The sequence below is a fragment of the Silurus meridionalis genome, chromosome 4 (assembly GCF_014805685.1).
Source record: "Silurus meridionalis isolate SWU-2019-XX chromosome 4, ASM1480568v1, whole genome shotgun sequence".
NCBI lineage: Eukaryota > Metazoa > Chordata > Actinopteri > Siluriformes > Siluridae > Silurus > Silurus meridionalis.
In genome coordinates, this window is record NC_060887.1 from 39,322,911 (window position 1) to 39,590,167 (window position 267,257).

The window sequence follows — 267,257 nt, forward strand, 5'->3', positions numbered from 1 at the left end:
AAGGGAACTTGTGGTAGTGGGTTTGAGGAGGCCTGGGGTGCAGTTGGCATGAAAAATGTATCAATAGGATTGAGGTTATTATAACTGGAAAATGGTGACTAAATGTGAAACCGGATATTTTACATTTACGGCATTTGGCAGACGTCCTTATCTACAGTAACAACTTTCTTTCGGCTTCTCCCGTTAGGGGTCGCCACAGCGGATTAGGTTCGATTTGGCACATGTTTTTACACTGGATGCCCTTCCTAACGCAACCCTCCCCATTTATCCGGGCTTGGGACCGGCTCTAGGAGCGCACTGGCTTGTGCAACCCTAATGGCTGGGTTTGGTTCCCTGACCGGTGGATCAAACCCAGGCCACGGCTGTGAGAGCGCCGAATCCTAAACACTAGACCACCAGGGAACCTATGTCCTTATCTACAGTGACGTGCAGTTATAACTGAGGGTTAAGGGACTTGCTCAGGGGCCCAGCAGTGGCAGATTGGTGCTGCTGGGATTTAAACCCATCACAAAGGTAACATCTTATCCACTACGCTATACTATACTTGTCACATTGATAATGCATAATGAAATTTCTACATATGCCAGCGATGTTAGGAAACTGGGATCAGACATGATACAGCGCCTCTGGAGCATAGAGGGTTCATTTAGGGATTTGCTTGAAATCCCAAAAGTGGAAGCTTGGCAAAGCTGAAGCTTGAACCCCCCGACCTCATGATCAGTAATTCAGAATGTTAACCACTAAACTACCACTTCCACTTTTTATCAAATAAAGTTTTAAATGGAACAAACTTACAGTATTCTCAGACAAGACTGACCACGGTAGAAAAATGCAAGAAATATGAAATAAAATAACCAAACACTCTCGTTGCAGTTAGAAGCGAGAAGAAAGGAAAGGTCAGATCTAATTATTCTATTTTGATGAGAATAATACAGCAGAATAACCGTGTCTGTCTGAAATCACAGGACAGCACTTTGTTCCTGCCCTCGATTTGTTCGTTTGAAACAGGAAGTCGTGTCTAGACTCTGACACTAAGCAGATGGCAGCCCGAGATTTCATGCGTCGAGAGAAATAAACACAGCGCCTCAGCAGGTTCGGGATAAACAGCTCCTTCCCTGCTGATGCTCTGATCACTGTCAGCCAGAGTGTGTGTTCAGGGTTCAGTGTGAGAGCAAGTGTGTGTTCAGGGTTTAGTCTGAGAGCAAGTGTGTGTGTTCAGGGTTTAGTCTGAGAGCAAGTGTGTGTCCAGAGTTTAGAGTGAGAGTAAATGTGTGTTCAGGCTTTAGTCTGAGATAGAGTGTGTGTTCAGGGTTTAGTCTGAGATAGTGTGTGTGTTCAAGGTTTATCTAAGATAGAGTGTGTGTTCAGGGTTTAGTCTGAGATAGAGTGTGTGTTCAGGGTTTAGTCTGAGATAGAGTGTGTGTTCAGGGTTTAGTGTGAGAGTAAATGTGTGTTCAGGCTTTAGTCTGAGATAGAGTGTGTGTTCAGGGTTTAGTCTGAGATAGAGTGTGTTCAGGGTTTAGTCTGAGATAGAGTGTGTGTTCAGGGTTTAGTGTGAGAGTAAATGTGTGTTCAGGGTTTAGTCTGAGCTAGACTGTGTGTTCAGGGTTTAGTCTGAGATAGAGTGTGTGTTCAGGGTTTAGTCTGAGACCATGTGTGTGTTCAGGGTTTAGTGTGAGAGTAAATGTGTGTTCAGGGTTTAGTCTGAGATATTGTGTGTGTTCAGGGTTTAGTCTGAGATAGAGTGTGTGTTCACGGTTTGGTTTGAGAGCAAGTGTGTGTTCAGGCCTTGGACTCAGTAAAAGTTCTTCTAAGTCCAGTAACTTCTGTGAGAAATTTTGCTCTTCGAACAGCTGGACCAATTGGACCTTGTGCTTGAGGTGCTTGTTAGACATCCCCTGCCCTCCCCCTTCTCTCCTGCCATTTATGCCCGTGGCAGTCCTGTAATGAAGTCTTCTCTTGCTGATGTAAATGACTGTGTAGGTTAAAGGTCATGGAGTTTGTCTGCATTTGTCTCTATAATGAGCGAATCCTGTACAGTGGTTCCAATTTAAACACACCAGTCCACAGTGATGTCCCTCAGCCAACAGAGCAATGTGAAGTTACAGACTTTAATTACAGATACAATGGCAGCTTGCCATCAGCAGCATCAGACTTATTAGATCTCGAACCAGTGCCAAGTTCTGCAACTGCTAATGGAGAAAATCTGACTTTTACTAAGACAAAATGTTAAACAGTTAACTGTGCAGAACATTCTGATGGGTGTATGGGTGTAGTGTTTCTGAATTATTGGGATTCGGGGACCAGGATTTGTCCAATGTGTGTTTACAGTTGGGGTTTAGAGATTGATTTTTCTACAGTATGTGCTTATAGTTGATGTTTTGGGACTGGTGTATAACCAGTATATTATAATTGCTGTTTAGGGACTGGTATTCGACTGTCTGTGGTTATAGTAGGGGTTTAGGGACTGGTGTGTGACTAGTATGTTTACTTTACTACTGGGCTTTAGGGACTATACATTGACTAGCGTGAGGTTACAGTCGGGGTTTAGGGACGGGCGTTTTACAAATGTGTGGTTATGGTTGGTGTTTAGGGACTGGCGTTTGACCAGTATGTTGTTATTTTGGGGGTTTAGAGACTGTATTTTGACCAGTGTGTGGTAACAGTTGGGTTTTGAAACTGTGTGTGGTTATTGTTGGGGTCCAGTGATTGGTGTTTGGCCAGTGTGTTGTTATAGCAGGTGTTTAGGGATTGGTGTTTAATTAATGTATGATTAAGGTTGGACTGCAGAGATTGGAGTATGACCAGTATATGATTATGGTAAGCGTTATGGGACTGGTGTTTGACCAATATATCATTATGTTTAAGGTTTGCGGACTGGTGTTTGATTAGTGGTTGAGGTTCAGAGATTTGGAAGTAGTAGCTCAGTGGATAAGATGCTGCACTTCTGATCAGATGGGCATGGGTTCAGCTAAGCAATTAGGGGGTTATGAGCCTTGCTTAAGGGCCCAGAAGTGGCAGCGTGGTGTGGCTGGGATTTGAACACATGACCTCAGGATCCAAACCCAATGCCTTGAACAATAAGATACCACCTCCCCAGATGTGAATTAGATGCAAAAGTGAAATGTGGTACGATAACTAGCACTGTCTGATAACAGGTATTAGGATGTCTGTACATTAAAATTAGTATTTTTATAACTCTGATTAGGAGATGTTGGTGTTTGGACGTCTGTTTCTTGGAGAATTGATTACCAAACTGCATATGGCTTTAGTGTGAATTGTAGTTGAGTAATTAGCACTGTTTGTTATATTAAAGATATAGAACTGTGTTTCGGTAATTATGGGTATTAGCAGAACTACAGATTGTTGACCATGTTGTGTTGGTTGACTGTGTTTTTATTTTTCTCAGTTTTGCTTTGTCTGTTTCTCACCACTCTGTGACAGACCAGTGTGTTTGGCTAAAGTGTGTTTGAATAACAGGCATTTGAGCGTGTGGGTTTTTTTTACGAACAGACCAGTACGTGTTATTAGACTGAATTGCAGTCAGTGGAGGACTTGCACACAAACGCAGTGATACAAGCCAATATTTGAGTCACTGTGAACAGACTGATGCACCGCTCTGTCAACACGCAAATCTGGAGCATTCCAAAGAAAACATAAGCTTCATGTTTTATATCCGCCCTCATTCATCAGTTAGCAGGAAAGCAATAGAACTAATTTATGAATCTTTGATACTTCCCAAAATATACATGATGAACTCCATCATATCCGAATGTGTTTAGTTATCTTGGAAATATGGCAAAAAACAGAGCAATGATAAATACTGCATCCATGTGAGTCCTGTTAGTGTGGAGCGATGAGCTTGAAGAACCTAACCCAGAGGTAAACTTTCAGCTCAGGGTTTAATCATTAGTTTGGATCTTATAACGCCACTGCAACTCATCACAGCGTAATTTCTAAAACTAAAACTAAAGTCACACAACGATCATACGAGGTGCTATCATGAAGTTTCGAGATTAGTTTTGTAACACGCCAACAGATGGCAATATAAGGCTGCACACACAGTCACAGGGAGCACCGACTTTCATAACTCAGTGTGCTAAAAGAGGCAAAACAGGAGCAAAACATGAAATTCTGCACAAAACTGGGCAAATCTGCCACAGAGACGTTTTCGAAATGATTCGACAATTTACTGCAATGCTGGGATGAGTCGTTGAGGTGTTTTGAGCGGCATGCGTAATTCAAGGGGGAAGAACATCGCTGGGAAACGACGAGAGTTTAGGAAGACCTTTAACGAGCTCCACCCCCGAAAATGTCCAAACCGTTCGACCAATTTGTTGAGAACAATCCACAACATTGCTGCCATTGCCGGTGTATCATACGGAGCAGTCCGGCCGATCCTCACGTGAGATATAAACGTTGATACCAGTTTCGTCCCCAGAAACTCGTCTCGCTAGTGTCGAAACGTTTTGATACCATCTCATATGTCAAAATGGTGTATAGAAAATGCTACTCCATTTCTTTTCCATTAATAAAATTCTAGCTGCACAGCCTGGTTATCATTACCTAGCGTAGTTCTACCTCTAGTTCTCTGCAATTGTTTCACTTATGGTTATTTCACAAAATTGCTCAATTTACCAGACGAAATGCTGACAAAAATAACCAACGCACCATTTCTTTGCTGCTTTAGCTTGCAGCATCGCAAGTGTTATTACTATAGAATAGTACATTTATGGAACTGAAGGGAAAAGAGACTTCGTGATCCTGTAGTGAGGGCCAAGAGTTTGATGTCGCATGAATCAGGCCAAATGGTGGACTGGATTTTGGTCCAGAAACCAGACAGATTTTGTAGCAGGTGGACATTAAAACTTGACAGTTCTATTGTCATTACTGACACTTTTGTGTTATGAATTGAAAAAAAACAATTTCATGTTACCCAAACAGGTCCTATAGTATTACGTTTCTCCAAATTTGCGCTAGCAGTCTGAGGAAGAACCTCGTGTTGGTGGAAAAGACAGAAGGTAATGTAATGATGGCGGTCATATGAGGAGGCATTAATGATATCAGTTTACTGTATGAGTTTGTTTAAGCTTGATGGAGCTTTTCTAAAGTATGCCCAGGTGTTTACCTCGAGTGTTTAATAACACAGCAGATCTGACACACATTTAGCTAATGTTTCCTGTTTAATCTTGCAGTTTGATCACAGCGCACTCAGGAAATCAATTATACAGCATGAGACAGGAAGTGAAAATGCATTCCGCTTTATCCCCCCAAACTGAGAAAATGGAGTGCTGTGGAGAGAAAACAGAAACGGATAGTGAAAATCCTGCTTGTTAAACACAGAGTGACGTCCTGGGGAGTGGAGGAAACCTGGATGTTTTGAGATGCAGCAAGGGGCCCGAGCAGGTGGAGCAAGTGGTCGGAAATCCCGGCTCCGTACCGGTCCGCTGTGTTAAGCCAGGCTTACATGGTAATCTCGAACATCTCATCGGTGCGATGCCTCTCGTTTTCCTTGCTGCGTGAACGTCAAATGAAACGGAAAAAAATGAACATGATGGCACTGTTGGAGATGCTTCCGTTACCTGTGTGTGTGTGTGGCAAAGAGAGAGAGAGAGAAAAAGAGAGAGAGAGAGAGAGCAATTGTTTTTCATTTGATTCTGAATCTGGTTACTAAGCAACGATTTCACGCTGTGCTCCACGGGTGATGGTTAGCGGACAAATCGGCATAAAAGAGCAGCAGTAAAGTGTAACATCAGCCCAAAACCAGCACAGTGCACCTCATCCGCAAGTCCACACATCACTGGGGGTGTCCTGGTGCCCCCTGAAGATTGTCCTTCAAATTGACATTGATGTTGATAGAGGGTGCTAAGAAGGTGGACAGTGATTAAGACTTGTGTCTGGATTGGAAGGTCACAAGTTCAAATACCAGTACCATTAGGTTGCCCCTGCTGGACCCTTGAGCAAAGCACTTAACCCTCACCTGCTCAGTTGGAAGTCGCTCTGGAACAAGGGGGCGTCTGCTCAATGGCGTAAATGTAAACGTTTCAAATCTTCAGGTTCACATGTGGGGAGAACGAGGGCTTGAGAACCAATCCACACCATTTCTGGGTTTCTGCCGATTTCACCGAGTCAAATGTGAGACTTTAACACCTTTTTAAGACCATTAAGAATGAAATGTAAGACCTGTATCACGACATCGAAAACACACACACAAATACGCCGTTAGCAAGCGGCCTTAGCTGATCCCTAAATGATTTTTTTTTCAAACCGAGTATCGCTAAACTTGCACTTTCCCATAACTGAAAGATAAAATCTGTTTGACGTCTGTAACAGAAAGCTGATTGGCTGTTGCATGTTGCTCTCATTTGTAGTCGAATACATGTTCGGGCCAGCGAAAAAAACAACCATTAAAGCAAATAAAACATTCTAAAGTGCTGCGGCAGCAATTCAGTGAGCGTCAGAGGCAGCGTTACATGGACATTGGAAAATGAAGACCTCTAAAATTATTTAAGACTTTCTAAGGTGTAAAATGACGAATTTTAAATTTTAGACCCCACAGAAACCCTGATTGGTGACATGGTAGCTTAGTGTAGAATTAGACATTGAACTTTAGATCTGAAGGTCCCACCTAAACCAAGTTAAAACCACTCCTGGGCCCCTGAGCAAGGCCCTTAACCAGATAGCTGCTCATTTGTATGAATAAGAAATGCAAGTCGCTCTGCACAATTGCGTCTGCCAAAACGCTGTTAATGTAATTTTCATTCTCACAAAGCCCATGTGATTTGTTTGATGGGGGTGGAGTCATGCTGGCAATGACCACACCCCCAAGAAAGGAGCGTTCTATTGATCACTCAGAAGAATTTGCAGTTACGGTATTTGTTAGACGCCCTTTCCCAGATCTGAGCGTTTATTGAGGGTTAAGGGCCTTCCTCAAGGGCCCACCGGTGGCATCTTGCTGGTGCTGGGATTTGAACCTCTGAGCTACCATGCAGGATGGATTCCAGGCGATTCCTCGTTAAGGGACCGATTTCTTTGTGTTTTTCATGCAGGTGCAGCATTCGCTCTTTTCCTTCTGACCTTCCGAAAGGTCCTAAAGCCTATCAAATTGCATCAAACTAAACTGTATGCATGTGTGTGTGTGTGTGTGTGTGTGTAGAAGTACACTGATGGCACTTTGTGGAGATCATGTACTCTGATCTGCCTGAGGCCCTTTCACGCCTCCACTCCAAGCCAGCAGGAGAGAGAGAAAGGCAGAGTTCAGACAGAGAAAAAGATCGACAGAGAGAAAAAAAAAAAAAAGTAAAAGAGAGACAGATAACTGTAATCCAATGTTCTCCTGGACGAGAGCCATGAGCCTCAGGCTGGTTAGAGAGGAGCAGGAAGGTGACGAGTTCCAGAACCCCGCCTGCTCTTTCTCGCCTAATGAAGTCTAAAAGCACCCAGCTGTCCGGCTTCACACACACACACACACACACACACACACACACACACACACAGACACAGACCTGCTACTGCACTGTATTAAACCCCATGCTGAAGTAAACTTGGTTACCACACACAAGGAGCAGACTCTAATCCCTATAACCCTGTTTTACTCTTTCTCACACACACACACACACACACACACACACACACGCCCGGTCCGAGTCGAGAGTATAACGCTGTTAAAGCTCCCATCGAAACACACTTATCACATCCAGAATATGAAAACAAATCAAATGCCGTGGAGAGCAGAATGAAAGCAGCAGTAAAAATCATATTATATCAATGTGTGATGTGGAGCACAGCAGCTTTGAGCTGTGTGTGTGTGTGTGTCTGTGTGTGTCTGTGTGTGTGACTCCCAGCCATCGCTTTCTTTGCTTTCAGTGTTTCTAACCCTGTACTTAATTTCCCTGAAAACAGGAGAATTTTATTAAAAATGAAAGAGAAATTTGGAGAAAAAATTGCAAAAAATTCCCCATGTCCTCTCAAACAGTAACTGCCACTCAACTACCCTCATCTCTACTGTAACTACCCCTTACCCGTCTCTCTTCTCTACTGTAACTACCCCTTACCCGTCTCTCTTCTCTACTGTAACTACGCCTTACCCATCTCTCTTCTCTACTGTAACTACCCCTTACCCATCTCTCTTCTCTACTGTAACTACGCCTTACCCGTCTCTCATCTCTACTCTAACTACCCCTTACCCGTCTCTCTTCTCTACTGTAACTACGCCTTACCCGTCTCTCTTCTCTACTGTAACTACCCCTCACCCGCCTCTCTTCTCTACTGTAACTACGCCTTACCCGTCTCTCTTCTCTACTGTAACTACCCCTTACCCGCTCTCTTCTCTACTGTAACTACCCCTTACCCGCTCTCTTCTATACTCTAACTACCCCTCACCCGCTCTCTTCTCTACTGTAACCACGCCTTACCCGCTCTCTTTCTACTGTAACTACCCCTCACCCGCTCTCTTCTCTACTGTAACTACGCCTTACCTGTCTCTCTTCTATACTCTAACTACCCCTTACCCGCCTCTTCTCTACTGTAACTACCCCTTACCCGCCTCTCTTCTCTACTGTAACCACGCCTTACCCGTCTCTCATCTCTACTCTAACTACCCCTCACCCGTCTCTTCTCTACTGTAACTACGCCTCACCCGCCTCTTCTCTACTGTAACTACCCCTTACCCGCTCTCTCTCTACTGTAACTACCCCTCACCCGTCTCTCTTCTATACCTAACCACCCCTTACCCGCTCTCTTCTCTACTGTAACCACGCCTTACCCGTCTCTCTTCTCACTGTAACTACCCCTCACCCGCTCTCTTCTCTACTGTAACCACGCCACCCGTCTCTCTTCTCTACTGTAACTACCCCTTACCCGTCTCTCTTCTCTACTGTAACTACCCCTTACCCGTCTCTCTTCTATACTCTAACTACCCCTTACCCGTCTCTCTTCTCTACTGTAACTATGCCTTACCCGTCTCTCTTTTCTACTGTAACTACCCCTTACCCGTCTCTCTTCTCTACTGTAACTACGCCTTACCTGTCTCTCTTCTATACTCTAACTACCCCTTACCCGTCTCTCTTCTCTACTGTAACTACCCCTTACCCATCTCTTCTCTACTGTAACTACCCCTTCACCCGTCTCTCATCTCTACTCTAACTACCCCTTACCCGTCTCTCTTCTCTACTGTAACTACGCCTTACCCGTCTCTCTTCTCTACTGTAACTACCCCTTACCCGTCTCTCTTCTCTACTGTAACTACCCCTTACCGTCTCTCTTCTATACTCTAACTACCCCTTACCGTCTCTCTTCTCTACTGTAACTACGCCTTACCTGTCTCTCTTCTATACTCTAACCACCCCTTACCCGCCTCTCTTCTCTACTGTAACTACCCCTCACCCGCCTCTTCTCTACTGTAACCACGCCTCACCCGCCTCTCATCTCTACTCTAACTACCCCTCACCCGCCTCTCTTCTCTACTGTAACTACGCCTCACCCGCCTCTTCTCTACTGTAACTACCCCTTACCCGCTCTCTCTCTACTGTAACTACCCCTCACCCGTCTCTCTTCTATACCTAACCACCCCTTACCCGCTCTCTTCTCTACTGTAACCACGCCTTACCTGTCTCTCTTTCTACTGTAACTACCCCTCACCCGCTCTCTTCTCTACTGTAACCACGCCACCCGCCTCTCTTCTATACTCTAACCACCCCTCACCCGCCTCTTCTCTACTGTAACTACCCCTTACCCGCCTCTCTTCTCTACTGTAACTACCCCTTACCCGTCTCTCTTTCTACTGTAACTTCCCTTACCCGTCTCTCTTCTCTACTGTAACTACCCCTTACCCGCCTTTCTTCTCTATTGTAATTCCACTTTTCCCATCCCTTTTCTCCTCCATAACTACCTCTTAACAATCCCTACTCTCAAACATTACTACCTCTTTTTATTTCTACTTTCATCCATAACTTCCCCATCTCTATCCCTATATTTCACTGCCCCTCCTCATCCCTACCCTCTTCAATAACTACCCCATCTCCATCCATGCTCTTATTCGTATCTGCCCCTTCATCATCTATACACTTTATTGTAAATATTCCTCACATATTCTGATTTTCAACCATTATTATTACCCCTAACGTATCCTTACTCTCAATTATGATTATTACCCCCAACCCACTCTTCCTCACATCCACTCTTACCCCCTACCCACCCCTCTCTCCAAACATGCCCTGACTTTTACCATAATGTTCACTTTTTAAATGTTCAAATGCATTTATAGAGAGAAACAACACTAAAGCCTTAAACCTTAAGAAATAAACTCCATGTGTGTCTTCTTTCCAACAAAAGCAGAAATCTTGTGTTTCTTTCTATTCAGGGGCTGTAGTGCAGTGTGTCCCCTGGCACTGTTTCCTTGTGGGCAATTTATTTTCCGTGATGAGCGGACGGTTCAGAACAACAGCGGCAAAGAGACCTTTTTTCACTGCGTAACGCTGTAGCAGGTTGGCTGCGTCCGAGAGATAAATAGCTGTGCAGAATAGCAAGCGCAGCGACTCGGTCAGTCTCGATCGCGCCGCTTGGCTTTCTCTTTTCAAGTGAATGAAATCCAACATCTTACATTTACAGTTATTCACCCCGGGGGGTGGATTTATTGCAAGCGACCTTCAGGTGGGGTAAAATCCGAATCCGGGTTTAGAGCTTTGACGAAGCGAAACAATTCAATTATTAGTGAAACAAACGAACGCATTTGCTCTGACGAGAGAAAAATCTTCTAGTAACATCTGGACAACTTTCAGTGCTTGTCTTGTATGTATAATGGAGAAACCAAAGTATTGGGACACCAGGATTTTTCACTCATATGTGGTTCTTCTCCAAACTGCTCCCAACGATTGGGTCGGACGTCTTTGGATTTGGCATGACATTTTCCCTTCAGTTTGAACTAGGAGACACAAACATGTTCCAGCGTGACACAAAGTGCAGAAGGCCAGCTCCATGAAGATCTGCTTTAGCTGTGTGTGGAACATCTCCTGCCATATGGCTCCAACTGCACCCCAGGCCTCCTCAAAATCAAAAGGAACATCTTCCCAGAAAAGTAGAGTTTACGTTCAATCTCAAATGTGGACAAGATGAATGGGTCGTTTATGGTCAGGTGTTTACAAACTACTAGCTGATAACACATCATAGCCAGGATGAAGCATGGTGGTGGAGGCATAGGTCAGGGAAGCAGAGATCTTGGAGATATCCATGGATAGATGGATAGATATGGTTTGCATGGTTTGAAGTAGAAGATCCCCTGCTCTAGATCGTCAACCCTATTGAACATCTTTTTCCTACCGATTAACACCCTTTACCTGAAATCTCTACTAGAGGAACATCTTCCTAAAAGAGTGGCGCTAATGATGAAAGCAAATGGGGACCAGATGAACAGGTTGTTTAAGGTCAGGTACTTACAAACTGCTAGCTGATAACGCATCATAGCCAGGACGAAGCATGGTGGTGGCGGCATAAGTCAGGGAATCAGAGCTCTTGAAGATATCCATGGATAGATATGGTTTTCATGGACGGAGCAGAAGATCTCCAGCTCACCTATATCAGTACCTTGTGTCTGAATGAAATTTACACAAAATCTGTTAGAACATTTTCCCAGAAGGTTGGTGGAGGTTATTATGAGAGCAGATGGAGACATGATGTGGAACACGATGTCCAGAAGGAAGGGTGTATGTCATTTACCTTCCGAGTAGCGTTTAAGTCTATTAATTGTATCTGAGGTGCGAATATTGATTGCATCCATGAGCTCAGCTCTGGATTCTGCTCCAGGTGTGGTGTGATATTAATACCCCTGAAATGATTCCTCTGCTCATTTAGCTCTGGTTGAACAAACAGATGGAAGGATTTGAGATGTTGGTGCTGCAGTGGGCTTGTTTGCAGAGCTTGTGTCGTGTGGCGATCAGGAGCTGGACGCTGGCTGCTGGAGGGATGAGACTCATGAAGGATGTATTATTGAAGATGGTGTGTGGAAAACTCAGCCCATCGCTATTCCAGGGATGGTCAGGAATCTGTCTGAGGGTCTTTTCAACACAGGACCCACTGCCAGCTGATGAAATGAACTGAAACGATTATTTTGATCTGCTGATTCATGATTTATGATTGATGAAGAATTCATGGTGAAGGAAAAAACTAGTGCATATGAGCAGAAACAGGCAATGCATCAATCAGTACAGGCTGTAGATGTGCTTTTATGGTCCTCACGTGTGTGTGTGTGTGTGTGTGTGTGTGTGTGTGTGTGTGTGTGTGTGTGTGTGTGTGTGAATGATGGCTGAGTGACTTGGAGCAATCTGGCCATGCTGTAGTCCAGGCAAGGTGCTGAACACACTCCCTGTTTCTCTCTCTCTCTCACACACACACACACACACACACACACACACACACACACCCTCTGGCTGACATTGACGTCCCTCTTTCCAACATGAGCTTCCACCTCGATTCATCAGAATCCGGAACAGAAGAAAAAACCCAGACGTCCGTAAAAAAAAAAGTTGCAAAACAAATCGTTGGGAAATGACCATGTTCACCACGTCTGGCCACACCCCCAAAATTCCTTAAAAGGTAAAGAATCGCTAAAAACATAGACATGGAGCCACAACAGTGAAAGATCTCCTCCACACTGGATGTATAATATATAATCAGTTCTTTATTCATCACTCAGCACATATGGCATTTGGCAGGCGTCTTTATAAAGAGCGAATTACTGCACAATTGAGCAGAGGAGGGTTAAGAGCGGTGTTCAAGGTCAAATCCAAGCAATTTGAAGGTCGGTGTATGGCGAGGAAGATTGTTGAGAATGGAAAAAAAACATAAGACCTGGAAATCTGCAAAAAAAAAAAAAAACAGAATGAGAGAAAAAAAACGCAAATTGAAAGCGTTCCATATGGTTTATAGTAAAATTATGTGCTGTAATTTATTCATAATAAACCCCATACTAATCATTCGTTAAGACTCCAAGGCCATGTCATCGGGGGTCATCATGGGGTCATCCCAAAGCATCTTCATCGCGAGTCTGGGACCTGCAAACGTCAAATGATCAAGAATCCACTAGCAAAGAATAGACCTCTGTCCTTTCAGAGTAACTCTAAAGATCCATGCTAATGACTTTTTACTTTCTTTTCCTCCTGTTTGATCTTCTGGTCTTGATTTCCAGCTTGGATTTGTGTAGATTGTTTTCTTGCACCTCGACTGATCTTTTTGGATTTTTCCTCGATTCTGTGTGCCCTGTGTTCGTTTTTTTCTAGAAAACGTCTCCCTGCCTTCGCGTTAATAAGCGATGCTAACTCTGAAAAAAACCTAGCGGTAATTGCACAATCCGAAGCTGATCAATCGAGCTTCGCAACCGGAGCTCCTACCTGCATGTAGATTCAAACTCAGGAGCGAGCGCTTTCTTCCGAGCGAACCGGATTCTCATGAATATCCCATTTCATGTCTGAATGTTCCTGGAAATGATTTACAAATAAATGCATTCATAGCCAGTTTGATCCAAAAGTGTGTGTGTGTGTGTGTGTGTGTATTGGGTGCTCATACCTCTTAGTTAATCGAAGCTGCTCAGTAATATATGAACACACACTGGCACTGCAAATGAGACACAGTGGGTACCTGGATCTGCTGAAAAAAACCCACCTGCTGAAGGAAATCATGCTCCCGGGCTCCACTGATTGTGTCTTTACATCTGCAGCAAACAGATGAATGTATTAATACTTCAGTGTGTGTGGTGTCTGAGCAGGAGGACACACACAACGGGTGGTACACGTGAAGCAGGAGGCATGAGGATGAGGAGAATCGCCATCCGAATCGTATCGTTTGCGAGAGAATGGACACGTATGTTATTCGATTGAAATGATTCGAGTGAAATGATTCAAATGACTCATGATTCAAATTATAGATATATAGAGATGATGGCCTGCAAACCGACTTGTTGCAGTGTGCGGCTTCTGCTTCTAAAGCAATGCTGCAGCACTCATGCATCTGTTTTTTGAAGCAGCTTCTGCACCTGACTCACAGCACGAGGACTTGAATTCTCTGATGGACCATTGTGAGGTCTAAATAGAACCCGTCTTGGAAAACCTCTTATGACCCTGATCACTGTACTGTAACTCAGTTTCAGGGCGATACTGATCTTCTTACAGCCTCGACATCTTTGTGTAGAGCAACGATTCTAATTCCCAGATCCTCAGAGACTCTTTACCATGAGGTTCCATGTTGAACATCCAGCGGTCAGAATGAGAGAATTGGACTCAAATCACCCGAGCAAAAGTTTACTTTATTTTTTGGACGTCCCGTTCCACATTAAGTCTCCACTTGCTGTTATAATAACCTCCACTCCTCTGGGAGGAGATTCCTCTAGATTGTAAAGATTTATCGTCCTCATTCGTCCTAAAGGGTGTTAGTGAGGAGGGCTGGTGTGCAATCAGCGTGAAAAATGAATCATGTTCTACAGGGCTGAAGCTCTCTAGCAGAAGATCGTCCACTCCAACTCCTCCGTATCCTGAGGTTGCGCCAGCTCCAGTTGTGTCCCACCTCATGAAGATTATAGATCTTCGAAGAGTAGATCACAATCATCCCAAACCATCTAGAGATAAAAAAGCCCCATTTGGATCCAATTACAGCCTCAAGTCTTTTTGAGTTTGATGCTACAAGCTTGGAACCTATTTTTGGGCAGTTTCTCCTATTCTATTTTGCAGAACCTCTCAAGATCCATCAGGTTGGATGGGGAGCATCGGTGCACAGACAAGTCAGGATTCTGACTGGGCCAATCGAGGACATTCGCAAAGTTGTCCTGTAGCCAATCCTTTGTTATCTTTGCTGTGTGTTGAGGGTCGTTGTCCTGTTGGAAGATGAACCGTCACCCCACTCAGAGGTCCAGAGTGCTCTGGAGCAGATTTTCATCAAGGACGTCTCTGTACATTGCTGTATTCATCTTTCACTGGATCCTGACCAGTCTCCCAGTTCCTGCTGCTGAAAAACATCCCCACAGCATAATGCTGCCACCACCATGCTTCACTGTAGGGATGTATTGGCCAAGAGATGAGCGGTGCTTGGTTTCCTCCAGACATGACCCCTGGCATTCAGGCTAAAGAGTTCAATCTTTGTTTCTCATTGTCTGAGAGTCCTTAAATTTAATCTATTTTGGAAAAAGGCTGTAACGTTACAAAAAGTGAAACGCTGTGAATACTTTCCGGAAGCACTGTATGGCTGGGAAAGACGGGTGTCCCAATACTTTTGCAGAGCTTAAAACATAATAAAGAAATGGTTTTGAAACTGCATTTGAGCTCCTTTAGTGCATAACGTATGTAACATTCTTGGATTGGAGCTGATGTTTTCCGATATGGTTTTCTTGATTTTCCGACTCTGAAAAGGAAAAAAGTGTAAACTTTATTCTCGCGATCGGTTTGTATCTAAAAATTAGCGAAAATGTTCTCATCTGTTAAAAGCGCTAATTGATATGAATCGAATTGATTGGAACGGATATATGACCTTCTGAGCGTGTACGCAAAGCTGATGGGTTTAAGAATATATGAGATGTAGCGTGTAATTAGACGACTCTTCTCCGAGCCTGAGTCGGCGACGATAAATCGTAGGGAATTACCGTTCCCTGCAGCTGAAGCGCCTGATGCTGTGTTTGAAGAAGATAATAAAGCACGAGGGATTACTGTGAAATTGATCTTTAAGGCGAAACTCGCATGGAGCGCTCTTTGTTCTGACAAATCTCCCTTAAACTGTAAATAGTCCTAATAATGAAATACAGTATGCATGGGGTGAGATGTGTTTGATTTAAAATGGAGTTCCTCTCTGCTGAAGTAAACCCTTTAAAATTTCAGCGTCTAAACTGGAACAGACTGGAGCAAATCCCTCAGGCGAAGTCATTTAAGAAGCTCCACTTATTTAATAGAACCAGATTCCCTAGGTCCTTCATGTTTTTTAGTATTTTCTCTTGTACCAGGGCCCTCATGTGTAATTATACTTGATCCCTTACATGTTATCATACCAGACACATCAGATGTAGTCGTGTTCTTCTGTCGGCTTCTCCCATTAGTCAAGCCAAGACGCTTTTATTGTCATTTCTACTAGACACAGTGGTACACAGTAAAAACAAGACAACGTTCCTCCAGAACCCTGGTGCTACACTAAACAACAACATAGAGCTACAACACAACACAACGCTACAGAAAGTGCATCGAGTGCAACCGAGTACAAACAGTACAGACAGACAGTACAGGCAGACAGTACAAACAGTAAAAACAGACAATACAGACAGTACAGACAGACAGTACAGACAGACAGTACAGAGAGACAAGCAGTACAGACAGACAGTATAGACAGTACAAACAGTACAGACAGACAGTACAGAGAGACAAACAATACAGACATACAAAAAAACAGACAGTACAGACAGACAGACAGACAGTACAAACAGTACAGACAGACAGTACAGAGAGACAGTACAGACAGTAAAAACAGACAATACAGACAGTACAGACAGACAGTACAGACAGACAGTACAGAGAGACAAGCAGTACAGACAGACAGTATAGACAGTACAAACAGTACAGACAGACAGTACAGAGAGACAAACAATACAGACATACAAAAAAACAGACAGTACAGACAGACAGACAGACAGACAGTACAAACAGTACAGACAGACAGTACAGAGAGACAGTACAGACAGACAGTACAGACAGACAGTACAGAGAGACAAGCATTACAGACAGACAGTACAGACAGACAGTATAGACAGTACAAACAGTACAGACAGACAGTACAGAGAGACAAACAATACAGACATACAAAAAAAACAGACAGACAGACAGACAGACAGACAGTACAGACAGACAGCACAGACAGCAGTACAGACAGACAGGCAACACAAGACAACACAAGCTTTCCTGATAGCAGGAGGGTGTGTGACAGGTGTGTGTGAGGAGTGTGTGTGAGGTGTGTGAGACACAGCTGCTCAGGATGCTCTTAATGGTCCAACTTTAGAACGTGGTCACCACATTAGGGGTCTCCACAGCAGGTCATCATCCATTTCCATACTACTCTGATCTTTCAAACCAACTACCTGCATGTCTTTCTTCACCACATCCATAAACCTCTTCCTTGGTCTACTGATATACCTCATGTTCCTCCTCTGCACATGTCCAAACCATCTCAATCTCACCTCCCTCACCTTGTCTCCAAAACTTCCTGCATGCGCTGTCCCTCTAATAAACTAATTTCTAATCCTGTCCATCCTCGTCACTCCCAACGAAAACCTCAACATCTTCAGCTCTGCTACCTCCAGCTCCACCTCCTGTTTTTTACTCTAGTACCAGATTCCTCGTATTAATTAGTGTAACATCTCTAATATTTAGCAGTACTCTTTCCATTATGTGTATTAGAGCCGTTACGTATCAGGTTACGATAGTGAGAGATCCTGTATCATTTGGAAGAACAGATCTTTTTCGTGTACACAATTTTAGATTAAGTCTTCTATTAGATTCTCTCTGTTGCTTACAGCTAAATTGTTTCCTAAGAGAGCCTTCAATCTGAGTAACACTAGATCCCTAACTATAGATTTTTCAAGGGTTCATCATGGGCCCGCTCAGACTACTTAATGTGCTTAGCATTGTATTTTTAGAGCTTGGAGAGCTTTTGATCCTTAAAGTTCACTGGATTTCTCACAAAAGCCCCTGTAGGAGATACATATAAGAGTAGTTACCATTATATCCCAATAGGCTCTGGATCTGTCCACCATCCCTCGGTTGAGGTGTCTGAGTCTGGTCCTTGGACTTGCTATACAGCATTGCTTGAATAATGTGTTTAGAGACGTGTTAGCATAACCAGCTGAATTTTTATGCTAATCGAGATGGTAATTGTTTTTTTTTTTTTTGCACCAAATCTGACCTTACGCTCCCCCTGCCACTCTCTCAAACCGGTTTATGGGTATCGGTGGCAGCTTTAGAGCTTCTTCTTCACAAAAACAGAGCAGTGAGATCTCAGAGCACATCACACCAGGCTGCTCCTGACCTCACAGGGGGAGGGGTGGGAGAAGAAAGAGTACACAAGCTCTCAGCTCTCCACTCCCCAGCCTGTAGAGTAGACAAATTATTCCTGTCACACTCTTGTAAATCTGCAAATGCTGTTCAAAAATGTCTGGCAGGTCGCAATTGGCTCACAATACCCAGCAGTGGTGGAGAGTCGGAAGGCCCCAGAGAGTGTTTTTTTCCTGGAAAAAAATCGGAAATTCACCAATTTCCTGCTCAAACAACACGTAATTTTACACAATTGACCCCCAAACTAAGTGGTAGGCTATTATCTGGCATTAACAGGATAAATCTTTCTGTGAATCTGTTTTCAAGCCCTCATTCGAAAGTCACCTTGAGTGAGGTATTTGATTTTTCAGCTGGTCCACCCTCCCTCTCTTTCTCCAACCTCTTCAAGGCGCTTGCCGTAAGTGCTCTCTTTCGCACCTTCGCGCATCAGCTGAAATATGTCTTTCAGTCCTGATGACTGACAATCTAGTTAAGAGCATGTAAGTGCATTCTCGGAAAAGCTAAAGCTAAAGAGGGAGTAGAGTTTTTTTAGGGGACAAGTCAGTCCTCTGACAGACATCCTGTGGTAACTGTGAGATTTGAGGAAACAAGCTTCGTGATAATGGCAGCATTTGTCTGAGGAGCTTGTGTAGATCGTCTGGAGTAATGTTGGAGATTGACATCCTGTCGCGCTTGCCTCGCACCAGGCCTTTTTCGCACGCTTCGATTGGTGCGAACGTGACGAGCCATGAGCGCGAGTCGTTATCCCCCCGGCATCGCCGGCTTGCCCAAGAGTATTGAGCTGCAACCAGCTGAACAACGATCACACAAAGCGCTGTTGCTAATCGATGCCAGCCGCAGACCGAGTTAATCAAGCTCCTGCTTGCGGATTCCTGCCGAACGAGTGCACCGTGACAGACGGTATATCCTCTGTATCTCCTGAAACGTTCTTGGTGCTGCTTGTGTGAGCAATGCGAGTTGTCGAACATCCTGTGTGTGGGGGGATCAGTGTTTTGGCATGAGCCTGTCGGTTAACCTCAAGAGAATCAGGGGATAAAAAGGTGATCGAATCGACTGACCCGGAAGCCGGGAAATAGATCGCTTCACTTTCAGGTTCTCAGACGTTAATCTTTTACTTCAGTGGTTAAGGTTCTGGGTTACTGATCAGAAGGTCAGGGTTCAAACCTTGGTATTGCCAAGCTGGACCCTTGAGCAAGGCCCTTAGACCTTTTGTGTTCATGGTTGACCATTCGCTCTGACCCCAGCTTGCAAAGAAAGAATTGCACCGTGCTGTAAAGTCCAAGTATAAAACCTCTTTGTATCCCCTTCATGACCACACGACGGTGGTGAGTTCAGCTCCCAGGACTAAACGCTTGCAGCTTTGCTCCCTTCATGCTCTGAGCCTTGCTTAGAAAACTGTTGTTTGGAGACCTTGAAGATTTTTGAAAAGAGCAGCTGATGCACAAAATGACTATATATCCAGAGCCTGGCGAATTTATTTATCATTTCTGCAGAATCGTGTTCATATTTAGTACAACACCAAAGCCGATACTTGAAAGTGACCCAAATCTGGAAAGTGTCTACACGCTGGATCATGATTTGCTGGAAGACGATTTGCAATTACATGCAAAATCATTACGAGGTGGTAAAACGCAGCTCACAAATTGATCATTTTCCAATAACAGTTTCCAAGTGTTTTATTACCTTTTTTTTTTTTTAACCATCTCAGCATGTGAATTGCTCATTTCTGCATTCACTTCTGCATTCCATTGTAAGAAATGCACATGGAGAGCCATAAGGGTCAGCAAGGCTTTTTTCTACTGGTCTAAACTGTATCTGAATCACTGACTTACGTTTTAATATATTAATTGTCGCTGAGTATGATTTAATTTATTCCCAATAGTCTTCATTTCATAGCTTTTCTCTAATGTAATGCTTAAAAGCGCCACCAAGTGTTATGTTGGAGTTTCTATCCAGTCGGATTTCAGCTGTCACATCATGTATTGCTGTAAGGCATTTATCATTATTATTTTATTTTTTTACCATAAACGCTATGTTGCTTAAAGCTGTAGCTTTAACCGATCAGATCGTGATTCGCTGGCACCGTCCAAAAACGTCAGCATTTTCCCGTCCTTCGATTGGGGGGGGTCAAAAAAATGCACTAGTCAGAGCTCGCAAACCGCATCGGTAGCAAACTGCACAAGCTCAAATATATTCATGTGGAATTAATAGCTAAAGAGATCGATTTGGACGCAGATACACTTACAAGGACGTTTACAAGATTCAAGAAAAGCTGGACATCGTAAGAAATGTCGCCAAACTCAGTATACACTGAGATTTCACTGAGACTACACTGAGACTACACTGAGATTACACTAAGATTACACTCAGGCCACACTGAGACTACACGGAGATCACACTAAAACTACACTAAGATTACACTGAGACTACACTAAGATCACACTTTGGTCAGATTACACACGTGGTTCAGAGCGCGGTCACGCAGGGGCGTTCCCATAGCGTTTCGACGCAGCTCAAGTTCCTGAAGGGGAACACACTGAGACTACACGGAGATTACACTGAGACTACACTAAGACAAACAGTCCAAACCGGTCGTTAAGCTTTTTTTATGGAACATTTCAATTTTTGTGTTTTCTTTCCTGTGTATGTGGGAGGTGCAGTTGTGGCTACAGTGAAAGGAGAATTTAATTGTGATCATTGTTTTTTTTTTAGCTTTAGTAACAACCTTCAGTCTCTCTGTATTCTTTATCTGGACTTTGGTTAATGTCCAGATAGACTTTGGTTAATGTGTGATTGTGTCTGTTCATTCACTGGTGTTTCGACTTCTGTAGTTGCTCGATGTATATTATAGTTTATACCCCTTTGTTTTCGTCCGTATTACGGTGTTAGCTATACTTAGCGAGCTGTACGTAACAAGCTAACACCTTAATACTTAGCGGCAGCCGGACGCGTTTTGATTCTGTTCATAGCTTCTCGTTCGGTTCTCACACTGCTGTCTGCCAATCATCATCTTTCCTAAACTTGATCCCATCAAAGTTGAGGGAACACAACTGTACGTCAATGTCTTCAGATGCATTAGCATGACATTTTCCTTTAATTTATTTTTTAGCTAGCGAACCTGTTCCAGCAGGACAATGTGCACTAGATATGAAGATCTGCTTTCTATGGGTTGCAGTAGAAGATCTTCCGCTATAAAGCTTCACACTATTTCATAAATGTGAACGCTGACTGCACCCCAGGCCTCCTCAATTCCTCACCTACACACCCTGGTGTCTGAATGAGGAATCTCACAGAATCTGGTGGAACATCTTCCCAGAAGGTGAAGGTTATCGTAAGAACAAAGGTGAACGTTCAGAAAAAGAAGAAATCCGATGCTCAAGGTGTCGACTGTGAAATGTCCTCATTAAGAGCGTCCACAGGAACGAGATGTTGTATTAGAACGACTACGAATTGGAAAATGAATGGACCAATCGCGATCCAGAATTTGTGAAACAACCAGGATGTACTGAGAATAACGGCACGTGGCGATACATTTATGTATTTTGAAGTTCACTGTCAAGGTCGTTCTCCTCCAGAGGTTTTCTCTCTACGGTTCTCTCTCCTTTTTTAACAGCTTTTATTTTAGCGGTCACAGAGGTTCGGCGTGTGGACACCGAGCGTTTGAGATCCTCCAGCTAAGTGCTCCGAGAGGCGTTTAAGATGAAAGGAGGAGATAAGAGGCAGACGGAGGAGTGTATGAGCAGGAGAAAGAGCACATGTGCGCGACTGAAATGAGAGCGAGCAGAGCCAACAGCATGCTGTGTTTCTGTCACACTGTATTACTGAGCAGCTTACGGCTCACACACGCGCACACACACCCACGCACACGCACGCACACACATACATACACGCACACACATACACACACAAACGCATGCATGCACACACACACGCGCGCACACACACCCACGCACGCGCGCACACACATACACACACGCACACACATACACACACACATACTCACACAAACGCATGCATGCACACACACACACACACACACACACACACACACACAGTGGGGTGCCTGGTGAATCTGATTAAGATGTCACTCCAGTTATATTGAAGTCTGTGCATTAGGCAGTAATACTGGATTGTGCATCTGCGTACCACTGCAATCAAACCCAGGGTCTGAGAATCGCTTACGTCTATAAAGCATTGAGACTACACTGAGATCATGCTGAGATTACAATCAGACTACACTGAGATTACAATTAGACTACACTGACACTACAAAGATACTACACTAACACTACAATTAGACAAAACCACAATTACACTGAGGTTACAGTCAAATTACACTATGATTACCCTGAGATTACGCTGAGACTACAGTCAGACTACACTGAGATGACACTGGGATTGCACTGAGACTACACTAAAATCACACTGAGACTACACTGATATCACACTGAGACTACACTGATATCACACTGAGATCGGACTGAGACTACAATGAGATCACACTGAGACTACACTGAGATTACAATCAGACTACACTGATACTTCACAGATACTACACTAAGACTACAATCAGACAACAGCAAAATTACAGTGCGATTACTGTCAGACTACACTATGATTACACTAATACTATGATGAGATTACACTGAGACTTCAGTCAGACTACATTGAGAGTACACTGAGATTGCACTACAGACACTTCACAGACTACTATCAGGGTACACTGAGACTACAAATCAAATCAAATTTTGATTTTAAATTTTGACTACACTAAGATTACACTGAGATTACAGTCAGAATACATTATGATTACACTGAGACTACAGTCAGACTACACTGATACTACACAGATACTACACTAAGACTACAATCGGACTACACTGAGACTACACCAAGATAACAGTCAGACTACACTGATTACACTGACAGTACACTGAGACTACACAGGGACTAGTCAGTCTACACTGAGATTATACAGTCAGACTACACTGATATTACACTGAGACTACAGTCAGACTACACTGAGATTACATTTAGACTACAGTCAGACTACACTGAGATTACACTGAGGCAACACTGAGACTACACTTAGACTACACTGAGATCACCCTTAGATTACACTAAGACTACAATCAAACTACACCAAGAATACACCAAGATTGCACTGAGAGTACAGCCAGACTATACTATTATTACACTAATACTACACTGAAATTACACAGAGCCTACACTGAGACTACAGTCAGACTACACTAAAATTACACGGAGACTACATTTAGATTGCAGTCAGACTACACTGAGATTTACACTCATGAGACCTAAATGAGTTTACACTTAGAATTACACTGAAGTCAGAATGATGATGATTATAATGATGTTTTTATGTTGGAGGTGGGGTTTGCTGGTGAAGATGATAATGGAGGTGGTGGTAGAGATGATGGTGGTGGTGGTATTTATGGTGATGATAGTGATAAATTGATGAACATTTAAATGATAATTTCTGCTATATTTCACACACACACACACACACACAGACACACACACACACACACACACACACACACACACACACACACACACACAGTAAGAGTAATGAGCCTTTGTGCTGGTGTGTCAGTAAACAGGAAGTGGATGAGGAAGAGGTTATCTCGGGGTAATGATGTCTGCGGTGTTAGAAACAGAAAGATGGTCACTAACCGCAACAGCATTTAAACCTTCAGTGCAGCTTCTTGGTGTCACCATCAGCTCGTTAAAGCTTAATGAGAGCTTCGGCTCCCGGCCGGGACACGGCTCCTGCTTCCTCCAGCCAGAACATTCCATCGCCTTAGTGAGCTCCAGCACTAATGAGTCAAACTGACTGCTTTAATCAGGAGGAGAAATTATAAAGTTCCTCATGACTGGAAAAACAGGTTCCGAACTCTTCTCACATGTCCAGACATGTGCACATCTACATCTACTACATCTACTACATCTACATCTACTACATCTACATCTTTTACATCTACATCTACAACATCTACATCTTGTACATCTACATCTACTACATCTACATCTACAACATCTACTACATCTACATCTACATCTACATCTACATCTACTACATCTACATCTACAACATCTACATCTACATCTACTACATCTACAGTACATCTACAACATCTACTACATCTACATCTACATCTACTACATCTACAGTACATCTACTACATCTACATCTACATCTACTACATCTACAGTACATCTACTACATCTACATCTACTACATCTACAGTACATCTACTACATCTACATCTACATCTACTACATCTACAGTACATCTACTACATCTACTACATCGACATCTACTACATCTACTACATCAACATCTACTACATCAACATCTACTACATCTACATCTACTACATTTATTACATCAACATCTACTACATCGACATCCACTACATTAACATCTACTACATCTACATCTACTACATCTACATCTACTTCCTTTACTACATCAACATCTCCTACATCAACATCTGCTACATCTTCATCTACATCTACTACATCTACATCTACATCTACATCTACTACATCTACATCTACATCTACATCTCCTACATCTACATCTACTACATCTTCATCTACATTTACTACATCTACTACATTTACTACATCAACATCTACTGCATCCACCACATTAACATCTACTACATCCACTACATTAACATCTACTACATTAACATCTACTACATCTACATCTACATCTACATCTACATCAACATCTACTACATCGACATCTACTACATCTACATCTACTACATCTACATCTACTACATCTACATCTACTACCTTTACATCTACTACATTAACATCTACTACCTTTACATCTACTACATTAACATCTACTACATCTACATCTACTACCTTTACATCTACTACATTAACATCTACTACATCTACATCTACTACATCAACATCTACTACATCAACATCTACTACATCTACATCTACATCTACATCCACATCTACTACATCTACATCTACTACATCTACATCTACTACATCGACATCTACTACATCTACATCTACTACATCTACATCTACTACATCTACATCTACTACCTTTACATCTACTACATTAACATCTACTACCTTTACATCTACTACATTAACATCTACTACATCTACATCTACTACCTTTACATCTACTACATTAACATCTACTACATCTACATCTACTACATCAACATCTACTACATCAACATCTACTACATCAACATCTACTACATCGACATCTACTACATCTACATCTACTACATCTACATCTACTACATTAACATCTACTACATCTACATCTACTACATCTACATCTACTACATCTACATCTACTTCCTTTACTACATCAACATCTCCTACATCAACATCTCCTACATCTACATCTACTACATCTACATCTACATCTACTACATCTACATCTACTACATCTTCATCTACATCTACTACATCTACATCTACATCTCCTACATCTACATCTACTACATCTTCATCTACATTTACTACATCTACTACATCTTCATCTACATTTACTACATCTACTACATTTACTACATCAACATCTACTGCATCCACCACATTAACATCTACTACATCAACATCTACATCTACTACATCCACCACATTTACTACATCTACTACATCTACATCTACTACATCTACATCTACTACATCTACTAAAAGAAAGACAGAAAGGAAGGAAGGAAGGAAGGAAGGAAGGAAGGAAGGAAGGAAGGAAGGATGAATGATAGGAGGAAGTGAAGACGGGATTGATGAAGGAATGTTCTACAGTATATTCTGTATATTTTGGAGAAATAATGTTGTATATATTTAGACTGGACTGCTCTGTGTGCTCTTCCTCATCCTCCTCTTCCTCCCACTTAATCTTTCTGAAACCCCAGACAGAATTGATGGAGGGAAAGTGAGCTGTTGATGCAGCAGAAAGATGAGTGTTTGCTGTCAGAGTGAAAGTTCACACACTGGCGGTAATAAACACGACGTCCTGATGGTGATGGTCTGCTGCTGAACGAGTCTGTGGATGTGCATGTGCACTTATCCGTGGTTTCACTTCTAAAATGGGTGTTTTTTCTCCTCTTCGCTGACAGACGGAACGACGGGTTGTTTGACTTTATCATTCCACTGAATAACGAAGAGAGGAGAAGTGAAGCATCCCTCGTTCCTCGCTCCAGCTCACGTCTTCACGTTTCCTGTGAATTTAACGTGAATTAAACATGACGCTGTTTTTCATAAATATTCAACTATGAGTGGAATTTCTACATCCTCCAAGCATTTCTCTTCTTGACACACACACACACACACACACACACACACACACACACACACACACACACACACACACACACACACACACACACACACACACACACACACACAGACTGCAAAACAATAAGAATTGTTATAAAATCATCTCACTCAGTGGGGGGTGTAGGAGAGACGAGAGACATTTCTCCCATCATTCCCTTCATTTCATTCTGTCTCAGTACAAAGATGATAGAATGAATTGAAAGATGGAGGGAAGGAAGGAAGGGGAAAAAAGCGTGAAAAAACAAATAAAAGAGAAAGAAACAAGAAAGAAAGAAAGAAAGAACGATAAACAAAAGAAAGTCAAGTCAAGTCAAGTTTATTTGTATAGCGCTTTTCACAACAGACATTGTCTCAAAGCAGCTTTACACAAATCAACAGTGAAGGTGAATGGTGTGTATTTATCCCTGATGAGCAAGCCGTGGCGACTGTGGCAAGGAAAAACTCCCTTAGATGTTATGAGGAAGAAACCTTGAGAGGAACCAGACTCAAAAGGGAAACCCATCCTCATCTGGGTGACATCAAGAGTTTGATCATAAATCTTTCAACAATACAGAACACTGGAGAGTGAGAACTAACATGCATACTAATAGTACTAGAGTATAAGATTATAAGTAATGTTCTTTCTACAGTCTTTGGTATAAAAGTAGGTGCTACTGAGCTCAACATTTGTGATCATCACAGATCCAGCATCAGCTTCTCCATGCCAGAGCCTTTAAACACTTCAGGAATGTCAAACTCCACACATGTAGTGGGATCCAATTGGCACTGGTACGTCTCTAGATGGTTCGGGATGTTTGCGAGTTTGGCATCTACTTCTTCAAAGGTCCGTAATCATCACGAGGTGGGAGGTGACTGGAGCTGGCCAAACCTCAGGATGCCTCGGGATGGGGAGAGAAAGAGAAGCAGTGGAGAGGAATTAGCGTAGCTGCTGTTCATGATATTAACAGCACAAGTTGATAATGTGCATGTGATCAGATGTTCTGGAGCACAAGGTTATGATGTGATGTGTGTTATGTGTAGGCTTTGCTAAAAGATATGTTTTAATCTACACTTAAATTGGGTGAGTGTGTCTGAGCCCCGAACACTGTCAGGAAGACTATTCCAGAGTTTAGGAGCTAAATGTGAAAATGCTCTACCACCTTTAGTGGACTTTGCTATTCTAGGAACTACTAGAAGCCCAGAGTTTTGAGATCTCAGTGAGCGTGATGGATTGTAGCGTGTTAAAAGACTGGATAGATACATGGAGATAAACCATTTAGTGCTTTATAAGTGAGAAGTAATAGTTTGTAGTCTATTCGAAACTTAACAGGAAGCCAATGTAGGGACGATAAGATTGGGGTTATGTGATCATATTTTTTTGACCTTGTAAGAACTCTGGCTGCTGCATTCTGGACTAACTGAAGCTTGTTTATTAATGATGCAGGACATCCACCTAGTAACGCATTACAGTAGTCTATTCTGGAGGTCATGAACGCATGGACGAGCTTCTCTGCATCAGATATAGACAACATATTTCTTAAGTTAGAAATATTTCTAAGGTAAAAGAAGGCTGTTTTTGTAACCTGATTGATGTGATTTTTGAAAGATAAGTCGCTGTCTAAAATAACTCCCAGGTCTTTTACTGTGAAACTAGTGGTTACAGAACATCCGTCTAAATGCAGGTTGAGATGCTGGAGCGTCTGTATACTAGTTTTTGGGCCGATGAGCAAAATCTCAGTCTTATCAGAATTTAAAAGTAGAAAGTTATGGGTCATCCAATCTCTTAGTTCCTTAACACACTCAGTCATCCGGGTTAATTGAGCGTATCGCCTGGTTTAGATGAAATATATAGCTGAGTATCATCAGCATAACAATGGAAGCTAATTCCATGCCTTCTAATAATATTTCAAAGAAAGAAAGAAAGAAAGAAAGAAAAAGAAAGAAAGAACGAAAGAAAAGAAAGAAAGAAAGAACGATAAACAAAAGAAAGAAAGAAAAAGAAAGCAAGAAAGAAAGAAATTAATGAATAAAGAAAAAATAATAAACAAAAGAAAGAAAGAAAGAAAGAAAGAAAGAATGAAAAAAAAGAAGGAGGGGGTTAAGAAAAACAAGCCATTATTTAAGGAAAAAGGGAAGAATAATATAAAGTGCAAAGAAATGAAGTGATAAATGAATAAAGAAGTGTAAAGAATGGAAGGAATAAAGAAACGGGTTTCTGCAGATCTGTGCTGTTTTTCTGTCACCGTCCCAAAGAAGTGATTAAAGGACTCTCTCTCTCTCTCTCTCTCTCTCTCTCTCTCTCTTCTCTCTCTCTCTCTCTCTCTCTCTCTCTCTCTGTAGGAGCTGGTGGGCAGTAACCCACCTCAGAGGAACTGGAAGGGAATACTGATTGCGCTGCTGGTCATCCTGGTCATCTGCTCTCTGATCGTCACTTCAGTCATACTCCTGACCCCAGGTACACACACACACACACACACACACACACACACACACACACACACACACACACATACAGTGTTTCACACACACACACACACACACACACACACACACACACACACACACACAGACACATACAGTGTTTCACACACAGACACAGACACACACACACACACACACACACACACACACACACACACACACACACACACACACACACACACACACACACACACACACACACACACACAGTGGTTCACACTATATTACATGATGAACTCATCAGGACCTTCTAACTAATCAGGATCCAGAACTGAGTGGTGACTTCCATCCCCTGCTCTGCCCTGATGTTCTTCTACACCCTGCTGGTCCAAAACCTCTCACTTGAACACCTCTATCCTGGTTCTCTTCCCTTCCCGAGCAGTGAAGATCATTTTCAGCATGTGCTTCCACTGATCCACTCAGACGTGTTTCCATAGGAACATTCCCAGGAGATGTTCATGAAAGATGTATGAAAGGGTCGGATGTAAAGGTGTAGGAAGATGTCAGGCTTTTGCTAATTCATCACTGTAATAAAGGGTGCGGTAGAACAAGATGTCGACCCCCTGGAGAAGCAGATGGAGCGCAGCCTTGTCTTCTCAGCAGCTTTATGTTCTTCAGATGGAGAGCTCTAGCCGTCTCCGACAGGCTCTGAGCTGATCAATGACACGACGCTGTGTTTCCTCACCTCGCTCTCTTGCTTCTTCTCTCTCCCATAAAGAGCTTGAAAATTCAGGAGCATTCAGAGCTTTTATTTTTGGACTCACGGGATTTCATATAGAAGCACATTATATTTTTCAAACCAGGAATCATGAAGAGGCCACTGTAAACATCTCCACCTCACACATCTCCACTTCATATATCTCTACCTCACATATCTCCACCTCATATATCTCCACCTCACATATCTCCACCTCACATATCTCCACCTCATATATATCCACCTCACATATCTCCACTTCAAACACCTCCTCCTCAAACATATTTATCTCACATATCTCTACCTCACATATCTCCACCTCATATATCTCCACCTCACATATCTCCACCTCACATATCTCCACCTCATATATCTCTACTTCACATATCTCCACCTCATATATCTCCACCTCACATATCTCCACCTCATATATCTCTATTTCACATATCTCCACCTCATATATCCACCTCACATATCTCCACTTCAAACACCTCCTCCTCAAACATCTTTATCTCACATATCTCCACCTCACATATCTCCATCTCACATATCTCCACCTCATATATCTCCACCTCACATTTCTCCATCTCACATATCTCCACCTCATATATCTCCACCTCACATATCTCCATCTCACATATCTCCACCTCATATATCTCCATCTTACATATCTCCACCTCACATATCTCCTTTTCTTATATATCTCCATCTAACATGATGTAAAACACACATACAGCTTTAACTCTGACTGTTACAAAGCACTAAGTCTGGAGATTTCATGCAATGATGATGATGATGATGATAATTTTGCTGATGGTGATGATGATGAGGATGATGATGATGATGATGATGGTGGTGATGGTGGTGATGATTGTGATGATGTGATGATTTGGCAAAAAATTGTAACTGAAATTACTGAAAGAGTAACTGAAAGAGAGTAGGATAGAGAGAGAGGAGAGAGAGAGAAAGACAGAGGGGGAATAGAGATAGAAGAACACAGAGAGAGGGGGCAACAGAGAGAGAAGTATAAAGAGAGAGGGAGACAGAGAGAGAGGAAGATAGAGAGAGGGAGGACAGAGAAAGAAGCATAGCGAGAGAGGGGAAAGAGAGAGAGGGGAAGAGAGAAGGATGGGGAGAGAGGGGACAGAGAGAAGAAGAGGGACAGAGGGGACAGAGAGGAGGATAGAGAGAGAGGGGACAGAGAGAAGAAGAGGGACAGAGAGGGACAGAGAGAGAGGAGGATAGAGAGAGGGGACAGAGAAGAAGAGGGACAGAGGGGACAGAGAGGAGGATAGAGAGAGGGGACAGAGAGAAGAAGAGGGACAGAGAGGGGACAGAGAGAGGAGGATAGAGAGAGGGGACAGAGAGAAGAAGAGGAGAGATGGAGACAGAAAGTGGAGAATAGAGAGGGGCAGAGAGAGAGAGGGACAGAGAGAGGGACAGAGAGATAGATGGACAGGGAGAGAGGGGACAGAGAGAGAGGACAGAGAGAGAGATGGGGACAGAAAGTGGAGAATAGAGAGAGGGGCAGAGAGAGAGGGACAGAGATGGATGGACAGAGAGATGAGGAGGACAGAGAGATAGATGGACAGAGAGAGAGAGGGACAGAGAGGAGGACAGAGAGAGAGGAGGACAGAGAGAGGGGACAGAGAGAGGAGGACAGAGAGGGGACAGAGAGAGGAGGACAGAGGGGACAGAGAGAGGGACAGAGAGAGAGGGACAGAGAGAGGAGGACAGCGCAGGGGACAGAGAAAGGATGCGCACACACAAAAAAACCATACACACAAACAGGCACACACATACAAACATACTCACGCACACGAATGCACACACACGCATACACACATAAACATACACACACACACACACACACACACACACACACACACACACACACACACACACGGTTTATCAGTGGTATATAGCTGCATAAACACGCCTTCCATTTCAATTCATCTGATTTATTCTGCACGCTGGCGCACGTCCTTCATCTTCAGCTGTCTGCCTGTGACGCGGCAGGAATCGGATTGGGCCTCACTACACACAAACACACACACACACACACACACACACACACACACACACACACACACACACACACACACACACACCACTTACGCAAACATTTTTTTCTTGTTTCAGAAACGTCATCAATTCAAAGATGGACACATACATTTCTGTCTGGATATGTGTGCAGTGCATCCTGCAGTGTTGTGTGTGTTTAGATGTGCTGATGAAGGTGTGTGTGTTGGTGCAGGGGAGGACGACAGCCTGGCCCTGAAGGGGAGACTCATGGTTGAGGATGTCTTCAGCAAGAACTTCAGAGTCCACAATCCCAAAGCGAAATGGATCAGCGGTGAGCAGCGGAGTTCCTTCAAATCCCTCTGAAAAATGATGATGATCATGAATATGAGGATGATGATGATGTTGTGTCTCAGCCTGGAGACTTTTCCTGCCCAGGTTCCTCTGATGTTCAGATAGGTATTTAGTTGAGATGTTCTTGGTGATGGTTGTCTCCTGGTGGCACACAGTGCTTAGCCAAACCTTCACTGCCTTCAGTGTGTTGGCCAAACCGAAAGCTCTTTAGATGCAGTGGCTTTTCCTCAGAGATATTCCAGGTCTTATGATACAAGAGGAACATAACTGCATAATAGAATTCATCATCAGCTGGACTTCATAGATGTTTCACTGTTCTGAGAAGTCAGTGCTTCTTGTTGTAGGTTGATTTTAGAGTGCACTTGGGTTCCTTGTTGGACCTTCAGGCTGGAAATCCCATATTATTCTCGAGAATGTGGTGCTGTTTGTGTGGGCGTTAGCATCGAAAGCGATCGACTCGAATCTCTTCACCGGCATCGTATCAGTCGCAGAGGAGGAGAACGAGGAGAAAGAATCCGCATGGAGGGAAGATGGTATGAGAAGGAAATTCAAAAGCTCCCATGAAAAGAATGATTGCCCTCGTCTTTCACGAGAGCTTGTGTTAAAGGACGATCCATTTCACTGAAGTGAATACGCTTTTGTCTGATCCACACACACACACACACACACACACACACACACACACACGACGCCGGCTGATCTGGGAAATCTGAAAGGATAAAAAGATCTTCCTCTTCTACACCTGTATCTTTATTTAGAGGTCATGAGAAACCTGACAGGAGGACGAGTCAGCAGGAGTATGAAGATCAGAAGCTGTCTGTTCTGAAGGTGTTCCACTCTGGAAGGAACATAAAAGAGATCATTCTTTTATTATATGGATCTTCTTGGAGATCATTGTACCAGATTGGAGAAATACTACATTGTATGGCAGAAGTTTGTGGATACCTGATCGTAAGATTGCTGCGTGGTTCTCCATGGACATGCAATTCCACATTTAGTCTCCTATAAACTCCACTCTCCTGGGAAGATGTTTCACCATATTTTGTGGCGATTTCCACTTATTCAGAGATAAAAATATGTTGAGTAGGGTTAGCAGGAGATCTTCCAGTCAAACCCATGTAAAGCATAGAATAGAATAGCTTTTATTTGTCACATGTACATTACAGCACAGTGATATTTGTCCTTCGCATATCCCAGCTTGCTCGGAAACTGGGGTCAGAGCGCAGGGTCGGCCATGATATGGCGCCCCTGGAGCACAGAGGGTTTAGGGCCTTGCTCAAGGGCCCAAGAGTGGCAGCTTGGTGATACCGGGGCTTGAACCCCCAACCTTCCGATCAGTAATCCAGAACCTTAACCGCTGAGCTCCCACTCCCACACGTGTGTTCATGGAGCTGGCATTTTCATCCTGGAGCATGTTTATTTTTGGTCTCTCCTAGTTCAAGTGAAGAGAGAATTTCACGCTTTATTATCCAAAGTTGTTCTTTATAATTGTGTCTCTGATAATCAATTTAGAAAAGACTAATTGTGACAAAAAGATTTGAGAAACAAAACACAAATGTTAACCGCATTTAGCATATTTCTCTTCTCAAGCTTGTTCTATTCGTAAATCTTTTGTAAATATGCGACATTTCTATTTTTTTTTCATTTTCTTTTTTTTTTTGATTATTGATGTAAAAAAATCGGTTGGGTTTTTATGAATGACAGATACACAGCTCAGGTGACTCACAGGCGAGTGAAAAAGAGACTAGCGGCTAATTTACTGAGCCGTCTCATGTGTTTTAGCTTCAACATACAGAAAGAGATGAAAATAATCTTATACTTTTATACTTAATGGAGAGAAAGAAAGTCAGACACATGAGATATGGCTTATTTTCTAGCTAACGGGGAACTTTTTACCTCAGGAATCGGATCAATAATGCTCAGGAGGTGCTCAGGAGGGGCTCTGGTGGGATTTCAACATCCAGTCCAATGGTAGCTTCGATGCCAGGCTTTATAAAGCTGTGAAACGTGTGGAAAAACCTGGTGGTTTATGTTTTTTCAGAGACATGTGCATGTTCCTTTTGTGTCTATGCAAATAAAATTAGATAATAAAGGGATGCATGAAGTAAACAAAGCATGTACTTGAGGAAAAGCAGACATACAGTAGGTAAAATGTGACTCCAGTAAAAGTCTAAATGTTCCTTTAAACTTTCACTTGAGTAAAAGTACAAAAGTTTTTGCGTAAGTACCCAAAGTAGTGATTTATTATAACTATAATGTTCCTATTACCATTTTTATCACAAGATTCTTTACTTAATCACCTCAGTTTATGTGAAAAGACTCGAATGTGACTCTCAGCACACTGATCTATTAATAGAATGATATTAATGACTCAAACACTGATTTATTTCTATTATAATTATCACAAAACCCTCTTTTTACTACTTAAAAAAAAAAAACGTCTGAATGAGGTCACGTGTGTTGTGGCGCTTGTTCTGATCGGCGCTTGGTGTATCTACTGATCACCAACATACAGTTCAGCATCAGTTCAACAGAACATTTAGAGAGGAATAAATGATGAAGAAACTCCTCGAGTGTAAAACGTGTAAAACAGAGCGTGTGCTCGATTCTGATTGGTGACTCGCTGCGTGTTTCACCAGTTAAGTTTTTATCCTCAAAAAATAAAAGGATGTAGTTGAGTGAAAAGAAAATATTTGACTTTGAAATGTGGTTACAGTAAAAGTCTACTGAAAATACTTCAGTAAAGTACAGATACGTGACAAAGCGACTTAATTACAGTATTGAGAAGTGCATGAATTACAGCTTTATGGCTTGGTGGTGCTAACATTTCAACTCACAACCAGATCTACAACATCTGAACAACTGAACTACCACTTCCCCTCAGCTAAACACAACCGCTGTAGGTCTCTGGTGATACATTGGCATCTTCAGATCTTGTATTCTTCCTGAACTATTCATAAATCTCACCCTCTGGAAATGTTACAGCGCCTCTTGGTAACAATCAACAGACCTGACAGTGCTCAATCTTTTCTTTTTCAACCTCCACAACTCCAAAAGCTCAAAAAGTTCATGCATAAAATACAGAATGAAGAATTATAGATGATGTTTGAAAAAACATCAGAGAACTGAAGCTTACAGGGGCTTAAGGGAAGGAATTCAGATCCTAACACGGGTACAGGCTTCATACACACCTATCTCGGTGTCTCACCAATCTCTGTGATCTGTACAAACATCATTTGTCCCATGTGATCTGATCAGAATTACATTCAACAACTTTATTTTAATAGACGTGTCAAGAGATTGTCTCATCGGAATATTATTTTTGATTAATAAAAAAAAAAAATAATAATATTAATAAAGAAAAAATGGTGCCATGACCCGGATGAGCCCCTGGTACGTCTTCTTAATTAATACATTATTTCTAGAACATTGAGCTTCAGGAGTTTGCTTTTGGGGACTTCGGAATGATAAAGTGAGTGAAGGATGCAGTTTTTTGGGGCAGTTTAATAAATTAGAGGTCAACAAACCCAAAAGGTCAGAAACTGGCAAGGGTTAGAAGACTGCAAACATCTACAGCATTTAGAAGTCACCTTTATCTAAAGCAACTGATATTTACCTCAATTGTATAAATGAGATAAATATCAGTTGCTTTAGATAAAGGTGACTTCTAAATGCTGTAGATGTTTGCAGTCTTCTAACCCTTGCCACTTAGAAGGACATTGTCTTAACCACTGAGTTACCCCAGATGTTCTATGCTAGGGCAACTACAATCATGAATTTTATATAAAAAAATATATATATAAAAAATATAAAAAACAGCAAGCCAAACGAAAAAAGGCTTGGAAAAAAAAACTGAGGCTAAACATGCTACTGAGCGCACACTACGCCATTGAACGACCCAGAGTCTTGTTATTCTGTGAGTGTGTGAGTTTGTAATTAGAGCCAGGTGTGCTTAATCACTATGTTGGAGACCGAATCTACATCTACCCTAATCCAGATAAATTTGAAAACTGCGCTTTCGTCTAAAAATGCTCATACTTTTGTTTTCAAATGTTCCCCAAAAGTGGTTCATCCACACCGAAACATCTGAAAACGCTTATGGGCACAATGTAAGTAATTGTGATGCTTCGACCTGCATCATTTCCGCCTGGCGGTTATTTACTTTGCCGGCTCTTTGAAACGTCACGGTTTTCACAGTCCACACTGCGACTGCTGTTTTTTAAATTGCTACGTTTTCGTTGACTGACAATGGCGTCTCAGTGTGGACGGAAGACTAAAACGGAAAGAAAAATGTGTTTTCATTCTAAAATGTACTACTGTGGACATTGCCTAATGCTAATCCTAGAATTGCCTAATGCTAATCCTAATGCTAATCCTAGAATACTAATGTGTGCGACCATCTTTAAATGCCAAGGTGTCTGTTGAAAAATGGACTCTAAATTGTGCTGTTCCATGACAACTTTGATATATATATTTGTCATGTTGAAATATTTTGAGCTACAACCTTAATTCCAAAAAAGTTAAGACTTTCTAAAAGATGTCAATAAATACAGAATGCAATCATTTGCAAATCTCATAAACCCATATTTTACTCCCAATAGAACATAGAAAACATAGCAGATGTTTAAACGAAGGAAAATGACCGCTGTGTAGCATCACGTCTTCTGGGTTTAAGCTTCTGGGGACCGAGGAGACCAGTTGAAGAATTTTTGGGAAAGGAATGTTAGTGTCTGATACAGGATTCTAGCTGCTTAACAGTTCAGAGTTTTCTTTGTTGTATTTTTCAGTTCATGATGTGCTAAATGGTGAAAGGTCTAGAGTTCAGCATCTGGACTCTAATACTATGAAGTCATGATCAGAGCCTATTAAGAGGCCTATTGTGGCCTCACTATGTTAAATTCACTGTTATTAAATAAAACCACACCGTTTTCTCAGGGGCTTCCGCTAAATCAACCTGATTAAGCGTGATTAGCTCATGACTTGCTCATGCTTGTTTCCCGAGCTTTGTGAACAGCCGTGTGAGGAGAGAATGGACCACCTGGATTACGATACAATTATGAAAAATATGACTTTTGCATTGAAAAGCTGTTGTTCCACCTGTTTATTCATCATCCCTGGTTTCCTGGGCACTGTATGGGGGAGCTGGGAGAAGCGTTCAGGGTAGCATGGTGGTGATGTGATTAGTACGCTGTGTGAGTGAGCCATGCACTCATATTCACACCGAATTCCATCATGTGGTGCGTTTTGTGCTTCAAAACCCGACCTGGCAGCTTTAAACCAGAGATCTAGTGTGCATTATTGACTAATCTGCATCGGCCTGTCAGAATCGATTAGCTGAAAGATCGGCCGAGGGCTTGACTGGTGGACGGCGTATCAACGTATTGACAATTATCCAATAACAGAGCTGGAATTTAATTTGGATATATTGCGTGCGAGCTGTCGGGCAGAAGTCTTATAATACGGCATACGTGTACATTTGAGACCTGCACGCTCCTGCCCACGAAAAAACCCGCAGGTAAAACATAGAAGTAGCTTTATTTTCAGTGCACTTACTGCTTTGTGCTGCTACTCTGGTTTTTTGTTTTTGTTTAAATATGAATAAAAAAACAGAAAATAAAAGTTTGATTTCATTGAGTTTTTGTGTAAATGATGAACATGGACATGAACAAGGAAGTTTTCGGGACATCAGCGAGATGTTATAAAAGCAGCTGAAGGTTTTGTTGTGTTGTTTGTTCCTTTCTTCAATAATGAACTGATATCTGGAGCACTCAGTGATTCTCCGCGGTCCTGCGCCTCAGATATTGTGCCTCGGTGTGCTCTAGTAGTTACCACACATGAACCACACGAGAGTTCGCTTCCGACCTTCTGCCTGGAAATCATGCACTTTATTTTAGTTGCTATTTGTTGTTTTTGTGCAGTAGATACATAACAGTTTATTTGTTTTAGGAACCTGAACCCGCTTTCACCATCAAATCTAATTTGTGTCGGGTCCTGTGGTACCGCAGGTCTCTCGTGTGCACTGCATTTACAAACGTACTTACACTTTAGGTGTTTTTTTCCTCAAACTGTTACCTTAAAGTTAAAGGCACACAATTGTTTAGAACAAAGTTTTCCCTTGCTTGAACTAAGAGACCCAGAGGCAGCTTCGTTGGGTTGGAGTGAAAGATTTCCTAGTAGATCTTCTAGCTAAATCTCCACAAGTACACTCCAAAATCTAGTGGAACATCTTCCCAGAGGAGTGGAGGTTAATATAACAGGAAGTAGAGACTAAATGTGGAATGCGACGTTCTAAAAGAAGCAAGTTTTTTATTCCTATAGTGTACTAATAATAACTACCGTAATTTCCTGACTATTAAATGCAAATCTAAGCCGCACCCACTGAATTTGACAAAGAATTTTATTTTGAACATAAATAAGCCGCACCTTTCTATAAGCCGCAGTACTGAAACTAATGAACTCTACACAGGCTTTAACGAAAGACAGTGTCTGTTACACGGCTTGTATCTAAACAGTAGACTACCAAGGAAGTCATTGTTCACTGTCTTCCTCCTTCCTTTCACAACTATTTCTCTCGGGAGTTTATCTTTTGGCATCGTCGTGCGTTTAAAAATCACCATCGGTGAAGCTTTTCTCCCGATGCCGTGCAGCTCAGAACACAGGTGAAGTGTGTTTTTTCATGCCCGGTTGTTTTTAGCGTGACGAATGATTCGCATTTCCTGTAGACAGTCCGAGTGAGCGGCAGGTCAAACGTCAGAGGAACCTCATCCATATTTATGATGTGGTGCGGCCAATTCAGTGGGAGCGCATCTGATTTAATATATAGAGTTTCATTGAACCTGTTCGGCAATTTCATTGGTCTAATGTTATGGGGCTCAGATTTTTGGCTTGAAGTTTGTGAAACCGGGAAAATACATAAAGTAACCGCTTCGTTGTTTAAACCGCGGGGTTCAAAGCGTGGGAAAAAGTAGCGGCTTATAGTCCGGAAAATACGGTATATAGTGCTTTATAAACGAACAAACTAACAAAAAAATGACCAAGTGTATCAACATCTGTATGACAAAATGAATTTCAAAATACTTCATGGCTGTGCATAAATGTCACATGATCACTGTATAAGATATTGTATGATATTGTATTAGGTTTTTGTAGGTTTGTACTGATTATCATCTTTATCTTGTGACCAAAGCTCAGAGCAATACTGAAGAGCCAATCCAGAGAGATCTTTTAAAATTGAAAATCAATCCGAAACCCGAATCAGTCCGATTGTAAGGATTTTAGAAATGGAGCGATCTGATCACTGTCCGAGCCCAAGTCAGGATTCTATCTGAAACATGCTGTAATTTATTTAGCATGGATTTATTCACCTCAGAGACGAGTGCGCTACACTGATCAATGTGGGAGAATAGAAAATATGAATCAGCTTTTCAGCCACAATGTTTGTAAGATGAAAAAAAAATGGCTTGCATTAGAAAACAAGTCATTTGGTGGGACACCACTGGCTTTATGGACATCTTTGGGATACCTGACTTTTCTGGGAATACGTGGTTCTTTTCCAATCTGTACGACATCTTTGGATGTGGGAGCATGAAATATTTCCTTCACTTGAACAAGGAGAGCCAATCGTGTTTCAGCATGACAATGCGAACCCCTGTGCACTAATCCAGCTCCATGAACATCTGCTTTACGTCGGCTGGAATGAAATCTCTTGCTATCGGACACCTTTTTTGGAATGAATTGGTACTGTACCCCAGACCTCTTCGACTCCCCTACATCAGTACTTGTTTAAACCTTTACAAATCTCCACAAAATCTGGTGGAACATCTTCCCAGAGCAGTGGAGGTTATTCTAACAGCAAATTGGGACTATATATGTAATGGGATGTTCAAAAAAGTAGCACATACAGTAGCAATCTTATGGTCAGGTTTCCCCAAACTTTTGGCTATTTGGCAGTATTTTTGTACTATTAATATAAATAAATTCTCCAATCAGGTAAAAAAACACTTCCCAAAAGATCCATATCATATAAAAGTAATCTCTTGGATGTTCATTTGAAGTGGACCAACTTCAACTCCTTCTGAAGTTACAGCTTCTGATCTTCTTGCTCTTGCTAACTCAACCTGCCATAACGTTTCCCATGACCTGTATATGAAGATATGCTTTACCTGGGTTGGAGTGGAGGATCTCCTCAACTTACCTGACTTAAAGTGCTAACACCCATTTATCTGAATTAATCTCCTCAAAAATCTAGTGGAACATCTTTCCAGAAGAGTAGAGCTTTTCATAAGAGCAAATGGGATTTAAATTTGGAATGGAACGTTCAAAAAGAAGCACATCTAATAGTCAAGTGTCCACAAACATTTTGTCCATAATTTTGCCAATTGGTTTTCACATCATTCACAATTATCCACCAGCCCGCTGCTTTCAATGAAACATGTATCTGTCTAGTCTCTTTGAGAATTTGTCACGTACGTCCTTCGTCCTCTTTTTTTTTTGTAATGGACTCTCGTTCTCATTCTGCACGCCACTGCTGATTGGTAATTGTGATTAAATGGCTCCATAATCATCTCATTAGTGAAACAGAATGATCAGATCCTTCAGCATGGGGTGGCAACCAAACAGCTATGTCACACCAGGATTGAAACAGTTCGCACTCGGTGTGGCCTCCACCATCTGTTTCTCTATTCCAGAGATCCTTTTTTTTTTATTTCTGCATTTCACAGTCATCCAAACAGGTGTATGATGTTTTAACCCTTTAACCCAGCCTGATTTTTATCTATATGGCGATAACCATCAGATTAAGGGAGATGATTCCTTCGCAGTCCACAAATCACAAGAGTGGAAAAGGAAAGCAGTAGCAGAAAGTGCTTCAAGGAGTGTGTTCACCGCAGAAGAGTTGATGCCCGGAGATTGGAAATGCTATAAGAAACAGTTGTGTAGAAGTTGGGAACGGATCAAAGTGTGCAGTCCAGCGCCGGTAAACGAATTCTGAAGATAGCAGGTGACAGAGAGTGCACTCTGTTGGAGATAGTGCACATCAATAGTGCAGGGGAGATTAGGTTCAGGACAAGGCCCGAGGCGGTACCGGGGTTGAGCGATGAGGACGGAAGAGAGCTCGCGAGCAGAACACATCACTTCTAAATTAATTCTGAGAGAAGGAACTCAGAAGTTACAGGCAAACCTTTATAAAGAAGAGAAAAAATTGTTCATTTGAGTTGGATGTCGACAAAAGTGTTGGTTCCCTTTAGGCAAGAAAGGATGTTCTAATTGTTTTCTTTATCGCTTAATAAAGAATGACCTTTGGACAGACAAATCTGGAGCTTTTGCCAAGAGACATTAGTCGAAGAAAAGAAGTCGACAGCTTCTATGAAAGCAAAGGAGGCTTGGTTATGTTTCAGGGCGGCTTTGCTGCATCTTGCGTGGGGAGTCTTGAATCTGCGCAAGACACAAGGAACTCTTTCAATTGCATGGAGTTCCGAATCAAGTCTGAGAGAAGAAACACAGCCAGAAGAGGAGATGTAAAATTACAGGCAAATGTTTAAAAAAAGGAGAAAAAATGGATCATGTTGATGATTGTGTTAGTCTCCTCTAGACCAGTGGTACCCAACCCCTGGGCCGTGAACCGGCACCGGTCCATGGGTCAATTGGTACTGTGCCGCACAGAAAGAATACGTAAAATTTCTTTCGGCTTCTCCCATTAGGGGTCGCCACAGCGGATCATTTATATTCATGATCCGCATGTTTGATTTGGCATGTTTTTACGCTGGATGCCCTTCCCAACGCAACCCTCCCCATTTATCCGGGCTTGGGGCCGGCATTAAGAGTGCACTGGCTTGTGCAACCCTAATGGCTGGGGTTGGTTCTCTGACCGGGAATCAAACCCAGGCCGCAGCAGTAAGAGCGCCGCATCCTAACCACTAGACCTCTGTCTATGACTCACTCTTAATGCATGTGAAGATGCCTCGGTCACATGTCTTACCTACATCCGCTACCTTCTTAAATGGGCTGCTCCGGCCCCTAACGCATAATACATTACCGCTAAATTCAAACACCCCCAAGTCCGTGAAAATATTGTCTGACATTAATCCGGTCTGTGGTGCAAAAAAGGTTGGGGACCACTGCTCTAAACAATAAATGATGTTCCAATCTAAATTTTGTTATATATACATTGGTGAGCCACAATGCTTTACAAAGAATGTTTTTTGGACAAGCAGATCTGGGGTTTTGTGAAAACAAATGAGTCTTGGTTAAGTTTCAGGGATACTACCAACAAATTCACCACAGTCTGTATAGAATAATTCTCCAGAGCTACTCTTAGCACCCTGACATTGATTATATTCCAATTGCAACACACCCCTGAGTGTTCTATTCCACAGCACTTTTTCAATAATGTTCTAGAACTAAAGAAGGACTTGTTGTTTAATATTATGGCACAAGGAGCAAATCAGTTCCTGTTCTCATTGACCCTGACCAGTTAGTCCCCTCCCATGCCTCATAACAACCCACTTTCTGTTACTAGTAAATGGTGTTAGCATTATATCAGTAAAGTATTGCCACGTTTGCGTGTTCTAGGTGGTGTTATTCTGCTCAAGATGTATTTGTGACCTTTTGCTGGACTGTTTCGACTACTGAACTTTGACTTTCGGATTATCCCTGCCTGAATTTGACATTTTGGATGATTCCTGTGTATGACCTTACGATTTTTTTTGGTTTTCACATAAGTCTTCGTGCCGGTCCTGAGATTGGATCAATACAAGAAGCCTGTCTTTTTTTGTTTTGTTTTTGTAATAAAGAAAATCTAGATGGTCAGATTCTTGAGTGGCCACAAATTTGCAGAGTTGAAGCTTTAGCTTTGGCTAATTCAAAACACTGACACTGGAAACTCCTTCCATAGCTGTCTCCCAACAGATTTTTAACCCATTTGTGGATCATCCACCATGCAGGTCCCTGAGGCTGAGGTGTTACTTCAAAAGCCAGAGCATGTTTAAACCTTCCTGTTATTAACTTCTGCGGTTCTGCATTGGCCCATTTGGTTTCTGTCAGTAGAAGTACATCAGTAGTAGTATTTTATAATCAGTGTGAGATGTAATTGGGACCCAGTGTAGACGATTAAAACAGGGCTGATGTGGTCATATTTCCTAGATCTAGTGAGGACTCTTGCTGCATTCTGAACTAACTGAAGCTTATTTCTGCACTTACCCTGACACCCAGACAGTAAAGCATTACAGTAGTCTAATCTAGATGTATCAAAAGCATCAACTAGTTTTTCTGCATCCTCTAAAGACATCATATTTCTAATTTTAGCAATATTTCTAAGGTGAAATAAGTCAAGAAGTGGTAGCTTCGATTTATAATTTTGGACTTCTGACTGAATGGTTGTGAGGTCAAATCTCTACAACACCAAGCTGCACCTGCAGGGCTCTTGAACGAGGCCCTCACCTGCTCAATTGTATGAAGAAGAATTTAAAACAGTCTGAATAAGGGTGGCCACTGATTTACTTACGGCATGTCTGCCATTATATCAAGAGAAACTCCACTCCTTCAGGTCCACACTTCCACCTACATATCTAAGAGTTTGTGAAACTAGGCTGCAATTCTACAGTTGTTGTAAGTGCTCAGGGTCAGATGGTGTAAAACAACTCTAGGCTGCTAGGAAATACACTTCACATGCACATGTATTTTATTTTTCATTTTCTGTATATTATAGCTCTGAATACTACCGACTTTCTCAACCAGTGGAAGATCACATTCATAAGATCACATTCAAGTTCTAATGAAAGACATCTCACTGACCTGTAGTTTTAAAAGCTCATCTATTGATGGAAAAACATCCATCTTTGGAGGCAAACTGGACAATGCTCTTTGGAGCATTGCAGACAGTATTACTATTAGTATTAGACAATGTCACAGATTTCCTGGGAATAATGATCTGTGAAGATGCTGAGATGAAGTTAGAAAGTAGTCGACTGTATGTAAAAAACATTTCCATTTCAGATTTGGTGAAATATTTCCACAACATGGGTGTTAAAGTATATGGAAATGTTAAAGTATATTATTTCAAGGTAACCAGTATCTCTGCTAAAACAAACATTTCAAATAAAAGAAATCTGCTTTGGTTGAGTGTTTTGTATAAGAACAATAGTTTCATTTTGTTCTGATTTTCAGGTTCCTCTGGAGTTTCTGTCATTTTTTGCGGTTGTAGATCATAATGTTTTGTGTCTGTGTCCCTCTGTAGGTACGGAGCTCCTGTATCGCACTCGCGAAGGCGATGTGGTCAAGTTTAACATGGAGACGAACGAAAGCACAGTGCTGGTGCCCAACAGGAAGTTTGTAAGTCTTTCTTTCTATAGATTGTATATATATACAGTATTTATATATATATATATATATATATATATATATATATATATATATATATATATATATTAGGGCTGTCAGAATGAACGTTAACACAAGTTCATTTTAACGGCTCTAATTTGAATTTTATGTAGGTACGATTAACACAGAGCGCATTTCTGTTGACCAAATGAAGTCTACACTATATGGACAAAAGGTTGTGGACACCACAGTATAAAATTGATATGGGCTTCTTTTTGAACATCCAATTCCACGTTTGCTGTTATAATAAGCTCCACTTTTCTCAGGAGATGTTCCACAAGATTTTTGTGGAAATTTGAGCTTATTTAGCTTCCAGGGTGTTAGTAAAGTAAGGTACTGATGGATGTGAGGTGAGTGCAGTCTGCAGGTGATCTTTTACTCTAATCCATGTAACGTAGATCTTCATGGGGCCGGCTTTGTGCACAGGGTTTGCATTGTCATATCGGAACAGGTTTTTGTCTCCTAGTTCAAGTGACCGGGAAATTTTCTGCTAATACATGGCATGTTATTTAATTGTGTGCCTCCAAAAGTTTGGGGAAGAAGCAAAAACGGCTGGTGTCCCAATACTTTTGGCATACCATGTATGTAGAAGTATTCAGAGTCGGGTTCTGCAACTGCTCGGGTTTTTTCCAGCTTTTCATTTTCGATATGTCGGTTATTAAACTGATTATATTTTTATATGAAGAAACTCCTGGGATAGAAAATGCAGACTTAACAAAAGTAGGCTGTAATATGTAATAAGTAAGAAGAAACGATAAGAAAAAAATAAATAAATAAAAATAAGACGATATTTAAATTCAGCAATAACAATGAGTCCATTGTGTTGCCTGTATATTTCCGCAATTAACATTACTAAGTATTTGTAATTAATCACTGCAGGTCAGCGCCGATTTTACAATAAGGCTTCCACTGATGATGTCGTGGCTGTGACTCCGCCTCTGTGTCTCTCAGTCTAGACTTTGGAATCAAAAACGTCTGTCATTTCTTCTTTATTTCTACTGTACAGGAAATGTATAAGGCCAGTGACTATGAGCTTTCTCCAGACATGAAGCATGTGGTGCTTGCTTACAACGTGCAGCCGGTAAGACACACACACACACACACACACACACACACACTGTTCAGGGACCGAAGGGGTTAGAGGGGAAAATGTGTGAACTAGTTTCTTATTCCATGTCCGTCGCAACATCGCCTTGATGGATGACAGCTCTGTCCCCTAACTGTCATTACACACACACACACACACACACACACACATACTTGTCCTTCACAGAGGATTTTCCTTCGTGCTCTTTGTCTTCTTGTTTACCTTTCAGTCCTAGTGACCCTCTCTTGTCTAGTCTTCTCTTCTCACTCTATTTCATGTGTGTGTGTGTTGTGTGTGTGTGTTTGTAAGTTATAGAAGAAACAAGCAAATGCATGTCCAGCATGCTAATGTGCAGCAAATCACATTTCTTCGATATGACATGGGTTGGTGGTGTGTACGTTTCCCAGCATGCATTGCGGTGTCTCCGTCAAGGCTGAAATCACTGCACAACAATGGTTTTGCTGCTTGAACACTGTTGGGGGTTCCTTATAAATTATTGGTTGCTGATCACGAAAATCACATCCAAATTTGCGGTTTCATTGCAGTCTTTAGTTTTGTCTTTTTTTTTATTTATTCTATTTGTGTACTAAATGTTCGTTTCTGTAAGAACCCTATGAACAATGTTTTGTGTAGTCTGGGCATGTCCAGGCATGAACTCAGGCCAGTTTGGAAGCTGTTCTGTCGAAGTATGCAGCCCGGGCATGCCAGAGCAGGCCGTAACCAGCGTGACCGTGTCTCAGCAGGCTATAAAAGTGGTTTGCATACACAGATGCTGCTTATCGAAAAAAAATATAGACCTTATAGTGTATACGTTTAGTTTCAGAATATAGCATTGACTCATTAGCACTGTAACAAGTCATTTAGATGTTCTAAATTTACAGGACGATTGGTGTCGGTCGATACGTCTCGTCAGTGTCGGAACAGCCGCTATGCATTCTGCTATATTTGTGGCGAGTATACACTTGATAATCAGAGACGCTCAATGACTGCTCTTGTGAAGAACGCATATCATCTGTACTTCGGCTGTAAAATTGGTGATCAAGACAAGGAATGGGCGCCTCACATTTGCTGTCTGTCTAAAAAAGTTCGGCTCAGAGGCACTCGAAAGACAATGCCGTTAGCGTCCCTATGGTATGGCGAGAACAGAAAGACCATGTGACGGACTGTTACCTCTGTTTGACTAATGTGTCAGGTTTCTCTGCCAAAAGCAAGAAGTCAAGACAATTTTCTTGGCAATTACAGAGCCCCACATTACATTCATCTGGTAGACACACTTCTCAAAGCTTAACAAAACAATGAAATGCAACGTCACTCAAGATTCATTTCCTGCACTCACACTTGGACTTCTTCCCTGTAAAGGTTTCACCAGGACATTGCTACAATGAAAAACGATATCAGGGCAACTTGAATCCACCAATGTTTGCTGACTACGTTGGACGTTTCAACATGATGCAAAAAAAATTGAATACAAACGAAATTCAGGAGCAAAACACTTTTTATTATGTTGAACTTAATAGCGTATTAGAAACACAAAACACTATAAACACGATTAAATAGGTTATTGCAGGTAAACAGTTAATTGTCTATTTCTCAGAATTCCCACGTGATGCAGCAAAAACCAAAACTATATATGTGCACTGATAGGTACCAAATACCAATAAGCGAAAACTTTTCAAGAAGCAAAATTCGAAGAAAAAAAAAATTATGTTGTGCAGTGTAATACAGAGAGAGGTGGGAGATAATGATAACTGTCCTAAAGATTCTGCTAAAGGTTTTTTAACAGGATGAGACCAAGCAAAACCATCCGCCTGCATCAACCGATCTTCAACCAACCGCTCAACCCAATGCTTTAAACACCAACCCATCTGTTAAATGATATACCATACACCTGATACACCCCTCACCAATCAACTGAAAAATCTACCATCTCATCCACCCAGCCATTATCTACCAGCCCCCTTTAACCACACAACCCTTATCTACCAGCCCCCCTCAACCACCTAGCCATGATCTTCCAGCCCACTTAAGCACCCAGCCATTATATATCAACTCACTCAACCACCCACCCATTTTCTACCACCCCACTCAACTACCCAACCTAAGCCTGATCCAACAGCCCACTAAACCACCTATCTCTGAACTACATTCCAAAGATCTACTAAGCAACGAACCTCTCACCATCCACCTACCTCTGACCTAACAGTCCATTCACCCAAACCCACCACTGACCGACCAAATCTTCCTTAATCACATGTCCTGAAATACTAATGGTTCTTTAACAGGAAGCAAACACGCAAAACTATCACCACCCTGCATTAGCCAACTATTCATCAAGCCTGTGACTGCTCAACCCACTTATCCAACCAAACCCCCAACTTATCTATTAGATGATATACCAAGTCAATCTCCCACAGAAAGATTAACTATACTTACCTCTCATCAATTAACCACCTGAAGGATCACCCCACTTAACAACCCAACCACAATCTACCAACCCGATCTACCAACCCATTTTCCCACTCAGCCATGATCTACCAAACCATTCATCTACCCACCTGATCTTTCAACCTAAACCTTAACTGCCAAGCCACTCAACCACCCAGCCATGATCTACCATACCCACTCAGCCACTGATCAATGAGCCAGATCATTTATCAATCAAATTACCCCTTACAACCACCACCACCACTCCCCCACAAAAGGATCAAACACACTCACCAACTGATCAACCTGGCTGACCCCACCTACCTCAATCAACCAACCAATCATCACAGCTAGTGAGCTCTCTTGGAGCTGCTAGAAGAGCCAACTAAGACTTTCTTTTGCTTTTGCAGATATATCAGCACTCCTTCACTGCATACTACATCATATGTAGTTTGGAGTCTCCGTAAGTACAAACACACCCAAAACAACACACACACTGGATTATGCTCAAATGGCTTAAAAACATGTGCAATTGTTTGCTGCAAGCAGATGTTTATTTACTAATAATGGAAGGGGTCTGGTGTATGATGTGTCAAATGTTCTTCACACCATCTTGTCTTTGAGTGTTTTATTAAAACAGGAGCACGCACTGTGAATAATCATTTTATAAGTCCCTGTCAGAGGATGACCAGCGATCAAAATCAGCATGTATGTGTGGGTTCTTCACAGGGAAACATGGATTCTGAATCCTCCAGAGGTGCGGAACGCTCCTCTTCAATATGCAGGATGGGGACCACGTGGCCAGCAGCTGGTGAGACCAAAACCTCTAAACTTTCCTTTATACTCTAGATTCACACCAATTAAATAATAAACCCCTGTAAAGACAGGCTTACTCATGTCCCGTGGTTTAAAAGATTCCACTCCAGGGGACCTTGTATGTTTAAAACATGCAACTCCTGTTTCCAAAACACAATAATATCTCCACCTTAGTAGGTAAAAAAACTGTGTGCCCCCCACAGCCACAGCTACTTAAAGAGACAGTACCACTTAATAGTAAGAGCAAATATTCCAGCCCAACGTATATAACATTATTACCTTAATAGTACACCTAAATTCCAATAAGCACAAACAATCCCAACCCAAACACCCACAGTGTCTAGCAAGAAATCATGTAGCTCACGAAAGCCCCATTAGTCTTCATCACACATCTACATACACATGTAGACTTTGTCAAAGATGATCCCTTACCTGCGGAAAGCATGTCGATCTGCATTGCTAGTGTAAACCATGTGCATTTTGATTTATGTTGTGTCTCCACCCAGTCTCATCATTGGTCCCTTGTCATTTACATTTGCGGCATTTGACAGGCGCTTTTTCCAGAGCGATTTACATTTATTTTATTAATACAACTGAATATCTGTGTGATTAAGGCGTTGCTCAGGGGCCCAGGAATCATATCTTTGTTTGGCTGGGACTTGAACTCATGACCCCCAGTTTCAAAGTCCAAAGGCTTAACCACTAAAGTATCGCCTCTCCATGCCACCACCTTCCTACGCTACCACAATTCCATTTTTCTAATGTCTCCACCTCTGTCTCATCACTATTCCTTGTGTTTTCGAATTGTTCCAGATGCTGGTGATATCCAAAATATTCTAAAATTTGTGAGAGAAAATCAAAAGATTTTGAGAAATGGCAGAGTTTGAGTTCCAGAGTGGTGCACCTGAAGTTGTGATTCCTTCTTTCCTAACAATTCCATAGCCTTCCATGGGAGCAGTGATAGATGATGGAGGGAGCATGGTGCAGTAATAGAGGATGGAGAGTGTGATGCAGTGGTAGAGGATAGAGGGATCAGTGGAGCAGTGATAGATGATGGAGGGATCAGTGGAGCAGTAATAGATGATAGAGGGATCAGTGGAGCAGTGATAGATGATGGAGGGATCAGTGGAGCAGTGATAGATGATGGAGGGATCAGTGGAGCAGTGATAGATGATGGAGGGATCAGTGGAGTAGTGATAGATGATGGAGGGATCAGTGGAGCAGCTGAGAGAGAGTTTATAGATCAGTAGAAAAACCAAAAGCCACCTGTATGTAGTCAATATTTTATACTAAAAGAGTTCTGTTTACAGCTTGGAAGAAGTGACACATGGAGTTTGAGAGGAGATTGGTATAACAGAAAGGTATAACAGAAAGGACTTGAGGACACTAAATGATAAATAAGGAGTGATAATACACCAGAGCTCATGTGGAGTGCATTGACCCTGTTATTAAGAGCTCGCAGTTAGCACAGTTAGCACAGTTAGCGCAGTTAGCACAGTTGGCACATTCCTTGGAGCGTTCAGTTGCAATGTGGTTGAACATAAGCAGCAGGTGGAAAAGATTCAGTTGGCCAACTTCTTGTTTCTCAGAGGAAGTGCATGTTAGCTTTCATCCTCCAGCTGCTAGCTGTCATGGGAGAGAGGAGGGCTGGCTGCTGGGTAGGACTTGGGTGAAAATTGGGGAAATATGAAGAAGTTGAACAATTAAATGATAATTAAGGATTGTTTCTCAGTGAAGCGGAGAAGAGCTTCTCATTAGTGTCCCATCGGCATCTCATTAAACACGAAACATATGAACATTTTCGACAGATAAAACTGCACCATCATAGCTGGGTTATGCAGAGAGGTGGACTTTCTGCATATTGAAACTTCTCAGGAGATTTATGGAATGCTTGAATGTCACCCCTACCCTCATTAAGTGAAAACACAACAGTGTCTATGTGGTCGTAACCTCATGTGGATCTTCATGTAAGATAAGAGAAAAAAGATTTTACTTGTCACACATACATAATAGCTCAAGGATACAGTTCTGAGAGTTCTGGATCCAGAATTATCTCTGTGGATCTGAGATGGTTTGTGACGGTCATTAATGCTCCTCAGATGGCAGAGCCAAAACCCTTTCAGCATGGTAATGAAGATATGCTGTATATCATTTGGAATGGAAGATCTCCTGCTAAAAAACTCCAACCTTATTGGGATGAATGTGAATGCTGACTGCACCCCAGGCCTCCTCACCTCATCTACATCAGTACCTCACTTTATTAACACCATAATGGCTAAATGAATCTCCACAAATCTCCCTAAAATCCAGTGAAACATCTTCCCAGAAGAGTGGAGCTCATTATTACAGGGGGCTAAAGGTGGAATGTGTTGGGTTTTTTTGGGCTTTTTACCTCACATTTCTACCTTTTGTAGCTCCACGTTCAAAACCTCATCCATTATTCCACTTTTCCTATTTAAAACCAGAACTTATTAACTCCATGTTTCTGTTGTTCCTTTTTAGATTTTCATATTCGAGAATAACATCTTCTACCGAGCCACCGTGGAGAGCCGAATCATCCGCCTGGTTTCCACCGGCAAAGAGGGTGTGATATTCAACGGCCTCAGTGATTGGCTGTATGAGGGTAAACAAGTCACTGTAATCTTATTTAAATATCTTATACAACTGTTCTTACTGCAAAACACCATTTCTGAGGTAAATATTTATAATTGTACCTCAGTTAGCATTAGCATACAGGGTCTCATACCAAACAAAAAACCCTGAATTAATTAGTATCCGTCTACAGAGAGGTGTTCAGTCAGGTATACTGTAAATGTGTGGATTTAGCCTGCTATAATACCATTACTTGGAGAAGATTATTCGATTTCATTCAATTCAATTTGATTCAATTAATTTTGATTCATTTAAATTTTATTCGATTCAATTCAATTTGATTTCAATTAAGTTGTATGTGTATTTTGCTTTTACCAGTGGACATTGTCTTAAAGCAGCTTTAATCTCCATAAGTGTATTGATAATGAGCCAGAGGAGACAGTGGTGAGGCAAAAACTCCCTGAGACATCATATGGAGAAACCTTGAGAAGAACCAGACTCAAAAGGGAACCCATCCTCATCCCCAACACCGAATGTCCATTCATTACAGTTTCATCATTATAGAGCTGATCTACATTTGATATTCGAGTACAAAACTGTTTGTCGTCATGGTTACTAAATGGCACCGCCAACACTACATGGATACCATCCTTAGAAGTAGCGAGTGTGATTAGAAATTCATGAAAAAGTCGAGTGTCAGGATAAATCAGCAGGTCCGAAGAAAAGAATGGGTCTGGAGGACGGCTACATAATATGGACATAAGAAATGGGACACTCGACTTTTTTTTGTATGTGGTTCTTCCACAAACTGTTAACACAAAACTGGAGACATACATTTGCATTAGATGTTTTTGGATGTGCTAGCATGAAATCTTTCCTTCACTTGAACTAACAAGCTGGGATACGGGAGATTTTGAGGCAGTGATTTTGAGGCAAATGGTCTAAAGCTGAGGTTTTCAAGAAATAGGCTCTGAGGCAGGGGTTTTGAGGTACAGGTTTTGAGGAAGATGTACTGAGGCACAGATTATATAGCACAAGTTATTAGGGCAGAGGATCTGAAACACAGGTTGTGACAGAGAGGTGCTGAGGAAGAGATTCCTTGTTCTGAGAAAGCGCGTATAGGGCAAACATTCTTAGACAGAGGTTCTGAGGAAACGGTTCAGAGAAAGAGTTTTTGAGGTACAAATTCTGATGAAGAGGTTCTGGGATACAGATTCTGAGGCAGATGTTCCAAGGTAGAAGACCTAAGACAGAGGTTCTGAGGCAGGGGTTTTAAGGTTCAGGTTGGTGGGCCACAGACTTTGAGCATCTGAGACAGAGGGTCTAAGATAGAACATCTGAGACAGAATTTTTGAGGAACAGGCCCTGATCTACACATTCTGATGAAAAGGTTCTGGTGTAAGGATTCTGAGGCAGAGGTTCTTGGGAAAAGGTTCTGCATGAGGTTCAGTGACTCACTTCTGCCCTCTGTTGGATTTTGAATATTTGTCAAGTAAAAAAAAAATATCTATATACATATATATTCAGTTTATTATTAAATATTAAGTGTGTGTGTGTGTGTGTGTGTGTGTGTGTGTGTGTGAAAGAGAGAGAGAAATGTTAGCTTACACCAGTGTCTTGCATCGCCGCCTTTTTTTTATTCTCCGAGTTTAACTCATCAGATTCAGCCGCACTCATCTGAACAGCAACACGCCTTTCTAAAGAAGAAGAAAAAAAATGGCAAGACATTGAATTATTCATATCATAGCGGCGGCTAAAACAGACGAGGTTTCGGAGACTCGCCGTATGAGAGATCAGCTGTCCAATTAAAGCACAGCAGAGAGAGGAGAGGGTGCTAGGATTTTTTCTTGCACTACCTAATGACACTTCAGTTTAATTCAGTGCAATCAAAGCCTATATATATATATATATATATATATATATATATATATATATATATATATATATATATTAATTTTTTCACGAAGCTCATTTATTCAGTTTAACAAAGATTCTTCTAAATCATTTAGTTCTTCCTCTGAGTTTAATTTCTTTTGTAGCCCAAATAAATTAGTAAAGGCTCAGGTTCCTCTCCTGGGTTAGATTCGCTGTGAGATGACCTTCATTTCTATGGTTACGGCATTAATTCAGATTGTAATTTCTGTCGCTGTAGACACTCGTACATCTGTCAGTTGTACAGACTCGCGGAGAGTCGGAATGAATTGACATTGGAAATAAAAAAAAAAGATTAGACCGAACAGGAGGATGGATTTACTTTGTGTCCGTCAGAGGTCTTGTTTGGCCAAAGGATGCTCCACATTTAGTCTCCATTTGCTCATATAACCCTTACTCTTCTGAGAAGATGCTCCAGTTGATCTTGATGCAGGTGAGGTGAGGAAGCCTGGGGTGCAGTCAGGGTTCACATTTATTCCAAAGGTGTTCAACAGGGTTGGAGCTTCATAGCAGGAGATCTTCTAATTCAACCCCATGTAAAGCAGATCTTCATGGAGCAGGGTTTGTGCACTAACAGCAGATTAATCTCTCTTCCTTCTCACACAGAGGAGATTTTCCAGTCCCACCTGGCCCACTGGTGGTCTCCTGACGGGGCTCGGCTGGCGTACGCCACCATCAACAACACTCTGGTGCCCAAGATGGAGCTGCCCATGTTCACCGGGTCACTGTACCCGACCGGCCGAGAGTACCACTACCCCAAAGTCAGTCTGGCAACATGAAGTGACACACACACACACACACACACACACACATATATATATATATATATATATATATATATATATATATATATATATATATATATATATATATATATATATATATATACAGTCGTCCCTCGATTTATCGCAGTTTGAATCTTGCGTAACTATTTTTGCTTCGTGAATGGACCTGATTTCAGGTTATCATAAGAAACGAGTAGAGTTACAGGAAATCGTAGACTTCCACTTATTTACTGGTTGTAGTGTCCTCTGACGTCAAAAAGGGTGGAGTTAAAGACATATGTCACTACATTTAGCCAATAAAAATAAAGAATGCAGTGACATGTATCTTTAACCCGCAGACTTCAACCAATAAACAAGCAGAGAAACTATGCGTGGGCTACGCTACAGTACTGTACTACTGTACTCACTATAAATGCGATATTTCTACAAACGTACACAAAATTCATCTCGCAATATTCTTGCAAATGTTTTCTGTGTGTGTTTGAAGAGTGATGGAGGATGATTTATGGCTTAAACAAGAACACGTAACTACCACTATGAACAGGGGACAACTATATATATATATATATATATATATATATATATATATATATATATATATACACACATGTTCACCTGTTTCCATAACCAACTGCAGTTATTATTATTATTATTATTATTATTATTATTATTATTACAGATTTATTGGGGGGTGTTATGAATTTTCCTCCACTTTTTCACTTTTTTTTATTATATATTATATAGATGATTGTGTTTTTTTTTCTTTTTCACTTCAGGCTGGAGAGGAGAACCCAGTGATCACACTCTACGTGGTGAACCTAAACGGACCTTTACACACCATTCAGATGAAGAAACCAGAGGACCAGAGGATCGGGTCAGAAACCAGATAATAATAATAATAAAATTAATATTAATAATAATTAAAAAAACTATAATAATCATTTATAAGTATTGGTCTAATATGGATGTATATAGTGTATGGGAAAACACACACACACACACACACACACACACACACACACACACATTTTGGAGATCCAAATCCTTTCCTTCATGACAATACAAACCCTGTACACAATGCCAGCTGCATGAAGATATACTTTCCATGGGTTGGAGTGCAAGATCTCCAGCTCCACCCGTATTGAACACCTATGGAATTAATTGGAACATCACACCAGGCCTCCTCACTTTACATGCATCAGTATCTGACTTTACTAACACTGTTGTAGCTGAGTGGGGATGACAAATCTCCACAGAAATCTAGTGAAACATCTTCCCAGAAGTGGAAACTAAATAGGGAATCATATGTTCAAAAGGAAGCACATGCCAATCTTATAGTCAGCTGTCTGCAGACGATTGTCCATATTGTGCATCTTCGCTATGATTTACAGGGAATATTATATAACGATGGTGAAGTGGGCCACGAGCACCAAGCTGGCGGTGAACTGGCTGAACCGAGCGCAGAACATTTCCATCCTGACCCTGTGTGAAGCCACTACAGGAGTGTGTACCAAGGTGCAGTAAACTCCTCCTGTAAAAAACACACTAAAACCTGCGATGTGATAAATAACCTGCTTACTCTAATGTGACCTGCTATAAGATAAGATCTCTGTGTTTTTGTAGAAACATGAGGATGAGAGTGAGAGCTGGCTGCACAGACAGGTGAGGAGCAGAATACACACTTCACACTCATACAGGTGTTTCATTAAAGATTTAGACTCGTGTACTAGCACATTCAGACTCACCCGTACTGCGTAATTACGCTTCAGACTCACATTTAGTGCATTATTTCCCTTCAGACTCACCCTTACTGCGTAATTATGCTTCAGACTCACCCTTACTGCGTTATTATGCTTCAGACTCACCCTTACTGCGTCATTACGCTTCAGACTCACCCGTACTGCGTCATTACGCTTCAGACTCACACGTACTGCGTCATTACGCTTCAGACTCACACGTACTGCGTCATTACGCTTCAGACTCACCCTTACTGCGTCATTACGCTTCAGACTCACCCTTACTGCGTCATTACGCTTCAGACTCACCCTTACTGCGTCATTACGCTTCAAACTCACCCTTACTGCGTCATTACGCTTCAGACTCACATTTAGTGCATTATTCCCCTTCAGACTCACCCTTACTGCATTATTACACTTCAGACTCACACGTACTGCGTCATTACGCTTCAGACTCACCCTTACTGCGTTATTACACTTCAGACTCACCCGTACTGCGTCATTACGCTTCAGACTCACCCTTACTGCTTTATTACGCTTCAGACTCACATTTACTGCGTCATTACGCTTCAGATTTACCCTTACTGCGTTATTATGCTTCAGACTCACCCTTACTGCGTCATTACGCTTCAGACTCACCCTTAATGCGTTATTACGCTTCTGACTCACCCTTACTGCGTTATTACGCTTCATACTCTCCCTTACTGCGTTATTACGCTTCTGACTCACCCTTACTGCGTCATTACGCTTCAGACTCACCCTTACTGCGTCATTACGCTTCAGACTCACCCGTACTGCGTTATTACGCTTCAGACTCACATTTAGTGCATTATTCCCCTTTAGACTCACCCTTACTGCGTTATTACGCTTCAGACTCACATTTAGTGCATTATTCCCCTTCAGACTCACCCTTACTGCGTTATTACGCTTCAGACTCACATTTAGTGCATTATTCCCCTTTAGACTCACCCTTACTGCGTAATTCCCCTTCAGACTCACCCTTACTGCGTCATTACGCTTCAGACTCACCCGTACTGCGTCATTACGCTTCAGACTCACCCTTACTGCGTCATTACGCTTCAGACTCACCCTTACTGCGTTATTACGCTTCAGACTCACCCTTACTGCGTCATTACGCTTCAAACTCACCCTTACTGCGCATTACGCTTCAGACTCACATTTAGTGCATTATTCCCCTTCAGACTCACCCTTACTGCATTATTACACTTCAGACTCACACGTACTGCGTCATTACGCTTCAGACTCACCCTTACTGCGTTATTACACTTCAGACTCACCCGTACCGCGCCATTACGCTCAGACTCACCCTTACTGCTTTATTACGCTCAGACTCACATTTACCGCGCCATTACGCTCAGATTTACCCTTACTGCGTTATTATGCTTCAGACTCACCCTTACTGCGCCATTACGCTTCAGACTCACCCTTAATGCGTTATTACGCTTCTGACTCACCCTTACTGCGTTATTACGCTCATACTCTCCTTACTGCGTTATTACGCTTCTGACTCACCCTTACTGCGTCATTACGCTTCAGACTCACCCTTACTGCGTCATTACGCTTCAGACTCACCCGTACTGCGTTATTACGCTTCAGACTCACATTTAGTGCATTATTCCCTTTAGACTCACCCTTACTGCGTTATTACGCTCAGACTCACATTTAGTGCATTATTCCCCTTCAGACTCACCCTTACTGCGTTATTACGCTCAGACTCACATTTAGTGCATTATTCCCCTTTAGACTCACCCTTACTGCGTAATTCCCCTTCAGACTCACCCTTACTGCGTCATTACGCTTCAAACTCACCCTTACTGCGTTATTACGCTTCAAACTCACCCTTACTGCGTAATTACGCTTCAAACTCACCCTTACTGCGTAATTACGCTTCAGACTCACCCTTACTGCGTATTACCTTCAGACTCACCCTTACTGCGTCATTACGCTCAGACTCACCCTTACTGCGTAATTACGCTTCAAACTCACCCTTACTGCGTAATTACGCTTCAGACTCACCCTTACTGCGTTATTACCTTCAGACTCACCCTTACTGCGTCATTACGCTTCAGACTCACCCTTAATGTGTTATTACGCTTCAGACTCACCCTTAATGTGTTATTACGCTTCAGACTCACATTTACTGCGTCATTACGTTCAAACTCACCCTTACTGCGTAATTACGCTTCAGACTCACTCTTACTGCGTAATTACGCTTCAGACTCACACAAACATGTCAATGTTTATTTATATTCACACCACTTTTCAGAACAGCAGACGCGAGAGTCTGACCTTTCCTCGCCATGCTGTCTGCATGTGTGTGTGTGTGTGTGTGTGTGTGTGTGTGTGTGTGTGTGTGTGTGTGTGCACGAGTGTGTGTGTGTGTGTGTGCGAGATGACATTTATTTTTCTAGAGGGTTTACCCAACACTGAGTAACTGTGTCCCTGTAGCAGAAGAAGCGTCTCCTGCCCCGACTCTACATCTCGCTCATTTTAAAAACCTCTGTACTTGCGTTGTTTTAACGTTCTTTACGTTCACAGCGGCTCTGAGCTTCACATTATTCCAACCCTCAGATCGTTTATTTAATTTAGTTAGAGTTCAAATCTTCGACCCCTCGGACCCCTGCAGATCAGTGATAAATACAATATGTTGGAATGAAGGCTGAGATCTGAACTGGTTAATTGACTGATTGATTGTTTAAATGACTGATTGATTAATTTAATGATTGGTTAATTGTTTAATTGACAGATTTATTGATTGATCGGATGTTTTGTTGCAGAACGAGGCCCCGTTGTTCTCAAAAGACGGCCTGAAGCTCTTCTTCACACGTGCTATTCCTCAAGGGGGGCGGGGCAAATTCTTCCACATTTCCATGGCGGTATCACAGGTACACATGTACACACACACACACACACACACACACACACACACATACTTTAGGTACCACTTTCCTTGATCTTGTGAGCAGATGATCAATTTGGGGTATAAATCCGTCTCATTTTCCAAATTACACACATAACTGGGGCAACTTAGACAATAAAATGCACGTCAGAATGTTTATTGTGGACGAACAGGACGTAGAAACGGGATGTGAGTGGAATTATGATGTCATGTAATGAGGAATGGGGGTGGATGCAAAAAGCCCCAGGGGTGAGATGTGGGAAGGGAAAATGTAGCTCATGTCACTCAAAAAGCATTTAGAAAAAAAAAAAGCTGTTCTCTATGAGTTGTGTGTGTAAGTGTGTGTAAATGTGTGTGTGTGTAAATGTGTGTGTAAATGTGTGTGTGTGTGTGTGTGTGTGTGTGTAAGTGCGTGTAAATGTGTGTATAAGTGTGTGTAAATGTGTGTGTATGAGTGTGTAGGTGGGTTTAACTGTTCTTGTTTTCATGCCGCAGCCCAACAGCAGCTCAGACACGCTGCAGTCCATCACATCAGGAGACTGGGACGTCACACACATCCTGTCTTACAACGAAGACAAGCAGCTTATGTAAGAGCACACACACACACACACACACACACACACACACACACACACACTTGATTGTTTTCTCCCAGTGTGTGTTATATTATGTGATAATGCAGTGTGTGTTGTGTGTAACAGCTATTTCCTGAGTACAGAGGACGACCCTAAACGCAGACACCTGTACAGGTAACCCTTCTTCCAGCACGTCTACATTAGAGACACGTTTCCTCTATCACACCACCACCACGCCCACGAGTTCTGCTTCCTGATTGGTCAGAATAATTCTGACAAGTTTATATTACCTGTGCAATAGTCTGTCTATCTATCTATCTATCTATCTATCTATCTATCTATCTATCTATCTATCTATCTATCTATCTATTTCTCTATCTATCTATCTATCTATCTATCTATCTATCTATCTATCTATCTATCTATCTGTCTATCTGTCTATCTATTTATCTATCTGTCTGTCTGTCTGTCTGTCTGTCTGTCTGTCTGTCTAAAGGTGTGTGTGATGATAGTGTTTGTGTGTGTGTGTGTGTGTGTGTGTGTGTGTGTGTGTGTGTGTGTGATGAAGGGTGCTTTATTACGTGTGTGTGTGTGTGTGTGTGATAAAAGTGAGTGTGTGTGTGTGAGATGAAGGTGTACGTGTGTGTGTGTGATGAACCTGTGTGTGTGTGTATGAGTAACCTGTTTGTGTGTGTGTGATGAAGGGTGCTTTATTACGTGCGTGTGTGTGTGTGTGTGTTTTAGCGCTGATACGGTCGGCCCTTTCAACCGCCGCTGTCTCTCCTGCGACTTCACACAAAGCTGTGGGTACGTCAGCGGCTCCTTCAGCCACAACATGGCCTACTTCCTGCTCACCTGTAAAGGTACAAATCTCTCTCTCTCTCTCTCTCTCTCTCCATCTCTCTCTCCCCCTTCCTCTATATCCTCCCACCATCTCTCTCTCCCTCTCTGCTCTCGTCCTTACTTCTTCTATGCTTACTTTCTCCTAAACTCTCTATTGTCCCTTTACTTACTTTAGCTTTATCCCTTTATCTCTCTATATTCCCCTTCTCCCTCTTACTTCCTCTATCTCCATCCCTCTATTTCTCTACCTTCTCCCTCTTACTTCCTCTATCTCCATCCCTCTATTCCTCTCCATTCCTTCAGTTCAGTATTTATTACTGCATGTGTTAAAGATCTGCATTGGAATGTAATTCTTTTCATTCTACATAAACACTCAGAGCTGAAGGTCCTCCATGTGGATATCATGCTCTGATCTCTTTATGCTGCATTTACTATAAAAGGAGAATCGGAGCCTTTAGGAAACATTAACATCCAAAAAACTCAACGCTACAACCTACGTATCGAACACCACGTGTTCACAGTTTACACGCAATTCTTCCATAACAAAGTACATAAGTAATTAAATGTAAAACTAAATATAGAAAACAATCAGTAAAATATTATAAAATTAATGTACAATATTGAAAATAATTAAAATAAAGTCTAGAAGGTAAAGAGAAGGAATTATAGTACTTTTTTCTTCTTTAAAACATTGGACATTAGCGAAGAATTCAAACTCTGAAAAATGGAAACATGTAGTGAACACAAACCTGTTAAAGACCCCAGAATGTGTTTTATATTTTTGATTGTCCAGAGGAGCTTCATTTCGCTTCGATGGGATTCTCGCATCAGATTCACGAGGTCATCACCTGGCACGGGTTTCAGGTCACACGTGTGTCTTGTCGAAAAGTTCATTTGTGACATTACTTGCTTTTTTAATGTGTTTTTGACCAATAAGGCAGGAAACACTCAGTAAAGGAAAGAGAAAAGGTCCCTCGTTACTTTAAGAGATGAAGGTCAGTCAGTCCAAAACATCTCAAGAACTTTAAATGTATCCCATGTGGAGTCATAACTGAGAAACGGGTTCTCATGAGGAACATCCTGTGAAAATAAGACCAAGAGCTACCTCTGCTGCATGATAATTTTATGTACTATATATATATATATATATATATATATATATAGATAGATAGATAGATAGATAGATAGATAGATAGATAGATAGATAGATAGATAGATAGATAGATAGCGAAAGGGGACAATATTACTAGCACTGACTGTCACACTTTTTTATGAAGTTCAGGTTTCGAGAAAAGAAAATGGAAATGAAAAAAACCATAAAGAATAATAAAAAATAAATCATATGTTATTATTGGAAATGTGTTTCAGGGCCCGGAGTCCCGTTTGTGTCAGTCTACAGCACCCAAGAGCGCCAGAGTGAGTACCGTGTGTGTGTGTCTGTGTGTGTGTGTGTGTGTGTGTGTGCTGCAGCTGCAGTTCCAGCTCGTCCTCATCGCGTATGCGGTCCACACCGCTCGGCTCTCGGCAGGAGTCTGAGTGGGATTGTATGAGGACGGATTTGAGCAGAGAGCACTCACAGCTGATTGGATTACTGAAGAACTCTCGGTGCGCTCGCTCCGCCGTGACCTCTTTGTGTAAGAGCGTTCTAATTCGGTTATTTATCAAAAAAACAGCACCTTGTAAAAATCGCAGGTCGCGGCGAGGTCGCGTGGGCCGACGCCCAGAACACGCAGAGGAGAGAGAAAAGTTTTCCATAATGATCCGAATAAAAAAATAGATCTATCCAGAGTTTTTTTTCTGGAGCTTCCTGGAGTTGGAGACGTCCAAATGAGTTGTTTATGTAGTAGAAATACTCGGAGAAGAAATGAAAAGTCAAGTTGGTTGAAAAACTGGATATAAGGTGATAAAAAGGAAATTCTTCTGCCAGGTCTTCAAGACGACAAAACTGTAGAGATCTCTCAGATAAAAAAAGAGAGAGAGAGAGAAAAACACCTCTGTGGACAAAAGTAATGGGACAACATGGACACCTGCCCCATTCCAGTCACAACATTTGGAGGCACCCGATTGTACAGAACGTCTTTGTAAAAATGAACAAAGTATGAAGACCTGCTTTCCATGGGATGGATTTGTAGAAGATCTGACCCTATTGAGGATGAATGTGAACGCTGACTGCACCCCCAGGCCTCCTCACCCACACCAGTACCTGACTTTACTCACACCCTTATAGCTGAATGAGCACGAATCTCCACACAAATCTAGTGGAACATCTTCTCAGAAGAGTGGAGCTTATTATAGGATGATCTTTTTTTGTTAGGTGTCCACAAACTTTTGACAATACCGTGTATCTCCCTTTGGGCGTACAGATCATATAGTGACTGATGAAAGTGCTGATTATTATCACAACTGTTTTTAGTCAACAAATGCCAACGTTACTGGACGCCTGCTAGAGGGCTTCAGAGTGGCAAAGGGGCGGAGTCTGAAACAGGAAAAGGAATTGCAAAGCGAGACACGTTCTATCATTTCAGGAGCCTCAACGGTTCTGTATGAATTTGTATTCAGATACAGTTTTGTTAATAACACACACACACACACACACACACAAACACACACAATATTCCGGAAACTCGGCTTTGCGTGTGTGTGTGTGTGTGTGTGTGTGTGTGTGTGTGTGTGTGTGTGTGTGTGTGTGTGTTGCTCTTCTAACCCCATTTATAGCCCAAATCCTTTCACACTGCGCAGGTTTAATTGTAATTTATTGTCAGACGACTCTTACGAATGCAGCGACTGGCGCCGTGATTAGCATGATAATGTTAGCGCTCCGCTCGCCTTCACATTTGCATGCTATCAGCGCTAACAGCCTCTCGCTGTTCTTCACGCTCTGGGTTTTTTTTGTTCCCTTCCTCATGCTTATCTCGTTCTCGATGCGCATTCCTGTAAACAAAGTGCAAATGACTTTCTGTAGGCAGGACCCTGAGCAGGACCCTGAGCAGGACCCTGAGCAGGATGTGACAGCGCTGAGCAGGACTGGATCAGGGTTCGAGGTTCAGGGTTCGTAACCTTTAGGAGATGATTATCATCAGTGTGTAGATTATTACTAGTGAAGAATTACTTTTTCCTGTATAATTTGATATAAAAATAAATTGCGGTCACTCGTAAACACCTGCGCATACTCATTCCGCATCTATTCTCCATTTGCTGTTATAAAAACCTCCACTCTTCGGGAAGATGTTCTCCTATAGCAGGAGATCTTCCACTCCAACCCATGTACAGCAGATCTTACTGAAGCTGCTTTGGGCATCATGTTGGAACAGGTTCAGGTCTCCTAGTTGAAGACAACATTTCAAGCCGCCACCTCCAAATAAAACCACGAAGAACTGAAAACTCCGCCTCCTGATGATGTCATCAAACATACAGTTACAGATTTACCTCAGTGTTCCAAAGTGCTGACACTGGAGAATAAATAAATAAATGAGTGAGTGAATAAATAGATGAATGAATGGATGAAAGAAACTGACAGATGAGTGAGTGAAAAAAAATAGTAAATAAAAATGAATGAATAAATGGGTGAATGAATGAATAAGGAAATGAGAATCAAAATAAAGAATTGATTAAATAAATGAATGAATGAATGATAAAATTAGGATTAAATTAATGAATGTGAGTGAGTGAGTGAGTGAGTGAGTGAGTGAGTGAAAAAAATGAATGACTGGAAGGCTAAATTGAATGTGTAAACAAAAGAATTAACAAATAAGTAAATAAATAAATGGATGAATTATTGAATTTGTAAATGAATTAATGAAATAATTGTATGACTGAATGAATAATGATGTTAAATTAATAAGTAAATGAAAAAGAATTGAATTTATGGGTGAATAAATAAATTAATGAGGAAATGAGAATAAAAATAAAGAATTGACTGAATGAGTGAAGGAATAATAAAATGAAGGATTAAATGAATGACAAATGAATGGATAAATCAATGAGTGAATGAAAATGAATGACTGAGTGAGTGGGTGAAAGAAAGGAATGGGTAACTGAAATAATTGATGAATGATTGAATTTGGAAATGAATGAATGAGTGAAATTAATGAATGATGGGTGAATGAACAAATGAATAAATAATAAAATAATAGATAGTATGAATGATTGGATAATTAGTTTAAAATTAAAAATGAATGAATAAATGGGTGAGTGAATGAATGAATGAGGAAATGAGAATAAAAATGAAGAATTAATTGAATGAGTGAACAAAAGAGTGAGTGAAAAGATTTAATGAATGAATTAAATAATGAATTAGTCAATGAATGAGGAAATAAATAACATGGCTGAATGATTGAATGTGTAAATGAATGAATAAGTGAATTAATGAATGATGGATGATTGAACAAATAAATGAATACTTAAATAAAAGATTGCATGAATGAATAATTAATGTTAAATTAAATAAGGGAGTGAAAATGAATGACTGAATGAATAATTAAGTGAGTAAAAAATGAATGAACGAATGAAGGACTGAATAAATGAATGAATAAATGAATGAATGGGTAAATGGATAAATGAATAAAAAATAATAAAAAAAAATAATAATAATTCTATATATTAATATGTTAATTGTATTCTAATTGTTTCTTTAAAGGAACCAAATATTTCACCACACTTATACTGTATGTCTGTGACAAATAAATAACCTTGAACAACCTTGAAAATAAGGTGTTGTGTTTTTATTCCAGAGCTTTTGGACATCGAGCTGAACCATGAGCTTCAGCACACCGTGGACTCCACGCAGATGCCCCGAGTAGAGTACCGTGAGATCGACGTGGAGGATTACGGTGTGTAGCATTAGCATCCTTCACAGCGACGCACAAACGTGTGATTTACTAACAAGTGTCAACTCGAGGACACTCGCATCTGAGGGCAAGTCATATATTTGATGGAACCCTTTGCACTTCTTCAAAGACGAAAGCATAACTGATACGTCCTTCAAAATGTCTCTGATGAGACGCTGAGAGACATCTTAATGTCGTCAGTGTGCAAAGTGGATTGTGATTGGCTGGAAGTTCAGGTCTGAATAGTGGATTGTGATTGGCTGGAGGTTCAGGTGTGAATAGTGGATTGTGATTGGCTGGAAGTTCAGGTGTGAATAGTGGATTTGATTGGCTGGAGGTTCAGGTGTAAATAGTGGATTTGATCGGCTGGAAGTTCAGGTGTAAATAGTGGATTGTGGTTGGCTGGAAGTTCAGGTGTGAATAGTGGATTGTGATTGGCTGGAAGTTCAGGTGTGAATAGTGGATTGTGATTGGCTGGAGGTTCAGGTGTGAATAGTGGATTGTGATTGGCTGGAGGTTCAGGTGTGAATAGTGGATTGTGATTGGCTGGAAGTTCAGGTGTGAATAGTGGATTTGATTGGCTGGAGGTTCAGGTGTGAATAGTGGATTGTGATTGGCTGGAGGTTCAGGTGTGAATAGTGGATTTGATCGGCTGGAAGTTCAGGTGTGAATAGTGGATTGTGGTTGGCTGGAAGTTCAGGTGTGAATAGTGGATTGTGATTGGCTGGAAGTTCAGGTGTGAATTGTGGATTGTGGTTGGCTGGAAGTTCAGGTGTGAATAGTGGATTGTGGTTGGCTGGAAGTTCAGGTGTGAATAGTGGATTGTGATCGGCTGGAAGTTCAGGTGTGAATTGTGGATTGTGGTTGGCTGGAAGTTCAGGTGTGAATAGTGGATTGTGATTGGCTGGAAGTTCAGGTGTGAATAGTGGATTGTGATCGGCTGGAAGTTCAGGTGTGAATAGTGGAAGTAAATGGCTTGAGGAACAAGATGGAGAAGAAAACATTCACATGAGGAACAGAGCAGAAAGCAGCACAGTGACTCTCCAACAGCTTCATTATTAGTAGAGACCCGACACTCAATAAATATTTCCTCTCTCATGAAAATAAATGTAATCTCATGGCACTACTTTCTCTCTAGGTGGGATTCAGAGCAGCAGGATTGTAGATGTTATGAGTCGTATATAAAAAAAGGAAAATGAGGCATTATTTTTAAACATTCAGTCAGTTTTGATCTGCAAACATCAATGACAGTTTTAACTCCTTAAATCTGGGAAGTGACCAGTATATAAAGTAATAATTAAGGACTAGGTGTGAGGCCTTACACCATTATAATGCTCTCTGCTTGATCTCGGGACGTTCTCCAACTCCACATCGTGCACCAACATCCTGTAACATCTCATCACTTATCCAACACACACTGCATTTCTACAAAATTCTGCGTATTCGGGACTTAACATTGCTGATATTCACTAATGGTGTAAATGGGTCTGTTAAAAGATCTGTGAAGGAATTTTAACAGTCTTATGGTGTATTTTTGGTCTTCAGTTCTGACGATGCAGATCCTGAAACCTGCCAGCTTCATGGATACAGCACACTACCCTCTCCTGCTGCTCGTGTGAGTCTCACCATCACCTCCTTTCATATCTACAGTCCACACTGAAGTCCTCAAGCATTGGATTGGTCAGATTTTAAAAATAGGACACTTAAAAGTATCCAATTTCCTGTTTGCTCATTTGCTCCTGATTCTTTTTTTGTGATGCAACATTGTATTGCCAAGGTGATGGAGATCTTCATTCTGGTACACACAATACAGGCTCAAAAGTTCACACCCAGTTTTGGACTAAGTAAATATTTCACACACTTTTTTGCCAAAAGTCTAATTGGAAATCAAATTCCACATTTAGTCTCCATTTGCTCTTGATGTTCATGATGTTTCACTAGATGTTTGAGGAGATTTATGAAATGGGGTTAGTAAAGTCAGGTAGTGATGTAGGTGAGGTGAGGAGGAGAGCAGTCAGCGTTCACATTCATCCTGAAGGTCCTCAATAGGGTTGAAGCTCCACCTTAGAAGAGATCTTCCACACAATTTGACCTCATGTAAAGCATATCTTCATGGAGATATTTTGTGTGCACAGGGTCTCCTAGTTTAAGTGAAGGGAGACATTTTATGCTGCAAAATGCATCCAAAGACGTCCTACAGAATTGTGTGCCCTAAACTTTGTGGTAGCAGTTTGGGGAAGAATGACATATGGGTGGAAAAGTCGGGTGTCTAAATACCAAAATTGTGATCACGTTTATTTTACATTATCGAGGACATAGGAACGGTCAGTAATTGTCTGTCTGTCTCTCTGTCTGTCTCACTGTCTCTCAGTGATGGTACTCCAGGAAGTCAGTCCGTGTCTGAGCGGTTTCAGGTGGACTGGGCGACCGTGTTGGTCAGCAGCTTCAGCGTGATTGTGGTGCGATGCGATGGGCGTGGCAGCGGCTTTCAGGGCACCAACCTTCTCCACACAGTGCACCGCAGACTGGGCAGGTTCGAGGAGGAGGACCAGCTGAGGGCTCTCAGGTACACCAGAGAGCACTGAGAAGATACTTACAGCTATAATAATATCATATCATATCATATCATATCATATCACATAATAACTTCCATAAAAATAATAAAAAATGTATTAATCTTGAGTCTCGGATGTCTCTGTGTGATAGTGATGGAGTTTCCAGAAGGTTCAGAAGGTTCTTTATTATTTAAAATATTGATGCAATTCAAATGCGTAACTTCAGTCCTTCACTGAAACACTGCTTCTTTTTTTTCCCAGCATTATAGCAAAGGAGCCGTACATCGACACCACCAGGATTGGGGCTTTTGGACAGGTACAGGCTTTTCTCTGTACTTTCTCTGAGAAAATGGTCCAGGAGAATTCCTAGAGAATGAACCGAGCTTGTTTAGCATCTTCAGGGATGTTAGCAAACAATGGACATCAGCTGTATTAGCATAAAAGCTTTAGAAGCTAATCAGTTTGAGCTGGACTACATTTTCGTATCGGTATTGTGGTGTTTCAGAAGGATCGCGTGTCACTTATCGGATTTCTCGTGTATTATATCAGAATTAGCATAAAATAGACATCAGTGTATTAGCATATTAGCTGCGCAAGCTAATCAGTCGGAGCTGGACTGAACAAGGACTAAAGTGCCGCCGCATCATACAAGTTACGGTTTCATGTAATGTAATGATGGGCAGCAGTCAGGCAGCTTTAATGAGGGTCAAAGTCGGGAATTTGCAGACGGCATATACAGCGCAAAAACATACAGGATCAATAAAATCAGGCAAAAAAGATCATATCCAGATTATCGAAAAGAATATGAAGGTTTGCTATTGACTGAGCGCTCGAGCAAACAGATTTTATTCTTTGTGTATTCTTTCTTCATGAATAACTGTTCTGATGTTCTAACTGTTTTGATGTTTTAGCTGTTCTGATGTTCTGCTCACATCTTAGTAAAGAAGCTCTTTAAGATCTGATGTGTACGTGCTCGAGCACTGAATCCATGTGAACAGAGATCTAGAAATCCCAGATGGAACGTTCTGGAGCTTTGAGTGAAAAAAACAGCCATGTGATTATGATGTGTGTGTGTGTGTGTGTGTGTGTGTGTGTGTGTGTGTGTTACAGGTGTATGGTGGATACATCACAAGCCTCCTACTTAGCTCTGAGGCTTCCATGCTGAAGTGTGGAGCTGTTCTCTCACCCATCACCGACTTCCAGCTATATGGTACAGCAGCAACTACACACACACACACACACACACACACACACACACATTTATACATACACACACATGCATACACAGTTATATACCCATACACACACACATGCACACAATGCAGTCTCCTCTATAGAACATGGTTTGAAGGAGAAGCTGCACTTTCAGTAAATTTGTTGGTTCTCTGCTCTGTTTTTCAGCCTCTGCCTTTTCAGAACGATATCTGGGCGTCTCGAAAACCGACAGACGAGCATACGAGGTGTGTTCAAATCTCTCACATCACAATGACCTTCAAAGAATATTGGCACCCTTCATTAATGTGTGAGAAAAAAGTAATGTTTATAAATAAGATGAGTTTTTAGTGATAAAAAGTGTAAAAATTCTGGAGTGAGTTAGATGAAGTGGTAGAAGGTGAACCTAGGAATGAAAGATTGGTGATTGGGGCAGACTTTAATGGGCATGTAGGTGAAGGGAACAGAGGTGATGAGGAGGTGATGGTAGGTATGGTTTTAAGGAGAGGAATGTGGAAGGGCAGATGGTGGTAGATTTTGCTAAAAGGATGGAAATGGCAGTGGTGAACACGTATTTTAAGAAGAAGGAGGATCATAGGGTGACGTATAAGAGTGGAAGAAGGTGCACACAGGTGGACTATGTTCTATGTAGGAGAAGGTAGCGGATGGAGGTAAGACATGTGACTGAGGAATCATGACCTGCATCAAGAGTGAGTCATAGACAGATAGGGCAGAGAAAATCTGGTAATTTTCCAAAATAAAACATCGTTCAGAATCAGATAATAAATAAAACAGAAATAATGTAAGTTATGTATTCTTTCTGTGAGGCCCGATACCAATTGACCTGGGGTCCATGGGGTTGGGGACCACTGGTTTAGAGACAGTGGCATTGAGTAAAAGACAGGAGGTGGAGCTGGAGGTAGCAGAGCTGAAGATGTCAAGGTTTAAGTTGGAAATATGACGACGATGGACAGGATTAGAAATGAGTTTATTAGAGGGACAGCACATGTAGGATGTTTTGAAAACAAGGTGAGGGAGTTGTGATTGAGATGGTTTGGACATGTTCAGAGGAGGGACATGGAGTATATCAGAATGCTGAGGATGGAGCCACCAGGAAGGAGGAAAAGAGGAAGACCAAGGAGGAGCTTTATGGATGTGGTGAGGGAAGACATGCAGGTAGTTGGTTTAGCAGATGTAGAGGACAGGGGGGTATGGAGACGGATGATTGGCTGTGGCGCCCCCTAATGGGAAAAACCGAAAGAAGAAGAAGAAAAAAAAGATCATAGAATTATCGTAGAGTATCGTTTGAGAATTATCATATGATATCAGAATTATCATGAGTATCGTATCAGAATTATTGTAAGTATCATATTGGAATGATCGTGAGTATCGAATCTGAATGATCGTATCATATCAGAATTATCGTGAGTATCGTATCAGACTTTTTACGCATATTGTATCAAAATGATCATATTAATGAAATCTTCATGATGAAAGGTGCCAATGATTCTAAGATGCACTGTGTATATATTTATTCACGCTCTTGTTGAATTAGTTTGTTTATTGTATACCTTAAAATACGTCCCCAGATGACTAATCTTGCACATCGAGCCTCTCAATTTGTTGAGAAGAAGTTCCTAATCGTCCATCCGACCGCAGACGGTGAGGTTCACCTTTGAAACATCGGAACTGACATTTGTTCCTCAATTCACTGCTTAATGAAGTTACTCTTAATAAAAAAAAAAAAGAAACAAATCAACTTAATGTACATCATCTCTTGTTTTTCACTTTGCAGAAAAAGTACATTTTCAGCACACGGCCAAATTTATCTCCAGGTTAATCGGCGAGAAGGGAAACTACAGCCTACAGGTAATTCAGTCCGCTCCGGGCGTCTACATCCAGCGCCTCATTAACCCCGAGTTACGCTGCGCTCGGGAAGTCCACGCTGACACGAGTTTCCTGATAGCTAATTAAATCGCTATAAAGTAGTGAAAAGAAAATAAGAGGCGCAGTACAGGTTTTCACTTGCAGGGGAAAAAACCTCTTCAGAACCAGTGCACTTCGTTTCCTATCTATTATAAGTAATCGTTCGATTTTACACTTCATTCCTACAGTATTTCCTTCCAATAATAAGAAAATGACACATATTTATTCACAAGGCACCTGCATTGTAATGCCAGAAGTATTGGGACACCTCTCTTTTCCACCCCTTTCCCAAACTGCCCCCATAAACCTGAAATCACACCATTGTACAGGATGTCTTTGGATGAGGTGGCATGAAATTTCCCCTTCCCTGCACTAGGAGACCCCGTACCTGGCATGCACAAAGTTAGCTCCATGAAGATATTACATACGTGGGAGTGGAGGATCTCTAGGGCCTCCTTACCTCACCTACGTCAGTCTCTGACTTTACTAACACCTTTAAGGCTAATAAAAATCTAGTAGAACATCTCCCAGAAGAGTGTAGAATGTTATTAAGGGCAAATGGGGACTACATATGGGGCTAATGGGGCAATCTCATGGTCAAGTGTCCACAAAAGGATTAATATCATTGAATTTATTTATCTTGCTTCACGTGCACCTCTGAAAGACACTTTAGCTGTGTTTAAAACCTCATAAAGCACATCATGAGGTCAGCCGGAAGGTCTCCCTCTCACCCGCTCAAATAATAAATCATTACAGGGGCATCTGAAAGTTTGAGCACCCCTGGTCAAGATTTCTGTTAAGGCGAACAGTTAAGCAAGTGGAAGATGAAATGATCTCCTAAAGGCATAAAAAGAATGGGAACCCCAGAAAACGTAAGCTCTCAGATAACTTTGACCGTGGTATGAGAACTTAATTAGTCTATTAGCGTCATGTCTTGTTCACAGGCATCGTTAGGAAATTCCAGGTGATGCAAATTTCAAAGCTTTATAAATACCCAGACTCCTCTAACCTTGTCCCAACAATCAGCAGCCATGTGTTCCTCTAAGCAGTTGCCTAGCACTCTAAAAATGAGAACAATTGATGCCCACAAAGCAGGAGAAGGCTCTAAGAAGATAGCAAAGTGTTTTCATGTACCGATTTCCTCAGCTCGGAATGTAATTAAGAAATGGCAGTTAACAGGAACAGTGGAAGTCAAGATAATGTCTGGGAGACCAAGAATAATTGCTAGAAAAGCAAGTCAGAACCCCTGTTTGACTGCAAAAGACCTCCAGGAAGATTTGGCAGAGTCTCGAGTTGTGGTACACTGTTCAGTGACATCCACAAATATAGCCTTCAAGGAAGAGTCATCAGAAAAAAACCTCAGCATCTGAATTTAGCAAAAGAACACTTACATAAGCCTGAGGCAATTTGAAAAGAAAAATCAAGTGGACCGATGAGGTTGGAATAGAACTCTTTGGCTGCAATGAGCAAAGGTATGTTTTGGAGAACAAAGGGCACAGAATTTCATGAAAAGAACCCCAGTCCAACTGTTAAGCATGGTGGTGGTGGTTCCATCATGCTTTGGGGTTGTATTGCAGCCAGTGGCATGGGGAGCATTTCACAGGTAGAGGGAAGAATGGATTTAATCAGATTCCAACTCATTTTTAAAGCAAAAATTAACACCATCTGTAAAAAAGCTAAAGTTAAAAAGAGGATGGCTTCTACAGATGATCCCAAACACACCTCAAAATCCATGATGGACTACCTTAAGAGGTGCAAGCTGAAGGTTTTGCCATGGCCCTCACAGTCTCCTGACCTAAAAATCATTGAAAATCTGTGGCTAGACCTCATTAAAGCAGTTCATGCAAGACGGCCCAGGAATCTCTCAGAACCAGAAGACTGTTGTAAGGAAGACTGGGCAAAAATCCCTCAAACAAGAAGTGACCCTCAGCTGTTGGTTAAAAAAGCATTCACAAACTGTGATACTTGCTTAAAGGGGGCACTAATAGGTACTAACTATAAAGGGTGCCCAAACATTTGCTGAGGGCCCTTATCCTTTTTGAAAATGTAAAGGATGAAGAAAAAAAAGATTTTGTTTAAAATATAAAGGGAACGTGCCATCTGTAACTTAAACCCTTTGGAGATCATTTTATTTTCCACTTGCTTAACTGTTCGCATTTACAGAGATTTTGACCAAACATTTGCATGCCACTGTATGCTCAGATTTTCTACAAGAAGGCTCCTGTGTGAGATCACTAGTCTCAGCTAAGCGCATACCAGTGAGGAAGATAGTGTTGTGTAGGTCATGGTGAAGAACAACAAATGACAGATGAACCTTTTAGTTTTGAAGAGTCGACCACTTCAGGCGTCTGGTAATAAAATGATCATTTATATTTCTTTTTTTCGTATTGATGTTCATCGTATTGATGCTATTAAATGATTTAGTTGAATAATTATTATAAGAAATATAAATTATAATTTTATTACCAGACACCTAAAGTGGTTGAGATTTTGTAGCATCAGGTGCAAAACGCTGAATATCGATACGAAAAAAAGAAACTCTGTATAAAATTTGTCAAAGTAAAGACACTGTGAAGACTCCTTCAAAAACAGTTGATGGATAAATCATTAAACATGAATTGAATAACGTTTTGCTAACGCTAGTTTACTGTAATTCCATTTCACAAGCAACTGAGGTTTCTTGGTGTTTGGGGTTCGCTTACTTATTGTCCTTATTCTTATATACAGGGAGTGCAGAATTATTAGGCAAGTTGTATTTTTGAGGATTAATTTTATTTGAGGATTTAATTTGAACAACAACCATGTTCTCAATGAACACAAAAAACTCATTAATATCAAAGCTGAATATTTTTGGAAGTAGTTTTTAGTTTTAGCTATTTTAGGGGGATATCTGTGTGTGCAGGTGACTATTACTGTGCATAATTATTAGGCAACTTAACAAAAAACAAATTCATACCCATTTCAATTATTTATTTTTACCAGTGAAACCAATATAACATCTCAACATTCACAAATATACATTTCTGACATTCAAAACCAAACAAAACAAATCAGTGACCAATATAGCCACCTTTCTTTGCAAGGACACTCAAAAGCCTGCCATCCATGGATTCTGTCAGTGTTTTGATCTGTTCACCATCAACATTGCGTGCAGCAGCAACCACAGCCTCCCAGACACTGTTCAGAGAGGTGTACTGTTTTCCTCCTTGTAAATCGCACATTTGATGATGGACCACAGGTTCTCAATGGGGTTCAGATCAGGTGAACAAGGAGGCCATATCATTAGATTTTCTTCTTTTATACCCTTTCTTGCCAGCCACGCTGTGGAGTACTTGGACGTGTGATGGAGCATTGTCCTGCATGAAAATCATGTTTTTCTTGAAGGATGCAGACTTCTTCCTGTACCACTGCTTGAAGAAGGTGTCTTCCAGAAACTGGCAGTAGGACTGGGAGTTCAGCTTGACTCCATCCTCAACCCGAAAAGGCCCCACAAGCTCATCTTTGATGATACCAGCCCAAACCAGTACTCCACCTCCACCTTGCTGGCGCCTGAGTCGGACTGGAGCTCTCTGCCCTTTACCAATCCAGCCACGGGCCCATCCATCTGGCCCATCAAGACTCACTCATTTCATCAGTCCATAAAACCTTAGAAAATCAGTCTTGAGATATTTCTTGGCCCAGTCTTGACGTTTCAGCTTGTGTGTCTTGTTCAGTGGTGGTCGACTTTCTGCCTTTCTTACCTTGGCCATGTCTCTGAGTATTGCACACCTTGTGCTTTTGGGCACCCAGTGATGTTGCAGCTCTGAAATATGGCCAAACTGGTGGCAAGTGGCATCTTGGCAGCTGCACGCTTGACTTTTCTCAGTTCACGGGCAGTTATTTTGCGCCTTGGTTTTCCACACGCTTCTTGCGACCCTGTTGACTATTTTGAATGAAACGCTTGATTGTTCGATGATCACGCTTCAGAAGCTTGGCTATTTTAAGACTGCTGCATCCCTCTGCAATATATCTCACTATTTTTGACTTTTCTGAGCCTGTCAAGTCCTTCTTTTGACCCATTTTGCCAAAGGAAAGGAAGTTGCCTAATAATTATGCACACCTGATATAGGGTGTTGATGTCATTAGACCACACCCCTTCTCATTACAGAGATGCACATCACCTAATATGCTTAATTGGTAGTAGGCTTTCCAGCCTATACAGCTTGGAGTAAGACAACATGCATAACGAGGATGATGTGGTCAAAATACTCATTTGCCTAATAATTCTGCACTCCCTGTATATACAGTATACTGTTTTTTTTTTCTCGTTACTCTACACGAAGTACCCCATAATGATGAAGAGAAACCAGAATTTTATTAAATGTATGTACACTAAATTTACAAAAAGAAAAATATCACCAGTACTTTGAAGCACCGTTGGCAGCAATTCCAGCCTTAAGTCTTCTTTTTGTATGAGGCAACAAGCTTTGCACATCTGGTTTAGGAGATTCTTCTCTATTCTTCAATGCAAATCCTCTCTAACTGGGTAAAGTTGGATGGGGAAAATCGGTTGACAGGCACTTTTATGGTTCTCCAGAGAGGTTCCAGTAAGGGCTCTTGCTGGGCACAGAGACTTTGACCCTTTGGGGCAAGCAGGCTTCCATTGGTTTTGTACTGAGACAAGGCTTCCATTCAGCCAATCTGTCAGAAAGACCAGATCGATGGAGGGCTGCAGTGATTGTTGTCCTTCTGAAACTAATATTCTGGAATTCTGGAAAGCTAATCCAATAGTTTCTCTCTCAATGCTGGGTGCAAAGTTTCAAATTACCAAAGCAACGAGGGCTTCAATGAAGCATTAGCTAATGTATCTCCACACGTGGGGATTTGGAGCATGTGATGTGCCCATAAAGAGTTTCATTTCATTTAATTCAGTTTTATTTGTATTGCACTTTTAACAATTGTCCAATCGCAGCTTCACAGAATTATGACAATTTCTAATCCCTGGTAAGTGAGCCAGTGGCAAGAAAAAAAAACTCCCTGAGGTGGTTTGAGGAAGAAACCTTGAAGAACCAGACTCAATAGGGAATGCCCATTCATTAAAGTTTCATCATTGTTCACTGATGGACATTTGTAAACAAAAACTGTTCGTAGTGATTGGAGTCCAAAGCCATTGGAGCAGACTGATTATATCATTTATAGTTGAGATCTATCTTCATGGTTCTTGTGTATAACCTTAAGAGGAACCTCAAGTATCTATCTAAGGGTCTTGCCATAAGGGCCCAACATTGGCAGCTTGGCAGTGCTGGGACTCGACCCACTGACCTTCCTATAAGTAACACAGATCCTTAACCATTGGGCCACCATTTCCACATGTGACTGTTCAGCCCCCCTGTGGTTTCTCCCTGCAGCTTTTGACAAAATGATTTGTAAAAAAAAAATTTTATATTAATTTAATCCCCGGTCAGGGAACCAACCCCAGCCACTCTTAGTGCCGGTCCCAAGTCCAGATAAATAGGGAGGGTTGCGTTAGGAAGCGCATCCAGCGTAAAAACGTTCCAAATCAAACATGCGGATGATCCGCTGTGGCGACCCCTGATGGGAGAGAAAGAAAGTTTTTTTAATTGTATTTTTTGTTACACAGTGGACAGTGTTTCCCTTATCTTGGTGTTCAGATGTGACAGATCCTTCCAACCCGGTAGCAACTCTTCCACAGTTGGGTACTGGTTGGTGACTCGGTGGTTGGGAACCTCTAACTTGCTGTATGACATCTTGTGAACAAACATCCTTTTTTCACCAGTTGTCCATTATGGAAAATAAATAATTTTGGTTCACACAACCTTCTTACCCGAGCACATTAAACTCTAGCATGGGCACTAATTTGTCGATTTTGCATTTCTGAACCAAATATGTCTTATTTTGTTGGGTTGAGTTGAGTTGACATTTTCTCTTTGTGATTGATAAGATCTACATTAGCATGTAAACCTGATGTGTCCTGATATCGGTCTTGACATTGCGATTCTTTCCATGTCATTTCCCAGATCTATCCAGACGAAGGTCACTTCCTCCACAGCGAGGCGACGAGGCAGCACCTCAGTCAATCCATGATCAACTTTTTCGAAGAGTGCTTCAGGCAACCAGACAACATTTTCGAAGAGGAACTGGAAGAGGAGAGCGAAGACGAGGGTTAATGCCCTTCGTTTTCACAACGCCCACACAGATCAAGCACAATACCAGCTCCTTTTACCAGACGATATGCAACCTGTCTATTTCACTCCTCTACTTGTTTCCCTGTTTTCTCATTTCGACACACCGTACGGAGATTTTCCCCTGCTGTGGCCTGGACATGTTCTTCTCAGTGTCTACTTCTGTAGTGGATCCGCTGACTGCAGAGGTCCAGGGTCAGCAAGGCAAAGAAGGCGGCTTTCAATCTGTCACATTTTGATTGACAGCTCGTTCTGGTTAACTGACTGCTGGCAGCAGTGGCCTTCCACAAACCCTCCTGCCAAAACCTTCTGACACGAAGCAGGACGGAGTGATTTTTAGCACAAAACGTGTAAAACCGAGCCTGAAGACTCTTCGACGTGCTGATGTGTAGATACTCACCGACGGTTGAGACGACGACGATGACAACGACGAAGTTTGTAATTGTAATTTGAATGTCCTCATATCTGGTCATGCTTGTGTGTAAAATACCTAATGAGCAAAAAGTCAACTCGGGTATTAAAAATAATAATAAAAAGGAAACAAAAAAACATTTGGTTTTTTTATGTGTTTGAGATTTGTTCATGACCTTAGAGCCTGGAGTGTGTATTTAAGTGATGTGGAATATTATTCATTTTGTTTCCAGCAAATGAGAAGCAGGTGAATACGATGTAATTATTCATCGGAAGTGCACTTTGTTTTGTTTATTTTGTTTTTTTTTGTCGTATTTTTTTCGTGATCATGGTGATTATTTTTTGTCCATCTTTTGCTAGTTGTTGCCGACGAAATGCTTTTCCTACAGCAGCAGTTTATAAAACATTGCATTCACTGTCTAACTATATACTATATGTGTATATATGTTACAAAAATAATAAAGTTATCATCTTTTGCGAAATAAACGTGTCAGCTCTAATATAATACCAAACAAATAATTATTCCTGGATTCTTCCTACATGTTTAACATTAATGATACTGTGTGCTTGATGAATCCTGAGCCTGTACTTGGTGTTCCTCCAGGTGAACAGGTTTTGTCCTCCAGGATGGTGTGGGACACTTGTGATAGCAGGTGCAACAGCAGCAGATGGCAAGGTTTTCGCCTGAGAGGAAAACTGTGCCGATATATTTCTCTGCAATCTGTATGATTAGTATGGAAGAATTTCCATCTTTTTTGGTTGGTGTTTCCAAAACTATACAGTTGTCAAAATACGTTCAGGAGGTCTGGAGTGGAAATTGATTCCGTGCCACTTATTGCTGACTTCTTATGATGACAATAAAGGTGGCGCTGTTCTCCTTGGTTTTTCAGTTCAAGCTGTTTGAAATGTGTAGAAGGAACGTAATAATGCTGACCAGCTGTCGATCTTGTTGTGTAATAATTGTTCTGTTATCAATTCTAAAAATGCTGCCATGTCACTTTTATGGTGAAAACCTAAAGGGCCCAGCAGTGACACCTTGGTTTGATGGTGCTGGGATTTGAATTTTGACCTTCTGGTCCAAAGTCTAATGCTTTCTGTAAAACATATTTCTCATCTATGAGCCGAACAGATCCCTTAAGTCACCCTGCCCTTCATATCTAATCATTTCAAACACATCTCACAAGGCCTCCTACTCTTTATCACTAGTATCAGTAATTATCAGAGGTGGAAAGAGTAATAAAACATTCTAGTGAAAGTGTTGTTACTTCAATGAAATTTTACTTCAAGTACAAGTAAATTTACTAGAATAAAAATCTCCTTGAGTAAATGTAAGAAGTCATCATTTAAAATGTACTTTGAGGATTCTAGTGTGGTTCTCAAACTCTAGTGTATAAATCTCAAACCCAGTTGCTTTTATTGAATGAACACCTTTACAAATTAAAGCGCAATTAAAAATGTATTAAATAAATTAAACACCATAGTCCATGATGAGTCTGATGTAAATTTTGCAGTGTCTACTTCTATAGTGGATCCGCTGACTGAAGAAGTCCAGGGTCCGCAAGGCAAAGAAGGCGGCTTTTGATCTGTCCAACATTTTATTGACAATTGAGATTCTGGTTAACTGACTGCTGGCAGCATTGGCCTTCCACAAACCCACCTGTCAGAACCTTCTGACACGAAGCAGGACGGAGTGATTTTTAGCACAAAACACGTAGAACCGAACCTGAAGACTCAACGTGCTGATGTGTAGATACTCACAGACAGTTGAGACGAGGATGACGACGACGATGCTTTGCATCAGATTGGGTATTGTTTGAGATTTGGTCATGACCTCTGAGCACTTTTGCAGGAGAAAAAAGATCTCCTGTTATAATGCTGTTCAAGATAACGAGAGAAATCACAAATGCAGATTCGGATGACGGCGAGATGGCGAGCGCTCGCGTCGAACAAATCAAGACGCTTTGATTGGGCACCGCATTCTCATCGAAAGTGTGTGATGGGTTATACAGTAATACTCAAATCTAATGCATCATCAGCAGATCTACTTATATAACACTTTATATTCCTTTCATATGACACTTAAATCGTGGCGCTGGTAAAGAGCTAGCTTCATTGTGCGTCTCAAATGCAGATTCAGAATTCAGACACAGCTTGAAAAGCTTTAGATCTGACGGCATTTTGCTTTCAGTCGGGTCTGAATCACTGGCGTCTGTCTTGTCCGTCTCCATCTTTCTTTCTTGTGAGCTTAGTGCGTTTGTTCTCCATTCAGAACGTTTTCTTTTCCCCCAATGCATTCCTTTTATTCATTCCTTTTTTTACTCAGTAAAGGATATGAATTAAAATGTCTTCAAGTACAATATCTAAAACAAAACTTACTTACTTAAATAAAAGTGATGCAGTAAATGTAATTTGTTCATATGCTCATGTCCTAATTGCATTCAAGAAAGCTAGGGTTATTTCCATCCATCTCTTAATCTCTCGCCATTTTCAGCCCATTTTACTTGTGTTACCTCTGTAAATCCTCAACTGCACCCAATACAAATACTTACTCAGTCTCTTATAGAATAACCTCCAAGATCCAAATCAGTCTGGCATGTTCCACAGAAACCCCTTTACTGAGAAGCTCCATACTACCAGATCAGCAAAATTATCATCAGTTTTTATCCTCTAGTGGTATTTGGCAGGACTCGTTTTATTCCAGACATGACATGAAGAATCTGCTCCATTTATGTTTATCACTGATGTCCCACAAGGCTCAGTACTTGGTCAAATTCAAATTCAAATTTTATCTGTCACATACACATACATACAGAGTACAACATGTGGTGAAATGCTTTATATTACTGTCTAACATTTAAACATGGAAAAAAAAGAATAAAAGGATAATAAAATAATAAATAAAGTAAATAAATAAAAGAGTATAAAGTATAGAATGAGTATGAATGAGTGAATGAGTATGGCAGATATTGACAGAGTACAAATTAATGTGATTTAGTGATTGTCCTTAAAGTGTCCATGTGCAGTGTGGTGTGGTATAAAGTGACACTGTGTCGAAGTGACAGTCTGGCGTTAAGGTGTCATACAATGGTGCAAAAAAAGTTGTGCAGAAATAATTGTATAGTGATGGAATAAAGTGAAGATGGAGAGAGTGGACCAGTTTTGGATCCTGAGTATTTCCTGGTTTAAACTCTGAATGTCCTGTGGGAAGAAGCTCCTCCACATTCTCTTTGTGTTTGCTTTAAAAGGAGCAGAAGCGTTTCACTAAACGCAACAGAGAAAAGAGTCCATTATTGGGATGGCTGAGGTCCCTCACAATCTTCCTGGCTCTGGTCTGGCATCGCATGCTGTAAATTTTCTGCAGGTCAGGGAGCTTAGTGTGGATGGTACTTTTAGCTGACCGCACCACCTTCTGGAGGGCTCGCCTGTCCTACATGGTGCTGTTCCCGAACCAGGAAGTGATGCTACCCATCAGGACGCTCTCATTGGTGCAAGTGTAAAAGGTCCTAAGCACCTGAGAGGGTAGTTTAAAGTCCCTTAAGTGTCTCAAATGGTACAGAAACTGCCGGGCTTCTTTACCAGGGTGTTGATGTGACAGGACCAAGACAGGTCCTGTGTGATGTGAACACCTAGGTACCAGAAACTGTCCACTCTCTCCCCTGGGGTACTGTTGATGTTTAGAGGTTGGTATGACCACCCCTGCTTCATGCTGTTGTCCATTATCAACTCCTTAGTCTTGCTGATGTTCAGGAGAAGATTGTTCTCCTGGCACCATCTCTCCAGGTTTTTAACCTCCTGTAGGTAGGCCGTCTCTTTGTTGTTGGAGATCAGGCCCACCACAACAGTGTCGTCAGCAAACTCGATGATGGTGGTGGAGTTGGAAGTGGCCGCACAGTCATATGTGTACAGTGAGTACAGCAGGGGGCTCAAAACACAAACCTGAGGAGCTCCAGTGCCGAGGATGATGTGTGTTTGCCCACCCATACGGCTTGTGGTTTGTCTGTCAGGAAGTTAGAGATCCATTTACACAGCGCCAGGACCACCAACTTAGAGGTGAGCATGAAGGGAATTGTGGTGTTGAATGCTGAACTGTCCACAAACAGCATTCCTGCATAAATCCCTTTCCTGTAGTCCAGGTGGCTCATCATTGTGTGTAGAAGATTTGTAATGTAACAGTGTGTCTGGTAGTGAGGCAGTGATGAAGTCTCTGACCAGTCTTTCAAAGCACTTCATCACTACTGAGGTCAGGGCTACAGGGCGGTAGTCGTTGAGGCAGGGGGGCTGGGGCTTCTTCAGGACAGGAACAATGGTGGAATGTTTAAAGCATGAGGGGACAACAGACTGTTCCAGTGAGAGGTTGAATATCTCAGTGAACACCGGGGCTACTTGGTCAGCGCAGGCTTTCAGAACCCGACCTGTGATGCCATCTGGTCCTGCTGCCTTCCTCATATTTACTCTCCTGAATGCCCTCCTCATGTCATGCTCCAAAATGGTGAACGTGTTTACCTCTCCATCTCTTTCATCTATTGTTTTCCATTTATACTCTTCTGGTGGGGTCATATCCTCACATCAATATTCATACCCCTATCCCGTTCAGACTGAGCAGAGATCTTGGTTTAGATCTCAGCATGTCTTATGGACATTTCATAATGGATGGCATTTTAAATTTTTTCCATGCAACAGATCAAAATACTGTTCATCCCAGATAATGTATTCCCTCATCAGGATGTGATCTACCAGGACAATTTTAAGATTTCCCCTTTGGCCACTTTGTTGAAACCATGGCCAATTAAAATAACTTCTCTTTCCCTTTTACTTTTTAAACTCACACTCTTTCTTCCTTTACATTCAAGTTCAAGTTCAAGTTTATTTCTATAGCGATTTTCACAACGGACATTGTCTCAAAGCAGCTTTAGGGAATTTAAGAGTTAAGGTGAATGGTGTGTGTTTATCCCAGATGATGAAACCAGGGGTGACTGTGGCAAGGAAAAACTCCCTCAGATGTTATGAGGAAGAAACCTTGAGAAGAACCAGACTCAAAAACAGAACCTATCCTCATTTGGGTGACATCAAGAGTGTGATCATAAATCTTTAAACAATACAGAACACTGGAGAGTGAGAACTAACATGAGCACTGGAATGTGTGATTATGAGTAATGTTCTTTCTACAGTCTTCTACATTCATTTGATGTTATAGAACTAGGAGCTACTGGGCAACAAAATAGCTCAACATCTGAGACCATCATAAATCCAACACCAGCTTCTCCATGCCAGAGCCTTTAAACATTCAAAAAGGTCCAATGTCCAAACTCCACATGAAGTGGGATCCAAATGGTGCTGGTACATCTCTAGATGGTTCGGATGTTTGTGGGCATCTACTTTTTCAAAGGTCAATAATCTTCATGAGGTGGGACGTGACTGGAGCTGGAGCAACCCCAGGATGCCTCGGGATGGTTAAAAAAAGAGAAGCAGTGGAGGGAAATTAGTGTAGCTGATGTGAGACGTATGTTATGTGTAGGCTTTGCTAAAAAGATACGTCTTTAATCTGCACTTAAACTGGGAGAGTGTGTCTGAGCCCCGAACACTGTCAGGAAGACTATTCCAAGGAGCTAATTTAGGAGCTAAATGTGAGAATGTTCTACCACCTTTAGTGGACTTTGCTATTCTAGAAACTACTAGAGTTTTGAGATCTCAAGGAGTGTGACAAATTGTAGCATGTTAGAAGACTAGAAAGATAATTAGGAGCTAAACCTTTTAGTGTTTTGTAAGTAAGTAGCAGTAGTTTGTAGTCAATTAAAATCTTAACAAGTAGCCAGTGTAGGGACGATAAGATTGAGGTTATATGGTCATATTTTCTCGACCTTGTGAGAACTCCGGCTACTGCATTCTATATCTAAAAGATTCATCTATCTCGAGCTACACAGGCAACTCAGGAATGTGTTTAATCTTTTATTTCATATCATCACTGGATTTATACTGTGCAAAATTCCTGTCAAGTCTGCCTCTGAGCGCTATTCTACTTCTGCAACAGACTCAGAATAGTGAAGAGTTTATAACATTCTGTGGAGCCCATGTAGTATCCTGAGTCCAGTACATCAGGTTTTGAATTTGAACTGCTCCATTTCATATTTCACACTGTAATCTGGAGAAGCTGAATTTGAGTTTCCTGGTTTGCTTTTACCAGCCAATAACCTGCCCAAAAGTCCAAATTATTCAAAATCTCTCCTGCTTCTGAATGGGTGTGTGAATGTGCCGTTTAAAGGCCCGGGGCTCATTCCAGGCTTCTAGATTTTCCCAAAAGAAGCTCCAGATTGCTTATGAATTTATGAGCTCAGGAAAAATTGCTTTGTGACGATGTAAGAATTTTGCAAAAGAGTCACGGATTGGAGTTTTAATATTCTGAGGCGAAATGCTGAATCATCCAGTACAGACAATCTTTGTTTGTCACAAGCTGGTCAAACCGCCAGCTGGAAAGTGCTGGTACAAAGAAAACAATAACCATCATTGTAGGAAAACTAATTCTGATACAAATCTATTAGAAAATCTAAAGCTTTTTTTTATCTATTTAATTATGTTTATGGCCCGGCTTTGGTGGGCACATGGTTCTGATCGGGCCTTCTTTCCATGCATCAAATGGGGGTAGATCAGAAATGCTCTAGAGGACTACTGTAATTTATACAATAAATATTCTTGTGGTGAAATATGTAATGCGGAATCTAGAAGGTCACCAGTTTAGAAACACTCGCTTCTTTTGGCTCGTCTGTGATATAAAGAGTCTACAGGCAGAATCCCAGACCTGACCTTTTTGTATGCTGTACCCATAGGCAAGCTATTTTCCTCGCCCTCTTTATCTTTCCCTGACACATGCCATTCAGTCAAACATCTGCTAGGACAAGCAAGTCAAGCGAGCCCAGGGGAACATTCAGGAGGGTTTGTGGTCGTCTTTAATTCTAAATGTCAGTACAGAGGTTGTGCTGAACTACACAGGCATCTACATAACAGCAGGAAGGTCTCAGCGGGTGAATTTATGTTTTGACTTCTGATGTCCAATACATCTGCGGACATAAATCCAGCAGATGAAATTCGACCTGGAGCAAAGTGATACGTGTTTGTACAGCTCATAGCCCAATTTCCTGAAACATGATTCCAATGCAATGCTGCTGAACAGGTCCTACAATGGTTTACACTCATTTAAATGTCAACGTTTTGTTTTTACAGGTGTTTAACCCTCTGGAGTCTGAGGGTGTTTTTGGCCTCTTGAGAGATTTTGACATGCTCTTACATTTGGTTCTTTTCAGTTGCTTTTAAAATATATTATTGACAAAAGACGTATTCAGCACAAACTGGGCTACCATAATATGTAAACAACTTATGTGTGTGTTCGTATTTTTGACAAAATAAGGTTTATGCGTGGTTTTTTAAAAAGCAGTTTTTAGCAATAGACTAAAAAATACATGACCGGATTTCACAGTCCCCTGATTACTAATCATTTACATCCGTACCCAGGGGTAATGCAGGCAGAGCAAGCAACTGCCTACTGCCTACTGCCAGCATCAGACAAGACTCTTTGTCCATTGTACAGTCAACCGCCTGGTAATTCGCGGTTCGGAACTCGCAGCTCAGAAAATTTGCAGGTTTTTATTTGGAACCTAACAACAGCTTTGCGGATTATCTTAAACATTTTTTGGGGAATCTGCAGTGGGACTGAATGTTGAGGAACGTTAGTCATTTTTTTGCAAATTTCATGCAATTTTTTTAACACTATTGTATTATTAATTTTAAGTGATAAATAAAGCATTAATGTCCAATAATTCACACTTTCTGTTAAGTATGCACCAAAAGGGAACCAACTTACTTACTGAATTCACTAAGGTACCATAGGGGCTGTGGGGGTGCATCATGGATTTTGTAAACTCACAGAGGTTTCAGAACGCAAGTTCCAGGGTACAACTGTATATACAAAATGTCACTTACATAAAGTGAAACCAGTTCATATCAGCATTTATCTGAATGCATGAAGAAACTGCGTATAGTGATGAACAAAATCCAACTTTTTGGCGAACACCGTTGACGTATAAAGACTTTCAATTTGCGCATGTATTATGAATTGAAACTGAGCTGACATTGCATCAAGAACTGACTTTTGAAATATTAAAGAAAAAGTTTGCAAATGAAAAAAAAACATCAATTGCAGCTAGGTGGCGCTGGGCAATTAATAATATGAAAAGCAGACCCAGATGATAGTTTTCTTTTCTTTTTTTGTGTTGATTTTTTTAAAGTATTTAATATGCACATTTAAGTAAATCTATTAAAGTACTAATAACAGGTTTTGTACAAATAAAAATGTGTTTTAAGTGCTTTTTATTTATTTTGAAAGGTGGAGCAAAGAAGGCCATGGGCCTCCAATATAAATTTTGCCTAGGTCCTCCAAATTTCTAGAACCGGCCCTGCTCTGTACCACTGGCTTTAATTGCATTGAATAAATTAGAATTTGCAACAAGACCCCTGACACGTACAAAGGGGTTGTTTGAAATGTAAAATTGCTGCCCACCTGAGCAGTACTTCGAAGAAGGATGTCATAATGAATCAAATATTTGCACAAGTTCTGCCTTCTGACTGATTGTGGGTGACATTAAGGTCATATTATTATATTATCAAAACATCATTTACTTCAGAAAACCCAATTAGTCTTGTTTTCTGAGTGCTGTTTTAACATCCTTCATGGTTTTATCTGTTATTAGATTATACAGGGTGGGTGAAAAGTATCTAGGCATTAAACAATGATAATAAAATCCATATTTCTATTACAAATATATTGATACAAATTGTACATGTACATTGCACATGTATTTCATAGGAAATTAAAAGCAAATCTTTCAATTTAAACGTGGCCCTGGTGGCGTCAACCAGTTTCCTTAACGACCAGGAATGGTTTGCCCAGTCAGTCTTCTGAAGGAAGTCGTTGGCTGAGAACCTCCTGAATCCGTGCCTCCAAGTCCTTCAGTTTGCAAAGCTTTGTCCTGTACACCTCCACCTTCACGGAGCCCCACAGGAAAAAAAATCACATGGACTGAGATCTTGACTTCTTGGAGACCATTCATGAGGTCAACGTCGTCCCAGCCAACATCCTGAAAAATGCTGGTCTACACGTACAGTACCAACAAAATGAGGTGGTGCAGCATCCTGCATTCAAATAGGGTTGCCAAGTTCTATAGCCATTACATTTTGAATGGTTACTTTACTTTTCACCCACCCTGTAGATTATGTATTATTATTACTTGTAGCCTGAGCTCTGCCTGCTATGGTCACTGATTACAACTTTTGGAATCCCTCAAATATATTACGTCCTTTATAATGTATAAGGGTTAACGCATGTAACTAAATAATTGCTAGCTACCTGATGTTTAGTAACACTGTTTAGAATGTACTAACATAATTTAGGCAGGCAGCTGAAAATAGATATCTTCCCTACTATCCTTTTATTTTAAGGTTAGTAATTCGGAACACTATTGGTCTTTTAATGGATGTTTTTCGCACATAGCTTCATAGGGTGCATTAGGAACATGATTATACGGCTCTAAAGTGGGTGGTGCAAGCTACCAAAACTGTATCTGGAACAACCTTAGTAACATTGGAGAGCCTCTCCCATACCAGAGACTTTAAGAGAGCAATCAACATCATCAGGATTAATAGTCACCCCCAAATACAGCCATTTCATACTCCTACCTTCAGCATGATGTTATAGGAGTGGTTAAGCCAGAACTTCAAATGAGTTTTTATCTACAGGTCATCAGGCTTACAAACAAACCCATTTACTGCCTCTGTCTAATCATTGGTTCCTTGTAATGTCTGTGAAATAAAGCTTCAAAGCATCCGAACAGTTCGTTAATCCAAACTTCAGCTGGAATACTTTCTTCACTAGTTGGAGATTTCTTTCTTGTGATCCAGTTCATCCCAAAGAAGTTCACTAGGATTTGTGTGCGGTGACTGGGCAGGTCGATTAATGATAGATGACACTCCAGATGACTGTTTGCTTTCTTAATAACGCTTACAGAACTTGGAAGTACAGTGGAACCCGGTTATGTCGATGTCCTAGGGGGGTGCCAAAAAGCATCGAGGTAACCGATGATCGAGATAAACGAAAATCAATATGGCGGCAGTATATTAACGTGCTTGAAATTTCTTTATGTACATGATGTGCGTTAATAAATGAGAATGTGCATGCATGTGTTTTTGGAGGTTTTTTTTACACAACAGCGTTGCCACGATTTGTTTGATGCATGCTATAAAAATACATACAGTACATGTTTGTTAACTGTCAGGAATCCACCTGCCACGCCCCCTTCGGCGCTTTCTCGGCCGCTTTCTCTGAAGCTCCCGGCTTCAATCGCGCACATATGGTGCTTGTTTAGCATCATCACCAGCTCCTATTTAAACTTCCACACTCTCACTGTCCGTTATTGTTGGTATATGTTGGTTCACGGCGGTTGTTGTTATCGCTCATGTGTATCCCGGTACGTGTCTTCCCACCGGCACTCTCTCAACGACTGCTCTTTTCTTCCCAAAGCGCATCGTGGATTCCCCCCCGATCCTGCCGGTGTTCATTCTATGCTTTTGCTGCTCATCCAACGTTCCGCGCCGCGCTCCTACCAAGCGCGTCTTTCGCTTCCCGTTCATCGCATAACATTTAACAACAAAAGGCATATGTGCACTAACAGCAGAGATTCACCAGTATACAATACAACACCTGTAGCAGCTGTAAGGCTTGATTTTTCCACCACTTTCGCGAGTTCTTCTGCAGCTGCACAGCGCCGATCGAGATAACTGACGTTAAATGGCAAATTTTTCGACATAACCGATAAAAAATGCTTAGACAAAGCGAGAATTTGGCGGTTCCACTTCAAAAACGTCGACTTAATAGGGTTGTCGAGTTAACCGAGGTCGAGATAACCGGGTTCCACTGTACTTTGAAGTCGCTTCCAATGAGTCCAGACGGATCTGCATGTTGTATGTTGAAGTATGGAATGGGAGTCATGTTGGTTCAGGATTCCTTTCACTTTATGGATCCTTCCCTGCTCCAAAACAACCCCAAACCATTAAACTTCCACCTCCATGTGTGAGTGTGGGGGTGAGGGAGACTCTCTCCTGTTCTCCTTCCTACACAAGTTCTTCTGTTAGAGACACAAATGTCCCATTTGGACTCCACAGTACTTTCTTTTACTCGTTCACTGTCCACTTCTTGTGTGTTTTTGCCTTTTGCATAGTTTGTTGCATAGAAACAAAAGAAAAATGCACATGTCTCATTAACCATAAAAGACTCCACACGTTGAACATTCAGGCAAACTTGTTCAGATCCACTGCAATTATCAAGCTGTTTATGTTCCATATTTCATGTGTTTCCGGTTATTGATCTTATTTTCTTTTTCTCGTTCTTATTCTTGCCTCGTGAACATTTCCTTGTTCGTTAATCACCCAACCTTTGGCTGTTTTCACGTTTTCGTGTTTTCTTGATGTTTTGGATTTGTTTGTTTATTTATAATAAATGTTCCTACCCTGCATTTGTGTCCACCTCTGCTATCATGTATTCCATGCATTACATGAGACTCCTATTGGGTTTTCAATGGTTGTTCTTGTCTAATTCTCACACTAATGTCATTAGGGAGGTGGTGCTTTAGTGGTTAAGGCATTGGACCACATCAAGCTGCCACTCCTGGGCCTCTAAACAAAGCCTGTAGAAAAACAGAGCTGCTCAGTTGTATGAATGTATGAAAAGTCAGTCTGTATTCAGGCGTCTGCTAAAACCTATGGATGTCTGTTGTGTCCCAGTTTCATGTTATTTCATGTTTCTTTATGAGAATATCTGCACGTGCATCCACCTACAGCCAGCCTCATTGTACATTAACTTACCTCAGTGTTGTGTCTTTCTGTACCGTCTCTGTATAAATATAGACATATATATAAAATATTTATATATATATAAATATATTCTACACTTACATATCTTATATTGTGCCCTGCACACATTTGGAATTTTTGTACTTATAGTAGCTCTAATGATCCAGAAACATGACCCATGAAACGCCATCAGCAGCTTTATTTCACTTTTTGATATTCTTCACTTTGCCTCAGTGCATAGTAAATAAGCTTTGGCTCAAGCTTTAACCTGCATTTAAATGCAGTGAGAGTCCCATATTGATTTTCGTACGTGTCCCTTGTGCACAGAGATTTTTTTTGAAACTTTTGATGATTTTATGTTCTGGAAATGACGAACTCTTTTGTAATTTGATGTTAAACATTATTCGGAAATTGTTCCAGAATTTGTAGACACAGTCTTTCATAGATTGATGAAGCTCTGCCCATCTTTACTTCTGAGAGTAACTACTTCTAAAATACACTATTTATACCCAATCATCTTACTGACTTTTCAGTGACTTTTCCTGCTTCTAATAATATATATATATATATATATATATATATATATATATATATATATATATATATATATATATATATATTTACAGTGGAACCCGGTTATGTCGATGTCCTAGGGGGTCGCCAAAAAGCATCGAGGTAACCGATGATCGAGATAAACGAAAATCAAAATGGCGGCAATATATTAACGTGCTTGAAATTTCTTTATGTACATGATGTGCGTTAATAAATGAGAATGTGCATGCACGTGTTTTTGGAGGGTTTTTTTACACAACAGCGTTGCCACGAGATTTGTTTGATGAAGTCATGCTATAAAAATACGTACAGTACATGTTTATCTGTCAGGAATCCACCTGCCACGCCCCCTTCAGCCCCCTTCAGCGTGTCAGGTGTTTTCTCGGCCGCTTTCTCTGAAGCTCTCGGCTTCAATCGCGCACATATGGTGCTGGTTTATCATCATCACTAGCTCCTATTTAAACTTCCACACTCTCACTGTCCGTTATTGTTGGTATATGTTGGTTCACGGCGGTCTTTGTTATCGCGCATGTGTATCCCGGTACGTGCCTTCCCACCGGCACTCTCTCAACGGCTGCGCTTTTCTTCCCAAAGCCGCGCCGCGCCCCTTCTAACACTACGAACACTAGCACTAACTAACAGCAGAGATTCACCAGTATACAATACAACACCTGGAGCAGCTGTAAGACTTGATTTTTCCGCCACTTCCGCGAGTTCTTCTGCGGCTGCACCGAGATAACCGACGTTAAATGGCAAATTTTTCCCCCCTTGTGCTCGAGATATTAGGGTTCGGTGACATAAAAACTGAAAAATAAATTGACATAACCAATAAAAAATGCTTAGAAAAAGCGAGAATTTGGCAGTTCCACTTCAAAAACGTCAACTTAATAGGGTTGTCGAGGTAACCGAGGGTGAGATAACCGGGTTCCACTGTGTGTGTGTATATATATATATTTTTAACCTTATCTTTATACTTTTGAGTTATACTTTTAATACTTTTATACTTACTTTATACTTAATTTTATTTTGATTTATTTATTTTACTTCCTTTTATCTTTATATTCTATTTCTATTTTTCATGTTTACATGTTGGACAGTTATAAAAAAAGCATTTCGCTTAATGTCGTACTCTGTATAACTGTGTATGTGAGAAATACAATTTGAATTTGAAGTGGAATCCTGCCAGCGTTGACGACGACGAGGTACAAAAATTCCCTGTTCTGTGTCCAGACCAGAACTCATTACGTCCACCGTATTTCAACCACTGCAGCTGATGACACACAGCATCCGATTTGCTGCTTCTAAACAGGATAATGTTAGTAAATAAAGTGCGATTGTAGAGCTCATTACTGAACTCCTGGCGATGACTCATCCCCCTGTTCCCCACACGCTGACTTCCAAACACTAATCTGCCAGATGATTTGAAAGCAATCTCTGGCAGGCTTTTTTTTTTTTCAGGAAAACGGCCACCTCGGTAGCCAGGACAAAGCTCCTAATGCGCTGTTTGGACACGCATTAGGATTCAGATTCTGCAGACTTTAAACAGCTTCATCACCCCCTACTGTGCACTAACAGGCCAGAGATCTCGCTGCTCCATTAGCGCCACATCGTCTAATTAAATATTTCCACTCAGGATTAATGGTCTTTTCGTATTTGCAATTCAAACAAAGGCTGTATTTTCTTCTTTTTCCTCTCCTTCACAATCGTCCGGAACAATGACCACGAGGTCGCCGTTCTTGTACGTTTCAGAAATTCAATCGCTTTTACAGTCACTTCAGATCCCATGTAAAGACGTTGTGGCCTTCGCAGAAGAAATACACTATTGCAGCAATTGATTTCTTAGCAATTGGAACTTTTTTTTTTTTTTTTTGGTTAGAAATGATTCGACCTTCGTTGCCAGTCGGCCTCCTGATTTGTGGCCGTGAACAAACTCGCTTGAAGGAGATTTTGAGTAAAAAACTGCAATGATTTTATAATAATAGCGTGAGTAAAATCTTAACAGCGGGCAATTATTATGTTCCTAGGAGGTTCTTTATAAATCTCCTTCAATGCTCTGGGTGAAATATTGAGTCGTTTGATGGCGCCGAGCTGTAGATTGCGATTCATTCTCTATAAGAGCAGCTCTGACTGTAGCGCTAGTTCATATCGTTTCCGTAGCGACGGCTCATTCGAAAGAGATGTACAGTGATTGAAATTAAGTTTTCTGTTTTCTTTTCTTCTACACGATTGAACTGTTTAAACGGATGTAATTATAAAGAGATAAAAGATACAATTTGTCATTTATTCATTTTTATTAAACCCAAATATAGAATTTTTGGCAAACTGCTGTGGAGCAGGAAGAAAATCCCAATGCTGGAAGTGTTACCTCAGTGGATAAAATGTTGGACTTCTCTTTGAAAGGTCATAGGTTCAAATCCCAGCATTACCAAACTACCACTGCTGGGTCCTTGTGCAAGGCTTTTATCCCTCAAATGCTCAGCTGGATAACTGAGATAACTGTAAGTCGCTCTGGATAAAGGCGTCTGCCAATTATAAATTGTCTACAAAGAGAAAAATGGACCTCAAAGTTTGGATCACTCCTCACACTGCATCACACTCCTTCAGATCTTCTAGCACCGCTTGACTGGTTCCACCATTTCTCAGAGTGAGAGGTACACTTACATTTAAAGCATCTGGCAGATGCCCTCATCCAGAGCGACTTACATTGATATTCATATAACAGAGCAGTTACGGGGTTAAAGGCCTTGTTTAGGGGCCCAGGAGTGGCATTTGGTGTGGCTGGGATTTGAACTATGACCTTCAAAACCAAAGTACAAGTGCCTTAAACACTAAGCTACCACCTCCCCTACAGGTGAAGTTAGGTATACATCAAAACTATTCTCTGTTCTGGCACCAAGGTGGTGGAATAGACTTTCCCTAGATGCCAGATGTTTTTCTGACCTAGTGCCAACTTTCCATGTTTGTTTTATAAAAATAAAAAAAATTGTTTTATAATTCATTCCAACAGTTTTTTAGGTTGATGGTACTGTATCTGATGTTCGCAACCAAGTAAACCAGTGTTGATGTAATCATTGATGGAGCCTTCGAAGAACTTTTGTATGTCACTCTGGATAGGGGTGTCTTCTAAATGTAAATGTAATAGCAGAATATTGCTTTGGAATCGAGGTCAGAGTGTACAATCAGCCTGGGTCAAGGACACACCAGTTGCATCTTAGTGGTGTTGGGGCTTGAACCCTTCTGATCAGCAACCAGGGTCTTAACCATTAAACCACCACTGCTCATTATGTAATTAGCTAATCATATTGGAGAGAAATACACTATATGGAGAAAATGTATTGGGACACCTGACCATTCCTGCCATATTTGGTTCTTGTCCAAACTGTTCCCACAGATCCGGAAGCACTTAATTGTACAGAACGTCTTTGGATGCGATATGATACAATTTTGCTTTCAAACCCAAACCTGTGCACAAAGTCAGATTCATTAAGAAACGCTATACATGGTTTGTAGTGGAAGATCTCCTGGAATAGAGCTCCAACTCTACTGTACACCTTTGGGTTGAATGTGAACACCGACTGCACCCCAGGCCTCCTCACCTTCTCACCTCCATCACTACCTGATGTTACTAACACCCTTGTGGCTGATGAACACAAACGTCCACAATGCAATGTGGTGTGAACTGGGAAATGGGAAATGTATAGAAAGAGAGCAGGAGGTTGATGCTGACCTGAAGATGTCTGATGTGTATCAAAGAAAGAAGCAAAGCTGTGTTCACCGATTGCTCCACAGACCATCTCAGCTTTTGTTGTAGAAAACTATTTTGACATCAGAACCCCTGAGACTTGGAGATGTTTGCTGAGAGATTCCATAACACTAACATCTCGCCACCTTGTCTCCATTTATGATACCATTCACACACTGTGCTTTCGTTCTTATACAGTATCAGGTCAAGGATCTTGTATTGAACTTTATATAAGTCCTTTATAATCAGTGGTGGACAATAATTAAGTAATTAATGAAACTTTTAACTGTACTTAAAAAGCTTTTTCATGTATCTGTACTATACTGAAGTGTTTCTATTTGGGTCTTAAACTTCACTACATTTGAAAAGTCAAATATCTTCATTTTTACTTTACATTTAGCAAAATCAGTCGTTCCTTCTTATTTATTTGTGGACACATAAATAACTGGTCAAACAATCAGGATCGAGCGCACGCTCTGTTTTACACTCGTTCTGATTGGCGCTTGGTGTATCTGCTGCTTACCAACATACAGTTCAGCATCAGTTCAACATCAAGCAGAACATTTATAGAGGAATAAATGATGAAGAAACTTCAGACTCGAACTCACCACAACACACGTAGGTTCATGATCACTGTAATAGAAATCAATCAGTGTTTGAGTCATTAATATCATTCTATTAATAGATCAGTGTGCTGAGAGTCACATTCGAGTCTTTTCACATAAACTGAGGTGATTAAGTAAAGAGTCTTGTGATAAAAATGATAACAGGAACATTATAGTTATAATAAATCATAGTACTTTTGACACTTAAGTACATTTAAAGGCAAAATCGTTTGTACTTTTACTCAAGTGAAACTATATTTCCCTAAATGGATCTCTACTGTAACTCAGGTAAATGGTTTGTTAAATAGCTGTCACAGTACACAGTGAAGAAGACAACGTTTCTCCAGAACCCTGGTGCTCCATAAAACAATATAGAGCAACATCACACAACACAGAGCTCCATCATCACTTGAACTGAAGAACATGATCAGGAATCAGAGGTTTGGTATCTGGGATGATCATAGGTTCAAATCCCAAGGCCATTAAACCCCTTAATTTAATGACTGACCCCCTACTTTGACATTAGCATTCAAACCTACGATATGCGTCGTCTTTTTGTACAAGACCGCTATCTTCGGTAATCACTGAGTATAGTGTGACCTCTGCTGGTCAGATGGTCCAATAGCATATTTTGGTTCTCATACAGTATTAGATGGAAGTGCTTGTCATCATATAGCATATATTTTCCTTCAAAAGTATCCTGTATCTCTAGATTCTAATCATCAGTGTTTTGGAGAACGTTGTCTCATTTTCACTGTGTACTGCGTCAGCTATATGTGGTAGAAATAACAATAAAAGCTTCTTGACTTGACTTGATCACTTCAAATGTAGAACATGATCAGGAATCAGAGGATTTGGCTCTGGGATGATCATGGGTTCAAATCCCAAGGTAAATTAACACATTATTTTCATCACTGGTCCCACTTTGACATGATATTTCCAAAATATGATATGTCACTGCGGTGTCTGTGTGTTTTCAAGACCTCTATCTTCAGTAATCACTAAATAAAGTGTGACCTCTACTGGTCAGATGGTGCAATAGCATACCGGTGTACAAGCTAGCATGTTTACCACTTAGACCATTGTGTCACCATGTCAGTGGATCTTAAGTCTTTTTAGTAGCATTTTATGAAACTTTAGAAGTAGAGCTGGGTGATTTGCTGTAGCGACCCATAAAGGAAGCAGCCAAAAAAAGAAGAATATGAAATACAGTCACGTTGTTTGTGGACAAATTTGAGTGTCTATGAGAGTCTTCTTGGATGGGATTTTCTCTTTAATGAGTTGGAGTAAAGTTTGGACGGAGTAACCTGAAGGTGGAAATAGAATATGAAATGAATTGGGCCTTGTGGGAACCTGTAAGAGCTTCTGTGGTTTTTCTCTTTTTATCTCAAACCTTAAAGAACCCACATGCCCACTCCATATGTATAAAAATAGATTCTCTATAAAAAAACTTTCGTGGACACCTGGTCATAAGACTAATGTGTGATTTGTGAACATGCCATTGGTACTGTAAGAAAATAATCACAATTCCTTTTCAAGTCTTTGAACAAAATGGTGGATTGTTACTGTTTAAAGCTGAGACTATGCTGTGTGTGTGTGTGTGTGTGTGTGTGTGTGTGTGTGTGTGTGTGTGTGTGTGTGTGTTCTTCACACAGTGCTTTAGGGGAACATTGTGCACAGGAGGTGTGATTATGTGCTAATTAGATCACTCCAAGCCGAACACAACACATGGCTTCATATTTCCTTCAGTTACGAGTCTCTCAGGATGGAGTGTGTGGGCGAGATGTGAGGAATAACATTCTGCACCGAAAGCCACAGCGGAGAAACGACTCCAGCAATATAACACACAATAACAACATCCAACCTAACGCAATAATCGCTCACTTCTTCAACATGACCCTGAACATGGTGCATTAACCCTTCACTTCCTCTATCACTGCCCAGTACTGTCTGTATGTCTGTCTGTAATGTTGTCCCATATACAGTATTCAAGCTCCTCAACAGTTCTGGGTTTTATTTGTTGTGTTTTTCATTTGATGATTGATTTGTTATAGAAGCATAATTGCAAGAGTGAAAGGGAAAGTTTATAGGACTGTGGTGAGACCTGAGATGTTGTATGGTTTAGACACAGTGGTGTTGAGTAAAAGACAGGAGGTGGAGCTGGAGGTAGCAGAGCTGAAGATGCTGAGATGTTCGTTGGGAGTGATGATGATGGACAGGATTAGAAATAAGTTTATTAGAGGGACAGTGCATGTAGGACGTTTTGGAGACAAGGTGAGGGAGGCGAGATTAAGATGGTTTGGACATGTGCAGAGGAGGGACATGGGGTATATCAGTAGAAGAATGCTGAGGATGGAGACACCAGGAAGGAGGAAAAGAGGAAGACCAAGGAGGAGGTTTATGGATGTGGTGAGGGAAGACATGCAGGTAGTTGGTGTAAAAGAGGCAGATGTAGAGGACAGGGGGGTGTGGAGACGGATGATCCGCTGTGGCGAACCATGATGGGAGAAGCTGAAAGAAGAAGTTCTTCGTTTCATGATGCCAAATGTTTTGAAATGATGAAAGTTCTAAACTGCAGTTTAGACCTAGACCAGTTGTAACAGATGCAGTTTGCTTTCAGGAACTTGATGCTTTGGGAACGTGCCCAATCCATGCTGTTTTTGTGGAGGGTTAACCTCAAGAACCATTAAGATGATGTGGGTAAATAATATAAACAGTCTACATGTAGTATATTGGTTTAGGACTACAATTACCATGAACAGATTTACACTCAAGTCTTCATCAGTAAACAGTTGATAAAATTCACAATGATGGAACTGTGATGGATGGACATTTGGTGCTGAGGATAAGGATGGGTTCCCGTTTGAGTCTTGTTCCCCTCAATGTTTCTTCCTAATTCCTAATATCGTCAAGGGAGATTTTCCTTTGTATATATTTTGCTCTTATTTGCTCAGCAGCTCGAAGTTTCTAGAACATTCTTTGAGTCATTATTCAGCATAAGAAAAATGAAATTGTCCAATATTCTTCAAGAGATGTTCCTTTGTTGAAGAATTTAATTATTAGTTGTTTTTTTTTTTTTTTTTTTATTCCAACTCACTGCCTCCATAGATGCCCAGATCTTCATCCAAGTATAAATTCTACCCTTGCCTCTACAGAAGCCCAGCTCTTCATGCATGTATATTTTCTCTCCTTGCCTCTACAGAAGCTTAGATCTTTATCCAGATATTGTATATGCATGTGTGTTGGGGGTACATGCATGTGGTAAGCATTTACATGTTGGTGAGGTGGAAACTTCACACACAGTTGGTCACCCTGACCTCACGCTGGGGAACAAGATATCTACAGAAAGCATAGAGACACCAGAGGGTGCTGATGATAAGGTTCTATCTTATCACACCACTTCTACAGAAACCCTGAGCATGTATAAGATTTACTTTTTTCTTCTGGTTGAAGTAAAATTCTTCACCGATATCAATTCTGGTTCGTTCTCCAGCCTCCTAATCAGCACTCAGGTGTGTTCCTCGGAGCAAAGTCCAGATGACCTGTTTCAAGCTTTCATACTCCTTTATAGTGAACCATAAACACACTCAGTGTGACTGCGGTCTGAGATAAAAATCAGCCGGGTGAAAGAAGACACTGTGTTTTCCTGTGAACTTGATGTTAAGCTCATGGCATTATAATGAGGGCCAAGATAAAAAGATAATATAGGAAGAGGAAGGTTCTCGTTTTTTTCTTTGCATTTGGCAGCTGCTCTTATCCAGTGCAACTTACAGCTGAGGGTTAAGGACCTCGCTCAAGGACCCATCAGTGGCAATGGTGCTGAGATATGAACTCATGACCTTCTGGTCCCAATTCCTCCAATTTGTCCACCCATTAAGTATGTGGTTCTTAACCAGATTGTTAGCACACAATTGGATTTGTATGACATCCCTAATCTAAATAAAGAAACTATATTTGATTTGTATTTGAAACAATGAAACATCTAACTGTTCCAAAAAAGTGTGGTATCTAATCTAGAGGTGTCTAATATTTCACTTTGGGAGATTTATATATAAACAGATAACATACACCCTCATATCAAATGTTTGGAGACACCAGTGAATAAGATTGGTATGTTTTTTCAACATCCCATTCAACAGTTAGTTCCCATTCACTGAAATAATAAGCTCCACTTTTCAGGGAAGATGTTTTACTAGATTTATGTGGAGATTTGTATTCATTTAGATACAAAAGTCAGGTACTGATGTAAGTGAGGTGAGGAGGCCTGGAGTGCAGTCAACATTCCAAGAAATTTCAAAGGTGTTTAATAAGGTTGGAGCTCTATTGCAGGAGATCTTGCACTCCAACCTATGGAAAGCAGATCTTCATGAAGTTGGCTTTGTGCACAGAGGAATTGTCATGGTGTGGATTTGGACTGTAATTAATAGCAGTTTGCACAAACAGTTCTGCATTGAAGCACCTCTTACTGAACAATCCATCTCAACAATGATGGAACTGTAATAGATGGACATTTGGTGCCACCCAGATGAAGTCGAGCCTGGTTTCTTCTTTATAAAGTTACGGGAAGTTTTTCCTTCACCACATTCGCCACTGGCTCGATAGTTGGGGACAAAACCACATATAGATGGAAGATGTGGTCAGGTGTATGTATACTTTTGGTCATTTTATGCATATATGACCACCTGGCAATAAACTCAAAGAAAATAATTAACAGAAACGATTGTGTTTTTTTTAATGCTAAAATAAAGATATGAATACTAACTAATGAGAAAAGAGTCAGATTTAGAAAAGAATTTAATATATTTAATTTAAAATAGAATTTCATATATGTATATATTTTTATATTATATATGTATATACTGTATATATATATATATATGGCATGGATCATATATGAAAAACAAACTACGATTAAAAAGGCAGTATAGTATATAGAAATACAAAACATCATACATATGCAGAACTCTGTTCTATACAATGCATAGATAAAGTTTAGGGGCAAAAATTTGTACACCCTTAGTTCAAAATAAAGAAAGAAACCTTGTTTCCAGCTCTGGTTTGTTCGTGTTCAAAAGATGATTACAATAATAGCAAATATTTGCATCCATCTTTCTGAAAGTGAAAAATTCATAAACATCATATTTGTAAAGGCAAATATTTGCATTCAAGCAGAAAGTGTAACACACACACACACACACTCCATTTTTTCTCCCTGGTTATTCCTTACAGTCATGTGAAAAAGAAAGTACACCCTCTTGAATTCTATATAGTGTTAAGTATCAAGATGTAATAAAAATCTTGTTTTCCACATTATTGTCTTAGAATTAGATGAATACAACCTCAGAGGAACAACATCAGGTGACTTATTATAGAAGAACATAAAGAAAGCGATTGTGAAAAACGTATTGCACCCTTACTGATTACATAAGGATTAAGAGGCAGCCAGGTGGCACTAATTAAATGCACTTATTTTAAGTGATCATTAGCAAGTGTGAGTGCCTCTATAACAGCCCAAGTTTTAGCAGTTCAATGGTCTGGAGCAGGTGTGTGTTAAAATATTGACAAAAAGGGAAGACATCAGAAGGATAAAAGAAAATCAAGAGAGTCAACCTGGGAAGGGTTATAAGGCCGTTTCCAAACAATTTAAAGTCCATTTTTTTACACTCAGGAAAATTATTCACAAGAAAAAGACAGTTGCTTTCTTTTTGACAAGACTAGCTTTGGTCAGATCTATCATCAAGCCACATTTATTTATTTATTCTTTCTCTGAGGAAAAGAGAAAAGAAACGGGCTGGAGAGAGAATAACCATTTATAGATGCTATTATAAAAATAAAAACTTGTTTTATGAGCATGAAATGTAACTGTAAAATGATTATAGATGACTTTATACTCCTAATAAATTCACTGTAACAGTGATAAAAGAGGAATAAAACACTGGGGCATGCTGTTGTTAATTAACATGAACAACAGTGACCTCAATACAGCACCAGAGGGAAGTTATGGAAGGGTATTTGAAATAAAAAATGAAAACATATCCCAAACAGAAAAAAAACCCTGTTATGAATAAACTGAAAAAATCAGAACAAATAGAAACAAACTCAGGGATTATTTTATGTTTACAGAGTATTTACCTGACTACAAAAACAAAAATCCTGAGCTTCTATTTATAATTTTTTTAATAATGGGTTCCTTGTTTCCATGGTTACGATGCTCCAATTCCGACGAGCAGAGCCACAAGGAACGCCAGGTTCCCCAAGAAGAAGAGCAGGAGCAGGAGTACGCCTGTTCCCACCTAAAAAAGAGGTAATAGTGGAGGTAAATCATGAGATGATTTCACACACACACACACACACACACACACACACTTACCCCTCCAACACTGCAGCTGTCCATATCTGAAAAACAAAAAAACCTTATAAGGTAAGAAGAATGAGTGTGTGTGTGTGGTGATGGGTGTGTAGAAGGCGTTGGGTGTGTAGAACGCAATGAGTGTGTAGAAGGCTATGAGTGTGTAGAAGGTGGTGAGTGTGTAGAAGGTGGTGAGTGTGTAGAAGGTGGTGGGTGTGTAGAAGGTGGTGGGTGTGTAGAAGGTGGTGGGTGTGTAGAAGGTGGTGGGTGTGTAGAAGGTGTTGGGGGTATAAAAGGTGTTGGGGGTATAAAAGGTGTTGGGGGTATAAAAGGTGATGACTGTGTAGAAGGTGTTGGGTGTGTAGAAGGTGTTGGGTGTGTAGAAGGTGACGAATTCTGAAAGCTTTTACCCTTTTGACTGTATTTGTGATATAAATCTTGGCAGAGAAAAAGCAACGCCTCCCAGGCCACAAATCCACCCATCACCTTCGGCATCCACTGTGACTCTGAGCTGTCAGCCAGCATGAGACCGGTGAAAATTGCCGCCACTGAGCACGAGATGGAACGAGATAATATTTAGGTAAGTGTGGAAAGACAAAATAAAATTAAAGAAAGGATAAAACACGAGAGTAGCGTCCTCACCTGCTAACCCTTTAATCGCTAATGCATTGATGGAATGAATCCAGTTGAAGACAAACCTCCTACAGGGGACAAAGTAGTGAGCATCATGCCAGCTATGTGTCTTGTTTTCTGTATTCATTTATCTCTCTCTCTCTCTCGCTCTCTCTCTCACCTCTCATCCTGTGGTGTGCAGCGGAACATGGCACCAATGGGTTGAGCAAAGCTGAGGATCATCACCAAACAACCCAGAACTGGATGAGCTCCCTAAAACACACACACACACACACACACACACACACACACACACACACACACACACACACACACACACACTATTAATAATGCGATAGACTGTGCAGTGTGTATTACACATGTATAATGTAAGGTGCAGTGTGTAATATATACACAGTGTACATTGTATTGTATTGTGTAGTCATACAGTATAGTGTGTATTGTGCATTATGTAATCTATTGTGTATTGTACATGGACAGTATAGAGTGCAATGCAAAGTGTACAATTGTATGGATGTACAGTATCTCACAAAAGTGAGTGCACCCCTCACCTTTCAGCAACTGTTTTAGTATATCGTCTAAAGGGACAATACTGTAGAAATGGAACTTGGAAAAATTTTAGAGAAGTCAGTGTGCAGCTTGTATAGCAGTAGAGATTTACTGTCCTCTGATAATAACTCGACATACACAAATGTGTGTATTTTGTATTAGAGCAGTTAAAATTTGGTGCTTTGAGTCCAATTCTCTCATACTGACCACTGGATGTTCAACATGGACCTCGTGATAAAGAGTCTCTGAGGATTTAAGAATTAGAATCGTTGCTCTACACAAAGATGCCGAGGCTGTAAGAAGATCAGTATCACCCTGAAACTGAGTTACACTACAGTGGTCAGGGTCATACAGAGGTTTTCCAAGACGGGTTCCGCTTGGAACAGACCTCAGGAGGGTCCATAAAAGAAGTTTGAGTCCTCGTGCTGTGTGTCAGCTGCAGAAGCTGCTTCAAAACACAGATGCATGAGTGCTGCAGCATCGCTTTAGAGGATGCAAAAGCAGAAGATTCACTTGTCAGTGCTCAGACCGTACGCCACACACTGCAACAAATCTGTTTGCATGCTGTCGTCCCAGAAGGAGCCTCTTCTAAAGCTGCTCACAAGAAAACACACAAAGTTTGCTGGAACCATTTTCTGTGGTCTGATGAGTCTAAGATAAACTTGTTTGGCTCAGATGATGTCCTGCATGTGTGGTGACACCCTGCTGAGGAGCAACACGGAAATTGTGTTCTGCCTTCAGTCAAGCATGGTGGTGGCAGCATCATTTAGGGGCTGCAGGGAGGTGGTAGCTCATTTAGGGGCTGCAGGGAGGTGGTAGCTCAGTGGTTAAGGCATTGGGCTTTGGATCAGAAGATCATAGGTTCAAATCCCACCACCACCAAGCTGCCACTGCTGGGCCCTTGAGCAAAGCACTAAAACCCTCCCCTGCTCAGTTGTAAGTCGCTCTGGATAAGGGCGTCTGCCAAATGCCGCAAATGTAAATGTAAATGCACGAGTGCTGCTGGTAAACAGCAGGAAAACATGGATTCCAACATGTACTGTGGCATTCTAAAGCTGAACATGCCCTTCCCCCTTCAGAAACTGGACCGAACGGCAGATTTCCAACATAATAATGACACCAAACACACCGTTAAGTTGAAAACTGTATTTCTGAGGAAGCTGAAGGTGATAAAGTGGCCAAGTATGTCTAAAGACCAGAACCCTATTGAGCACCTGTGAGGCTCCTCAAGCGGAAGGTGGAGAAGGAAGTATATAGTCTTGTGTGTAATGTGTGGTGTGTGATACTAAAAGTGTTGTGTGTAGTGTAATATAAAGTGTGTGTAGCTGTTTTGTGTGTAATGTAATATATAGTGTGTGTAGCTGTTTTGTGTGTAGCGTAATATATAGTGTGTGTAGCTGTTTTGTGTGTAGTGTAATATATAGTGTGTGTAGCTGTTTTGTGTAGTGTAATATATATTGTGTGTGTAGCTGTTTAGTGTGTAGCGCAATATATAGTGTGTGTTGCTGTTTTGTGTGTAGTGTAATATAAAGTGTGTGTAGCTGTTTTGTGTGTAATGTAATATATAGTGTGTGTAGCTGTTTTGTGTGTAGTGTAATATATAGTGTGTAGCTGTTTTGTGTGTAGTGTAATATATAGTGTGTAGCTGTTTTGTGTGTAGTGTAATATATAGTGTGTGTAGCTGTTTTGTGTGTAGTGTAATATATAGTGTGTGTAGTGTAATATATATGGTGTGTGTAGCTGTTTTGTGTGTAGTGTAATATATAGTGTGTGTAGCTGTTTTGTGTGTAGTGTAATATATAGTGTGTGTAGCTGTTTTGTGTGTAGTGTTTACCCCACTCCAGTCTTGTTCGTATGAAAATACCAGGATAAATGCGATGATAGTCGCTGCAACTGTGAGCAACATCAGTAACACATGAGCCTGTGGACACCCCACACACACACACACACACACACACACACACACACACACACACACACACGAGTTCGGTTTTCATTTAGAGTACAGGAGTTTATAATGAGATGGTCAGTAGTGTCAGTACAGTGGTGAATATTGTCAATCAGTGGTTGTGTTTATTACAGAGATGTTTGTGTATTTTACTGAATTTTACAGAAACACAAAAACTCACCACAAACCAGAAATCTTTCCCACAGAACTTTTGTCCCGGAGCGGCTTGCTTCAGGAAACGCGCAATAAACATGCCCATACTGCCCGTGGTCATCCACGCAATCAACATCAGACAACCTGACAACACACACACACACACACAATTACATTACATATATATACACACACAATTACATTACATACACACACACACACACACACACACACACACACACACACACAATTACATCACACACACACACACACACACAATTACATCATTCAAACACCATATCACACACACACACAAACACACGCACACAAACACACGCACACACTTACATCACACTAACAGACAATTACATCAGAAAACCGATTACATCACACAAACAATTGCATCATGCAAACACCATATCTCACACACACACACACATTTATATAACACAAACACACAATTACATCCTGTACACCGTAAAATCACAAAACACACAATTACATTACACACAATTACACAATGCAAACACCATATCATAAAATCACACAAACATTACATTGCGCAAACACACACACACACACACAGTAACTATACTCTCACACACACATATTACATTTCTTATTATGATGAATTATATCGTGTTTGTGTGTGTGTGTGTGTGTGTGTGTGTGTGTGTGTTACCGTGTGCTTTAATGATGTCTGGAAGCTTTGATTCACTTCCCAGAGCTACAGGACTGCTAATGTCCACCTTAGTGCTGCTGATTAGAGGTGTGGTCGGTGCATCTGGATCACACCTGTCAGAGTACACAATACAAACACATTAACTACACACTCACAATTTCACTTTACACATAAACTACACACTTCCACAACACAAAACTATACACACTTTTCCTACACACATCAATTACACATACACTTTCACTTTATACATCAACTACATACACACAATTGAACTACAGACATCAACTACACACTTTTGCTACACACACTTTTGCTACACACACTTTTACTACATACACACACTAAGTACACACATTTTAACCATATACCGAACTACACACAAGTTTACTTTACACATCAATTACACACATCAACTACAAACACTTTCACTGCACATGATATCTACACACACTTTTACTACACACATCAAATACACACACCAACCATGCACATAAACTACACACACAATTTTACTCCACACACCAACTACACTCACTTTCATGTCACACATCAACTCACACACTTTGATCACAAACATAAACTATACATAATTTCACCACTCACATCGACTACATACATTAACCACACACATGAACTACACACTTTCTCTACACCCTTTTAACTACACACAACTACACACACTTTCACTTCACATATACACTACACACACCAACTACACACTTTTACTTCACACACCACACTATACACACCTAACCACAAACATAAATTGCACACACTTTAACTACACACACTTATATTATATATATATACACACACAATTACATTACATACACACACACACACACACACACACACACACACACACACACAATTACATCACACACACACACACACACACAATTACATCATTCAAACACCATATCACACACACACACAAACACACGCACACAAACACACGCACACACTTACATCACACTAACAGACAATTACATCAGAAAACCGATTACATCACACAAACAATTGCATCATGCAAACACCATATCTCACACACACACACACATTTATATAACACAAACACACAATTACATCCTGTGCACACCGTAAAATCACAAAAACACACAATTACATTACACACAATTACACAATGCAAACACCATATCATAAAATCACACAAACATTACATTGCGCAAACACACACACACACACACAGTAACTATACTCTCTCACACACACATATTACATTTCTTATTATGATGAATTATATCGTGTTTGTGTGTGTGTGTGTGTGTGTGTGTGTGTGTGTGTGTGTGTGTTACCGTGTGCTTTAATGATGTCTGGAAGCTTTGATTCACTTCCCAGAGCTACAGGACTGCTAATGTCCACCTTAGTGCTGCTGATTAGAGGTGTGGTCGGGTGCATCTGGATCACACCTGTCAGAGTACACAATACAAACACATTAACTACACACTCACAATTTCACTTTACACATAAACTACACACTTCCACAACACAAAAACTATACACACTTTTCCTACACACATCAATTACACATACACTTTCACTTTATACATCAACTACATACACACAATTGAACTACAGACATCAACTACACACTTCTACTACACACTTTTGCTACACACACTTTTACTACATACACACACTAAGTACACACATTTTAACCATATACCGAACTACACACAAGTTTACTTTACACATCAATTACACACATCAACTACAAACACTTTCACTGCACATGATATCTACACACACTTTTACTACACACATCAAATACACACACCAACCATGCACATAAACTACACACACAATTTTACTCCACACACCAACTACACTCACTTTCATGTCACACATCAACTCACACACTTTGATCACAAACATAAACTATACATAATTTCACCACTCACATCGACTACATACATTAACCACACACATGAACTACACTTTCTCTACACCCTTTTAACTACACACAACTACACACACTTTCACTTCACATATACACTACACACCAACTACACACTTTTACTTCACACACCACACTATACACACCTAACCACAAACATAAATTGTACACACTTTAACTACACACACTTTTACTACACATATCAACTGAACACATAGACTAAACACAAACTTTTACACACTTTTACTAAACACTAACTACTCACATCAAGCACACACTTTCATTTCAGATATATATTACACACTTTCACTACACACAATCTACAAATGTCAACTGCACACTTTTATTATACACAACTACACACAATTTCACTTCACACATCAATTACACACACTCACCATACACACCAACTACACATATACACGACACACACTTTCACTACACACCAACACACATTAACTACACACACTTTTCCTACACACCAACACACATTAACTACACACACTTTCCTAAACACATCAACTACACACACTTCCACTAAACACATCAACTACACACACTTTCACTAAACACATCAAATACACACACTTTCATTCCACATATAAATCATGCACACTTTCACTAAACACACAAACAACAAACAAACTACAAGTATCAACTGCACACACTTTCATTGTTCACATCAACTACACACAATTTCACTCCACACATCAATTACGCACACTTTTACCAGACACACCAACTACACATATAAACTACACATCAACTATACACACTTTCACTACACATTTTATAAAATGTACCAAAAAGTGCTCACTGAAATGCAGTGAGAACACACACACACACACACACACACACACACACACACACACACACACACACACACACACAGTGCGTAAATATCCATATTGTTCAGATAAAATCTGAGTCTGTTGACTGGTGTATACAATACTGTAATATCTAAACTCACAATCAGGTTGTTATTTCTCACACACACACACACACACACACACACACACACACACACACACACAGTGCGTAAATATCCATATTGTTCAGATAAAATCTGAGTCTGTTGACTGGTGTATACAATACTGTAATATCTAAACTCACAATCAGGTTGTTATTTCTCACACACACACACACACACACACACACACACACACACACACACACACACACACACACACACAGCCCTGCACTTCGAATACACTTATTTACACTACAGATACAATTTATTTTTAATTTTTTAATTCTTCATGGTATTCTAGTTTTCTCCATCAGGGCATGTTTACAAGAAGTTTACAAGAATATGATAAAAACAAACAGCAAAGTAAGTGTCTGAAAGAGAAACAAAACAGGTGAATGTTCTGGCACACACACACACACACACACACACACACACACACACACACACACACACACACACACACACATCCCTGCATGACCACAATGATCAGTTACACTGTGAGATATGGAAAATTATTATTATTTTGGGATAAACACAGCAGCTGAGTCACATCAGAACTGTATAGGACTTTTTTTTTTTTTTTTTTCCGTGAAAAAATTTCTACACATAAAAATGTGATTGTTTGTTTTACACATGTTGAATGTTTTATTTAAAAAAAAGTATTTAATTCAATAAACACATTTTGTGTGGTTTTTTATGTTTATATGTAGATATATTGTGGGAAATCCCTTTTTACTTTCTTTTTTCTATTTATTTATTCTTGAGTGGAAAAAATATGTTATAAAAATACGCATTGAGGATTGTTTGTATTTGATGCAAAAAATATTGTTTCGAATATATATATATATATATATATATATATATATATATATATATATATATATATATATATATATATATATATATATATATATATATATATATATATATATATATATATATATATATTCAAACAATATTGTTTTTTGCATCAAATACAAACAATCCTCAATGCGTATTTTTATAACATATTTTTTATATATATATATATATAATTGAAATAGGTAACAATCATTTAATACATTAATTCATTTCCTAATATTTTTAAAATTCATTGTTGAATTTTTTTATGTTGAGTTTTAGTTATTGCTATTATTTCTGGAAATGAAATTATTAGAGAAATCACCTGTGAAATAAGGGGAAACACTATATCTCCAGATTTCCTTTTGCCAAAATCAATTTAAGAAATCATCTATAAATGTCCAGATGTTCCACTTTATTTCCATTAAATAATCCTTCATTAGTATGAAAAGCAGGTTTACACAATGAGCATCCAAACGTTCAGCTCAAATACTTTGCCTCTTGGAAAACTTGCCAAAAATGTTCTTCACTAGTTGGAGGTTTTCCTTTGTGCCCTTTGGAAACAGAACTTTCTTTCACTCGGTGACTGTCCACTTCTTCTGGGTTTCTGCCTTTTGCTAAGTTTGTTGCATAGAAAGAAACGCGCATGTGTCTCTCAAAAACCATAAAAGACTCCACGCTTTTCAGGTGCTGCATGTGTTAGTGTACAGTTCATGGAAAGTGTGTGAGTATGAACACTATTGTGTTTCAGCCTGGATATTAACTTTGTGTGTGTGTGTACCGTTGCTGGTGGCCCCGTTGGCGAGGAAGATGTAGTAGCTGTTGGAGGATGTGGTGCTCCTGGTGGTGCTGATGGTGTTTTGGGATGTAAAGGAGCAGCTGATCACTCCGTTATCCTCTGATTTACTGATTGCCGTCACATTCCCCTGCCACACACACACACACGCACGCACACACACACACACACACACACACACACACGATCATAGATATATACGTATATATAAAGAAAATAAATTAATGTGTATATGTATGTAGGTGTGTGTGTTTGTATGTGTGTCTACGACAGTGTGTGTGATTGTGTATATGTGTGTGCGTATGTATATCTGTGTCTATGACTGTGTGTGAGATTGTGTATGTGTTTATACCTGTGTATATGACTGTGTGTGTGATTATGTATATGTGTGTGTGTGTGTGTGTGTGTGTGTGTGTGTGTGTGTGTGTGTGTACCAGTGAGATGGTGGTTGGTGTTGTAGTTCCTGTAGAGAATGCGTGTTGTATCTGGATCAGACCATTTGAGTCTTTCCCACATATGTAGATATCATCATTCCCCTTTAAAACACACACACACACACACACACACACACACACACAGTCAGTGCTCAGTGGAATTCAATGTAATGAACAGACAGTAATGCCATATTCAGGGGAAACAAGTGTGTGTGTGTGTGTGTGTGTGTGTGTGTGTGTGTGTGTGTGTGTGTGTGTGTGAGAGAGAGAGAGAGAGAGAGAGAGAATGAGATGTCCACACCATCTCCTTGTCGTCTGAGAAGCCGATGGAGACGTAGCCGGCTGCAAGACCAGTGATCTCGAATTTGATCCCGGACCCTGAGGATGAGGGGGTGGCAGACATGAAGTAGCAGTTGGAGTTTGCAGGGTCGCAGCCGGTCGGTTGGCTTAAACACGTCTTAGTGGTGCCACAGCCTGAGTTGGAGATGGTGGACGAGGTGGACGTGGACGTGGACTCAGACTGGAGCAAAACAATCCAAAGCCCGTATAATGTCAGTAAACAATCACATACAATTTGTCTGGTTGCGTCTTTGTCTGTCTGGATTTCTGTCTGCATTTCTGTCTGTCTGTGTCTTTGTCTATTTGCCTCTCTCTCTGTCTGTCTGTGTCTCTGTCTGTCTTTATGTCTGTGTCTATGACAGTATTTATGTCTGTCTATACAGTATATCTGGACTTCTGTCTCTCTTTCTGACTGTTTTCTGTCTGTATTTCTGTCTTTATGTCTAATCATATTTCTCTCTCAGTATCCCTGCTTGCTTCTATCTGTCTCTATCTGCATCTGTGTATAAACGTCTGTACGTCTTTACTTATGTCATTGTGAAACTCGCTATAGAAATCTGTCTTCCTTTGTCTATTTGTGAGTCTGTGTGTGAGTCTGTTTACATTTGTCTGTCTCTATCTGTCAACCTGCTTTTTTTTTTTACTATATCATAATTTTAGATGTCTCTCCTACAGCTATCTTACACTATAACACCGTTTGGTGGTTCCACTTGATTTTCCCAAGTAGAACTTGGTAACCTTTTTCATAGAAACATCCCTTGAGGAATCCTTCGACTGCATCCAGCTTATGGATGCATTTCTTTATTCTGTCTGCACTAAATTTCAGCTTAAAACAATGAAGTTAAACATGAAAATGTGTTGCGTATAGAAGGAAGACTTCTGGGTCTCACCGATGTGCCGTTGTAGGTGATCTGAGCGCTCTTCACTCCCACCCAGAAGATGGAGTAGTCACGCACAAATGTTACACTGAGAATGAAACATGTGCATTGGGTTACACAAAAATCAGTACATAAAAAAGTCTGTTTCCATTTACAGTTGGTTAACAACAGCACAATGTTCCTGAGTTCTGGAATTTGATTGGCCAGATGTCGAATAATTCAATACTTTTCAACTCAAGGTACGGATTACATTAACCAATTATCTATTAATCTCAAACAATTTACTGGTTGTCCAAAATTCAGCTGTTAGGATTCTGACTAAGACACATTTCTCCAGTTTTGGATTCGTTGTATCTGCTCCCTGTCAGATTCCACATTCATTTTAAAGTTCTAACGCAGACCTTTAAGACCCTACATGGTGCGGCACATCGTCGACACAGCTTTTAAGATTCCGGTCTCTTGGTTGTTCCTCCTACATGTTTACGCTCTATGGCTGATCAGGATTATTCCTCACATGCACCAAAGCTGTGGAATTCTCTCCCCACTGAGATCAGACATGCCGAGTTTTTTACTGTTTTTAAATCTGCTCTAAAAAAAAAATCACTTTTTCAGGATAGCATTCGTGATTTTTTATTTATTTTTTGTAAAGTATTCTGTTTATTTACTTATGTTATTTTCCTCATTTATTATTTTTCTTATTAATTATATTACTATTTTTTATTTCCTCATTTCTTTTATCTTTATTTAGATTTTTTTTGTTCTTTGAGATGCTACTTTTGAAGAGAATTGAATAAAATACAGATTTTTTTATTAATCATTAAAACACTTGTTATCATTTATATTTGTTTTGTATTCAAGAAGCGCCAAGTCAAGACCATGACCAGAGTCTGTCAAGACCAAGGCTGTGAAGGGCTGAGACTAAAACAGATCCAAAACCAATGCGGCTGGCACTGGCAAAAAGTCTGGCTCGGGCATAGACGCTACTTAAACTGTTATTGCTCACGAAATTTTAATCATCATTAATACCTTTTATTTGTGTCTTTTGTGTCATTGTATTGACCGCTATTACTTTGCTCTGCTCATGGTCGTGTTTCATAAATGCATGATTCATTTAATTTTTCTGCTTGGAAACATGACAATTCCGCTATGGATTTATTTAGAAAAATTTTTAATGGCAAAATAGAGCACAAAAAAGGGGATCTGCCCTTCTTTTTTTCTTTTTCCATGTTTTCTACCAGATGTCACCAGAGTGTTCCTTAGATTCTTGCTTAGTTTTGAACATTATGCAGGCTTCTTCTTGTGAGTTGTTTCCTCATCTTATCATGTATAAGTGGTGTCCTTTTTTTGTGATACTCTTTGCTTTTTGTTTCAGCTAAGATTTTAGTTGTGTACACTTAATTTTTGTATATGGGCTTTTGTTTTCTGTACTTTGGTCTTCTTGATTTGAAATATATCAATTTATTTATTTATTTTTATTTATTTTGTCTTTTACATTTTGTGTTTGAACTTTTTAAATAAATTATGGAACTTCAAATTATTGAAGCCATGGAGTATTTTTTTAGTCTGTTTGAGTGCGCAAATGGCTCCAGTATAGGAAAAATCAAACACTATAAACAGCAGGGTTTTATTTCAACTCTATTTAGCGATGAGATTAGCGATGATTCTATGCTTAACTGAAATCTAAACAATCATGTTCAGGCACTAGAATGTAAGAGGGAAAGGAATGGAAGCAATATTGTGTACCTGAACTCAATGGTGTTGAGGTTACCAGATGCTGGTGCTTTCCATTTGCTCTGGACCTGTTGTTTTGACTTATCTGATGTATGCGAGACGGCCGAGTTCTAAATGTCAAGCCAAAAATAAATGCTTTTTTTAACTTCTCACCACAACTTATTTGTCTGATTTAATAATTGCATAGATTGTGAAATGATCTGAGACTTACAGACAGTCCTGAGCAGGTCAGGAGCTGGGAGGTAGTGTCCACCACAGTGAAAGTACCCATGGGGCTGTTGCCTCCCACCAGCCTCGCTTCCAGGAGAAACCCGGTAAATCCCGCCGAGTTCGCATTTAGAGTCACTGAAATGGCACAGTTGCATGTTGAGGTAATGTAAATTTATAAATTTATGACCACTGAAATAAATTCCACTGATTATCTCTTCATCATGGTTGGTGGATTTATTTATTAGGCATTAAGTGAACATTTTGTCCTCAAAGTTGATGTTAGAAGCAGGAAAAATGAGCGAGCATAAGGATTTGAGCGAGTTTGACTAATTGTGACATCTAGATGACTGGGTCAGAACTGTTTTAGCAGCAAAAGGGGGACCAACACAATATTAGGCAGGTGGTCATAATGTTATGGCTGATCATTGTGTGTTTGTGGAGTAGCACTGGAGCAACCCCAGGGGATGTTCATTTTTGGTTGATTGAAGTTACTAAGTTTTGAGCAAAGAATACAAATATGCTAGTCATGTGACCTATTTGCATTTACATTAATTGCAATTGGCAGACACCCTCAGACATCAGACACCCTTTTCCAGAGCGACTTTCTCAACAAGCGTTTATAATAAAAATCAAAACTGTTATAAATTGAGATGAAAAGGCACATGGTCCAAATCAAATGGCACCCTAAGACTGTAGCCCGGGCCTCAGTTTGCTATTGGTACACAATAACACCAAATCTCTGTGGAACTGAGCAAATGCTAAACTGGAGGTGAGACATGTTCAATACTTGTTAGCTTTATTAGCCTGTAGCTCCAGAACATTTTAGCCAACTGCCTGAAGTCTGAGGGACATTTTCATTTAGCGTTATACAGTTTTTACTGTGTTGTGGGTTCCTTTTTTTCTGTTTTTGAATGACTTTTGTATTTCACTCTCAGAAACCTGACCACTCTTTTGTATCCACACTTTCTTTAGCATTAAGAACACTTTTGTAACTGAGCTCGAAAAGGGGTTGGGCACGGCGCTAGCTCTCTCTCTCTCTCTCTCTCTCTCTCTCTCTCATATTCCTTGTATATGTTTTATACTACAATTTTTTAGCAAGTAAAAGATCAACTTTAATACACTGATAATGATGATGTTTGCTGTTTTTGTTTTCCAGCAAAGAAGTCCTCATACCAGGTATTTAGATTTAACTCAGATTTCACCAAAGGGCACTGGGATTATAATCACACAATTTCACATGATATTGGATGTACATGCTACGGCTGGGAGGTTGAAAAGCTACTATCTTCAAGTGACGGATGAAGATCTACTTCTTCCTGAAACACTTAAACTAACACTATCCAAGTTTGCTTTGTTAAAAAAGCAACACCTCTCGACACAAGTCTGATTAATCTTAAGTTTTCATTTAGCGCAGCAGTGTAGATTTATTCATTGATGGAGATTCAAAGCACTTTTTTGTACATCGCTCTGGAAAAGGGCGTCTGCTAAATGCCACAAATGTAAACTGGATCTCAACTCTGTCCTACAACTACAATTTTACAACAGATTTAAAAGATAATGTCATTAATTTGTGTATATGGATTGAAAAAATGTGATAAACTGGCACCAGGGTATTGTGAGGAAAGGCTTATGCTTGGACAAAAAATACAGGTTTCAAAACTTTACGAAAAAATATTTTTTTTGCTTGTCAAATGTACTTTACAGAACAGTGAAATTCTTTCAAGCTGAAGTCAGAGCAGAGGGTCAGCCATGATACATCACCCCTGGAGCAGAGAAAGTTAAAGGTCTTGCTCAAGAGCCCAACAGTGAAGCTAGTCAGTGCTGGGACTTGCATTCCTGACCTTCTGTTCAGTAACCCATAGACCGTATGAATTTCTTCTTCGTTAATAAAACCAAGGAATAAAAGATTTGTTTATTTTGAACGTCTGGACATGATTATTGTTGAGGATAAAATATTAGATGTGAGGTGTCTGATTTGAGGAAGACATTGTAGCTTGTTTACACATGGTTAGCGCCATCACTTGGTTTATACAGGTGGTGAACCAGGTGTGTTAACAACGTGTTTTTAGGTGAAACTGTGGGTCCTATTAAAAGGTAAGAATCTTTTTCAAAGAAAGTTGGGTTCTGTATTTTGTCTCTTTTATTATCTTTTTTTTTTTTTAAGTTAACAAGTCAAAATGATGTTTGATTTGCATGTATTTGCATTAGCATGTTGCTCATCTTCCAGTAAAGACAAACAGTGCTAGCAATGTGCATGTCTGCTATTTGCTAACAAGCCTAATTTGTCTCATTAGGACCAGCCGTGTAAATTGTACAGCATGGTGTCTTACCTGTGATTGTGTCTCCTTCTTTATAGCTGCTTTTGTCTGCTGTAACGGTGTAAGGAGCAGCACTCGTCTGAGCTCCGCTTCCATGAGAAGGAAGCATGTTGTCACAACTGGACGAAACTTTCCCATTGGGGTAACTTTCACACCTCCACACACAGGACAGGAGCACAAGATACAACCACATCTACACAAACAGGCAGAGATGAACAACTGATTAGAGATATACAACAACTTATGATTATTGGCAAAGGGGATACGAAAGTTTGAAAGGGTAACAATTTCTCCTGATGATTGTTAAGTTAAAATGTACCGTAATTTCTGGATTATAAAGCGCACCCATATATAAGTTGCACCCACTGAATTTTACAAATATTTTTTATTTTTAACATAAATGTACTAACTACACTAATGTACTTTACACAGGCTTTAACGAAAGACACGTTACACACGGTGTAACGGGTGAAATATGTTGCGCTTCCTTTAGGAGCAGAGCGGTATTTTGGAAAAAGACCGGCACAGCATTTTTCCGGTATTACTGTGTGTGTTCAAGATGAGGATTATGTCCTTATTATTTTCTGATGCTCATTTCTAAATTTCTTTGACTAACCCGTAACGCTGTTGCCAAGAAAAATAAAAAAGCACGAGTTTTGGAAGCTTGTCTGTGCTTATATGATTTCTATTGCAACTGGAGTTAGCGAGCTCTCCCTTCACCCAGACTCAACGCGTTACAACGGCTTGTCTCTAAACAGTAGCCTACCAAGAAAGTCATTGTTCACTGTCTTCCTCCTTCCTTTCACAACTATTTCTCTCAGAACGCAGGTGAGGTGCGTTTTTTCGTTTCCGTTTCGAATATTTCATTGGTCTTATTTTATGGTGCTCAGTTTTTTGGCTTGAAGTTTGTGAAACCAGGAAAAAAACAGGAAAAATTCATAAATTAGCTGTTTCATTGTTTAAGCTGCGGGGTTCAAAACGTGGGAAAAAAGTAGCGTCTTATAGTCCGAAAAATACGGTAAGTGATATTAGTTTTTATAAAAATGCAGAACACGGTCTTGTCAAGGTTAAAATATTTCCATTGCTTGGTATTGAGAAATTCTGAATGATAATTCTACTTTAAAGTCGACCTTTTTTAAACCGTGTTTGCTGAACATTGTTTATGACTTGACGGTGTCCTAAAGGAATATAAATACTGATATAAACAGAAGATTGACTATTATTGATTTGGTTGATTTGGTTGTAGATTACAGCTCAAGTAAAGAAAATCTAGTTAGGGAAGTGGATAAGGCTTTGGCTTACATATCAGAAGGCTGGGGGTTGCCAAGCATCCACTTTTAAGGCTTCTGTATTATAGTTGAACACCCGACTATAATAAATGTTTTGCTTTGGGGAAGACATTGTAGGATTCTACAGAAGGTGAATCAGGTGTGTAGGTGACTTGTACTTAAAAAAAGTTGTACAGGTTTTTGAAAGTAAAATTAATTACCTGCCGTTTTTTAACCTCCTCTAATTACAAGAGTTTAGCATCTTCCAGTCCCTAAGAATGAATTTTCACCTCTGAACTTGGACACATTGACAACACAGTAAAGCAACCTGACCATTCTAAATTCACTACAATCCAAAAATGTGTTTTTATTTTTTCCTTAAAAAAAAACAAAAAACAAAAACAAAACAAAAAAAAAGAACCCTACCACCGTGCCCAATGGAAACCCAAGCTTCTAATCCTTTAATTATCCAGTTTCAATCCTTAAATCCCTCAATTATCCTTTTAATCTGTTAAATCTGTTTATCCCTAATGATTATTTTCATTTTAGGAAAGGTGAAGGAATATTTTGAAGTGTACATGAATGTTTGGGTTCAGTGTGATTGGAGAGTGTGTGTGTGTGTGTGTGTGTGTGTGTGTGTGTGTGTGTGTGTGTGTGTGTGTGTGTGTGTGAGAGTGTGTGTGTGTGTGTGTGTGAGTGAGAGAGAGCAGATCTGGTGTACACTGATCAGCAGGACTCCATAACCCTTAAGCAGAGCAGTAATGTTATAGAGTAAAGCTTGTTCTGTGGACTTCAAAATTACAGGATGAAATGTACACGCTACATTTGGGAAAGTTAGCGCTCAGTGATTAAGGCTCTTGGGTTACCGATAGGAAGGTCAGGGGGTTCAAGCCCCAGAATCGCTATAGTGCCATTTTTCGACTTTTGAACAAGTCCATTAACATCTTAGGGTGCTGCGTCATGTCTGTCCCCAGCGTCTGAATATGCTGGGATATGCAAAGTAAGAATTTTACTGTGCATGTTACAAGTAAAATGCCTCTTTACCCTTTATGATATTTGGTTTATGGTTTAGTTTTAGCCAAGCATCAGATGAAAAAATACACCAGATCCTTTTGCCATGAACTCAAGTTCCCAGCAGCGAAGAACAGAAATTGTGTGATGTTACACTCCATGGTATTGGGGTTTTATAGCTTATATATGCGTTCAGGTTTATTTCATTTTGTAGCTTTGTGGTGCTGGGATTTGAACTTGTGACCTTCTGATCCAGACTCCACTGAGCTCCCACCTCCTTATATGAAAGCAGAATTTAGGGATTTTAGCTTGTTTGTGGTTCATACAGTAAGTATTTGTTTTACCCAGCTATTCAATTTAAATGTAAAATGTATATTGTGTCAGCTGTGCTCTTTCAATTCTGGGTGGAGTTCTTTTCAATTGGAAACCACTTATTGCAGCTGAGGATGTTTTCCACATGAACAGCCTGAAGATCCACAAGGATTCTGTAGAGGGTTAAACTCAAATGCTATAAAGTTGTCAGGACTGAGACTCAAACTTGGGTCATGCAAGTGAGAAGCAGAAGCTTTAGCAGTCTGCCATTAGTAGGTGCAAGAAGCCAAGTAAGTGTCAGCAGACAAACAATCGATTCCTTATTTTAAATGTCACCCTTCAACACAAAAAGAAACGGAAAAACCTCTGAAACCTGAATATACAAACACCAACAGAAGCTGAGCAATTATCAGTCCTCAATATTTAAAAAACACAAAGCAAACAAACGCAAACACAAAGTTTTACAAAAGAAAGAAAACTCGAGAGAAGTCGGGAGGCTCTGGAAACACAAACCCGTGACTAATCACACTTCTTAGAAGAACCGAGGAAACTGAAACAGTGCAGGAGACAGAAACTCTAAACGGGGAACACGGGAGATCACGTCCATGACATAACAAACATAACATAACATCAAGAAACCAAAAATAGAACACGGAGTCATCAAAGACTAGACAGCCAAATACAGCAGCATGTGGGAAAGAAAGAAGAGAACTTGTTCTTTTTTTCACTAATGGCATCTAGGGAGACTTGAAAGGCTCAAGAAAGAATGTACGAGCACATACTGAAGTCTGGGCAAAAACACACTCAAGAACTGGGACTTACACCAGGAATTTGGGAAACAACAGAAGATTCAAAAACATGATTGGTAGAAACAGATCACATCAAATCACATAACATTGTTCAAGGTGTAGGCGGTAGGGGGTAGGGTGGAGGGGGCCACTGCTAACACTGCAAGCACAGTCATATGGAATTTCCCAGATCTTGACATGATGTCCTCAAGAATGATTTAAATAAAATGGCTGAACATTAAGTTTAAGAATGAGAATGAGTTCCTTTAAGAGTTTGGTTCCTCTCAAGGTTTCTTCCTCGTATCATCAGGGAGTTTTGCATGCCACCCTCACCACTGGTTTGCTCATCAGAGGGGAAACGTATAGAGATATATTTCTGTCATCAGAATTTAATTGTAATCTATGTATTTCTGTAAAGTTGCTTTGGAACACTGTGTATTGTCAAAAGTGCTCTACAAATAACGTTGAAGTTGAATCTGTTGGCTCAGCAGGTTTTTATTTGAAATTCCTTCCCCTGCTGACCAACAAGTAAACACATCTACGATACTCCACATACAGAAACCCAACAAACTTCTGACTCATAATGGCCATCAATGTCAGTGTACAGTACTTATTTATTTTTACTCCTAAGTGTTTATCTGTCTCCAATGGACTCCACCACTAATCCAGTCCAGACATGATGTCACTCACTCACTCACTCACCTGCCCACTACACTCACTTCATCCTGAATTATATCCACATATTTATCCCTGTTCCTTCACCAAATATCTCTGAGAGTTTTTCCCCTTCCTGATATCATATAAAACAATGGGCATCACAGAATAGGCACTACATTGCCAAAAGTATCGAACACCTGCCTTTTTCAGCCATATGTGGTTTAACCCCAAAATGTTACCACAAAGCTGAAGGCATACAATTGTTGGAGGTCATTGGATGCATTAGGATGACATTTTCTCTTTACTTAAACCTGTTCTAGCATGACAATACCCCTGTACTCAAAGCCAGCTCCATGAAGATCTGCTTTACATGGGTTCATCAGTACCCAACTTTTCTAACACACTCCAAAATCATGTGGAACATCATCTCAGAAGAGCGGAGGTAACGATTAGAGGATGACCGATTAAATCCGCTTCAATTGGTGATTGCTGGAAATATCGACAAAAATCCATACCGATTTTTTTTTGCTGGATTGGCTGAGAAAAATACGTCAGATCCAGAACAGATTGGGTTCATGAATCTGTATGTCAAATTCCCAGTCATTTCACTCCTTTGGTGCGATCACAGACACAACGCAAGGTCCGTAGACAGCAGACGACTGGAATCCGGATCTGTTTTTTGTTCTAAGTGAAGGAGTTCATATCTATATATTTGTTACAGATCCGGCTGTGTGAAATCAGATGCGGCTCAACGTCGCCTCCTTGACTTATCTATTCATCCTCCTATACATGCAGCGGATTCAAGTTACAGCCACAATATTAATTACACTAAATTCTTATGGGTGCACGAGACAAGCAGAACCTGAAGTGTGTGTGTGTGTGTGTGTGTGTGTGTGTGTGTGTGTGTGTGTGTGAGCCTGCACTATACACCATTAAAAAAAGTAGATCAAAATACTGCAAACTTCTAGCCTGGAAATGAAGAAACTTTCTTCTTATTATATATACATATTCATGAATATACATTCCAGCATTATAAATTAAAAAGTTTATCCCTCATGTTTAATGCCGTTTTAGTGTCACATAAAAAAAATTAAAATAAAATCCAACGATTACGAGAAAAAAGTCGTAGCAGCACCAGCTGAAACACTGATGTAACCATCGATATCCTTGGAGTCGACCACTAGCCACCATTTCTGACTGAACAATTAAGAGAGCCAGTGGTGGAAAAAAAAATCTCACACAACAGAGATGGTATAAGGAAGAAACCTTTAGAGGAACCAGACTCAAAGGGAACCTTCCTTCATCTTCAACAACAAATGCCGATTTATGGTTCCATCATTGTTGGGATTTAAGTGTAAGATTATTCATGAGAAATGTAATCCTTCACCAGAGAGTTTACAATAATTACAGTCCAAATCCATTCTCAAGGTTCATGGGTTTAACCTTCTGGAGGAACTTTATGGATTCTTCTTCATGAAGAACCATCCTCAGCTACAGCCAGGGGATTCCAATAATTCCACATAAAGAGTGTTGTTTTTTTTAACTTCTGGATTGTGTATATCTTATTGTATAGCTTGTGTATACAATATATGTATACAGTGTTTTTTGAGTGAAGTATAACTTTATTGGCTCTTAAGTACAGAGAGAATGAAATGTCAGTATCCAACCTGTATGGCAAAATCAATCAAATCTAACAGTAACAGTCTGTTTATATCTTCAGCCCACATTGAGCTCATGTTCTTTCCATGATGATCCAGTTGTTGTTGGGTGTGTTTCATATTTAGACTCTGCAATCTGCCTCAAATCCCCCCAAACCCCCACACACCCCACACGCCTGTGTATTTTTATACTTCAATACAAGGTTTAGAAGAGATGTCGATCCTGAGTTTTGTGTAATAAGAAGTTTAAGGTACAGAGATGAAACAGTGTTGGTCTAATTGTAACTGATTCTGTGCCTGGTCTTAATCTGTGCTTAATCTGGGTCATTTCTGCATATATGTACATATATGCAGAATCTATTCGCATGTACAGTAAACAAATCAGATGTATAGATGATGTTTTTTTTGTGAAGATTTGTTATAAATGTACAGAAAAATTGGCAGATTCACCAGAGAATATATCTAATTTCAATATTGTTTAAAAAAAAAATTATAATAATCCATTCACTTGTAGATGCCATTTAATAATTTAGAGAAATAGGAGGCAAAAACACAGCTGCAGTTCCTCTATAATTAAGAACTACATTTATCTGAACGCAAACCTTAAGGTTACTTTAATATTTGATGTATAGACCACAGTGTACATGTACTACTTTAATACAAAAGTATAAAAAAGTTGAAGTGTAAAAACAGCTGCATGTGTTTTATAAAAATAATTTCATAAATAAATATTTAATGGCTATTAAAAGATGAGGATCTGAACATGCGTGAGCAAAGCCACTGTCTTTCCCTGACATTCTACGCATCAGTTCCTCTATTAGTTATTCACGTGATTCAAAATTTTTCTTCTGGTCATATTCTAATTATTTTATCTTGATTTTAATAAATTTTGTTCTCGTTTTGTTCAAAACTTCCCGTCTCCTGCCTGTATCTCATCACACTTTCAACAGAACACAGTATTTGTTTTTATTGTTTAAGTGGCTTCGGAATTAAACGTTCATTTAAAATCGTTTTGATTTAATTCTCTCTCGCTTCTTAAAATCAAATTTACTGCTGTAACTGCATTGAATCCTGAGCATCACTAGAAGTGTGTGTGTGTGTGTGTGTGTGTGTGTGTGTGAGTGATTGAGTGGTAAAAACACCACTTCAATATCACTTTCAAAGGTTAAAATTTGATATTTATATTTATAAATGTGTATGTGTTTCCTCGCTCATCTTTGAATATTATGGAACTCAATGGTGTTCTAGTTAATAAACACTGTGTGGTGAAGTCAATTCAATAGTTAACGACTGCAGATGAAAATTAAAGAAACCGAACAGAAGAAAAAATACATTTTGGACAATGTACAAACATCCCACAACACAATGCCAGAGAAATACCTGACACTCTATAACACACAGACTACACACACACCATCCTGGATGCAGTTTTAAAGCGGATTCCTGTACAAACACTGCTCGGTTCTTGTATAAAAACAGACAAACTTTAAAGAAAAAACAGACTTGGACTCACCCTGGCTGCAGAACAAGTGTGGCTTTGAGGAGACGTGTATGGGATTACAGCTTCCAGATAATACACGGCAGACTGACTACACATTCCTCTGGGAACCTTCTGTTGTGGGCGGAGCCTCACCTGGCCAGGTGACATACATGCACGGGGAATTTTTTTTTCCCTTTACATGCTGTAAACACATGCCAAGAAAAAAAAAAAGAGTGGGGTTTTCTATTAACACAATTCACATGTTTTTATATGAATAAATGCATGTAATAGATACAGTTCTTTGTTTGTAATTGATTTTAATTAGCATTTACAATTTTTAAAAATGTTGTTTAATTTCACCCTTTCCTGATTTGTGTGGTCTTTTCCTGGTCAATTTGAAGTTTTAATCATCCATGCAATACACCTGTACACTTTTTAAGTGTGTTTTATGTGAGAGATGGAAGGTGATAAAAACAACTTGTCCAGGGGGTGACTGCTGTAATCTGATTAAGCAACCTGCCTGTGTTCCATACGTCCTGTGTCACTGGTGTTAGCTTTTTTTTTTGTGGTAGGTGTAGAAGGTAACAAAAAAAAACCTCCAAAATGACATTCTTGTTCAGGTGACAGTAAATATGAAGCTAAAATTTGAATGAAGGCTTTGAGGGAATGTACAGAGGGTAGTCTGTCATTGCATTCCAGCTGCAAGTTATTTTAGTTCTTTTGATAGACTCTGAACCAGGAACTAATCTTTTTGGAATTTCTAAAAAAAGTATTTGAGAAGAATTCATTTGGTGTCTGTTTATATAGAATTCTCATGAGAGACTTTCAGTTCAAGAACCACCCGGGACAACAGCCAGTGATGCTTCAGCACACCACTCAGCCACCACCCAGGTTCAACAATTACAAAAATACACTGTGCCCAACCCAAAAAGACTTTGCCCAAGAATCACCTATAACAACTTTGAAGAAGGGCCACCACGGCCAACTCTCAGTAAATAACAGGTCCAGCAGTCAAAAAAACATCCACAGATCGATGCCCAAAACACTGCTGTAGCTTATTATTTTTATTTAATCTATTGTTAAACATTAACACCTGAGAACAATGGGAAATCGGTGGCGCTGGCTCGACCCAGACGACTAAAGCATCGGTATTTGGCTCTGAAGGTCACAAGTTTAAATCCAAGCCACACCAAGTAGCCACTCCTAGCCACTCCATGTGTCACTCTGTTTAGAACATCTGCCAAATGCCGTTAATGTACTACATTACATTTGCGGCATTTGGAAGATGCCCTTATCCAGAGCGACTTACAACTGAGCAGGGGAAGATCAAGGGCCCAGTAGTGGTGGAATTTGAACCTGTGACCTTCCGATCCAAAGTCCAACGCCTTAAATACTGAGCTACCACCTCCCCTAAGCCCAACACCACACTCACCTGCACTCAATGACCACCCAGACCTGGGCAGAAAAACCAATAAACCCAGCACTAAAGGATCACCCACAACCCAGAACAACAAATAAAGATTACCTACACATCACCCAAAGACCACCCAAAGTCCATAAAGCACAACAAACAAGGACCAATTCACTTTGCCCAGCACCCATGGAACACCTGGGCTAATACACAAAACACTAATACTCAATGACAATCCAGCTCCCCTTGCAGGAGGAAACCAAAAGTGTTTTAAAGTGTTTTTTAAGCCTGAAATTAAAAAAAGGAAAAAAATTGCTGGACTCTTCCAAGAAGCTCGTGAGAAGAATCATTGCTTCATTAATGGCTGGCTTGGACAGCAACTGGCTGGATCTTCAAAATCTGTTAAAATGCACATGGCGGTTAAGAAAAAAAACACAAATATTTCTACACATAAAATGTTTATAATTAAATGATATCTCACATATGCATCGACTTGGAAAACTTCCAATGAGCTGCCATGGCATTAAAACCCCTGACCAGTGACATATGATCCAACGAAGCACAGTTGATGGCCATGCTGATCTCTATACACCACACAAAGCTTCTACAATGGACACAAAAGCATTAAACTTGAACAATGGAGCAATGAAACAAGGTGGATTGGGCTGATCAGATCATTTTTACAGCATGTGGATGGCTGGGTGGGTGCGGCTTGGCTGGGGAAGAAAGAAACTTTATAATTGCCACATGTACTTTAAAGCACAGTGAAATTTTATCCTCGCATATATCCCAGCGAGGTTAGGAAGCTCGGGTTAGGGCTCAGGGTCCGTCATGATGCACAGAGAGTTAAGGGCCTTGCTCAGGGGCCACAAAAATAGCTGCTTGGCAATAGTAGGGCTTGAACCCAGAGCCCAGACCACTGAATTACCACGTCCCCAAATGTATCTTCTACATTTTATCCTTTAATCCAAATGTCACACCTCTAATGGAGTCTACTTCTCAAATGTGATTGCACCAGGAGATAGCATTTAAAAAAAAAAAAAAGATTCAAAACCATGCGATTTGATGTTCTGCTGAAAAACATTGAGTCCTGTGGATGTTCCTTTGAGGTTATGTTCCACCGACCTAAGAACCCCCTTATGGTAATGGTGTTCCCAAATGGCAGTAAACTCCTTCAGCTCCCTGCACAAGCTGTTAAGAAACGGACTGAGGAACAAGACACAGTGTTGACTAAGCCTTCCAATTCCCCACATCTCAATCCGATCATGGGCCTGTGGGACATGCTGGACAAATATGTCTGATCCATGAAGGCTCCACCTCGCAACGAACAGAATTAAAAGGATCTGCTACTAACGTCTTGGTGTCAGGTACCACAGGACACCTTCAGAGGTCTTGTGGCATCCAGGCTTTGAAGGATCAAAGCTGACAGAAGGAGAACACAACTAAGGTGTTGTGTTTAATTGTTATGGCTAATTGATGGACCTTATGTCTCAGAAATGATGTTTGATGATGTTTGTTTGAGTCTTCATGCATGGTGTATTTCAAATTGCATTGCAACTTCACAACCTCCACAGCAGGAATTCAGTAGGATGATGTTCTTTTCTTTGTTCTTTTCTATTTACATATAAATATGGATTCATTCGATTTAGTGGCTTGAATGAAGTTTTCACAAACACTTGTGCAGGGCTGTAGTTCAGAGAAGGCTGATTCTAGAAGAGATCATTGTTCAGGGAAAACTTTCACAAGTTCGATCAGACTCGTTTAATATGCAAACTGACGCCTTTGCATTGTTGCTTTTTAATAGTGATGTCACCCCCTGACCTGCGTATTAGTGACACACATGCTGATTTCCATAGCAACCATTGTGACCCTCGCGTACGGATCCAGAGCATTGTGTCTGAAAGTGTCGGAGGAGGGAGTGTTTACAGTGATGAGCTAATGGGAGTGTGTTGTGTGTTTCTGCTGACTCATGCTGCGAGTTTCACCTGATCCCATTACCCGGTGTTGTGTGTGTGTGTGTGTGTGTGTGTGTGTGTGTGTGTGTGTGTGTGTGTGTGTGTGTGTCTTTCAGCCTACACACCTAAAATTATGCACGCACACACGCGCTCTCTCTCTCTCTCTCTCTCTCTCTCTCTCTCTCTCTCTCTCACACACACATTCACACACACACACACAGGGAAGAAAGTGCTGAATCACAGTGACGGTCCAGATGAAGACGTCAACAATCACATGGGTGTGTGTGTGTGTGTGTTTGTATATATATATACAAATGTATAAATATACAATAGGATACTGTTTTACAAAGAGTTCCCTTCTTACCTTTTATTTAGTTCTGTGTTCTTTTTATTGAGATAAATATAAAAAAAAAATTAAAATTAAAAATAAATAATAATAAAATAATAAAATAATAATAATAATAATAATAATAATAATAATAATAATAATAATAATATATGGGCTGAAACGATTCGTCAAGCAACTCGAGTAATTTGAAATACAAAATAATCATCATGCTTTGTGTAGTCCATTTAATTACACACGGAACACTGTATTTCCGCACGGACCGTTATTACTGACGCACCACCCGTTAAACTCTGAAGAGCTTCAGACAGGTAACACAGAAGACGCTGCAGAATGGAGAAACAGGGAGAAACCAGCGAGGGTCGAGGAGAAGATTCATACGGAAACCGCATAACAAATTCTGCCTAATTCCGAGTTTTTTTTCTCGCAATTCCGACAATATTTTAGTCAATTGGGAAACGTCGCCCCTCTGTAGTGCCAGAAAGTTTTACACATTGAAAATAAAACGGGCTCCAATCAATAGAATCACATGCTATCAAACTGAGCCTGTGATCCCTGGAGAGATTTCTGTCTTACAATCAGCTCTGGAGGAGACGGAACAAGTCAAATGAAGCGGAGGAGCTTCGTTCATACACCAACTGCTTCACACTTCAGCACGACAGCATGGTTACTGGTGGATGCACCTAAAATGTTGGATATTTACAAGAAATAAAGACGAAACCGGGAAAAAAAGGCAGAATTTCAAGAAAAAAAAGGCTAAAGTTTGGGATCATTTCAAACTAAAACATAAAGAAAACACTGTACGGACCTTTTTATTTTTAGTTATATATTTCTATTTGCATTTTGATGTACAGCAATGTGGCAAATCACAGATATTCTTGTGTGCAGTTTCAGCAATCAAATGTAAATGTTTTTAAACAGAAAACAAATGACTTGTTTATTTTAAGAGATCTGTCCTATTTTCTCTTGGATATTTAGTATTTAATAGAGAAAAAGTACTTTGCCGATTACTTGATTAATCGTTCGAATAATCGTTCCAATACTCGATTACTAAAACAATCGATAGCAACGGATCTTTAACCTGCAATAACTTAACGTTATCAGTTTCTCACATCGTTGTGGAATCAATTTGGCTCACTTTTCTTTACAATGTTGCTTCAGTTCAATGAGGTTTGTTATTACCATCTATTATGCACAGACTTTGAGCCATTCAACATTCTGTTCTTTTTCAGACATTCTGTTTGCTGGTCTGCTTGGGATCATTGTCCTGTTGCATGAGCCAGTTTCAGTCAAGCTTTCAGCTGTCAGTCAGAAGGCCTTGTATTTGACTCTAGAACACTTTTGGTATACAGAAGAGTTCATGGCCGACTCAAAGACTGTAAGGTGCGAAGGTCCTGTGGATGCAATACACAATAGGCCAATTTGTAGTTTTATTTTCCTCAAAAAAAAATTGGAATGTCATTATCACCATGCATTTAATATAACAGTAATCCTTTACATCTATTCATTTGGCAGATGCTTTTGTCCAAAGTGACTTGCAGTAATTAACATGATGTATCATATACGTCATACATATTTCCTAAGACAATAGACTAAGAATAAAAAAATATCTGCTGCATGACCTGTTATTCCTATGGGCCCATATCAGCTCACGGCTGAGTGACTGCTGAGTCATCACGTTCGGTTGTTTACTTAAATAGATAGAAAAATATTTCAGAAATCCTTAGATTAAAATCTCTTCTTGTTCTTATTCCTTTTGTATTTCCTCCTGCTGAAGTTCTGCTCTGAACACACCTCCGAGTACGACATGCAGTGAAATGCTTTGTACGACTGTCCAGCATAAGGGAATAGGATGGGGAGAAAAATAAAACAAAGAAAAAGAAGGCAGATAAATAAAGAGTATAAACTATGTAAAATATAAAATATATAAAGATATAAAGATATATGAGGAAAACCCGTCAAAACACTCTCAATGGTGCAGGTGTAAAAAGTCTTTTTTACCTGAGAGGGTAGTTTAAAGTCCCTTGTACTCAGATGGTACAGACGCTGCTGGGCCTTTTTCACCAGGGTGTTGGTGTGACAGGACCAAGACAGGTCCTGTGTGATGTAAAAACCTAGGTACCGGAAACTGTCCACTCTCTCCACTGGGGTCCCATTGATGTTTAGCAGTTTAGCAGTGCTTCTGCTTCGTGCTGAAGTCAACTATTAACTCCTTAGTCTTGCTGACGTACAGGAGAAGGTTGTTCTCCTGGCACTATTTCTCCAGGTTTTTAACCTCCTGTAGGTAGGCTGTCACATCTTTGTTGGAGATCAGGCCCACCACAACAGTGTTGTCAGCAAACTTGATGATGGTGGTGGAGTTGAAAGTGGCCACACAGTCGTATGTGTACAATGAGTACAGCAAGGGGCTCAGAACACAACCCTGGGGAGCTCCAGTGCTGAGAGTGAGGGTGGATGAGGTGTGTTTTCCCACCCGTACGGCTTGTGGTCTGTCAGGAAGTTAGAGATCCATTGGCAGGCTTAGTCCCAGGACCTCCAACATAGGGGTGAGTGTGGAGGGAATTATTGTGTTAAATGCTGAACTGTAGTCCACAAAGAGCATCTTTGTATAATTCCCTTTTCTGTAGTCCAGGTGGCTCAATGTAGCATGGAGGAGATGAGCAACGGCGTCCTTAGTAGAACGGTTCTGGCGGTACGTGTGTCCAGAGTGTCTGGTAGTGATGCAGTGATGAAGTCTCTGACCAGTCTCTCAAAGCATTTTATCATTACTGAGGTCAAGGCTACAGGGCTGGGGTTTCTTTGGGGCAGGAACAATAGTGGACTGTTTGAAGCATGAGGGGACAACAGACTGTTCCAGTGAGAGGTTGAATATCCTAGTGAACACCGATGCTAGCTGGTCAGCGCAGGCTTTCGGGAAACCCGACCTGTGATGCCATCTGGTCCTGCTGCCTTCCTGGTATTCACTCTCTTGAATGCGCTCATCATGTCAAGCTCTGAGATAGTGAACGTGTTTAACTCTCTGGCTCTGTCCACGTGCATGCTGTTTGTGCCGCAAGCCCTGCTAGCGTGGTTAGCTGCAGCCTCGATGCGAGCATTAAAGATGTTTAGCTCGTCTGCTCGTTCTGTAGTTCGTTATTGTTCTTATTATTGTGTTGTTGAAAGATTTATGATCAAACTTTTGATGTCACCCAAATGAGGATGGGTTCCCCTTTTGAGTCTGGTTCCTCTCAAGGTTTCTTCCTCATAAAATCTAAGGAAGTTTTTCCTTGCCACAGTCGCCATGGCTTGCTCATCAGGGACAAATTCACACCATTCACCTTAACTGCTGATTTGTGTAAAGCTGCCTTTGAGACAATGTCTGTTGTGAAAAGCGCTATACAAATAAACCTGACTTGATTTGACTTGACTTATTTGCAGTGCAGTTACAGTGTTTTGCGGACATGTCCCCAGTTGGGAAACGTTCTGATGGTGGTTTTTTGCACCGTATCATCCGCTAGTTTCCCGATGAATCCCACAACCGCTTCTGTAAACATGTTGATGTCATCAGAGCTGTGCCTGAACATGTCCTAGTCTGCGTCATCCAAAGCATCCTGCAGAGCGGCCACCAATTGGTCAGTCCCTCTAAACCGGAGCTTCCTGTTTCAGCCTTTGTTTGTACACAGGCATGAGGAAGATGGCGGCATGGTCCGATTTCCCAAACAATGGAGGTGATTGTGCCTTGTAACTTTTCTTGAATGGTGTGTAACAGTGGTCCAGTGTCCTTTTGCCCCTGGTGGGGCAGGTGATGTGTTGATGAAAGTTTGGTAGTGCGCGCTTGAGGTTGGCACTGTTAAAATCTCCCACCACAATGAGCGAAGCATCCCGATGCTGTGTTTGTTGAAGTATTATTGTCTCGTGTAAGTCCCATACTGCAGTGTCCATGTCCGCTTGAGGTGGAATATAAACGGCACTGACTATGACCGAGCTGAATTCCCGAGGTAGATAAACATTTAATGGTATGACATTTAATGGTCAGTAGTTCCAGTTTTGGTGTGCAGGAGCGTGAAAGGGTTAACGATGCTTTTGCTGTCTGAACAGTGGTTGTTAACCATCAGACACACTCTACCTCCTCTTGACTTCCCCGACTTCAGTGTTCTGTGGATGCAGTAAACTGAGAAAAACTCGGCCGGTTGGATGGCGTGGTCTGGGTTCAGCCATGTCTTGGTGAAGCAGAAAAGGTTGCAGTCCCGAATGTCCCTCTGGTACTTGATCCTAGCCCTGAGGTCGCCGAGCTTGTTTTTTTCAGTGACTGGATCTTGGTTAACAGGATACTAGGTAAGGGAGTGCAGTGTGCATGTGCCCTCAGCCTGTTCCTGATGCCGGCTCCTTTCCCTCGCGGATGCCGGTACGGGTCCTGTCCTTTGTTCTCCCTCAGGAACTCACTGGGTCCGTGTTTAAAGAAACGGCGAAGGGTGAGTGGATTGTACACCAATAGATATAAGAGTGGCTCTGTCATATCTAATGATGTCCATCTTGTGTAGATGGAACGGTAACTAAGTAAATAAAAATATAAAATAAAAAAAAAGTAGCCGGAGCAGCCGACATCACTGGCACTACTTTAAGAATCCAGTCCTCCTTTGTAAAACAAATCTACCAATGGGTGCAGACAGACCTAATCCAACTCCTCCCAACCAAACCCCTAAATAATAAGATGTTTTACAGCATTGAAGAACAATCATAATTTGTGCAACGTATTATATGCATACTGAATTTTCTCCACCACCTTTTGATGACTCCACCTAAGAAAAACTGGATTAGAGATAGTCTGGAACAATCAGTACTTGGCCAGTCGTTCTGTCATCACCTGCACTACCCAAATTAAAAGAATTTCACCACAGGTTCTTCAAACCACGTAGAACCACTGATCCCAGCAGTCTGCCACACATAGAATTTTTTAAAATCCATCCACCCCCTGCATTCATTCAGTATTTGGACAACAGAGGGATATCACTGGAATATTATTTAAAGAAACGTTTTGCTTTTACACATTTTGACAACAACCTAGAAAATGACGGATCTTATACCTGACATCAGCATAAAATGTATTTAATTACATTTCAGAATAGGGATAAAAATATGTATTTATCTTTAACCTTGCCATCTTGAGGGTGTTCTCACAACATTAATTGCCACAGCAGCTGCTCTAAATTTCATCTAAGAATTTAAATTTAATTAGGATAATCGACTGCAACGCAGGCATTGGTTAAATATCTTGTTCAATGACGTCTTGTATGAAAGCTTATGACCTTATCTCTAACCACTGAGCCATCACTGCTGTTTTATCTAAAATCTCGTTCAGATTACATTCAAGGTACTTTGCAAATACTCCAAGCTCCTGAAATGCCGCCTGCGCAAGAGAAAGAACATGACTAGTGTTATTGTGTCCAAAAGATTGGAATAGCTGAACCTTTCACTACGTAAACATGAATTTTACTGAAGTAGTGCACCAGTGCTGTTGTTGAACAAATGTTGGTGTACCAATGGCTAAAGGAGCTCTGAGTCAATTGGGGAAAAAAAATTATACTCAATGGAGATCAGAAAATCCACTGTCAAAAAGGATGGAGAGAAAACAACAAGAACAAAAATGTAGAAAAAGGGATTCAAGTCTGAAAAACTTTGAGATGAGTCTCACCAATGTAGACCCCCATCCAAAGCTTCAGGTGCCTGTACACCCTGGTGGTATCTAGGATACTTCATGTGCAATCAGGAGTTTTGGAAATCTGTTATTCAGAGGGATATTTAGTAAGATGACATGGGTGAGAAGCAAATCAGATTCTGGAAATGATCACCAACAATGATGTCTTGCTCGTAATGGAACTTTAATAACACATTATACACAGCGTAGGTGGACATTTAAGTATTGAACTTCTCTTTTCTATACCGTGACCAATTAATATAGAGTTCATCCCCCTTTATAATAAGCTCCACTCTTCTGGGAAGGCTTTCTACTAGATTTGGTGGGGGGTTCTGTAAAGATTAGTGTTTGTTTAGCTAGAAGAGCTTTAGTGAGATCATGGCAACAGCACTAGCTGTACATAAACAATATAAAGCTACATAATATATGTGTCAGTCGTGTTGAATATAAGGTAATCGATCGGTTCAGAGGTCAATTTGCATTTTAATGAGAAACAAAAAAGAGAAAGGTTTCAGTTTTATTATTCAGTAAATAATATAGAAATTCTGTTTTTCAAGAGATGTTTTTAGTAGGAAAACTAGTAGAAAACTGCATTTCCTTAAGAGAGTGTGAAGTGATCATACAGCCAACACAACTCCCTGGTGTCACTGAGGAGTTGATGCAGAATTGCCTGAGTCATGTGACACTACAGTTTTGATGGCAAAAATCCCCCGAAAGATGGTTTTGCTTATGAATGAAATTTGCATTTAGACAGTTGACATGCCTGTGGAGATTAGTGATCATTCAGCTCAAAGAGCAGTAGTGAGACCAGACACTGATGTTGGAGGAGTCTCCGGTTCATCCTAAAGCTGTTCAGTGCGTTTAGAAGGTTGAGATGGTCTTTCACTCTGACCCCTACACCAATCACAGTTTCTTCATGAAGGTCAGATTTGTGTATGGAAGCACCATGCTGGAACTGGTCTCAAATTTTAAAGCCGCTTTATACAATTGTGTTGCTTAGACTTTGTTCCAACTGTTTGGAAAAAGAACCATGTATGAGTATGTGAGTATATATATATATATATATATATATATATATATATATATATATATATATATATATATATATATAAACAATATACAGGAAATAACACAGTGTACAAAGTGTCACACTTCCGTGTACTAATAACAATAAATAATACACCCTGATGCTATATGCTACAGTATCATCATTGCTGGAGAACGACTCCCACTCCTTGTATGAGACTCCTTCAGTGACAGACTGGTACATCTAAGTGTCTGAAGGAGTGAAACAGAAGGTCTTTTCTCTCTGCTGCTATTATACTTCACATTCAATTCAATTCATTTATTTTGTATCGTGCGTTTAACAATGAACATTGTCTCAAAGCAGCTTTACACAGATAATGTGGTGATATAGATGAATAAGCTGTTCTTTATAAGTGTAAGTTTGTCCCTGATGAGCGAGTCGGTGGTGACGGTGGCGAGGAAAAACTCCCTGAGATGGCAATCAGAGCTGCTCCAAATGAACCAGTCACCAAAATATACACTTGTGTTTTTAACTGTGCAATAATAACAATTACGTTTTTTATGCAATAAATGTACAATAACACTAATTTAAAGGCGTACAATATCACCCATGTATGTGCAATATTACCAATGTGCAATATGTTTGAAAGCGTAACTACTTATTGGAGGTCTTTTTCTTCAGTATTTATACACTGTAATGTACAATGCATACTCGATACCCACGGGGGGGTACGTTCTATGACCCCGCGATATGAGGTTGCGAGTATCGAGGTTCTACCATATATACTTTTACTATGTCTTTACTTTATATATATATTTGCTGTAACACAAATTCCCCCACTGTGGAAGGTACATCTTATCTTATAGTATTTTAATATCCAATAGCAGTGCATTATTAATGTGTTCTGAGTTTCTTATATAAATAAGCACTGTGCCATTAGGTTGAAAGTCCCTCTGTGAAGTGACGTCTGTATGACTTCTCTGAGGACTCACACTATTATTACATTTTCTCCAGGTTTCTTTCTTTAGTGCCTTTGCTTTTCTTCCACTGTTATTTCCAGATATGGTCTCTTTCATTCTCCACAGAAACAGACTACACCCCCTATCATTTCACCACAGGCTGAGAGCTGTAACGTCACGATGCACAATAAAAAGATCAGGTATACCCAAATGTAACCCAAATATCATGTGAATGAGCGTTCTCCTCATTACTGATTACCTGCACACAAGCCGGACTTGTTATAAAGCCCATGTGATATTTTACTCATGTTTCGAAAGGTTTATATTTCATGGTAGGAAAGGAAACATGGGCTTCTTAAAACATAGAATATCTGAAGAATTCTCCAAAAAAAACATACTTTCACGGAAACATAAAATATGAACAGCAGCGACGCTAATTTCTCTCCACTGCTTCTCTTTCTCTCCCCATCCCGAGGCGTCCTGAGGTCCTGAGGATCACACTGATGATGAAAACCTGATTCCAGTTACTATTGACTGCTTGGACTTTATACAGGCTCACTCTTCACAGAACTGTTTCACGATCATTCCTCATATTGGTTGCTGTAATTCATGGAACTGTAATGAACTGACATTTGGTGTAACTAAAGGTTTCTTCTTCATGCCCTCAGGGGGAGTGTCACATTCACCACTGGCTCGCTCATTAGGGCTAAACTTCAACAAACTTTAACAAACTTCTAGGCACTTCACTTATACACTCTTATATACAAAAAATAAAGCTGCTTTGAGGCAATTGTCCATTTTAAAAGTGCTCTACAATTAAAAAAAAAATTAGTCTGTTTATACTAAAAAAATAATTCTTTGGTACTTTGCTCTTAGTGGTTAAGGCTAAGTTAAGTTAAATTCCAGCCTCACTAAGCTGCCACTAGAGGGCTCCAAAGTAATGCCCTTAACCCCATAGCTGCTCAGTTGTATAAATAAGATGAGAAATGTAAGTTGCTCTGGCTAAGGGCGTCTTCTAAATGTGTTAAGATGTAAATCAGTTGATCTCCTTGTTATTACATGACTTTAGAGTTATAATTAAGTTCTACAGACTGATTAAAGAGTTTTTATTACAGTAATTATAAAAGGCTCTAGTTTAATAATTTAAGCAGCTCTGCTGTAATAACCAGCCTCCTAATGTCTGGGATTAACCCTGACTCTGATATTACCGTGTGACCAAATCCACAGAACGAAGTCTCAACATGCAGTTTACAAAAATCGCTGGGGATGAAATCAGCCTGCAGTCATGTTGTAATGATCCCCTGCTTACAGTCGAATGAATGAATGCAGAGAAGAGATTAAAAATATATATTTTAGCTTGAGGCAGTAAAATAAACTGAAAAATCCAGAAACATCATCAGATAAAATATAAATAAAAAGTAATGTGTAATGGGATTTATTTATGTAGCAAGATCTCAGTCAAATTACTGTAATACCTGTAATTCATGTCTCACAGCACAACTCATTACACAATCCAGTGCACAATCATGCCAGAACACATCTGCCCAAACCGCCATTTACTGACCGCTGACTGAAACACCACAGGAAGCAGTTTGCTATTTTAAATATATATATATATATATATATATATATATATATATATATATATATATATATATATATATATATATATATATATTTTTTTTTTTTTTTTTAAATAAAGCAAATCAGCTTTCTAAAAATCTTTATTTTATTTTTATCTTTTATAATACTGTCAGCAGGGGGAGCCATCAATGATAAGGCATGGTTTGGGAATGGTAAGGTTGAATTTTGATGTGTTTGTCATCCCTGCTGGAAGAGGGTAAATACTATTTATTTCCACCACTCTTCACACTTTGGGTTTGTGAAGCATGTAGAGAAATGTTTTGTAATTTTGTCATTTGTTGCTTTGGCCTTTCTGACACTTCCTGTTTTGTGATTTCACATTGCACTGGCATCTAGTAATCATCTCCCTAAAATAAACAAACAATTGAAAAGTGTGGTCTCTTATGCATGTTTCTTTTTTTTTCTATGAAACGAACTCGGTAAAATGGAGGTGGAAGCTTAAATAGTTTGGGGTTGTTTTAGAACAGGTTGTAGACTTATTGAACCAACCATTCCATACATCAAAACCATGAAATTCTGTCTTTGGCTCATCGGAACCAACTTCACCGTACAACTAGACGATGATCCGAAGCGAACGTCTGAGCTCTGAAAGCTTTATGTAGAAATGCTTTCGATCATAGACTGGCCTGCCCAGGTACCACAGCTAAATCCTATTGAACGGCTCTGTTTTTTTTGCCACAGCTGGGGCTCCAACCAGGGTCACCATAAGGGGAGGCAGACACTCTGGCATTCTTTAATAATTCTTTAATACAGTTTGCAGAAACACAATTCGCAAAAAATTGGTTAAAAAATATCATCCAGATCTCAGGATCCAACAAGGGGGTGGAACAAAATGCAGACCACAACAAAGGCAGGAAAACCCAAAGGTTCTCAGAGAATGTTCAAGTCTCTCAAAAGGCACAGCAAAGAAACAAACTCAAACACAAAAACCTTCAAGTGAAAAAAAACGTGAGTAGGCAGGAGAATCACAACAAAGAACACCTCTGAAACTGAGAGAATTCACAAACAGGGCAGGAGGCTCAGGGCACCCAAAATACAAACTCACAAAAATGTCACAAAACATCAGAACAAAACATTAAGGCACCCAAACATAATGACAAAGAACCAACAAGAATAGACACTGAATTTGAATTCGAATTTGAATACACACAGAAAGTAACATGACGCGGATTAGGAAGTAAAGAGTAAGGGGCCTCTGGCGGCATCTAGTGCTAGTTAACGGTAGCACGGTCACTATAATTTTAAGTAAATAATGACATTAATACATTGTTAGGTCAAATAATTTTAAACATGTAACATTTGACTTGAGTTTTAGTTTTTGATGCATAGATTGTTACTTTAAGTAACTATGTCCCCTCCTTCTCTACTATATTTAAATATAGCATAAATGTCGGTAATTCGTTTTCAAAATAAATACTGAAACATCACATATACATAAATATTCTGACCTTTAATCAATACTTAGTTAAAGCACCTTTGGCAGCCCACCTGTATTGGGCAAGCTAGTGTACATTCAAGGTGTAGAAACTTCCCAGCAATGATCATGAGAAATAGGAGGCACCTGTGCTAATTTTTGAGTGTTCTCCCTAAAGGTCTGAATACATAAATACATGTGATATTTTCATTTTTTAAGTAAAAAAAATGTACAGACATTTCTAGGAAATGTATTTTTTAGAGACTGAATGTTCATAGATTAAATAAAATCAATTTGAATGATTCGTTGTAATTTATAATAAAGACACAGAGCTCCTTTTCTCACACTGCTAACACCGTTTAATGCAAAAAAGCCCCCAACTACTGGCAACATCAAGACAAGACATCAACATGTTTTCAACAGCTCCTCCTAGTGGTCCACATGAGACACTGTTCAATAACAAGCAAAACTAACAGTGGAATATTCCGTTAAGAGTGCTTTCCAACACTCCTTCTCACTCATAATCTGAATTATCATTAACTGGTTTCACTCCAGCCATCTTTCTAAGCTTTATGAACATTTCTTCACACAGTGCTTTGTTGAACATGTCAGCAACCATGTCATCAGTGTTGCAATACTTAAGATCTATAACTTCACTAGCTATTTTTACCTGAATGAAGTGGTTTTTAATGTTAATGTGTTAATGTGTTTCTATAAAATTAAAGATTCTTTGCCATGCAGATAGCAGACTGATTATCCTTAAACATCACTGTTGGTCCTGCTTGTGTGACCTTTTAGATCTGTCATCAGTTGTCGCATCCAAACTGTTGCTTGAGGTGCATTCGATCAATGCTATTTACTCTGGAGAGAGCTACACATGCCTGTTTCTTGCTTCTCCAACTCACGGTTGCTCCACTGATTTAAAATATGTATCCTGACATAGACTTTCGATCGTATTGGTCTCCAGCCCAATCTGCATCTGAAAAACTAATACAGTCCATTGGCTTGCCTATGCTGTATACACTGTAAAAAAAGATACACCATATCTACTCAATAAAAATGAGGCAACAGATTACAAGCAATATTATTAATTAAATTTTACAAGGTTTGGTATTAAGTAAATATTAATTAAATGAGACCCTTAATAGTTATCCATTTAATATGAGTAGATTTGAATAGAAAACAGTACAGAATTAATAACCTAAACAAAAATATTGAGTAGATTTGAAAAAGCTAAACTCCCTAATGTGTAAATAGTACTAATGAAAATTAATTTAATTCTACATATCATAATTGAGTAATCATTATCTACATTAATCTGCACATTGATTTGAATTTAATCAATGCAATTAATTAAATCTAAATATTCCTTTCTTATGAATAATATAGCCCAGAAAGTACAGAACTTAAATACTCAAATAAGAATTTTATTAACAATTAATCACTTTTGTGCTTTGGACACATTGTAGCACATCATTGTACACTGCAACCACAGTCTCATTTCAAGCCAGAAGTTGGACCTTGCATTTCAAACCAGACATTTGAAAAGGACAGAATGCTGACTTTAAACTATTTTGTAAAACAAAATAAATGACATACAGAATGGTGATGTGTCCATAAACCTGATTCCATGCTTTCTCACCTCACTTAGCCACTAAATTGGGTCAATAATGATATTAAAGAAAAATCCTCCAGAGGTGCATGTACCAAAACAAAAGCAGAAAAGTGTAATTTGTACGGAGTAAAAAACATTTCGCACTTTGAACTAGAAATCTCACTGACATTCGTGGGATAAGATTCCAAATCAGTGCTAACTTACAAACATAGCACTCTAAGATGTGCAATTCCCAAGCTCTGTAGAAGCTAAACATTGTGTAGCAAAATATGTACACTGCAACTACATTTTCAAGCCAGAAGTTTGCTCACGCATTTCAAACCAGAACTTTGAAAAGGACAAAATGCTGATACTCCATAATGGCATGTGCCAAAACATAAATAATAAAAGTGCAAATTGAACAGAGTAAAATACATTTGTACTTTGAACGTACAACAATTGAAATGTCACGACATTCGTAGGACAAAACAGTGCCAACTTACAAACAAAACACTTTCAAATGTGCAATTCTCAAGCTCTGTAAAAGATGAACATTGTGTAGCACAAAATTCTGCACTGCAATACACTCTCATTTCAAGCCTGAAGTTTGCTCTTGAGGGACTGGACTTTGTTTGAAAGCTTTGAATCATCCAGTTCCAAGAAAAGTTTTTGGAACACCTCAAAGGTGTACTTCAGCTGTCTGGGATAATCAAGATTCAGTGCATAGGTCAAGCCCAGGAGGACAGAGCAAGCCCTTGCAATATCTCCAAGTCCTCTGATGACTTCTACGCCCTCTATGACGATCCCAATGTTCTTTGGGCTGTTGCTTGTAGAAGCTCCAGGCTTTGGGGTCACAGTAATGGCCATTATGACTTGTTCAAGTTCCTCCAAGTTCCCAGTGTCCTGCAACATTACATTGTTATTGTCCTAGTATAAAACTGTCAGAAATATATTGCAAGCATATTACACTACTAAAAAATACATTTATTATTGTTTTCGTAGCTTATAAATCTATTTTATTAGATTTTATTTTCTCTCAGGCCTTGGTGTCAAATTGTTCTTTGTTTTCTTTTCTTTTCTATTTTGATGTTTTTGTACAGGGTTCATGCAGGTTACAATAAGTCAAATTTTAGACCTTTTTAAGACATTTTAAGACCATACAGATGTAAATTAAAGACCTACACGATGCATTACCAAAAAATATTCAGATACATAAAATTTTGAAAAAAATCATCATTTATTTAATTTACAGATAAAGGTAAATTCACATATCTGGATCAAGCAGCTACTTGAGGAATTAGGGAAATATGGTCCTTGAATTAAGTTAATTCAAATATTCGAATCTGACATTAAATGGATACAAAGTCTGTGTCATTTCTGAATTACCATGTGTGAATACAACAGTGAATTATCCGGAGGATTCACAGTAAGCGATTGGAGGTATTAAAAAGGGTTAACCATGTTAAAAAGTGTTTTCTTGGGAGTTTTTCCTCAGTCAATGTGAGGGTCTAAGTCCAGAGGCTGTTGTCGTGATGCTATGTAAAGCCCTTTGAGACAAAATGTTTGTAAAAAGGGCTATACATATAAAATTGCCTTGCCTTTGATTAATTTGTAAAACAAAAAACAGCATCTTAAAAGCACGAGCTGTTATTGGTTTTTTCTTTTCTAAAATAGGGCAGCAGTTCTGAAGGACAATTGTCTATCATTCAGTTTGATGTCCTTATTCATATAATTTGGAAATCTTATGGAACAAAGCTACTTCTAATTTAGAAAATTACTGTACCTGCATCAGTTCCATTATGATCTCCAGTCTTCTTCCAAGTGCTCCACCTTTGGCACGAAATAGCGTCAGTAGCTTGGGAGTGTGCAGTACGGTTTAGCTGTAAAATGAGAGCGTTTGTGCCATTTGAATTTGAATTCCTCCCCTCCTGCTAAAGTTACGTTAGCTAACTAACTTAATTGCTAGCTGCTAATAGACTGACTTCACATGGATTTAGCTCAATTAACTTCACATTTGCAAGTTGCAATAAAACAGTGAAACAACCGAGAGAAGTTATGTTACCTGTCTCGGGAAGACGATCTCCACACACGAGAAGTAAAGCCAACGGAAGTGCGTCAATTGCCGTCTGAAATATAAGATATAAGAACCTTAAAATAAAACCCAATGTACTCATTTACGCAGTTTCATAAAAACATACTGAGGATATGATATTAACACGCAAAAGACCTAGAAACCATGATAGTGAAAATGCTAACCCACATCCTTTAAAATAAGTTTGTCTTCGATACATAAGAATTCTTCCAAAATGTAAGATGCTGTGTTCATATTATAGCGCAACAACATCACACTATAGCCTTCCAACACGAGCTAACTGTGTGCTGCTGCTGAGTCTCTTTTTCTGTGATAACTCATTTTATATTGTAATATACCACTACATGTGTTCTTCTTACTAGCCCAGTGATAACAAAAGAAGTTTTCTTACCCAAGTCAACCAGTTAAATTTTGCAAGACGAGCACTGTGGAAGAAAATTAATATTCACTGTCTGTAGCCTACTCTCTTCAAATGTCTTGTAGGTCTGCTCTTTTTTTTTTTTTTAAAAAGGAGCATTTTGACAGGAAGTGCTTTTCAAATAAAATTTGCCTGATCACATTAATTAGAATTCACTCAATATTCTCTCCATTTGGGATTAGATAAATATAATGCTTAAGTTTTATTTAACTGCAATGGGTAGATTTTATTCCAAACATTTTTATTTGAAATTGAATTAAATATTTGCCTCAAAATCAAAAACACAATTATATTGAATACATTTTAACCAAAAACATTAATTCAAATCTACATGACCACAGAATCATTTTTTACAGTGTAGTAGGCCTAAATTCAAGGTGCCTTCTAGGTATCTCATGATACGTTTTACAGCAGTCCAGTGTTGCTTTGTCGCTAACATACAAAATCTTGCAACATTGTTTACTGTGTAAGCAATGTCTGGTCATGTTCCTGTTGACAAGTAAAGTAGACTACCAACAGCAGACTGAAATTGGATCCACTGCTTCAGTTTTAACGGGGTGTTTGACAAGTTTCGTGCTGACGTCTACTGGCGTGCTTATTGGCTTTGAGTTTTCCATTCCAAATTTTCCAACACATTTTTGGCATATGTTGTCTGACCCATCGAGATTTCTCCTGCTTTTGGTTTTTGAACAATTTTTCCAATCAAATGGGTAAACTTACCCATGTCTTTTATCTCAAGTATTTTGCAAGCATTTGTTTCACTTTCATGTATCGTTTATCACTGAATCCAGCCAAGAGAATGTCATTAATGTACACAGCAATAATGAACATCTCTCCTGTTGCACAAATCCCATTTTCTACGTGATTGCTTCAGGCCATTGATCCTGCAATTTATTTATTTATTTTCCTTTTCTTTGACAACAAAACACTCAGGATGTTGCATGTATGCTTCTTTAAGTTCTCCGTTTAGTAAGGTTGTTTTGACAACCATCTGATGCAGCTTTAGTCCATGTCATACAGGTACAGCAATTATTGTCCTAATTGACTGAAATCTAACCACTGGGCTAAATGTCTCATCATCGTCTCCCCAAACTTTTGAGAGAACCCTTGTGCGACTTGACCAGATTCCAAACATCATTTATGTACAGTAAGTCCATTTATTTCTCCATAGCTTCTTTCCACTTGTCTTTGTCTAGACTGGATATAACATCTTTTACAGTCTTGGGTTCAGTTGTCTGGTTATTAGAGACTGTCACCCATTCTCAATAATAATCGGGTGGTTTGCTCATTCTTTCTGGTCTTTAAATCTCCTCACTGTCTCATTCCTAAAAATCAAGCTCCACATATCGTTTCATGACACCTTCCTTATTTGTGCCAGGCTCCTTCTTATTTGCAAACTCTGATTCATTAAATATCACATCTAAACTGTGTGAACACCTTTGCAAGTTTTGCAAGTCCCATACCCAAGAAAAACAAAAATCTCTGCTGTGGGATCCAGTTTCTTTCACTCATCTTTGAGTATATGTGCGTATACAGTGCATCCAAATATATGCAGATGATCGACCTTTGGTTTCTCACCTGTCCAGGCTTCAAAAGAAGTCATACCCTTCACAGATTTTGTTGAACTTTCATTTCTCCAATACACAGTTGCGAGAGTGCTTCTTCCCAGAACGTTTGTGGTAGCTTTGCATCAGCTAACACTGACCTCACAGTCCCCATCAATGTTTTTGTTACTGTGCGCTCCAATTCCTTCATTGTCGAATGTCGAATTCTTTCATTTTGTAGGAAATTTTGAAACTCTGATGATGTATATATTGACCTTTTTTTTCCACACTGTGTTGCTTTTGTCACACTCAGTAAATTGTATGACAATTTTGGAAAATACAACTCATTATTCAGCTTACGTTACTTTGGCTTATCATCAGTCAGTGTCATTTTCTAGCAAAACAATACCACAGCCTGTTGCTTTAACAAAATAACCATCTCCCAATGTAACTTCTTGTGGAGACTTTAGGCTATTTAAACTTAACAAATTGTTTAACTCAGCTATTAGGGTTGCACAAGTCAATGCACTCAGTGCCGGTCCCAAGCCCAGATAAATGGGGAGGGTTGTGTTAGGAAGGGCATCCAGCGTGAAGCATGTGCCAAATCAAATATGATAGTTAAAATTAGAATTTTATCAGTCGAGGCCCGGGTTACCAACGACCGCCACAGGTATCGTTAGCCAACAGGGTACCGGTGGAAATTGGGCTACTGTTGGTCGAAGAAGGATAGATGTAACCTGAAGGAGATTGGAGACTGGAACGTGTTGGCAGGGGACAGTGTAGCTAGACAGCATCGGATGGTGGTCTGTAGGATGGTTTTAGAGGTGAAGAAAAAGAGGAAGAAAGTGAAGACTAAAAGAAGAATAAGTGATGGAAACTGAAGGAGGAAGACTGTAGTGTAAGATTAAGGGAGGAGGTCAGACAGGGGCTCAGTGGTGGTGAAGAGGTGCTGCATGATTGGGCAACTACTGCAGTGATTCTGGGAGGCAGCTAGAAAGGTACTTGGTGTAATATCTGGAAATAGAAATGAAGACAAAGAGATGTGGTGGTGGAATGAGGAAGTGCAGGAGAGCATAAGGAGAAAGAGGTTGGCAAAACAGAATTGGGATCGAAAAAGTGATGAGAAAAGTAGGCAGGAGTACAAGGAGATGTGACAGCAGGTTAAGAGGGACATGGCGAAAGCCAAGGAAAGGGCATATGAGGAGCCGTAAGAGAAGTTGGACACTAAGGAAGGAGAAAAGGATTTGTAGCGATTGGCCAGGCAGAGGGACCGAGCTGGGAAGGATGTGCTGCAAGTTAGAGCAGTAAAGGATGGAGATGGAAATGTGTTGACTAGTGAGGAGAGTGTGTTGAGAAGATAGAGCAGCTGATGAACGAGGAAAATGAGAGAGAGAGAAGGTTGGAAGGTGTAGAGATGGTAAAGCAGGAAGTGGATATGATTAGTAAGGAGGAAGGGATAGCAGCAATTAGGAGGATGAAGAGTGGAAAGTTGGTTGGATCAGATGCCATATCGGTAGAAGCATGAAGATCTTTAGGAGAGATGGCAGTGGAGTTTTTAAACCAGATTGATCAACAAGATTTTGGAAGGTAAGAAGATGCCTGAGGAATGGAAAAGGAGTGTGCTGGTACAGTTAAAAAAAAAAAATAAGGGAGATGTGCAGCCATGCAGTAACTACAGGGGAATAAAGTTGATCAGTCACACCATAAAGTTATGGGAAAGAGTAGTGGAAGCCAGGCTAAGAGAAGGGGTGACCATCTGTGAGCAACAGTATGGTTTCATGCCGAGGAAGAGCACCACAGATGCATTATTTGCTTTGAGAATGTTGATGGAGAAGTATAGAGAAGGACAGAAGGAGTTGCATTGTGTGTTTGTAGATTTAGAGAAAGTGTATGACAGGGTGGAGAGAGGAGTTGTGGTATTGTATGAGGAAGTCTGGTGTGTCAGAGAAGTATGTGAGGGTGGTGCAGGACATGTATGAGGACAGTGTGACAGAAGTGAAGTGTGCAGTAGGGAACGACAGACTGGTTCAATGTGGAGGTTGGACTGCATCAAGGATCCGGTCTGAGCCCTTTTCTGTTTGCAGTGGTGATGGACAGGTTGACGGACGAGGTCAGACAGGAGTCTCCCTGGACTATGATGTTTGCGGATGATATTGTGATTTGTGGTGAGAGTAGTGAGCAGGTTGAGAAAAGCCTGAAGAGGTGGAGATATGCGCTGGAGAGAAGGGGAATGAAAGTCAGTAGGAGTAAGACAAAGTAAATGTGTGTGAATGAGAGGGAGGGCAGTGAAGGGGTGCGGTTGCAGGGAGAAGAGGTGGAGAAGGTGGAGGAGTTCAGGTACCTGGGTTCAACAGTGCAAAGTTATGGAGAGTGTGTTAGAGAAGTAAAGAAAAGAGTGCAGGCAGGGTGGAGTGTGTGGAGAAGAGTGATAGCAGGAGTGATTTTTGATAGAAGAGTATTTGTGAGCATGAAAGGACTGTGGTGAGACCCGAGATGTTGTATGGTTTAGAGACAGTGGCACTGAGTAAAAGACAGGAGGTGGAGCTGGAGGTAGCAGAGCTGAAGATGTTTAGGTTTTCGTTGGGAGTGACGAGGATAGACAGGATTAGAAATGAGTTTATTAGACGGACAGCGTATGTAGGACATTTTGGAGACAAGGTGAGGGAGGCGAGATTGAGATGGAGATGGTTTGTTCAGAGGAGGAACATAGGGTATATCGGTGGAGAAATACTGAGGATGGAGCCACCAGGATGGAGGAAAAGAGGAAGACCAAGGTGGAGGTTTGTGGATTTGGTGAGGGAAGACATGCGGGTAGTTGGGTTAAAAGAGGCAGATGTAGAGGACAGGGCGGTATGGAGACGGATGATCTGATGTGGCGACACCTAATGGGAGCACCCGAAAGAAGAAGAAGAAGAAGAAAATATTCTCAGTTTAAACATTTGATGTGTTTTTGTTGAATTCTTTTTTATTTACATTTTTCTATTTGAATGAAAAGAGAAGGGATGGGTAATGGACATAAACAAGCCATATATTTCACAACATTAAATGTAAGTGTAAATTAGACTTTTTTTTTATCTTTAAATCTTTGAATGAGTTGCAAAAGGTCTGATAACTTTCAGCAAACTGATTTACATTCAGATGGTAAATAAGGAAAGTAGAGAGTGAGACAATCACAATGCAACCACCGTCCTTCTCCTCCCACCGGCATAGAGCAAATACTAAAAATAAACACATTGGGAGACATGCTAATGTGAGAAACCTCTGTAGCCTGTATAGAAGTTAAGAATTAGAGTAATTGTATGTGTTTATTTGTTTTAGTAATTAAATCATTTATTTGAACAACACTGCACATTGGTAACGAGGACATGAGGCTCCCCAAAAAGTGGTTGACTGTCATAACAAATGTGCAACACAGAGTGAAACTGAAATATGTGCTTAAGGATGTGCTCAGTTATTCTTAATGGCCATTAGATTGGATAAGAGTTGATCTTTATAGTGTAATCCTATTTCAACATTCCTGTCTTATCTGGCTTTCTTTATTGTCTGGCTGGTTTTACTAATTGGCCATTATAGACTTCCATTTATGACAGGATTTGTTTTGTTATTTTAATACAAATGCTGTTGTCTAAGCCCACATGTTTCTCTTCAAAAAAAAAAAAAAAGAAAAAATTATATATATATATTCTATGTTCTCTGAACTAATAAACGCTATGTTCTCTGACAAATAAACGCTATTCTAACTTTGGAAAGAATATATCTTTACCACCATTTTATTAAAAAGATAGAAAACTGATGGAATATAAAGTTACTCAAAACTAGAACTCTGAGTAGCAGACAGCTTGATGAGTTTATTTTCTGTATCTGATCCGTTTAGAATAAATAAATCCTGGTTGTTCAATTAAAGAAATGTTGCAAAACTGTTCTTAGTGTAACCTGTGATAAAGAAGAGAAATGAGGTGACAGGTGGAGAAAATGAACGGGCAGTGACATGCTGAAGGTGAAGCCTTGACGTCAATTAACCAATAAATTCCCTAGCTGACTTTTATATGATTTATTAATACTGTAACTACTGCGTTCATGCCAATATATAAGAAAGCAAAAGAGATTTAATTACCGTGCAAATGTGATGCTAGAATGAAAGGATCCGTCCAGTCACCAACAGCCCTCACTTTATTTTTCCTGAACAATGTGATCTAGTGTGCTAGTATTGATGGTCTTGTGTAACTGAACACACACACACACACACACACACACACACACACACACACAGTCGATCACACACATTATCTGTTTTTTTTTAAAGAAATCTTTAATTTCTCTCATAGTACAAGTCAAATTCTGTGTGTGTGTGTGTGTGTGTGTGTGAGACAGGTTGTGTGTAAAGTGTGGACAAGCATTGCCAAAGTGTACATTTGCTGTCTATAATCTGCCATCAACACCAACTCCCTGCTGCTCTCACAGTTCAGCCCTTGCCCAGAAGGGGGCGGTCAGGAGCTCAGCAAGGTGACAGCCAATTAGAATTCCCCAGTAAACAAGTGCATTAATACAGCATACAGTTCACCTCAACACAGTACATATACTCTGATTATCTTTATCTAATATATTTTATATTATAGTTCTTTTTTAGTTTAATGCACAATTTTCTGAGCAGCTGATCAGCTTTACATGGAAATTGTATTCTGTAGATAACTATGCTTGTGCAAATACCAATCTTGATATCTTGTGAAATCTGTATAGATGTGTGTGTGTGTGTGTGTGTGTGTGTATGTGTAATGTCGCTCATGGTATTAGGGGATCAGATCATCAGGTGTGATTCTTCAGAAGTTCTCATTTCACTTGCCTATGCCTATCCCTTGTATTTAATTCGCCCAAGTTCTCCCACACCACCCCACTGATGCGCTCTCATTACAGGCTTCCAGTAGCTGCACATATCAGATTCAAAACACTAATGCTTGCCTATAAGGACAATAATGGACCAGCACCATATTGCCTCAGAGACACACCATCACACCTCGCACTCTACCACGCTTTCTGAGATCCTCCATCATTGCTTGACTGGTACTAACTTCTCTCAGAATGAGAGGTAAGTATACTTCAAGGCTCTTCTCTGTTCTGGCACCGAGGTGGTGGTATGAACTTCCCCTAGATGTCCAAACAGCAGAGTCATTGGCTATCTTCAAGCAACAGGTGAAGACCTTCTTCTTCCTGAAACACTTAAACTAACACTATCCAAGTTTGCTTTGTTAAAAGAAAAGAACAACAAAAAAACCAACAGAGTTGTAGGCAGATTTATCTTAAGTTTGTTATCTACGTACCAGTGTAGATTTATTCATTGCTAGAGACTCAAAGGACTTTTGTACGTCACTCTAGACAAGGGCATCTGCTTAGTGCAATACATGTAAATGTAAAGCAAGTATGACCGAGGTCATGAGCAAGGGCTTGGTCCAACAGGTTGCTCTGTGGAGGCCATGCCCGCCTAAGGTACGGACCTGGAGGGGTCCAGGCAGTGGCTTGCTTCAACTGCTTGCGACCAATCTCCCTGGTCTGAAGTGAAAAAAGGGGCACTGGACTCGGAGTCATCTGAGGAGGGGTTCTCCAGCGAATGAAAGGCTCTCTGGTCAATCTTTGTGGCTAGGGTAATCAGGCTCTCAAGGTCAGGTGATAGCTCCAGGTCTTCTTCTGAGATGTAACCGTCAGAGGAGCATAGGATTATGATCTGTGAGGGTATGCAAATATGCAAACGAAATATCAATTTTGTTTGACACCAATTAGGTTCTTATTTCCAAGTTTTTAAGGTGCATATATGATCATTATACCATGTTGCTTTTTTTTTCTAATCATATTAATTTTAATTTACATGATCTTTTTATGTCTCATATGCACGTATGTGTATAATTTCCCAATAATACATCTACTGGCATCGTCCTGTATTGTGTTTTTGCATTAAATGTTGTATAATTTCATTTTAGTGCAGTGTTTGTGGTTTGTCTTATCTTATATTAATTTATGTTGTGTTTTGTTTCACTGTGTACTGGTTAACTTGACTTGTTCCTGGCCTTGGCTCTGGATTTCTAACAGTTCAATATACCTGTTCTGTTTTCACCTTCATTATTTCATTTTAGAGTAAATATTAATGACCATTTCTTTCTCATCTTCTATTCTTCTCTATTCAGTTTTTTCCCTTTGACCTGATTTTAATAAAGATATCTGTGTTTGTTGTTTAATATGGAATAAACATTTGTGATGCATGCAATCTTACACATTTTTATTACATTAATTTCTTTATTATAGAACAAAATACAATGCATATCAATCGTATAAAATTCACCAGAAAGCAGTAGTATTAATAACCATGTTCTACTAAAATGTGTTTCTACTGTAAATGTAAATATTTTTACATATGGAAAATGCTTTTAATAAAAAATTTGTTTTATTTCTAGATTTTTATATTTAGCTAAAACACAATTTGAAACAAAAACACCATTAGCAACAATGCTAATCAATAGAACAGAAAAATAGAAGTCATGCAGAAAATGTGTACAGTGGGTAGATTATTCATTAGTCTTAGTGAATTAATTACAGATTGTATTCTGTTTGTAGGGATCAGAAATAGTCTTTATGGGATTTTTAAGGTTCAGTTTTATTTTTACCCTCCTTCATACCAGATTTTAAATAATATCTGTCTCAAAAACTAAACTCGAAAGGATCCGTCCAGTCACCAACAGCCCTCACTTTATTTTTCCTGAACAATGTGATCTAGTGTGCTAGTATTGATGGTCTTGTGTAACTGAACACACACACACACACACACACACACACACACACACACACAGTCGATCACACACATTATCTGTTTTTTTTTAAAGAAATCTTTAATTTCTCTCATAGTACAAGTCAAATTCTGTGTGTGTGTGTGTGTGTGTGAGACAGGTTGTGTGTAAAGTGTGGACAAGCATTGCCAAAGTGTACATTTGCTGTCTATAATCTGCCATCAACACCAACTCCCTGCTGCTCTCACAGTTCAGCCCTTGCCCAGAAGGGGGCGGTCAGGAGCTCAGCAAGGTGACAGCCAATTAGAATTCCCCAGTAAACAAGTGCATTAATACAGCATACAGTTCACCTCAACACAGTACATATACTCTGATTATCTTTATCTAATATATTTTATATTATAGTTCTTTTAGTTTAATGCACAATTTTCTGAGCAGCTGATCAGCTTTACATGGAAATTGTATTCTGTAGATAACTATGCTTGTGCAAATACCAATCTTGATATCTTGTGAAATCTGTATAGATGTGTGTGTGTGTGTGTGTGTGTGTGTGTATGTGTAATGTCGCTCATGGTATTAGGGGATCAGATCATCAGGTGTGATTCTTCAGAAGTTCTCATTTCACTTGCCTATGCCTATCCCTTGTGTTTAATTCGCCCAAGTTCTCCCACACCACCCCACTGATGCGCTCTCATTACAGGCTTCCAGTAGCTGCACATATCAGATTCAAAACACTAATGCTTGCCTATAAGGACAATAATGGACCAGCACCATATTGCCTCAGAGACACACCATCACACCTCGCACTCTACCACGCTTTCTGAGATCCTCCATCATTGCTTGACTGGTACTAACTTCTCTCAGAATGAGAGGTAAGTATACTTCAAGGCTCTTCTCTGTTCTGGCACCGAGGTGGTGGTATGAACTTCCCCTAGATGTCCAAATAGCAGAGTCATTGGCTATCTTCAAGCAACAGGTGAAGACCTTCTTCTTCCTGAAACACTTAAACTAACACTATCCAAGTTTGCTTTGTTAAAAGAAAAGAACAACAAAAAAACCAACAGAGTTGTAGGCAGATTTATCTTAAGTTTGTTATCTACGTACCAGTGTAGATTTATTCATTGCTAGAGACTCAAAGGACTTTTGTACGTCACTCTAGACAAGGGCATCTGCTTAGTGCAATACATGTAAATGTAAAGCAAGTATGACCGAGGTCATGAGCAAGGGCTTGGTCCAACAGGTTGCTCTGTGGAGGCCATGCCCGCCTAAGGTACGGACCTGGAGGGGTCCAGGCAGTGGCTTGCTTCAACTGCTTGCGACCAATCTCCCTGGTCTGAAGTGAAAAAAGGGGCACTGGACTCGGAGTCATCTGAGGAGGGGTTCTCCAGCGAATGAAAGGCTCTCTGGTCAATCTTTGTGGCTAGGGTAATCAGGCTCTCAAGGTCAGGTGATAGCTCCAGGTCTTCTTCTGAGATGTAACCGTCAGAAGAGCATAGGATTATGATCTGTGAGGGTATGCAAATATGCAAACGAAATATCAATTTTGTTTGACACCAATTAGGTTCTTATTTCCAAGTTTTTAAGGTGCATATATGATCATTATACCATGTTGCTTTTTTTTTCTAATCATATTAATTTTAATTTACATGATCTTTTTATGTCTCATATGCACGTATGTGTATAATTTCCCAATAATACATCTACTGGCATCGTCCTGTATTGTGTTTTTGCATTAAATGTTGTATAATTTCATTTTAGTGCAGTGTTTGTGGTTTGTCTTATCTTATATTAATTTATGTTGTGTTTTGTTTCACTGTGTACTGGTTAACTTGACTTGTTCCCTGGCCTTGGCTCTGGATTTCTAACAGTTCAATATACCTGTTCTGTTTTCACCTTCATTATTTCATTTTAGAGTAAATATTAATGACCATTTCTTTCTCATCTTCTATTCTTCTCTATTCAGTTTTTTCCCTTTGACCTGATTTTAATAAAGATATCTGTGTTTGTTGTTTAATATGGAATAAACATTTGTGATGCATGCAATCTTACACATTTTTATTACATTAATTTCTTTATTATAGAACAAAATACAATGCATATCAATCGTATAAAATTCACCAGAAAGCAGTAGTATTAATAACCATGTTCTACTAAAATGTGTTTCTACTGTAAATGTAAATATTTTTACATATGGAAAATGCTTTTAATAAAAAATTTGTTTTATTTCTAGATTTTTATATTTAGCTAAAACACAATTTGCGAAACAAAAAACACCATTAGCAACAATGCTAATCAATAGAACAGAAAAATAGAAGTCATGCAGAAAATGTGTACAGTGGGTAGATTATTCATTAGTCTTAGTGAATTAATTACAGATTGTATTCTGTTTGTAGGGATCAGAAATAGTCTTTATGGGATTTTTAAGGTTCAGTTTTATTTTTACCCTCCTTCATACCAGATTTTAAATAATATCTGTCTCAAAAACTAAACTCGAACAGAATTATCGACCAGAGAGACAGATCAGGATTTCATACTGGCCTGAGATTCAGGAGTGAAGGACACTGTCTTACCTTCAGAATACAGATACATTACAACAGCACTCTCTATCATTAACCGTGTTTTTTTCTACAGCTTTGTTATAGCACCAGAAGCACATGTAAAAGGAATCAGGCACAGCTTTCATGCTGGAACACATTCATAATAATAATTAAACATACATTTAAAAATGTAAATGACGATAATGACTAAACATAATACATTAATACCTCAGCTGCTTTTCAGACTTTTTCTTCTTTCTCCTAAAGAAGTTATATTTGTAATTTTACAAGTAACAGGTTAAATGCAGATGTTTCTGAGCTGACTAATCAGGAGAAAACTAAAAAAAAAAAAATACTAATCAGGCACAATATTATGACCACTGATAGGCGAAGTGAATGACACTGATTATCTCCTCAGCATGGCACCTCTTAGTGGGTGGGATATATTAGTTAGCAAGTGAGCATTTTGTCCTCAAAGTTGATGTGTTAAAAGTATGAAAAATGGGCAAGTGTAAGAATTTAAGCAAGTTTAAAAAGGGACAAATTGTGATATCCAGAAAACTGGGTCTGAGCATCTCCAAAACTGCAGCTCTTGTGGGCTGTTCCCAGTCAGCAGTGGTCAGTATCTATCAAAAGGAAGTCCAAGGAAGGAACGGTGGTAAACAGGTGACAGGGTCATTGGCAGCTGAGGCTCAATGATGCACGTGGGAAGCAAAGTCTGACCCATGTGGTCCAAAACTACAGGAAAACTACTGTAGCTCAAATTGCTAAAGAGGTTAATGCAGGTTTTGATTAAAAAAAAGGTTTCAGAATACACAGTACATCTCAGATTGTTGTGTATAGGGCTGCGTAGCCACAGACCAGTCAGGGTGTCCATGTTGACCCCTGTCCAGCACCAAAATGCCAACAATGGGCACAGGAGCATCAGAACTGGACCACAAAACAATAAAAGATAGTGGCCAGGTCTGATGAATCATGCTTTCTTTTACATCATGCAGACGGCTGGGCGAGTGTGCGTCGCTTATCTGGGGAACAATCCCACATTGTTCCCCAGGATGCACTATGGGAATAAAAGAAGCCGGCAGAGCCAGTGTGATGCTTTGGGCATTCTGCTGGGAAAGCTTGGGTCCAGCCATCAATGGGTATTTTCCTTTGACTTGTATCACCTACCTAAGCATTGTTGCAGATCATGTACACCCTTTCATGGAAAAGGTGTTCCCTGATGGCTCTGGTTTCTTTCAGCAGGATATATTGATATGAGGATATATTGCACTCTGCCACAAATGAAAAATGGTTCAGAAAAGGTTAAAGACAAACAAGTTTGATCAATGGAGGCCCATGCTAACATCTTGGTCCCAGGTACCACAGCTTGTCCAGTGCAGTCCATGCCTAAATGGTTAGTGAGTAAGAACCAGCTGAAAAGTCTAAAAAAATAATAATAATAATAATGACCCATGTATTTTCGGGATCTTGACCACTATATGATTTGACATCAATCTTTACCTGTAGCTATGTACAGTTGCAATGATAAAGTGACAGTAATAGATTTAATCTAGAGACTAAAATAGGCTAGTTAGCTAGCTGAAATTAGCTAGGACTGGTAACAGCATTGTAAAAAAAAAATCACTGGAAATCTTTTCGCTGTGTTAATGCTTTCTAATGTCCTTTACTGGAATTGTCTTCTTTTCTCTGTCTTGGTCTTTTTCACCCAAGCTTTGTCTTCACACTGCACACACACACACACACACACACACACACACACACACACACACACACACACACACACACACAGAGGAGATTTTAGTAAAACTGTTTCAGTGGAACTTCATCCTTCAACACAGTACAGTACATGGATTACTTACTGGTTGGTAAGTCTAACTGATAACTCCAACGTCTTCCGTGTTTTCCTTGTAAAAGAAAATTGATCACATAAAAGCCAGTGGATTAATGAATACATGAAGACTGTGTATTTTTAGTGTGTATTATGTGCTCAAAAGTGAGACTGATTTGATTGAATATGAATTGAATAATGATCACTTTTGTGTTACTTTTGTGTAGAAGAGTAAACTCGACATCTGCTCTGTCCACATTCAGAAGGACTGACCATAACCTGGTTTTTACTGACACTCACATACAGACATAATGTCCTGAAACTACTTTAGATTAGCTTTGAGACCACAGACTGGGAAGAGTCATGGGATGCAGCTGGGGAGGACATTAACATGGTGGACCACACAGTACAGTTCAGATTGCTGGACAAAGGGGAGTGCATGGGCCTTTAGAGGTAGATGTTGCACCACTTCATAATGTGGCCAAGGCCAAGAAGATGGTCATGGACTACATAAGCAAGATAGTATAATACTTAGCTTATTAAGGACATAAAAAAAAAAAAAACCATTTTATTCCAATATTTTTTAGAACCGTTTCCTTTTTTTTTTTAAGTTTTCTCAATTACTTAACCAAAGATCAAAACATTATATAACCACTTTTTATATAAAAATATAAATTAATATATTTTATCTTCACTTTATTACTTTATAACCGACAGCAACCTGATACTTTATTTGTATTGTTTATCAGTTATATCAGTTATAATTTATTTTTTCTGTCCATCCATCTATCTACAGCATTAGTCTCCTGTTTCTGTTGGCAAAAATGCTTACAAATGAATGCATGTATGTTCAAACACTACCTCTCCTTGAAAGCAAACAGAGAGAATCACGAGGAGCTTCTTTCCGCAGGCCATTTGGAGTTTAAACCAGAAAACACCCTGAATCTCTCAAACCATCTTCAACTCTGGACTGTTACTTTAACTCTGAACAGCACAGTGCACTTTATACCACACCATACTGCACATGGACACTTTAAGGACAATCATGTAGATCACTTACATTTTTACTGTCAATATCTACCATAAACATCTTTGTATGTACACATATTTTCAAATATATCGTCTATATTTTACGTAGTTTATACTTTTTATTTATCTACCTTCTTTTTTTCTTAGTTTTATTTTTATCCTCATTCCATTCCCTTTATATTCAAATAAAATTAGATTTGATTTGAATTGATTTGGTCACAGTCAGGGCTCTGCCATTTGTGGTCTTTTTCTTCTTTTTTGCCCAACAGATGTTTAAAAGAGATTGATTAGATACATGATCTACTTACCAGGATTGTGTTCATCATCACTTGATCTTCCTTTGACTAAATTCAGAAGGACATTAGGAATTTAAGAAATTGATTTGTGGGTTTCTGACTTTGTGAATGTGAAAGATGTTAGTGTATCACTATAAAACCCTATTATACATTTTACCATTGTGTGTGTGTGTGTGTGTGTGTGTGTGTGTGTGTGCATGTGTATGTATGTGTGTGTTGTATGACTGTAATTCATGTGAGAAAATTAAGGTTACAATTCAAAAATAATAATGTAATACTTACTTTTAGGTATTAATGCTAGAAAAGAGAAATGAGATTAAAGAGAGTTACATTAAGAACAAATCGGAATAAAAAATAATAATAAATTGATCAGAATGTGCGTATGATTGATTGTGTAGGAATGACAGATTAAAATAATTTAATCAAGAAAACATAAAAAAATGTATCATGATCATAACACTAAAGTCTTATAATGGTAAAATAAGTGTGTTTATGTGTGTTAGAGAAAAAATTATAAAAAACAATTGTATGATGCTCTGAAAATAATAATACTTACATTTAGACATCGCTGTTTTAAAAGACAAATGAGAATAAAGATGGTTAAATTCATCACAAATTAAAATGAATTATAATATAAAAACTTCTTAAATATTTAAATGTGTGTGTAGTTTAGAGCATAGTAACGATGTGGTTAAAACAATTAATTGAATAAAACACATTTAAAAATGTTATACAGCCGATCATGACACTGTGAAGTCTTCTTGTACAAGATAAAATAGAGTGTGTGTGTGTGTGTGTGTGTGTGTGTGTGCTTGATTTTGTGATTCCTGTGTGAAGATTTAGTTAAATAATTTATAAAAGATAATAATGTCATACTTACTTTCCCAAATCACTATGTAAAAGTAGGAAGAAGATGAGAGAGTTTTACATTAATAACAAAATAAATACAAATGGGAATAAATACACAGAACTAAACTTGTGTGTAGGTTAGTGTGTAAAAGTGGAATGATTCATATAAAAATTGGTCTTAATGACTCGAAGAACTTAACTGATTGTATTAATAATGCTAGCATGTGTGTAATTGCTAATTGAATTTCCAGAAGAACAGAACAATAAACAGCTTAAAATGAATTCAGGCAAAAATTCGGATTCTTCCTCTTTCGGCTGCTCCCATTAGGGGGCGCCACAGCGGATCATCCGTCTCCAGACCCCCTGCCCTCTACATCTGCCTCTTTCACACCAACTACCTGCATGTCTTCCCTCACCACATCCATAAACCTCCTCCTTGGTCTTCCTCTTTTCCTCCTTCCTGGTGTCTCCATCCTCAGCATTCTCCTACTGATATACCCCATGTCCCTCCTCTGCACATGTCCAAACCATCTCAATCTCACCTCCCTCACCTTGTCTCCAAAACATCCTACATGTGCTGTCCCTCTAATAAACTCATTTTTTATCTTGTCCATTGTCGTCACTCCCAACGAACATCTCAACATCTTTAGCTCTGCTACCTCCAGCTCCACCTCCTGTCTTTTACTCAATGCCACTGTCTCTAATCCATACAACATCTCAGGTCTCACCACAGTCCTATAAACTTTCCTTTCACTCTCACAGATACTCTTCTATCACAAATCACTCCTGCTGTCACTCTTCTCCACCCACTCCACCCTGCCTGCACTCTTTTCTTCACTTCTCTAACTCACTCTCCATTACTTTGCACTGTTGATCCCAGGTACCTGAACTCTCCACCTTCTCCACCTCTTCTCCCTGCAACCGCACCCCTCCACTGCCCTCCCTCTCATTCACACACATGTACTCTGTCTTACTCCTACTGACTTTCATTCCCCTTCTCTCCAGCATGTACCTCCACCTTTCCAGGCTCTTCTCCACCTGTTTACTACTTTCACCACAAATCACAATATTATCATCCGCAAACATCATAGTCCAGGGAGACTCCTGTCTGACCTCGTCCGTCAACCTGTCCATCACCACTGCAAACAGGAAATGGCTCAGACCCGATCCTTGATGCAGTCCAACTTCCACATTAAACCAGTCTCTCGATCCGACTGCACACTTCACTGCTGTCACACTGTCCTCATACATGTCCTGCACCACCGTCACATACTTCCCTGACACACCTGACTTCCTAATACAATACCACAACTCCTCTCTCCACCCTTTCATACGCTTTCTCTAAATCCACAAATACACAATGCAACTTCTTCTGACCTTCTCTATACTTCTCCATCAACATTCTCAAAGCAAATAAGGCGTCAGCATCTTCCTCGCATAAAACCATACTGTTGCTCACAGATGATCACCTCTTCTCTCAGCCTGGCTTTCACTACTCTTTCCCATAACTTCATCTATTCTCCATTCCTCAGGCTTCTTCTCACCTTCCGAAATCCTGTTAAACAATCTGGTTAAAAACTTTACTGCCATCTCACCTAAACATCTTCATGCTTTCACTGGTATGTCATCTGGTCCAACCAACTTTCCACTTTTCATCCTCTTAATCGCTGCTCTCACCTTCTCCTTACTAATCCTATCCACATCCTTCTTCACCAACTCCACACCACCCAACATTCTCTCTCTCTCATTTTCCTCGTTTATCAGCTGCTCAAAATACTCCCTCCATCTTCTCAACACACTCTCCTCACTAGTCAACACATTTCTATCTCCATCCTTTATTGCTCTAACTTGCAGCACATTCCTCCCAGCTCAGTCCCTCTGCCTGGCCAATCGTTATAAAATGATTAGATGTGATTAGATGTTTTTTTTCTGCAGCATGGAACATGGAGTAAATTCGGCACTAAAATAGGGGTCTGTCAAACTTTCTATATAAATGTATTGATGTCATTCTGTACTGTTGATACGTTGATAAGAACTTTGTAAAGATTACCTTTGTAAAGGTAAACTGAAGTTTCCACCTTCTCATCTCCACATGCATCAGAGAAACATTTCCTTCCTCCAGCTTATGAGTGAAAATAATCACTCTGCCCACGTAGCCCTGCTCCTTTTTCACCTGCCCATTCTGATACACGCAAATACAGTCTGTCTCTTTAAACCACCTGATCTCCATAGCAACAGCACTCTGTTTAGGAGAGATGTAACAGGGCAGAGTGACTTCATCATGACCATCAGATATAAACATGTCAAATCCATACTCTGATCCAGAGGATTTTCCAACATCTTCAGGACTGTGGACCAGCTTAAATTCTGGAAGGAAAAACAGATATATATATATATAAAACATAGACAGGCTGCAGTTACATCAACTACAGTTACCATAGTTCTTCTTCTTTCGGGTTCTGCTCCCATTAGGGGATACCATAGTTACCACAGATTATTGATCAGTTACATTCGCTATCAAAAAATACATCCAAATACTAGTTTAATAATTCACAGAGTTAAAAACATCCATATAACCACTCTGTTTAACAGTAGTAGATGAATAGACAGAGTGTGGTGCAGTGCAGTGTGAGATAAGTGCTGTGAGGAAGGAGGCATTGCTTCCTTTTTTGGCTAGTGTGTTAAATCTAATGCAGCAGCTACAGGAGGCCAAAGGAGGAAATGTAGTTATGGGTTGGTGTTGGAGATCTTAGGAAGTAAAGCAGTCATGTTCTTCAGAGGCAGAACCTTCGCCAATACAACAGTAGTTCAGCATTGAAATTAAAATGGGCTGAACAAACAAAAAAATAATGTTTAAAAAAATTTAAGAGGAAAGAAAGTGTTGATTGTCCAAAGCTCCCCAGGAGCTGCGTTCAGAGAGTTGACCAGGGAGGGTCACAAGATCTTGATATGTTTAGGAATCACCTGGGATGAACAACATTTCAGTTTTAACTGATAAACTGCCATCCACAGTAAGTAAGTAAACCTATGTAATATGGTCCTAAAAAGCAAAGATAAAGCAAAGGACAGAACCAAGTACTGAGCTCTTTGGGACACCAGTCTAAAGTCTGCATGGAGCAGATCGCTCCAAGTCACCTGATAAGATTAACCCCCACCCCACAAAGGAAGCAAACCATTTCCTTTATGTGCCATGAATACTAAGACTCCTGAGGAGGGACAAGAGATTCTCGTGGCTGACTGTGTTGCTGAGTAAAATACCAACTGCCCTCTTTTAAATAAATTCCCCTGTTACTTTAAAGGCTTTGATTAATGAGAGTGTGTTGTGTCATTTAATTACTCTTTTTTGTTAATTTTCAACAGAGGACATTTGTTGGGTTGGAGAAATGTTTGTGCACTCCTGATCATCACACCCAAAAATACTTCTGTTATACTTATTGTTTCAAACATACATACTATATGGGCTCCACTTTCTGAGAAGGCTTTACACTAGTTTTTGTAAAGTGGCTGTGGGTTTTGATTTTATTCCACTTTAAGAGAATTCATGGGATCAGACACTGATTTGGGGATGTTTGGGAGACTCCAGTTCCAGATAATCCCAAAGATGTTCAGTGGAGTTGCAGAACACTCAAGTTCTTCCACTTCAAATTTCACAACAACACATTATATCTTAATAGAGCTTGCTTTGTAAATCAGGGCATTGTCATGCTGGAACAGGTTTAAACCTCTGACTGTGAATAAAAATTGTAATGCTTCAAATTAACCTTGTGGTAAATGTTTGAGGATGAACCACTTATGAGTTTGATTGTCAGGTGTGCACATATTTTTGACTGCATAGATTATACACAGTACATGCCTCATCACATGCATGTTTGCTCATCAATTATTACCTGACACATGTAGGTTAACGGTGTTTTCCATATTGTGTTCTCGACGAGTCACCTTACACTTGTACTCTCCATTATCTGACTTCTGCACATTCCTCAGCATCAGAGATACGTTTCCTTTCTCCAGCTTGAGGTTAAAAAGACCCACTCTGCCCTCGTAGCCCTTACCCTCATTCACTTGCCCATTTTGATACACACAAATACAGTCTGTCCCTTTAAACCACCTGATCTCCATGGCAGAAGCGCTAGTTATAGAAGACAGATGACAAGGCAGAGTGACTTGAACACCAGCACAGGCACAAATGGTGTAAGACTTCATTCTCTGTGTATGAAAATGGAATGGGCTAGGGGTCAGTTTCAATTCTAAGAATAAGAAAAAAGAAAAAACACAGAACTATATCAGTTAACACCTGGGTGAATCCTAGATTAAATTACACTTAAATTAGCACTTTCCACGTTTGTAGAATTCAAAAGTTATATTTATATTAAGTTTGTAATCTGGTGTACCAGTGTAGATTTATTGATTACTAGAGATTTAAAGCACTTTTGCACGTCGCTCTGGATAAGGGCGTCTGCTAAATGCCACAAATGTAAATGTAAAATTAGAAAGCTGAAATGGTATTGTTGTAACTAATCTCTAATTATGAGCTGAGTCAAATACACTAAACTCAAACACGTATCTGTATATATTTTCACCTGACACAAAGACAAAGTCCTAGTACTGTAAAGTGCTCTTTGCTGAACCCTTTGCTGTACCTGTCAATAAAACCTTTTCTGATTCTGAAGTCTGACAGTAACACCAATTTAGGACATTGCACTTCTTCACCAGCAGAGGGCTTCAGAGAATCTAGCATTGAATATTTGTTTGTCTTATAAAATTACCGTTCAAACGCAGCCAGTAATGTTTAGTTTCCACCTTGTCTTTTCTCTTGGTGACTTCACATGTGTATTTTCCATCATCTGACTCTTGACCATTCCTCAGCAACAGAGACACATTTCCATCTTCCAGCTCTTTGGTATAGAGACTCACTCTGCCCTCGTAGCCCTTCCCCTCATTTACCTGCCCATTCTGACACACACAAATACATTCTGTCTCTTTAAACCATCTGATTTCCATGGCAACAGCACTCATTTGAGGAGAGAGGTGGCAGGAGAGAGTGACATCATCACCATAAAATTTATCAGGCATGTCAAGATCACTGGAGCTGGAGACCAGTTTAAACTCTGAGAAGAGAAACACAGGGTAAAGTGTGATCTAAAAAGGCAAAAGTTTTGGCTCTGATAATGATACTTTTAGCTGTATGGAATAAACACAGTACATACATCATCACATTTATGTTTGTTCATCAATTATTACCTGACACATGTAGGGAAACTCCATTGCTTTCCATCTTGCATTTTTGACAAGTCACCTCACACTTGTACTCTCCATCATCTGACTCCTGAACATTTCTCAGCATCAGAGACACATTTCCTTCCTCCAGCTTGTGGATAAAAAGACACACTTTGCCCTGAAAGCCCTTCCCCTCATTCACCTGCCCATTCTGATACACACAAATACAGTCTGTCCCTTTAAACCACCTGATCTCCATGGGAACAGCACTAATTGGAGGAGAGAGGTAACAGGGCAGAGTGACTTCATCATCAGCGTAGGCATGGACAGTGACTGGTTGGGCAACAGATGCTTCAGAAATGCTCTTTATAAGGTAAAAGTATGGTTCAGGGGTCAGTTGCAATTCTAAGAAGAAGGAAGAAGACGAAACAAATAAATGTTACAGTTGTTCAGTCAATTATTACATTCAATTTCCGTATCATTACTAATATTGGAAGTGTTCTGTTTAATTTCAATACATGTAATTCATATTACAGGTACATTTTAAAGTTTTATTTGATTGCTTGAAAGGAGTACTAATTTACAGGTGGATTTACATATATAGCAATTTAGCAAAAAAAAAAATCAAAGTAGGGTGGATTTATTTAAATTTCTTTAAAATTAAGATTTATGAATCTGTAAAGAAAAGATCTTTGTCTGTTTTTTGTAGCACTCCAGCACCACCATAAAGCTGGAGTGCTCATTTTATTTCATTTTATTTGATCTGCACATCCTTCCAAAATGTCTATATTAATTCCTAAAAAAAATCCCTATAGCAAACCCCATTGCAAACTCCACAACTAACCTCAAATCAATAAGCTCTATAAAAGCACAACTTTGACCAGACCCAACAAGTTGCCATTGGTGTTTTAACATCTCAAGAAAACAGGCAAGAAACAAAAACATTTATAAAATGTAATAATGGAGTTAAAAAATAATGTTTCAGTTTAACACAGATTACAAACTGAATCCCACTTTATCACCAGAAGTCGTTTGTAATGTTTGTACTCACAAGAGTACATTAATCTAGTCCTCACTCCTAAATATACAGTCTGTAATTTTAACATTGTAATAATAATGTACATCACTGCAATGCCAAACTCACTTAGATTTAAAAATAAGACATAATTTATATTGCAGTTTTATTGGTTATTTATTGAATAAGTCTTTAAAGATAATCAATAAACAGATGTTATTATTGAATAATTGTTTGTCTTGAATCTTTGTTTTGTTTGTCATACTCTGTATGAATATGTATGTGGCAAATAAAATTTGAATTTGATTTTGAAAAACTACCTTTCACACATAGTGAGTTTTGATCACTTTTCACCTTGTCCTTTCCATGAGTGACTTTACACTTATACTCTCCATTATCCAACTCCTGAACATTCCTCAGCATCAGAGACAAGTTTCCTTCCTTCAACTCGTGGGTGAAGAGACTCACTCTGCCCTCGTAGTCTTTCCCCTCTCTCATCTGCCCATTCTGATACACACAAATGCAGTCTGCCCCCTTAAACCACCTGATCTCCATGGCAACAGCACTCCTTTTTGGAGACAGATGGCAGGGAAGCGTGGCATCATCACCAGGAAAAAAATGGGAGAAGCCAAAAGGTTGTGAGCTGGGGACCAGTTTAAACCCTGAGAAGGAACACAGCGGAAACAGCTGTTACTGAACAAAATGCTTTCCACAAATATCTATCTATCTATCTATCTATCTATCTATCTATCTATCTATCTATCTATCTATCTATCTATCTATCTATCTATCTATCTATCTATCTAAACACTTACCTGCAACATGAAGATAAACAACACCAATTTCTTCTTTTCTTTCTCCATGAGCTTCACACCTGTACTGTCCTGAATCCTTGACTTTAACATCTCTTAGTGTCAGAGATACATGTCCCCAACACAAATCTCCCAAAGCCTCCTGGTGAACACATTCTGTTCCCTTAAACCACTTAATCTCTCTGGTAACTTTACTGATTTCAAGAGAGATTTTACATTCTAGAACAACCGTGTCACCAATGGAAGAGCGCACTGTCGAAAATTTGGGATGTGAGGTTCTAGTTGAAGCAGACATGTAGCACAGGGGATAAAGCCTTCACTCAAAAACAGACAGCGGTTTCAATGAAGACTGATCTGTAGGAATGAAAAAACACATGGGTAATGGACACAGTGTTTTGTGAAACTTTCTGATGAGCGATCTTTTAAAAAAGCCTAGTGATTTCCTATGGATCACATTGTGAATGTTATATTGTGTAATGTCATAAACAGTTTTGATTGATTAGTGATTAGTTGTGTTCACTTCTTTACTCCTAATGCAGGATGTGGGTAATTCACAGATGTTATCGCCTTATTTAGATTAATCATTCTCATAAATGGAAAATGTGATGTTATATATCCTAAAACAAATGCTGAGTGAAAATGGTCTATATCTAATAGTTGTCTAGTATCCATTATGCCAACCCACTGTTCAAGGTGTGAAAAAGATGTTAAAATCTATATTTTTACACAGTGGTGTTCTGTCCGGGCCAGCAAGACTTTCTCCACTGGCCTAAACTCTATCAGAATTACTGATTAATATTTTAATATATTTTTGTCCATGGAAATGTATTAAATTATTGCCAATAGTCTATTCTCTTTTCATTTTATAGTGTTTCTCTCAGGTGTGTTGCTTTTAGTAGTGTCTGTTTAGGTTTGAGTTTCTATCCAATCAGGTTTCAGCCATCACACATTGCTGGGGTCAATGGTAACATCTTGCCTTGCCTTGACCGTGATCACTCCAGGCATCCTTAGTGCAATCCACATAGTTTGAAGCTGTTGCTTTAACCAATCAGATTGTGATTTGGCACCTCCAAAACCTTCAAAAAGGCATACAAACAGCAGTTTTGTGTTGTTTGATTGGATGGTCAGAGAGCTCACTGGTCAGAGCTCCGCAACCGCATCTATAGCAAATTGCAAAAGCTCAAAAAATTTGTGTCGATTTAATAGCTCTTAATTTTACAATGGCTGTCAGAGAAGAAGACACTGATTTGGTCACAGATATATTTACAGTGATGTTTACAATATTCAAGAAAAACTGGACATCATAATAAAAGGTTTTTTTCTTACTTCGCTCAGTGTTTCACTATGGGAATCGCTTTGACGTGACCAACTACGGACACTACACCACGCCTGAGATCGACTCTCTTTTAAGCAAGCGAGAGATCACAGTTGCGCCAGAGGAGGAAGGCGGTCAGGGCTTTTTATCACAGTACTTTGTGATCCCAAAGAGAGGGAGCACATCTCTTGGTCCGAGATGTGCTCCATCTCTTCAGATGCGTATTTCCACATAGACATTTACCTGTCTCACAAAAAATAGCTAAAATTTGCACACAGGGGCCCTGCCTACGAGTTTCAAACCATTCCATTCGGACTGTCTCTAGATCCGAGAACTTTTAGCCAATGTGTGGAAGCGGCTCGTTTACCATTGAGGAACAACGGGATACGAATATTGTCTGACAAAGACGATTATCTGATATGCTCCCCATTGAGAGAGTGAGCGAACAGAGATATGGAGAGTGTGGTCATGCATCTCTACAACTTGGTATTTAAAATAAACAAGGACAAAATCAGCTTAAACCTGCGCAGTGCACAGAATATCTGGGGCTCAGTTTAGATTCCCTCTCCTATCGAGTCATGCTGACAAAGAGGAGAATTGCATCTCTCATACAGTGTCTCTCCCGTTTTCAGACGGGGACAGTGGTCCCATTCATGGTGTGCTTATGATTGCTAGGTTTAATGGCCTCGTTAATTTTTGTAGTACATCTGGGACTTCTTATAATGAGGGATTTTCAGCGGGGTTGTGTCCCCAGCGACATCTCAGTCTACCGGTCAAAATAACGTATATGTAAATCAAAACTGCTCCGCCAACGGGAAAGCCCTATGACTCTTCAGTCAGGGTTTCCTTTGGGGGTGGTGTCTTCGAGAGTTACTATGACGCTGGACGCCTTTTTAGAGGGCTAGGGAGCGCCCCTAATGGGCAGAGCTTTGAATGGAGAAGATTATCTGATAATGAGCTGCGACTGGACATGCCCCCCCACTATTCTCTGGTAAAATAGCTTACACGTTGAGTCACACGCCCCCCAGGACAGTGGCATAAAACAATGCAATTCCACTGAGATGATTACACATTCAGCTGCGTTCGAAAGATGACACGCTACACCAGTAAGGAAGCTCTTTAGATGGTTTTGGACAGTAATGAGGAATTTACCTTTTTATCCAAAAAAGATTGCAATTCCGACGATTCAAGTTGCTATGATGAGTAAGTTATTTAGTCTTACATTCTGATCATATAAAACTAATATTGTTTGTAAACATCTCTGCCTAGCTTTTGTCAGCATTGCCTTTTAATGTTACAACAAAAATTCGCCAATATCTGCTCATTTGTAACATTAACTTTTTGTAATTGTATGCTCTAAATATTGTTGACGTTATATAAAGTTATATTTTAGCCTCAGATCAGTTTTGGTTGGTGTCACTGATCATCCTGAAATGCTGTTATGTAGTGTTCGCTAGCAGAGATGTTCTGAAATGCTGAGGTGTATATGCTATGTACAAAGCATGCTAACAAATATATATTGTTCAAGTGTATTCATCATCCTAAAATATATTGTTTGGTTATTTTTAAGAATGTGGCTGCATCACCCCTGCCTTCACTGAAAACTCACACCAGGCCACGCAGGTGTCGCTCCATTTTGAGTTTGACCAAGAATCATCCTGAGTAAGTACATATTTTATATTTTCTTAAATTATATTTAGTTTGAATCATTATTGCATTGTATGACATATGCAAACAACTTTACCAATGACACAATTAGTGATGTTCATGTGTCTGTGTGTGTGTGTGTGTGTGTGTGTGTGTGTGTGTGTGTGTGTGTGTGTGTGTGTGTGTTTCATAAACAGATGTGATCAAGCACCTGCTCCAAAAAGGGCAAAGGCAGCACACTGACAGTCCACCATGTCATGGAAGGATCAGACAGATAATGACACAGTTCCACAGACTCTGCGATTCCTGCCTGCACGTGAACCTGGACCTCAACTGAGGTCTTCTGACTCTCATTCTCCATTTAGTCTATTTAAAATGTTTTTCCCGGAGAGTGTTGTCAACTCTGTGCCACAACACAAATGCTCAAGCTGCCAAGTCAATAGCCAAGGGACACAAATACAAATGGAGAGATGTAACCGTGAGTGAGATGTATCGCTACATTGGGCTCTTATTTTACATGGCAATGGTAAAGTTGCCCTCCATCATAGACTACTGGTGACAGAGCAGTATTTTCACAGTTCCCTTTCCAGCAACAATTATGTCAAGGGACAGATACAGGACAATTTCGTGGAATGTACACATGAGTCACCCAGATGCAGACAAAGAAGATTATCTGATAATGAGCTGCGACTGGACATGCCCCCCACTATTCTCTGGTAAAATAGCTTACACGTTGAGTCACACGCCCCCAGGACAGTGGCATAAAACAATGCAATTCCACTGAGATGATTACACATTCAGCTGCGTTCGAAAGATGACACGCTACACCAGTAAGGAAGCTCTTTAGATGGTTTTGGACAGTAATGAGGAATTTACCTTTTATCCAAAAAAGATTGCAATTCCGACGATTCAAGTTGCTATGATGAGTAAGTTATTTAGTCTTACATTCTGATCATATAAAACTAATATTGTTTGTAAACATCTCTGCCTAGCTTTTGTCAGCATTGCCTTTTAATGTTACAACAAAAATTCGCCAATATCTGCTCATTTGTAACATTAACTTTTTGTAATTGTATGCTCTAAATATTGTTGACGTTATATAAAGTTATATTTTAGCCTCAGTTCAGTTTTGGTTGGTGTCACTGATCATCCTGAAATGCTGTTATGTAGTGTTCGCTAGCAGAGATGTTCTGAAATGCTGAGGTGTATATGCTATGTACAAAGCATGATAACAAATATATATTGTTCAAGTGTATTCATCATCGTAAAATATATTGTTTGGTTATTTTTAAGAATGTGGCTGCATCACCCCTGCCTTCACTGGAAACTCACACCAGGCCACGCAGGTGTCGCTCCATTTTGAGTTTGACCAAGAATCATCCTGAGTAAGTACATATTTTATATTTTCTTAAATTATATTTAGTTTGAATCATTATTGCATTGTATGACATATGCAAACAACTTTACCAATGACACAATTAGTGATGTTCATGTGTCTGTGTTTGTGTGTTTCATAAACAGATGTGATCAAGCACCTGCTCCAAAAAGGGCAAAGGCAGCACACTGACAGTCCACCATGTCATGGAAGGATCAGACAGATAATGACACAGTTCCACAGACTCTGCGATTCCTGCCTGCACGTGAACCTGGACCTCAACTGAGGTCTTCTGACTCTCATTCTCCATTTAGTCTATTTAAAATGTTTTTCCCGGAGAGTGTTGTCAACTCTGTGCCACAACACAAATGCTCAAGCTGCCAAGTCAATAGCCAAGGGACACAAATACAAATGGAGAGATGTGACCGTGAGGGAGATGTATCGCTACATTGGGCTCTTATTTTACATGGCAATGGTAAAGTTGCCCTCCATCATAGACTACTGGTGACAGAGCAGTATTTTCACAGTTCCCTTTCCAGCAACAATTATGTCAAGGGACAGATACAGGACAATTTCGTGGAATGTACACATGAGTCACCCAGATGCAGACAAAGAAAATGACAGAAAGAGGGGCACATTTAAAACAAAACACTCCGTAAAACACTCAAAACAATCCGTAAGACATGCAAAACAATTTATCATCCTAGAAGACATTTAGCCATGGATGAGAGGACGGTAGCATGCAAAGCTAACACTGGGATGACACAGTACATGAAAGCCAAGCCAACTAAGTGGGAGTTCAAGTTGTTTGTTCTTGCCGATTCCTCAAATGGATACGCCATTGACTTTTCTGTATACACAGAAAAGAACAACTTTCCCACATGCCATGGACTATCATATGATGCTGTGACATCTCTTTTGGATGGTAAAGTTTTAGGATCTGGGTACCATGTGTACATGGACAATTTTTACACAAGTCCAAAGCTCTAAAAAAACTTGCTATCCATGCAGTTTGGTGCATATTGGACGTGCAGAGAGAACGTCTCTAGGTTACGAACGTAACCCTAGTTCCCAGAGGGAACGAGACACTGCATCGAAATGCTATGGGAACGCCCCTGCGTTGTCCACGCTCTGAACCACATGTGAAATCTAGCCAATAGGCAAGCCCTGACGTCATAGACAGGCGACATCGCGTAAACCAGGAAGCTACAAGATGGCTGTGCGGTGGTAGCTACATTAGCTTCTGCAAAGAGAGAAGGAAAGCGCTGCAGGGATGCAAGGAGTGTGGCACGGAGACGCAGCGTCTCATTCCCTCGGGGAACTAGGGTTACGTTCGTAAACTAGAGACGTTCCACTTCAGGAACTCAAGCTGCGTCGAAATGCTATGGGAACGAGTGTCCAATCACGCCACTCTGACCAGACCCTGCCGAGAGAGTGAGGGCCTCGGCACCACCACGTAGGACAGAGAAGCCCGGGGTGGCTCTGAGGTCAAGGCCATAGAACCTGACAAAGATCAGCGGGGTGGACCAACCCGCAGCATCACAGATGTCCCAGAGTGACACCGGAGGCCGCCACACTCCGGTGGAGCGAGCCCCGACCCCGATCGGAGTATGGACCAGGATTCGCAGCTGAAAGGATGCCATCCCATCGGCCAGAAGACCCGCCATATTAAGGCCACACCAGACGAACAGCTGCACCGACCGCCTCCAAGGACTCCTGTGGAGATAAGCACCCAGTGCTCGCACTGGACACAGCCGGGCCTCGTCACCCCTGGTCAGGGGCTATAAACAGAGGAGGGCAGAATGCCTGTAACACGACACATCGTGTCGGATCACCCAGCCTTGTGTAAAGAAACACTCTGTCCATGACAGGGGGCAAACTCCAGGCGGGACGAGGCAACTGCCAAGTCTCAGACAGGCACTCTGAGTTGCATCCGGGGCCTCAGCCTCCGGGTCACCAATGGGTGCCTACCCAGCGAACACGGAAACCCTCATGGTCGAAAGGGTTAACCCTGTGGCAAACTGTACCCGTATAAACTCCAGACCTGAACCGACCGGGCAGTTAACCGGGTCCAAGGCAAGGTGCTCACACCGTGACGTGAACAGTCACCATCGTGCAGCGTACGACCTCCTCGTGGAGGGAGCTCTGGAGTGAAGAAGGGCCTCTACTACCTCGGTAGAGAGAATAGCTGCTACGAACTGTGTACCCTCAGGGGCCACAGCTTCCACAACTCCAGGTGGGGGTGAACCAGGGTTCCGCCCGCCATCGAGGTGCTACCAGGAGGAGACCGACTCTCTCCCGGCAAACTCTTTCCAGAACTCCCAAGAGCAGCGCGATCGGGGAAAAGGCGTACAGGAGTAGCCTCGAACAAGACCGTCCCATGGCAGCCACTGTCTCGACAGGGCATCTGCTCAGACATCCAACCGTCCAGGGATGTAAAAGGCTCAAAATAAGAGGAGTTCGTCCTGGGACCACAAGGGGACCTCCCGTGCAAGTCATTTGCAAGGGGCGAGACTGGAGGCCCACCTGGTGATTGATGTATGAGACCACCACAGTATTGTCTGTGCGGACCAACACATGGCGGTCTCTAAGGACTGGGAGGAAGTGTTGTAACCACAACAACACTGCCAGCATCTCCCAGCAATCTATGTGCCACGAGAGACGTGGGCCACTCTACAGACCCTGGGCCACTCATGACCGCTCCCCACCCCATGAGGGAAGCATCCGTCGTTAGCGTTACGCAACGACAAGGAGTCCCTAAAACGGGGCCTCGGGACAGAACGTAGGGTCCTTCCATGCAACCAAGGCTCAAAGAGCACACCGCGAGACCTTGATGGTACGATACAGACTCCCTTTGGGGGAGAACCCTCCTGCCCCGGAGCCACCACTGGAGGGGCCTCATGCGGAGAAGGCTGAGTGGAAATACACTGGACGCTGCCTCCATGAGACCCAGCAGCCTCTGGAACTGCCTCACAGTGACTGGCTGGCCTGCTCCTACCCTCCTGACTGCGGTGAGGATGACTACAAACCGGGCGGGAGACAACCGTGCCCGCAACCTGGCCAAGTCCCACACCACGCCGAGAAAGTGGTTCTCCGCGCTGGAGAAAGTACACTCCACCCGGTGTTTCAGTCTGAACCCCAGTACCTTCATGCAGGCGAGAACAGCATCTCAATGCCGAACTGCCTGGTGCTCTAACGAGCCAACATCAACCAATCGTCGATATAATACAAAATGCGGATGCCCTAAAGCCGCAGCGGGGTCAGTGCCGCGTTCACGCACTCTGTAAAGGTACAGGGTGAAAGCACTAGACCGAACGGAATGACCGATATTGGTAAGCTTCGCCCCGAAAGCAACCTCAGGAACCTTCCGTGTGTGGTGAAGGACAGCTGCGTGGGAGGATGCGACCTCCAGATCTAACGTATGACAAATCAGTCCTCGGATTCGACCTGAGACATGACCTCTCTAAACGAGAAACCTGAACCCGAGCCTCAAAAGTGAGTGGTTCAAGGAGTGGAGATCCAGAATGGGATGCAACCCGCCATCCTTCTTCGGGAACAATGAAGCACAGGCTGTAGCAGCCTGACTCTCTGAACAAGGAGGAGGGAACCACCTCAATGGCCCTTTGCACAGGAGAGCATGCACCTCCTGTCCCAGGACCAGAGCCTGCACGGGTCCCACCAGGGTGGGACACACCCCGTTGAACCGGGGAGGAGAAGACGCGAACTGAATCGCGCAGCCCTTCTCCACAGTACGCACGACCCCCGAGAGACTCCTGGCAGCCCTCCAGACTGACAGAAAGTTTCCACAGGGGGAACCAACTCCTCGGGGCTTGCCCCTGACCCCCTTAGAAAAAATACGAAGCACTGCGTCTCACACACACCGGGAAAAGAACCATTTCCAAATGAGCGCTCTCCCCGGGGAACGGGAGTTCAACTGATCAACTGTTACAATACTACACAGCATAGCAAAAGACTATAAAGTGGTACCGAAAGATTTTTCTACACTTCTTGGACATCGCTGCCACCAACAGTTTTATTGTGCATAAAGAACTCTATGGTGACGTGAACCATAAAGAATTTATGGAAAAACTTATTGCCAAGCTTTGTAGCATCACACAGAAAGTAGTGCCAAAACGGACCAACTCTGATCATGTACCAGTTCCAGGAGCTGAACTGTCCTCTGATGTCAGAAATGTTGCCACTGCTGGCCGCAAGAGCTATGTACGTTGCAAAACATTGCATGGTAAACACCACAAAACACCATGAAAAAATGCCTGGCAAGCGCCATTCACCTGTGTCTTTAGTTAAACAGGAACTGCTTTCAAGAGTGGCACAGGGATTTTGCATAGTATTGTAATGTATTGTTTTATTGTTATTGTTGGACTCTTTGTTTTTTATACATAGTGTACTGTATTGTTTTATTGTTACACAATTCCCTTTCTAATGCTGTCCTTGCTAATGTGTATTTTAAATAAACCACAAAGGAAACACTTTCTTACTTGTAGTACTGTACTTCTCACTCAGATCCTGGCTCAGTGATTAACAGCTCATTAAGTAATCCACAGCTCATTATGCGACCCATTGTCTACAAAGCTGTCAGTCACAGCATGTTGACGCCTCTTCACTCATGGCCTTTCAAAGTATAACGTGTCTTTTAAATTTTAAATCAATGTATTGTTTAAGGTAAATGAGCAGGCAGGATGATTTTCACATGATTAAAAAAAAAAACTACATTGGAAGCTCTGTTCTCAAAAAGTCTTGTGAAAACATGTTTACTATTGGTTTTGTGGCCTTATTTCAGTGAGGTTTTTTTTTTTGCATTTTCATAAACCACGCTGAAACATTATTACAAACACACACATGTAAGTTGTTTACATATTATGGTAGCCCATTTTGTGCTGAATACAGTGTAATAAGTCTTTTGTGAGTAATATTTTAAAAGCAACTAAAAAGAACCAAATGTAAGAGCATGTCAAAATCTCTCAAGGGGCCAAAAACACCCTCAGACTCCAGAGGGTTAACGTAATCCCAGGTTCTTTGATAACAGAGTGAGGTGATTTACCAATACATCCCTCCTTGCACAGGAACGGGAAGAAATCTCAACCTGAGTAGTAAAGGTGGGGCGGAGCCTGGTCTCGGGTCGACCTGTCTGTCAAGACAGACGTGGTGTCATAGGAGCTTTCATAGTTGGTCACGCCCAAAGCAATTCCCTTAGTGAAGCACCTCACTCTGTTATCAAAGAGCCTGGGATTATGTTAAGTAACCCATCGTTATTCAAAACAGTTCAAAACATTATTTCAGCTTTTTCATGAACAGTTTATACTTTTGCATTTTCTTTCCTGTACAATTTACACAAAAACACACAATTTGCCTCCATTTTAAATTCCCAGGAAAATCATAATGCACTGAATAAAACACAAAAATGTACAGGGTGATTTGATAAAATTAATATTGATGCTTATGCTAACGGGCAGTGCAGTTATGGCTACAGTCAAAGGAGAATTGTTAAATTGGGTTTATTTGGTTTCTTCAGTCATTCTCGCTGTACAAGATTTCTATATTTTATGCAGTTTATATTCTCCATCTGTTCCCTTTGAAAGTAACAAAACCTGGTTCTTCTATAGAAGAAATGTTAAAAAACAGAAAAAGTTTACAATGAACAGGCTGTGACATGCTGCAGCAACTGGGCTGCACCATTTATAAATGGTAAAAAAATGGCGGCGCGGCAGTAGGTCGCAGCGGCCGCTCCGGACCCAAAATGGTGCTAACGTTATTCTGTAGCCCGCCCTCCACAACACATGGACATCGGAGCAACCGGTGTCCCTGTGTACAACCGCAAAACATTGAAAGAACTCAGAAACAACCCAAACAACACCATTAATGATGACCTGCGGCAGAAGCTACGCGACCTCGGCGTGCTCCGAGAACCAGGCCTCCAGACCTCGGCATCGCCTGCGGAGGACGGACGGAGGAGGGGGAATTGGAAGCGTTGCGCAAGGAAGCAGAAACGCGGAAAGCGAGCGGGTGCTAATGCTAGGCTAAAAGCTAACCCTAGCCGGCCCGCTCTACCATCACTACTGCTGGCAAATGTCTGCTCCCTGGACAATAAATTAGACTACATCAGACTCCAACAAGCTACTCGGCGTGAGTACAGACACTGCTGCATTTTTGTGTTTACTGAGACGTGGCTGAGCGACAGAGTTCCGAACGCCGCCATCCAGCTGGACAGGCTAGCCGCGTTTCGTGCCGACAGAAATGCAGCTCTGTGCGGTAAGACTCGCGGCGGCGGTCTGTGTGTTTACATCAACACGGAATGGTGTAAGAACTCTGTGCTTGTTTCTACCTACTGCTCATCGCTGCCGGAGTTTATTGTTGTGAGATGTAGACCTTTTTATTTACCCCGGGAATTCACCACAGCTATTGTGCTCGGAGTATACATACCACCTAGCGCTAATGCTAAGGAAGCACTCAGCGTGCTCTACGGGACCATTAGCGAACTTCAGAACACACACCCTAACGGACTGCTTATAGTCGCCGGAGATTTTAATCATGCAAATCTCAGGACTGTGCTTCCCAAATTCTATCAGAATGTGGACTTTGCAACCAGAGGAGAAAACACGCTGGATGTTGTTTACACAAACATCCGGGGCACATACCGGGCGAAGCCCCGCCCCCACCTCGGGTACTCAGACCACATCTCTGTTATGTTGATCCCAGCATACAGACCACTCAGCAGGCGTTCAAGACCAGCTCAAAAACAAGTGAGAACCTGGCCAGCAGGATCCATGTCTTCTCTCCAGGACTGTTTTGAATGCACTGACTGGGACATGTTCAGGGAAGCTGCAACCAATGGCGATTTCATCAACTTGGAGGAGTACACGTCAACAGTGACCAGTTACATTGGCAAGTGCATTGATGACGTGACTACCTCCAAGACCATCACTACACGCTCCAACCAGAAGCCATGGATGACCGCCAAGGTTCGTGCGCTGCTAAAACAAGAGACTCTGCCTTCAGAGCAGGGGACAAGACGGCCTTAAAACAGCAAGGGCCAAACTGTCCCGTGCTATCAGAGAGGCGGCGCACACGCCAAGAGAATCCATAGCCACTTCCAGGACAGCGGAGACACCCGGCGCATGTGGCAGGGCATCCAGGCGATCACAAATTACAAGACCACGTCACCTGCTTGTGACCGTGACGCCTCCCTTCCAGATGCGCTGAACGACTTCTACGCCCGGTTCAAGTGCAGAACAACGTGGTGGCGAGGAAGACAATCCCTCCTCCCAGTGACCAGGTGCTCTGTCTAACCACAGCTGAAGTGAGGAAAACTCTATGCAGAGTTAACCCACGGAAGTCTGCTGGACCTGACAACATTCCTAGCAGAGTGCTCAGGGAATGTGCAGAACAACTAGTCTTCTGTGTCCTGGCTAAATGACTATCGTCCCATTGCACTCACACCCATCATGATGAAGTGCTTCGAGAGGCTTGTCAAGAGGCACATAAAGACCCAGCTCCCACCCGCACTGGACCCCATGCAGTTTGCGTATCGTCCAAACCGCTCCACGGACGATGCCATCTCCACAACCCTCCATCTGGCCCTCACCCATCTGGATAACAAGGACTCTTATGTAAGGATGCTGTTCATAGACTTCAGTTCAGCATTCAACACAATCATTCCTCAGCACCTGATCGAGAAGCTGAGCCTACTGGGCCTGAAAACCTTTCTCTGCAACTGGATCCTGGACTTCCTGACCGAGAGACCTCAGTCAGTCCGGATCGGGAACAGCATCTCCAGCACCACCACACTGAGCACTGGGGCCCCTCAGGGCTGTGTGCTCAGTCCACTGCTGTTCACTCTGCTGACTCACGACTGTGCTCCAAGGCACAGCTCGAATCATATCATCAAGTTTGCTGATGACACGACCGTGGTGGGTCTAATCAGCAAGAATGAGGAGTCAGCATACAGAGAGGAGGTGCAACGGCTAACAGCCTGGTGTGGAGCCAACAACCTGTCTCTGAACGTGGACAAAACCAAAGAGATGGTTGTTGACTTCAGAAAAGCACAGAGTGACCATTCTCCACTGATCATCGATGGATCTTCAGTGGAGATCGTCAAGAGCACCAAATTCCTTGGTGTTCATCTGGCGGATAACCTCACCTGGTCACTTAACACCAGCTCCATCACCAAGAAAGGCCAGCAGCGTCTCTACTTCCTGAGAAGACCATCCTGACCATGTTCTATAGAGGGACCATCGAGAGCATCGTGAGCAGCTGCATCACTGCCTGGTTTGGAAATTGCACCGTCTCGGATCGCAAGACCCTACAGAGGATAGTGAGAACAGCTGAGAAGATCATCGGAGTCTCTCTCCCCTCTATCATGGACATTTACACCACACGCTGCATCCGCAAAGCAAACAGCATTGTGGACGACCACACACACCCGTCACACACATACTTCACCCTCCTACCATCAGGGAAACGGTTCCGAAGCATTCGGGCCGTCACATCAAGACTGTGCAACAGTTTTTTCCCGCAAGCTATCAGGCTCCTTAACAAACATCTGGACTGAACTCTCTCTCTCTCTCACACACACACACACACACACACACACACACACACATACACACTTACACACAACTGAGTGACTGATCTGTACAACCGGACTCAACACACATACACTTCACACACCCAGGTTTCAGCACCATTCACACCTCTCATTATCGCAAAATGTTTACATGCCGTTTGTTGCTGATCTCCGGGGCTTGCTCTATTTGCACAATATTCTGTTAATCCCTTGGTCACTGTTCACTTTATCTTGATTGCTGCTACCATATTTTTTTACACTATTATAGAATTGCAAAATTCTGTTTATATTTGTTTACATTTCTGCTACTGTGCACCTTATCCTGTCACGACAGGTTTTACTGGCAGAGCTACTGCTGCTTTTATTTTTATATTTTGTGTACTGTGTATTGTCCTGCACTGTCCTGTGTTGTCTTGCACTGTCTTGTGTTGTCTCTTGCACTGTTTGCACCAGTTGCACACATGCACTTTATGTGGCGAGGATCTTAGTTCCTGGCCCTGTGTTCTTCTGTTCTGTGACTGTTGTTTTATGTTGTTTTATGTAGCACCTGGGTTCAGGAGAAACGTTGTTTCATTTCACTGTATACTGCATCAGCTATATATGGTTCAAATGACAATAAAAGCTTCTTGACTTGACTCTTGACTTGACTTCAATAAGGCAATAAGGTCCCTAACTGACTCCCACATTATTTGTTAAAACTGTAACTCCCAAGTTCCTGCCAAATTATCAAAAGGAAAAAAAATCATTACAATTATTCAAATGCATTGCAAAAGTAATGAAAATAATTCACTGGTACAGGAACAGACCTTACTCATCATATTAAAATGCAGCACATGCTTCAGCTTGTGTGTGTGTGTGTGTGTGTGTGTGTGTGTGTGTGTGTGTGTGTGTTTTATTCTACAAACACTGGTCAGAAGGTGGTCATTAATTCTCTAGAACAGCAGCTCTGACAGTAGTGCAACTTTATAATTTACAGAGTAACAGCTGATAGATAGATAGATCGATAGATAGATAGCACTATTTAGCAATAGCCTTTATTTGTCACATGTACATTACGGCACTCTGTCAGGGACTCGGGTGCGGGGCTAGGCGAGTGGATGATAGGACTCAAATGCAGGATGCTCCAGAAGACATGAGTCGAGAGAGGAGGGTTGCACAGGCAGAAAATATTTAATGTCCAACACAATAGCACAAAAACACAGTCGCAGCACGCACAGGGTTAAAGAGGAAGAAAAAGATGAGGAGGATAGAACAGGCAGGGAAGCAACATCCAAAAACTTAAGAGCAAACAACAGAAGCACACACTGGGTTAATATAGAGAAAAAAAGAAAACCAATAATGTCCGAATACTTTTGACCACGTAGTGGGAGCACAAGCAGGGTTTAAACGGAGAAAAGCAGAAACGTCCGAATACTTATGAACACACAGTTGCGGCACTCACTGGGTTAATGTGAAGGTCCGTGGTACCAGGAGAGCGAAGCAGGGGGCGTGTCTAAAAACAGAAGCGAGTCCGAAAACAGACAAAGGGAGAGAGCCGGAGAACAGAGCAAAGGTTAATCCAAAACTCCGGAAACCGAGGGCAGGCAAAAATCCGAAAAAAAAACGGGATATCCGAAAACGAAAGTAAACAATCCAGGGGAAAAAATAAAGGCAGAAAGGTCACAAAAAAGCGCGGAGCCGAACGAGACAATCTGTCAGCGAGCGCAGGCAGCCGGTGGCTATTTATACAGAAACAAGACGGCGGGCATGCCGGTGTTGCCGGCTGAAAGATGACGCTGAACCGGAACCGGACGTCGTGACCGCGGAAATGTTCAAGCGGCTGGCTGACACACTCAAGGGCCAAAAGAGTGGCAACTTGGTCGATACCAAGGCTTGGACCCCTAACTGTAACATCACTGCCTACATTAAAATAATGACAAACACCTGTGCTTTTCCAAACACCTCTTTTACTTCCATTACTTTCTCCGAACACTTTTATTCTTCCCTCCTCCAGCACCCTCTAACGACGGACACTGGTAACAACCACAGCAATCCTAATACATGACATCTCCCCTTTTCTTAGAAACAAAATCACATCACCCACCTGAACAAATTTTTATTTATACATTTACCTATTTTTTATTTATTATTTTTTTAAACCACGAAATAACCCGGTGAACAAAGTCTGAACTTCTCTCAATTGGTATTAACACTGTCCTCATTCCCCCTTTTTTATTTTTCTTCCCGCTTGTTTTTATACATATACACCACATCAATTCTTCTAACATTTATTTTTTTTTGTAATTCACTGAGAACATTAACAAACAGTTAAATCTGTTCTTTCACATGTGAACATACAGACCTAAACCTTTACAGTTGTTAAACCTCTGTATTTTTCTACCTTTTTTTTTTTTTTTTTTTTTTTTTTTACCACCAACAGTTTACCAAGCCACATTTTAATCATTTGAACCTGTTAGTTCACGATATAATCAGACAGTTTCACAGGTAATCGTCTAGTACGTTGAGGTCTATCCTGTGTATATATGTTTGAACAATCCACTTTGAATTCAGATCCTGAGAGTCAGGACCACAGCTCCTTGTCTCCAGATCTGATTGCTCATGTTCAGAAGCCATGTCCGTTGTTTCGTTGGTGTTGAACCTTTTGACATGAGTAGTATTTCGTGTGTACCTCGCTCCAGTGGGCGACTCCACAATCACTTGATTTCCTGTTTTGCACGTGACCCGATGTGGGATTGGGTTGAATGGAGTTGTAAATTTATCCACCTTCTCTTGTCGCACCAGCACTGTATCACCCACATTCACCTTTGAGTATTGTGCACCCCGACGCTCATCTGCATATCTCTTTGCTTTCGCTTTCTGCTCTGCATCTCTGTCGCATACTTGCTGGTCTTTGCATGCTTCCACAAGATTGGGCAACTTTCCTCGAATCTTCCTATTAAAAAGCAGTTCAGCAGGGCTCTTTCCGGTCGTGGGATGTTCGATGCTCCGATATGCGGAGACATATTTCCTTAACTCTTTTTTCCAGTCAAGGCCCTCTGCCTGTGCAATTTGAATTCTCTTCATTATTGATGAGTTTTGGCGTTCCACTTCACCATTAGCCTGAGCCCATTTGGGAGTGGTTCTCTGATGTTTAATGCCATTGCTCTCACAGAACACAGTAAACTGTTCAGACTTGAACTGAGGTCCTTGGTCCGACCTACATGTGATGGGCAGGCCATGTCTACTGAATATAGATTCCAGACTGTCTATGATTTTGTCAGATATTGTCGACGTCAGTATCTCATATTCATAGTAGCGACTATAATAGTCAACCACAACAAGTATTGAGTGACCAGTCGGGAATGGGCCTAACAAGTCTATGGCCACGTCTTGCCAGGGTCCATCTGGTAGTGTTGTGGGTCTTAGTGGCTCAGGTGCATCGGGTCTGGACACCACCTGGCACCCATGACATGACTTACAGTACTTTTCTGCTGCTTTATCCATACCTGGCCTCCATACTTTGGACCGGAGATGTTGTTTAGTGCCCACAATTCCTAAATGTCCTTCGTGTGCCAGTGCCAATGCTCTGGGTTGTAACATTTTTGGTAACACTATGCGTGTTCCACGGAGGATCAAATGACCAATACAGCACAGCTCGTTGGCTATTGGAGCATACGCTTTGCAGTTCTCAAAATGTCCATTGTTAATTGCAAGACGTACTTCTTTCAATTCTGAATCGCTCTCAGAAGCCTCCTCCACCTCTCTGGTGGTCAAAGCATTAGACGTCGCACTCACTGCAATAAATCTGACATATTCTTCTGACTTATGTACATGTCTCTCAGTCTTTGACGTTTCCCCCAACAATCTCGACAGGGGGTCTGCAATGTTCTGCTTGCCAGGCAAGTACGCAATTCTGAAATTGTAGGGCTGTAATCGAAGAACCCACCGTTCTATGCGAGCACAGGGCTTTGAGCGGGGACTGTATATGGCTTCTAATGGTTTGTGGTCAGTTACCAGCTCAAATTCTCGGCCATAAATGTACGCATGTAACCTCTCACATGCCCATACAAGCGACAGGGCCTCTTTTTCTGTCTGGGAATATCTACGTTCACAGTCTGTTAGGCAGCGACTCACATAGCATATTGGCACTGTCTCTCCTTTTTGGATCTGAACTAAGACAGCTCCCAGTCCCACTGGGCTTGCATCCACTATCACCCTGGTTGGTGCATCTTTATCAAAATATGCTAATGTGACTGCTTTGGCCAACTCTTCTTTCAGCGCTCTAAACGCTTGTCTTTGTTCTGGTCCAAACTCAAATTGAATCTCCTTTTTCGTCAAACGCCGCAGCGGTTCTGACAGCGTTGCGAACTGCTCAATAAATCTGCTGCTGTAGCCTACTAGGCCTAAAAAGCTTCTGACCTCCGATGCTGTCTTTGGTTCTCTTGCTTCTCTTACAGCTCGCACTCTCTCTTCCGTTGGACCGATTCCCTTCTCAGACAAGAGGATTCCCATGAATATTAGTTTGCTCATGTTGAACTGGCACTTTTCAGGGTTTAAAGTCAATCCACGTTCGCTCAGCCTTTCCATAACCATATGTAAACGTTGGTCATGAGTTTCTTGATCACCAGCATGAACAATGACATCATCTGATATATTTTCTACCCCATCGATTCCTGCAAGGGCATTGGCAATCTCGTGCTGGGATTGTTCGCTGGCAGAAGAGACACTGAAAATCAGTCTTTTATAACGATACACGCCATTGTGCACCGCAAATGTAGTGATCTCTCTTGATTCAGGGCTAAGCTCCAGCTGATGGTAGCCCCATTTTAAGTTTAACTTACTGAATATGGTTGATCCATTGACACCTTGGAGAATCTCATCCACGGTAGGGATAGGGTAACGCTCCCTTACTATGGCACGGTTGGCTTGCCTCATATCCAGACACAATCTTATCTCCGAGTTGGCTTTAGGCACAATGACTACAGGATTCACCCATGGTGTGGGACCTTTGGCGGGTTCTATGATGTCCATGTCCACTAGCTCCTTTATTTTCCGCTCTACCGCTCCCCTGAGATTAAACGGAATGCGCCTGAGTGGTTGCTCCACTGGTTTTACACTTGGATCTATCTTCTTCTTCTTCTTCTTTCGGCTGCTCCCATTAGGGGTCGCCACAGCGGATCATCCGTCTCCATACCACCCTGTCCTCTACATCTGCCTCTTTTACACCAACTACCTGCATGTCTTCCCTCACCACATCCATGAACCTCCTTTTTGGCCTTCCTCTTTTCCTCCTACCTGGTGGCTCCATCCTCAGCATTCTTCTACCAATATAATTTATGTCCCTCCTCTGCACATGTCCAAACCATCTCAATCTCGCCTCCTCACCTTGTCACCAAAACATCCTACATGCGCTGTCCCTCTAATAAACTCATTTCTAATCTTATCCATCCTCGTCACTCCCAACGAAAACCTCAACATCTTTAGCTCTGCTACCTCCAGCTCCACCTCCTGTCTTTTACTCAATGCCACTGTCTCTAAACCATACAACATCGCAGGTCTCACCACAGTCCTATAAACTTTCCCTTTCAATTTTGCAGATACCCTACTATCACAAATCACTCCTGTCACTCTTCTCCACCCACTCCACCCTGCCTGCACTCTTTTCTTCACTTCTCTAACACACTCTCCATTACTTTGCACTGTTGAACCCAGGTACCTGAATTCCTCCACCTTCTGAAGCTCTTCTCCTGCAACCGCACCACTCCACTGCCCTCCCTCTCATTCACACACATGTACTCTGTCTTACTCCTACTGAGTTTCATTCCCTTCTCTCCAGTGCATATCTCCACCTCTCCAGGCTCTTCTCAACCTGCTCCCTACTCTCACAACAAATCACAATATCATCCGCAAACATCATAGTCCAGGAGACTCCTGTCTGACCTCGTCCGTCAACCTGTCCATCACCACTGCAAACAGGAAAGGGCTCAGGGCCGATCCTTGATGCAGTCCAACCTTCACTCTAAACCAGTCTGTCGTACCTACTGCACACTTCACTGCCGTCACACTGTCCTCATACATGTCCTGCACCACCCTTACATACTTCTCCGACACACCTGACTTCCTCATACAGTACCACAACTCCTCTCTTGGCACCCTGTCGACGCCTTCTCTAAATCCACAAATACACAATGCAATTCCTTCTGTCCTTCTCTATACTTCTCCATCAACATTCTCAAAGCAAATATGGCATCTGTGGTGCTCTTCCTCGGCATGAAACCATACTGTTGCTCACAGATGGTCACCTCTTCTCTCAGCCTGGCTTCCACTACTCTTTCCCATAACTTCATGGTGTGACTGATCAACTTAATACCCCTGTAGTTACTGCAGGTCTGCACATCTCCTTTATGCTTAAAGATCGGTACCAGCACACTCTTTCTCCATTCCTCAGGCATCTTCTCACCTTCCAAAATCCTGTTAAACAATCTGGTCAAAACCCCACTGCCATCTCTCCTAAACATCTCCACGCTTCCACCGGTATGTCATCTGGTCCAACCGACTTTCCACTCTTCATCCTCTTAATCGCTGCTCTCACTTCCTCCTTACTAATCTTATCTACATCCTGCTTCACCATCTCCACATCATCCAACCTTCTCTCTCTCTGATTTTCCTCATTCATCAGCTGCTCAAAATACTCCTCCACCTTCTCAACACACTCTCCTCACTAGTCAACACATTTCCTCTCCATCCTTTACTGCTCTAACTTGCAGTACATCCTTTCCAGCTCGGTCCCTCTGCCTGGCCAATCGGTACAAATCCTTTTCTCCTTCCTTAGTGTCCAACCTCTCATACAGCTCCTCATATGCCTTTTCCTTGGCTTTCGCCACATCCTCTTAACCTGCTGCCGCATCTCCTTGTACTCCTGCCTACTTTTCTCATCACTCTGTCTATCCCACTTCTGTTTTGCCAACCTCTTTCTCCTTATGCTCTCCTGCACTTCCTCATTCCACCACCACGTCTCCTTGTCTTCCTTTCTATTTCCAGATGTCACACCAAGTACTTTTCTAGCTGCCTCCTCATCACTCCTGCAGTAGTTGCCCAATCATCCAACACCTCCTTAACACCACTGAGCCTCTCTCTGACCTCTTCCCTGAACCTCACACTACACTCTTCCTCCTTCAGTTTCCACCATCTTATTCTTCTTTCAGTCCTCACTCTCCTCCTCTTCATCCTCGCCTCCAAAACCATCCTACAGACCACCATCCTATGCTGTCTAGCTACACTGTCCCCTGCCAACACCTTACAGTCGCCAATCTCCTTCAGGTTGCATCTCCTGCATAGCACATAGTCCACCTGTGTGCACCTTCCTCCACTCTTATCGTCACCCTATGATCCTCCTTCTTTTAAAATAAGTGTTCACCACTGCCATTTCCATCCTTTTAGCAAAATCTACCACCATCTGCCCTTCCACATTCCTCTCCTTAAAACCATACCTACCCATCACCTCCTCATCACCTCTGTTCCCTTCACCCACATGCCCATTAAAGTCCGCCCCAATCACTAACCGTTCTTTCCTAGGTACACCATCTACCACTTCATCTAATTCACTCCAGAATCTTTCCTTCTCCTCCATCTCACAGCCAACTTGTGGAGCATAGGCACTGATGACATTTATCATCATCCTTCAACTTCCACCTTCACGATCATCACCCTATCAGAAACTCTCTTCACCTCTCTCTTCACCTCTTCACCTTACTGTACTCTTCCTTCAGAATCACCCCTACACCATTTCTCTTTCCATCCACACCATGATAAAACAGTTTAAACCCACCTCCAATGTTCCTGGCCTTACTCCCTTTCCACTTGGTCTCCTGAACACACAACATATCTACCTTTCTCCTCTCCATCATATCAGCTACCTCTCTCCCTTTACCCGTCATAGTACCAACATTTAAAGTACCAACCCGAACCTCCACTCTCCTACACTGCTCCTTTCCCTGCCGTCTCTGTAGACGTCTTCCTCCTCTCCTTCTCCTCCTTCGGCCAACAGTAGCCCAATTTCCACCGGTACCCTGTCGGCTAACGATACCTGTGGCGGTCGTTGTTAACCCGGGCCTCGACCGATCCGGTATGAATCTATGTGTAGGGTAATTTGATGGGTGTTTAACTTGCCAACCCCACCGAACACTTTTGGATACTTTTGGTGAAATGCTTGCTTTATTTCAATCACAGCAGAAATGTCAGCACCAATTTTTAACACTCCCAGCTTAATAGCCATTTCTCGTCCTAAGAGGGGTTCTCCTTTCCCTCTTATCACAATGAATTCAGCCTGTTCTGTTCTATTGGATATGTTCACTTCACAATGAAATGCTCCCTTGACTGATAATGGTTGTTTCGACGAGTAAGAGTAGAGCTTTCTCTCCACTTCAGGAATATATGATTTACATTTGATTTTGTTCAATTTGAGGTCCTCCCACGTGTCTTCATCAATCACATTATTTGTGGCACCTGAGTCAATTAGCAGACTTAATGTCACGCCACCAACAAGGAAATTCAGCCTCTCCGCCATTGCATTCTCCTGGACAACAAAGGCATAATCAGTCTCCTCCAAATTGTTTATGCGATTCTTTTTGGGAGTTTTTGTGCGACACACCTGGGAAAAATTATCTTTTCCTTTACACTTATGACATACTTGACCTCGTGCAGGGCAACTTCGGTCTCTGCCTAAATGACCCTGTGTCCACATCTGTAGCATTTTTTTTCCACTTTTTCGTCTTTATTCTCTGCAGGCCTGTTTTTGGCATATCCTTTATATCCTCTCTCATTTTTGTCTCCCTTTGACGCAACTCGATTAACTGCCCCTGTATCAGGTTTCAACGACAGGACTGACATCTGCTCTTCAATTCTTTCACACTGTGATGCTAGTTCCACTGAGCGAGCAAGTGTTAAACGTTGACCTTCCTCTAAATATTTCCGACGAACGTACTCAGATGTACATTTGCTAAGAATAGCATCTCTTATCTGGTTATCGGTGTCTTCTTGAAAACCACAGTCTTTTGCAGCTTGCCGTAACCGAGTAGCAAATTGCTGTATAGTCTCACCTGTCTTCTGGGTCAACTTGTGAAACGCTTGTCGGGCGAATGCTGCATTGACCTGGGGCACGAAATAGGAGTTTAAAGCTGTCACCGCAGAGTTATAGTCTGAAACCTCTCCCGTGTTTTCCAGAGTTGAAAAAAATATCTTGTACGTCAGGTCCTGCAAAGTGTAGCAGTAAAGCTCTCCTCCTCTGTTTAGTCGCGTCCGTCGCGTCGTCTGTAATGATGAGTCCTTCCCCATCTGCATACAATTCGAAAGATTTCAGCCATCGTGTCCATCTCGGCCCTAGCGTGGCTGGATCCGAAAAACATTCAAAGTTCTGGATCCCTGTTTTCTCCATCATTATTCTCGTCTGCGACGTCAAACACACTTGGTCTATAAATTATCCTCGTCGCCAATGTAACATCACTGCCTACATTAAAATAATGACAAACACCTGTGCTTTTCCAAACACCTCTTTTACTTCCATTACTTTCTCCGAACACTTTTATTCTTCCCTCCTCCAGCACCCTCTAACGACGGACACTGGTAACAACCACAGCAATCCTAATACATGACACTAACCTTCTGATTTAACTCTCCCACTGATTCTTCTGTTGGTAGTGCATGGTACTGCAAAGAATTTGCCATACAGCACAGACACTATCCTCACTAGCACATTAGACACCATTTAGACACTCATTTGACTAAATAAGGTTAGAGAAAAAAACACCTGCACCATGATATAATAGTCATACGCATGCCTTCACCCTTCTGTTTCCTTCTTTTTTTCACACAACTGTTCTACTGAAATGTTGTAGATAAAATAATTTGTTACATGCAGTAGATTTTGGTGATAATTTAGCTTTAATATTATTTCACCTGTGAGCTTCCTTTAAATCCACAAAATACTTTCAAAGAAGTAGATGCCCGTAAACATCCCAAACCATCTAGAGACGTACCAGATGTAGATTTTGGACATTGGACCTCTTTGAACATTTAAAGGTGCTGGCATGGAGAAGCTGGTATTGGATCTATGATGATCTTAAATGTTGAGCTATTTTATGAGTTGCTCAGTAGCTCCTGGTTTTTCCTTGTCATGGTCACCCAAGGCTGCTCACAAGAGATAAACACACATCATTCACCCTAATTCTTAAATTCTTCAAAGCTTCTTTGAGACAATGTCCATTGTGAAAACGCAGTAGGAACGACTTTCTTGACTTGACTTGACATTAATCAGAGATGTTACCAAGAGGGCAATCTTATCTATGGCCATTGTTGCAAAAAAAAAAAATTCATTTGACTTGATCTTTGAAGGACAATCTCCGAAGCTTTACACAAAGCTGACCTGTATGGCAGGGTGGCAAGAAAGAAGCTTTTGCTGACAACTTGTTTGTGAGTTACCAAGTAAGAGCCCTGACTTAAATATTTATAAAAATCTCAGGATTGACTTGAAGAGAGCAGTCCACTGATACTCAGCATGGAATATGTATGAACTTCTTCAAGGAAGAATCTGGGAATATTTTCCAATCTACGTGGGCAAACCCAGTAGAGACCAATTTATAAATATTACCAGCTGTGATTAAATTTACAATTTTAAAGGAAGCTCACAGGTGAAATAAGTTAAAGCTGCATTATCACCAAAATCTACTGCTTGTAACAAAATTGTTTCCTACAACAGATTTCAGTAGAACAGTTGTGTGAAAAAAGAAGAGAAAGGAAGGGTGAAAATGAACAGGCTGTGACATGCCGACATGCTTGACTTTGATGAAGCAATAAATTCCTTAACTGACTGCTACACATCATTTGTTAAAACTGTAACTCCTCAGTTGCTGTCAAAATATTGAAAAGAAATAAAGACTTAATTACCGTCCAAATGTGTTGAGAAAAAAGGAATGAAAGTAGTTCTCACTGAGGTTCACTTTAACACTTCACTGGTGCAGGAACTTATTACAGACTTCACTTGATTTATTCTATAGCAGTCTCCCTCTCCCCAATCTGTTTCACTCATCCTATCAAAATACAGACCGTGTTTTAACATGTTTATACTGTATGTGTGTGCTGGTAAAGTGATCTATTGAATTCTGTTGTATTTGTTTAGTACTGAACATCGGACATTGTCCCAAAGCACCTTGACAGAGATAAAACATATCTTTTTAGCAAAGCCTACACATTATATACGTCTCACATCATAACCTTGTGCTCCAGAACATCTGATCACATCACATTATCAACTTGTGCTGTTAATATCATGAACAGCAGCTACGCTAATTCCTCTCCACTGCTTCTCTTTCTCTCCCCATCCGAGGCATCCTGAAGTTTGGCCAGCTCCAGTCACGTCCCACCTCATGAAGACTATGGACCTTTAAAGAAGTAGATGCCGAACTCACAGACATCCCGAACCATCTAGAGACGTTCCAGTGCCAAATGGATCCCACTACATGTGTGGTGTTTTGACATTGGACCTCCTGGAGTGTTTAAAGGCTCTGGCATGGAGAAGCTGGTGTTGGATCTATTATGATCACAAATGTTGCACTTAGTAGCTCCTAGTTTTATAACCATTAAAACTGTATAAGACTGTAGAAAGATCATTACTTATAATCACATACTCCAGTGCTCATGTTAGTTCTCTCTCTCCAGTGTTATGTATTGTTGAAAGATTTATGATCAAACTCTTGATGTCACCCAAATGAGGATGGGTTCCCCTTTTGAGTCTGGTTCCTCTCAAGGTTTCTTCCTTGTTACATCTAAGGGAGTTTTTCCTTGCCACAGTTGCCACGGCTGCTCATCAGGCATGAATACACACCGTTCACCTTCACTGTTGATTTCTGTAAAGCTGCTTTGAGACAATGAAAAGCGCTAAACAAATAAACCTGACTTGACTTGACTTGATAAAGAAGTTATTAAGTTGGAATGTATAAGTTTGGTGCCTATAAGTTTGTTCCTCAAAAGTTTATCCTGAATAAGCAAACCAGTGGTTACAATGGCAAGGATTACCTCGGTGAGATGGTATGAGGAAGAAACCCTAATAAAAAGCAGACTCAAAAGAAACCCATCATCTGGTGCCACCAAAGGTCCAATCATTACAGTTCCATCATTGCTGTACTGTTCAGTGATGGATGCTAAAATTCAGAAATGTTCATGCAAACTCGTAATAAACTTTTATTAATTACAGTCCAAATCCAACCTGATAGTTTGAGTTGCTCAGTAACTTCATGAATATTTATACTTTTCATTGGTCCCCTGGTGGTCTAGTGGTTAAGATGCAGCGCTCTCACCGCTGCGACCCGGGTTCGATTCCCGGTCAGGGAACCATCCCCAGCCACTCTCAGTGCCGGTCCCAAGCCCGGATAAATTGGGGAGGGTTGCGTTAGGAAGGGCATCCAGCGTAAAACATGTGCCAAATCAAAACGTGCGGAGGATCCGCTGTGGCGACCCCTAACGGGAGAAGCCGAAAGAAAGTTTTTATTTAGAACAATCCTCAGCTGCATAGCATGGTCCCAACTTACAAAGAATTCCACCCAGAGTTAGGATGCTGTTTTCAATCAGGCAGATTTTTTTATCTTTAGAAGAGAAAAAAGAGACTGGAGCATTCGCCACTGGTATATCAGGAAAATATTTAACTTGAGAGAAAGAGAGAGAGAGAGAGAGAGAGAGAGAGATTACAGGGTCTACAGGGAGAAAGAGAAATTTAGGATTATTAAGTATTCCTAGTGTTATATAAAAGTTAAAGTGACTGTACATTGTGATCAGGGTGCAGGTAGCAATTCCACCAAGACTATAAACATTATTAAGCTGATGTCTCTTACCTGGCTTTGCTGAAACTGTGTCTCATCAGCATAGTAATGGAAGCCTAGACCATGTTTTCAAATAATTTTACCCAGGGGTAGCACATATAAAGAAAATAATATCAACAAAATTATGGTGAGCAGTCACATAAAACCTGAACCATAGAAGAGCCATTCCCATAATTTTAACAACATTTTCATGACTGAGGGTACCGGCTAACCGGCCGTAATCTCAGATAAATCTATTAGGCCGGCAAGGTTGTGGCCTGAATTGACTTTCTCTGTCTGGGTCCCATATGCAATTATTCAACCTGACAACAAGAGAGACCAGAGAGTCAAGGGAGCTGCATTTATTATGGGCAAAATCATCCTTTTGGGATTGTACCTTCGGGGAAGTACTTTGGTAGTGAGTTCAGGACAGGTCTAAAAAAAGTTTGGACAGGGCCATGTTTACCACTGTGTAGCATGACATATACAACCCCTGGCAAAAAGTATGGAATCACCCTTCTCAGAAGATGTTCATTCAAATGTTTAATTGTGTAGAGAAAAAACCAAGCACATATATGCCACAAAACAATTTTCACTCAACAAAACAATATTCTGGCTGTATAAAACACTTAAAAAAACAACAAAGAAAGATAACTATAGTCAATTACAAGTGTTTTTACAGATCAAACAGAGGAAAAAAATATGGAATCACACAAATCTGAGGAAAATTATATGGAATCACCAAATAAAAACACTACTAGTACTTTGTTGCACCACCTCTGGCTTTTATAACAGCTTGAATTCTCTGAGGCATGGATTCAGCTAATGACAAACAGTATACTTCATCAATCTGTCTCCAGCTTTGTCTTATTGCAGTTGCCAGATCAGCTTTGCAGGTTGGAGCCTTGTCGTGGACCATTTTCTTTAATTTCCACCACAGATTTTCAATTGGATTGAGGTCCGGACTATTTGCAGGCCATGCCATTGACATTATATGTCTTTCCTGTAGAAATGTTTTCACAGATTTTGCCCTATGGCACGATGCATTATCATCCTGAAAAATGATGCTACCATCACCAAACATCCTTTCAATTGATGGAATAAGAAAAGTGTCCAAAATCTCAACATAAACTTGTGCATTTATAGAAGATGTAATGACTGTCATCTCTCCCATACCTTTACCTGACATACAACCCCATATCATTAATGATTGTGGAAATTTGCATGTTTTCTTCAGGCAGTTGTATTCATAAATTTCATTGAACGGCACCAAACAAAAGTTCCAGCATCATCACCCTGCCCAATGCAGATTCGTGATTCATCACTGAATATAACTCTCATCCAGTCATCCACAGTCCAAGATTGTCTTTCTTTAGCCCACTGGAACCTTGTTTTTTTCTGTTTAGATGTTAATGATGGTTTTCGTTTGGCTTTTCTGTATGTAAATCCCATTTCTTTTAGGCGATTTCTTACAGTCCGGTCACAGACATGAACTCCACTTTCTGCCCATTTGTTCCTCATTTGTTTTGTTGTGCATTTTCTGTTTTCAAGGCATATTGCTTTAAGTTTTCTGTCTTGGCGCTTTGATGTCTTTCTTGGTCTACCAGTACGCTTCCCTTTTACAACCTTTCCATTTGATTTGTACTTGGTCCAGATTTTAGACACAGCTGACTGGGAACAACCAACATTTTTGCAACATTCCGTGAAGATTTACCTTCTTTGAGAAGTTTGATAATCCTCTCCTTTGTTTCAACTGACATCTCTCGTGTTGGAGCCATGAGTTATGTCAATCATCTTGGTTCAACACATCACTAATGTGTGCAAGCACTCTTTTAACTGCAGACTAATTAGCAGTTGTAATCAGATACAGGTGTTTGTTTTAGAAATGCAAAGTGCATGGTGATTCCATATAATTTTCCTCAGATTTGTGTGATTCCATATTTTTTTCCTCTGTTTGATCTGTAAAAACACTTGTAATTGACTATAGTTATCTTTCTTTGTTGTTTTTGTAAGTGTTTTATACAGCCAGAATATTGTTTTGTTGAGTGAAAATTGTTTTGTGGCATATATGTGCTTGGTTTTTTCTCTACACAATTAAACATTTGAATGAACATCTTCTGAGAAGGGTGATTCCATACTTTTTGCCAGGGGTTGTATATGTCCATATACATCTGGAAACTAAGGAGACCAATTGCTGAAATGTTAGGAGAAGAATGTTGTCCGATATGCATCTGATACAGGATCAACAGTTCTGGGTGTCCTTTGAAAGGTCTGGACTGCTAGCAAGCCAGTTCAGCACCTGGACTCTTCTACTACAAAGTCATGCTATTGTAATAGATGCAGTATGCAGTTAGCATTGTCTTGTTCAATCCTAAAAGGTTCCCTTTTAGGAACTCGAGCTGTGTCGGAACGCTTTGGGAACGCGACTGCATTGTCCATGCTCTGAATAATGAGTCTAATCAGTTAAAATTTAAGGCAGGCTGTCACCGGCGTTGTGACGTCACGACCAGGAAGTATAAAACGCACACGGAGAGAAGCCGGCTGCAGCTTCTATTTGTTCATGACAAATAGAATTTTTCTATTTCGCTCTGTGTAAAATTAAATGTTTTGTCTGTTTGTCAAAAAATTTGTACATGAGCGGAGCATGCTATATCGGCTCTCGAGGGAGCCTGTTTCCAGCACTGTGCTCGCAACGTTTATGCAGCTGCTCCGCTCCCGGCAGGAACTCTTTGAGAAGGGTGCCCCCACTCCTTGCAGTTCCAGTCCCGGTCTCGCTGAGGCAGAGCGGTGCTTCGGTTTCTGGGGTTTGATCGGGGACTTTGCAGAATGTTTGGAGATGGGCTTGTCCCTTTTTTCTTCCTCCTCTGCTTGGTCCAGCTCTTGTTCAGGTTTGGTAGCACACCTTTCGGCGGTTTCTTCCCACGTCAAGAGAGCACGCAGCTCCACCTCTCTTCCTCTGAGGAGGAAGAGGGGGCAGGTTCTTGCAAACCCGATAGCAAGTAGCTCCTGGAAGTGGTGATACGTGCTGTCCAGAAATTGAATATAGCTTGGCGGGCTGGTGAGCATCGACCCGCCCCGTCAGCCAGAAGACCTTAGGGATTATGGCTATGGTGTCATGTAACCGGCTGAAGAGACGCTTGCACACTATCTTTCCTAGGGTGTGGCATGTTCCCTTAACCCCCCGACACTACCCACCAAGCCCCATCTGCTATGGTACATCAATTGCTTAGAGATGCTGGCCATGCTTCTGGCACTGAAGCACTTCCTCCCGGACCTCAGAGGCCATCATGTGTTGATCCACTCAGACAACACTTCGGTGGACCTCATATATCAACCACCAGGGCTGTCTGCACTGTAGAGCATGTAGTTCAGATTAAATATTGCAGGAATCTCGAAATGTGAGCGGCACTCAGAGACAAGCACTTATGAAAAATACGGCGTTTCATAAATGAGACAAACACAACATAGAACTAACTACACGGACATACAAAAAGAAATAAGGAAGATAAAAATGAAAATGAACAAAATGTTAAAAATAGGAAAAAAGAGGAAGAGAAGGGAAAAGAAGAAAAGAAAGAAAGAAAGAAAGAAAGGAAAGGAATGACAAGCTTATTCTTCAAAATTAACCACAACCTAAAAGCGAATCATCAAGGAATTCAAATTCACCTTAAAATTAAGGGGCTCAAGCTTAAACCAGCATTTAGACTGGTTGGGAAAACAGTTACTTGCATTGGCTTGTTGCACAAGAGTCCAGAGGCGGTAGGAGAGATTCAGGTGTTCTTCCAGGTTCTCCTGAAGATCAGAGCAGTTGTTGTTCTTAAAAGTAAAGCTTGCCGGAGATCTCAAAGGGAGAGAGAGTCATTTCTAAGCTGTTCCGAACCTCTGACCCTCTGGGCCTTCGGGCCCCTGGGCCTTTAAAATCAAGCCGAGCGAGCGAGCGAACTAAGCTATTGATTAGTTGGGTTTAAGTTTTTTTAAAGGTCCCGAACCTCACCCATCTTTGGGGGAATGGCCAATGCTATTGCCTGAAATTTTGTAGGGAGAAACTTTTTGTTCATGCGTTTGTGGGCATGGTTTCCAGGATATACAGTACTTGCTTTGGAGAAAAAGTTTAATCCAAAATGTATTAAGACAGTATAGTACATTTCATAATCAAGTAAAATGCACCATTGTTTGCAAAATTAGGAACAGATAATTTTGTTATTAAACATGAAAAGAAAAGACAGCATTAAAACCTCTGTTTTACATACATTATGTACATTAACATACCATGAACATTAACATACCATTAACATACCAGTATTTAAGGTATAACTAATGTTAATACAATGTTATATTCTGGTATATAAAATGCACCCTTGTTAGGAAAGCAAAGAGCAGATAATTTTATATCAACTTTGACGTCAGGCCTTACAAGAAGAGACAGCATTAAAACAGAGGTACAGTTGTGTTCAAAATTATTCAACCCCCAATGCTGTAAATGGTTTTAGGGAATTTAGTGTACATTTGTAATTGTATTCAGAATGAAATCCTACAAGGACTTCTTAAAGAACCATATGCAACTAAAATGACATCAATTAGTTTTGTAATACAGTAGTAAATGTTTCTTTTGTGAATTCTTCATTGACATAATTATTCAACCCCTTAAAGACTACCACTCTGAAGAACAGAGGTTCAATGAAGTGTTTTCAATCAGGTATTGAAAACACCTGTGGATATCAGGGAGCAGCAATAAAGCCTAATAAGCACCAATTAGGCAGCTTTAAAATGACTGTGATACTCAGCTCCTTCTAGACATTTACTGGTGTGGTTACAAACATGGTGAGGTCAAGAGAATGGTCCAGGAAGACAAGAGAACAGGTGATTACTCTTCACAGGAAGGGCAATGGCTATAAGAAGATTGCAAAGATGTTAAACATACCAAGAGACACCATAGGAAGCATCATTCGCAAATTCAAGGCAAAGGGCACTGTTGAAACGCTACCTGGTCGTGGCAGAAAGAAGATGCTGACTTCGACTGCTGTGCGCTACCTGAAGCGAGAGTGGAGAAAAGTCCCGTGTGACTGCTGAGGAACTGAGAAAAGATTTGTCAGATGTGGGTACTGAAGTTTCTGCTCAGACAATAGGCGCACCCTGCGTAATGAAGGCCTCCATGCCAGAACTCCCAGGCGCACCCCCTTGCTGTCCCCAAAGAATAAGAAGAGTCGACTGCAGTATGCCAAAAGTCATGTGGACAAACCACAGAAGTTTTGGGATAGTGTTCTGTGGACTGATGAAACAAAATTAGAACTGTTTGGGCCCATGGATCAACGCTATGTTTGGAGGAGGAAGAACAAGGCCTATGAAGAAAAGAACACCTTGCCTACTGTGAAGCATGGCGGGGGGTCAATCATGCTTTGGGGCTGTTTTGCTTCTGCAGGTACTGGGAAGCTTCAGCATGTGCAAGGTACCATGAATTCTCTTCAGTACCAGGAGATATTGGATGACAATGTGATGCAGTCCGTCACAAACCTGAGGCTTGGAAGACGTTGGACCTTTCAACAGGACAATGATCCCAAGCATACCTCCAAGTCCACTAGAGCATGGTTGCAGATTAAAGGCTGGAACATTTTGAAGTGGCCATCGCAGTCACCAGACTTAAATCCGATTGAGAACCTCTGGTGGGACTTAAAGAAAGCAGTTGCAGTGCGCAAGCCTAAGAATGTGACTGAACTGGAGGCTTTTGCCCATGATGAATGGGCGAAGATACCCGTAGATCGCTGCAAGACACTTGTGTCAAGCTATGCTTCACGTTTAAAAGCTGTTATAACTGTAAAAGGATGTTGTACTAAGTACTAAGATTGAATGTCACTTGGGGGTTGAATAAAACTGATAATGATGTGAGCTCAGAAAAGACATTTGTGGTTATTTCATTATAAATGTTATGTTATATTTGTCTGACCTACACGTGCCTCTTTGATTTAATTGTAAGCAGGATGACTGAATGATCATAATCAATGTCAAACCGACCAAAACAATCAATTTCAGTGGGGGTTGAATAATTTTGAACACAACTGTACATTTAATAAACCTTTAGAGTTTAACTATTTTGGTGGTAAAGTTAAACACTAAGTTTATTTACAGGAGAAGATACATACAATATGTATGTTTGTGTCATGTAATGTGGAACATTTTATTTATTATTTAAATAATAAAATAATGCTTTCTTGTGGTGTGTGTGTGTGTGTCTGTCGCACAGTTTCGAGAGTGAAGTCAACCAGAGAGGCCAAGGGGGTTATCTGGCTTTCGGGGTGGTGTGTGTGTGTGTGTGTGTGTGTGTGTAAGGTATAGAGACTGGCTTGTGTTATCATTTGAATGCTGCTTCGAAGTCAGCTGGAGAGGTCAGGGTTTGTCCTGTTTTGTGTCTCTAATTAAATATTTTATATTTGTTTGACTGCATTTGGTAATACATGTGTGTGTGTGTGTGTGTGTGTGTGTGTGTGTGTGTGTGTGTCTTTGTTTTACTTAACTGTTCCACTTATTTCAGCATACTTTAACAAATGTCTTCATTCCTTCCATCTTTCATTCATACACTCCCTCGATAAGCATAATAATAATATTAATAATAATAATAATAATAATAAACAGTAGAGACTAAAAACTTGGTCTGCCATTTAATAAGATCATGACGAAAAAAATAGTTAGAAAAATCAAATTCTAACTAGGTTCTGCATTCTTTTTTGTGCCAAAAGCTGAAAAAAAAACGTGTGTGTGTGTGTGTGTATATATATATATATATATATATATATATATATATAAACAGCACACACTTCTGAATTTGACCATTTTTATTAAAACTATAAATGAATAAATATAAGGCGAAATTAAAAACTTCAACACAACACACATTTATTCAGATATTGTCAGGCTGATGACGCGGAAGCGGAAATAACTCGATCATTGTCTTTATTCAAAAACACAGTTCAACAAATGAAACACTCACATGCCGCGAAGGAAAGCAAAACTAAGATATCCGCTCGAGACGAGTAATCCAAAACGAAAGTGAATGTCCAACGGAAAACAAAACCTGAACTGAAAGCAACTCCACGGCAAGGAGTAATCCAACGCGGAAACAGAGTCCTGGGAACAGAACCAGCGGGAAGGCAGTCAGTCGCGGAGTGACCAGCATGACACTTTAAGAACCGACAGCCTGTGACTCGAGAACGTGAGTTTATATAGTCTAGTCCTTAACGAGCCACAGCTGTCGGTGATCCTGGCAGGCAATGAATAACGAGGAACTGTCAGTGCGTGGCAGGGTGCATCTCTGACAGCTACTGAGAGGGGCGTGGCAGGGTGCATCTCTGACAGCGGTCGAGGGGGGCGTGGCAGGGGAATCCCTGACAGATATACACATATATTTAGATATTAAAACAAATTTTAAACTACACCAAAAATGTATTTTTATTCAGTACACAATTGTTTTACTGATGCGGCAAGTCTCAAATCAAGCACCAACATCCAAAACCAACACCATTAAAACTGTCTGTGTGGAAACATAGCAAAACCTTCATTTGGTGTCCTCAAGATTGACGTCATTTAAAACACCACATTTACTTACAAACATTTACAAGTATATTTTGTCTACATGCTCTATGTTGAGTCTGGTTTCACAAATAATAAACATACATTTGCATAAAGCATCCATATCTGCCCATCTTGATTAGAGTATTAAAAACTTGAAAAGAATTCATTTAAAAACAGATTGAGAACAAATAAAAATGAGCGATTGAGATTCGATTAATAACGAGATAACATGACAATCAAGCGATTAATCACGATTAAATATTTTAATCAATTGACAGCCCTAATATATCTATCCAAGTAAAAATAAAAGTGGGTGTATTTTCAGGCTGTTTACCAGTAAATGATGTGACACCTCCTTTTCCTTAAAACTAAGGAGCTATGCTAGATAGCCATGGATAAAAGCTAGGACTGGTGAGAACAGTTTTATTATTTCATTCTGAGCAAAATGTTCATAAGTGGAATCACTTTGCCTTGTAAATGCTCTCTCATATCCTTTGCTGTATTCGTCTTCTTTTCAGTGTCCTGCTGTTTCTTTCTCTCTTGAGTTCAGTCTTCACACTGTATAAACACACACACATACACAGAGGAGATGTTTGTGAAACTGACAGGACCATTCAGTTTTATACAACATTTTCTGAATCGTAGCAAAGTTGATACTTTTGATTTGTCTGTTGCTGATTTTGGTTTGGTTTCACACTGCACATAAACTAAACTAAACAAATCTCATAACATATTATCTGTAGGCTGTGTAGATTAGACAGACCACAAGCCGTACGGGTGGGAAAACACACCTCATCCACCCTCACCCTCAGCACTGGAGCTCCCCAGGGTTGTGTTCTGAGCCCCCTGCTGTACTCACTGTACACATATGACTGTGTGGCCACATCCAACTCCACCACCATCATCAAGTTTGCTGACGACACTGTTGTGGTGGGCCTGATCAACAACAACGACGAGACGGCCTACCTACAGGAGGTTAAAAACCTGGAGAGATGGTGCCAGGAGAACAACCTTCTCCTGAACGTCAGCAAAACTAAGGAGTTGATCGTGGACTTCAGCACAAAGCGGGAGCGGTCATACCAACCGCTAAACATCTGCGGGACTCCAGTGGAAAGAGTGGACAGTTTCCGGTACTTGGGTGTTCACATCACACAGGACCTGTCTTGGTCCTGTCACACTAACACCCTGGTGAAGAAGGCCCGGCAGCGTCTGTACCATCTGAGACGCTTAAGGGACTTTAAACTACCCTCTCAGGTGCTAAAGACTTTCTACACCTGCACCATTGAGATTGTTCTGACGGGTAGCATCACTTCCTGGTTCGGGAACAGCACTATGCAGGACAGACGAGCCCTCCAGAGGGTGGTGCGTTTAGCTGAACATACCATCCACACCGAGCTCCCTGACCTGCAGGATATCTACAGCACGCGGTGCAGGACCAGAGCCAGAAAGATTGTGAAGGACCTCAGCCATCCCAACAATGGACTCTTCTCTTTGTTGCATTCAGGGAAACGCTTCCGCTCCTTGAAAGCGAACACAGAGAGAATGAGGAGGAGCTTCTTCCCGCAGGCCATTCAGGGTTTAAACCAGGAAACACCCGGGATCTAAAAGCTGGTCCACTCTCTCCACTCTCTCCATCATCACACCTCTTCTCTGTACATACCTCACCTCTCGCCCACGTCACTTTAAACTCTGGACTTGCACAGCAAAGTGCACTTTATATTATTTATTTTATACCACACCATTCTGCACACGGACACTTTATGGACACTCTATACCGCACACGGACACTACGGACCCTTACACCGCACCATACTGCACACGGACACTTTATGGACAACCCATCACTAAAATTGTCTATTGTTTACACTTTGGTACACACTGTTTACTGTTTAACCGTCTACTGCCATAAGGATTTTCTCTGTATATACATTTTTCTCTCTTTGTTTACATACCTATTTTTATATATCCTTATACATTATATTCTACTTTATATAGTTTTTATACTTTATTTATCTGTTTTTTTCTTTCCCCCCACCCTATTCCCCTCTTGCCGGACCGTCGTATAAAGCATTTCACTGCATGTCCTACCCTGTATGTATGTGTATGTGATGAATAAAATTTGATTTGATTGAGATTAGAGTTAATACAAATTAAGGACAATTAAATTTTTCTATTAAACCGTTCTGAGATGCCAATATTTGAGAAAAGATTGATATGCTAACTATATCAGTGCTAGTACATTAGAGTTAGAGTTGAATGTCAGCCTAAGAGTATAGTGTACGGATTACTTACTGTTTGGAAGGTCAAGTGGATTACTCCATCGTCTTCCGGGTTTTACTTTATTAAAAAGGAAAATGAAGGAAAAAACACTTGATTAGTGAATGTGAAAAGACAGCATGCAGCCAGACAACCCCAATCACACAAGTTGTTCTACCAATCAAAATAGTTAAAATAGTAACAAAGTTAATGTTTTGAAATGGATGTCAGGAGGCTGTTCTGTAAGGAGGAATGGGTTAAAAATCCTACAAGCAATTTTAGAAAAAGTGATATTGAATACATTTCTCAATAAATACTTTGATAAATAAAACTATCAAATTTTTGTGTCATTAGTTTGATTGAGTTCATTTTGTCTGATGCTTTGGGTCAGAATTATAGAGACAATTCTAAAGAGTTCACGAACTTTCATGCACCACTGTAGAGTTTTTGAACCACTGATCACTGATAAAGTCCCTGAGCACACGTTATTGATTCTAGTGGTGAAAGGGTGTAACTGACGTACTGGGTCGAAGGTCACGTGGATCACTTAATTTTCTTGTTCTTGTTTCTGTGAATAAAAAGTGTTTTGTTTTCAAAAAAAAAAAAAGATTATATTTTTATATTAAAAAAGTGATTAGACTGATGAAATATGAAAGACTTACCAGGCTCGCCTTCCTCATCGCTTGATTCTCTAATATAAGGACTTCCTACAATTATACATACAATTTGAAGAATTGTGTCTGATTCATGCAAGAAAATGTGCATAATTTGGAAAAGAAATGTAGAAAATCATAATACTTACCACCACCTCGCACTGTTAAAAGAAGAAATAAGATTAGAAACAGTTACATTACGTATAACTAAAAAAACAGAAATATACTTCTCTTCATTCCACTAAATCAGTAGATCTAAACTTGTGTGAATTACTGTACATGGAACTATTAATGTAAAATATAATTTTATATTTAAAGCTAAAATTAAGTAAAGATTGTGTTTTAAGGTTATAATCATATATTTGGTTTGTTGTAATCTTACACACACTGTATAAAATCTGACTCTAAATGAAATTTGTATATAAATTGTAGTGAATTCAGTGTCAACAGAGAGTAAAAATGTGTACACATTACATCGAAGTATGAGGTGATGTATAAACCGCTCCTTCTCATTCCCACACGTAACTTCACATATGTACTGTCCTGATAGAAAGGGCTCCTGATAATTCTTCAGCATCAGAGACACGTTTCCTTCCTCCAGCTTGTCAATGAAAAGGCTCACTCTTCCCTCGTAGCCCTCCGCCTCTTTCACCTCCCCATTCTGGTACTGGCAAATACAGATAATCTTCCTCTTACTGCCATAGCAAGCATCAATAAACCAACGGATCTCCATGGCAAAAGCACTCTGTTTTGGATTCAAGTAACAGGGTAGAGTGACATCATGACCAAAGTCTACACGTATTACAGAGTATCGGGAGAATATTCCAACATCTTCAGGCATGTGGACCAGACTGAATTCTGTTGAAGAAGAAATATATATATATATATATTAAAAAAACACCAACAGGCAGCAGTGTACTCAACTACAGTTACTATAGTTACTACAGACTATTAATTATTTACATTTGTTAGTGAGCCTTAGATGACATCGAGAGATGTTTTAAAGTCTCTCACAATAAATACAGGTGACACTGGTTCATTAGGTCAAAGTGTACAAACACTAATAATCTAAAAATAATAATATAATCTAAAAACATAGAAGAAAGTGACTCGGCTCTTCAGAAATCTAGATGAATTTCAAGGAGTCTTGAAACAGGTGCATGTTTGGTTCACTTACTTCCAGTGAATAGAAATTGTATACTTCTCTGCTTCTAACTTTGTGGCAAACATTAGGCAATGAACCACATACGGGTGTTATGATCAGTGGTGCCCATACTTTTGACTGTATTGTATATCCACAGTAATATATTGACTATATAGAACATACATCATCATATTTATAGTAATGCAGTGGTTATTACCAGACATATATAGGTAAACTCCACTGCTCTCCATCTTGTGATCTCTGTGAGTAACCTCATGAATGCGAGTTACCACACACTTGTACTCTCCAACATCCGACTCCTGAAAATTCTTCAGTCCCACAGACACATTTCCGTCCTCCAGCTCTTGGGTGAAGAGCCTCATTCTGTCCTCATAGCCCTTACACACTCTCACCTTGCCATTCTGATACACAAAAATGCAGTTTGCCCCCTTAAACCATCTAATCTCCATGGCAACAGCACTGACGTTAGCAGAAAGTTTACAGGGCAGAATGACTTCATCACCAGCAGGTGAGTAGACAATGCATGGTTGGGCAACAGATGATTTAGTAGTGCTGTGCGTTTCAGTGATCAGTTTCAATTCTGAAATAAAGAAGAAACAGAGAAATGTTTTAGTGATTCCGTAAAAATTTACAATGAAATTCTGTATAATCTACTGCTGAATAGAAAAAAAGCAACTCCATAGTGTCACTAATGGGGCATTGTCAGGTGAAACTGAGTCATTTGATGCAACAATTTATAGATATAGCAAACATCCTGAACAGTTTGCAAAAAAGGACATTGCATATTCATATGCAAAATACAATTATTCACCTTTTGCATACGTATTGGTGATCAACTTAAAGCTCATAAGTTCATTGCAAGGTGAGTGACATGCTATGATGTAGAGGGCACTGGTTCATTCTTGAAAAATAAAGATTTTCCAGAGATTTTCATGTAGGGTTTAAACAGGACTAGCAATTTAATTATTTAACATTCAAGCTACTGCTTTACCCCAAAAGGTATCTGAAAGTTTATTTGAAATTTAATGTAAGAAATATGCTTAAAAATTTGCATCTTCATCTGTTATAATCTCTTTTAATTCCCTTTTCATTGGTATAATAAGCTCCACTGTTTTGATAATGTTTTTCATCTTAGATTTGGGATGTGGTTGTTTGGATTTGTGTAAATTTTGCTACAAGACTATTAGTAGAATCAGAGACTGATGTTGGTATTTTTAGGAGACTCAAGTTCCAATTCATGAAATGAATTCTTCCTCTCCAAATGTTATACAGAATATCTTCATGGAGCTAACCTTGCACACAGGAGTACTGTTAAGATGGAACAGTATTGGGCCTCTTACCTGTACTTAAAATTGTAATGCTACATCTTGCAAATTGCTGCTAACTTTGTGGAAGAACCACATTTGTGTCTGATGTTTAGGGGTGCACATAGTTTTGACTGTATCAGTATACACAGCATATGCATCATCACATCAATATTTGTTCATAAATTATTACCAGTGACATGTAGATAAACTCCACTGTTTTCCAGCTTGCGTTCTTGGTGAGTCACTTCACACTTGTACTCTCCATCATCCGACTCCTGAAGGTTTCTCAGCATCAGAGACACATTTCCTTCTTCCAACTCTTGGGTAAAGAGACTCACTCTGTCCTCATAACCCTTCCCCTCATTCAGTTGGCCATTGTTATACACACAAATACAGTTTGTCCCCTTAAACCACCTGATCTTCATGGCAACAGCACTGACTTCAGCAGAAAAGTAACAGGGCAGAGTGATTTCATCACCAGGGCGTGCGTAGTAATTGTACGATTCAGTGATCAGTTTAAATTCTAAAATGAAGAGAAACAGAGAAATGTTTTAGTGATTTAGTAAATAATTACAATGAAATTCTCTAATCTTACTAATAAAATGTATATTTATATATTATAAAAATATTTATAAAATATAAATGCAGAACTTCATGAAATTGAATTTAATGCAATTGCATTTCCACTCATACTGATGGCCATGCCCAAAGCTAGGCAAATTTTATACGAATGCATGCAAGGAGTCATAACTTACAGTGTTACAAGTAGATAATTTTTAGTTGTTTTGAAAAATAGTAGAAATTTCAATATCCTAAATTGCTAATTAGTTTAATATCAGCATAAAGAGGATTTTTTTGTCCATATGTCATGTTATATTTGCCTCTTACTGTGCACTCCTGACCAAATTTTCTACGAACAAGACTTCTGCTAAGACTGCCATCTACAAGAAAAAGCTGCACAAGATCTTCGCAAGCTCCACATCTTCTCTTCACCACTTAACCCCCCTGCTCCACCTGCTTCATCCTCCCTGACAGGCAAATACTTTGCCTCCTTCTTTTATAAGAAGATTGAGGAAATCTGCCAGACCTTCACTTCCACCCCGACTATGCCTACGTTACACGGCCCCACACAGTCTCTCCGCTGGTGTTCCACAAGGCTCAGTACTTGGTCCTCTCCTTTTCTCCCTTTATACTAACTCTCATGGTGAAGTCATATCCTCACTTGGGGTTTTCTTACCACTGCGATGCTGATGACCCTCAACTTATTTTCTTCTTCTCACATGCCTGGCAGGCATATCATTATGAGTGGCAATCAACTGAAACTCAACGCCAGAAAAAACTTAACTGTTTGTCATCCCAGGCAATTCATCTCCATGTCAGGATCTCAAAATAACTCTTCACCACTCTATGCTCTCCCCTTTAGCCACTGCTCACAACTGCTTGGGGTAACAATGGACAATCAACTGTCCTTCTCCTCACTGCTAATGTGACTCGCTCTTTTCAGTTTCTTCTCTAAAACATCAGAAGGATTCTACCACTTCTGTCCACACAGGTTACCCAGGTGTTAGTTTAGTCTCTTGTGATTTTGAGACTGGACTTCTGCAATGTTCTGCTGGCAGGTCTTCCTCTGAACATTATTTGTGCACTGTAAATAATCCAAAACCCAACCCAGCCATTAGGGAGGCACAAGCCAGTGCATTCTTAGTGCCGGTCTCAAGCCCGGGTAAATAGGGAGGGTTGCGTTAGGAAGGGCATCCAGCGTAAAACATGTGCCAAATCAAATATGCGGATCACAAAGGAGAATTTCATACCGGATCGGTCGAGGCCCGGGTTAACAACGACCGCCACAGGTATCGTTAGCCGACAGGGTACTGGTGGAAATTGGGCTACTGTTGGCCGAAGGAGGAGAAGGAAAGGAGGAAGACGTCTACAGAGACGGCAGGGAAAGGAGCAGTGTAGGAGAGTGGAGGTTCGGGTTGGTACTTTAAATGTCGGTACTATGACGGGGAAAGGGAGAGAGGTAGCTGATATGATGGAGAGGAGAAAGGTAGTTATGCTGTGTGTTCAGAGACCAAGTGGAAAGGGAGTAAGGCCAGGAACATTGGAGGTGGATTTAAACTGTTTTATCATGGTGTGGATGGAAAGAGAAATAGTGTAGGGGTGATTCTGAAGGAAGAGTACAGTAAGAGTGTAGTGGAGGTGAAGAGAGTTTCTGATAGGGTGATGATCGTGAAGGTGGAAGTTGAAGGGATGATGATAAATGTCATCAGTGCCTATGCTCCACAAGTTGGCTGTGAGATGGAGGAGAAGGAAAGATTCTGGAGTAAATTAGATGAAGTGGTAGATGGTGTACCTAGGAAAGAATGGTTGGTGATTGGGGCGGACTTTAATGGGCATGTAGGTGAAGGGAACAGAGGTGATGAGGAGGTGATGGGTAGGTATGGTTTTAAGGAGAGGAATGTGGAAGGGCAGATGGTGGTAGATTTTGCTAAAAGGATGGAAATGGCAGTGGTGAACACTTATTTTAAGAAGAAGGAGGATCATAGGGTGATGTATAAGAGTGGAGGAAGGTGCACACAGGTGGACTATGTGCTATGCAGGAGATGCAACCTGAAGGAGATTGGAGACTGTAAGGTGTTGGCAGGGGACAGTGTAGCTAGACAGCATCGGATGGTGGTCTGTAGGATGGTTTTGGAGGCGAAGAAGAAGAGGAGGAGAGTGAGGACTGAAAGAAGAATAAGATGGTGGAAACTGAAGGAGGAAGAGTGTAGTGTGAGGTTCAGGGAAGAGGTCAGAGAGGCTCAGTGGTGTTAAGGAGGTGTTGGATGATTGGGCAACTACTGCAGGAGTGATGAGGAGGCAGCTAGAAAAGTACTTGGTGTGACATCTGGAAATAGAAAGGAAGACAAGGAGACGTGGTGGTGGAATGAGGAAGTGCAGGAGAGCATAAGGAGAAAGAGGTTGGCAAAACAGAAGTGGGATAGACAGAGTGATGAGAAAAGTAGGCAGGAGTACAAGGAGATGCGGCAGCAGGTTAAGAGGATGTGGCGAAAGCCAAGGAAAAGGCATATGAGGAGCTGTGAGAGGTTGGACACTAAGGAAGGAGAAAAGGATTTATACCGATTGGCCAGGCAGAGGGACCGAGCTGGAAAGGATGTACTGCAAGTTAGAGCAGTAAAGGATGGAGAGGAAATGTGTTGACTAGTGAGGAGAGTGTGTTGAGAAGGTGGAGGGAGTATTTTGAGCAGCTGATGAATGAGGAAAATCAGAGAGAGAAGGTTGGATGATGTGGAGATGGTGAAGCAGGATGTAGATAGGATTAGTAAGGAGGAAGTGAGAGCAGCGATTAAGAGGATGAAGAGTGGAAAGTCGGTTGGACCAGATGACATACCGGTAGAAGCGTGGAGATGTTTAGGAGAGATGGCAGTGGGTTTTGACCAGATTGTTTAACAGGATTTTGGAAGGTGAGAAGATGCCTGAGGAATGGAGAAGAAGTGTGCTGGTACCGATCTTTAAGAATAAAGGAGATGTGCAGACCTGCAGTAACTACAGGGGAATTAAGTTGATCAGTCACACCATGAAGTTATGGGAAAGAGTAGTGGAAGCCAGGCTGAGAGAAGAGGTGACCATCTGTGAGCAACAGTATGGTTTCATGCCGAGGAAGAGCACCACAGATGCCTTATTTGCTTTGAGAATGTTGATGGAGAAGTATAGAGAAGGACAGAAGGAATTGCATTGTGTATTTGTGGATTTAGAGAAGGCCTACGACAGGGTGCCAAGAGAGGAGTTGTGGTATTGTATGAGGAAGTCAGGTGTGTCAGAGAAGTATGTGAGGGTGGTGCAGGACATGTATGAGAACAGTGTGACAGCAGTGAAGTGTGCAGTAGGTACGACAGACTGGTTTAGGGTGAAGGTTGGACTGCATCAAGGATCGGCCCTGAGCCCTTTCCTGTTTGCAGTGGTGATGGACAGGTTGACGGACGAGGTCAGACAGGAGTCTCCTGGACTATGATGTTTATGGATGATATTGTGATTTGTTGTGAGAGTAGGGAGCAGGTTGAGAAGAGCCTGGAGAGGTGGAGATATGCGCTGGAGAGAAGGGGAATGAAACTCAGTAGGAGTAAGACAGAATACATGTGTGTGAATGAGAGGGAGGGCAGTGGAGTGGTGCAGTTGCAGGGAGAAGAGCTGGAGAAAGTGGAGGAATTCAGGTACCTGGGGTCAACAGTGCAAAGTAATGGAGAGTGTGTTAGAGAAGTGAAGAAAAGAGTGCAGGCAGGGTGGAGTGGGTGGAGAAGAGTGACAGGAGTGATTTGTGATAGTAGGGTATCTGCAAAATGAAAGGGAAAGTTTATAGGACTGTGGTGGGACCTGCGATGTTGTATGGATTAGAGACAGTGGCATTGAGTAAAAGACAGGAGGTGGAGCTGGAGGTAGCAGAGCGGAAGATGTTAAGGTTTTCGTTGGGAGTGACGAGGATGGATAAGATTAGAAATGAGTTTATTAGAGGGACAGCGCATGTAGGATGTTTTGGTGACAAGGTGAGGGAGGCGAGATTGAGATGGTTTGGACATGTGCAGAGGAGGGACATGAATTATATTGGTAGAAGAATGCTGAGGATGGAGCCACCAGGTAGGAGGAAAAGAGGAAGGCCAAGAAGGAGGTTCATGGATGTGGTGAGGGAAGACATGCAGGTAGTTGGTGTAAAAGAGGCAGATGTAGAGGACAGGGTGGTATGGAGACAGATGATCCGCTGTGGCGACCCCTAATGGGAGCAGCCGAAAGAAGAAGAAGAAGAAATAATCCAAAACCCAGCTGCCTGACTTATGTTCAACCTGCACAAGTTCTCCAACACCAACCCACTTCTGCACTCCCTCCATTGGCTTCCGGTAGCTGCATTTAACAGATTCAAAACACTGATGCTTGCCTACAAATCCAAAAATATACCAGCACCTTGAAGACCTCAAAGATCTCATAACTCCCTGCACTGCACCATGCTGCCTGAGATCATCTTGCAATGCTCAACTGGTACCATCTTCTCTCAGGGTAAGAGCTAAGTTTTGATTGACTGAGTTGATTTACTCATTGATAGAAACTCAAAGCGCTTTTGTATGTAGTTCTGGATTAGGGCATCTGCTAAATGCCATAAATGTAAGTGTGTGTGTGTGTGTGTGTGTGTGTGTGTGTGTGTGTCCGACAGTGGATCACTGAACCAGAGACATCTGTAGTCATTTCCTCACATGGGGAAACAACAAAAACCACTGACATTACGGAAAAAGACCAAAATTAAAGAACATGCAACGAAAAAAAAAAAAAAAAATCGCTGATAGCAACAAATAAGGTGACGGGGAATCGCAGAGGCCTCATGTTTTTTGAATATTTGCATACGATATTCGATATGATGTTGTGCTGCACTATAGCCCCACCATTAGGCTAATCAGTCATGTCATTCTCTTGCCTGAGTTGATTGATTGAGTCCTGCATACTGGCCATATTTCATGTCATTTGAAATTTGTAACAAAAAGGTTTGAATTTATCATTAATGTTGAGTCGATTCACGAAAACGCTATTGTTGTTCTGATGATTCATTTAGAGACAATAAACAGTTCTTATTGGTCTTCTTCTTCTTCCTCTTCTTCTTTTGGCTGCTCCCATTAGGGGTCGCCACAGCAGATCATCCGTCTCCATACTACTCTGTCCTCTACATCTGCCTCTTTCAAACCAACTACCTACATGTCTTCCTTCACAAACTTTCCCTTTCACTCTCGCAGATACCCTTCTATCACAAATCCTTCCTGCTATCACTCTTCTCCACCCACTCCACCCTGCCTACACTCTTTTCTTCACATACTTCTCTGACACACCTGACTTCCTCATACAATACCACAACTCCTCTCTTGGCACTCTGTCGTATGCTTTCTCTAAATCCACAAACACACAATGCAACTCCTACTGACCTTCTCTATACTTCTCCATCAACATTCTCAAAGCAAATGTGGTGCTCTTTTTTGGCATGAAACCATACTGTTGCTCACAGATGGTCACCTCTTCTCTCAGCCTGGCTTCCACTACTCTTTCCCATAACTTCATGGTGTGACTGATCAACTTAATTCCCCTGTAGTTACTGCAGGTCTGCACATCTCCCTTATTCTTAAAGATCAGTACCAGCAAACCCTTCTTCATTCCTCAGGCATCCTCTCACCTTCCAGAATCTTGTTACACAATCTTGTTAAAAACATCACTGCATCTCTCCTAAACATCTCCAAGCTTCTACCGGTATGTCATCTGGTCCTTCTGACTTTCCACTCTTCATCCTCTTAATTGCTGCTCTCACTTCATCCTTACTAATTCTATCCACTTCCTGCTTCACCATCTCCACATCATCCAACCTTCTCTTTCTCTCATTTTCCTCGTTCATCAGCTGCTCAAAATACTCCCTCCATCTTCTCAACACACTCTCCTCACTATTCAACACACTTCCATCTCTATCCTTTACTGCTTTAACTTGCAGCACATCCTTTCCAGCTCGGTTCCTCTGCCTGGCCAAGTCGGTATAAATCCTTTTCTCCTTCCTTAGTGTCCAACTTCTCCTACAGCTCCTCATATGCCTTTTCCTTGGCTTTTACCACATCCCTCTTCACCTGCTGCCGCATCTCCTTGTACTCCTGCCGACTTTTCTCCTCACTCTGCTGATCCCAATTCTGTTTCTCCAACCTCTCTCTCCTTCTGCTCTTCGGCACTTCCTCATTCCACCACCAGGTCTCTTTGTCTTCCTTTCTATTTCCAGATGTCACACCAAGTACCTTTCTAGCTGTCTCCCTCATTAATTCTGAATCTCACACTACAGTCTTCCTCCTTCAGGTTCCACCATCTAATTCTTCTTTCAGTCCTCACTCCCCTCCTCTTCTTCACCTCCAAAACCATCCTACAGACTACCATCCGATGCTGTTTAGCTACACTGTCCCCCGCCTCCTACATCTCCTACATAGAACATAGTCCACCTGTGTGTACCTTCCTCCACTCTTATACGTCACCCTCTGATCCTCCTTCTTCTAAAAATAATTGTTCACCACTGCCATTTCCATCCTTTCATCAAAATCTACCACCATCTGCCCTTCCACATTTCTCTCCTTAAGACCATACCTACCCATCACCTCCTCATCACCTCTGTTCTCTTCACCTACATGCCCATTAAAGTCTGCCCCAATCACCAATCTTTCATTCTTAGGTTCACCTTCTACCACTTCATCTAATTCACTCCAGAATTTTTCCTTCTCCTCTATCTCACAGCCGACTAGTGGAGCATAAGCACTGATGACATTTATCATCACCCCTTCAACTTCCAGCTTCACGTTCATCACCCTATCAGAAACTCTCTTCACCTCCACTACACTCTTACTGTACTCTTCCTTCAGAATCCCCCCTACACCATTTCTCTTTCCATCCACACCATGATAAAACAGTTTAAATCCACCTCCAATGTTCCTGGCCTTACTCCCTTTCCACTTCTCCTGAACACACAACATATCTACCTTTCTCCTCTCCATCATATCAGCTCCCTCTCTCCCTTTACCAGTCATGGTACCAACATTTAAAGTACCAACCCAAACCTCCACTCTCCTCCACTTCTCCTTTCACTGCTGTCTCTGTAGACGTCTTGCTCCTCTCCTTCTCCTCCTTCAGCCAACAGTAGCCTGATTTCCACCAGTACCCTGTTGGCTAACGATACCTGTGTCATTGGTAACCCAGGCCTCGACCGATCCGGTATGAAATTCTGATCCGTGATTTGTATATTTGATTTGGCACATTTTTTATGCTGGATGCTCTTCAAAACACAACCCTAAGTAAGAGTGCACTGGTTTGTGCAACACTAATGGCTGGGTTAAACAGTTCATATTAGTAAACAGTTGTCATTATTGAATATTTGCTTGTCTGGAAAAACTACCTCTTACGCGTAGAGCATTTTGATCACTTTCCACCTTGTCTTTTCCGTCGGTGACTTTACACTTGTAACTTCCATCATCCAACTGCTGAACATTCCTCAGCATCAGAGACACGTTTCCTTCCTCCAACTTGTGGGTGAAGACACTCACTCTGCCCTCGTAGCCCTTCCCTTCTCTCACCTGCCCATTCTGATACACACAAATGCAGTCTGTCCCCTTAAACCACCTGATCTCCATGGCAACAGCACTCTTTCTTGGAGAGATGTGGCAGGGAAGAGTGACATCATCTCCAGGAAAATGATTGGACAAACTAAAACGATTGAAGCTGGGGACCAGTTTAAACCCTGAGAAGAGGAACACAGGGGGAAAGAGCTGTTACTGAACAAAATATTTACCATATATATATATATATATTAGGTGTAACAGTACAGAAAATTCATGTTTCATGTTTTTGTATGGTTAGGGGAAAGAAATTCAAAGCAAATAATTCCTTGTCGTTTTGTTTTAATGTCATTTATTATTAACAGTTTATTCCTTTTAACAATTTAAAATAAATGCCTGCTTGGTTTAAATAAAATATAAAATATTTAAAATATTTGTGCCTATTTAATCGATTATTCATTTTAATAATCGATTAAATCGGCACAAATGTGGCACAAATGTTTTTTTTTATGATATCTATCTTTAAGATATTAAGATATGTTCTTAACTGTTTTCTACTTCTTTCAGCATACTTTAAATATCTGTATTCAGGAGACACACAATATATTCATTTTTTTATTTAATTCAAGTAAGTGCATAAATAAGCTTCAGAATGCAGCAGCAAGAGTCCTCACTAGATCTAGAAAATATTCACATCACCCCTGTTTTAATCATCTACACTGCTCCCAATCAAATCTTGCATTGATTATAAAATACTACTACTGACGTTTAAAGCACTTAACGGTCTCGCACCACAGTATCTGAGTGAACTTCTGTACCAGTATGATCCTCTACGCCTACTTAGATCAAAAGGTGCAGGCTATCTGTTGGTTCCTCAAATAATGAAGACTACAGCAGGGGGCAGATCTTTCTTTTATAAAGCCGGGGATCTTCTCACTTCGTCCAGGCCTGCCTCTGGATAGTGTTCTCTTCGACTGGAGGACGGTTTCTCATCAACATCTTGGTTCCATAAAATTCCGGAGCAAGAACGGTCGCTTTGAGGATGGATAGGACTGTAGTTAATGTCAACAGTCTGCTACATTGACTCAGGACTTCTTTTCACCCAGATGAGGATGGGTTCCCTCTTGAGTCTGGTTCCTCTCAAGGTTTCTTTCTTATGCCATCTCGGGGAGTTTTTCCTTGCCACAGTCTCCACCGGCTCACCACCGGCTTTCTCATAATCAGAATGATCTTATGTTTAAGTAAAGGCTTTAAATGATTTTGTTAAACGAACAAACCTTTTTTGTAAAAATGAAAGTGCCCAGTGTTTTCTTCTACAAAAAACTAATTCAGTTAATTTTTATGTAGAATTCTGATTAAAACAGAAATACTTTTTCTCTTTTGGCTCAAATCGCAGGTGCTGCTATACTTTATACCATTAACATACTTTATATTTTTGATACCAAATTTTTCCTGAAATAGATGCCAAGTTTCGGATTTTAGGAAATATATATGGGTGTAATAGTTATAACCTAAAGAAAGTCCTAAAGTTTACTAAAGTTGTAAAAGATTTATCTGATTTTATGAGGTTTCCTACTGAAAACCTTTTTGATTTTAGTATGATGATTGGCTTAATAGATATCCCTTAAAATATCCCAGACATCATTGCAATCCCATATTACTTAAATTCTGTATTGTGTTTAAATTAAGAGATTTATGGAATGCTAAAAACACTGGACTTCACCTGGTTTAAGCCAGATGGTTCAGTCAAATCCAGAATAGGTTTCTGGTGTGTCTCTGAATATGGATTTTGTCTGGAGTCGAGCTCCATAGTTTCTGATGCACCTCCAACTGACCATTGTATGGTTAAACTTATTCTGGTACCTGTTAATACGTATCAGAGAAAAGGATTTGGAAATTTAACTCCAATCTTCTAAATATATATAAAATTGAAAATTCAAAATATTACAGCTACAATCAATAATATAATTCTAGATTCAAATTGTACAACTTATAGAGAAATGAGAATATCTATAAAATAAAGATGTGTTGGATCTCTTTGTTTTATGGTACATTAGGAAAGGAAAAGCACACTACATTAGATAAGGTATTTTGGTCAAACCCTACAAAGAAGGAGGCCTAAAAGCTATCGACATTAAATGTATTAACAGCACTATTTAAATATATTGGCTAAGATCGTTTTTGAAAAATGTAAATATTTGAAAATAATAAATGAAAAATTAAAGTACCAACATTTAAAGTGCCCACCCAAACCTCCACTCTCCTACACTTCTCCTTTTACTGCTGTCTCTGTAGACGTCTTCCTCCTCTCCTTCTCCTCCTTCAGCCAACAGTAGCCCGATTTTCACCAGTACCCTGTTGGCTAACAATACCTGTGTCATTGGTAACCCAGGCCTCGACCAATCCGGTATGAAATTCTCATCCGTGATTTGTATATTTGAAAAATGTAAATAATTGTTGGTTTTATATTCTTCAGCCAAATATTTACGAAAATAGATGGCTTCAATCTTCTCCTTAGTTCTAACTATGACCTTAAAAAACTTCCTGTTAAGTTATGTGTTTTATCAACAGGTTTTATTTATTCGAACTTGATCTAAAAGCATCATTTTAGTCATAATTTAGACATAATGTTCCTTTGTGGAATTCTCAAAATAATGTGACCCCTCTCCTTGGGAGGATTTGCATTACTGGGTATTCCCTATATTTGAAGATGTACCGGTATTAACAAAATAAAATGCAATTGTTTGTATAATTATGAGAGATAAAACACATGGCTTAGCAATTAAACAGAATACTTTAATTTAATTTAATTTAATTGTATATTTTATTTATATAAAATATAAAAAAATATTCATATAAACATAATTTTCTTGCATAAAAATGATTTCTCAAAACACTTCTTCATATTTCACAAAGAATTCTGTCATTACTTCTTATCTTTAAAATGAACCGAAAAAAAAGAACGTCTTAAACCTCCGTAATTTGATTAAAGATCTTACACTTGCAGAGAACCCCAACCTTTTTCATTACTGTTGTTTTTTATAATCTGTTTTTAACATTATAGTATGATGCTTGTCTGTGTAAGAAATTCTCAGGCCATATTGTGATTGTTCATGTTGTTCAATAAGATGTGTACACCAAACTGAAAGTCCTGTACCGGAACCGTTCGGTACGAATACATGTACCTTTACACCACATATAGAGATCATGAGTAAGTAAGAAACACTTACCTGCGACATGCAGATAAATAACAGCGACATCTTTTATTATTTTTCCGTGAGCTTCACACCTGTACTGTCCAGAATCTGTGACTTTAACATCTGTCAATGTCAGGGACAGGGTACAATTAAAGGCCTCCTGATGAACACATTTTGTCCCCTTATACCACCTGATCTCTCTGGTACTTTTACTGATTTTACAAGAGTAGCTACATTGTAGTGTGACTGTATCACCAAGAGAAGAATGCACTATAGAAAAGTCAGTATGTAAGGTTCTCGCTGAAGCAGACATGGAGCGCAGAGGAGGAAGCTGTCGCTCAGATACAGAGAGTCTCGGTGTGGAGAAGATGGAACCCATTTTACTGGGTCTTTAATGGATCTTGAAGTGGAATGAAATACAGTTCCACAGAATGGCACAAGATACCGGAGAGCACAGGACGGAATAATAACTCCAGAGCAGACAGAACACAGATCAGAACAAATCCAACACCAGGGAAATACAGACCAGGATGAAGCAAGATCCGAAAAAAACAACACAATTTAGAAACCAAACACCGAAAAACAGTCAGTAAATGCGATACCGTGGAACTGAGCACTGTAAAGCAGAGACTCTGGAAACAGAGACCCCGAAGGCGCAATCCAGCAGAGAAAAAGCAAAGAAGTGGAAAATGGTGGCAACCCGGGAAAATTGCAGATGTCTGCGTCAGCAAGTGTCAGAAAAACGAAACCGAAAGTAAAATCGCTTTCTTGCATCGCCAATGTTTTTGACGTCAGTCCAGTCTTATGGATCCTTTTGCGTTTCATGTACAGCTTTAATCATTTCTGAGTGAGTGAATGATGATGAGGAATTGATTCATTAATGAATGAATGAATAATAAAATAAGAATAAATAAATAAATAAATAAATAAATAAATAAATAAATAAATAAATATTCTCTATGCTTGTTGTTCAGTGCAGAATAAACCTTCGTGATGTTCTTACACATATTCTTTATTTACATTCAGTTCTTTATGATCAACAATACAAATACAATGCATATTGGTCATATTAAAAATTGAACAATAAATCCCCTGTATAAATAGCATTGTTCTACTTATGTAAATGTAAATATCCTTATTATATAGAAAATGCTTTCATTACAAAAAAAGGCATTTTATATCTCATCTTTATATTTAGCTAAAATCAAACATGCAATAAAATAAAAAAAACGCATAATCATTAGCAACAACGCTATCAGTGGAACAGTGAAAATAGAAGTCATGCAGAAAATGTGCACATTGGGTATAACATTCATTAGTCTGACTAAATTCATTCTGATTACAGATTGTAATCTGTAGAGATCAAAAATGGTCTGGATTTTTAAGGTTCGGATTTAGTTTTATAATCACACTCCTTTGTAACGAGTTTTAAATTATATCTCTCTCTCAGAAAACATCAAACAGGATTATTAAGATTGGACAGCCAGTGAAGGACAGAATCAGACACAGCTCTCATGCTGGATCACATTTAATACATGTGTAAGTTTGGGATGTTCACCAGTACAGGATGTGACGTCACTCTTTACCTGTAGCTGTGTACAGTAACAATGACAAAGTGACAGTAATAAGGCAAATAAAAAAAAACTGAGATAGGCTAGTTAGCGAGATGATATTAGTTAGTTGGTAACAGCATTGTTATGATTATATTTTGACAAAAATTCTAATTGGAATCTCCAACCTGGGTATCTTCATCTCCATCCTGGGTAAATGCTCTCTAATGTCCTTTACTGCAATCATCTTCCTTTCTCTGTCTTGGTGTTTTTCACCCAAGCTTTGTCTTCACACTGTGCCCACATACAGAAGAGATGTTAGTGAAACTGTTTCAGTTGAACTTCATACTTTAAGTCAGTACAGTACATGGATTACTTACTGATTGGGTAGACTATCGGGTGACTCCTCCGTCTTTCAGGTTTTCCTTGTCAAAGAAAATAAATCATATAAAAGCCAGTAGATGAGTAAATTAGTAAAAATAGTTAGAATTTTAGAAGTTAGACTGATTTTACTGAATGTGAATTGAATCATTACAACCTTTATGTTTCTCTCATGTAGAGAAGAGTGAACACTTTATCTGCTCTGTCTACACTCAGAACATACAGATCTGCTGTCCTCTAACTCTGTGTCAATGAAGGCCGCAATGCTTTCTGAACGTGACCGAATTGTCCACGCTCTGAAATAATGTGTGTAATCTGTAAATATTGGACGCAGGCCGTCATCAGTGGGGTGACGTCATGACCAGGAAGAATAAAACGGACATGGAGTGAAGCCGGTGCCAGCTTCTGTTTATTCACAAAGCGCTCTGTGTGTATTTGTATTTGAAATTGTTTGTCAATTATCTGTCATTATCGGTCCTTGAAGGAGCCGACTGCGAGCACTGTGTTCATATGTCACTGTGTTTGCTTCGCTCCTGTTAGGCTCTCTTTGAGGAGGGTGCCCTTACTCCTCACAGTTCTGCTTACTGCCCCAAAATCAACCCAGCACCTCGCAGCGGGAGTCATGCTGCGCATCCGCCATCTCATCATGCTGCGTCATTACGCGTCTGCTATTTTGCCGTATTATGCCCCCATGGCAGGGCAGTCTCTAGGCAGAGACGCTCTCATGACGTGCTTTCTCTGCAGCACCTGGAGGCTGAGGGCCCCGTTGCGACCTGGAGTGCCTGGGTGGGACCTGTCCCTCATGCTGTATGCTCTGTCTGAGCCCCCGTTCGAGCCTATGGCCAAGGCATCATGGAGGCACCTTCCTATTAAGACAGCATTCTTTTTAGCTATTTGCCCTCTCAAGAGAGTTGGAGATCTGCAGGCCCTTTACGTGTCCCCCTCCTTTTTGGAGTTTACTTTAGGTATGGTCAGTGCCTTTTTGTACTCTAGAATGGTTTATATACCCAAGGTGCCCTCAGTCGTCCCACAACCCATGAGGATACAGGCATTCTACCCTACTCCGTTTTAGGCCCCAGACCAGGAGAAACTTAACTGGCTGTGCCCGGTGCCAGCACTGGACACTTACGTCCACAGGATGGGTCCCTGGAAGAAGTCTGACCAACTGCAAGTCTGCTACGGCCCTCTGAGGAGAGGCCTTCCTGCTAATAAGCAGATAGATCATTGAAGCCATTGCATCCTTTTATGAGTCATCTGGTCTCCCCGCTCTATTCGAAATCAAAGCTCAGTCGACCCACAGTGAGGCATCCTCTAAGACTTGGTTCTCTGGAGTGCCCCTCCAAGACATCTGCAATGCTGTGGGCTGATCCACCCCGCTGACCTTCATCCGGTTTTGCAATCTGGACATCAGTGCCACTCCTGGCCCCTCTGTCCTTTGACCTAACTGTGCCCAGACACATTAGTCAGGGACTGGTCATTCTGGTGTGATTGGACACTCGTTCCCAAAGCGTCGTGTTGCAGCTCAAGTTCCTGAAAGCGAACGTCTCTAGGTTACATATGTAACCCTAGTTCCCTGAGGGAACGAGACACTGTGTCTCTTCTATACCACATTGCTGGCATCTCTGTAGAGCTTCCTTCTCTTTTACAAAAGCTGGTGCCGGCTTCACTTCATTTTATATACTGCATTTTAAAAACCTGGTGGTGATGTCACCCCACCAGTGACATCCAGCATTCCAATTATGACTGATTACACACATTATTTATTATTCCCAAAGTATTGACTGATTGATAACCTAATGACAGATTACACACAATAATTTATATTCCCCGTGCGTTGCAATGCAGCATCTCATTCCCTCAGGGAACTAGAGTAACATATGTAACCTAGAGATGTTTTCTACTATAGGTCAGGTTCCAGAAAATGAATAAGCAGACTTTACTTTTGGTGATGCTTATGAACTTACTGTCATATCTACTGTACATAGGAAATGAATTCATCATGTTTGTCAAGCTTTTGGTCACAGTCAAGGTTCTGCCATTTACTGTCTTTTTCTTCTTTCATTGCCCACCACAAGTAACGACTGCATTATTTTGTTCTCCCACTATTACGTATTGTTTCCAACTGATTATGTTCATGGTGACGTTTTAAATTTCTGATCACTGATTAAGTCCCTGAATTCACCCACACACTACTGATTCTGGAGGTGACGGGGTGTACAGACTTACTGGGCTGAAGATCACATGGATCACTTAATGATCTTGTTCTTGATTCTGTAAATAAAAATGTAAACATTTTCACCAGACAGTTAATTTTGAATTATTTAAAAAATTATTTATTTAAAAAGAGATTAGATACATGAGACATGATAGACTTACCGTTCCATGTGCTTTCATTATAAATTGATTCTTCGCTGGCTACATTCAAAAAGGCATTATGAATATGAATTAATAAATTAGTGGGCTTCTGGTTTTGTGAATGTGAAACCTAAAGATGTTAGCGTATCACCCTAAAGCCTTCTTATACAATTTAGCGTTTAGTGCGTGTGTTGTATGATGTAGGAAATTAAATAGATGAGAATTCAGAATGTGTGTATATAGGGGTATTGTGTAGGAAAGACACAATTAAAATAAATAAATAAAACACATGTAAACATGTTATACAGTAATCATGATATATAAAGTCTTATTATGGAAAATAAATTGTGTGTGTGTGTGTGTGTGTGTGTGTGTGTGTGTGTGTGTGTGTGTGTGTGTGTGTGAAGATTATAAAATACAGTTAGGAAAAAATATTCAAAAAATAATAGTATAATACTTACATGTAGAAACATATGTTTAAAAAGATTCAAATGGTCACATTAAAAACAAAATGGAATGAAAAAAAAACAAAAATTTAAACAAAAGTTTGGGGACGACATGGTTAAAATAATTCATCAAATAAATCATGTTTAAAAATGTTCTACAGCTGATCAACACAAAGTCTCCACATACAAGACAAAATTGTGTGTGTGTGTGTGTGTGTGTGTGTGTGTGTGTGTGTGTGTGTGTGTGTGTGTGTTTGTGTGTGTGCGCTTGTGTATGATTGTGTGATTAGTGTGAGTAAATTCTGTTAAAGAAAGTTCAGAAAAAATAATGTCATACTTACGACTATATATTCTCGATGCTAAAAAGGAAAAAAAAGATGAGGTTTACATTAATAAAAATTGTGAATGAATAAAAAGAAATAAACTTCTTAAATACACAGGAATAAACTTGTGTGTAGTTTACTGTGTAAAAGTGGAATGATTCCTATAAAAACTTCACTTAACTGATTCTATTAATCATGTTAGCATGTGTGTAATTGCTAAATGATTTGCCAGAATAACGACAATTTACATCTTAAAATTCAATCAGGTAAATTTGGCACTAAAACAGTGGTTTGTTAAACTTTCTATATAAATGTATTGGTCATTCTGTACTGTTAATACGTTGATAAGAATTTTGTAGAAATGACCTTTGTGTGTTGTATTATTTAGAAAATGAAATAGATGAGAATTCAGAATGTGTGTATAAAGGGTTATTGTGTAGGAAAGACACAATTAAAATAAATAAAACATTTAAACATGTTATACAGTGGATCATAATACTATAAAGTCTAATTATAAAAAATAAGTGTGTGTGTGTGTGTGTGTGTGTGTGTGTGTGTGTGTGTGTGTGTGTGTGTGTGTGTGAAGATTCTAAAAAACAATTAGGAAAACTGCTCTGAATATAATTATCTAATACTTACATAGAAAATAATCTGCTTCAAAGATATTTAAACAATTAAAATTGCCAAACAAATAGGAATGAAAAAAAAAAAACTGTGTGTGTGTGTGTGTGTGTGTGTGTGTAAAATGTAATAGATGAGAGGTCAGAATGTGTGTATAAGAGTGGTGGTCCGTGAGGGCAGGTAAAGTCTTCTCTGCTGGTCTAAACACTATCAGAAGCACTGACCCACATTTACAACCTTAATTCTAATATTTGTTCCATGAAACTGTATTAATTTATTCCCAACAGTTTACTCACTTCATGTTGTAGCGTTTCTCTCGGCTGCACTGCTTCCAATACGTGTATGTGGATGTTAGATTTTTTGTCCAATCAGATTTCAGCCTTTATGTGCTGCCATGTCAATCTAATCTGCCCAGAGCCTTCAGAGTCAGCACTGCTGGCCTTTTTTACCATAGAGAATATTACCAATGAGTCTGTTTCTTTATCCAATCAGATTACATGTTCGCCTCACAGAGCAGCTAGCTGGCCCAGAATAGCGTCAGCATTTTTCTGTCTTTTAATTGGTTGGTCAGAGGGAAACTGTTACAGCCAGGTTCGACAGTGTGTAGCTCTGCACACATTAATACACAAGAGTAAGACTTTTTTACGCCTACAGAGGAAGAGAAATTGATTTGGTCTCTGACAAACTTAAAAATCCATTGTGAAGAAAAGCTAGACATGGTGAGGAGGTCGGCCAACCCCGAAGCTAGCTAGCGTGTCTCAGCCCGGGAAAGGGTTTGATCTCCACTTCCAGACCAGTGAATACGAGCGGTACCACTGGATTACAGCCTCTGGGGGGCGCTGCACATTATGAGTCTGTATCTCTGGTGAGTAGGTTGTGTTTTATTTACATTTTTATGTTTTTATTATGTTATTAGACAAATTTGGATTCTTAACTGCTCCAGATGTTGTAGGTGCACAGTTGTGGTTGTAGTGTAGAGGTTTGGAGTCTTAACAGGGTTTCTTGCTTTAGTAAAATGGTTTTCACCTCCATATGTGAAATGTCTCTCCCTCTCTCTGTAATGCCACGTGTTGTTATATTGCGTTTTTTGTATTGTGTTGATGGTTTGTAGAATTGCAATGTGATAGTGGTGGTATTAAGAGGTGGATTAAGTCTGGTAAGTCCCCACTGAAGGCCCAGGTACCAAATGCACGGCCCGTCACTGGTGTATAGGTTATTGTGTAGGAAGACAATTCAAATAAATTAATTTACATTTACAAATGTTATGCAGTTGATCATGACACTATAAAGTCTTATTATGGAAAACAAGGGTGTGTGTGTGTGTGTGTGTGTGTGTGTGTGTGTGTGTGTGTGAAGATTATAAAATAGAATTAGGAAAAAATACTCAAAAAATAATAGTATAATACTTAAATATAGACGAATCTGTTAAAATATATATATATAAAGATTAAGGACTTAAATGACCTTTAAAAGATTCAAATGGTCACATTAAAAACAAAATGAAATGAAAAAAATAAAACATTTCAACAAAGATTTTGGGAACGACGGTTAAAATAATTCATTAAATAAATCACGTTTCAAAATGTTCTACAGCTGATTAACACAAAGTCTCCACATACAAGACAAAATTGTGTGTGTGCGCTTGTGTATTATTGTGTGATTAGTGTGAGTAAATTCTGTTAAAGAAAGTTCTGAAAAAATAATGTCATACTTACGCAAACTTTGTCTCACTGCTAAAAAGGAAAAAAAAGATGAGGTTTACATTAGTAAAAATTGTGAATGAAAAAAAAGAAATAACGTTTTTAAATACACAGAAATAAACTTGTGTGTAGTTTACTGTGTAAAAGTGGAATGATGTAGAAAATGAAATAGATGAGAATTCGGAATGTGTGTATATAGGGGTATTGTGTAGGAAAGACACAATTAAAATAAATAAATGAAACAACTTTTGAAAATGTTATAGAGTTGATCATGATACTATAAAGTCTTATTATTAACAATAAGTGTGTGTGTGTGTGTGTGTGTGTGTGTGTGTGTGTGTGTGTGTGTGTGTGTGTGAAGATTATAAAAACAATTAGGAAAACTGCTCTGAAAATAATTATCTAATACTTACATAGAAAATAATCTGCTTCAAAGATATTTAAACAATTAAAATTGCCAAACAAATAGGAATGAAAAAATAAAAACTGTGTGTGTGTGTGTGTGTGTGTGTGTGTGTGTGTGTGTGTGTGTGAGTGTATGTGTGTGAGTGTATGTGTGTGTGTGTGTGTGTGTGTGTGTGTGTGTGTGTGTGTTTGTGTGTGAGTGTTTGTGTGTGAGTGTGTGTAAAAATGTAATAGATGAGAGGTCAGAATGTGTGCAATGTGATGGTGGTATTAAGAGGTGGATTAAGGTTAAGTCAACTTTATTATCCCCGAGGGGCAATTTGTTTCACAGCCAGCAGAATCCATACGCACAGCAACAAACAATACAGAGAAAAAAATAAATAAATAAATACATTTTAAGTATTTAAAAACCCAATAGCAACTGGGACAAAATAATTTTTAAATCTATTTGTCCTGCAAAGCGGTAAAAATTATCTACGTGAAGAAGGTAACAACATAAAAAGATTCTGCAAGGGATGGCTGGAATCTCTTAATATTAACTCGGCCTTCCTCAGAGTTCTTGCTTTATACACACTGTTTAAATCAATCAGGTTGGTGCCGACAATCTTACCACACACTTTAACAATACCCTGAAGTCTATTTCTATTTTTCAGATTAAGCGATCCATACCCACACACAAATGTAAAAGTAATAACTGACTCAATAAAACAAGAATAAAACATTTTCATAAAAGTGCAATCCACGTTAAAACCACAGAGTTTCCGTAAAAAATACATACGCTGGTGGGCTTTTTTACAAACAGCATCCACATGAGCCCCAAAAGTCAACTTTTCATCTATTATAGTACCAAGATATTTAAAATGATGTACAATCTCAACAGCATGATCATTAATAACCACAGGAGAGATGGCTGTACGATTCTTCCTAAAATCTACAATCATCTCTTTAGTTTTGAATACATTAATGTCCAAAAAGGACAGTTTACACCAATCAATAAAATCTACCAATGCAGAACCGTGAACAGAATCCTCATTATCAAGGAGGGAAACAATAACTGAATCATCAGCAAACTTAATGATATGGCGCCTCTCAAGTTGCGAACGACACTCATTAGTATAAAGCACAAATAAAAGAGGTGAAAGAAGACACCCTTGTGGTGACCCTGTAGAGGAAAAAAGTACATCAGACAAAACACAGTTCACCTTCACACGCTGAGACCTATTGGTTAAGAAATCCATCAGCCAACTTATCAATCCATAATCAATATTATGAACACTCTTTAACCTTCCTGCTAGGATATGAGGTTGGATGCAATTAAAGGCTGATGAAAAATCAATAAAAACCAAACGTACAAAAGTTTTTGCGCCCTCAAGGTGTGCCAAAATCATGTTTAATAGAGCACATATCGCATCATCAACACCCCTGCCTGACCTATAGGCAACTAAAACGGATCTAGATTTGCCTGTACCATGGTCAAAAGCGCGTCCTTCACAATCCTCTCAAATGTTTTCATTATCAGAGAAGTAAGTGCTACTGGCCTGTACTCATTTAAAGATTTTGGTGTATTATTCTTAGAAACAGGTACAATAATAGACTCTTTCCAAAGACAGGGAACCTTATGGAGACTCAATGACATTTTAAAAATAAAACAAAAAATATCCAGCAAGTTGTTCCGCACAATTTCTAAGAATACGGCCCCCGATACCATCCGGGCCAGGACTTTTCCTCTCTCTTACACCTCGAAAAAGTTTTAAAACCATATCCTTGTCAACATTAACCCTATTCTGTTCCGGAGCAACATTATTAAACACTGCCAATTCCTGACTAAAATCATGACTATTAAAAAGATAATAAAAAACATTCAGATCATTATAAAGATCAAAATCAAGCTTCCCATCAAGAGAAATATTACGTTTTTTGGAATTCATCCCCATCATGGATTTCACCCCCTCCCATGCAGAACGTGAATTCCCCGTTTTTAGCATATCCTCCACTTTGACCTTATAATTAAGCCTTGCCATTTTAAGTTCTTTTTTAACTTGTTTTTTTAATACCTTATACTGAGTCACATCACCTTGATTAAAACAAATATTTCTCTGAATAATTGTATTTTTTACCGATTTAGTGACCCATGGTTTATTATTCTGGTAAATGGCTATTTCTTTCCTAGGAATAACAAGATCTTCACAAAACGTAATATAAGCTGACACCGTCTCTGTAAATTCATCTAAATCTGCACAAGCATCAATAAACACATCCCAATCTGTGCAGCTAGAACAATCCTGGATACAATTTATAGATTCAGCTGACCACACTGGAACTAAACGACGTTCCGGCTTAGTTTTCTTCAGGACCGATTTGTATAGTGGAACCAAGTGCACAACATTATGATCCCAAGGGAGCTCTACAAAGCGATTTATACGCTCCCTTAACAGATCCGTAACAATGATCCAAACATTTCATATAACGTGTAAAACAGGTTACATACTGATAAAAACCACACAGGGACTTCTCCATATTACAGTGATTAAAATCACCCATAATAAAATTAGGTGCGTCCGGCGAGATCCCTTGAAGCCTTTGCACAGTTTTAACAATAATTCGGGTTGCAGATTCAGCGTTAGCTCTCGGATGAATGTACACGAGCGTGATAAATATCTGGGGGAACTCCCTTGGTAAGTAATAGGGTCGAAGGGAAACAGATAAGAGTTCAATGTCGGGAGTGCATAGTGTCTCCCTAACGACCACTGTATTACACCAACTTTTATTAACATAAAGGCATAATCCTCCACCAAGTGATTTACCCATCACAGTTGGATCTCTGTCCACACAATAGGGTTCCCCAAATCCATCAATTTCCAAGTCGGAATAAGAGTCTTGTTCCTTGAGCCATGTTTCCGTGAAAGCAAGAAGACATGCATCTCTAAACTCCTTCAGAAATTTTACATTTGCCCGAAGCTCATCCAGTTTATTTCAGGGTGACTGAACGTTTAAGTCTGATTTAATTTAATTAAGTCTGGTAAGTCCCCACTGAAGGCTCAGGTACCAAATGCACGGCCTGTCACTGGTGTATAGGTTATTGTGTAGGAAGACAATTAAAATAAATAAATAAAACATTTACAAATGTTATGCAGTTGATCATGACACTATAAAGCCTTATTATGGAAAACAAGTTTGTGTGTGTGTGTGTGTGTGTGTGTGTGTGTGTGTGTGTGTGTGTGTGTTAAAACAAAACATTAAAAACAAAATAGAATGAAAAACAAACATTTAAACAAAAGGTTTGGGGACGACATGGTTAAAATGATTCATTAAATAAATCATGTTTAAAAATGTTCTACAGCTGATCAACACAGAGTCTCCACATACAAGACAAAATTGTGTGTGTGTGTGTGTGTGTGTGTGTGTGTGTGTGTGTGTGTGTGTGTGTGTGTGTGTGTGTGTGTGCGCTTGTGTATTATTGTGTGATTAGTGTGAGTAAATTCTGTTAAAGAAAGTTCTGAAAAAATAATGTCATACTTACACAAACTTTGTCTCACTGCTAAAAAGGAAAAAAAAGATGAGGTTTACATTAGTAAAAATTGTGAATGAATAAAGAAATAAAGTTTTTAAATACACAGAAATAAACTTGTGTGTAGTTTACTGTGTAAAAGTGGAATGATGTAGAAAATGAAATAGATGAGAATTCAGAATGTGTGTATATAGGGGTATTGTGTAGGAAAGACACAATTAAAATAAATAAATAAAACACATTTAAACATTATACAGTTGATAATGAAGTGTTATTATTAACAATAAGTGTGTGTGTGTGTGTGTGTGTGTGTGTGTGTGTGTGTGTGTGTGTGTGTGTGTGTGTGTGTGTAAAATGTAATAGATGAGAGGTCAGAACAGAATGTGTGTATAAGAGTGGTGGTCTGTGAGGGCAGGTAAAGTCTTCTCTGCTGGTCTAAACACTATCAGAAGCACTGACCCACATTTACAACCTTAATTCTACAATTTGTTCCATGAATTTGTATTAATTTATTCCCAACAGTTTATTCTCTTTATTTCGTAGAGTTTCTTTTGGCTACACTGCTTCAGCACGTGTATGTGGATGTTAGATTTTTTGTCCAATCAGATTTCAGCCTTTATGTGCTGCCATGTCAATCTAATCTGCCCAGAGCCTTCAGAATCAGTACTGCTGGCCTTTTTGCTATAGAGAATATTACCAATGGGTAAATGTGTGTGTGTGTGTGTGTGTTTGTGTGTGTGAAGATTATGAAATACAATTAGGAAAACTGTTTTGAAAATAAAAATCTAATACTTACATAGAAAAGAATCTGTTTAAAAGATATGTAAAGGATTAAAATGGCCAAACAAATAGGAATGAAAAAGATTTAAACAAGGATTTAGGAACGAGATGGTTAAAATAATTCATTAAATAAATTATGTTTAAAAATGTTTTACAGCTAATCAACACTAAAAGTCTTTTTATACAAGACAAAATTGTGTGTGACCGAGGCATCTTGGAAGCACCTCTCTATTAAGAAAGCATTCTTATTGGCCATTTGCCCTCAAGAGAGTCTCAGATCTTAAGGCCCTTTTTGTGTTATTACATTATGAGTCTGTATCTCTGGTGAGTAGGTTGTATTTTATTTACATTTAATGTTTCTGTCATGTTATTAGATGAATATTGATTCTGACCTGCTCCAGATGTTGTTGGTGCACAGTTGTGGTTGTAGTGTAGAGGTTTGGAGTCTTAACTGGGTTTCTTGCATTAGTAAAATGGTTTTCACCTTCATATGTGAAATGTTTTTTTCTCTGTAATACCATGTGTTGTTATATTGCGTTTTTGTATTGTGTTGATGGTTTGTAGAATTGCAATGTGATACTGGTGGTATTAAAAGGTGGATTAAGTCTGATAAATCCCCACTGAAGGCCCAGATACCAAATGCACGGCCCGGCACTGGTGTATAGGTTATTGTGTAGGAAGACAATTCAAATAAATAAACAAAACATTTACAAATGTTATGCAGTTGATCATGACACTAAAAAGTCTTATTATGGAAAACAAGTTTGTGTGTGTGTGTGTGTGTGTGTGTGTGTGTCTGTGTGTGTCTGTGTGTGTCTGTGTGTGTGTGTGTGTGTAGATTAGAAAATACAGTTAGGAAAAAATACTCAAAAGATAATAGTATAATACTTCAATATAGACGAATCTATGTAAAATTTAAAAAAAGAAAATTAAAAGATTTTAGACTTAAATGACCTTTAAAATATTCAAATGGTCACATTAAAAACAAAATGGAATGAAAGAACAAACAAACATTTAAACAAACATTTTGGGAACGACATGGTTAAAATAATTCATTAAATAAATTACGTTTAAAATATTCTACAGCTGATCAACACAAGGTTTTCTGTGCTTGTGTATGATTGTGTGATTAGTGTGAGTAATTTCTGTTAAAGAAAGTTCTTAAGAAATAATGTCATACTTACGCAAACCTTTCAATAATGCTGAAAAGGAAAAAAAAGATGAAGTTTATATTAGTAAAAAATTGTGAATGAATAAAAATAAATAAACTTCTTAAATACATTTTAAGAATTCTATAAAAACTTTTCTATAAAAACTTCACTTAACTGATTCTATTAATCATGTTAGCATGTGTGTAATTGCTAAATAATTTGCCAGAATAAAGACAATTTACAGCTTAAAATTTATTCAGGAAAAAATTCTCAACATGGACAGTGGTTAACAGTGGTTAAACTTTCTATATAAACATTAAACTTTCTATATATTGATGTCATTCTGTACTGTCCATACGTTGATAAGATTTTTGTATAAATTAAACTGAAGTTCCCTTTCAGGAACTTAAGCTGTGTTGAAAATGCACCCAAGTGTTCACACTCTGAAATAATGGGTGTAATCAGTCAAAAATGGGACACTGGCTGTCACTGGATGGGTGATGTCACGACCAGGAGTATGAAAAGCATATCTTGTAGAAGGTTTCGAGAGGGGCTTGTCCCTTCTCCAACCTCGCCTGCTTGGTCCAGCACTCGTTTACAGGCTCGGAAGCATGCCTTTCGGCGGTTTCTTCCCCCTACAACAAGAGCATTAGCTCCGCCTCTCTTCCTCTGAGGAGAGGAGGGGTGGGTGCTTGCCAGATTGGGTTGAGTTGGGGCGGAGCTAGGTCGTTTTCCGAGGGATGTGGCTGTGCAAATTCTGCTCACTTTCGGCGCAGATTCTGTGCACATTCTGTGCATGATCTGCGCATATTGTGCCACGCTCAATGTGCCCGGCACATTCTGCTCACATTTTCCATGCAATCGCGCCACTCCCAGAGAGCACTCCTCGAGGGGGGAGCTCTCACTCCTCGTAGTAAAAAAAAGGCATAATAAAATAAAATAAATAATTATGATATAATAATAATAAAGAAAATAAGCAGTAAGCATTTTCGGGATTGTGGCCTGTGCCGTAGCCAAGCTACATAACTTAGCTGGCTCATGAGCAGAAAGTCCCTCCATCCAGTAAGCTGGACAAGCGCTCTCTAACACTGGGTCACAACCTCCATCTCGGGATTTCCCGTTTTTTTCAGACCTGTAGACTGAGGTGTTATTATCATGAGCGAAGCCCCTTCAGCCCCTTTCAATGTTGTATTCACACGTCATGGGGCGGAAAGTACATGGGTATGGAGCAATGCTGCAGGTTTAAGAGATGCTTGCGAGCTCTCTCTCTCTCTCTGGATCGCTTCCTCAAGACCCCTATTTTGATGAGCTTTGCCGCACGGTGGCTTCTGGCCCCTTCGGGGACTCCCTAAGCTAACAGCGGTGGTTGAAAGGTTTTAGGAGAATAACAAAACAATTGGTGGCGTTCCGAACCGCAACCCTCCACCTTCCTTCGGGACGTGCAGAAATGCATCATCGCAACTTGCTCTCCCCCTGTAACGGATCCTGCATGCCATTCGCCGTTGAACACTCGTGAGGTCAAGTCAAGTCAAGTCTTTATTTGTATAGCGCTTTTCACAACAGACATTGTCTCAAAGCAGCTTTACACAAATCAACAGTTAAGGTGAATGGTGTGAATTTGTCCCTGATGAGCAAGCCGTGGCGACTGTGGCAAGGAAAAACTCCCTTAGATGTTATGAGGAAGAAACCTTGAGAGGAACCAGACTCAAAAGGGGAACCCATCCTCATTTGGGTGACATCAAGAGTTTGATCATAAATCTTTCAACAATACAGAACACTGGAGAGTGAGAACTAACATGATTACTGGAGTATAAGATTATAAGTGATGTTCTTTCTGCAGTCTTATACAGTCTATATGGTTAGTAGCTCCTAGTTTTATAAGCTCAGCATTTGTGATCATCACAGATCCAGCATCAGCTTCTCCATGCCAGAGCCTTTAAACACTCCAGGAGGTCAAACTCCACACATGTAGCGGGATCCAAATGGCACTTGTACGTCTCTAGATGGTTCAGGATGTTTGTGAGTTCGGCATTTACTTCTTCATAGGTCCGTAATCATCAAGATGGTGGGAGGTGACTGGAGCTGGCCAAACCTCAGGGTGTCTCGGGATGGGGAGAGAAAGAGAAGCAGTGGAGAGAGATTAGCGTAGCTGCTGTTCATGATATTAACAGCACAAGTTGATAATGTGCATGTGATCAGATGTTCTGGAGCACAAGGTTATGATATGTGAGGTGACAGATCTGAGTCCTGACATGGGAATTCCGGGGGATCCGGCCGTGAAGGGGCGTGCCACACCGCTCTATCCAGTGCCCCCCCCTGTCCCGGCCCCCTCAGGGACTTGATATGTCAACCCTGCCTTCCTCGGTGCTTCAGGGCATGGACAGGTCCAGCAAGCTCTCTCCTTGGTCTCCACCCATCATCGTTGTGGTCCAGGAGATCTCGCCACCCCTGGAGCCATTTCAGGGCACTGCCCCGGCTCTAGGCACACCAGAGGTCAGTCTCAAAAGACTGATACCCCTAGGGCACTTACTGGCAGCTTGATAAGCTTTTCCAGATGTGTCTCAATGGGTCCTGCACAATGTAGAGCGAGGCTACTCGATTCAGTTTGGGTCTCCTCCGCCCCATTTTCACGTGATTCTTCCCACCCTGGTGGGAAGCCAGGAGGCTCTGGTCATAGAACAGAAGTAAACATTCTCCTGAGGAACGAGGCAATCGAAGTGGTCCCTCCATCAGAATGAGAGTCCGGGTTATACAGCTGGTACTTCATAGTTAAAAAATATGTATACGGAGCGTTGCATCCTATCTAAGATCGACGGCAGCTGAACTGCTCTCTCATAATGCCGCAGGTTCAAGATGCTGAACCTCAAGCAGGTTTTGCTTTAAATCAGATCCAAGGACTGGTTCGCACGGTAAATCGGAAGGATGCGTACTTTCATATATCCATCCTACCTTCTCACAGGAAGTTCCTAAGATTCGCTTTCTGGGCCGAAGCTTACCAATACTGGGTTTTTCCATTTGGCCTTGCCCTTTCACCCCGTACCTTTACAAAATGTGTGGATGCGGCTCTGGTTCCCCTAAGGTCTCAGGGCATCTGCATCCTCAACTACATCGATGATTGGTTGATCCTAGCTCAATCAGACAGTTGGCGGTTCGGCACTGAGATGTCCTTGGAGAAGGACGGATTAGCTGCCTGTCCGCTACGCTGAATGTTAGGGGTGCACATACTTTTGACTGAATTAGTAAACAGTACATGCATCACATTTAGGATTATTCATTAATTATTTTCTGAGAGATGTAAGTAAATTTCACAGATCCATCTTGTGATCTCGAGTCACCTCACACTCACGCTCACACTCACTCTCCACCATCTGACTCTTAAGCATTCCGCTCATGAGAAAGGAGACTCACTCTGCCCCATAGCCCTTAACCTGCCCATTCTGATACAAACAAATACATTCTGCCCACTTAAACCACCTGATCTCCATGGCAGAAGCAATAGTTAGAGGAGAAAGGTGACAGTGCAGAGTGACTTCATCACCAGCACAGGCCTGAGTAATGTAAGGCTTAATTTTAAGTATATCATAATTGAATAGTCTAGGTGTCAGTTTAATTATAGGAGTCGATTCTTCGCATTGTAGCCACATGGCTATGTGCATGCTCCACTCCCGCAGAGGAGTGAGGCGTTTGTTCTTCGTCGCAACTCGAGTACTGCACTTGCCAAGGCAGAGTGGTGCCGGAGGTCATTGGGCTCGCAGTCCGACCTAGCAGAAGTCATGGAGATGGATAAGTCCTCTCTGGCCTCCCCTGCCAGGCTGAATACTCGATTTAGATATGAGACCCCTTCAGTGGTGTCTCAGAGACAGAGGCTTCTCATGAAAGGCCAATCCACTCTGTACTATCAAGGTCTCCCGGCGAGCCATTCAAGCCTTAGATATGTAAAAAGAAGCATGGCCCGGCAGACCATGGTTCACGGACCTGGTGTCCCTCCTCGAGAGGGATATTTCTCACATGAGGGATCTCCTCTCTCAGGCAGGGGGAACCCTGGTTCACCCCTGCCCAGAGTTATAGAGGCTATGGATGTGGCCCCTGAGGGTGCACAGTTTCTAACAGCTGGTCTCTTTACTGAGGTAGTGGAGACCCTTCTTCATTCCAGTGCTCCCTCTATGAGGAGGTTGTATGCCGCTAAATGTCACCTGTTCACCACGTGGCGTGAGCACCAACAATTAGACCCAGTTAACTGCCCAGTTGGTTCAGTTCTGGAGTTTGTGCAAGAACAGTTTGCCACAGGTTTGGCTCCTTCAACCCTAAAGGTTTACGTGTCCAATCACACGGCTTATTATACCCCACCCAAGGGGCAGTCACTGGGTAAAACACCCTCTGGTGACACGTTTCCTGCATGGCACCTGGAGGCTAAGGCCCGGGATGCAACCCAGAGTGCCTGTGTGGGACTTGGCCATTGTGCTGGCGGTTCTGTCTGAGCCCCCCCTTCGAGCCCTCTGCTATGGTGGCCCTTCTGTAAAGACTGCTTTCCTTCTGGCAATAGCCTCCCTAAAGAGGGTCAGAGACCTTTCTGTGGTCTTATCTCTCCTGGAGTTTGCCCCTGGCATGGCCAGTGCATTTTTCTTCCCTAAACCTGGGTACGTACCTTTACTGAGCACTGGACATCTATGTCCACAGGATGAGTCCATGAAGGAAGTCAGAGCAATTGTTTTTTCTGCTATGGACCTTATAATAAAGGTTTTCCTGATAATAACCAGACTCTCAGTAGGTGGATTGTGGATGCCATTTCATTATCATATGATTCCTCTGGTCTTCCAGCTCCGTTCGGAGTCAAGGCTCACTCAACTCGGAGTGTGGCGGCCTCTGCGGCCTGGTCCGCTGGAGTAACCCTCCAGGTCATCTGCAACACTGCGGGCTGGTCCACACACAAAATAGGCAGGGACTGGTCAGTGTGGCATTATGGGACACTCATTCCCAAAGCATTGTGACGCAGCTTAAGTTCCAGAAAGGGGAACGTCTCTAGGTTACGTATGTAACCCTAGCTCCCTGAGGGAATGAGACAAAGCAGTGTGAGGCAGTGTCTAATTCCTTCAGAGAACTAAGGTTACATGTGTAACCTAGAGATGTTGTGTGTTTGTGACTTGATTAAAAAAGTAAAATATCCCAAATATTGCAAATCTGTTTAAAATTAGCAAAGGAATCATAAATGTGTCTCTAGGTCCTTTTGTTTCTTTAGATTTTACATTCCTGATTACATTTGGTTCTATGCTACACTAAAAAGTCAATGTTAGGCTGATCAAGTTTGTCTTTCTTGTTCCTGAGTTGAGGGAGTGAGTATTACATGCTAGCCATGATTCGTCATTCACATCATTCATTTGGTTTTGCTCATCCTTCCAAATTTTGCTATTCATTTCACTGGGAAAACAGTTTAAGAATAGATTACCTGGTTTTATCTCATGTCTATTGATTACTTTATTGTTCTGTTTTGTTCTGTTTTATATAATTTTATCACTGTAACAGACTGTAAATCATCACAAAACTACTCTGACTTTTAAATAATTTTTCATACTGATTATCTATAAAGTCTGCAAGTTCCAGATTTATTACAGGACCGAATGTATTGCTGCAATGTGGTAAATAACCTGGCTTCGACTATGACTATGTTTTTTATTTTAATTGGATTTAGAGCTCCTTGAACTCAGGCGAGTTTCATTTGATTTCTTGCAAGGAGTCATAATTTACAGGTGGATTTGAATATTTTGCAATTTACCAAAAAAAATCTAAGCCAGGCAGATTTAATTAACCTAAATTGCAAATTTGTTTAAAATTCAGAATTAAGAACCTGTAAAGAAAATACTTGTTTCTAGGGTTAATGCTTCCGAAGATTTTGCAGCAGTCCAACACAACTACAGTGGAACACGGTTATCTCGCCCTCGGTTACCTTGACAACCCTATTAAGTCGACGTTTTTGAAGTGGAACCCCAAATTCTCGCTTTTCCTAAGCATTTTTATCGGTTATGTAGACTTTTTTTGCCATCTAACGTTGGTTATCTCGGTGCAGCCACAGAAGAACTCGCGAAAGTGTCGGAAAAATCAAGGCTTACAGCTGCTACAGATGTTGTATTGTATACTGGTGAATCTCAGCTGTTAGTTAGTGCACATATGCCTTTTGTTGTTAAATGTTATGCGATGAACAGGAGGCGAAAGCCGCGCCGCCGTGGGATGACCAGCAAAAGCATAGAATGAACACCGGCAGGATCGGGGTGGGGGGGGATCCGCGGTGTGCTTTGGGAAGAAAAGAGCAGCCGTTGAGAGAGTGCCGGGGGAAGACACGTACCGGGATACACATGAGCGATAACAACGACCGCCGTGAACCAACATTTACTAACAATAACGGACAGTGAGAGTGTGGAAGTTTAAATAGGAGCTAGTGATGATGATAAACGAGCACCATATGTGCGCGATTAAAGCAGAGCTTCAGAGAAAGCGGCTGAGAAAACACCTGCCACGCTGAAGGGGGCCGAAGGGGGCGTGGCAGGTGGATTCCTGACAGATAAACATGTACTGTATGTATTTTTATAGCATGCCTTCATCAAACAAATCGCGGCAACGCTGTTGTGTAAAAAAACCCTTCAAAAACACGTGCATGCACATTCTCATTTATTAACGCACATCATGTACATAAAGAAATTTCAAGCACGTTAATATATTGTCGCCATTTTGATTTTTAATTTCGATTTATCTCGGTTTATATTTTAATCTTGGTTTATCTCGATCATCGGTTACCTCGATGCTTTTTGGCGACCCCCTAGGACATCGACATAACCGGGTTCCACTGTATTGTGGGCTGGTTGGGTTTGTGTTGAGAAAGTCTACATACTGCTAACATCCTACATACCAAGTTTCATGGCATTTTATTTTATATATTTGGTCTTCATGTACTTCCAAAATTTTGCTATGGGTTAGGGTTACCTCTTACACATAGAGATATTTGATCACTTTCCACCTTGTCTTTTCCATGGGTGATTTCACATTTATACTCTCCATTATCCGACTCCTGAACATTCCTCAGCATCAGAGACAAGTTTCCTTCCTTCAGCTCGTGGGTGAAGAGACTCACTCTGCCCTCGTAATCTATCCCCTCTCTCACCTGCCCATTCTGATACACACAAATGCAGTCTGCCCCCTTAAACCACCTGATCTCCATGGCAACAGCACTCTTTTTTGGAGACAGATGGCAGGGGAAAGTGGCATCATTTCCATTAAAATAATGGGAGTAGCCGGAAGAGCTGGAGACCAGTTTAAACCCTGAGAAAGAACACAGGGGAAACAGCTGTTACTGAATAAAATGATTTCCACAAATCTATCTATCTATCTATCTATCTATCTATCTATCTATCTATCTATCTATCTATCTATCTATCTATCTATCTATCTATCTATCTATCTAAGCAACACTTACCTGCAACATGAAGAGAAAAAACAGCAACTACTTCTTTTCTTTCTCCATGAGCTTCACACCTGTACTCTCCCGAATCCATTACTTTAACGTCTTTCAGTTTAAGAAACACGGCTCTCCGAAAAAAATACTTCCACTTCAGAAAGTCCTCTTGATAAACACATTCTGTCCCCCTAAACCACCTGATCTCTCTGGTACCTTTCCTTATTTCATGAGAGACTTTACATTGTAGAGTGACTTTATCACCAACAGAGGAATGCACTGTAAAAAGCGTGGGAAGTGAGGTGCTAGTTGAAGCAGACATGGAGCACAGAAGATGAAGCCTTTGTTCAAAAAGAGACAGTGATTCAGCAGACCCAGCTGTAGGAATGAGAAGACACATGAGTAATGGACAAAATGTTCTGTGAAACTTATGTAGTAAAACGAGTGATCCTACACACTAGTGTGTGTGTGTGTGTTTCCTCCCTGCAGGATAGAGATACTAAATAGCGAGGGGCTGGTGAAATAACTGCTACCGAGAAAATGTACATGTGGCTTGTCTTAAGCAATATTCTACAACATTATATGTAAGTAAAACTGAAATAAAGTACATGTGGTTACATGTACATGTTTCCTGCTAACATGTTTCCTGATTTTATTGCCAGATGCAGATCAGTCATTTGCATAGATTGATAAAGTGGTGTTTATTTCCTTAAATAATAAAAAAAAGGCAATAGCCAATGAGAATGGACTACATTTAATAGCTGTATCATTTATGCCAACTCACTGTTCAAGGTGCATCATAAAGATGTTAAAGTCTTCAGTATTAAAGGAAGGTGAATTCAAATGAACAGATACTTACATTTCACAAAGCTGTTTTCATGCTGTGAAGAGCTTTGAAGCTACTGACTCTTTCTCGAACCGTTTAATCAAACCACATATGCAGACTTCGTTTTTTTTCCTACCATGTTAAAGAAAACAACTAATGAATTGAAACGTTATCATTACAGTTTAGTCTAAACTACAATTCCAAGCAGCAGCTTGAGAGGTTGATGTGTTTATAGTCTGTATGTTTGATTTAAAAAAAAAAAAATATATATCTATGAAAGAAATGTTGAAAAACAGCTTTCAGTAAGACGGCGGTTTGAAAAAGGAAGGAGAAGAGAAAGCGAGAGGTGAAAATAAACAGGCTGTGACATGCTGAAGCTGAAGCTTTGACCTAAAATAAGGTAATAAATTCCCTAACTGACTTCTACATGTTTTATTATAACTGAAACTACTGACTTTCTGCCAAATTATGAAAAGAAAAAATTAATTACCGTCCAAAAATGATGTGAAAAGAATGAAAGTAGTTCTCTATAATGTTTAGTGATAGAGGAACTTGTTACAGACCAAACTTACTGTATAATGAAGCATATATGCTCCCACTCTCCCTCTCCTCAAACTGAGTCACTCATCCTATCAAAATATGTTTTAGTTTGTGTGTGTTCAAGTTCAAGTTTATTTCTTTATCATTTTTCACAACAGACATTGTCTTAAAGCAGCTTTACAGAACTTAAGAATTTAAGTAAATGATGTGTATTTATCCCTCATGAGCAGCCTGGGGTGTCTGTGGCAAGGAAAAACTTACATAGATGTAACGAGGAAGAAACCTTGAGAGGAACCAGACTCAAAGGGTAACACATCCTCATTTGGGTGATATCAAGAGTGTGATTAAAGTATTTAAAACAATACAGAACACTGGCAAGTGAGAACTAACATGAGCACCGTAGTGTGTGATTATAAGTAATGTCCTTTCTACAGTCTAATACAGACAGTTGACGTTGTGGACTCATAAAATAGCTCAACATCTTAAATCGTAAAAGATCCAAGACCAGCTTCTGCATGCCAGAACCTTTAAACACTCAAAGAGGTCCAATGTCCAAACTCCACATGAAGTGGGTTTCAAATGGCATTCTGCATTCTAGACAAACTGAAGCTTGTTTATTAATGAAGCAGAACAACCACCTAGTAATGCATTACAATAGTCCAATCTGGAGGTCATGAATTTAACATGTTTCTTGGCTTAGAAATATTTCTAAGGTGAAAGAAGGCTGTTTTTGTAACTTGGTTGATATGATTTTTGAAAGACAAGTTGAAGTCTAAAATAACTCCCAGGTCTTCTACTGTTGAACTAGTGGTTACAGAACATCCGTCTAAATGCAGGTTGAGATGCTGGAGCTTCTGTGTACTGTTTTTCAGCAAATGAGCAAAATCTCTGTCTCTATCTGACACAATTGAGCTGTATCATCTTGTTTCGATGAGAGATATAGTTGGGTATCATCAGCGTAACAGTGGAAGCTGATCCCATGCCTACTAATAGGGTTGGACCTTTACAATTGCGTTCTGTAATTCATAGTCCTAAATTCACTAAACTGTGATTGAATACAATTTTTCAGATCCCTGATTTGTAGTTAATTTAGCTACTGTACTGAAAAGGAACCTGGGATTGTTTTTGTTGTTTTCTATGAGTTTGCTCAGGTGTTCAACTCCAGCAGCATATAGCACCTGTCTGTAGCTGAGCATACTGTCTTTATACGCAATTCTAAATACCTCCAATTTAGTTTTCCTCCATTTTCTTTCCGGATTATGTGCTGCTCTTTTGAGGGCACGAGTATGACTATTATACCATGGTGCAGGTATTTTTTCTCTAACCTTTATTAATTAATTTGTGTGTGTGTGTGTGTGTGTGTGTGTCAGTGCTGCTGTTTTTGATTTTATTTCACAATTCTCAGACGTTAGTGGTTCATTTTCTGACAGTAGTGCAGCTTAATACGAATGCTCTGATACATTATTGTTACAATAGTAACAGCTGTGTGTACACTTTGTAATCTTCATCATCAAAGTGAAAATATTTTTTTACTTTCTGAAGGATTATTATTAAAATATATTTAGTGAATTATCTAGACTGGTCCATCCACTACAAACTTGCTCAGGTGCAGAAATCAACGTCAGAATCGAACACCAGGCCAACTGCCCACTTGACATCAATGGAAGTGGTTTTGATTTCTCCAGAATAAAAACAGCTGTTTCTTGAAGATTCCATTGTTAGTAGTGCATGCAACTGCACAGAATTTACCATGGTTGGGAAAGTGCTTTAATAAGGGCTCTCAGATAAAGTTGTAGAAAAGCACAAGTTAGAAGAAAAATACAAAAAAATTTAAAGGCTTTAGCTATCCATCTGAGTACTGTTCAGAGCATCATTAGAAAACATAATCATTGCTTAGATCAAGCCTTCCATCCTGTATAGCCAAGCAAGGAGAACATTAATCAGATGCTTGTTCAATATAGAATAGTGTTTTTACATGTATACTTTATTTACATTCATTTCTTTATTATAGACAGTAACAAATCAATGGATATTAGTCAACAGTAAGCACCAATGTAAAAAGCATTTTTCTACTTCTTTAAAAGTAAATATCTATACATAGATAATGCTTTTATTACAAAAAGTTGTTTTATATCTAGTTTTTTTATTTTTATTTAGCTAAAACCCAACATGCACAACAAAAAAACACAGACTTATTATCAACACGGAAAATAGACTTCATGCAGAAAATGTGTACAGTGGGTATAATGTTCACTTGTCTGAGTAAATTCATTCAGATTACAGATTGAAATCTGTTTGTAGAGATCAGAAATGGTCTTCATATGACTTTTAAGGGTCAGTTTCAGTTTCACAATGACAAAGTATCAATAATAAGCTGAATCTAGCGACTGAGACTGAAATAGGCTAATAAATGACTTGCTAAGGCAGGGGTGGCCAACCCGCGGCTCGCGAGCCGCATGCGGCTCTTTGGCTGGTTTCTTTGCTTGAGTTCAATACGGTATTTTTAAGACTTAAATGAGCTTGCCCCTACTGGGAAACTTTGCGGTATATCAGACCTTGGCATGAGGCCAATCATAAATTACAGCGATGCACCAAAACAACACGGCAGAAACACAATTGTAATGACGCAATAAAAAAGCGCAGCAGCACACGGTTATCTGGATAAGAGCAACATTTCTGCGGTGTGCGGAGAGCGATTTACAAAACATGCAATGCTGAAATTTCAAGAGGGGGTGTATCTGCAAAGAGTTTCTCCAAATCGGGTTTGATTGATCCAAGATGGCGGCAGTAGCTCGCAGCGGCCTCTCCGGATCCAAAAATGGTGCTTTCACCATATTTAGCCCGACCTTCCACAATACATGGACACCAGAGTCAGCTGTGTTCATGTGTACGACCACCAGACACTGCTACAGTACAGGCATCATGCAACCAACAATCTGCATGATGATCTTATTAACAACCTTCGCGACCTCGGCCTGCTGCGACCTCGGCCACAAAGACCAGGCCCCCAGCCCTCGGTGTTACCTGATGCCGGTGGCCGGGAGAGGAGACATCGAAAGCGCTGTTCGAGGAAGCAGAAGCGCGGTAAGACTCGCAGTGGTGGCGTGTGTGTTTATATCAACACGGAATGGTGTAAGAACGCTGTGCTTGTTTCAAGCTACTGCTCATCGCTAGTGGAGTTTGTGACTGTTAGATGCAGACCTTTTTATTTACCACGGGAATTCACCACAGTTTACATCGTCCGAGTGTACATTCCTCTCAGTGCTAATGCTAAGGAGGCACTGAGTGAACTCTACGGCGCTATTAGCAACCTGCAGAATGCTCACCCCGACGGATTGTTTATTATCGCCGGAGATTTCAACCATGCGAATCTCAAGACTGTGCTTCCTAAACTCCATCAGCATGTGGACTTTGCAACGAGAGGAGTGAACACGCTGGATCTTGTTTACACAAACATCCCCGACGCATATCGTGCGGAGCCCCGCCCCCATCTCGGATACTCAGACCACTGCTCTGTTATGCTTATTCCAGCATACGGACCGCTCATCAGACGCTCTAAACCGGTTCTGAAACAGGTGAAAACCTGGCCAGAAGGAGCTACTTCTGCTCTTCAGGACTGTTTTGAGTGCACTGACTGGGACATGTTTAGAGAGGCTGCAACCAACGGCGATTCCATTAACTTGGAGGAGTACACGTCATCAGTGACCTGCTACATCAGCAAGTGCGTTGACGATGTGACCATCACCAAGACATCACTACACGCTCCAACCAGAAGCCGTGGATGACTGCAAATGTGCGTGCGCTGTTGAAACAAAGAGACTCTGCCTTCAGAACAGGGGACAAGGTGACCTTAAAAACAGCAAGGGCCAAACTGTCTCGTGCCATCAGAGAGGGGAAGCGTGAGCACGCGAAGAAAATCCACGACCACTTCCAGGACAGTGGAGACACTCGGTGCATGTGGCAGGGCATCCAGGCGATCACGAATTACAAGACCACATCACCTGCTTGTGACCGTGACGCCTCCCTTCCAGATGCGCTGAATGATTTCTACGCCCGGTTTGAGGTACAGAACAATGTGGTGGCGAGGAAGACCATACCTCCTCCCACTGACCAGGTGCTCTGTCTAACCACAGCTGAAGTGAGGAAAACTTTATGCAGAGTTAACCCACGGAAGTCTGCTGGACCTGACAACATTCCTGGCAGAGTGCTCAGGGAATGTGCAGAACAACTAGCAGATGTCTTCACTGACATCTTCAACATCTCCCTGAGCAGTAACGTTGTTCCCACGTGCCTCAAGACAACGACCATCGTTCCTGTGCCAAAGAAATCGACTGTCTCCTGCCTCAATGACTATCGTCCCGTCGCGCTCACTCCCATCGTGATGAAGTGCTTCGAGAGGCTCGTCATGAGGCACATCAAGACACAGCTTCCATGCAGTTTGCGTATCGTCCAAACCGTTCCACGGACGATGCCATCTCCACAACCCTCCACCTGTCCCTCACCCACCTGGATAACAAGGACTCGTATGTACGAATGCTGTTCATTGATTTCAGCTCAGCATTCAACACAATCATTCCTCAGCACCTGATCGAGAAGTTGAACCTTCTGGGCCTGAACACCTCTCTCTGCAACTGGATCCTGGATTTCCTGACTGGGAGACCTCAGGCAGTCCGGATCGGGAACAGCATCTCCAGCACCACCACACTGAGCACTGGAGCCCCTCAGGGCTGTGTGCTCAGTCCACTGCTGTTCACTCTGCTGACTCACGACTGTGTAGCAATGCACAGCTCGAATCATATCATCAAGTTTGCTGATGACACAACCGTGGTGGGTCTAATCAGCAAGAACGATGAGTCAGCATATAGAGAAGAGGTACAACGGTTAACTGCCTGGTGTGGAGCAAACAACCTGTCTCTGAACGTGGACAACGAAAGAGATGGTTGTGGACTTCAGGCGAGCACAGAGCGACCAATCTCCACTGATTATCGATGGATCCTCTGTGGAGATCGTCAAGAGCACCAAATTCCTTGGTGTTCATCTGGCGGACAACCTCACCTGGTCACTTAACACCAGCTCCATCACCAAGAAAGCCCAGCAACGTCTCTACTTCCTGAGAAGGCTGAGGAAAGCCCATCTCCCTCCCCCCATCCTGTCCATGTTCTACAGAGGGACCATTGAGAGCATCCTGAGCAGCTGCATCACTGCCTGGTTTGGGAATTGCACCGTCTCGGATCGCAAGACCCTACAGAGGATAGTGAGGACAGCTGAGAAGATCATCGGAGTCTCTCTCCCCTCTATCATGGACATTTACACCACACGCTGCATCCGCAAAGCACACAGCATTGTGGACGATCACACACACCCCTCACACACATACTTCACCCTCCTACCATCAGGAAAACGGTTCCGAAGCATTCGGGCCGTCACAACAAGACTGTGTAACAGTTTCTTTCCACAAGCCATCAGGCTTCTCAATACAAAGAACTGAACAGAACTCACACACACTCACTTACACACACACACACACTCACTCTGTGTGTTACTGAACTGTACAACCTGGACTAAACACAATCATCACTCATCTCGATCCACTCCACCACCATTTATTTATTTATTATTATTTATATTCGCACCTTGTATTCAGTATAATGTCTACATGCTGTTTTTGCACCTTTTGTATTCAATAGAATGTTTACATGCTGTCTTTGCACCTCCTTGCTGCTGTTTTTTGCACTACATTGCTCTGTTCTGTTTATATTCTCTCCTGGGTATAGTTTTTACATTTCTCCTCACACAGTACTGTATATTTAAGTATACAGTAGGTTTACTAGTCAGCGCTATACTTGGTTTTTGTCTTTTGTCTTGTCTTGTGTTGTCTGTCTGCACTCTGTCTGTCTGTACTGTTCTTTTGTTTGCACTGTTTGCACCAGGCTGCACTCGATGCACTTTATGTTGTTTTGTTGTTTAGTGTTGCACCAGGGTTTCGGAGGAACGTTGTTTCGTTTTTACTGTGTACTGTGTACCACTGTGTATAGTAAAAATGACAATAAAAGCCACTTGACTTGACTTGACTTGACTTGACTTAATTTATCACCTGAAATCCAAACATCCCGATTGCCATTCTAAATATGAGAAGAACGCGGCGCAGAACAGTAAAGTCAATCCGAGCATGCGTACTCCGTCTGTAGAGGACGCTTTTGAAAAGGCCGGAAAGTTTTCCAGTGATGGTGCCGAGGCAAAAGGCATAACACAAAAAATTATGGATTTCATTGACTTTTGTATTTAATTTTCATTTCGGTGCATCCCTAAAATATTATTGTTGGTGTGGCCCTCTGACACAATTCAGGTTTCTCATGTGGCCCCTTGTAAAAATTAATTGCCCACCCCTGCGGTATATTCATCTCACGCACATGCGCATTTGATGAACATAAAAAAAACACTAAGTCCTTGTTTTCTACCCTGAAACACGTGAAATCAAAGCATCGATCTGTTCTGACTGACACACATGTGAAAGAATTGGCTCGAGTGGCAACAACGGAATACGAGGCAGATTTGAAGGGGATTGTTCAAGGCAAGGATGCCAAAAGTCCCACTAAGTGCACACAATGTTCATTGTTTAAAATGACTGTCCTGTGGTCTTAGAACTGTAGGAGTCAATTTCTGTCATTATGTTGGTGTGTGACATTTACAATAAATCTGGCTGAGCAGAGGTGTGTGTGTGTGTGTGTGTGTGTGTGTGTGTGTGTGTAAGTGTGTAAGTGTGTAAGAGGAAGGGATGGGTGATGTTCATGTGTGCCCATGTGTATGATGTGGCTCTTTGCGGTAACACAGTCAAAAATGTGGCTCTCGGTCTCTGACTGGTTGGCCACCCCTGTGCTAAGGTTACAGTTTAAACAGTCGTCTTCTTTTCTATGTTCTGCTGTTTTCTCTTTTGTTTCTCTTCACACTGTATACACACACACACACACACACACACACACACACACACACACACACACACACGTGTTCACAGAGGAGATGTTAGTAAAACTGTTTAAGTGGAACGTCCTCCTTTGACTCATTACAGTATATGGATTACTTACTGGTTGGGTAGTCTATCGGGTTACTCCTCCGTCTTCCAGGTTTTCCTTGTAAAAGAAAATGAATCACATAAAATCCAGTGGATTAATGAATTTGTATAAATAGTTTGTATTTTATACTTAACTTATATTCACAACAAACCTGTAGGTGCTCACAGGAGTGAGACTGATTATATTGAATATGAATTGTATCATGACCACCTTCACATTAAGAGTAAACACAAACCAAAACATGAACTTGTAAAGGGTTGTCTAGAAATCAATGGACCACCCTGTCACCACCAGTTTTAGTACAGATCAGATTGCTGCCATGTGCAGAAATACTCTGATGTCTCTGTGGTAGTCAGGTGTATCATAGATGGAGAGGGAGGGGAGTACATGAGCCCTAAGAAGCAGATGTTTCTCCCTGCACCATTTCAAAATTTCAAAAGTTGTAGCTCAGTGGTTAAGTCTCTGGGTTACTGATGGGAAGTTCAGGGGTTCAAGCCCTTGTATTGCCAAGCTGCCACTCTTGGGTCCCTGAGCACGGCCCTTTACCCTCAGTGGGTACAGGGATGCTGTTACATGGCACAGAGAAAGAATTTCACTGTGCTTTAAAGTACATTAGAGTATAAAGCTCTTTTCTTTACAGATAATTTGGGCTCCATCACAATAACAAGAAAATAACTAAGCAGACTCTACCTTTGTTAATGCTCATAAACTTTTGTGTTCTACTCTACATACGACATGAGACATACGACATGAGTATCACAGTAAGGTTCTGCCATTTTCTGTGTTTGTCTTCCTTTTTTGCCCACCAGATGTCACCACTGTGTTCCTTTGTACCTCAGTTCTCTGTTTGACCTTTGACTCTGTGGGCTACACAAGTTTTTCTTCCCCAGTGTCTAGCTGTTTTGCTCTGACTTTTTCCTAGACAAGACTTTTGCTGTTTTAGGAGATAATTTTTGTGGACTTTCTGAAATCATATTTTGTGAATATCTATCATTTTCCCCTGTGTTTTTTTAGACTGTCTTTTACTCATGTTTTTTTTTTTGTTTGTTTGTTTGTTTGTGTTTGTTGGTAGTAACCCTGTCTCTCACACTGTCAACCACAGTTTAAGTCCAAGTCCTGACAGAGCTCCGAGTTAAAGTGAGGCGAAAATCTACCACATTCAAAGTCATCCTATACAAATGTGTACCTTCAGTTTTGTGGTAATAGTTTCCATGGAAAAGTGATAAGGGGTAATATTTTTGTTTACATTGTGTCATTCAACCCAAAGAGGGATGAATTATTTGCATAATGATTATGTTCATGGTGATAAATGTAGCTTTTTGAGCCAGTGATCACTAATATAATCCCAAAATTTACCCCCACACTACTAAATCAGGACATGACGGGGTGTAGAGACTTACTGGGAAGGTCACATGGATCACTTAATTTTTTTTTCTTGTTTCTGTAAATAAAAAAGTGTATTTTATAGTTATATAGTGTATATATATATATATATATATATATATATATATATATACACACACACACACAAACTCAATTTTATATTACAATTTAGGCAAAATATTATATTATTCATTCATATTTAAAAAGAGATTAGACTCATGAGTAACTTACCAGGTGTGTGCTCATCATCGCTTGATTCTATGCCTCCTGTGTCTAAATTTAGAAAAACATTAAGAATTTTTTAGTGGAAGTTTATTTGTGTGTGTGTGTGTGAGATACATTGTGTGATTGTGTTATTTTTGCAGAAAATGTATAATGTTCTACAAATAATAATGTAATACTTACATCCACATCGCACTGTTTAAAAGGTAATTTAAGAGAGTTACATTAATAACAAATTGGATTAAATACAAAAGAAATGAATGTTTCTTCTCAAATACAAAGATCTAAACTTGTAATGTGTAAAAAAATAAAATGATTAAAATTTAAATTTTAGATAACTGATTGTATTAATAATTTTAGCATGTGTGTAATTGCTATGTGATTTGTCAGAAGCACAGGAAAATATAAACCTGAAAAAAAACTAAAATCAGGAAAAAAATTCTGATTTCTGCAGCATGGAGTAAATTTGACTAAAATAAAGTTTTTGGTGTAATTTTTATAAAAATGTGTTCAAATCATTCATAACAGTAAGTAAAAATTTGTAGAAATTACTTTTAGGATAAAGGTGAACTAAAGTTTCCACCTTCTGGTCTCCACATGTGACTTCACACCTGTACAGTCCCCAATCATCTGAATCCTGAACATTCCTCAGCATCAGTGAAATGTTTCCTTCCACCAGCTCATGAATAAAGATACTCACTCTGCCCTCGTAGCCTTTGCCCTCTTTCACCTGCCCATTCTGATACACACAAATACACTTTGTCTCCTTATACCACCTGATCTCCATGGAAACAGCACTCATTTTTGGAGAAAGGTAACAGGGCAGAGTGTCATCATCACCATCAGTTGTATATATATATGCTCTAATTCAGAGGATCCAACATCGTCAGGTCTGAGGACCAGCTTGAATTCTGAGAAGAAGAAGAATTATATAAAAAAAACATCAACCGCTCATTTTTAGAGCCTTTCCCTTTAATTGCATTTTCATGTTTAACCACCAGAGGGCACATGTCATTCACACTGATTTGTATAACCTTTAAGAATGTGCTCCACACACACACACCACACACACACACACACACACAGAAACGAAAGTACATGGAGCTTGCAAATGCATGGTTGAGAAAAATAATGCTGAAGAGCAGGGCAAATTCCTGGATCAACAAGCACGCCAAGCATTAAATGAGAGAAAAGAACTACCCAGAGAACTGCAAAGGAGAAGTCACCAGCTGCAGCTACAATAGGACTGATCACTAAGCAGCTGGGAAGACTGTAGTGCCTTCAACAGAAAGAAATGGACCTGGAGAAAGTACGTCTCATTGCATCAGTTCTCAGAGAATCAAAAGCCCTGTTCGGACGGGACTGGTTTTACAGGGGGTAGTTAGAGAAATTTCTGTTTCACAGAGGTACTTTGTGATTTTAATCCTGTCCGAATCTGCCATGTATCTGTCTTTTTCTCACACGACCTCTGTAAAAATTCCAGCGCAAATTACCTACTGTTTTTCAGCAAACTCTGCGCTCCTCTGAGAAATCTAATCCCGTCTGAATGCGAATGTCTGTGATTGCCGGAAAATGTTTTTTTCCTAAAAGTGTTTTTTTGTGTGTTTTGGTCAACGTGAACTACCGTACTAACCCTAGCGCGCCGGTATTCAAGTTTCTGCTTTTTGTGCACCAATAATGGATGTAGACTTCATGTGCAACGCCCACATTTAAAACACAGACACTCCTACCGCCGTAATAAACACGGAGATGTTAGTCCCGTCCGAATCCATACATGAAATGACAGACGTCGGCTGAAAAAAAATTCTAACTCAAACGTCGTTTGGAAAACTAGTCCTGTCCGAATAGGGCTAAAGACTGGAAAAGTAATGCCTGTTCTACAAACCCAAAGTGAATTTGACCCTGGGTAAGTGCAGACTGATATACTATCCTAACAAAAGGTAGAGATTGCTCACAATATACTAAATTAGTTAGATTATGGCTCCTAGCACACCACACTTTATATCTTTCAGAGTAATCCTGTCACTGCACAGCCCTATTTCAAACCCTTCTCTTGAGTACACTACATCTTTCACTACATAAAAACTATTCTATACAGAGTCTGCAATTGCTGTTCCTTCTCTAGTTAATCCTGTAGCACTTTTATGCATTCCACTTTAGCAGGTAAAATTGCCTAATGTCCCAGCCATGTGCGATGTCTATTTTACTACGAGTCAAGCATTCCATGTCTTTTGATATTTGAGCCTATAATCCTATTACAGGTGCCAATCCTGCATCTCCACATAGACCATATATGTCCCAGGATGCCACAGGTACTAGCTACGCTCATGTAACTACAGCTTCGTGTTTATTTAGCTTCAATTGCAGTATGAGCATCAAGTTCAGGATTATTTATAAATTATTACCTGACACATGTAGGTCCACTGCAAATGATCCAAAATGCAGCTGCACGACTTGTGTTCAATCAGCCCAAGTTTTCCCACACTACCCCACTGCTGCGCTCCCTTCACTGGCTTCCAGTAGCTGCACGTATCAGATTCAAAACACTGATGCTTGCCTACAAGGCCAAAAATGGACCAGCACCATCTTACCTCAGTGACCTCATCACATCTCACACTGCACCACGCTGTCTGAGATCCTCCAGCACTGCTCGACTGGTACCACCTTCTCTCAGAATGAGAGGTAAGTACACTTCAAGGCTCTTCTCTGTTCTGGCACCGAGGTGGTGGAATGAACTTCCCCTAGATGTCCGTACAGCAGAGTCCCTGATTATCTTCAAATGACGACTGAAAACCTACCTCTTCCTGAAATACCTAAATTAGCACTTTCCAAGTTTGTAAAATTCGAGTTATATTTATATTAAGTTTGTAATCTTGCGTACCAGTGTAGGTTTATTCATTACTAGAGACTCAAAGCACTTTTGTACGTCGCTCTGGATAAGGGCGTCTGCTAAATGCCGCAAATGTAAATGTAAATGTAGGTAAACACTGTTTTCCATCTTCTGTTCTCCACAAGAAACCTCACACTTGTACTCTCCACCATCTGATTCTTAAACATTCCTCAGCAGCAGAGATACATTTCCTTTCTTCAGCTCATGGGACAGGAGACTCACTCTGCCCTCGTAGCCCTTCCCCTCATTCACCTGCCCATTCTGATACACACAAATACAATCTGTCCCCTTAATCCACCCGATTTTCATGGCAGAAGCACTAGTTGTGGGAAAGAGACTACAAGGCAGAGTGACTTGATCACCAGCACATGCATAAATGTTGTAAGGTGTCATTTTGAGTATATCACAGTCCAATGGTCCAGGGGTCAGTTTCAATTCTAAGAAAATAAAAGAAGACATAGTGAAATGTTTGAGATGTTCAGTAAATAATTATGAAAATTTAGTTAAATATTTGTGTCTTTACTTTGCATGGTTATTACTTCATATATTTCCATTTCATAGTTTTCATTATTCTTTATTCTGTCAGATTATTTTCAGTAATTGATTGGTCCAAGGGAGCAGTTGTCATTACCAAGTTAGAATTATGCAATGCACCTGGAGTGCATTAGGCAGGAGAATGAATGGAAGACCACTTTTAACACATTTCACCAAGTCAAGTCAAGAGGCTTTTATTGTCATTTCTACTAGACACAGTGGTACACAGTACACAGTAAAAACGAGACAACGTTCCTCCGGAACCCCGGTGCTACACTAAACAACAACATAAAGCTACAACACAACACAAAGCTACATAAAGTGCATCGAGTGCAACCGAGTGCAAGACAATCAGTGCAGACAAAAAACAGTACAGACAGACAACACAAGACAAGACACAAAACCAAGATAGCGCCGACCAGAAAACCTACTGTATACTTGGTTATACAGTACTGTGAACTGTAGAAACTATACCTGGGAGTGAATATAGGAACACAATGTAATGCAAAAAAACAGTGGTGGAGCCTCCTTATTACCTAACTCTCACAGGCCTTGGTCCCATCTCTCAATTAAATTTGTTACGTGACTCTCACCATCCCAAAGGTAATACAGGGATCCTGGTTATTGTGGACAGATCCTCCAAGGATTGCCACCTCTTATCTCTCCTCAAGCTGCCTTCTGCAACAAGACAACAGAGCTAGTTTGCAACCATATATTTCAGATTTTTTGTCTTCCGAGGGACATTGTATACATTCACGGTCCGCAGTTCTCCTTACAATTTTGGATGTTTTTGGGTTTTTTTGCCAGTTCTTTAGAGCCACTGCGAGCCTGTTCTCCAGGTTTCACCCATAGGGCAGTGGGCAGACAGAGAGAGTTAACCACCTTGAGGTGTTCGGCAACTAAGAACCCCTCATTCTGGGCCTCATAATTCATGTATACACCGACGACACTGTGCATTCCTCAGCCCTTGGCAAGTCTCCCTTTAAGTGCCAAACTAGAAGTGAAACCTCCAGCCCCCACCCCCACCCTGTGCTATTTTCTGTCCAGAAGCCTGAGGTGGCAGTGCTGTGCGCACTTCAATTAATCTGCCAATGCCATCTAACTTATAATCACGCTCAGATCCAAGAACCTACCCCTGCATCAAGAATCTTGCAAGCTGTCTCAATAGTACCTAAGACCATTCAAGATCATCATCAAGTTAACCCTATTGCGTGGCGTTTACAATTAGCTCGTTCCTGCCTCACTTCCGACACTCTTCGCATGATTTTTTTTTTTGCTGACCCGGGATGTTTTGGTTGCTACTATGTCTTTTTACTTTGTGTTTTTTTTTCTGTGTATTTTTTTTTTTTTTGCACTCCCAGATGGTCTCACTCCCTTTTTTTCTTTCTGTAACCTTCCTGTCTCTAATAAACTCATGATCTGCATGACTGACACTAACCCTCATCATCACAGAACTACTTTAGCTTTTAAATTGTTTTTCATATCAAGTCACTATAATACAGGGGTCAGTGTGATAGTCAGCAATGTTATGGGGGGAAGGGGTATTAGGGTTAGTGGGAGTGCCTCAACAAAATGTACTTTTTTGTAATTTTTTATTCATTTTATTCTTAGTTTTATCCTTGACTATTTGTTTGTCTTGAAAAACTACCTGATACACTCAGCCAGTTTTTATCATTTTCCACCTTGTCTTTTCCGTGGATGACTTCACACTTGTACTCTCCATCATCTGACTCCTGAATACTCCTTAGCATCAGGGACACATTTCCTTCTTCCAGCTCATGGGTGAAGAGACTCACTCTGCCCTCATAGCCCTCCCCCTCTCTCAGCTGCCCATTCTGATACACACAAATACACTCTGTCTCATTAAACCATCGGATCTCCATGGAAACAGCACTCATTTTAGGATAGAGATGGCAGGAGAGAGTGACATCACCAGAAAATGTATCAGTCAAGTCAAAATCATCGGAGCTGGAGACCAGTTTAAACCCTGAGAAAAGAAACATAGTTTAAAGAGTGTACAAATACATCCATCACCCCTTCATAAACCATGTTTTGTGCACAGAGGCATGTCATGCTAAAAGGTTTTGGAACTTTTGCTTCCAGTGAATGGAAATTTCAATGCTACAGCAGGCGAATTGAACAACTGTGTACTATAAACTTTGTGGCAAATGTTTGGGCTCTACTTTTGACTGTATAGATTATACACGATTTATCACAATTATTTTCATTCATAAGTTATTACCTGTCACATGTAGGTAAACACTGTTTTCCATCTTGAACATTCCTCAGCATCAGAGACACATTTCCTTCCTTCAGTTTGTGGTTAAAAAAGCCCACTCTGCCCTCATAGCCCTTCCACTCATTCACTTGGCCGTTCTGAGACACACAAATATCATCTGTCCCCTTAAACCACCTGATCACCATACCAACAGCACTAATTATAGGGAAGAGGTAAATGGGCAGAGTGACTTTATCACCAGAACAAGCCTGTGCAGTGTATGGTTGGTCAGCAGATGCTTCAGACATGCTGCTTGTTGGGTATCTGTTTGGTTCAAGGGTCAGTTTCGATTCTAAGAAGTAGGAAGAAGAAAAAAAAGAGAAATTATTCAGTTGTTCAATTAATTATTACAATTAATTCTGGTATGATTACTGATGCTGAACTGGTGTTCTGTATAACAATAATATAATTAATAGTTCCAGCAATGACACCTCTGACACTCCACCAGAGGGAACCATAACCAGAGTTTTGAACCCCTCCAGGTCATAGGGCAGTTCCTGATTTTAACCTTCTTAAGCTATGCTAATGCTAACCACAATGCAAAGTATTGTATGTTTCTACTACATACCAAGCCATTTATGTTATTTGCTGCCATTGTGTATCGATCCTGTTTTGTTTTTCTTCACTATGATTTACTGGTTCCTCATGTATTGAATTTGTTTGCTCTGTGGACTGCTCTACTCTGTGTTTGACTCTTTTCAATTTGGCTTTTATCTCTCTCTGTGCTTTTCTATTAAACCGTTAATGAATTCCACACAGCCTGCCTCCGACTCGACCTTACAATAACATGCAACCAAGTTATTTAACACCACAATTTTCTAGGTATTTAAAATTCCAAAAACTACATTTTTGTAGAATAAATAAATGAAAAGGGTTAGGGTTCGGGTTTTGCTATTTATTATAATGGGAAAAACATTCAAACGACCACTAGAGCGAACCCCATGGCAAACTCCACAACTAACCTAACAGCAAATCAATAAACTGTATAAAAGCACCCAGATCCAACAATTTGCCTTTGGTCCAGTTTTAATACCTCAAAAACAGTTAAGAAACCAAAACATAAATAATATTGTAATAAAGGTGAAAACAATATACTTGTAATTGATCATAGATTTCAAGCTGATTCACACATCATCACCAGCAGAGGTCGCTCTCACAAGGGTATATTAGTCTAGTGGTGGGTACTTCCTCCTAATTAGTATGTAGTATGTAATGTTAACACTGTGATAATAATGTACATCATCACAATGCCACTTCGATTGAAAAATTGTTTTGAATGAAAATATGTTAATGTTAATATATAATTTATACTGCAGCTTTTTTTGGTTACTAAATAAATAAGCCTTCAGAGATAATCATTAAACAGATGTTATTATCGAATATTTGTTTGTATTGAAAAACTACCTTTCATACATAGAGAGATTCGATCGCTTTTCACCTTGTCCTTTCCATGAGTGACTTTACACTTATACTCTCCATTATCCAACTCCTGAACATTCCTCAGCATCAGAGACAAGTTTCCTTCCTTCAACTCGTGGGTGAAGAGACTCACTCTGCCCTCGTAGTCTTTCCCCTCTCTCATCTGCCCATTCTGATACACACAAATGCAGTCTGCCCCCTTAAACCACCTGATCTCCATGGCAACAGCACTCTTTTTTGGAGACAGATGGCAGGGGAAAGTGGCATCATCACCAGGAAAAAAATGGGAGAAGCCAAAAGGTTGGGAGCTGGAGACCAGTTTAAACCCTGAGAAGGAACACAGCGGAAACAGCTGTTACTGAACAAAATTGTTTTTCTGTCTGTCCGTCCGTCCGTGCGTCTATCTATCGATTGATCGATATAGCACTTCCCTGCAACATAAAGAGAAAAAACAGCAACTTCTTCTTTTCTTTCTCCATGAGCTTCACACCTGTACTTTCCCGAATCCTTGACTTTAACATCTCTCAGTGTCAGAAATGTGGCTCGTGAAAAAAAAATACTTGTTTGGCACAAAGGCCTCCTGGTGAATGCATTCTGTCCCCTTAAACCACCTGATCTCTCTGGTACCATCACTCATTTCTTGAGAGAGTATACATTTTGGATCGACTGTGTCACCAACAGAAGAATGCACTGTAGAAAACTTGGGAAGTGAGATGCTAGTTGAAGCAGACATGAAGCACAGAGGATGAAGCCTTCGCTCAAAAACAGACAGAAGAAGATGCTCTTCAAAAAAGATTCAGCTGTAGGAATTAAAAGACACATGGGTAATGGACACAGCGCTCTGTGAACATTTTGGAGGACGGTCTAGTGACATTACACTGTCAAGTTTATATTATGTAATGTATTATACACTGTAAAAAATCCAACTTGTTAACTCAGTTTAAAATTATAAGTTAGGTGGACATATTTTTGAGCACAGTGTTGAGTTTACTCATAAAAAAGATTTAACTGCATGTTTACTACTATTTTGTCAAATAAAAATAAACAATTAATTTGGGAAAACGTAACATTTTGATTTCTTCATTCAAGCGATTCACTTCCTGTTATTGCACATGCGCAGTCTGTTTCCGTAGCATTGTGCACAGGGTTTCCCCTCATCAACTGCATTTTAGAAGGGGCTGGATGTTCTCTTATTCAGGTAAGCTTTCTTTAAATTTTATTATCGAAAATTACCCAAATAAATGACACAAATGCTTAACGTAAAATGTAACGTTGTTTTTAATAAGACTATTTTAAGGAATGTAGTGATATTTTGCAATGAGCTCAGACAGCTAACGTGCTTCATTTGAAGGTCATGTTCAGTTCACTTTGCAAAATTTGAGTGAAATGTTTTAAAATACACGATTTTTGTATGTTATAGTTATTACAATAAACTGTATTTTAATGGATTGTGTGTTGTGGATGGAGTTAATAGAATCTTTAGTATTTAAGTCATTAAAGAAGCATACAAAAGACATAAGAAACACAGTCATACGCCTAATGCTAATTACAAATGCTAAATTGAGAATGAATCGTTCTTTATGGATAAATCTTTGCTTGATTTGTGTTAGAGGGAGGCTTTCAGACCAGACAGAATCGTCTGCCAGCTGGTCAGTTCCATTTTACCGGCTACGTTTTGCTTTCTGTAAATCAGTTTTGGCTAACGTTAATGCTAAACACGTGATTATTGATCATCCAGCTACACCATGAAACAGAGCACTACTTACGGGAAAAATGCGATCTACCTGACTGAAGACTCTTAAACAATCAACAAGGAAAGTCGTTAGTATTATTAAAAAGTGGGGAAAACCAGCATTTTACATTTCAGTAAGTTATAGGGTATTCTTAACCTTGTTAACCGTGTGGTTATTTCTGATCTTAGACGTAAAACATAACATGATTTACATAACATCCGGTCTAAAATACAGAAAATATATCATGAATTATCAGCAAATGTCTAGTATTTCAGGAGCTTAGTGTTTTTTAGCATAGCTTTTCTTAGCACTATTTAACTAGTTCAATGTAATTTGGCATTATTCTTTAGCTTTGAATGTGATTCATTGTATATTCTCATTTTTTGTATGTAATATTTATGTTGTGTTTTAAACAATTAATGTCAATTTAGATGGAATGTATTACTGCACATGTCAAACTGTGTTTGTTTTTCTTTTCATAGGTTTGGAATGCAGATTTGCCCACAGTAGCAGAGAGGTCCTTTTGAAACACTACAGGTTTCGGCACTATCGAGGGAGATCCAGGCAGCATCCTTGTTTGTATACTGACTGCATCTGCACTTTTAAAACTTTAGGTGCGTTAAAAACACATTTGACAAGATGTAATTTTTCATGTGAGTTATGTGATTTTAAAGATGTTTGTCAGCCATCCCGGGTGTAATCCTTTGAGGAGGCATGACACAGTCACTTGTCCTTTTAAAGATTGTGAGTTGACAACCAATGTCCTTTCAACTTTTAGTAGCCACATATCTCGAAAGCATAAATCTGAACGTTTTTACTTTTTCTGTGTCTTTCAGGCAGATGTGCTGCTCAAAATAAACCTACAGCTCTCAAAAGTCTACCTTTGTTTATGAGGGGAAAAGTCTGGAAACTTCCTAAAGTCTTGCCTGGTAAGTGTGCTATCAGTCTGTTATAGGCATATTATCTTATACCTGAGGTACTATCCAGAGAAAACAGTTTTGTCTGGTGTCCGAAACTAATCTGATAACTGTTCTATAAGCCACACGTCAGGGGAAAGAGTAGAATGGCGTAGGCAAAGTGTTGGCAAAAATGTATTTATTAAATAATCCTAGTTGAATATTTATCAGTAATGAGTCTGACACCACAAATTAAGTGTTACACTGTATTGCCAAAAGTTTTCTATTCTAACATGAAAATGCTTCTGTGTATAAGGAAAGGTTCAAAAGGAAATGATTGATTTATTCAGTGTGGAAGAACTTGACTGGTCTGCATGAAGCCAAGTCCTAATCTCATCTGAACACCTTTGATGTCACTTTAAATGTAGAGCTTGAGCCAAAAACTCAAACCAAACACCAATGACTTATACATATGGGTAGTCATTTTATACACTTCCAAAACTGTTGCAACAGCGATGGAAATACAATTTGTAAATACATGAATTATGTTTTTATCTTTGTTGCCACAGTTTTGGAAGTGCCTTTTTCTGTTCTAATGAAGGGTGTGTCCCAATACTTTTGTCCATATAGTGTAAGCAGAAGTCATTAGTGTTTGGTGATTAGTTTTTGGCTCAATGTCTGCATATAAGTCCCACCAGAGATGTTGATCTGGGATTAAGCCATTGCTTTCTGCAGACCAGTCAAGTTCTTCCACACTGACTGAATCAGTCATTTCTTTTTTAAACCTTTCCATACACAGCAGCATTGCTATTTTAGAAGAGAAAAGGGTCCTGTCCAAACTGTTGCTATAAAATTAGACACGCACAATTTCATCGAATCTCATCATATGCTTAAACATTAAGATTTGTATTCATGGAAATTACTAAAGTAGTCAAACCTGTTCATTAGAAGGGGGTGTCCCAAAACTTTTGGCAGCATGGTGTATATCCAAGCAAACACAATGGAAAATTGTGGCATGTGTGATTTTGAGTGACCTATCTAAAACAATATAAAAATCTCTTTGTGGTCCAGCAGATCTCAATCAATTAAAAATGGGTTTTGATTCTGTGTTTATGCTGATTTTTACTGCAGGACACAGACCCAGAAGACACTCACACAAAAGGGATGATGAAGGGGGTCTTAACTGTCGTTGAAGATGACGTTGCCACCATCCATTCAAACCCAAATGTAAGGTGCCTGTCTGTAGTTTTAGAGGAGCAAGTTGTGCTGGATAATGTGCAAGACGTCCCTACAGCTGTTGCTCTCCTATTTGACTTGATTTATGCTATCAAAATCATTAGCTGTCCTGAAGAACTAAAATACACTTTTGAAACTATTCAGAAAGTGTTTATTGGCCTTGACCACCAGTGCTCTTCAAGAGTCCAGTGATTCAAAACAAACTGTTCAAGTTGAAGTAGCTGCAGTTCATATGGCTAATCAAAAGTGCAAGTACTGATTTGTTCCTGTTTGTTTAGTAGCTGTATTACAGTACAACATATGCCAAAGTCAGTTTTGAGTTTTAATGTAAGGTTTAATGACTTTCAAGTTTTGTTTATAACAGTTAATACTTCATTGCTCTAACGAATGTGTTGAAACTCTCTTAAACTCATTTTAAGATTATTCTGGCACTTTGAGAACAATTTATTTTACTCCAGCACTTTAAAGTCATTACAAGATTGCCTTTTTGCCTTTTATTTTATTTAAATTTTATATATATTTTATTTTCAATTAGTTATTATATTTTGATGACTAGAGAAAAAAACTATCTGAATCCAATTTTTGCTGTTTATGTTGACAGGAAATGTGTTGCTTGGCAAAATTGTAAAATAAACATTTTTCTCTAAAAAAAATGTCTTTTTTCATTGTGTTTACAGTATGTTTTGCAATATCTGTGTTTGATTTTTAATGTGAAATTCCTGTGCCAAACAGGAATTTGTGAAAGAAGTTTGAATGAAACATTTAAAGCTGTAAATTAAAGAAGAAAATTAAGTTGAACCAACTTAAAAAATTTAGTAAATTTGCTGCAAAGCTTTTTTGAGTTTACTGAACTTCAGGTCTGTAGTTCTCCCTACTTGTTTTTTAAAGTTCACTCAAACCCCTTTTTAAATTTAAACAAACTCATGATGACTAGTTAGATGAACTTACTGAGGAAGGTTAGGTGAACTTACTGAGGAAGGTATACCTAACTTAAGATAGCAGTTTCAATCCACTTTCTACAATGATTTGGCATAACTTTAACCATGGAAGTTGAGTAAACTCAAAATTGCTTTGCAGCAAATTTACTACATTTTTTAAGTTAACTCAAATTTTTATTTTTTACAGTGCAATGAACAGGTCGTGTGATTAGTGATAATTAATATATTTCTATCCTTAATGTCAACTCACTGTTCAACGTGTCTCATTAAGACGTCAAAAGAACCAATTTTAAAGGAACTTCAAGGTGAAATATAATCAGATCTGCCTAATCAACAAACAAAAGTTACAGCAAGTAACAGACTGTTGCATTGCTTCATGCTGTGAAGGGCTCTGTGGCCTGATTGAAGAATACTTCTTCTACTCCTACTCTCTTGCCCCATCATTCAACAGAATACATGTTCATTTAAAGCAGAGAAGATTCCAGATGAATCTAAACTAGATCTCAGAGCAGCTGAAAGCTTAATGAATATATATTCTGCATCAGTTCTTTTAAAAAGTTGTAAAACAGTTTTCAGTAAGACAGTTGTGTGAGAAAGAGATGAGAGGTAATAATGAGCAGGTTGTGACTTGCGACGGGTGAAGCATTGACTTCAAATAGGCAATAAATTTCATAACTGACTCCTACATCATCTGTTTTCTAGATCATTTGAAGCACTTGAATTCCTGCCATAATAAAAATAAATAAATAAAAGATTTCATTACCATACAGATGTGTTGCTAAAGGAATGGAAGTAATTTTCTTTGAGGTTCATTTGGAAACTCCGCTTTAATGTACAGATACAGTTACTTATTAATTTCACTTCCTTTTTCCTGAAGCATGTGATGTCTTAGTTTTCTTCTCCCTGACCTGAACCACTCATTCTACTGCAATAAAGACCATGTTTCAGCTTGTGTGTGTCTGTGTGTGTGAGAGATTTACAAATGTGACATTTAAAACAGCACTTTTATTCCACATACTCTGGTCTGAAAGTCTTGATTAATTATCTTGAGCATCTGCTGATACATTGGCCATTTTTAACTACCAGCTCATTTACAGATAGATAGATAGATAGATAGATAGATAGATAGATAGATAAATAGATAGATAGATAGATAGATAGATAGATAGATAGATAGATAGATAGATAGATAGATAGATAGATAGATAGATAGATCGATCGATCGATCGATCGATCGATCGATCGATCGATCTGTCTGACCACCGAGTTCAACATATGCTTCCATCCAGACGTCGTCTCTTTCAGGGAAGACCTTGCATTTTCCAACATGACAATACCAGACCACATACTGCATCAATTACAACATCATGGCTGAGTAGAAGAAGGATCCGGGTACTGAAATGTCCAGCTTGCAGTCCAGATCTTTCACCCATAGAAAACATTTGGCACATTATAAAGAGGAAGATGCGACAAAGAAGACCTAAGACTATTGAGCAACTAGAAGCCTGTATTAGACAAGAATAGGACAACATTCCTATTCCTAAACTTATGCAACTTGTCTCCTCAGTCCCCAGACGTTTGCAGACTGTTATAAAAAGCAGATGGGATGCCACACAGTGGAGACACGGCCTTGTCCCAACTTTTGTGAGATGTGTTGATGCCAAGAAATTTAAAACCAACTTATTTTTTCCTTAAAATGATTTTCTCAGTTTAAACATTTGATATGTCATTTATGTTGTGTTCTGAATAAAATATTGAAATTTGAAACTTCCACATCATTCATTCTGTTTTTATTCACAATTTGTACAGTGTCCCAACTTTTTGGAATCGGGTTTGTAGTTAGGTCCAGTGAAGACAGTTTCATAGTTACATTCCGTGCAAAATAATAATCATTGGATTCTCTTTGCTGTGTAAATGCTCTCTCGTGTCCATTGTTGTAATTGTCTTCTTTTCTCTTAAATTCCGTCTTCACACTGTATAAATACACAAACACACAGAGGAGATGTCAGTGAAATTGACAGGACCATACAGTTTTATACAACATTTCCTGAATCGCAGCAAAGTTGATACTTTTGGTTTGTCTGTTACTGATTTTGGTTTAGTTTCACACTGCACATAAACTAAACTAAACAAAACTCATAACATATTATCTGGAGGCTGTATAAATTGGAGTTAATTCAAATTGAGGACAATTTTATTTTTCTATTAAACATTTTAAGATGCGAATACTTGAGATATAATTGATATGCTAACTATATCAGTGTTAGTACATTAGAGTTAGAGTTGAATGTCAGCCTCAGAGTATAGTGTACGCATTACTTACTGTTTGGAAGGTCAAGTGGATTACTCCATCGTCTTCCGGGTTTTACTTGATAAAAGAGAAAATGAATCACATAAAAACACTGGATTAGTAAATTTGTAAAGACAGAATGTATTTTATACTTAACTGGAAAGTTTGGTTGTGTAAAGGAAAAGGGATGTGCAAACTCTACTTATTGGTAAAACACTGGATCTTTTGTGCAATTTTTACATTAAGGAAGGAGCAAATGCAAACAAAATGAGATAAAGAGGAACAAAGTTAATGTTTTGGAATGAATGTCAGGTCCTGAAGCAAGAAGTTTAAATGAAGGAGCCGAGCAACAATGAGGAATCTGCATCTGTAATGAGGAATGGGTTAAAATTCCTCCAAGAAATTGTGTAATTGTGCCGTTCGCAGTGATGTAATATTGGATCATTTTATCAATAAATACTTTAATAAATAAAACTATAACATTTTTGTGTCATTAGTTTGATTGAGTTCATTTTGTCTGATGCTTTGGGTCAGAATTATAGAGACAATTCTGAAGAGTTCAAGAACTTTTAAGCACCACTGTAGAGTTTTTGAACCACTGATCACTGATAAAGTCCCTGAGCACACGTTACTGATTCTAGTGGTGAAAGGGTGTAACTGACGTACTGGGTCGAAGGTCACGTGGATCACTTAATTTTCTTGTTCTTGTTTCTGTGAAGAAAAAGCTTTTTGTTTTCAAAAACAAAATATATTTTTTTATATTTAAAAAGTGATTAGACTCATGAAATATGACAGATTTACCAGGCTCGTCTTCCTCATCGCTTGACTCGTCTCTTAATTGAACTGTAAATCCAAAGGAATTGTATTTATTTGTGTTTGTGAATGTGAATCTTTTAATGTCAAAAAATGCAGCATGGATACAAGATTATTCTTCTAATTTAATAATAAATTAAAGAGAAAGATCAGTGATTGCTGCTCCCAACATCAGGCAAATTAAATACCACGTTAGTGTAACACTATAAAGACTTCCTATACGTATGAGTTAAAGTGCTGTGTGTGTGTGTGTGTGTGTGTGTGTGTGTGTGTGTGTGTGTGTGTGTGTGTGTGATTTATAATGTAATACTTACAGCCCCCTCGTACTGTTAAAAAAAGGAGAAATGAGATTAGAGACTCCACTTCATTCCATTAAAGTTTATAGTTTTGAATTTATATGTCTATTACTGAAAATGGAATGTAAATTAATATAAAAACTATATTAATTATATTATGATTATTATTATTATAAAATGTATATATAAAATATATATTACAACAAAATTCATGTTTAAAGCAAAAAAAAAAAATTAATAAAATAGAAGATTTAAGATTAAAATCATATATTTGATTTGTTGTAATTTTACAAACACTTTATATACAAATCTGACTCTAAATGAAATTTCTATATAAATGTAGTGAAGTCAATGTCAGAAGAAAGTAAAAATGTGTACACATTACATCGATATGCAAGTTTAAGTGAAGTTTTCTCCTTCTCTGTTCCACACGTGACTTCACAATTGTACAGTCCCGGTTGAATGGGCTGAACATTCCTCAGCATCAGAGACACGTTTCCGTCCTTCAGCTTGTCGGTGAAAAGACTCACTCTGCCCTCGTAGCCCTCCCCCACTCTCACCTGCCCATTCTGGTACTCGCAAATACATTCTTCCTCTTTAGACCACCGGATCTTCATAGCAACAGCACTCTTTTTTGGATGCAGGTAACAGGGCAGAGTGACATCGTCACCAACATCAGCATATAATACCTTCAATATAGACATTAATCTAGAGGATTTTTCAACATCTTCAGGCCTGTGGACCAGACTGAATTCTGTAGAAGAAGAGGTACACTATATAGACACTATATGGACAAAATTATAGAGACACATGACCTTTCCTACCATATGTGGTTTTTCTCCAAACAGTTACCACAAAGTTGGAGGCGCACAACTGTATAGGACAAATTGGAAACCCAAAACTGTTCAAGCATGGTAATGCCCCTGTGCACAAAGCGAGCTTAATGAAGATATACTTTACATGGCTTGGAGAAGAAGATCTTGAGTGGTCTGCTATAGAGCTTTATAACTCTATTAAACACCTTCGGGATGAATGTGAAAATTGACTGTAACTAGAGGGAGTTTGTTCCACAACATAGGTACTAGAATAAAGAATAGAGAAGTCTTGAAGAAGGTCTTCCTTGTAACCTGACAGAAGGAGGGATCAGTCAGGTAGATGTGTGATTTATTTATTTTTTAATAAGCAAGTATCAATGTTTAAGTCTTCAACCTCTTAAGTTCTCCCACACCAACCCACTGCTGCTACTTCCACTGGCTTCCAATAGCTTGCCTGCCAAGCCAAAAAGGGTCCAGCACCATCTTACCTCAAAGACCTCATTACTTCTTGCATTGCACCACACTTCCTGAGATCCTCCAGCACTGCTCAATGCATGCACTTAGCATACTTCAAGGCTCTTCTCTGTTCTGGCACCAAAGTGGTTGAATGAACTTCCTCTAGATGTCGGATCAACAGAGTCACTGGCTATCTTCAAGCGTCTCATCAGAGCTGTAGACTGATTTATCTTAAGTGTGTAATATAGTGAACCGGTGTAGATTTGTTCACTGATAGAGATTCAAAGCACTTTTGAACGTCGCTCTGGAGCTTGAATTGGGTTCATGTAATCAGAGACAGGGTATTGCATGCATTTGAACTCATGCAGAAACAGGCTTGATATGGAACACGTTTCTTTTCTCAATAATGTTCCAAAAACACAAAAAAAAAAGAGATCAAATTAGATTCAAACACTAATGTTGGGATTCCAGACACTTATGTTACAGTTCATCCCAAAGGTGTTAAGAGGTGTTAAGGTCAGAGATCTGTGCAGGACACTCAAGTTATTGAACTTCAAATTTAACTTACCATGCCTTAATGAAGCTCGCTTTGTGCACAAGGATGTTGTGATCCTGGTGTCTCATGTTGCCTTTTGTTTTTTGCACTAAATGTGCACTTTGTGATGTTAAATTAGAGTTCGGTGTAGTTTTGTGTTCCATTTGTTAATTGATGTTGTACATATGATGGAGCACCTTGGCCCTGGGAAAGTGTTGTTTCATTTCACTGTGTACTGCATTGTATACAGTTGAAATGAAAAGCCAATTTGACTTGACTTGGAACAAGTTTGGGGCTCTTACTTTCAGTGAATGGATATTGTACACTTGTTTGTTACTTCTTTTGTGGCAAAGATTTGGGGAAAACACATGGGTTTTATTACCGGGGTGCACATACTTTTGACTGCATTGAGTATGCAGCATATACAGCAGGGGTGTCCAATCTTTTCCGCAAAGGGCTGGTGTGGGTGCAGGGTTCTATTCCAAACAAACCAGAGCAACACCAAATTTTCCTTTTCAATGACTATCAGGCGTTCCCTTGATTGGTATGAAAATCTGCACCCCCACTGGCCCTTTGTGGAAAAGATTGGACACCACTGATATACAGTATAAAGACTATAAACAGTATATACATCATTACATTCATAGTCATTTACTAGTTATTACCTGACACATTTAGGTAAACTCCAGTTTTCACCTTGTGTTCTCAGCCAGTCACCTCACACGTGTACTCTCCAGCATCAGACTTCTGAACATTCATCAGCATCAGAGACACATTTCCTTCCCCCAGCTGTTGTGGCAAGAGACTCACTCTGCCCTCATACCCCTTCCCTTCTTTTATCTGCTCATTCTGATACTGACAAATACAGTCTGTCCCTTTAAACCACCTGATCTCCATGGCAACAGCACTGGTTATGGGAGAGAGCAAACAGAGCAGAGTGACTGTATCACCAGCACAGGTGTAGAAGTGGTAAGGTTCTGAAAGAGATAACTTCTTTCTGTGTACAATGTGAAGGAATGGTGCCGATACCAGTTTTAGTTCTAAGAAGAAGAAGAAACAGAGAAATGTCTCAGATAATATTCAGAATGTGTCTTTGTTAGGTGATGTATTATAATATGTAATTTTGCTTCTTAATCAAATTATAGGAAATATGAATGGGTGAGCCTCGATATTCCAAACCACGGCCAAATCTGAGCAATTTTCATTTAATTGCATGCAAGGAGTCGTAATGTACAGTAGGTTTGCTTATTTTGCAATTTTGCAGAGGATTAAAAAAAGAAAAGAATTTTGTCTGATCTGGATAATCTCTCTTTTACCTAAGCGGAGGGAGTGGAAACAACATACTGGCTGCTATAGTGACCCCCACAACTAACCCCAACGTGAACCCCATGGCAAATCATACAACTGTATAAAGCATACTTTTTCCAGACCGAACAATCTTGGTCCTGTTTTCATATCTCAAAACACATACATTTGGGAAATTTATTATTAAATATTGTTACTAAATATTGTTATTATTAAATACTGTTATTATTAAATATTTGTTTGACTTAAAAAACTACCTGAAACGCGTAGCCAGTTTCGATTATTTTCCACCTTCACTTTCCCCTGGGTGACTTCACACTTGTACATTCCATTATCTGATTCCTGAACATTCTTCAGCAGCAGAGATACATTGCCTTCCTCCAGTTCATGGGTGAAGAATCTCACTCTGCCCTTGTAGTCATTCTCCTCTTTCACCTGTCCATTCTGATACACACATATACAGTCTGTCTCTTTAAACCACCTGATCACCATGGCAACAGCACTCTTTTTAGGAGAAAGGTAACAGGGGAGAGTGGCATCAGCACCATCAGCCACAAGCATTTCATGAAACCCATACTCTGATTCAGTGGACTGTCCAACATCTTCAGATCTGCAGACCAGTTTGAATTCTGGGGGAATAACAGATATATTTCAGACCATCAGGTCACAGTGCATTCAACTACAGTTGCCATATTTACCACAGATTTTTGATCATTTGCATTTACAAGAAATTGAACCACCTGTTCAGACATCTAGGAAAAGTTTATTCTATCACCTATGTGCCATAACAGGAAGAGTCTGGAAGCATGGAAGATGATGGGATCAGTAGAGCAATCTATGAGGATTGGACAGAACATGGTACAGTGCAAGGTAAGGGTTAAGTGCTCTGATGTAGAGGGTACCGGTCCATTTATGGCTTTTTAGGCAAGCGTCAGTGTTGTAAAAGTGAATATTAATATGCTAGTGGAAGAAATGTAGTAACAGGGTGGTGTGGGAGAACTTAGGAGTATTAGTTGTGGGTATACCAGTATTCTTCAAGCAAATAACCTAACTACATTAACAAAAAACGTGAATAAACAAAATAATTCAAAGAAGGATTCAAGAATGTCAATGCCGCTGTACTGGAAGTGTCTGGCCCTTAAAGTTGTGTAGTGTGTACACAACATATTGACTAAAGGACATATGAGTCTGAAGTAGCATGGACATCCACACTATTAAACCTGATAAATGTGTGCAGGGAGGACCAGCCTGCTGCATTACATACTTGCTGCAGGGGGAAACCTCTGGATGAATTGGCTCTAACTCCTAGAAGTGGAACTTGCCCATGGAACTCGTAAGTTAGGGTAATAGCATCCCTCAGCCAATGTTAAATCGTTTGCCTAGTTGTAGCCGCACCTCACTTGCGACCCCCAATTCAAATGACTTGTGCCACTGGTTAGTGAGATAAACATAAATCTGAAGAGCATGTAACGGACACAGCGGGTGAAACCGCTCTTGCTCCGGTTTTGTGAATGGCAGAAGCTTCAAGAAAGACTGGATGTATAATCAAACAGTTTTGACCAGCCCAGGGGCAAAATCTATGCACGATGGCCAGACTGAAGTAATAGGCATGAAAAAAAACTAAAACATCTTTAGTGTCAGAAGCTTGACAGGTACTGACTCTTTCGTTTCATAAGGGTTCCCAACCAGAGCTCCAAACATCATAGCTAAGTTCCATGCAGGGACTGTCCCTCTGATAGTCGGCGTCTGTTGTTTTGCTCCATGAATGAAGCAGGTGACGAGGAGGTTCTTGCCAACCCCGTTAATCAGAGCATAAGCTGAAATGGTGCATACATAGACCGATACCTGCAGAGAATTTTTCTTGCAGGAACTCCAGCACTGAAACAACTTGGAGTGAACTGGGTCTGCATGGTGTCTCATACACCGACATTCCAAAGTGCACCATCTGCAGCACAGAATATTTTGAACTAGAATAGGTGGTACTACACTGGCTGGAAACCAAACATATTTGGTTTTATTTTGCCTGAGATAGTATATCTTTCCTGAGGAGGGATATTAGGTTTGAGAAGCAGATCCTGGGAGCAGAACAATTGAATCAGGTGCTGAGGAATGATAGTTTTGAGGTTGATCCTGTTGACTGAGAAACCTCAGGCAGTCCTGATCGTGAACAGCACCTCTGAGACCATCACATTGAACACTGGGGCCCCTCAGGGCTGTGTTCTCAGTCCCCTGCTGTTCACCCTGCTGACTCACGACTGTGTAGCAATGCACAGCTGGAATCATCTTATCAAGTGTGCTGCTGACACAACTGTGGTTGGTCTAATCAGCAAGAATGAGGAACCAGCATACAGAGAGGAAAGTTGTTTAGGGTTGGAATGACATTAAAGCCTACTTGACATAAGTCATGCACCTAGTACCCAAATAACACCATATCATTAGATTCAGTGTTGTGAGAAGGTTTTTCAGGTAGATTTGGGGATGTGGTTGTGGGGATTTGTGTTAATTATGCTACAAGACTCACTTAAATTCTTCCACGCCAAACATAATGCACTCTCATGCTTGAACAGATTTGGGCTTCTTACTATCAATGAATGGAAACTGTGTGCTTCTAACTTTGAACATGAACATTACATTTATGTTTGTTCTTCAGTTATTACCTGACACATGTAGGTAAACGCCACTGTTTTCCATCTTGTGTTTTCCACGAGTCACCTCACACTTGTACTCTCCATCATCTGACTCCTGAACATTCTTCAGCATCAGAGACAGGTTTCTGTTCTCCAGCTTTTGGGTGAAGAGACTCACTCTACCCTCATACCCCTTCCCCTCATTCACCTGCCCATTCTGATACACACAAATACAGTCTGTCCCCTTAAACCACCTGATCTCCATGGCAACAGCACTGATTTTAGCAGAAAGGTAACAGGGCAGAGTGACTTGATCACCAGCACATGTGTAGAAGGTCCTGCTGTATATAAGGTAACTGTATGGTTCAGATACCAGTTTTAATTCTAAAAAGAAGAAAAAAACAGAAATGTTTAGAGGTTCAGAAAATAATGACAATAAAATTCTGTATAATCTACTGTTGAAGAAATGTTTTTTAAAAACACATGTAACTCCTAAGTGTCACTAAGTGTGGGGCAAACCGAGTCATTTAACACCACAGTTTTAAATATATGAACAACTTTCCATAGCAATTAAATTAAAGACATCTGTTTAGCAAGTCAACAATATTCCTACTATTACAAATGACAAATTTCCTTTAGTGTTTTTTGACTGATAATTGGTTTTAAATGCTCTATTTGTTTTAATGAGTAATTTTTATTGTAAAGCACTTTGCTAACGTCTCGTTATAAAAGGTGCTATATAAATTAACATTTGGTTTGATTTGAAATTAGGATATACTGTAAATGCAAAACACCAGTATTCACCTTCCACTCCTACTAATGACCATGCCCAAAGCTAGGCATATTATTATGATATTTTAAATAATTGCTTGTTTTGGTTTAAAATATATTGAAAAATTTAAGTAGGTGAAATTAATTCGCTTAAATTGAAAATTGATTTACAATTCAAGTTTTTAAAGTACTTCAATTAATTAAAGAATCATTTATTTTTTTTAAGTTTGTGCAATCTGAGAACAACATTGCAACAATTACTTTGTGAACCACAAGTGAAAAGAAATGGAGAGACAAGTGCATGCATTCTGGCTCCAAGCCCAGAGGGTGGACATAATGTTTTCCTCCGCTTCAACTAGACTGCCACACTTTGCATTCCATTTCACATTCACTACCCTCAACGTTCACACATAAGATTATTAAAAGAACACCAAGAGTGGAGCAGAAACTGGGGACAAAGGGCCAAAAGAAACACCCCGGGGTCACTTTTCCCAAGGACGAACCCATGCCCAACAGGCTGGGTGCAAAATGCACACAATACATCTCAGGCCAGGGCTCCACCCATCACAATAAAAGTGGATGTCCCCACTGAAGCTCTGATGGACAGGTGTAGCATGATCACCATTGCCTGACCAACAGTGCTCACATATGCGCCTAAGGTGTGCAAAAAAGTCCCAGTATCCTGCCTGCACAGTGATGTACAAGAGGTCCCCAACAAAAAAATCTGCGTGGGGAATAGGAAAGCTGAGTGGCCAATATTAGAAGGTCTGGTGCCTGATCAACTTGTATGTGCAAAACTTCTGCCAACAGTGGCCCCAGTGCCAACAAACCTCCCCCACTAAACCCACTCCACCCCTCATTCCAATACCAATCATGAGTGTTCCCATCAACAAGATTGGAATGGATTTTGTGGGACCACTCCCATAGTCGACTGGGGGCCACAAGTACATATTAGTCATTGTGGTTTTTGCTACTCAATACCCCAAAGCAGTCCCACATTGAATGGTAACCACAAAGAACATTGATTGGGAATTGGTGCTATTCTTTAGCTGAGTAGGAATTCCCCAGCACAGACCAAAGTATGCCATAACTAACAGCAGAATATTGTCGGCTGTTGCAGGTCAGACACATCCAAACCGACAGCGGCTGATGGACATAGTCTTATGACCACACCATCAGAACGCAGCCACCTAACTGGATGACGTGGTGATCCATTCCACAACCTGGACTGACCACCTCAACCTCCTAAGTGAAGTCATCCAGGAGCTAAGAAAGGTTTGGCTTGACAGCAATGGAACCTGTCAGCTTTCACATGCGAGTGCAAAATTAATATAAAAAAATCCTCACACTTAGTAAAATGTACATATTTTCTCTAATATCTCCTTCCTAACAATTTACATACACCAAACATTTTATGAGGCTTTGCATATACCACCTTTTTGTTGACATGTTTTTTGGTCAAATTCATTCACTTCCATACAATTCTTATTAACAAGTACAAAAAATATCTCTTGATAGTGACCTTTTCTTAATACATCTCCTGATTGTGCACTTTTGCAAATAACAATGCAACAGATCATTCACTGCAATATTCACACCTTCTCTTAAACACTCGCCTGGGTTTCTTCTCTGTCTGCAAATCATCAATCACCACCATTAGGCTGATCAGTCTTGTCCCCTTCTTGTCAGAATTGAGGGAGTGAGTCCTGCATACTGGTCAGGTTTTATGTCATAACCTGTATTCTGTCTGCACATCCTTCCATAATGTTTTCTACTCATTTCATTTTAACTATAGTCAATCATGAAGTCTGATGGTCACTCGGAGACAATAAGCAGTTCTTATTAATAAGCAGATGTTATTATTGAATAGTTGCTCGTCTGGAAAAACTACCTTTCAAACGTAGCCAGTTTCGATCATTTTCCATCTTGTCTTTTCCATGGGTGACTACACACTTGTACTTTCCTTTATCCGATTTCTGAACATTCCCCAGCATCAGAGACACGTTTCCTTCCTCCAGCTGGTTTGTGAAGAGACTCACTCTGCCCTCATAGCCTTTCCCCTCGTTGACCTGCCCATTCTGGTACACACAAATACAGTCTGTCCCCTTAAACCACCTGATCTCCATGGCAACAGCACTCTTTTTTGGAGAGAGGTGGCAGGGCAGAGTGACATCATCACCAGGAAAGTAATTGGACGGGCTAAAAGAATAGACGCCGGAGACCACTTTAAACTCTGAGAAGAGGAACACAGGGTAATGATTTGTTACTAAACAAAATTGTTTCTACAAATGTTTGTATACAGATCATGAGTAAGTAAGCACCACTTACCTGCAACATGAAGATAAATAACAGCCACTTCTTTTTTGCTTTTTCCATGAGCTTCACACCTGTACTGTCCTGAATCTGTGTCTTTAACATCT

The 267,257-nt window shown here is 40.3% G+C and overlaps 7 protein-coding genes and 1 long non-coding RNA gene across 15 annotated transcripts in view; 1 reads left to right on the forward strand and 7 right to left on the reverse strand.

Annotated features, from left to right (window-relative positions):
• Nucleotides 1-77,641, forward strand: part of LOC124383990 (dipeptidyl aminopeptidase-like protein 6) — a 221,379-nt gene extending 143,738 nt beyond the window's left edge. For all 3 annotated transcript variants that reach the window (XM_046846426.1, XM_046846427.1, XM_046846425.1), the window contains 25 exons: nt 28,749-28,863; nt 31,844-31,942; nt 44,195-44,289; nt 45,344-45,418; nt 48,259-48,311; nt 48,578-48,659; nt 51,167-51,287; nt 53,795-53,949; nt 54,750-54,847; nt 55,365-55,488; nt 55,597-55,635; nt 58,508-58,615; nt 59,125-59,216; nt 59,331-59,378; nt 59,949-60,067; nt 61,416-61,463; nt 64,778-64,876; nt 66,419-66,488; nt 67,245-67,439; nt 67,690-67,744; nt 68,539-68,638; nt 68,830-68,888; nt 70,230-70,302; nt 70,436-70,509; nt 76,584-77,641. In XM_046846426.1, coding sequence (XP_046702382.1) covers nt 28,749-28,863; nt 31,844-31,942; nt 44,195-44,289; nt 45,344-45,418; nt 48,259-48,311; nt 48,578-48,659; nt 51,167-51,287; nt 53,795-53,949; nt 54,750-54,847; nt 55,365-55,488; nt 55,597-55,635; nt 58,508-58,615; nt 59,125-59,216; nt 59,331-59,378; nt 59,949-60,067; nt 61,416-61,463; nt 64,778-64,876; nt 66,419-66,488; nt 67,245-67,439; nt 67,690-67,744; nt 68,539-68,638; nt 68,830-68,888; nt 70,230-70,302; nt 70,436-70,509; nt 76,584-76,733 — 2,346 coding nt within the window. In that variant the 3' untranslated portion in view covers nt 76,734-77,641. The remainder of the gene's footprint in view (nt 1-28,748; nt 28,864-31,843; nt 31,943-44,194; nt 44,290-45,343; nt 45,419-48,258; nt 48,312-48,577; nt 48,660-51,166; nt 51,288-53,794; nt 53,950-54,749; nt 54,848-55,364; nt 55,489-55,596; nt 55,636-58,507; nt 58,616-59,124; nt 59,217-59,330; nt 59,379-59,948; nt 60,068-61,415; nt 61,464-64,777; nt 64,877-66,418; nt 66,489-67,244; nt 67,440-67,689; nt 67,745-68,538; nt 68,639-68,829; nt 68,889-70,229; nt 70,303-70,435; nt 70,510-76,583) is intronic.
• A 21,085-nt stretch (nt 77,642-98,726) lies between these two features.
• On the reverse strand, nt 98,727-122,058 carry zgc:163022 (putative ferric-chelate reductase 1). The gene is made up of 16 exons (XM_046846433.1): nt 121,909-122,058; nt 114,714-114,894; nt 112,385-112,518; nt 112,186-112,283; nt 110,455-110,530; nt 109,527-109,745; nt 109,226-109,327; nt 108,777-108,921; nt 105,584-105,697; nt 103,611-103,726; nt 103,316-103,402; nt 101,093-101,184; nt 100,942-101,000; nt 100,710-100,847; nt 100,321-100,346; nt 98,727-100,243 (listed from the first exon to the last, which is right to left on the reverse strand). The coding sequence occupies exons 1-16, from the start codon at nt 122,041-122,043 to the stop codon at nt 100,154-100,156; spliced, it is 1,812 nt and encodes a 603-aa protein (XP_046702389.1). The 5' UTR covers nt 122,044-122,058; the 3' UTR covers nt 98,727-100,153.
• Nucleotides 122,059-152,465: 30,407 nt separating this feature from the next.
• On the reverse strand, nt 152,466-186,412 carry LOC124383991 (muscle M-line assembly protein unc-89-like). Of its 3 annotated transcripts, XM_046846430.1 has the most exons (13): nt 176,672-177,601; nt 162,313-162,663; nt 161,818-162,159; nt 160,507-160,887; nt 160,032-160,373; nt 159,153-159,512; nt 157,316-157,632; nt 155,297-155,308; nt 154,973-154,984; nt 154,699-154,713; nt 154,429-154,464; nt 153,123-153,167; nt 152,466-152,986 (listed from the first exon to the last, which is right to left on the reverse strand). In XM_046846430.1, the coding sequence occupies exons 2-8, from the start codon at nt 162,602-162,604 to the stop codon at nt 155,306-155,308; spliced, it is 2,037 nt and encodes a 678-aa protein (XP_046702386.1). In that variant the 5' UTR covers nt 162,605-162,663; nt 176,672-177,601; the 3' UTR covers nt 152,466-152,986; nt 153,123-153,167; nt 154,429-154,464; nt 154,699-154,713; nt 154,973-154,984; nt 155,297-155,305. The 3 variants fall into 3 exon arrangements, with proteins under 3 accessions (XP_046702386.1, XP_046702385.1, XP_046702384.1); XM_046846429.1 differs by lacking the exons at nt 152,466-152,986; nt 153,123-153,167; nt 154,429-154,464; ... (2 more) ...; nt 155,297-155,308; nt 176,672-177,601 and adding an exon at nt 186,151-186,412 and having other exon boundaries at nt 157,101-157,632; XM_046846428.1 differs by lacking the exons at nt 152,466-152,986; nt 153,123-153,167; nt 154,429-154,464; ... (1 more) ...; nt 154,973-154,984; nt 155,297-155,308 and having other exon boundaries at nt 157,101-157,632.
• Nucleotides 186,413-195,490: 9,078 nt separating this feature from the next.
• On the reverse strand, nt 195,491-213,085 carry LOC124383992 (butyrophilin-like protein 2). Of its 2 annotated transcripts, none has more exons than XM_046846431.1 (10): nt 212,337-213,085; nt 208,947-209,288; nt 201,192-201,524; nt 199,891-200,274; nt 199,004-199,387; nt 198,679-198,690; nt 198,539-198,583; nt 198,400-198,444; nt 197,913-197,957; nt 195,491-196,178 (listed from the first exon to the last, which is right to left on the reverse strand). In XM_046846431.1, the coding sequence occupies exons 1-10, from the start codon at nt 212,680-212,682 to the stop codon at nt 196,174-196,176; spliced, it is 1,941 nt and encodes a 646-aa protein (XP_046702387.1). In that variant the 5' UTR covers nt 212,683-213,085; the 3' UTR covers nt 195,491-196,173. The 2 variants fall into 2 exon arrangements, with proteins under 2 accessions (XP_046702387.1, XP_046702388.1); XM_046846432.1 differs by lacking the exon at nt 212,337-213,085 and adding an exon at nt 211,339-211,373.
• A 287-nt stretch (nt 213,086-213,372) lies between these two features.
• Nucleotides 213,373-234,014, reverse strand: LOC124383996 (protein turtle-like). 2 transcript variants are annotated; one of them, XM_046846436.1, is made up of 11 exons: nt 233,824-234,014; nt 232,986-233,342; nt 232,496-232,831; nt 225,557-225,574; nt 223,605-223,622; nt 219,695-219,712; nt 217,377-217,394; nt 216,611-216,649; nt 216,461-216,505; nt 214,234-214,278; nt 213,373-214,147 (listed from the first exon to the last, which is right to left on the reverse strand). In XM_046846436.1, the coding sequence occupies exons 2-11, from the start codon at nt 233,284-233,286 to the stop codon at nt 214,143-214,145; spliced, it is 843 nt and encodes a 280-aa protein (XP_046702392.1). In that variant the 5' UTR covers nt 233,287-233,342; nt 233,824-234,014; the 3' UTR covers nt 213,373-214,142. The 2 variants fall into 2 exon arrangements, with proteins under 2 accessions (XP_046702392.1, XP_046702393.1); XM_046846437.1 differs by lacking the exons at nt 213,373-214,147; nt 214,234-214,278; nt 216,461-216,505; ... (3 more) ...; nt 223,605-223,622; nt 225,557-225,574 and adding an exon at nt 229,864-230,438.
• Nucleotides 234,015-241,143: 7,129 nt separating this feature from the next.
• LOC124383999 lies at nt 241,144-243,130 on the reverse strand. Of its 2 annotated transcripts, XR_006925323.1 has the most exons (4): nt 243,015-243,130; nt 242,801-242,841; nt 241,413-241,457; nt 241,144-241,276 (listed from the first exon to the last, which is right to left on the reverse strand). It is a non-coding gene; the product is annotated as an uncharacterized LOC124383999 (long non-coding RNA). The 2 variants fall into 2 exon arrangements; XR_006925324.1 differs by lacking the exon at nt 241,144-241,276 and having other exon boundaries at nt 241,381-241,457.
• Nucleotides 243,131-256,704: 13,574 nt separating this feature from the next.
• On the reverse strand, nt 256,705-259,032 carry LOC124383998 (butyrophilin-like protein 2). The gene is made up of 6 exons (XM_046846439.1): nt 258,714-259,032; nt 258,347-258,358; nt 258,021-258,062; nt 257,886-257,930; nt 257,253-257,297; nt 256,705-256,902 (listed from the first exon to the last, which is right to left on the reverse strand). Exons 1-6 carry the CDS (start codon nt 259,030-259,032, stop codon nt 256,898-256,900), a joined length of 468 nt encoding a protein of 155 aa, XP_046702395.1. The 3' UTR covers nt 256,705-256,897.
• Nucleotides 258,947-267,257, reverse strand: part of LOC124383995 (butyrophilin-like protein 2) — an 8,904-nt gene continuing 593 nt past the window's right edge. The window contains exons 2-7 of the mRNA XM_046846434.1: nt 267,166-267,257; nt 266,729-267,070; nt 264,097-264,450; nt 261,697-262,068; nt 260,800-261,174; nt 258,947-259,082 (exon numbers count right to left, since the gene is read on the reverse strand). The exon at nt 267,166-267,257 is cut by the window's right edge and continues 203 nt beyond it. Coding sequence (XP_046702390.1) covers nt 260,840-261,174; nt 261,697-262,068; nt 264,097-264,450; nt 266,729-267,070; nt 267,166-267,257 — 1,495 coding nt within the window. The 3' untranslated portion in view covers nt 258,947-259,082; nt 260,800-260,839. The remainder of the gene's footprint in view (nt 259,083-260,799; nt 261,175-261,696; nt 262,069-264,096; nt 264,451-266,728; nt 267,071-267,165) is intronic.

What these genes read in the sequence shown, in the direction of transcription:
- LOC124383991 (XM_046846429.1), bottom strand. Translation starts at nt 162,604, where the DNA reads ATGTCTGCTTCAACTAGAACCTCACATCCCAAATTTTCGACAGTGCGC. An exon ending in AGTTTCCCTACATGTGTCAG is followed by an intron (nt 160,374 to 160,506) that starts GTAATAATTGAT and finishes TTCTCTTCTCAG; the next exon opens with AGTTTAAACTGGTCTCCAGC. An exon ending in CGTTAACCTACATGTGTCAG is followed by an intron (nt 157,633 to 159,152) that starts GTAATAATTGAT and finishes TTTTCCTTCCAG; the next exon opens with AATTTAAGCTGGTCCACAGT.
- zgc:163022 (XM_046846433.1), bottom strand. Translation starts at nt 122,043, where the DNA reads ATGTCACCTGGCCAGGTGAGGCTCCGCCCACAACAGAAGGTTCCCAGA. An exon ending in TGACCTGCTCAGGACTGTCT is followed by an intron (nt 112,284 to 112,384) that starts GTAAGTCTCAGA and finishes CTTGACATTTAG; the next exon opens with AACTCGGCCGTCTCGCATAC. An exon ending in CAACGGGGCCACCAGCAACG is followed by an intron (nt 105,698 to 108,776) that starts GTACACACACAC and finishes GTACTCTGACAG; the next exon opens with GTGTGATCCAGATGCACCCG.
- LOC124383992 (XM_046846431.1), bottom strand. Translation starts at nt 212,682, where the DNA reads ATGGGTTCCATCTTCTCCACACCGAGACTCTCTGTATCTGAGCGACAG. An exon ending in AGTTTATCTACATGTCACTG is followed by an intron (nt 200,275 to 201,191) that starts GTAATAATTTAT and finishes TCTTTATTTCAG; the next exon opens with AATTGAAACTGATCACTGAA. An exon ending in AGTTTACCTATATATGTCTG is followed by an intron (nt 199,388 to 199,890) that starts GTAATAACCACT and finishes CTTCTTCAACAG; the next exon opens with AATTCAGTCTGGTCCACATG.
- LOC124383998 (XM_046846439.1), bottom strand. Translation starts at nt 259,032, where the DNA reads ATGTCTATATTGAAGGTATTATATGCTGATGTTGGTGACGATGTCACT. An exon ending in CGATGAGGAAGACGAGCCTG is followed by an intron (nt 257,931 to 258,020) that starts GTAAATCTGTCA and finishes TTTTCTTCACAG; the next exon opens with AAACAAGAACAAGAAAATTA. An exon ending in TCCACGTGACCTTCGACCCA is followed by an intron (nt 257,298 to 257,885) that starts GTACGTCAGTTA and finishes TCTTTTATCAAG; the next exon opens with TAAAACCCGGAAGACGATGG.
- LOC124383996 (XM_046846436.1), bottom strand. Translation starts at nt 233,286, where the DNA reads ATGTCTGCTTCAACTAGCACCTCACTTCCCACGCTTTTTACAGTGCAT. An exon ending in TTTTTCTCTTCATGTTGCAG is followed by an intron (nt 232,832 to 232,985) that starts GTAAGTGTTGCT and finishes GTTCTTTCTCAG; the next exon opens with GGTTTAAACTGGTCTCCAGC. An exon ending in TCCATGTGATCTTCAGCCCA is followed by an intron (nt 214,279 to 216,460) that starts GTAAGTCTGTAC and finishes TTCTTTGACAAG; the next exon opens with GAAAACCTGAAAGACGGAGG.